The following is a 238,764-nucleotide window of genomic DNA, read 5'->3' as shown; positions in this document are numbered from 1 at the left end:
ATGACACGGCTCAGAATGACACGTGTCAGTTACACCCGGCTCAGTTACACCCAGGTCAGTATAACGCTGCTCACTACAACGCTGCTCAGTACAACACAGCTTATTTTAACCTGGCTCAGTATAACCTGGCTCAGTACAACCCGGCTCAGTATAACACAGATCGGTATAACACGGCTCAGAATAACCCAGCTCAGTATAACGTTGCTCAGTGTAACCCGGCTCAGTGTAACCCGGCTCCATATATCGCTGCTCCATATATCGCTGCTCCGTATAATGCTGCGCAGTATAACACAGCTCAGTACAACACAGGTCTTTACAACATGGCTCAGTACAACCCGGCTCAGTACAACCCGGCTCAGTACAACCCGGCTCAGTACAACCCGGCTCTGTTTCACACAGTTCAGTTTAACCCCAGCTCCCCAACCAGAGCCCAGTAGAGCCCAACCACACCTGTCTGATTCAGGCAGGTGTCAATCAAATGATAACTCCTTCGGTCAGTTTTGGGTTGTGTTTTAACTTTAGATCTCTGATGTTCATCCAGAATGGGAGCTTCTGCACCCCCCCAATCTTTCCCTGAGGGGAGTGATAGCCACCAGCTGAGTCCAGCTGTTCTTCCACATCTGTGCTCATACACTGGCTTTGGACACATTGGCTTTGTTAATAATCACTTGAAATGATTTGGTCACGCAAGTTGCGGAGCATTGCTGGGTGTTTGTGGCCCTTTGTTAAAACAGGCTGGAATAAGCAAACACTCAGAGTCTATCCCTGAAACTTCCTTCTTGCCAAGTTCCACTGCTGGTTTGTTTACTATCTCGCTGCCCTGGTAACCTGGCTCTGGCAGTGCTCCACCTATGGAGACTTATGCAGCCCCCAGATATATGTTTACTGCTCTGTACAATTGTATTAACTGCAGCCTAGCAACCAGCTGAATCAGTCTGACTTAGTTACAATTACTCAACACGCACTTACCTTTCATCTCACTGCATTAGTCCCATGTATTTTAGTTTGTTCTGGATGTGGTACTGTTTATTGCACCGACTATGTCCTGAGATAAATCAGACACCGGAACCCAGCAAGTTAATTTGACTGGTCTTTAATATCTGGATTGTTCAAATGGGAATTAAAGTCAGGAGAATGCTCCAGAGCCAACTCTAGTTCTTGGACCAAACTTAAAGCAGCTCCAATCACTTTAAAACTCCAAGCAGGTAAGCAAAAGTTGCTTTGTCCGTTATCCTGTCATCAACACTCATCACAATCAGGCATTGCTTTAAGCACATGACAATCTGGACTATGTCTAACCTGCAAGTTAGTTTGGGAGTGTTCTAATCAGACACCAACAACTCAGTCGTAGAATCATAGAGATACACAGCTCTTTGGCCCAACTGGACCAAGATGTCCATCTAAGCGAGGTTCATTTGTCCACGGTTGGCCCACATCCCTCTAAACCTTTCCAATCCATGTACCTGTCTAAATGTCTTAAATGTTGTAATTGTACCTGCCTCTACAACTTCCTCAGGCAGCTCGTTCCATACATGCACCACCCTCTGTCAAAAAGTTGCCCCTTAGATCCCTTCGAAATCTTTCCCGTCTCACTTTAAATCTATGTTGTCTAGTTTTAGACTCTTCTACCCTGGGAAAAAGGCTGTGACCATCCACCCATCTGTGCACCTCATGATTTTATAAACCTCTATAAGGTCACCCCTCAGCCTCTTACCGATAGGATCTCAAACCGAAACATCAACAATTCCTTTCCCTCCACAGATGCTGCTCCACCCACTGAGGTAGTGCGTTGCTCTAGGTTCCTGCATCTGCAGTCTCCTGTGTCTCTGCCTTGGTCTAGATGTACAAATGGGGGCGCGAGTTCATAGCTCCCTGTAAATGGTGGCATAGGTGGATAGGGCAGTGAAGAAGACATTCAACTTGCTTGCCTTCGTCGGCAGAGACATTAAGTATAAGAGCTGGAACATCATGTTGCAGCTGTACAAGGCGTTGGTTAGGCTGCACTTGTGCAGTTCTGATCACCATACTATAGAAAGGATGTGATAGCGTACAAAGAGTACAGAGGAGATTCACCAGGATGTTGCCCTGGATGGAGAGCAGTGGTTACAAGGAGAGATTGGGTAAGCTGCCTTTGTCCTCACTGGCGTGCAGGAGGCTGAGCAGTGACCTGATAGAGGTTTATCAAATCATGAGGGGCATAGATAGGGCAGATAGTCTGTCTTTTTCCAAGGGACGGGAGTCTAAACCTAAAAGGCATGGATTTAAAGACGATCTGAGGGGCAGGTTTTCCACACAAAGGGTGGTGGGTGTGTCGAACAAGCTGCCAGAGGAAGTGGTAGAGGTAGGTATAATCATGGCATTTAAAAAGCAATTGGACAGGTACATAAATAGGAAAGGAATAGAGCAATATGGGCCAAATGCAGGAAAATGGGATTACTGTAGATAGACACCTTGGTCGGCATGGATGAGTTGGGCTGAAGGGCCTGGTTCCATGCTGTACGACTGTCTGTGACTCGGTGAGGATTCCAGTGCGCAGACTGTGCAGCTGCCTGAAAGGTCTATCACTAGCTCAGCCAAGGTCGGGGGCAGGGGGAACGTGTAGATGTGAGGCTGGCAAAGGACTTGGGGGCCTGAAAGGAACCAAATCAAAAGTGAGTTGAAAGTGAGGTCAAATGAGTTCACCAGTGGGTATATGAGATGGCAGAGAATGAGTGGGAATCAGCAAAAGCAGGGAGGGGATTGACGGATAATTCTGTGCAGAATCAAACATGGCCTTCAAAATTCTGGATAAATTGGAGACTTGGTGCGGAGGGAACTAGGGAAAGGAATGTAGGTGGGTCTGAAGCCGAGGAACAAATGCTTTGATAAGAACTGTTCAGGATGGAATCATCCTTGGGAAAGTGAATACTAGTAAGTTTTGATCACCAAGGATTGACAGCAGATAAAAAGATCGAGTGAAATACAGTACAGTGTGGATTCAAAGATGACAGAGGAAGAGCAATGTGGTTGTGATCTGAGCATAGAAAAAAGGTGATTGGTAAGTCTTCAGGTATAGAGTAACCGAGCCTGGGGACACCGCAATTTAGAACCATAGAACACTACAGCACAGAAAACAGGCCATTCGGCCCTTCTAGTCTGTGCCAAAACTTTATTCTGCTAGTCCCATTGACCTGCACCCAGTCCATAACCCTCCAGACCTCTCCCGTCCATGTATCTATCCAGTTTATTCTTAAAACTCAAGAGTGAGCCCGCATTTACCATGTCAGATGGCAGCTTGTCCACACTCCCACCACTGAGTGAAGAAGTTCCCCCTAACGTTCCCCCTAAACCTTTCCCCTTTCACCCTAAAGCCATGTCCTCTCGTACTTATCTCTCCTAATCTAGGTGGAAAGAGCCTACTCGCATTTACTCTGTCTATACCCCTCATAATTTTGTAAACCTCTATCGAATCTCCCCTCATTCTTCTACACTCCAAGGAATAAAGCCCTAACCTGTTCAATCTTTCCCTGGAACTCAACTCCTGAAGACCCAGCGACATTCTAGTAAATCTTCTCTGCACTCTTTCAATCTTACTGATATCCTTCCTATAGTTAGGTGACCAGAACTGCACACAATACTCCAAATTTGGCCTCACCAATGACTTATACAACCTTACCACAACATCCCAACTCCTATACTCAATACTTTGATTTATAAATGCCAGGGTGCCAAAAGCCTTCTTTACAACCCTGTCTACCTGTGACGCCACTTTCAGGGAATTATGTATCTGAACTCCCAGATCCCTTTGTTCCTCCGCACTCCTCAGTGCCCTACCATTTACTGTGTATGTCCTACTTTGATTTATCCTTCCAAAATGCAACACCTCACACTTGTCTGCATTAAATTCCATCTACCATTTTCTGGCCCATTTTTCCAGTTGGTCCAGATCCCTCTGCAAGCTTTGAAATCCTTCCTCACTGTCCACAAGGCCTCCAATCTTAGTGTCATCAGCAAACTTGCTGATCCAATTTACCACATTATCATCTAGATCATTGATATATACGACAAACAACAATGGCCCCAACACAGATCCCTGAGGCACACCACTAGTCACAGGCCTCCAGTCTGAGAAACAATCATCCACAACCACTCTCTGTCTTCTCCCACACAGCCAATTACGAATCCAGTTTATAACCTCTCCATGGATACCTACTGTCTGAACCTTCTGAACTAACCTCCCATGTGGGACCTTGTCAAAAGCCTTACTAAAGTCCATGTAGACAACATCCACAGCCTTTCCTTCATCTACTTTCTTGGTAACCACCTCGAAAAACTCCACAAGATTTGTTAAACATGATCTACCACGCACAACGCCATTCTGACTATCCTTAATCAGCCCTTGGTTGTCCAAATACTTGTTCATCCGATCTCTCAGAACACCTTCCAATAATTTACCTACTACTGATGTCAGGCTCACTGGCCTGTAATTGCCTGGTTTACTTTTAGAGCCTTTATTAAACAACGGAACAACACGAGCTACCCTCCAGTCCTCCGGCACCGCACCCGTGGCTAAGGATATTTTAAATGTATCTGCCAGGGCCCCTGCAATTTCTACACTAGTCTCTTTCAGGGTCTGAGGAAATACCTTGTCAGGCCCGGAGGATTTATCTACCTTTATTCGCTGTAAGGCAGCAAGCACCTCCCCCTCTTTAATCTCTATATGTTCCATAACACTACTGCTTGTTTCCCTTCCTTCCATATCCACTATGCCTGCTTCCTGAGTAAATACTGATTCAAAAAACTGTTTAAGATGTCCCGCACCTCCTGACGCTCCACACATAGATGACCACTCTGATCTTCTAGGGGACCAATTTCGTCCCTTACTATCCTTTTACTCTTAATATACTTGTAGAAACCCTTCGGGTTTACCTTCACATTATCTGCCAAAGCAACCTCATGTCTTCTTTTTGCCTTCCTGATTTCCTTCTTTAGTATTTTCTTACATTTTCTATACTCTTCAAGTACCTCATTTATTCTTAGTTGTCGATACCTGCTCTACACCTCTCTCTTTTTCTTAACCAGATCGCCAATAACCCTTGAAAACCAAGGTTCCCTATGCTTGTTAACTTTGCCTTTAATCCTGGCAGGAACGTGCAAACTCTGCACTCTCAAAATTTTGCCTTTGAAGGCCTTCCACTTACTGAACACATCCTTGCCAGAAAACAACTTATCCCAATCCACTCTTCCTTTCTCATTTCCACAAAATTGGCCTTTCTCCAATTTAGAACCTCCACTCGAGGAAAAAACCTATCCTTGTCCATTATTAACTTGAAACTAATGACATTATGGTCACTGGACCCAAAATGTTCACCTACGCATACTTTTTTCATCTGACCTGTCTGGTTCCCTATAGAAGACATGTATTGCATTCTCTCTCATTGGTACCTCTATATATTGATTTAGAAAACTTTCCTGAACACATTTGACAAACTCCAAGCCATCCAGCCCTTTCACAGTGTAGGAGTCCCAGTCAATATGTGGAAAGTTAAAATCCCCTACTATCATAACTTTCTGTCTCTTACATTGGTCTGCTATCTCTCCACAGATTTGCTCCTCCAATTCTCTCTGACTATTGGGCGGTCTATAATACAACACTATTAGTGTGGTCACACCTTTCCCGTTCCTCAGCTCCACCCATATGGCCTCAGTAAGACCAGCCCTCCGGGCTGTCCTGTCTACGCACAGCTGTCATATTTTCCCTGACTAGTAATGCCGCTCCTCCCCCTTTCATCCTTCCCCCTCTATCACGTCTGAAACAACGAAACCCCGGAACATTGCAACCTCCTCCTGCCCCTCCTGCAACCAAGTCTCACTAATAGCAATAATGTCGTAATCCTATGTGCCAATCTACGCCCTAAGCTCATCTGCCTTACCTACAATACTCCTTGCATTGAAATAGATGCACCTGAGAGCATTCCTATCACGTACAAACCTTTGATTTCTGTCGATACCTGCAGTCCTCGCATGACCTTTATCCTCCTCCACCTCGCTATCTGCTCTAACACTCTGGTTCCCCTCCCCCTGCAAATCATTTAAACCCCCTGGAGCAGCACTAGCAAACCTACCCGCAAGTATGTTAGTCCCCCTCCAGTTCAGGTGCAAACCGTCCCGTCAGAACAGGTCCCACCTTCCCTGGAAGAAAGCCCAGTTGTCCAGAAACATGAAGCCTTCCCTCCTGCACCATCTCCTTAGCCACGTGTTTAGCTGCATTATCTTCCTACTTCTAGCCTCACTAGCACGTGGCAAGGGTAGCAATCCTGAGATTGCAACCTTGGAGGTCCTGTCCTTCAACTTTGCACTTAACTCTCTAAACTCTCTTTGCAGGACCGCCTCCTCCGTCCTATCCATGTCATTGGTCCCTACGTGGACCACGACATCTGGCTGCTCACCCTCCCTCCTGAGAATACCAAGAACTTGATCCGAGATATCACAGACCCTGTCACCAGGGAGGCAACAGACCATCAGTCTCTCCCACAGAACCTCCTATCTGTCCCCCTTACTATCGAATCCCCTATCACTACTGCTCTCCTCTTTTCCTTCCTTTCTGAGCTGAGGGTCCAGTCTCGGTGCCAGAGACGCGACCACTACAACTTGTCTCTGGTAGGTCGTCCCCACCAGCAGTATCCAAAACGGTATACTTATTGTTGATGGGAATGGCCACAGGGGTGCTCTGCTCTTTCTATCTATACCCCTTCCCATTCCTGACAGTCACCCAGCTACCTGCCTCCTGACTTTTAGGGGTGACTATCTCCCTGAAACTCCTGTCTACTTCTGCCTCTGCCTCACGAATGATCCGAAGTTCATCCAGATCCTGCTCCAGTTCCCTAACTCGGTTTGTCAGGAGTTGCAGCTGGATGCACCTTTTACGGGTGTAGTCATCAGGGACAAGTGTGCTGTCTCTGACTTCCCACATACTGCATGCAGAGCACTCGACTGCCCTAAATGCTGTCTTATTACCCACTCCTAAGTTAATTAAATTAATTAAAGGAACTTACCCGGCCTTACTTCACTGGGAGCAAGCTCGTCCTCAGCCTCTGCTCGCCGAAGCCTCTCAAGCCAAAGCCTCAAAGCTCCACTCCTACCCTAAGCCATTCACACACTGGCCGTTCCTCACTGGCCGCTCCTCTTCAGTTACTCCTCCTTATATTTGTCCCTGCCAATTATCTCAAGTACTCGCTCCCTCTAATCAACCAATCAACACTCTGCTTTAAATTCTCTCTGCATACCTGTTAGGGGACCCACTGCTCCAACATCTCCCGGGCTGATCCCGTAAGAGAAAAGCCCGTGAAAACACACAGCTTTTTAAATTCTCTCTGCGTACCTGTTAGAGGATCCGCTGATCCAACATCTCCCGGGCCGATCCTGTAACATGAAAGCTTTCGCTTTTTCAATGTTTAGTATTGTGGAAGTGAGAGGATCTGTTGTGAGTGCATTTGTACAACCCAGATGCACCCCACATACACACCACATACACCTCACATACACACCACATACACCTCACATACACTCCACATAGACACCACATACACACCACATGCAACCCACATACACCTCAGATACACACCACATACACACAACATGCATCCTACATACACCTCACATATACCCCTCATACACAACATACACCCCACATACACCCCACATACACCCCACCAGAAGCAACAGGGGGGTCGCCATTGCTGGCACATAGACAAATGCAAGAGCATCTCTGCCGTTCCTGCCCCTGAGCTGTGTATGTGAACACATTTATTTCCTCTTGCAAATCCTTGCAACCGGCAGAAACAGTCAATGCGTTGTCTTCCATTTCTCCCACATACAGCACCAGGAGAAGCTGCACTCCCTCAGTGCTCTCGTGGAGTTGTGAGTACATCCTGGTCTGGTGCTTGTAGGCACAACCTTCTGACTCAAGGGTCGGAGTTCCATCAGGCCAACATACAAATCATAGTACAAATATCTGATAACATGCTGAATACTTTTTTTGTATTTTCAAACAAAGCACCAAGGGACTGTCTATTCTCATCACTAAATGCACTGTACAACATGGGTCACGGGCACATTATAATGGTGAGTGAGACCTGTGTCTAATGGGCCATTTGCAGCTAGATAAATAAAGCTTTAGGACAGAGAGTCTTTCCAGGTACCATCAGAAAAAGCTAAAGATCCATCGTGAATTTAACAGTAGCTTCATGGTTTAACAATTTATGTTTTTCCTGTAAAGATGTCAAAACAGCCATGGGGTACAATCACCCCTGCTCCCTTCCCCCTTGGTTACCAGAGAATTACAGCCCTGCGGATTCAACACTGCGGCTGCACAGTGGCAAAGGAGCTAGAGCGCCACACAGTGGATACCAGCAGCACATCAGGCAGGCTGAAGCAGAGTTCGCCCGAAGACACAGGCCACTGGGCCCAGAGGGGCTGAAACAGCACTTAGACCGGCTGACCTACAGGGCGGCGGAGGAAGCTAGCGATCGATGCCGAGTGCCACAGGGGAAACTCAGAGACATCGGCATCCTCAATTCATATGCATGGAAGGGATGGAACTGAGACATCGTTTGCACAAGGATTTATTACTCCAGAATTGCTATCCGTTGATTGCTTGGATTAGATGCAAATGTCCCTGCAGAGTGAAAAAGGAAAATGCGTAACTGCAATAAATTAGTTAGAGCTGTCGATATTCTGCACACTTTAAATAAATGTGAAATTAATAAATGTAGGACTAACACTTAATGGCAAGGATTTTGTTGTGACAACAGTTTAGTGTCTGTCTAAATTACTGAGCAAATGTCAAATTACGTCTGACATGTGCAGAGGTAAACATGAAAGCTGTGGTCAGAGAGCGCCTGCCGTTCCACAGAGTGTACTGCTGCTCTTATACAATAGAGTCTGCACTGAAATTACAAGAATAATGTGAACACACTTACAGGCTGCATCCAGGTGTAATTGAAATTTTAATGGAATGATAATTACTCTTGAACAACCTCCCTGAACAACTAAAGTTACCTGTTCACAGTTGCAGTCCCTCACCTTAAAATTAGTGATGCAGAGTTTTTTGAAAGTTTGTAATCAGTTTTAACTTTCACTGTTGGTCTTTTTAATTTCTCTTTGTTAATTGTATTTTATTTCCAAGTATTTTACTGTTTATACTTTGGTTAAACAAAGTTACACATCCTTTTCTAAAAAGTAATGATGTGGCTCTGTTTATTTCTGTGCAATGTGAATGGAATTGGGTATTTCCTGGAATGAAATGTAATTACGGACATTTACCCAGAAGTTTGACTGGGCGCTTTCCAGGATGAGTCATACTTCTGAATCTGATGTGACTTCTGCCGTGGATAATCATGGTGTTATTCCCCTTGGAACATTATAGGGGAAATCCGACCATGTTGTTCTGAAGACCAACCATTGTCCAGCATTCCCAGGATAAGCAGGTGTCAGCACTGGGACCTTCCGAGATAAGTTGCATTACTTACATTGTACCTTTCCAGTATCTATACATGACATCACCAACCTCCACCACACCCATCCAACCTCCTAATCCTGTACCCTCAGAAGATCCCAGCTCCCAAGATCCCAGATTCCAAACTCGGAACTGACCCTTAGATTGTCCTGGCCGTGACCTCCAACCATCTATCACTGACCTCCCCAACTCTCACGGAGGTCCTGATCTTCTCCCACCTCTCCGCACCTCCACCACTCCACTCGCACCCCAGCCCCACTACTGCCCACGCACAAGATGCTGTTCTCCATCCAGTGAACGCTACACCCACACCCAAGCTGGCACACGCTCAGATCAGACCTCTGGTGACCCACCCCATGGGAAGTACAGCCTTCAAAGGCCAAACGCCACCTATCCCTGACCCTGAATGACCACCAACCCTCTCCGCCGCCCAATTCCCAGGACACAGCCTCAGTTCCGGGGACCACATTTCCCTTCATGAGGTCTCCATTCTCTGACAGCCTGGGCACTGCTGAAGGTTGCAGCAGCACCACCACTGACCCTGCAGCCTGCCTTTGACAAGTTCCAGCTCCTGTTTCTTCCCTTCGCATTTGTAGTCTGTGCCTCAATGAGGAGTCTTGCTTTTTCTTTGCACTTTCACCGATGAAATGGATCTGTGTGGAGAATGTCCAGGTTAGTGGAAAGCCATGCTGGCAGGAACCTGGAAATTCTTTAGGCCAGTCAAAAGGTCAATCGTTAAAGCCATTCCTTGGCTGCTGATCAAAAGATTCAGGCCTCTTAAGTGTTTGGATGTGACCAAAGTACTCTAATGCTCAGAACTACACAGCAACCTGGGCCACACTTTGTGTTCTGCATTGATCTTCACTCCTCTCACACTTGCCCTGAAACCTTCGCCAGGTTATTTACTCATAGAGTCACACAGCATGGAAGCAGGCCCTTCAGCCCACCATGTCTCTGCTGGCCATCAGTTACCTGTCTATACTAATCCCATTTTCCAACATTCTGCCTATAGCATTCTAACCCTTGGCGTTTGAAGTGCTCCCCTAAGTACTTGTTAAATGTTGTGAGAGTCCCTACATCCACCATGCTCTCCGGCAGTGCATTCCAGATTCCAGCCTCAGATTCTTCCTCAGATCCCCTCAAAATCTCCTGTTCCTCGCCTCTGGTTAGAGATACCTCAGGGGAACAGTTTCCCACTATCCACCTCATCTGTGCCCCTCATAATTGCACGTACCTCTAACGGGTCTCCCCCGGCTCTCCGCTCCAAATAAATAATCCCAACCTTTCCAGTCTCTCCAGGATAGGAAGAAACAGGAGCTGGAACTTGTCCAAGGCAGGTTGCAGGCTCCAGCTGAAAGGTCCCATCCCAAGCAACAGGAATCTCCTCAGGACCCTCTCCTGGGCAATTGCTCTGGAATTTGCTGTAATTTCAGTGCAAGACCCTCAACATTGGGATCTGGGATCTATGTCACAGAGCAGGCAGGTTTGTTCCCCCTTAACTGAAGGATTGTCACGAAGCTAGTATGTAACAGATGGAATGGTTAATTCAATCCCAAATCTTTGGTGGAATGAGAAATAATTCTTTTTATTTCATTCAAGGGATGTGGGCTTCGCAGGCTGAGCCAGCATTTAATTGCCCATCCCTAGTTACCCCTTAAGAAGGTGGTGGTGAGCTGCCTTCTTGAACTGCTGCAGTCCTTGAGGAGCGGGTGTACCCACAGTGCTGTTAGGGAGGGAGTTCCAAGGTTTTGACCCAGCGACGGTGAAGGAACGGCGATATATTTCCAAGTCAGGATGGTGTGTGGCTCGGAGGGGGTGGTGTTCCTCACGTAATTTGCTACACTTGTCCTTCCAGCTGGTAGAGGTGGTGGGTTTGGAAGATGCTGTCTTAGGAGTCTTGGTGAGTTGCTGCAGTGCATCCTGTAGATGGTACAAACTGCTGCTACTGTGTGTCGGTGGTGGAGTGAGTGAATGGTTGTGGATGGGGTGCCTATCTGGTGTGACCTGTATGGTGTTGAGCTTCTTGAGTGTTGTTGAAGCTGCTCTCATTCAGGCAAGTGGAGAGTGTTCTGTCACACTCCTGACTTGAGCCTTGTAGATGGTGGACACTCTGGGGCGTTAGAGGTGAGTTACTCACCACAGGATTCCTAGCCTCTGACCTGTTGTTGTAACCACATTGTGCATGTGGCTACTCCAGGTCAGTTTCTGGTCAGTGGTAACCCCCCAGGATACTGATAGTGAGGAATTCAGTGATGGTAATGCCAATGAATGTCAGGGAGTGATAGCTGGATTTTTTTTGGTTGGATATTGTCATTGCCCGGCACTTCAGTGCAGTGAATGTGGAATGTGAAAGTGGAATAATGCCAGCACAAGGAGAGACAGAGATAAAAAAGTCAGAAAGAAAAAGAATAACTAAAACCCTTTTCTATCCATTGCAAATTCCAAACCAATGTCTGAAACATATTCTGTTTCCCCTCAGGTTTTTCTCTTCGTGAAAGAATCTTCACCACGACCGAACAGAATATTTGTTCTGAGCCTAAGTCAGAATTTCATGGTCTAAGCAGGTTAAATTTTACACAAATCAAGGTAAAATTTTGACAAAATCCCGAGTAGTTTTTCTGCCTTCAAAGATGGTGGACTAAAGGATAATGAAAAATTAATTATTTATCATAATCATTTTAAGAACACAAGCCTGGAAATGTAACTTCTAAACCCTTGAGCTTTTACTAACATGTTCCTCAGTCTACGGGTCAATGAAGACATTAACCGTTGTGAAGCAGATGTCTGAGCTCTGAGGTTTGGTGTGGTGGAGGGGCGGGCAGGTGGGGAGTGAGTGATAAAACAATGAACAAACTTTGGGACTGGTTTGAAGGGCAGATAATCCTGGTTCCTCCTGCCCTTCGCCTCTCCACTGATGGTTCCGATTATCACCTTCCTTCCTTATCACATTCCAGCACTGGCGGCCTTTGTGTTCCTGCCCACCACACTCCAAGCCGTCTCCACCTTCACCCTCCTCACCTCCACCTCCCACCCCAGATCCATCTGCCTTTTCTCTTTTGACCGCCCCATCTATATCCACCGGTCTCCCAACTCCGTCCCTTCCCCTCCCCTGCCTGGCTCCTTCTGCCTGTTCTACTCCACTCCTCCTCGGTCCACCAATCACTCACTCGCCCCCATCTCGCCACTCCTCCTCTCCACTTTATGCCGCTCATCCTCCCTCTCCACCCTCAGTCCTGAAGCAGGGTTTCGACCCATAATGTCAACAATTCCTTGCCCCCCCCCCCACCCCCACAGATGCTGCTCGACGCACCGAGTTCGTCCAGCAGATTGTGTGTTGCTCCGGATTCCGGCATCTGCAGTCTCCTGTGTCTCCAACAAACCTCGGAAACTGCCCAAGATCTTACACAGAAGCTCCATTCCAGTACTAGCCTGGTCTAAGCTTCGGTCCGCCTTTATTTCTGACCTCGTCCCTGACACCATGGCAGCCACGGCTCTTCCCTCTGTGTCTGACAGTTGTGGGTTCGGCTCTCACTCCAGACACTTGAGCATAGACTCCAGGCTAACGCACCAGGGCTGTCCTGAAGGGGTGTGACATTAAACTGTTCTCACAGATAGTTGTAAGAGATTCCATGACACTATTTTAGAGAGCAGGGAGGTCGTTCCTCAGTGCCCTGGTCAACATTTATCCCTCGCTTAACATCACGATGAATAGATTATCTGGTCATTTTCACATTATTATTGGTGGGAGCTTGCTGCGGTCAGTTGGTTACCATGTTTCCCATAACACTTACTGCACCCAAACATATTCACTGGCTGCAAAGCACTTGGGGTTTATCAAGTGCAACATAAATGTAAGTCCTCTGTTTTTCTCTGTTTTGTTTAAATTGTCTGACCCTACCAGGAGAAACAAAGGACTGCAGATGCTGGAATCTCGATGAAAAACACGATGATGCTGGAGGAACTCAGCAGGCCAGGCAGCATCCGTGGAGAAAAGCAGGCGGTCAGCGTTTCGGGTCAGGACCCTTCTTCAGGACTGAAGGTAGGAACAGGGGAAGCCCAGTATATAGGAGGGAAAAACAGAGCAGTGATAGGTGGACAAAAGAGGGGAGGTGGGGTGGGCACAGGGTGGTGATAGGTATGAATATCGAATTCTCCCACTTCAGGTAATCCCCACAAACTCTCCCCTCCCCAACCCCCCACCATGTTTCTTCTCTTCTTCCCTTTCCTAGCCTCTTATTTTTTCTCACCCTTCTTACCTGTGATCCATCCCCTAGTGGATCTGCCCCCCTCCCCCGCACCTGCCTATCTCTATCTCTTAACTGCATCTACCTATCACCACCCTGTGCCCAACCCGCCTCCCCTCTTTTGTCCACCTATCACTGCTCTGCTTTTCCCTCCTATATATTGGGCTTCCCCCTTTTCCTATCTTCAGTCCTGAAGAAGGGTCCTGACCCGAAACGTTGACTGCCTGCTTTTCTCCACTGATGCTGCCTGGCCTGCTGAGTTCCTCCAGCATCATCGTGTCTTTCGTCTGACTCTATCAGCCTGACTCAGAACTGCTCAACTAATTGTAGACTCCGAACAAGTTCAATTGCATTTTTGCAATTCTCGTAAAAAAGTTAGCTTTAGAAATTAATTTCAAGGCTGCGAGTAGAATGTAGCTTGGAACCACCAGGGTGACGTTGTGCAAGTATCTGCACAAGGGATAACTTGCAAATGGGAGTCTAATTTATGACATTCAATTACACCATGGAAAATGTTTCCCGGTATAATTAATATTGTTAAGGATAGAAATTGGATTGTCTCCCACAGCCCTGTTAATGTGTTCAATGATTGGTGTGCTGCTGATTTTGCATTGAGTGATCATGTTCAACAGAAACTTCATCAGCTCTCCACTGCCACAATTACAAGGGAGTAGTAGAACAACAGATCTGCTTTCTTACTGTAAACCTCTGCAAGGTAGGAGATTAAAAAAACGCTATACCAATCGCAATAAAACATGGCTAAACATGAAATAAAAAATTACTGACATTACTGAGGGAAAGTCAGGTCCAGAATCAGCAGCTGCAGCTGGTGTTGCCCCTTCAGAAATAAGCGAGGTAAGAGGCGGCACGGTAGCGTAGCGGTTAGCGCGACACTAATACAGCGCCAGCGATCGGGGTTCGATTCCCGTCTCCCACGTGTGTACGTTCTCCCATGTCTGCATGGGTTTCCTCCGGGTGCTCCAGTTTCCTCCTACATTGCAAAGACGTACGGGTAGGTTAATTTGGGTTTAAAATGGGCAGCCCGGACTCGTTGGGCCGGAAGGGCCTGTTACCACGCTGTAAATAAAATTTAAAAAGAACTCAGCAGTGAGCACAGCCAATAGCCCTTCCAACGAGTGCCTGCTGAATGCATAAGCACATAATGACGTCCTCTCTATGAAGTACTCACTCACATTTCAAGAAGATGATGAGACCACAAGACGTGAAGAGACCATTTTGCCAACAGCAGCATTTCATTGATGCAAATAATTGTTGTCAGGAATTTTAGTGATGTTTCTAAGTGAAGGCACACGGCACTTCCAATACTCGTCCCTCCCCCTTCCAACAGCCCACAACACGGTTTGTGGCTGACAACCTTGTCCTTCCCCGATCCTGGAGTTACATGATGTCCTAGACACAGGTGGCTGAGAGGGGAAGAACGTATGCCCCAAAGTGAGGAGCCCAACTACTGCTCAGGGCCTTACATTTGCTGCATTGATTTGATGGAATCCAGAGGCCAGCTCCTTCTGGAGACCCCGTCAACCCAACCCAGCTTTCAATAACTACTGCAGTAGGAACATAAAGCTCTGCCTCGAAAACAGCCCATCCCTGTGTTACGAACACTCGGCTTATGGACACCCCTACATACAAGCGAGCTCCCATAACATCACTAAATTCAAAAGATCAACGTACATACATACGTTCTCATGAACAGCAGAACAAGTTTCCGCTCTCTCTACTTTTAGTAGTTGTTCCTTCTTATCAACTGTATGTACATATGATGCCACTCATTACAATACTGTGGAGTTATGGTTGCCTTATCGAGTGATTTTTGTGTATTTGTCAACTTACAGACAAAATCAATGTATGGATGTCTGTAAAAATGGAATCCATTCATCACCTGGGGACAGCCTGTAACTCCAACCAATTTTTATCCCCATTCTTCATTTCTTACGTGGTTTATAACAGAATTTCTGTGAAGGAACCAGTTTGAGACAAATTCCCTGCTGCAATCGTTGTCCCTCCTGCCGATCATGGAGTGAAATGGTTTTGTGACCCGTACCCCTCACAACCCAAACCTGACAAGGACCACGTCAATGCAACCTAGCTTGCTACTTCCTCCAAAGTTTCCGTTAGCCTGGTCTGCCAGATCCGCACTGACTGTGCTTGATTAGACTGTCCCTGTGGATTTAAGCAAAGGATTTGGCAAACTTCCACATGGGCAGATTGATGAGGAAAGGAAACGGCTGTGGGATCCAAGGGAAAGCAGCAAGTTGGATTAAAAGTTGGGAGTGGCAGGAAGGAGAGGGTAACGTTCACCAGGAGTACCAGTGAAGAAGAGCTGTGTGCAGTGGTCTTCCACACCAGCTCCCTTAATATTTGGTCTAAATCGTCAGGATCGTGATTCTGAAGTTTGCTGATGATGCCAAAAGCGGTGGTGCAGGAGATAGTGGAGGCAAATGTTCTGGACTGCAGGAAGGTTGCAACGGACTGTAAGGGCAGACAAGGTAAAAGGATACATGATAAATAGTAGGATGCTTGGAGGTGTAGAGGAGTTAAGGGATCCTGGAGTGGATGTTCACAAATTCCTGAGTATGGAATTGGAATTGGAATTGATTTATTACTGTCACATGTACCGAGATACAGTGAAAAGCTCTTGTTTGCATGCCATCCAGACAGATCTTTCCGTACTTAAGTACATCAAGTAGTACAAAAGGAATATAACGTTACAGTTACAGAGAAAGTGCAGTGCAGGTAGACAACTAAAGTGCAAGGGGCTCAATGAAGTAGATTGAGAGATCAAGGGTTCATCTTTTAGTGTATGAGAGGGCGATTGAAGAGTCTGATAACAGCAGGATAGAAGCTGTCCTTCAGCACGGCTAGACATGTGGGTTCGAAGGACACTTGCCTTTATTTGCTCGGTAATAGAATATAAGAGAAGGAAGGTGATGCTAGAACTTTGTAAACCACCCGTTACGTCCCAGCCAGAGCACTGTGTCCAGTCTGATCACCACACTGCAGGAGGGATGTGATGCCATTGGAGAGGGTGCCAGGAATGGAGAAGTACAGTATGAGGAGAGACAGACATGGCTGGGTGGTTTTCAATGGAACAAAGGAGACTAGAGGTAGACTTAGTTCCGTTTTCCCAGAGTATTGTACACAACCACCTCATGTGCACTTGCACTGCAGTCAGGGATTGCACCAGCTGAAAGACAAAGGCAGGTGACAAGCTCAGAGACTGAGTGAGAAGTCAACAGGTTCACCGAGGTGCCTCTGGGTCCGGGTGGAGATGTGCAGTGTGTTGTAGGAGAGATGAATGCAAAAGTGCCAACAAATGCAATGGAAGTGGGTGGAAATCACAGGGGAGGAGATCAGAGGGGAGGTGACTGCCTGGAACCGTGGTCCCAGGACAGGACTCCATGGGCTTGAGATATAAGTTCACACATGATCAAGCTAAGATGTCGTTTTACAAAGACCTTCTCAATAGCTTCACACATCACTAGCATCACAATCTCGACGCACCACATCGACCACACACTATTGCTTTCTTCACAAGCACAACTCACGTCTCACAGCTCTTCAGCCCTGGGAGGCATCAGGCACATAAACCCATACACCGTCTCACAACCATTGCTGTTACTCCCCAGCACAAATAACCCTCCATAGGACCGGAGTGGGGGAGGAGGAACACCATTCCACAGAAGATCATCTCCCCTTGTGCAGGCAGTGTTGGTGATGATCGGGGTGGGAAGGCACACACTGTAGACAGAGAGCTGGGACAATTACCTGGTGTTCGACTGGCCACCAACTTCCTTAAACATCCACAGTCATTCCTGATTCATAATCTTCCAGAACTATTCCCCCTTCCACACACCACCCAGTCTCAGTAAACGTTGTTTCCACACGCATTGCTCCCATTCCCCACTGAAGCTTCCTGGGAACAAGGTACACCCTGTCAGAGCAAGAGAGTGGGAAGAGGCACTGCGCTGATACTACCACTGCCATAGAGTTAAAGAACCATAGGGTCGTACAGCACAGAAACAAGCTCTTCAGCCCACTGAATCCACATTGACCATCAAATACCCATCAACACTAACCCATTTTATCCTTCCCACATTCAAATTAACATACCAACCTGCACATCCTTGGCATGTGGGAGGAAACCGGAGCACTCGGAGGAAACCCACGTGGTCGCAGGGAGAACGTGCAAACTCCACACTGACAGCACCTGAGGTCAGGATTGAACTGGGGTCTCTGCCGCCGTGAGGCAGCAGCTCGACTAGCTGTGCTACTGGGCCAACCCGTGGACACCAGCTCAGAGAGTGGGACTGGGCACAATTCAGAGCACTGGCACTCACACTTATGTGACTCTGGAGCTACAATCACAATTACCATTAGCCAAAGAAACCACGTGGTTACTGCACCATCCCACCACACACACACACTATCAAGTGAAAGATCTAGTTATAGATACAGCCAAATCCTTGAACATCTTCACCAAGTAGGACACCTCATGGTCATGTCATACTTGCTCTGTCCAATCTTGAATTTATACAGACAAAAAAAAGTCTGTATCAGACAATACCACAATCAGTTCCAGAACCACTTGGGTAAAATGGCTGCCCGCCGTATAACATCTTGTCTGCTGTGCTAATGAAGAGGTGTCTTTGTCCACACTGCTGCACCTTGTGATTTCAAAACCCATCGCTGGTAATCGCTGGCAACCCACCACGACCTATTTGTCCCACTGCCGTCTGGCGAGCAGTACCGGAGCATCTGGGCCAGAACTACTGGAATGTACAACAGTTATTTCCCCCAGGTTGTCAGGCTCCTGAGTACCCTGGAAGCAGTTTCAGACAAGTGCCGTGTCAAAAGCCCTGGTTTGCACAACGGCGTATAAGAACTTTGGCTACCGCTGAACATGTTTATACAATTAGTACAACACAATGAGTTCTGTATTTTCTTCATCCAACTGGGTTTTGCACTAACCCTGCACTAAATTTGTATTCTGTATATACCATTTGTTGCATGATTTGCACTCACACAATTTATTTTTGTCTGTGTTTATTGTATGTCCTCTGTTCTATGTATGTCCTTTGTTGTGTGAGTCTGAGGGAAACGACATTTCACTCCTCCATGTGTTTTTATAGCATATGGGTGAATGACAATAAAGTAACTTGAACTTGAACTTGTAACCCTTCAGTGCAAGTAGTTTGAAGGCTGGTTCTTGCTTACATCAATGGTTCCTGTATCCCTGTGATCCTGTCTATCTACCCACTAACATTCTTCAACTGGAGAGCTGTTTGGGTTGGTTGGGTTAGAAAGTTACACATTTTGGGGACATTGCATTAGGAGAAGGATGTCAAGAGGACTGTCGAGGTTTGATGGAAGGTTCGAGCAGGGGCTGGTTGGGAGGGGGTGAGGTTTGCCTGGAGCTCAGAATCAGAGGCCAGGTCAGAGTTTTCTGCAGCAGCGGTGATTGTGCTTTCTGCTTCCCTTTTATTTGCTTGTGTGGTGAGTGGAGCTGGTGTCCCAGAGGCAACCAGCACTGGTGCAGTCGTGGTGACCTTGTGTGACTCACAGGAGCAGCCATAAATTAAATTGATAAATTGGTTTATTATTGTCACATGTACCGAGGTACAGTGAAAAACTTTGTTCTGCATGCTATCCATATAAACTATTTCATCACATCAGTGCATTGAGGTAGTACAAGGGAAAAGCAATAACAGAATGCAGAATAAAGTGTTACAGTTACTGAGAAAATGCAGTGCAGACTATAAGGTGTAAGGCCATGATGAGTAGATTGTGCGGTCAAGAGTCCATCTTATCATACAAGGGGACTGGTCAATAGCCTTATAACAGTGGGATAGGAGCTGTTCTTGATCCTGGTGGTACATGCTTTCAGGCTTTTGTATCTTCTGCCCGATGGGAGGAGGGAGAAGAGAGAATGTCCGGGGTGGGTGGGGTCTTTGATTATGTTGGCTGCTTTACCAAGGCAGCGAGAAGTGTAGACAGAGTCCATGGAGGGGAGGCTGGTTTCCGTGATGTGCTGAGCTGTGTCCATAACTCTCTACAGTTTCTTGCGGTCTCTGGCCGTCATGCATCTGGATAGGTGAGCTTTCTTGGCCGTGGCATCTATGTGGTTGGACCAGGACAGGCTATTGGTGATGTTCACTCCTAGGAACTTGAAGCTCACAACCCTCTCGACCTCAGCACCGCTGATGTAGACAGGTGCATGTACACCGCCCCCTTTCCTGAAGTCAATGACCAGCTCTTTTGTTTTGCTGACATTGAGGGAAAGGTTGTTGTCATGATACCATGTCACTAAGCTCTCTATCTCCTTCCTGTACACCAACTCATCATAATTTGAGATACGGCCCACTACGGTGGTGTCATCTACAAATTTGTAGATGGAGTTAGAGCAGATTCTGGCCACTGTATAGAGAGTAGAGTAGGGGGCTGAGGATGCAGCTTTGTGAGGCACCAGTGTTGAGGATAATTATGGCGGAGGTGTTACTGCCTATCCTCACTGATTGTGGTCAGTAATCAACACCATCATGATGGATGCCACCAATCCCAGCCCTGCACCCATACACTAGAAACTCCCGTACACCCTGGAGATGTTCCTGTCCCAAGGCCGTGCTCAGAACTCTGCCCAAATACCCAGCCACACTCACAGCCAGGGTTGGTGCCGGACGGGTACTGTTGGAACCCCGCTGGGGTACACTGACAGTTTTGTGAATGGGGGCCAGTGCTGGGAGATCCGAGATTTCTTGGGCATTGTTCTTATGTGGGAGGGTGGGAGGAAGGGATTGTATGGGTAATGTTGCAGGAGTTGAGGGGAGAGAAAGAATGGATCAGTGGGGCGTGGGAGGGGTGTTCAGGGTGTTGGCGAGCTTCCTGAAGCCTGGGGATATAATGAGGAGGTAAATTTAATGCAGTTGGCAGTTGGGGTAAAAATTTAGGTAAATATTTCACTTATTTGCAAGCCATAAGACCTTAAGACATAGGAGCAGAATTAGGCTATTCAGCCCATTGAGTCTGCTCTGCCATTCGATCATGGCTGATTTATTTTTCCCTCTCAACCCCATTCTCCTGCCTTCTCCCAGTAACCTTTGACGCCTTTACTAATCAAGAACCTACCAACCTCCACTTTAAATACACCCAATGACTTGGCCTCCACAGCCATCTGTGGCAATGAATTCCACAGATTCACAGCCGTCTGGCTAAAGAAATTCCTCCTCATCTCTGTTCTGAAGGGATGTCCTTTTATTCTGAGGCTGTGCCCTCTGGTCCTAGACTCTCCCACTAATGGAAACATTTTCTCCACGCCCACTCTATCCAGGCCTTTCAATATTCGATAGGTTTCAATAAGATCCCCCCTCATCCTTCTAAACCCCGGTGAATACAGGCCCAGAGCCATCAAACGCTCCTCATGCATTAACCCTTTCGTCCCTGAGATCATTCTCGTAAATCTCCTCTGGACCCTCTCCACTGCCAGCACATCCTTCCTTAGATAGGGGGCCCAAAATTGTTCACAATACTCCAAATGTGGTCTGGCCAACGCCTTATAAAGCCTCAGCAGTACATCCTTGCTTTTATATTCTAGTCCTCTCGAAATGAATGCTAACATTGCATTTGCCTTCCTTACTACCAACTCAACCTGCAAGTTAACCTTTAGGGAACCCTGCACAAGGACTCCCAAGTCCCTTTGCATCTCCCATTTCTGAATTCTCTCCCCACTTATAAAGGCGTAGACTATTTTCTACACCTTTATTCCTTCTCCCAAAGTGCATGACCATACACTTCCCTACTCTGTATTCCACCTGCCACTTCTTTGCCCATTCTCCCAACCTGTCCAAGTCCTTCTGCAGACTCCCTGCTTCCTCAACACTACCTGCCCCACCACCTATCTTTGTATCATCTGCAAACTTGGCCACAAAGCCATCAATTCTGTCATCCAGATCATTAACATAGTAACAGACCCAACACCAGCCCCTGCGGAACACCACGAGTCACTGGCAGCCAGCCAGTCAGCCAATCTTCTACCCTTGCTAGTGCCTTTCCTGTAATACCAGGGGCTCCTGACTTGGTTAGCAGCCTTATGTGTGTCACCTGGTCAAAGGCCTTCTGAAAATCCAAGTGAACAACATCCACTGACTCTCCTTTGTCTATCCTGTTTGTTAATTCCTCAAAGAATTCCAACAGATTTGTCAGGCAAGATTGCCCCTTAAGGAAACCATGCTGACTTTGGCCTATTTTATCATATACTTCCAAGTACCCCGAAACCTCATCCTTAATAATGGACTCTAACATTTTACCAAATATTGAAGTCAGGCTAACCGGCCTATAATTTCCTGTCTTTTGTGCCCTACCTCCCTGCCCTTCTTAAAGAGTGGAGTGACATTTGCGATTTTCCAGTCCTCTGGAACCAATCCTGACTTGAGTGATTCTTGAAATATCACTACTAATGCCTCCACAATCTCTTCAGCTACCTCTTTCAGAACTCTGGGGTGTAGTCCATCCGGTCCAGGTAACTTATCCATCTTCAGACCTTTCAGTTTCCCTTTTGTTTTTTTTTGAATTTTTTTTTCCTTAACTTAGTTTGGTTTGATATACTGTTTATAAGTTTTCTTATTGTTTTGGGGATTTTTTTTTCTTTCTTTTATATTTTATAATAATTTTTTTTCTTTCCTTTCTTTTATAGTATATTCATTCTCTAAGAGATCGTTGGATCTACAGATTTTTTTATACTTTATTGTTTTTTATGATTATCTATGCCATGATTGTTCTCCTGATCTCTTTGTATTACATGTACAAACATTGATGTTATATATTAATCTGTATTAATTTGAAAACAAATAAAAAGATTGAAAAAGAAAAAGACCTTTCAGTTTCCCAAGCACCTTCTCCTTAGTAAATACAACTACACTCACTTCTGCTCCCTGACTTTCTGGAACTTCTGGCATGTTGCTGGTGTCTTCCACAGTGAAGACTGATGCAAAATACTTGTTCAGTTCATCCGCCATTTCTTTGTTCCCTATTACTACCTCTCCAGCATCATTTTCCAGTGGTCCGATGTCCACTCTTGCCTCTCTTTTACCCTCAAAAAACTTCTGGCATCTTCTTTTATATCATTGGCTAGCTTACCTTCATATTTCATCTTTTTTCCCCTTATTGCTTTTTTAGTTGCCTTCTGTTGGTTTTTAAAAGCTTCCCAATCCTCTAGCTTCCCACTAATTTTTGCAATATTGTATGCCTTCTGTTTTGCTTTTACGCTGTCTTTGACTTCCCTTGTCAGCCATGGTATCCTCATCCTCCCTTTAGAATGCTGCTGCTTCTTTGGGATGAACTGATTCTGCATCTTCCAAGTTACTCCCAGAAACTCCTGCCATCGCTGCTCTACTGTCATCCCTGCTAGGGTCCCCTTCCAATCACCTCTTTGCCATTTCCTCTCTCATGCCTCTGTAGTTACCTTTACTCAACTGTAATACCAATACATCCAATTTTAGCTTCTCCCTCTCAAACTGCAGGGTGAATTCTATGATATTATGATCACTGCCTCCTAAGGGTTCCTTTATCTGAAGCTCCCTAATCAAATCTGATTCATTGCACAACACCAAATCCAGAAATCCCTTTTCCCCAGTGGGCTCGACCACAAGCTGCTCTAAAAAGCTCGTAGGCATTCAACAAATTCCTTCTCTTGGGATCGAGTGCCAACCTGATTTTCCCAATCTACCTGCATATTGAAGACCCCTATGACCACCATAACATTGCCCATTTTACAAGCCTTTTCTATCTCCTGTTGCAATTTGTACCTCACATCCTGGCTACTATTCGGAGGCCTATACAGCCCTTTCAGTTCCTTAACTCTACCCACAAGGATTCTACATCTTCTGATCCTATTTCACCTCTTGCTAAGGATTTGATTTCACTTTTTACCAACAGAGCCACCCCACCCCCTCTGCCCACCTGCCTGTCTTCCCGATAGGATGTGTATCCTTGGATGTTTAGCTCCCAGCTGTGATCTTCTTTAAGCCACAGCTTTGTGATGCCCACAACGTTGTTCCTGCCAATTTCTAACTGTGCTATAAGCTCATCTACCTTACTAAACTGCGCGCATTCAAACATAACACCTTCAGTCCTGTATTCACCACCCCTCCTCTCAAATTTGTCTCCATGTTGCCTAAAGTTAAATTCTTATCTCTTTCTAAACTTTCTGTCTTTTTTTTATTCTGGAGACTTCAGTAACCTCTCCTCTGCTCTCCTTCCCTTGAACTTTATCCTTACTTTTCCAATCTGCTGAACCCACCCTCCTACTATTTCGTTTAAAGCCCTATCCACAGCCCTAGTTATGCGATTCGCCAGGACCCTGGTCCCAGCGTGGTTCAGGTGGCGCCCGTCCCATCGGAACAGCTTCCTCCTTCCCCAATACTGGTGCCAATGTCCCACAAATTCAAACCCACTTCTCCCACACCAGTCCAGTCTACTGGTAGGACAACCGTATCCCAGGAATGCCCAGCAACAAACATTCCCAGTACAATATTGTCCAGATCCCCCTGCAGTGTTACTGAAGGGTTCCACGGTGAACATGGTCAGTGCGTACAGCCCTGGCACAAAGATCACATCATGATTGTAAGGGTATGGGCCAGATGCAGGCAAATGGGACTAGCTCAGGAAGGCAACTTGGTCGGCATGGATGAGTTGGGCCGAAGGGCCTGTTTCCCTGCTGTCTTACTCTATGCCTCTCTGACTCTGTGACTCTAACTCATGGCAAGGAGTGCCCAGGTGAATTGCCCAGGTAGAGCCAAATGACCAAGAAATGGTGGACACTGTTGGAGAAGTTTATTTTCACTTGCAGAGTGCTGAGGGAAAGAGCTTGTGTCATTATATTTCCAAACAATGCTGTTGGGCATGACCAACTGTGTCTCTGCGAGAACTGAATACCCCCCTTCCAGAACCCAGGGAGAAGGCAACAATGTCACTGTTTCAGGTGAAACGTTGTCTTTTAACTTTTCCTTTCTCCACAGATGCTGCCTGACCAGCTAAGAACTCCAAGCAGTTCCTGTTTTTATTTCAGGTTTCCAGCATCTGCAATTTTTTTTTATTTTTGGCCCAGACCCTTGTCAATCAAGGAAGGAGCAATCAATACAGCCACCTAATTACAAGTGGCCAGTGAGATTGCTGGAAGGTAACACTGTGGCCATGGATTTCCTCAGACTGGCTGCCTGCACCCCTCCCCTCATCCTGCCCAGCTTCCCACCCCCAGCTGAAGTCAGACAATTAATACCTGCCTTGTGGTTATCACTGTGCGTATTGACAACTTCTAGTTTCCATTAATATTCTGGAGCCTTGAAGTTTACTGCACTCATAAGACAACAGCTTTGTTACCTCCTCGGTTGCTAAGTAACAGGAGCTCAGTGGATGTAGGGTTTTTGTCAGCTATTGTTTGTCGCTATGGCACTAACTACATATTTTCTTTCAAAAATTAATCCTTTAGGACTTTTCCACAGCAGCTTTTGTATGTTATTCCAGCACATATTGATGCATTGAAGGGTAGTGCACATCTCTCCACATTGTACTCTATATTAACCAACAAATCATATCGTGGATACTATTGTTTTCAATAATAAAACAGTGGAAAAGTGCACAGATGTTCCAGAGGTTTCTTGTCGAACAAACTTCACAGATGATTTTAAAATGATTTCCATACGCAGCAACATTTAAATACCTAACTTCTTACATTCAATGTTTTTGCTGCATCAAATTGTCTGAAATGGCAAAAATGTTTACTGAACAAACATTGATCGGATTGTTTCTGGGACATGGAATACTTGACACGACAGCATCTTTCCGTTCCCAGGGTGGAAACGCTGTGTTGCACTGAAGCTGAGAGAAGAAACCCCAGGCCCATTTTCCCACCCTTACCTACACCAAGGAAATCTGTTAACTTTGCATTAGATTAAGGTTGCTGGGTTCTGAATTGAGACTACCAAATATTAGAAGCAGTCATCCAGTTTTCCTCCATCTCTCCTGGTAAGTCCCGCATGGTGAGGTCATGGGGTACATCCTATGACTCTGTAAGTCAACATCCATCACCCTGGACTCAGCCAGAGGGGTGGAAATTGAGGGTCTTTCCATGTACTTTGGTTCTTCTCGGAGAACAGATGTTGCTTTTGGCTCCCCATTCCATAGCGAGGTGGAGACACTGGAGGGATCCTCCCCTTCCCTGAAAACCTTACGCTGGGGTTTGCAGATAAGTCTGGCTTCACCATATGTGGCTCTTGTAGTGCCACATCCAATCAGACCAATGCAAAGGAAGGTTTACGTTACACAGCAAATATCAAGCTGCTGGAGGAACTCAGCGGGTCAGGCAGCATCTGTGGAGGGAAACGGACAGTTGACATTTCAGGTCAAGACCCTTCATTCTGCCCTCCTCTACCCTTTACATTTATATAGCCTCTCACAACCTCAAAACATTCCAAAATGCTTTCCAACCAAAGGATTGTAGCAGTTAGCGTAACGCTATTACAGTGCCAGTGACACGGGTTCAACTCCAGCTGCTGTCTGTAAGGAGTTTGTACGTTCTCCCCGTGTCTGCGTGGGTTTCCTCCGGGTGCTCCGGTTTCCTCCCACATTCCAAAGACGTACGGGTTAGGAAGTTGTGGGCATGCTATGTTGGCACTGGAAGCGTGGCGACACTTGCAGGCTGCCCCCAGAACACTCTATGTAAAAAGATGCATTTCACTGTGTGTTTTGATGTACATGTGACTAATAAAGATATCTTAAATCTTGAAATGTGGTCGACATTATCAAGTAGGTAATAAAAACAGAATATTTGACCTGAAATGTCAGCTTGGCTTCTCTTTCCAAAGATGCTTCCAAACCTGCTGAGAGTTCCAGCAATTTTTGTTTATGTTTCAGATTTCCAGCAGCTGTACTGTTTTGGTTTTCTTGCAGTGCAGGTAACTCTGTAATAAGCTTGTATGTAACAAGTTCCTTCTAATAGTGGCCAGCTTAATCTGCTTTCTGTCATACTGATTAGAGGATAAATATCAGGCAAAATTCACCTCCTTCTCTCCAGTAATAGCACAATGTGAACTCTAATGTTAATCTAAAGGATAGATGAGGACTTACTCCTTCACAACTGAACCAACTGCGCAGGTCGATAGGGTTGTTAAGAAGGCGTATGGAGTGTTGGTCGGGGTATTGAGTTCAAAAGCCATGAGGTGATGTTGCAGTTCTGTAGAACTCTGGTTAGAACACACTTGGAGTATAGTGTTCAGTTCTGGTCACCTCATTATAGGAAGGATGTGGAAGCTTTAGAGAGGGTGCAGAGGAGATTTACCAGGATGCTACCTGGATTGGAGAATGTGTCTTATGACGATAGGTTGAGTGAGCTCGGGCTTTTCTCCTTGGAGAGAAGGAGGATGAGAGGTGACCTGATAGAGGTGTACAAGATGATAAGAGGCATAGATCGAGTGGACAGTCAGAGACTTTTTCCCAGGGCAACAATGACTAACATGAGGGGACATAATTTTAAGGTGATTGGAGGAAGGTATAAGGGGGATGTCAGAGGTAAGTCTTTTACACAGAAATGGTGGGTGCGTGGAACGCACTGCCGGCAGTGGTTGTGGGGGCAGATACATTAGGGACATTTAAGAGACTCTTAGATAGACATATGAATGATAGAGAAATGGGGGGGGCGATTTGGGAGGGACGGATTAGATAGATTTTAGAGCAGGATAAAATGTCAGCACAACATTGTGGGTCGAAGGGCCTGTACTGTGCTGTAGTGTTCTATGTTCTATGAACCCAAGTCTTTGAAATGGGACATGGACCCACAAGCTGCTGACTCAGGGGCCAGGCTGCTGTCATCAGTGCCAGCACCTGAATGCTACCCAGACACAGCGAGAGCAGTGAGGAGTCCCATCTGGCTGGTGACACTCCCTCCTGAGGTAAGAAGCTTATTCCTTCAAGTCACATTCCAGAGATATGAGCATAAAATCCAGGCTGACACTTCAGTGCAGTTCTGAGCAAGTGTTGCACATGTCATTGGGTCTTTTATCATCTGATGAAAAGCTTTCAACAGTAAATCCTGCTGTACAACAATAGAATTTCTCAATTTAAATGGATTCAAACGGAAGATCAATAGAAGTCCATTTTAGAAAATGAAGTAATTTATAATGTCCTATTGCAGATAATAGACTTCGGGTGAAGTCCACAATTTCTGTGTAATGGGAGTTGCTCACCGTGGTAGAGTCTGCCTGTCAGGGTCTAATTTGAAGTCGGTTTAAAGCAGGACATCCCATAAACTTCTTCCACATGCATATTCCTGCCTAAAATGTCTAATGTTTCTTTCATGTTGTCTTGACAACCTTGCTTCTCCCCCACAGCGGTCTCCCTGCTCTGTAAGGGAGCTTGCATTCTGAAAAGGAATTGAAATACCCCAGACAATGCTGGAAATATTCAGCACGTCAGGCAGCATCTGTGGAGAAAGGAACAGATTTTCAGGCCAATGACCCTTCATCATTCACCTAAACATTTCTTTCTCCATATACACTAATTTTCTTCCAACATTTTCAGCTTTAGAGTCATAGATTCAGAAGAGATACAGCACAGAGACAGGCCCTTCGGCCCACCAAGTCTGTATCAACCAACAAGAGCCACTTTTACACCAATCCTACCCTAACCCATTTTATTCTTCCCACACTCCCATTGACTTCCCCTGCCCCAGATTCTACCACTCACGTCTACGCTGGAGACAATTTTCAGAGGCCAATAAACCTATCAACCCACACACCCTTGGGATGTGAGACGAAAGTGGGGCAGCCAGAGGAAAGTCGCACGGTTACAGGCAGTGAGCGCCAGAGATCAGGTCGCTGGAGCTGTGAGGCAGCAGCCCAACTAACTGTGCCACTGGCTGCCCATACTTCCAGCACAGACAATAGTTTGCTCCACTATAACTGTAAAACTGACAGATGGATCGCATTGAGAGCTATGTCATTGTCACCACCCAATCCTCCAATATTCGTTACCCCCAAGTGACCTGCACTGGCAGGGATGGTAGCTTTCTCTTCAGGATTCTCGAAGGACATTGTTGACTCCCATTGAAGAAGTTTTAAGTAAGTCGAGAATTCCAGGTCCAACACACTACATTTACAGAAATGTCAAAGGGGGAGTCAAAATGTCAGGCCTGATATAGGATGCAAGCAGAAAAGTTCTGGCAGCTAAAGTGGGAGAAATGACAGATCTAAGCAACCTCTCAGTTTGCCATCTCCTAGGCGAGAAGGGGAAACAGTCAAGGTCTGTGGGTGCACAGTTTCCCCTTCGAAGGCTGAAGGACAGAGGAACTAAACCCCACTCTGGAGAATTAATGTCCGAAACTCAGCTGATGCTCCAGTGACTAACTGTGGGAGTGCCCGTCTTTTATATGATGTGGGAACTGATGAGCCCAACTTCCTGTTGGTTTGGACATAAGAGGAACCTGTGGAAGAGAAGGAAAGTTATCCTGATGGCTTGGTTCACAGTAACCAAACAATATAAATGGCTATTTATTTAGTTACTGTTTGTGAGCATTTGCAGCACCCAGCCTGGCTGTCTATATTACAACAAGGTTGTCACTTTACAACTCACTTCTTGGTTATAAAGCTCTTTGGGACATCAAGAGCGTGCGGAGGATCCCAAATGAATCTTTCCTTCCTCTATCACTGCCTCCTGTGAGTGTCATGAAAGGCCCAGTCAGGGTATTGGCTCATTTGGGGTATCCAGATATAACTACAAATTACTTGCCTGTTCCCATGACAAAGTGATATTTCTATAGGAGGGGACAGGGCTGTAGTGGAAGCAGATCCAATCTTGGGCCTTGGACCCCTGTTGAAGTGCTTCCCTGCACTGTGGGGTGATAGTGGCTCAGTAAGAACAAAAGGCTCTTCCACTCCTCCACAAAGCAGCTTCAGGGCACTCCTACTGAGCGAGCACAGAGACAGTTAACCAATAGTCTACATGCTTGAATCGATTGATCACATCCCAACCATTTATTTGCAGGCTATGTATTCACTCCACCTTTGTACACTGTTGATCTCTTTGAACTTGGAATTACCTCCTTTTGGGGAGTCAACCCCACAGAAAATTCCAACCCAATTTGACTGCAAGGGTAAGACACAAGAGACTGCAGATGCTGGAATCTGGAACAACAAACAAAATGCTGGAGGAACTCAGCGGGTCAGGCAGCATCTGTGGAGGGAAATGGACAGTCGACGCTTCAGGTCGAGACCCTTCATGCTGCCTGACCCGCTGTGTTCCTCCGACATCTTGTTTATTGCAAGAGCGAACGGCCCTGAGTTTTGCAGGGACTGGACTACCTACATTGGAATGCAAACCAGCAATATTTGTGCATTCCAGAGCTTATCAAGTGGTTGTCTTCCTTTGATTTCTTTGCCAAGGATCCCTGTCCCCTGAACCATCTGCAGAAGAAAAATTCTCATTATTTACTGTTTCAGAACTCTGAACAAACATTACATTTTTCCATAAAGATCTCTATTCCTTGGAGAACTATACTGACTTCTCTCTGTCATCTCCAGGTAACTGAAGTCACTCATTTCTAATGAAATCCTCTCAACTCTCCTCTGTGAAATTATGGGCTGCCTCCTCACATCCTGATTGGAATTAAAATCTAGCAATAAGATCTGCGAATGAGAGAGCTCCACTGGCAGGCAGCCCAGTGTGGAAATCTGCACACACTTGATTCACACACATGCTTCACTGAAGCTGTTATACTCTGAATGACCACGAGGTGTCACTTCATCTACAAGAGCAGGTCCTGTGAGATTGAAGGGTTAAATCTCCAGTGAGAGCAGGACTTTGGATTAGAGGGCGTCACTACTGCTTTGAACTCTTGCTCCAGCCCTTCAGTGTATCGTTTGATTCTAAACTGCAGGGCGTTGACAACCTGCTGCCCTTTTGCCTACTGCCTGTCCCTGAAGCGTCTATCAATGCACATCTCCATCAGACCTTTTATTTATTTGTAGTTTCCTAATCAAATTACTGCATGTAGGTGGAATCTCAGCACGGCTCAGGAACCATTATCACAGACAGCGCTTAGTGTCTTGGTTCAAAAGCCACACATGTCAAAAGCTCTTCAGAATTAAGTGGAGAAATGAGAAAAAAAGGGGGGAACAAAAAAAAGAAAACCTTGCATCTAAACATCTTTCACCGCCTCAGGAGATCCAAAGCATTCTAGCAGAAAAACTAATTTACAGCTCCGTGCAAGAACACAGCCAAAGCCTGCAGCGCTGTGTACGGAGGGGAAAAGGAGATGGGAATGCTTGCTCCGTGGGGTATCACACCACCACCCAGTCAAACTGTGCTGTGCCCAGGGCACGCTCGGTGAAAGCTGATGAGTGCAGGTTGATCTCCCTGGGAGCATCAGATCACTTGGGGGTAATGAATATTGGAGGATCGGAAGGCGACCATAACACACCTCCCCAGTGTGATCCATCTGCTGGGTTAAATGGACTTCCATGGGCAGTCTGGAACCTCAATCAGATGTTACGTACGTTGCGCTTTAATGCATTTGAAAGACATTATATATTCGTGGCATGGATGGTCACTGGTATTGGTTTATTATTGTCACATGAACCCAGATACAGTTAAAAAAAACTTTGCCTGCCATCCAGACAGATCATTCCATACATAAGTACATCGAGGTAGTACAAAAGGAAAATAATAACAGAATGCAGATATAATGTTACAGTTGCAGAGAAAGTGCAGTGCAGGCAGACAAGTAAAATGCAAGGGCCACAATGAGGTAGATTGAGAGATTGAGAGTTCATCTTTATCATATAAGAGATCTGTTCAAGGGTCTTATAACATCAGGATAGAAGCTGTCCTTGAGCCTGGTGGTACCTGTTCTCAAGCTTTTGTGTCTTCTGCCCGATGGGAGGGGGGAGAAGAGAGAATGTCCCAGATGGGAGAGGTCTTGGATTATGTCAGCTGCTTTCCCGAGGCAGTAAGAAGTGTAGATAGAGTCCATGGAGGAGAGGCTGGTTTCCGTGATGGACTGGGCTGTATTCACAACTCTCTGCAATTTCCTGCGGTCTTGGGCAGAGCAGCTGCCATCCCAAGCTGCGATGCATCCGGATAGGATGCTTTCTGTGGTGCATAGGTAAAAATTGGTGAGGGTCATTGTAGAAATGTCGAATTTCCTTAGCCTTCTGAGGAAGCAAAGGTACTGATGTGCTTTCTTGGCCTTGGCATCGACATGGTTGGACTTGGCCAAATTGTTGGTGATATTGGTAGTTTTCTCTTCAGAATTCTTGAAGGTTGTTGACTGTCATCTAAGTTTTAGGTGAGTTTGTAGCACAAAAGCTGATTTTTGACAGCATTGTCCTGCAACCACTTACATGGATTTTTGTTTGTCTAAGACTTTCCCATGTGTAGTACAGCAAGCTATCACGGCAAGGTTTAGAGGTGTTGACTTGTCACTGAACTATCTTATGCACAGTTTACCTGTGTCACCGTTCAATAGGAATTGAACAACATGACCAACTGCACCAACAGCCTCAGCACCTGGGGCCAAGCCTGAGGATTAGTCAGCATGAATACTGAAGCAGTGGACATGTTCTTGAAAGCAAATCGTATCCTGGGGACTGAAAGATAATGTGAGAACCAACAACACTGTGAAGCTGCAAAAGCTGGGTCAGTATCATGTGACACCGAGACAAGTCCACTCATGTCACGAGGGGGGAAAGGTGTCTTGTTTAAAGACGTTTGTGCAGAAACTAGAATATTGTTTTAATCTGAAGCCATCAGAAATAACTGAAAGCTGTACATCTGGAACAAGGAGACAGAAGCAACATGAGGTATAGTATGTAAATCCCTTCATTAAAGAGTTTATGTTCAGCTCACAATTTTGGTGCCATTTTAGATCTTGCCTTTTATGCAATAAGTTTGTTCCTAGACTGGTAGATGCATGAATTCAGTCAAAACTACTGATCATGGGAGGATTGGCTCAGACAATTCAAGCTAGGTTGGAAGAATATTTTCAGCATTGACTCTTCAAAGTCACACCTTGGCACATTGTTGGAAAGGCAGAGCAATATGTTCAAAGGCAGCCCCACTGGCATAAGAGGGCACAATCTGAACCACATCATAGCAGCAACGAAGCTGAATGTTTAAAGCCCAAGCCAGTCTTGTACATTCTGAAGGGTCACGGTGAGAAGGGACTGGACTAACTGGAACAGAAAGGTGTGAGTGAGAAAGCCAGCCAAAGTGAGGAGGGGGTGACCACACCAATAGTTGTCGTGCCTACGACAAAGAATCAGTGCGGCTGTGGGAGATTACAAAATCAGATTAAATTAAGCTGTAGATAATAAAAATATGCCCAGCACTTTGCAGGACTTCCACATAGAATTGGATCTCTCCCAATGAATGTCCACCTGACTGGTAACAGTGCACACAAGGTTATCCTATGGAGTCAAATCTTCACCCAAGGTTTCTCTGGGATGATGGATAAAGTCTGGCAAGGAGCGAATCACTGCTTGTGGAACCTAAAGCGTCTGTTGATTGTCGTGATTGCAGAAGAAGGAAGCCTTCTGGTCCTGCAGGAAGTGTTATATAAGCATGATGTAAAGCTGACACAAATCAAATGCAATGAAAAGGAGTCTACTTTGGTTTAAAGGTTGGTGCCAATGGCCCACAGCCCTTGAAGGAACCATTACTAATTACTAATATGCCAAATATGTGAAAACACAGTAGAGCTAAGATCACTCTGAAGGTCAGTGCAGTGCTGCACACAATTACTTTCCCAGAGCTTCAGATGGAAGGCACTTCATTACATCTCTTGTTGAGAAAGGGCCTGACGTGGACCAAAGAGCAACAAAGTGCTGATGATGAAGCTTTCCTGATTAATTAGGAAACCATGTGGAGTTGTAGCTGGCATGTGATGCATTATGTTATGGTTTGGGTACAATAACAAACCACTCGATTATTGATGGGCAAGACAGACCCAACGTTCTTGCTTCTTGAACTCTTGCAAGGAACAAGTGTAATTATGCTCTAATAAAGAATGAAGCTCTAGCAAAGGTGTCTGGAATCAAGAAATTTGATCAGATTTTACCTGACAGATGCTTCACCTGAGTACAAACCATAAGCCACCTTTGGTGATACTGTTGGTCTCAACTCACTTCAGCAACATCACAGGTGGGTAATCCTTTCCTCATAGTGTGACTCTAGAATACAAGCTCCAAGCAGAACACCATTACTAATGCTCTGCAGTAGCTTCCTCATGTTGGAACTGAAAGTACATGTTAATCCATTGTTGAAAAGGGCCTATTGACAAGTATTGAAAGGATGGACACAGTTTGACCTGTTTGGTAATGATCGCGATGAATTCCAGTGCGTGTGGGGAGTACATGGAACAAACTGCCAGAGGAAGCTGTAGAGGCAGATACAATTACAATGTTTAAAAGACATTTAGACAGGTGCATAGATAGAAGAGATTGAGAGAGGTATGGGTCAAACACAGTTCAGATAGACATCTTGGTCAGCATGGACGAGTTGGGCCGAAGGGCCTGTTCCCTTGCTGTATGACACTATTCCATCTCTGACAGGGGTTTTAGAAACAAACTTTCACGTTCTTCTCACACGTTCACTGAGTTTGGCAACATTGCATCACTTTGAACAAAAGTAATAGCAAATGAACATCTCACTTAGATTGCAAAGTTCTGAGGAAAATGTTGAGATATTGGAGCCCTTGGGTTCCAGGTCTTTGAGAAAATAAGTTCCTGGCATAAAAACCCACACTTACCCTCCAGCTCCTGGCAATCATTGAGTGCCTGTAAGTCAGCAGAATCAGCCTCACCAGAGTTACCCCCACCTTGTGTCACAGGCCAGGTTCAGTGCAGAGACCTGCCCACTGCGGGGGGGAGGGGGGACCTGTGTCCCGTGTGCAGTGTCCATCTGACACTGCCCACAGGTTCACTTTCACATGTTTTGCATCCTCCCAACTTGTATGGCACCGGGTGAAAATGACAGCCCAATGAAAAAAATTGTCCAGCTTTGCCGGGTATATTTCCTGGGGTTGCAACAATATAAATGCGAGTTGAGTTTGGCCAATTATTTATCACTCTGTTTTCTCTCGCAGAGCTTCTCTGGAAATGCTGTATGATATTTGAGCTGCTGGCATCATTTCTGGCATTTGTGTGTTTAGCAGTGTGTCCATTCACCTTCTCCTTATCCTGGTGGCAGTAATCTGGAACCCCAGTTGTCTTCACTGGAGAGATCCTCTGATGGGGGTGTTTGCAAATGAGGCCTGAGACCAAGTATCAGGCACTGGCACTGTGCCTAGCTGGCATTGCCAGCCCAGTGCAAGCCGCTCCCTGGGCCCCTGTGTAGGAAGTTCCCAGAAGAAGTGAAGTAGAAGGACAGCCACCTCCCCAAAACTCTTGTGGTCCCAGAACCGTGGAAACAAAGCCGCATCCCTCCACACTTGCTTAGTTGATATCCTCTTGAGGGTCATAGAGTTATACAGTATGGAAACAGGCCCTGCAGCCCAACTGGTCCATGCTGACCAAGATGCCCACCTAAGCCAGTCCCATTTGCCTGCATTTGGCCCGAAACCCTCTAACCCTTTCCTATCCATGTACCTGTCCAAGTGTCTTTCAAATGCTGTAATTGTACCTGCTTCAACCACCTCCCCTGGCAGCTCGTTCCATAAACCCACCACCCTCAGTGTGAAGAACTTGCCCCTCAGGTCCCCTTTAAACCTTTCCCCTATCCCTTAAACTTATGCCCTCTAGTTTTTGATTCCTTCTCCCTGGGAAAATGAATGTGACCATTCTCCTTATATATGCCCCTCACGATTTTATACACCTCAATATAGAAGTTTGATATCTGCTTGCTCTGCCCAAGCTCCTCTCTCCTTACTTGATGCAAATAGATTATTTTAGTTTACAGGATTAAAGACTTCACTTGCTGGATATACACAAAAAATATTCAAAAATAGGCATTATAGCTGCATTGTTATTGAGGTCTAAGCACGCTTCTGGTCATGAAATGTTCGAAGAATTCTTAAAATCACAAACACAGACCAGAAGCTCTAATGTATTACAAAGTATTAAGCGGGGTCCTTACACTGTAGTGTTTACCCATTGGTCCTCTGCTTAAGAAGATCTACAGCACCTCCTGGCCCACAAATGTCCCAGCATTTGGACACTTATAGTTCCTCTGCAGCCGTTGAAACCTGACAGTTCAGGGAGATGTCATCACCTTCCACTCAAAGACCATTTGACTGCAAAACATGCAAATGAGCTTTAAGAACATTTCCATCACTCGACCACTCAGAGCTGCTCAGTAACCCTGGAGATGAAACACTTTACGCACTGTGACTCATTATGCAAATGAACTGCCTGAAGACGAGGGAGAAATTGCCGTATTCATCCACTCCTCACTCACATCCAACTGAACAACTGTCTATACATATTTAAATTAGATTATAACTGCAATTGCTTTTCAGCATTGCTCCTGGTGCCATGAATTTCATGTAAATGTGGAGATATTAGCAACCTTGCAAAACTGCAGTGCATCTTTCATTGGACACCAACTTTATGATGTTTCCACTGTGTATGGGAAGTGGAATCTAAAACAATACTGCGTAAACCTTGAGACCCTTTGCACTCTAACATTACGCACACAGTCTGTTATCAACATAAAAAGCACACACAACAGGGTGGGTATAACTTTGCCAATACTGCCATGAAAATCATATGTGTTAAAAGATGCTCAGCATGCTCACCACTCTGTACACTGTCGAAAGCAGAAAACCGTCTCAGAGTTCTGTATTCTGGAAACTATTGCATTTTATTAACTGGGGGAGGTCGGTTCCCACAGGAAATATCCCCTGGGTGGTAAAACTAAGTAGAGAAGTCCAACCCTTTATGTTTGAAAGCACGGGATCCAAAAACATGGTGACTGAGAAGAAAGGAATAATGTTTAACTTTGAACAAATATTGCTCTGTATTGATTATCACAGAGCCCAAGGTTACTTTACTGCAGCCTTTAAGTTTATAGAATTGATCCATGCTCAGGTGACTGCTGAGTTGTGCTGCTGAACCACATGAGCTTGAAGATGAAGCAGAGACCAGCTAAGCCTGAGAACTCACCGCAGGAAGAATTATCAGCGTGTTAACCATTGAAGGCCCAGTGGTGACTTGCTCATAATCACCTTCTAACTTTTGAAATCAGATCTTGCGTTATAAAGAATGTCACCCTGCAGTCAGTAACATAATGGATTATATGGACTTTGCCCAAGAAATCATCAAGCAACTGTGTAAACAAAGTGTATTTTAAGGGAAAAGGTGTATTTCCCAGGAATAGATCTTTTATTTCAATGCAGGTCCAACAAATATTGAGTGTGGCCAACAACACAGAACCACAATGTTGGAGTTTCCCCAAAGGGCCATGGGTTACATTATCACTGACTTTGCAGACTGCTGTCTGGAGATCAATTGTCCGTGTCTATAGTTGATCCCACATTATATAAATTGTCAGTTTTATTTCAGCAAAAGCTGCCACCCCAAAGTTAGATCGTGTCTTTGCACTGCACAAAGTGAGGGTGAATTAGAGAGCAAGGTCCGACAGTGATGTCGTCAGGAAGTTGTCTAAGTTTCACTCATCACAAGAATACTCCATAGAACCATAGAACCATAGCGCAATACAGGCCCTTCGGCCCACCATGTTGTGCCGACCTTCAAACCACACCTAATACTACCTAACCCCTTCCTCCCACATATCCCTCTATTTTAAATTCCTCCATATGCTTATCTAACAATCTCTTGAACTTGACCAACGTATCTGCCTCCTCCACCACCCCAGGCAGCGCATTCCATGCACCCACCACTCCCTGGGTGAAAAACCTCCCTCTTGATATCTCCCTTGAACTTCCCACCCATTACTTTAAAGCCATGCCCTCTTGTATTGAGTATTAGTGCCCTGGGAAAAAGGTGCTGGCTGTCTACTCTATCTATTCCTCTTAATATTTTGTATACTTCTATCATGTCTCCCCTCATCCTCGTTCTCTACAAAGAGTAAAGCCCCAGCTCCTTTAGTCTCTCCTCATAATCCATACTCTCCAATCCAGGCAGCATCCTGGTAAATCTCCTCTGCACCCTTTCCAATGCTTCCACGTCCTTCCTATAATGAGGTGACATAAACCAATGGGGATTGAAGAGATTTATGTCAGCGCTAAAGTCATCTATAGAGATCGTGTCAAAGGGAGATCATGGAAGCAAAAACAGAATTACAGAGCAACCTTGTGTTCAGCACAGGGATAGCACTGGTGTACATACCACCCTAAGCAGGCCTTTCTAAGACATCCCTCAAGACAGACAAAGGTCATCTACATGAGCTTGACAAAACTAGGAAGAATGCTATGAAAGCTAATGGAGAGAATCACTGCTTCAGCCTAGGGATGCAGTCCTTGTGAAAAGCAATAACCACGTTGTCAAGCTAGCAATTTCGCATGACACATTGCTAGAAGTGACTGCCACACAAAAAAACTCCATGATCACAGCATTGCATGGTTCACAAGGCATCACACAAAATACATGACACTGCAAAGCTTTCAAAGCACCATCCACTGTCAGTGAATGTAAAGTGGATAAACTCCAGTCTGAAGAAGAAACTGAAACAAGTTCAGTGATACAGCAGCCTGCACCCTCACACCTGGACATCACCAGCTCCACTCTCCGCACTCGTGGAGACCTCCTGCAGTTCCAAGGGACTTTTTAATGAAGTGATGAAAAGACTAAGAAATGAACATGGTTCGTTTAATTAACATTGAGGAGGGATATGGTACGGCAGTGTAGCAGTTAGCGTAACGCTATTACAGCGCCAACGACCCGGGTTCAATTCCGGCCACTGTCTGTAAGGAGTTTGTACGTTCTCCCCGTATTTGCGTGGGTTTCCTCCGGGTGCTCCGATTTCCTCCCACATTCCAAAGACACACGAGTTAGGAAGTTGTGGGCATGCTGTGTTGGCGCCGGAAGCGTAGCGACACTTGCGGGCTGCCCCCAGAACTCTTATGCAAAAGATGCATTTCACTGTGTGTTTCGATAACTAATAAAGAAATCTTATCTAATATAGTATTGTTATGCTATGTTGGTACATTTTCTTTTTGGGAACACGGTATACATTTCCAGTTTGAGATTGAATATAGTTCTGAGCATGCCCAGTACCTTGGGTGGGCTAATAAAAACAGTAGCCATTTGTTCTACAATGTACAGTGGTGAGTTTATGTAAAGATTACGGGGTGCAGTTGAAAATACTCAGAAGGAGTTGTGACTGTGTCTGCTCTGTTCTGTCTCAGGCATGTTAGTTAGGAGCTGCCAATTTTAAAGCCTGCATTGAGGAGACCCCAGGGCAGTTCCAGATTCTCACAGAACCTCACTCAGTTTCTTACAAGGACAATTTTTGTTAGCTCCAAAGTTTTACAATTTAAACAAAAGTTTCCATGATTTCAAAGCAGAAAATTTAGAAACATTACAATCTTTTAACGAAGTTCTTCTTCACAACCCCAAGTTGACATGGAAACAAATAACTTATAATATGTGTGCGTTTGCTGGTGATTGGCACTGGATCTGAACTCTTACTATGGGAACCTTAGTGGCTGGACAGGTTAACTCCTCTCCAAAGTGACAGCAGGTACAGAATCTTGTGGGTGTTTGCAGGCTGGTATACCTCAATGTCATTTCAAGGAGGCTTCTGATTTAATGATGTAATGTGTATGGGGCAAAGTTTAATTTATATGGGGTTTATTGCAATAATACAGGTCAATTTTACAAAAGTGCCCAAATTTACTTTGTAATACCAAAATGAATTGTTGAAATAATTAAAGAGAGGCCTCCATTACTGAGGAGAGAATGATCTGTGACACAGCCATGCAGCAGGCTGACTGCCTCGCTCCTCACAGAGGTGCCGACTTCCAACATCAGTACTGGACCACCACATAACTGAGGAAAGTTAGAAGCTCAGTTCTGTCCTGTCTACATCCAGATCAAGCACTAATCCTATGCCAACTCCATCTTTGTTTTATTTTATCTTGTTTCATTTTATTTTATAAAACAAAGTAACATAAAATGAAGTAAAATAAAATAACATGACTGCCACAAAAAAAACCTTACACTCTGCCCCCTTCTTCAGGCCACTAATATAAATAGTAACCACTTGAGGGCCAAGAGCTGATCCCTGGGTAACCCACTAGTTACATCCTTCCAACCTGAAAAAGACCCAGTCGTTCCAACTCCCTGCTTTCTATGTGACAGCCAGTTTTCAATCCATGTTAATACACATCATCCCGATACCATGAACTCTTAATATGTGCACCAGCTTCTTACATGGCACCTTGTCAAATGCCTTTTGGAAATCTAGGTACACCACATCTACAGGTTCCCCCTTTTAGTGTAGGATTAGTGCGATAGGGTGCCTGGTGGTCAGCACAGAGTTGGTGGGTCGAAGGGCCTGTTTCCATGCTGAATGACTCTATGACTCACAAGAAACAAGAACTTAAGGAAATAAGAGCAGGAGTAGGTCACCTGCCTCCCAAACCTGCTCCATCATTCAACATGATTGGGGCTAACTGACCCCAAGCTTGCTCTATGGCAGATTGCCTTAGCCCGCAGTCCCCCAATCTTTCAAAAGTATATCTACCTTCACTTTAAATACTTCTAGGCTCCACAACTCTCTGGAGTTGAGAGTTCCAGAAATTCACCACCTTCTGCAAGGAGAACTTTCTGCTTACCTTGGTTTTTTTAAATGACCATCTACTTATCTTGAAACCTTTGTCCCCTTATGTACCTTCATTCGAGATTCTCCCACTAGTGAAAGCATCTCAACATTTATCCTGTCATGGCCCTTTAGATCTTATATGTTTTAGTAAGATCACCTCATTCTTCCAAACTCCAAAGAACACAGCCTGTTTAGCCTCTCTTGATAGGACAATTTTCTAATCTCAGGAAGTCGCCTGATGAGTCTCTTTTGTTCTGCCTCCAATACTACTATACACCTTCATAAATAAGGGCACCAAAGCTGTACACGGTACTCCAGGTATGGCCTCACCAACACTTTGTACAACTGCAACAAAACTTGCCTATTTCTAAACTCCAAATCCTTCGCAATACAGGTCAATTTGCCATCTTAACTACCTGTTGCACTTACCTGCTGACTATTGTGATTCATGCACTGGAACGCCTAGATTCCTCTGTACTTCACTCATTTGCATTCCCTCTCTATTTAAATAATAATTTGCTCTTTGATTTCTCTTACCAAAGTGCATGACCTCACACTTCCCCACATCAAACTCCAGTCACTCAATCTATCTATATCCATTTGCAGAATCCCAGTGTCCTCTTCACAACCTGTTTTCATATCATTGGCAGACTTGGATACCTTACACTCTGCCCCCTTCTTCAGGTCACTAATATAAATAGTAAACACTTGAGGACCAAGAACTGATCCCTGGGTAATCCACTAGTTACATCCTTCCAACCTGAAAAAGACCCAGTTATTCCAACTCTCTGCTTTCTATGTGACAGCCAGTTTTCAATCCATGTTAATACACTTCATCCCGATACCATGAACTCTTAATAAGTGCACCAGCTTCTTATGTGGCACTTTGTCAAATGCCTTTTGGAAATCTAAGTACACCACATCTACAGGTTCCCCCTTTATCAACATTGTTTGTGACATCCTCAAAGAACTCATGCAATTTTTTCAAACATGATTTATCTTTCATAAAACCACATTGACCTAGTTTGATCATATTAAGCTTCCCTAAATGCACTTTATTTGGCTACCTGTACTGCACTTTCTCGTAACTGTAACACTATACTCTGCATTCAGTTATTGTTTTTCCTTTTGTACTACCTCGATGAATTTATGTGTAGAATAACCTGTCTGGATGCCAGGCAAGCAAAAGCTTTTCATTGTATCTTGGTACATGACAATAACAATGATTAGTTATTTCTTCTTTGACTATTGACTCTTTGACCCAAGGACAGGGCTGAGTTGGTAATGTTATACCGGTGGGATGCTACATCTGGTCTTTTGTCCTTGGATCAGGGAAAAGACTCATGAAGCAGTTGACAGTGAGTGTGAATGGGATCCGGCTCAGCTGGTTTGGCCATTGGAGTCACATGGGCGAGTAAGATTCATCATCTCAACTCTTGCAGCAATAGTTCATGAAGCAAATCCTTGAATAAGTTCAACAAGCTGAGAAGTAGGGATAAAAATATTAAAATCTCTGTAAAGTGATGCACATGAAAGATTGTTAATGTTGCTCAACATAACCATCTCTATTTAATTTTAAATTCTCAAGCTTCGAAATATATCTAGACTTTGTTTACTATTACCTAGAAATTGGACTGAACCCGCTGAGGTGCACTAAAATGTCACTGCATTCTCATTCCCCTGAAGGATAGGTCGATTGGTGACACTAATCTCACTACCTGTGCACTTACTGAGAAAGAGTTGGTGGTTGCTCGCTTCCCAACAGGAGCTGCAGAGAATTATCACAATCGCCACACCACTGTCGAGCTTTGCTCAGGGAAGTTCATCAGACCTTAAAGGACCCGTACCCATGGCAACCATAGCCCAGCTGCCCGAGAGGATGCCATGGGGGGGGGGGAACAATGCCATCTTCGATCCCACACAGGATCCACAACCCTGTTGGGATTCCCGGCTGTGAGTGACTCCACAACAACAGGTGATCAGTGAGGAAAGGAAGACGACATGAGGTGCATGAACAAAAAGCATGCAAACAAAATTGGAGCACAAAAAAAACCATAGTACCAATATTTTGAGCATTGGATTCTGAGTCCATCAAATTTGTTTTTATTCATTTTTGGGATCTGGTCATTTCTTTATTGCCCAAGCTGTCTTGCCTTTGAGAAGGTGGTGGTGAGCACCTCCTCGAACCGCTGCAGTCCTTCTGATGAAGGTGCTCCCACAGTGCTGTTGAGCAGGGAGCTCTAGGATCGGGATCCAGTGACAGTCAAGGACTGGTGATATACTTTCAAGTCGGGGGAACCTGCAGGTGGTGGTGAGCCCATGCACCTCCTGACCTTGTCCTTGATGGTAGTGGTCAAGGCTGTTGGAGTAGCCTGGGGGAGTAACTGCAGTGCATTTTGTAGATGGTACACGCTGCAACCACTGTGTGCTGGTGATAGAGGGAATGAACATAGGGAGGTTGATAGTGTCGAGTTTCTTGAGTGCTGTTGGTGCTGCACTCAACCAGACAAGTGGAGAGTGCTCCATCACGCTCCTGGCTTGTACCTTGTAGATGGTAGCTGGCTGGTCCAGTTGAGTTTCTGGTCAATGTTGATCCCTTGGATAATGCGGTGGGTCTTCATGATGGTAATGCCATTGAATGTCAAGAGTAAATGGTTAGATTCTCTCTTGCTGGAAATAGTCGTTGTCTGACACATTTGTGGCATGAGTGATGCTGGTCACTTATCAACACTTACCTGAAGGTTGCTTAGGTCCAGCTGCAGGCAGGCAAGAGGTGCTTCATTCTTGAGGAACTGCGAAAGGTGTTGAACATTGTGGATCATGAGCAAACATCCCCACTTCTCCCTTATGATGGAAGGAAAGTCAATGATGAAAAAGCTGAAGATGGCTGGGCCCTGAGGAACTCCTGCACTGATGTCCTGGGACTGTGAAGTTGCGATCGAAACCGGAAAATCAGAATGGACACCCTTTAAGTCGTGGTCTCCTGGGGCTTTCAATGCATTGTGCTACTCGTTTCTTTTCTTGTGACTGTCATACGACAGTCATTCCTCACTGTGGGAAGTGCAGTGTCAGCCAGGTCAAAGGTGTGGTGCCAATAGTGTGTTGTCATTGCACACTGCCTGATGTTGTGAAGTTAAACACACAAGAGTGAAACCTAACCAGACATGCCTGGTTCAATATGTAAAGCCTGCAATTTTACCCAGAAATGATGGCTAATGCAATTCACTCCCAGCAAAATTGATTATGGACCACACTGCACTGATAAAAACAAGCAATGAACAATCCAATTTCTATAATTGTTAACAAAATTAATGAGAAAATCAATATGAAAGAGCTGTTTTGGAAGAAGGTCCATCTTGTGTGTGCTATAATATAGGTGGAGGTTCTTATATCATTGTTGAAAGATTAAATCAACAATAGCAATAAAATTTTAACAACTTAAATAATGATCTAGCTCACTGCTGTCAAAATCCTGCACTATTAGTCTTCATTATGCTCCTCCGGCAATGTAATAATATGTAAATGACAAAGATTGTAGTCAATAGAATAATGGATTCATGTTTAAAGATGAGCTGATGGTAGAGTACGTAATGTAATTTATTTTGATTTACTGTTGGAGATGTATATGGATGGCAGAAATGGGCTTGGATTGAATAAATGAAAGAATACATTCTAATCACCATGTTGTCAAAAAGTGAGTCATTATTTCACTATCTGAAAAGACAGTGCTTTCTGCGTGAACAGACTTTCCCATCCAGGAACACATTCAAGCATAATAACCACGTTTGAGCACCTGGCTACAGTCTCCAATTGATTTCCGCATGTTCACTGAAGACCACCAGGTGATTCGGTAATGGAAGCGTTATTCCATTATGATGGAAAAGTGGCTTTCCCTGTGCTCTAAATGCAAGAGAGATCCCAAGAGCCAATTCTAATTATTCGATGGGCTCCTGCCCTCTTTTACTGTGACTGATGATCAATGCGAGGTGCGTGACTCTGCATTTAGAGGAGGTCAATGTCAGGTTCACCGGGAGGACAAATATTGCCACATATCATTGAAATGCAGCATAACAGGCCATTTGTTCCATCATTCCTGTACTGGATATTTGAAAGAGTTATCCGACTAACCTTGCTCTGTCACAGCATCTTGCAAAATACTGATCTTCTCGCAGCTACCATCGGGCAGGAGGTAGAGAAGCCTGAATTCCCACACCACCAGGTTCAAGAACAGTTACTTCCCTTCAACCATTCGGTTCTTGAACCAACCTGCACAACCCTAATCACTACCCCAGTATAGCAACACTATAACCACTTTGCAATACAATGGACTTTTGTTCTAACTGTGAATTTTCATGTAAAAATCTATATAATTTATGTTTAATTTATGTTTCTCTTGTGAATGCTGCTCATCTGATGCTATGTGCCTGTGATGTTGCTACGGGTAAATTTTTCATTGCACCTGTGCATACATGTGCATATGACAATAAACTCGACTTTGACTTTGATTTTCAAATATATCTATGGAACAGGCTGGTTTATGTCTGTTTAATAAGATAAGACTGTTAACTTTGTAGGGTACATTGGATGAGCAGCAAAAACACAAAGTCCACTATTTCAGATGCACAAATCCTCCAACTCTTATCACTGGAAGGGAGAAACCATCAGGAAATTGTCCAACTTGAACCTCGTCAGATGACTGACCTTTCAGTGGGAGAACAGTTAGGGAATAGTGACCACAACTCCCTAAGTTTTAAGATAGCTATAGATAAAGGTAAGTATAGACCTTGCAGGGAAGTATTACATTGGAGCAGGGCAAATTATGAGAGTATTCAGCAGGAACTAGGAATTGGGAACAGCTGTTTTTAGGTAAGTCCACATCTGACATGTGTAGGGTGTTTAAAGACCAACTGAGCCAGAAGAGGCCATGAAAAGTCCTTGGCAAGTAGGATTAAAGAGAATCCCAAGGCATTCTATACACACATCAAGAGCAAGAGGATAACTAGAGAGAGGGTAGAACTACTCGAGGATAAAGGAGGGAACATGTGCTTGGAGGCGGAGGATGTGGGAGAGGTCTAAATGAGTACTTTGCATCAGAATTTACCAAGGAGAAGGACTTGGATGGAGGATAGGGAGATCAGCGTGGAGCATGCTAATATGCTAGGGCATTTTGAGATAAAGATGGAAGTAGTGTTGGATCTCTTAAAGAACATTAAGGTGGATAAGTCCCCAGGGCCTGATGGGATATAGTCCAGGTTATTGAGAGAAGCAAGAGATGAGATTGCTGGGGCCTTGACCAAGTTCTTCATGTCCTCTCTAGCCACAGGTGAGGTCCCAGAGGACTATCGAGTAGCTAATATTGTTCCATTATTCAAGAAGGGAAATAGGGAAACCATGGATGAACTGGAAGATCCACTCCCTACTGGTCTAGGACTGCAGCATTCAAATCAGCTGACACCGGCCAATACAAGAAATCGAGATACGATCTCTGTAAAGCTGTCAGAGATGCCAAGAGACAATATCAGTCCAAAATCGAGTCCCAGACCAGCTGGCAGTTGTGGCAGGGCTACAAAACAAAGTCGGGCAGCATAGTTAACAACAGCGCATCCCTTCCCGATGAGCTTAACTCATTCTATGCACATTCTGAACAGAAGAGGATTGGATTGTCACCACCCACCCTGACAGCTTCCAATGCAACTGAACCCATGGTTACGGTTGAGGACATAAAATCAGTCTTCCAGAGAGTGAACCCGCAGAAAGCATCTGGTCCGGATGGTGTCCATGGCCGTGTCCTTAGATCCTGCACAGATCAGCTGGTGGGGGTATTTGCAGACATATTTAACCTCTCCCTGCTTCAATCTGAAGTTCCCACCTGCTTTAAGAAGACCACTATCATGCCGGTACCTAAGAAAAACAATGTAACGTGCCTTAATGACTACCACCCAGTCGCTCTGATATCCACCATCTTGAAGTGCTTCAAGAGGCTGGTCATGGCACGCATTAACTCCAGTCTCCTGGAAAACCTTGACCCACTGCAATTCACCTACCGCCAAAACAGGTCTACAGTGGACGCCATCTCCCTGGCCCGAAACTCATCTCTGGAGCATCAGAACAGTAAAGACACCTACATTCGACTATTGTTTATTGACTACAACTCCTCCTTCAATACTATAATTCCAAGCAAACTCGTCAGCAAACTCCAAGACCTGGGACTCAACACTTCCCTCTGTAACTGGTTCCTTGACGTCCTGACCAGCAGACCTCAATCAGTGAGGATAGGCACCTCCACCATGATTATTCCCAGCACTGGTGCCCCACAAAGCTGCAATGTCAGCCCTCTACTCTACTCCCTATATACTCATGACTGCATGGCCAGGTTCTGTCTAACTCCAGCTACAAGCTTTCAGATGATACCACCACAGTGGGCTGTATCTCAAATAAATATGACTCGGAGTACAGGAAGGAGACAGAGAGCCCAGTGACATGGTGTCATGACAACAACCTTTCCCTCAATGTCAGCAAAACAAAAGAGCTGGTCATTGACTTCAGGACGGGGGGTGGGTGGGGGGTGGTGGGGGGTGGGATGGTGCACATGCTCCTGTCTACATCAATGGTGCTGAGGTCGAGAGGGTTGAGAGCTTCAGCTTTCTAGGAGTGAACATCACCAATAGCCTGTCCTGGTCCAACCATGTAGATGCAACGGCCAAGAAAGCTCACCAGCACCTCTACTTCCTCAGGAGGCTAAAGAAATTTGGTTTGTCCCCTTTGACTCTCACCATCTTTTACCGATGCACCATAGAAAGCATCCTATCTGGATGCATCACGGCTTGGTATGGCAACTGCTCTGCCCAGGACTGCAAGAAACTGCAGAGAGTTGTGGACACAGCTCAGCACATCACAGAAACCAGCCTCCCCTCCATGGACTCTGTCTACACTTCTCGCTGCCTCAGTAAAGCAGCCAGCATAATCAAAGACCCCACCCACCCAGGACACTCTCTCTTCTCCCCCCTCCCATCAGGCAGAAGATACAAAAGCCTGGAAGCACATACCACCAGCCTCAAGGACAGCTTCTATCCCACTGTTATAAGACTATTGAATGATTCCCTAGTAAAATAAGATGGACCCCTGACCTCACAATCTACCTCGTTATGACCTTGCACCTTATTGTCTACCTACACTGCACTTTCTTTGTAGCTGTGACACTTTACTCTGCATTCTGTATTCCTCATTGCCTGGATCAGAGGGCAGGTGCTATAAGGAGACGTTGGACAAAGGGGTTGTTTTCTCTGGAGCGACAGAGGCTGAGGGGAGATCTGATAGAGGATTATAAGATTAGACAGCCAGTATCTTTTTCCCAGGGTTGAAATGTCTAATACCAGAGGGCATGCATTTAAGGTGAGAGAGGGTAAGTTCAAAGGAGATGTGCGGGGCAAGTTTTTTACACAGAGAGTGGTGGGTGCATGGGATGCGCTGCCAGGGGTGGCGGTGGAGGCGAATACAATAGAGGCACTCAAGAGGCTCTTAGACAGGCACATGAATGTGCAGGAAACAGAGGGATATGGACATTGTGTAGGCAGAAGGAATTAGTTAAATTGGGCATTTGATTACTAATTTAATTAGTTCAGCACAACATCGTGGACCAAAGGGCTTGTTCCTGTGCTGTACTGTTCTGTGTTCTAACTTCTGGAGATCTGGAATCAGCGCAGATGCCTCTGAAGAAAACATACACCAAGGAACAAAGATCACCAAATTAAAGAATCCAACATGCAGCCAAGCTCAGAGTATGAAATTGTTACTTTATCCCAGTTCTGATGCATATGAAAAAGACATGCACTTATATATCTTTCAAGATGCCTCAAATGGCTTCAGGGCTAATGATGTACAAGTGCAGTCCTTGTTTGTAACATAATGTAATTCCAGTGCACAGAGCTATACATTGGTTCCTCTTGATTATACTCAATCAGAACTGGATGCCTCTGACCACTGGTGCCTTCAGTGACTCCGGTACAATGTGCTCATATTGGTACTCATAAGAAATGACTGGCTGCAAATTATCTTTTATGAGTCTTCTCCAAAATAATCCCATATTGATATCATTTCTTTCTTCCGCCAAATGCAGCAACCTGCAATTCTAACACCCAAAATCTGGCCACACAGTGGCACATCTCAAGTACTAAATGGCTAACCAAACCTTTAACATGACAGGTAAGAAGCATTTCCAGTTAGCTTCTTGCCCACATATCGGATAAAGCAATCAATGTATATGAAATGAAGAGAGGCATAGATAAGATGGATAATTAGTCTTTTTCCAGGGTAGAAATGTCAGATCCCAGAGGGCATAGATTTAAGGCAAGAGGGAGAAAGTGCAAAGGAAATATGGTGGGTGCCTGGAATGTGCTGCCAGGGGAGGTGGTGGAAGCAGATACAACAGCAACGTTTAAGAGGCATTTAGACAGGCACATGAACAGGCAGGGAATGGAGGGATATGGATCATGTGCAGGCAGATGGGATCAGTTTAGATTGGTCAGCACAGACATGATGGGCCGAAGGTCCTGTTCGCATGCTGTACTGTTCAATGTTCTACAGACAATTATGAGTAAAGGCCAGGAACTTACAATGTGGCAATCATTTACAACAGTGCAGAACCTCAGAAACCACGAACTCTGACACATCACTGTGTAGCCCTACCGATAGGAAAGTCTGTACATCTCTGAGTGTAGAGCTAGAAGGAGCAGTAATATTCTTCTCAATTCCAACCCCATATTGAAATAGCAGAGAGCGAGTATCCTACACTCTTCCCTTACCCGCCATCAGTCCTCACTGACCTAGCCATCACTCCCTCCCACTTTTACCCAAAGCCCAATCACCACACCACCCTACCTCTGGCTACTAATTGCCCAAACCCTCCCCAACAACAATTATTCACATGACTACTAATCACAACCCTTCCCACCCCTCTAACGACCAATCCCAGATGGCGAATCCTTCCTCGTTTACCTTGAGGCCCATTGAGGTGAGCAGCAGCAGGCCTCCAGCCTTGCCTCACAAGATGAACCACTCTTTGCTCATCACTTCTCATCCAATTCAAAGTCATCCTGAAATGCCTCCAGCCTTACCATTTAGGGACTAGACCAAAGACAAGCAGGCCTGCATTTCTAAGCTTTGATCCTTCATAGGCATTCCAACTCTCCTCTACCCCACAGCCTGCAAGATACAATTCCCTTTCTTCATATAAAATTCTCTCTTCAACTTGTACAGCTGTGTTTGTAGCACATCTTCTAAGCTCTCCAAGAAGAACACCAGCAGGATGATGAGACCTTCCAGAGCTCCGATTATCAGCAGTACATCAGTCCCTCAGCTTCACGTTTGGACCACATATGTCGGAATAAAATAGTGAGGGTGTATTGGCCAGTGAGAGGAAGACTCCTGGGAAGAGAAACAATGAGAAAACTGAGTGGTAAAAGCAGAGTCCAGGATACCCTGCATTTAAATAGAAACAAGGCAGGGGTAAATGATCAGCAAAGAGACAAGGAGAGGACACGAACAGGAGTGGCTAAAAATCAGTTTTGGGATTCTCCACAGAGATTACAACAGAATTCACAATGAGAGGGGAAAGGGAGATGGGAAAATTGAAGCTTAAGATATATGAGGACACCAGATCTGTAATTGGACAGAGCAGTGGGGGATGAAATTGAAAAGGGATCAGTGTGAACTGTCACACATTGGAAGGAAAGTAATTCCTGCAGATGCTTTTATACCAGAGTTGCAGCTGATTCTCTGAATTCCCACAGATCAATAAAAAAATTCTGCTTTTATTATCCAGCAGCCAGGGAGATATGTTTTACCCTGAGCTCAAAGTGTCATCCACCTGTCCAAATGTGCCCAGTGGAAAACACAGTACCATTGGCACTGTGAGCTTTACTCGAACATCTTTTGGCACCGTCACCATGACAGGCCTTCATTTTACCTCAGTGTCACAGAAAGCCGACACCTAGCTAATCTCTGTGGCATGGAGACCCCCACCCCCCACCCTATCTAATGAACAGCTGATGTCAGGAGCTCTTGACATCCGACAACTGTGATGTCATCAAATCAAGTGAAGAATCTGGCGGTCTCACAGACAGTAAAACATGTCACTTAAAAGATAACAGATGTTTTACAGAGCACAAAATAAAGGTTAGAACATACACAAAAGCTTAAGATAGAATATGAAATATCATAGATTTTTTTTTACAAAAACACATCCTATTTTAAAATTCATTATGTCATGAAATATTTATCTGAGGGATTTACAATCCATAAAGTAAGTCTCTTAGTACCAGGATGTTTGCTTTGTGCAAATACTGTTTGGTTTCCCATTAAAAACTCAATTATACCTCTTGCAAAAAAATGTAAGGTTTACGAACGTGAGAAGACAAGAAAATGGGAGTAGGAGTAGACCATTCGGCCCCTCAAACCTGCCCAGCCGTTCAGGATGATTGAAGCTGAGACACAAGAGTCTGCAGATACTGGAATCTGGAGCAAAAAACCATCGCTGGAGGAACTCAGTGGGTCGGGCGGCACCTGTGAAGGGAAATGGGGAGAAAACCGGTTCAAAGAGGTGAGGGGGAAGGGTGGTGCAAGAGCTGGCAAGTGGTATGAGGAGGGGTTGATTGGCAGATGGAGTCAGGTGGGGGAGGGAAGGGTGGAGATAGCGACAGGTAGTGATAGGTGGAGCTAACGGAGGGCTGGGAATGGCGGAATCTGATAGGAGAGGAAGGTGGAGCCTGGAACCAAATAAGGGAGGTGGGGAGGGCAGATGGGAACCGTGGGGGGAGGGGACCCAGTGGGGGGAGTGTGTGGGTGCTGGGCAGGTGGAGAAGATGGGGAAGGGGAGAGAAACTAGGTGATAAGTGGCAAGGGGTGGTTTGGAAACAAGGGTGTGTGCGAGAGGACCTGGGTAGATCAGGAGGAGAGAGAAAAGGGACAGAGGGGGAGCCAGGAACTGAAATTGGAGAATTCAACGTTCAGGCCATTGGGCTGTAGACCACCCAGGTGGAGTATGAGGTGATGTTCCGCTAGTTTGTGTTCAGCCTCACCCTGGGAGTGGAGGCGGCCGAGGACAGACAGGTTGGTGTGGGAATGGGGAGGGGAACTAAAACAGCTGATAACTGGGAGCTCCAGACGGTCAGTACAGGCAGAATGCTGTTTCTTGGCGAAGTGGTCACCTAGTCTGCGCCTGGTCTTGCCGATGTAAAGGAGGCACCATCGCGAGCACCGAATGCAATAGGCAAGGTTGGAGGAGGTGCACCTGAATCTCTGCCTCACCTGGAAGGGCTCTTTAGGGCCCTGGGTGGTGGTGAGGGAGGAGGTGTAGGGGTAGGTGTTACACCTCCTCTGGCTACAGGGGAGAGTGCCTGGCCACGGGGAGGGATGGGTGGGGAGGGATGTGGTGGGAGGGGAAGATGTGACCAGTGGTGAGATCACGTTGTAGCTGGCAGAAGTGTCGCAGAATGATCTGCTGGATGTGTAGGCTGGTAGGGTTATAGATAAACACCAAGAGAACTCTATCCCTGTTCTGTCTGGGGGAGGTGAGGTGAGAGCAGAAGCGTGAGAAATGGAGGAGGTGTGAGTGAGGGCTCCATCAAACACAATGGGAGGAAGCCACGCTTCCTGGAGAAGAAGGACATCTCAGGTGTCTCGGAGTGGAAGGTCTCACCTCAAGAACAGATGCAGACACTCATGGCTGATCTGCCCCAGTCCTCTTCTGGGCCAGTTCCCCAGAGCCAGCAATTTCCCAGTCTTCCGAAAATTTATCTTTTTCGTCTTTAGCTATTTCCAATAATCTAATCTCCACACCCTCTGGAGTGGAGGATTCCAGAGGTCCACCACGCTCTGCAAGAACATGGTATCTTACAGAGAGACACGCACAAAATGCTGGAGGAACTCAGCAGGTCAGGCAGCATCTATGGAGGGAAATAAACAGTCAACGTTTTGGGTCGAGACCCTTCATCAGGGCTCCAGCCTGACCTGCTGAGTTCCTCCAGCATTTTGCGAGTGTTGCTCCAGATACCAGCATCTGCAGAATCTCTTGTGTCTCCGTTTTACAGAGAGAATCGCATGAATTATTGGAAATTTTCAGCAGATCTCTGGTGAGTATGGATCAGAGCGAGTTTACTGTGCGCTGTGTTTCAGTAGAGGATTGCCAGCTATCTGCAGCCCAGAGTTCACCCGCAGCCCAGAGTTCACCCACAGTCCAGAGTCCAGCTTCTCTCTGACTTCCTCAGAGGTTTACACTTGCCACAGAGAGAGTGCAACAAAGATCCACCAGGCTGGTTCCTGGGATGGAGGGTTTGTCGTATGAGGACAAATGAAGTAGACTAGGTCCGCATTCTGCAGTTTAAAAGAACATGCGGTGATTTCATTGAAACTTTAAAAATTCCTAAAGGGCTCAACAAGAGGTTAATGACTCCCCCGGCAGCAGAGTCTAGAACCAGCGGTCACGGATACAGGGAATGGGATAGGCCAACTAGGACTGGGATGAGAAGAAATTTAATCACTCCGAGGATGGTGAATCTTTGAAATTCTACCCCACTGGACTGTGGTTCACTGTTCATTCAAAGAGATTCCTGAATATTAAGAAGTGTAGGTAGTGCAGGGAATATAGTGCTGAGGTAAGAGATCTGTCATGATCTTGACGATGGTGGAGCCGTCTCAAAGGGTCAGATGACCTACTCCCACTCCTTGTGTTTCCTGCACTTCACATCCGACCCCTCAGCTTTAGGCCAGGGGCCCAGTAATTTTGAAATAGGTAAATGAAGGCAACTTTGTTTTATTGCATATTTTTAATTATTTGTTATGATTGTAAAGTGCCTTAATTGAATTATTTACCAATTTTTATTGTTATTAATTATTTATACCTAGTTGAACAATTTTTAATGTCCAACAATCGGAGGCATTCAGAACCATTCCAAGGCCTTTGACAGCAGTTGAAGGCATCAGAACACACAGGGGTGGGGGAGCTCTGAGAAATGCCACCGGAGACCTGCTCGAAGCATCTCAGGAGATACCTCCCAGAGCAGTGGGTTCAGCAGTGAGCCGAGTTCAAGCAGTGAGCCGGATTCAGGCAGTGAACTGGATTCAGGCAGTGAGCTGGATTCAGGCAGTGAGCTGGATTCAGGCAGTGAACTGGATTCAGGCAGTGAGCCGGATTCAGACAGTGAGCTGGATTCAAGCAGGATTCAGGCAGCGATCTGGGCTCAGGATGGTTTGGCCCAGGGAAGGTACAATGCAGCTCACCCTGTGGAAGAGCAGAAAATTGCTGTCGGCAACATCTGGATTTTCAAGCTTTATGCATATGTGCAGACCCTGGACATTGTCAGGTTCACAGTGTACTGGCAACAAGCTTTGAGGGTTTTACCGTCATTATATCACAAAATCGTAATTGGTCAAGATGTATTCATTCAATTCCACCCAATACTTTTCATGCATTATAATGTCACTGTTTAATAGCATTCTGAAAGTTAGTCATTAAGTATATTGAATAGGGAGGTAGATATATTTCTTAATGCCAAAGGGATATGGGGAGAGGTTGGGAACAGGAAATAGGTGATTAAACTGGAAAGAGTGCAGAAGAGATTTACAAGATCTACAAGGATGTTGCCAGGGCTTGAGGGACTGAGTTATAAGGGGAGGTTGGACAGGCTAGGACTTTATTCCTTGGAGCGTAGAGACTGAGTGGTGATCTTATAGTGGTGTATAAAATCATGAGGGGCATAGATAGGGTGATTGATCTCAGTCTTTTTGCCAGGGTTGAGGACTCAAGAACTAGAGGGCATAGGTTTAAGGTGAGAGGGGAGAGATTTAATAGGAACCTGAGGGGCAATTTTTTTACACAAAGGGTGGCATCTACGTGGAACTAGCTGCCAGAGGAACTGGTTGAGGCAGGTACAATAACAACTTTTAAAAGACAATTGGACAGGTACATGGATAGGGACGGTTTAGAAGGTCATGGGCCAACCGCCAGCAAATGGGACTCGCTTGGATGGGCAAAATGGTCAGCACGGACCAGTTGGGCTGAAAAGCCTGTTTCTGTGCTGTATGGCTCTATGACTCTATGAACAGGGTACAGTGGATGACCTTCTATGATGGTGTTGAATGGTGGAACAGGACTGATGGGCCAACTGGCTCACTCCTGCTCCCATGTCCCATTTCTTTGATGTTTCTATGTTTCGCATAATTACATTGCAAAATGGCATTTTGTTACCCCGGATCTACGCACACTTTTCTCCTGCAGAGACTGCCAGTGTGGTTTAAAGGCAGACTTAGGAGAACCTGTTCTTAAGCTAACATTGCTACCAATGCCATAACCATTCTGTTCTTAATATGGGCTGTAGAAATTACTTGTCTGAACTATAGTCACCGTTGGAAATGAGCAATGAAAAGTGGTGATGATAACAATGTTCAACTGCTCATTTCCATTTCCTGAGTCTTCTTGACAGTGGAGTGAAATTGTTAAATCAACTCAAGAAACTGCAGAGAGTTGTGGACACAGGCCAGTCTACCATGGAAACCAGCCTTCCCACTGCCACGGGAAAGCAGCCAACATAATCAAAGACCCTTCCCACCCTGGTCATTCTCTCTTCTCCCCTCTCCCATCAGGCAGAAGATACAAAAGCCTGAATGCACGTACCACCAGGCTCAAAGACAGCTTCTATCCCACTGTTATAAGATTCTTGAATGGATCTCTCATATGCTAAAGATGAACTCTTGATCTCCCAATCTCCCTCGTCATGGCCCTTGCACTTTATTTGTCTGCCTGCACTGCATTTCCTCTATAACTGCAACACTATATTCTGCATTCTGTTTTCTTTTTACTACCTCGATATAACTATGTATGCCATGATCTGTCTGGATTCACACAAACAAAAGCTTTTCACTGTATCAAAGTACGTGACAATAATAAACCAATTAATAATTAGAAATCTGAGTGGCTTATGTTTCCACCAACTTGACTGAAGGATGAGCTTAACACCAGTACTCAAAGAAATTTTAAAAACAAAAGCATTCAGAGAGAAGCAGAGATAGAAGCAGAATAGGAAAGTAGTAGAAAATACGTAAATCATAAATAAAAGAAAGACAAAAAAGATAAAAAGACCTACTTTGAGCTACAGCAGTATGATGTGCTGAGACTGCTCGGTCTGCTCAGACACTTCCTCTGGTGTGCAGAGGGTTTGATAAGTTCAGCCCACTACCTGCCTTCCCCGTTGTCCCAAACCTACCTGGCCCCAGATCCAATGACTAACCTTACGGTTGAAACCTACCCAGAGTCGAACAGAATAACTGATGTCACTCCTTTGTTTAAGAAGGGAGCAGGGACAAACCAGGAAATTTTGGGTGGTGAGCCTTACATCAGTGGCTAGGAAATTATCGGAGAAGGCTCTTCGGTGCAGGATTTATTCACATCTGGGAAAACATCAACTTATTAGGGATAGTCAGCATGGCTTTGTGCAGGGGAGGTCCTGTCTCACAAATTTGATTTGAGTTCTTTGAGGAAGTGATCCAGATTATTGATGAGGGTAGGGAAGTAGATGCTGTGTACATGGACTTCAGTAAAACATTTGACAAGGTCTTATGCGGTAGGCTGATCCAGAAGATCAAGTCACATGAGATCCATAGAGCCATAGAACAATACGGCACAATACAGGCCCTTCGGCCCACCATGTTGTGCCGACCTTCAAACCACACCTAAGACTATCTAACCCCTTCCTCCCACATATCCCTCTACCTTAAATTCCTCCATATGCTTATCTAACAATCTCTTGAACTTAACCAACGTATCAGCCTCCACCACCACCCCAGAACTGGCTTGGTCAGAGGACAGGGTGGAAAGGTGTTCTTCTCACTGAAGGTCTGTGACCAGTGGTGTTCCACAAATATCAGTGCTGGGACCTCTGTTTGGAATATACATTAATGATTTGGATGAAAATGTAGGTGGTCTGAATAGTAAGTAAGCACATGACATGAAAACTGGTGGAATTGTGAATGGTGAGGAAGATTGTCAAAGGATACAGTAGGATATAGATCAGTCGGGAATTTGGACTGGGATATGGCAGATGGAATTTAATCTGGATAAGTGTGAGGTGATGCATTTTGGGAGGTCAAGTGCCAGAGGAAAGTACACAGTAGATGGGAACATGGATGTACAGAGGGATCTTGGGGTGCAAGTCCATAGCTCCCTGTAAATGGCAACACAAGTAGATACGGTGGTAAAGATGCTCTACAGCATACATGACTTCATCAGTCAGGACTTTGAGTATAAAAGATGACAAGTGATGTTACAGTTAATTTTAGTTAAACTACATTTGGAGTACTGTGTCCATTTGTGGTCACCACAAAATAGAAGGATGTGGAGGCTTTGGAGAAGGTGCAGAAAAGGTTCACCAGAATGTTGCCTGGATTGGAGTGCATTAGTTATAAGGAGAGATTGGACAAACTTGAATTGCCTCTCTGGAGCATGGGATGCTGAAGAGCAACCTGATAGAACTATTTAAAATTATGAGAGGCATAGATAGGGGATACAGTCTGGATCTGCTTCCCAGGGTGGAAATGTCAAATGCTAAAGAGCAGATGTTTAACGTGATAGGAGGAAAAGATGAAAGGAGATTTGCAAGGCAAGTTTTATACACAGATTGCTGGGTGTCGAACGAGCTGCGAGGGGAGGTTGTAGAAGCAGATATGACAGCAAGAGGCATTTAGACGGACACATGAGCAAGCAGAGAATGTGCAGAGAAGCAGAGAAGGGCCTGTTCCTTGCTGTACTGTTCTGTGTTCTATGTCCTTTGCTCGATGACTTGACGGAGACCACTCGGTTCCTGGCACCCTCCTGCGTTTCCAGGTGATCATATCTGAGATGTACAACCTGCATTTGCAATGCTGCAGATTAGTAAAACAGACATGACTGAAATAGTAATTTGCCATCATAGTTGGGCAATACCGAACAAAAACTCTCTGAACAAAGTGTTTAGATAAATTAGTAAATAGAAATTATTAAATAAGCCCACCAACTTTGCAATTTACCATTTTAAAGTCTTTTAAAGTCATTCACGTAGCCCTAAGTAAATTTTTTGAACCGACACCGTTTTAGCTCAGCTTCCTGTGTGCCATCTGCTCTTCAAGCCTTCCAGCCAGCACTGATGCTGTGACTCTGACTGGATTTCAGGTGAGTCTAGAGAGAGAAAAATTGAGACCTTGCATCTCATTAACATGCTCCGTGTCCACTGCCAACACCACCTGCATCTGCACCCTTGGGTCCAATGATTTATTCAGTACATCCTTGAGTTACGATCCAGACATCCTGGAGTGGGTTTCAGCTGTTGCGGCAATGACACCGGATGCCGTAAGGCACTGCCTGGTTTGCCAGCTTGGATTGATCCTCAGCGAACCTGCATAGCGACCAAAGTGAAGCACAGAAACAAAATACCGAGGATGCTGGGGATCTCAAATAAAAACCAAAGATCTTGGAGACACTCCGCAGGTCAGGCAGCGTCTGTGGAGAAAGAAACAGTGTGAACGCTTCAAGTTGATGACCTTACAGTGTACATCATGATGATGGTTTCAAGTTACCCCTTCACCACAAGAACATGAGAAATAGGACAAGGACGAGACATTCTGTCCCATGAACCTGCCCTGCTGATCGTTAGGAGCATGATTGATCGTCTCTTGGCCTCAGTCCCACTTTCCTGCCTGGTCCCCGTGCCCTTTGGTTCACCTTTGCTCAAAGAATCTATCTTGGATATATCCAGTGACTCACCGTCCACAGCTCTCAGGCCCAACGTTTGCTGGGATTTGCCCCGCCACTGCTGCATGTGGTCGAGCTGATCTCCAGCCCAAGGTAGAGGTAACTCACCTGGACGGGGCCTCTGCATCTGCAAGGGCTCCTCTGCTGTTGTCAACTTGATTGTCCTTATACAAATGACTCCTCCTGCTGGTGCCCCGACCTCGGTGAGAAAGACGAGTGGAACAAACCCTTTGTAGAAGTCAGCACCAGCAGGAACCATTTGGTCTCTGGAGAAGATAATCAACCATACCAGGATCAATCCACATGCTCCATCTATAACTTTATCTGTAAGTTGACATGCCTTTGTTGCACATCAAGGATGGAGTTCCTGAGATAACTCAGAAAGTCTGCCTTCATCTGGGGCAGGTGAAGGATGGAGGTTCCACCCTCACTCCTGCCACAACTCACTGGGAAATAGCTACTGAAAAATAAGGGAAAATCCCAGCAGGATCATGTTCCTTCCCATATTCCAGTTGTATGCAGCCAAAAGACCAATTTCCATCCACGCTCTGACTGGTATTGGTATTGGTTTATTATTGTCACTTGTACCGAGGTACAGTGAAAAACTTGTCTTGCATACCGATTGTACAGGTCAATTCATTATGCAGTGTGGTTACATTGAGACAGTACAGAGTCCATTGATGTAGTACGGGTAAAAACAATAACAGTACAGAGTAAAGTGTCACAGCTACAGAGAAAGTGCAGTGCAATAAGGTGCAAGGTCACAACAAGGTAGATCGTGAGGTCATAGTCCATCTCATCATATAAGGCAACCGTTCAATAGCCTTATCACAGTGGGGTAGAAGCTGTCCTTAAGTTTGGTGGTACGTGCCCTCAGGTTCCTGTATCTTCTAGCCGATGCAAGAGGAGAGAAGAGAGAATGTCCCGGGTGGGTGGGGTCTTTGATTATGCTGGCTGCTTCACCAAGACAAGAAGAGGTAAAGACAGAGTCCTAGGAGGGGAGGCTGGTGTCCGCGATGCATGGGGCTGTGTCCACAACTCTCTGCAGTTTCTTGCGGTCCTGGGCAGAGCAATTGCCATACCAAGCCGTGATACATCCAGATAGGATGCTTTCTATGGTGCATTGGTAAAAGTTGGTGAGAGTCAAAGGGGACAAACTGAATTTCTTTACCCTCCTGAGGAAGTAGAGGCGCTGGTGAGCTTTCTTGACCATGGCATCTACGTGAGTTGACCAGGATAGGCTGTTAGTAATGTTCACTCCCAGGAACTTGAAGCTCTCAACCCTCTCGACCTCAGCACCATTGATGTAGACAGGTGCATGTACACCGCCCCCTTTCCTGAAGTCAATGACCAGCTCTTTTGTTTTGTTGACATTGAGGGAAAGGTTGTTGTCATGACAATTCCACTAAGCTCTCTATCTCCTTCCTGTACTCCAACTCATCGCTGTTTAAGATATGGCCTACAACGGTGGTATCATCTGCAAACTTGTTGAGTCCTAGGTCTCGGCGTTTGGTGACAAGCTTGCTTGGGATTATTGTATTGAAGGCAGAGCTGTAGTCAATAAACAATAGTCTAACATAGGTGTCTTTAACTGTCCAGATGCTCCAGAGCTGAGTGTAGGGCCAGGGAGATGGCATCCGCTGTAGACCTGTTTCGGCGAAAGGCGAATTGCAATGGGTCCAGGTTGTCTGGGAGGCTGGAGTTGATGCGTGCCATGACCAGCCTCTCAAAGCACTTCATGATGGTGGATGTCAGACCCACTGGTCGGTAGTCATTGAGGCATGTTACCTTGTTTTTCTTCAGTACCAGAATGATAGTGGTCTTCTTAAAACAGGTGGGAACCTGAGATTGAAGCAGGGAGGGGTTGAATATGTCCGCAAGTACTTCTGCCAGCTGATCAGCACAAGATCTGAGCACACGGCCAGGGACACCATCTGGGCCAGGTGCTTTCCTCATGTTCACTCTCTGGAAGACTGATCTTACATCTTCAACTGTGATCACAGGTTCAGCTGTATTGGAGGCTGTCATGGTGGATGGTGACAACCCACTTCCCTTCTGTTCAAAACGCGCATAGAATGCGTTAAGTTCATCGGGAAGGGATGTGCTGTTGTTAACTATGCAGCCCGACTTCGTTTTGTAGCCCGTTATAGTATGTAAGCCCTGCCATAACTGACGGCTGGTCGGGGACTGTATTTTGAGTCGGTATTGCCTCTTGGCATCCCTGATAGCTTTCCAAATGTCATACCTCGAGTTCTTGTACAGATCAGGGTCACCAGATTTGTGTGCAGCGGTCCTCTCCTTCAGTAGAGAGTGGATCTCCCGGTTCATCCATGGTTTCCTGTTTGGGAACACCCGTATTGTCCTTTTTGGTACACAGTCCGCCACACACTTGCTGATAAAGTCTGTGATGGTGGTGGCATACTCATCAAGGCTGGCAGCTGAGTCTTTGAACATGGTCCAGTTCACTGTCTCAAAGCAGTCACGTAGAAGCTCATCTGCTTCCTCAGACCAGCACTGCACGACTCTCAGTACCGGATCCTCCCGTTTCAGTTTCTGTTTGTATGCAGGGAGGAGGAGCACAGCCTGGTGGTCTGATTTCCCAAAGTGAGGACGAGGGGTGGCTCGGAAGGCATCTTTGATGGTTGTATAGCAGTGGTCAAGGGTGTTGGCGCCCCTGGTGGAGCAGGAGATGTGCTGATAGTATTTTGGTAACACACTCTTGAGGTTGGCCTGATTGAAGTCACCTGCGATGATGAAGAGGGCCTCAGGGTATCCTGTCTCAAGGTTGTTGACCACAGAGTATAGCTCATTGAGTGCCGGCTTCACGTCTGTCTGTGATGAGATGTAGACTGCCATCAGGATAGCTGAAGTGAACTCCCTTGGCAGTTAGAATGGTCGACACTTCACCATTAGATATTCCAGGCTGGGTGAGCAGGAGCACCCTAAGTTATTGATTAAGAAGCAGACCCCTCCGCCTTTAACTTTGCCTGGAAACACTGTACAGGCCATTTGATGAATTGAGAAGCCCTCAGGTTGAATAGCACAGTCAGGTTAGGCAGGTGTAAGCCACATTTCAGTGAGACATAGTACACAGCAGTCCCTCAGTTCTCTTTGGTAGGTCATCTTGCCCTTGTTAGACCAATTATCTGGGCTGAATCTTCTGAGGCAATGAAGAAAATAAAACTGGAAATGGATAACAAACCTTACAGTTCATGTTTTCTGACTTTAACCTCGGATGCTGTTTCCAACAGAGTCAAGAGCCTGAGACTGCCTCTTCCTCCTCTTTAAGGGGCTATGGTCTGGAGGCAGAGAAGTTGTGCGACCAACTGTTTACAACAAAGAGGGCCAAAGAAGTCCACAGCTCAATATCAGGCATTTAATCCGTTGGTCTGTGTTACTTCTACCATCTACAGCCATGCTCCCTATCTTTTGACACCCACCCACATCTTTTGGAGATAAATACACCTTGTACAGGACACTGGTGAGGCTGCACTTGGTGTATTGTGTTCAGGTTTGGTCACCCTGCTGTGGGAAAGAGGTTATTGAACTGGAAAGAGTGCAGAAAAGATTTTACAGGGATGTTGCCAGGACTCGAGGGACTGAGTTGTAGGGAGAGGTTGGATGGGCCAGGACTTATTTCCCTGGAGCAGAGGAAACAGAGGTGATCCAGTAGAGGTGTATAAAATCATGAGGGGCATAGATAGGGTGAATTCACTCAGTCTTTTTCCCAGGGTTGGGGAATCAAGAACTAGAAGTCATAGGTTTAATGTGAGAGGGGAGAGATTTAATAGAAACTTGAGGGGTAACTTTTTACACAGAGGGTGGTTCATGAATGAAATGAGCTGCCAAACAAAGTGGTTGAGGCAGGTACAATCACAACTTTTAAAAGACTGTTGGACAGGTACCTGGATTGGAAAGGTTTAAAATGGCATGGGTCAAACATGTGAAAATGTGACTAGCTTGGACTGGCATCTTGGTCAGCATGGACCAGTTCGACTGTATGACTCTGTGACCTCCTTTCATCGGGGTTCGTGAACTAGAACGTTGATAAACAAGTTTAAGGGACAGAAGTCAAACTAATTCTCTGCTTCTAAGGGAACGTACATGGGAACGATATCGGAGGGAAAGGGCAAAGATTTATGGGAAATCCGCCAAACGCCATGAAAGAATTGTGGAGACCTGACCAGGATTCATGGAACTAAGAGCAGATAAATCGAACTCGTTCATCAGCAAAAGCAGGATTGATCTGATCCAGGTACCTACAAATAAGACAAAGCTCTTCCAAAAGTAGGCTACTGCATCCAAATAATGTAACAAGTAACCAGAAGGTTTGTGAGGATTTTATATCTGACCAAAGAGCTTTACTTCTTTGGGTTAGTTACATTAGAAGTATACACTGAAATCACCTGGTTTGCGGTCATTAAGGCTTTTAACAAGATGCCACAAAAAGATTTTAAAGTAAACTGATGTCGAGGGGATTCAAAGGAAAGAAAGAGGCTGGTTGCGAAAGTGTCAGTGGGACCAGAAATGAAATCAGTTGAGCAGCCACAGTATTACAAAGTGACAATGGCTTAATTTCTACCCCAGAGTCTTCCTGAGAGGCATATCATTGGACTGATGCAAATGTCCATCGGCGGATCTGTGTGCAAGTCTTTCTGCCTTAAGACTGCATTTCTACCCAATTTTCAGGCGAAACAGTTTGGTTTTGCCCCTTTGCTGTACCCAAGGAACACAAAGCCTGAAGTCTGAGCCCAACCAATACCAGGAAGAAGAGGAGTGAGCCTCACTTTTCCACTCTACACAGTTTGCCTCTGCCGTCCCACTTACACAAAGTAATTGCTGCTGCCAAACCAATGTAGTTTGACACCTCATTTCAACAGATCAGTAAAAAAAACAAAAGTTGACGTTTTCAAAATCCACTGAAATAATTTGCAAACTGAAGTCCTGAAGAAATTAGAATTCACATGGTGCAGAGCATTGCTTCTGGCTAACAGATGTGATCACCAGTTATTAACAATTATCAACAAGATAATTCTAATGGAGATGACTTTTGGTGGTGAATTTAGTGGTCAATTAATGTATGTGCAGCAATCTTTTGATAAGCACAGTGAATTTAAGCACTAGATGGCATTTTTGCGAAGCTGGTGCCAGAAGGGTGCAAGTCTGCCACTAACTAACATGGCAACTTGTAAATAATGCACTGGTTATCCCTCCCTCACCGTGAGTTGTCGTCATGTACACATTAATAAATGAGTGCATCATTCAAACACCTTATTTGTTTAGCAACATCTGGTCTATAAAGTAGGGAGTATAATTGTTTGTGGATGTGCAGCCAAGTAATTTGATTATTTATGCAAAAGAATGAAAAGTAGAAGTTATTGCCTTTGTGAAACATTTCATTAGTTATTTGGTACAGTAGCCCTGATCTATCCTTGAACGTTAATGTTTAAAGGAACCCAGATTTCACTGATCAAAATTCACCTCAGCTAATACATCTTCCATGCTGTTCTTCACAGCTGCAAAGCTTTATAAGGGAAGTAAGTTTGTAAAATAAGAGGCAGAATATGTTAGTCCAATGCAGGCAGCATTTGTGTGCGGTGTGGTCTATCCCTTAACAGTCACAAAGTCTTGTGTCTATAAATAAGGATATCCTGAGATACGTTAGGCTCATGCAACTCTTACGCACATCCTGTGGCAACTTAATGTGTATTTTTTGCTGCTACAGAAATACCTCTAAAACCACAAGGAAATGATTATCATTCCTGAGGGAGTATATGCTTTAACAGAGAGGTAAGAAATCAGCTGGATGTACTTCATGTTTTGTGTGTGTGTGTGATCTTGTACTTTATGCTTGTGTTTTTCATTTGGTGTGTGTGGGTGGGTGTGTTGTATGTGTTTTTCGTGTGTATGTGTGTGTGTTTGTGTGTGTGTGTGTTTGTACTTCATGCTTGTGTTTTTCATTTGGTATATGCATGTGTGTCCATTGTATGTGTGTGCATGTGTTTGTGTGTGTGTGTACAGATTTGTGTGAATGTACTTGCGTCAATATGTGCGTGTGTTGTCTGTGTGTGTGTGTGTGTGTGTATTTGTGTCAGTATGTGTGTTTGTGTGTTATTTGTGTGTGCATGTGTGTATTTGTGTCAGTGTGTGTTACTATGTGTAGTTTCTGTGTATGTGTGTGTATTTGAGTCTGAGTATGTGTTTCTCTGTGTTGTTTGTGTGTGTGTGTGTGTGTGTGTGTGTGTGTGTGTGTGTGTGTGTGTGTGTGTGTGTGTGTGTTCTGCGTGTGTATGTGAGAAAAATTCCTCAATACATGTAATTTTGTATCACCCTGCAAACAGTTAAGAACTATTTCAAAATAAGCTAAAAACGTGTGATTTAAAATCCACAGTTAGCTAGTGCAGGGTAAACTTCTATTTTATATATTTCATGAAACTGTGATAACTGTTTTCAACCAATGTGCTGTATAGCACCACAGAGACAAAACATCAGCAACTTTTGAAAAAAAGTAAAGAACCATGAATCTGAAACAAAAACCAGAAATGCAGGAAACACCCACTGATGAAGATATCTGCAGCTTGCCGTTTTGGGTACAGACCCATCTTTAACGACCAGATGTTTACGTATCATTTCTTTCCACAGAAGCTGAATGTCCAGCTGAGGGTTCAGCAGGAATCTTCCACTTCTGTGTGATGTTTTGATGAGAAAATACGTTACTGACAGGATCGACGGGATAGTTCATCATTCTTAACCTATGATATGATTCCTCTTTATGGCCTCCTCAATTATTAAAATTTTAAAAATCCTAACAAGCACAAAATATTGAGCTCTAATCACAGCATTATAGTGTCTTTAGATTCCAGTGATTTAAAATAACTTAGAGCTCGGACATAATTTTATCACAGGAAATTAAGCACTAATCCTGCTTCTTTTCGATGAAATCAGTAAAATAGTTTCCTTTGACAGGAGCTTTAAACTGATAACTGTCTTAGAGAACCTTATTTTAACTGTGGGCAAGATTCAGGGGATGTGGGATAGGAGGGTAGTGGAGAAGAGGGGGTGATACAGCTGGATAAACCAAACACATCACCCCCAGAAATTCTAACACCCAGCAATATTTAGAGTTCTCCAATTGTAGACGTGCACTCAAAACTGGCAGAAACGGCAAATGCAGTATTAGGAACCGGAATCTGTGACAGGACCAGGTCACCACAGGACAGCACGGTAGCACAGGGACGGCACAGTAGCATAGTGGTTAGCACAATGCTTTACAGCGCCAGCGACCAGGGTTCAAATCCGGCCACTGTCTGTAAGGAGTTTGTACGTTCTCCCCGTGTCTGTGTGGGTTCCCTCCGGGTGCTCCGGTTTCCTCCCACGTTCCAAAGACGTACAGGTTAGGAAGTTGTGGGCATGCTGTGTTGGCGCCGGAAGCGTGGCGACACTTGTGGGCTGCCCCCCAAAATCACTATGCAAAAGATGTACTTCAATGTGTGTTTCGATGTACATGTGACTAATAAAGATCTTATCTTAAATGTTAGCAAAATAATCTTGGATGGACCAAGGAGGAGAAACCAGTGTACCGTGTCAAGTTGGAAGCACAGGACATCCAAAGCGACGTAAAAGGTCAGATACATAGATCATTAACATGTTACAGACAACGAGCAAGTGAAATACTGGAACAAAGACAGAAATGCTGGGAGAACGCAGCTAGTCAATGTTTCAGGTCAAAGATCCTTCATGGAAGAGGGAGAGAGAGAGAGAGAGAGACAGAGAGAACAAGTCACAGAGAAGTTGGGGAGGTGAGGGCAGTGAGTAGAACAAAGGGAATGTCAGTGTAATTGGGTGAAAGGAGAGCTGTTGAACAAAGGATCTTAACTGAACAGACAAAGTGCCTAACTGCCCATTCAATGGTTTGGCCAGCATGGACGTGTTAGGCCGAAGGGCCTATTTCCGTGATGTATAACTCTATGACTCTATGACTGCACCAACCAGGGCTCAGCAATGTCGAGCTGAGGTGATTTAATCAAGTCTCAAGTTATGTAGGGCTACCTGGAGTAGATGGGACTAAACTATTTCTGCTGGTGAGGATGAAAGAGGTATGGAAGAGTGCAGGGGGCAAAGTTAGAAACATTTCTCCACGCAGGGGGTGGTAGAAGTTTGAAACTCTCTTACAAGTGCAGTCGTTGATGGAATGACAGTTGTCCAATTTAAATCTGAGGTTGAAAGGTTCCAGTTTATTGCAAGCATTATTGGAAGAAAGGCGCATGTGTGGAGTTAGGTCAGAGATCAGCCATAATCCTGCTGAGTGTTGGGGCAGGCTGGAAGTGTAAATGACCTTGTGCTGTGTTCATTTCTTGTGTGGGGTGGGGCAGCTGACAAGCAGCAAAGTGCGGAGGGGGAGAGGTTGCCCAGGGCAATGCAGGACCAAGGTATCCTCACTGGGTGAAGAGAGACAAGAGAAATAAAGGACTGCAGATGCTGGAATCTAGATGAAAAACACGATGATGCCGGAGGAACTCAGTAGGTCAGGCAGCATCCGTGGAGAAAAGCAGGCGGTCAACTTTTCGGGTCAGGACCCTTCATCAGGACTGGAGATAGGAAAAGGGGAAGCCCAATATATAGGAGGGAAAAGCAGAGCAGTGATAGGTGGACAAAAGAGGGGAGGCGGGGTGGGCACAAGGTGGTGATAGGTAGATGCAGGTAAGAGATAGTGATAGGCAGGTGCGGGGGAGGAGGGGAGAGCAGATCCACCAGGGGATGGGTCAAAGGTAAGGAGAGAAAGGGGAAAAAAGGGGGTAGAAAAAGAGAGAGAGGCTGGGAAAGGGAAGAAGAGAAGAAACATGGTGGTGGGGGGAGAGATTACTTAAAGTGGGAGAATTCAATATTCAAGCCATTAGGCTGCAAGGTTCCAAGATGGAAAATGAGGTGCTGTTACACTATGATGCTGGAGATCCTGTTTCTTCTGGAGATTTTTAAATTGCTTGGAGTGGGGTCTGTGGGCCTTGAGATGGGGAAAGGGGAGGGGGATCTGGGGATGGAGGCGCTGGTGTTGGGTTTGGGGAGAGTGGAGCGATAGGGCTGGGTGGTTGTGATGGGTTTGTGGGACATTGAAGGAGTCAGGTGGTGCCGTGGGGTGGGTTTGGGGGGAGCTGCTGTGGGGGGGAGGTGAGATTTTTTGGAGCATGGAGGTTGGGATGGGAGTGTTCAGGATGAAGTCTTTTCCTCCTGCAGGACCCAGTCCTAGGTCTCAGGTGTCCAGCTGAGTTTTGTAAGTTACAAAAGACAGCTTGAATCTGGAGATTACCCAGTTCTACAGCCTAGCACTGTATGTCTGAACCAAATCATTGACATTTTTGAGCAGTTCACCCTGCTGTGAGATTTGAAACCCTTGCAGATCAACTCCTTTTTGCAACGGCAAACATGATTTTCATTGACTTTCTTTCCTGAGAGCTGGGTCAGGCTTTGGTCTTGCTCTCGTAATAGATAACTTCAGCAAACCTTTCACAATATGTCCCAGGTCTAACCAGAGCCAATCAGAGACATCTGAGCAGTTTGTCAACGTCCTTCAGAAACAAATATAAAACTCTCAGCCAATATCACTGGCACCTTTTAAGCCTAGGGACACAGACTAATGCAAAATACTAGTCCAAAGTTTTAACATAAAAGCCCCTTCAATGCAGTGGTCTTTAGTAATTAATCAGTAAATGAAAGGAGTTTAGTCTGTGTTTGTTTTGTCTTGCAGCCAATGAAGGAGTGAAAGTCTGTAAAAGAGAAAGGACTGAAAATGAACAACTTGGCAAAAGTCTCTCTCCTTCTCTTGATATGTGCGACCATTAATGTCCAGGAGGCCAGGATCCAGAGAAAAGGTAAGACGATGGAGCCAAGCGGCCACTTGCAGTCATCTAATCAACTGCAAAGACTTTGCATATCTGCATTACACGGACGAAAGTTGCAGTGGTGGTTCTTGTTGTTGGAAGTTCTGTAGAATGCAACCTGAAATTTGCCTTTGTAATTTCTGGACACATTTGCTGATTGTATTGTTTGGTAATATATGGATGTCACGGAGAGTGGGTTGTGGCTGTGTGATCACTGAAACATTCTTTGCATTCTTTAACTCCAGGGCCACTGTTTCTGATAAACCGTTTTGCCGCATTGCTACCATTAGACTTTCAGTAGCTCTTCAGCACGATATAACCAGGCTGTTAAATTCAATTGTCTTCATAAATGTACAGATTGCATTATGTAGTGACGCAAAGTGATAGCAGGGTGATATATAAACAGAGATTTTCTTAAATCTCCTGTCTTTTGAAATGTTTTATTTGCCCTGTTTTATCTCCATTATTGTAATCTCAGAATTCTCAGTCCATGAGACCAAAGCAATCTTTCTGTCGGTATCTGTATATAAGCCACACTCCTACTTATTTTGTGAACTGGAACTGTTCACTTTTCACCTACAACAATGATATTAACATTATAACTGAATCTTCTGCTGCTCAATAATTATTAATTTATTGCCTGTGTTAGAATAACCTGGTAAGACCTTGATAACTGAACAATTGGAAATGATCCTTTTTAAATGGTTGGACAAGTCACTCTTATGTCGAAAATCTTAGACACCAAGAAGATTTTTGTTATTTTCTAACCAAGCTGAGAGCCTCATAAAATTATCCGCAATTTATTCTTCAAATGCCATTGACAGCTTTTGTAAAAAGAATGCATTTGCTGAGGTTTGCTCTTTACATGGAATATTCAGACAAGACCCTTAACCTGCTCAGATTTAATTTGTGAAATTTGTATCCAACCATTGCAAAATGAAGGAATTGCCCTCAGTAACCAACTGTGTAGGTTTTGGATGCACACTGCTAAGTAATGAGATGGTCAGGGGTCATTCAATGAGCAAACAACAGTGTTCTCACAACTAACCAGGCACGTGAAACAGAGCAATACATGAAAAATGCTGGAGGAACTCAGCAGGTCAGGCAGCATCCATGGAGGGAAATAAACAGTCGACGTTTTGGGCCGAGACCCTTCATCAGGACTGGAAAGGAAGAGGGCAGAAGCCAGAATAAGAAGGAGGAGGGGGAGGAGCACACGCAGGCAGGTGATGGGTGAGTCCAGGTGAGAGGTGAGTCCAGGTGAGAGGGGGAAGGTACGTGGGTGGGGGAGGGGGGGGGAAGATGTAATAAGCTGAGAGGTGATGGGTAGAAGAGGAAAAGGGCTGAAGAAGGAATCCAGTAGGAGAGGGCAGTGGACCATGGAATAAAGGATGGGGGAGGGGAGGAGAGGAGATGGGCAGGTCAGGTCATCAAGGTGGAGGAAGGGAGCCACGGGAATAAGGGAAGACAAAGGAGTGGGGAAGGGGGGGGAAGAAAAATCAGGGGTGGGGTTACCAGAAGTTAGAGAAATGGATGTTGAGGCCATCAGGTTGGAGAGTCCCAAGGCGGAATATGAGGTGTTGTTCCCCCAACCTGTGTCTGACCTCAACGTGGCAGTACAGGAGGCCATAGATAGGCATGTTGGTATGGGAGTGGGATGTGGAATTGAAGTGGGTGGCCACCGGGAGGTCCTGGCTGTTGCGGCGGACAGAGTGAAGGTGCTCGATGAAGCAGTCACCCAATCTGTGTCCGGTCTCACCGACACAGAGGAGGCCGCATCGGAAGCACCGGATGCAATAAATGACACCCTCAGACTCACAGGTGAAGCGGAAGGTGAAAAGGAGGCCGTTCATCAGTTAGTGCTCCATCACCCAAAGTCCCACTGCAGTGTAGGCAGGTCCAAGGTGGCACATCTCTTAAATCCTGAAGCTCCTCAAAAACAGGTCAGCAACCAGAGCAACACACAAAGCGCTGGGGGAGATCAGCGAGTCAGGCAGCATCTATGGAGGGAAATGTACAGTCGATGTTTTAGGTCACAACCCTTCATCTGGACTGGAATGAAGGATCCAGATGAAGTTCTCAACCCGAAATGTCGTCTATCCATTTCCCTCCATAGATGCTGCCTGACCTGCTGGGTTCCCCAGCACTTCGCATGTTGCTCCAGATTCGAGCATCTGCCGTCTCTCTTGTGTCTCCACAGCAGGCAGACACTATTTTCTTGTCAATTTGAGAACAATGGCAAGCAGTGGTAGAGGGTGGAGGGAGTTAGTGAGGGGCGGTGGGTGTAGGTGGTCATGCCAAGTTTTTCAACCACAGTTCAGACTTGAAATGATGCATGTTGAGAATGTTGTGATCATGTTTATAATTAAGTAGTGCTGATCCTAAATGTACTGCAAGAGGAAATAAGATGACGTACCCTGCTAAATGCTATCGCCAATAGTCAACTGGAGAGTGTCTGTGTCAGGGGACCCATGGAATTTCCCTGGTTGCCAATCTCCCCATCGCTATTTATTGAGTGAACCAGTAGCAATGTGCCCACCACCGGGCTTTAGTGGATAGACACGAGGAGGAGGAGCAAGTTGATGGGACAATCTGAAAGACACTAGTGAGACGGCCTCATGAAGTGTGAAGAGTGAAGGACTTGGAATGTGGCACCAATTCTTGTGATTCTCCAAAGTTCATGAGGGGCAAACCCAGGAACTGAATACCCTGGGGTTCTGCATGAGAAAACCTCTATAAACACAGTTAAAATCATTTTCCCATGGTGGGGGTATCAAAAACAGGGGTGGGGGGGCACAGGTTTAAGGTGAGAGGAAGGAGTTTTGAAGGGGATTTGAAGGTACTTTTTTACACAGAGTGTGGTTGATATCTGGAACTCACTGCCAGAGGAGATGGTGGTATCAGATACAATCTCTACATTTAAAAGACATAGAGACAGACATTCATGGGCAGCACTGTAGTGTAGCGGTTAGCGTAACGCTATTACAGTGCCAGCAACCCGGGTTCAATTCCCGCCGCTGTCTGGAAGGAGCTTGTACGTTCTCCCCGTGTCTGCGTGGGTTTCCTTCGGGTGCTCCGGTTTCCTCCCACATTCCAAAAACGTACAGGTTAGGAAGTTGTGGGCATGCTATGTTGGCGGCGGAAGCGTGGCGACACTTGCGGGCTGCCCCCAGAACACTCTATGCAAAAGGTGCATTTCACTGTGTGTTTCAATGTACACATGACTAATAAAGAAATCTTATCTTAAATAGGCAAAGCATAGATGAATACAAACCCAATGCAGGCAAATGGGATTAGTGCAGATGGACAATAACAGAATGGAGATTGTGGGCTGAAGGGCCTGTTTCTGTGCTGTGCAATTCTGTGACTCTGTGACAGGCAGACGAGGAGCCATCAGCTCCTCCAGCCTGCTCTGGAAATCAGACAGATCATGAACGATCATCTTCAAAACATTAAGCATCCCTAAGTCCAGTGAAATACTTACGAAAAGCCATCTCTGTTATAATGTAGGAGACTCAGCAGCCAATTAAAGCACAGCCTTTGTCACAAACATCAGTGAAATAATGAACAGCAGCCACGTTCTGAAGGTCTGCTTTACGATTTAAGTTAATGCAGGGAAATGCTTTGACGTTCCAAGATGAGATATAAAAACCAGGGCTGGTTTTCTTCTCAGGGCCTTTGCCTGCTGAATGGAAGGTTCATGAGGTTGAAGGTACATTGTGTCTGTGAGGAAGGAGGGTTTCATTTGGCCTGGACCAGGTGCAGAGCCAGTACACACACTCTCCCCTCTTCCTGCTGAAGTGTATGAACAAAACCTGGGAATATGGAGAACAGAAGCTAGAGATTTCCCAAGGCCACACAAGGGAAGCAGACTTGGTTTCAGTTAATAAACGTAACATGGCAAACCTCCCTGTTGGAATAATGCTCCAGAGTAAATAATTTCCCCTGCTCAACTCTCTGGAATGGGATTTAGCCTGGAACTTTCTGCTTAAGAGAGCTACCGACAAAGCCACAGCAGAGATTGCAATACCTGTGGCCACACCTGGCATCACTTACCTGGTCCTAACACCAGGCTTATGGACAAATCAAGTCTCATTTAATGCAACTACTGTTTCAGGTACAGACAGAATAAAGTTAGAGTCCATAGCTCTAAGTCAAGATACCTGATTGTTTATAAAAAAAGCATCTTCAGAACCATTTTTACACACTGGAGGAAGCCTTTGGAACATTAAATATACACACTTTGCTCATTCTTTTCTCTCTGATTCCCTTTGTTACTGAGCATTAGGGTATGCAATTACTGTTGAAATGGCTCTTCCTTCTTTGTTATTAACTCAGTTGGCATTGGCAAGTATCACAGTGATACTCAGAAGGCTAATTCTAAGTTGGCTCTTGCATTGAGTGTGAATCAGCATTCTATGCTGTGTGCTTCTTGATTTAGTACACAGCTAAAACTTTCAATACCAAGATAGTAAAGGTTCATGTAGCCAATATGTTCCATGGGGCTATAATGTGAACAATACAAGAATTGGGATTGTGCTGTTCATGTCTAACAATGCATGAAATTACACTGGTATGGAAAAACGTGGCTGAATCGGTATGCCTCTGACCGAACAAGGTTGTGTGGTCAAGAAACTGGAGCACATGAACGCAGATGGCAGGACTGAGGGATTCTATAGTGTTATCGATGAGACAAAGGAATCGTCGACATTTTGGGTTGAAACCCTACATCAGGACTCTCAACCCAAAATGTCGACAATTCCTTTCCTCCCACAGATGCTGCTCAACTCGCTGAGTTCCTCTCATAGATTGTTTGTTGCTCCAGATTCCAGCAGCTGCAGTCTCCTATGTCTCCAGGGTCGATATGGGATGTCTTCACTATGAATTGGCCATTGAAGCAAGAGTATAAACAGTATCAAGTCCAGAATGGACCACAAGTCAACATAATGAAATTATGAGGTTGTAGTGGTTTTCACTGAGATGCTGAGAAAAATAATTCAAAACGTTCTTTTACATTTCTTTTCCAATGCCTGTCAATCATAAGACTATTCTATAGTAAGTGATAACCCACAAGAAGAAGCAGTTTACAATCTGTGATGACTCGTATGTGAGCAGAACTATTTGTAAAGGTCCGATTAGTATGAGCTAATGTGCCCATCAATCTACTTCTTTATTGAACTAAACACTCATGTCAACATGCCATGTTAACTTATCCCAGTGGGATTTTACTGTGTCTGGTTAAACTGAAGCATTAATCTTGGTTGCAAAATCTTCTTTGCACATAATTACTTAACTGCCAACCATGAAGTTGGCTTGCTTTAACTGGTTAGATCAATATAACTATTTATCTTTCATTTAAAAACTTCATTTTTTTGCACTAACGAGATAAGAGCTCCCCATAAGTTCAGATATTTTCTTCCTAATCCTCCTCCTGATCTTTCTGCATTTTGTGTGTCTTCTGGGAGAGGACAAATCCTTGTGGTACTTTATTCTGCTATCCTATATGGATGCATCACAGCTTGGTGTGGCAACTGCTCTGCCCAAGACCACGAGAGTTTGTGAATGCAGCCCAGTCCATCACACAAACCAGCCTCTCCTCCATTGGCTCCATCTGCACTTTCCGCTGCCTCGGGAAAGCAGCCAACATAATCAAAGACCCCTCCCATCTTGCTCATTCTCCCATCTCCCCCCTCCCATTGGGTAGAAGATACAAAAACTTGACATCATGTTCCACCAGGCTCAAGGACAGCTTCTCTCCCGTTGTTATCAGACTTCTCACACGCTAAAAGATGAACTCTTGGTCTCCAATCTACCTCGTCGTGGCCCTTGCACTTCATTTGTCTACCTGCACTGAATTTTCTCTGTAACTGTAACACTATATTCTGCATTCTATACCTCAATGTACTTATGTATGGAATGATCTGTCTGGATGGCACACAAACCAAACCTTTTCACTGTATATTGGTCCATGTGACCATGATAAACCAATTCCAACTCCAAGAGACAGGACATGACTCCTTCCCAGCTGAAATGTCTGAAACAAGTTTGATGCAGTTTCTGGACACAATGCCCTGATTAAAATTAAAACAAAAGTTCTTGAAGTGAAAGGACTCTAAAAGTGTCAGCAATTTGCGTAAATCTAACAGCAGCTGTGTCCTGACCTGATATTAAGGAGTCTTGTGTCGACTTCTTTCACAAGCAGTGGAACCATCCCCATGTATCTTACATTTCACAATTTGAGTGAAGCCAAATCTGTTTCACGCTGACACAAAACCAGTCGTATGAATGCAGCCAAGAAGGAAGAATGGGCTGCCGAGGAGTGCTCCAAGGGTATTAAAAAGGCAGCTAAAAGCATGTATGAGCCTGTGAGTTTGCACGTTCCTGTAGAACATTAGACCTGCCCTAACCAGACCCAAATGTCCAATGATAATTAGTAGATGATATAAGGTCCCACTGTGAAGTAATACTGTTCATCTCTGTGCAATTAGGCTTCCAGAAATACTTTAGGGTAATGATTAATCTTCATTGTTGTCTGCTAGGACCTCAGAGAAAGGAGCATTGAGCTACTTTTCTCAGCAGGTTCTCAATAATGACCCAGCATTTTATCTGAACTGACAGGTATTGGAAGTCTTCATGTAATTTATTTAATCTAATAATGAACATGTAAGTCTGGGTAATGAGATATATCGTAAGTGAACTGGATGAAAGAAATTTCTCCTGGTGAATTTGTGTTCAACGTTAAAAAGATGGCGGGAAGATTTCTACCTGTGTGCTTTCTGGCAATATTTGAGCAGAGTGATAAAGAGAGTTGTGAGAGAGTGTACTGCAGGGGAAACTCCACTGACTTTTCCCGTCTCTGCTGGGTGGAAGTGTCTGATTATTAAACAAGGTTCTGTCTAGCAAGGAGCAAGAATGCAATCTACCCCTGCATTGAGACAGTTAAGATAATATACAAGCTTTCATTCCCAGCAGCCACTATATTCAAAGACCCCAATGAGGCATCATTTACTGTGGGGAAACTGAACAAGATTAGGTGACTGCCTTGAGGGTCATCCACACACATGTTCTGAGCTTCCAGTCGTTTGTCACTTTAGTTCTCTCACACTCACTGTGACCCCCTCAGTCCTAATCGTCCTACATTGTTCCAACAAAATAAAATGTAATAAAAACAGAAAATGCTGGAAATACTCCAGGCAGCATCTGTGGGAAGAGAAGCAGAATTAACATTTCGGGTCCAAGACCTTTCCATGTTTGGCACCTCATCCTCTGACCAAGCCTATTACAGCATGACGCAGTTCAACAATCTCAGATGAAGGGACGAGGGTGGGGCCGGTAGATGTGCCACCTCTCGGCTCCAGCGACCCAGGTTCGATCCTGACCTCGGGCGCTGTTCTCCCTGTGGCCATGTGGGTTTCCTCCGGGTGCTCCGGTTTTCTCCCACATCCCAAAGATGCGCAGGTTGGTTGGTTAATTGGCCGCTGGAAGTTGTCCCTAGTGTGTAGGTGAGGGTGTCATGGTTCCGAGTGCTGGTTCTCGGTTCTGCCCCTTATCCCCATTGATGGTGCCTTGTCATGCAGCAGATAGTTTCCATGCACCACTATTTGCCTAATGACACACACCTGAGTTCCATCAGGAGACTAGTATAAGAACCCTGGTTTCACAAACACTGGTTGCCAGATTATTGGTCTATCTCTGGGTATACTTCATCTTCAGGCTGCTTAGAGCTGTTAACTCTAGAACAGTCCCGGTTTCGCGGTTTCTCCTAGAAAACCCTATTTCCATGTTGGGAGTCCCGAGGCAAGATTCCTTTGGTTCGTCGTTCTGCGTTCAGTACCAAGGAAGCATCCCGACTCCAGTCTTGTTCCGGTGTTCCGCATTTGGGTTCTCCGCGATCTTGCTTTTCATGTGACATTGTGACAGAGGGGTAGGATCTGGGCGGAGTTGATGAGAAGGTGGGATTAGTGTAAGTGGGTGGTTGATAGTTGGCACAAAGCTGTGGGCAGAAGGGCCTGTTGCTGTGCTGTATAACTCTATCAGACAATCACTGTCTCCAGCATTTTCATTTCAGATTTCATTGCTCTTCCTAAATCCCATTTACATTTCCCAATATTGGGATCTCTCCCCGTGCATTATTTAAAACTAATTGACATTTGCTGTATAATAGTTACTGAAATAAGAACAGAAAACGCTCAGTAGGTGAGGCAGCGTCTGTGGTCACAGAAAAAGAATTAATCCTTCAGGTCAAAGACAGGTCATCAGAACTGATTTGGACTCTGAATATACTACTGAACATTCTTCAAACTGATCAATTGAAGAGCCCCAATATTTCTTGATTTATTCATACACCCTGCATTGGATCAGACACCTGGTGACAGCAAGAGGCAACGCAAAATCCAGTCAGATCTTTGGGGGCAGTTGTCAGCAAGGTGATCAGCTGGACTCAGTTATTTTGCCACTTGGGGCAACCCATACAGTTCCGTAATGCAGCACAAATTTTGAAGCATGTGATTGTTTTTTTATACCACACTCTGGTCTGGTAGCTGTGACACTTATTTAATATTCATGTACTTGCAAAGCCATGAAAGCATTACTTTATTTCAAAATTATATTTTCAACATGTGGATGTCTTTGGCACAGTGAGAAATGCTGAACATCACTGTGCGTGCGTCAGGCAATAATTCTTTGGGATTTTATTACTTGCGAGTTGAACTTACAGCCTCACTTGCAGAGTTATTTATCACATCTCTAGTCTGTCCCAGAGCTCTTCTTCTGTTTAGCACATTTTTCTCATTCGGGCATTTTGGAAGGTATGTGTGGGAACCCATAAGTCCTGAGGGTGATGGAAACTAATAAGTTTTGATTCATAAAATCTATTACCGGTTCACGTCGGGATCCTGTGAGACCAGCTGTTTATAAGATGATTGTACATGAGTACTAGATACTGCACTTTGGGCTCAGATATCAAGACACTTCCTTTCACAGCTCCAAACTCAAGCACCCTCACTCCCGCCCTTACCCCTTCACCAAACCTCTTCCTATCACTCTTTCGCATCTCATATGCACTGCACTATCTTCCAGCAGCCTCAGCACGGGGATACTGAGTGTATGTTTTTTTTAACTCCCTAATACTTTCCTTTCTGAACTTCCTGAGTTGGTATCCCTCTCAGCAGTAGTGTATGCTGCAGGGGGAACTTCAAGGTTCCCCAGCCAAAGGAACTTTCCACCATCGCTGAGGTTGTCTCCATGTCGTCAGGACCCTCAGAATCAGCTGCCCAATGCACAGATAAGTTTGGTGTTTGAGCTGGGTTCCTAGGGTACCAACTTGATTCATTGCAAGGTACAACTGGATGAAGCCTGTGCCATGTACACACGATGCCCCAGCTGGTGAGAGGTGCTAGAGTAAGTCATTGACTTATTTCTTTGGCCCTGGAGAAGGGACTCGACATCTTCAGTTCTACCTGTCGCACCAGACCACCTCTGCTGAGAAGGGGAAGGCTCCTCCAGGGTTGGAGACCGGCTGCTCCACTGATGTTGTGTTACCCCAGAGGTGGGAGGATGTGAGGGACTTCTGCTCCCCCCAATAGCCCTCAGTGTCAGCTGTCAGTCCTGGTGCCAGTACACTGCTAACACCTCAGGCCCCAGCTCACCCGCCTCAGCCAGTCTTCCAGATTGACCTCCGCTGGCACACAGCCAAATCTTCGCTCCTCCTCAGGCATCGGTTCCACTTCCCGTCCTCCAGAGAATGGTCATTGACACCCTGCCTCTGAACTGCTCCTGAGTTCATTCCCTCCCAACTACTGCCCCCAAGGCGCTGAACGGTCCACACTGACATCATGCTGTCCACAGTTCAACTTCATTTTGCTACCTTCTATCCAACGTTTTGCTGTCCATTTCCTAAATACAAAGTCCACTCAGCAATTGGCACCAGTCTCAGGGTGATGTCTAAATCCCTCCATTTCCTCGCCCTCCTTGTCCTTCTTTGCCACACGTCCCTCTGTGAATTCTGTTCCACCAATCCTTGTCCCTTGCTTATCCCCTTTGGCCTTCCGTAGGCAGCCCTCCCGTGAGCTGTCCAGAACTAAATCTCTGGAGGTCCCCCTCTGCCCTTTTCCCTTTAAACCTACCTGTCTAACACCTCCTCACATGGTCCAGTGTCAGTTTGTTTCTGACTATGCTCCAGTGAGGAACATTTAACTACATCGTTGCTGTTGCTTAGATGTTTGTTTGCATATGCAAGGGTCTTTGTACAAGGAGTGGACACTGCTCCTCGATATATTGTCCTCTGTCGCTGACCCTTATTCAACCAACATGGCTGTCAATACGTTTTTGGGTCATGATAAATGTGCGCCTTATCTCAGCCACCTTGAATGCTTGGAAGACAATCTTGAGCTTGGAAAAGACACGGTGAGTAGTTCATCTTCCTGTATCTTTGAGCGTAGATCTATATAATCAATGAAAGGAGGTAGATGAGACTGAGATTGAGATTTGGTGACTAACTATTGCTGCTCTTGTACACACAGTCAGCACATAATCAGTAGGAAGTTTACAACGTGCTCTTCTCATCTTGACAGAAGTTGCAAGCAATTTACTGTTAAATTCTAGTGGAGCATGACTGTGCTAAAGATGAATTTTTGTTAAGACCTTGGCGGTGTTCGGTAAATCTTTCAGCTGTGGAAGAAGGAGTTGTATTCGAGTGTGTATCGTGAGTATTGATACAGTTGTCCATAACAAGCCAACACAGTCAACTCCTCCTGTGAGAAACTTGTTTAAGATTGAGTCAGTGAGCTAAAACAGGAAGTCCTTCTCTATCAGTTTAGTTTTACTGCAGATTTTTCATGAGTAAAAACCTTTTATTGCAACGGGGAAAGTTATCAGCATCAAACAAGCAGCAGCTATGTGACGGGGGGTTGGGCAACAACGAGCTTGATTTTGACTTTTTCGCTGAGCTTCAGGCACTCTGCATGAAAATCAGCCATTGTTCTTGGTGGCCTCCATTCAAACACCAGGGTTAATGACCCCTTGAACAGCAAACAATCAGTCACGCCACTTGGTTTACAACACTGCTGCACACACTAACTACTGAAGGTAATTCCCACCCACCGATCAATACATGTCCTTTACTTAGTTACAGTTAATTCCAGTTTGAACTCCATGGTAAATTGGGGATAAAATCTTCTGAGATCTGATTACACACAATGCAAGTTGCTTAAATTATAAATTTAGAAGCCTCTACCTCATATGGGCTTTCTTTCAAGCAGGATATATTAACGTGGGTTCCCCCAGTTTTAAACGCTGTATTTATATTAAGCAATTTCTGCAAAAGAGGAACCGATTTTTCAGGCACGTCTCAACACATCTGGAGCAACACACAAAGCGCTGAAGGAACTCAGCGGGTCAGGCAGCATCCGTGGAGGGAAATGGACAGTCGATGTTTTGGGTAAAGACCCTTCATCAGGACTGGAAAGAAAGACTGGAGTTAGCCGGTATAAAAGGACGAGGGAGGGGGGAGTGGGAATGAGGTAAGAAGTTGGGAAGTTTCTTGCAACATTGCCCCACCCTCTCGATTTGCCCATCACCCACACACTCCTCCCTCTGGTTCCCCCCCTCACCTCCCTCCCTTTATTCCATGGTCCACTGTCCTCTCCTACTAGGTTCCATGTTCTCCAGCCCTTTGCCAGTTCCACCTAGACAGATATTAGAGCAGGATAAAATGTCGACACGACATCGTGGGCCGAAGGGCCTGTACTGTGCTGTAATGTTCTATGTTCTATCACCTCCCAGCTTCTCACGTCATTCCCGCTCCCCCCCTCCCCTACCTGCCTACCTTTCGCCTCTCACCTGGATTCACCTATCATCCACCAACTCCCACTCCACCCCATCCCCCACCTACTTTTACCGGCTATCTCCCCTCTTTCTTTCCAGTCCTGAAGAAGGCTCTTGACCCAAAACGTTAACTGTCCATTTTCCCTCTATAGGTGCTGCCTGACCAGCTGAGTTCCCCCAGCAGTTTGTGTGTTGCTCCAGATTGCAGTGTCTGCAGAATCTCCTGTGTCTCAGCATGACTGTCTGAGATTGTACCCTAACATTACGGAGTGACAGTTGGGGAGGAAATAACTCGTGCTGCCAGGGGGCAGACGGCTGCCCCTCCTACCCTCTGCCACCCTTGCTCGTGGGACGCAGAGGTTTTTTTGACCCCTGTACAGCTCACGTGGTGAGGAGCAGTGCTTCAGCGCAGGGGATGGGGTCAGGTTTACAGTGCATGGTGGCGTCCATCCAGTGGAACCAGAGGAGACATGTGTAGAGTGGAAGGAACCTCAGCACCGTCTGTAGCCTCAGGCCCCCCTTCCCATCCGCAGAAGGTGGTGGCAAACCAACAACCACAGACACAATTTGCATTTATTTAGCACCAAGCCTCATGATAAGATCATTACCTAAATGTACAGTGTCAGCTGACAGGAAGTTGTAGCCAAAAAAAGCACTCAGGCCCCTTCATGTTTGTTGGGCTCTGAAACCCATTCAGACAAACCACTGACACGTTTACATCTTTCCAGATCAGCTTGTGTCCCTTGGTGTTCTTGTAACAGTGGATGGAGCTGGTTATCCTGGTTGTGGATGCTGGTAGCTGTGTATCCATTACCTGCAGGTGTCATTAGCAGATGCAGAGCTCCAGTCTCACAAGGCAAGCTTTGCCTGGGCTTTCTAGATTAAACTTGCTTGTGAGCTTTACAATAGGTCAAAGTATGACCCATCAGCAGAACTCAAGGCTACCTGCACAACAGAAATAAATAAACAGAACTGTATCAAATTAATATTTGATACAAATATTTCCATTTCACATGCATACTCATATTTAACACTCTTATTTCAACTGGAGAAACCCACTTTCCCTTCAGTTTATAGTTGCTTCAACCTGGCCATCAGGAAGAGCTGGCTGCAGGAATGGATTCCACTCTCATCTTTGGATGAAGAAGAGTCCACTCCTGGAAGATTTGATTCCGCTCTGGTTGTGTGGCTCTGTGGCAGCTGATGAGGCCAGTGAAGGAACCGCAGACTCTGCCACAGGTGGGGAAGGTGGTGAATTGAAGGTTACTCAGGGCTGCAAGCAGTCTGTAAAAATGCGACCTGAAGAAGTGGGTACACTCCAGAGCACAGGATGACTTCACAGATTGGTACATATTAAAGAACAATCAACTTATTGTAACATTTCATTTCAATAGATATTAGATTTTCTCAATATTATAAAGTATTTAATCAATTCCTTCAAAAAATGTATTTGTAGTTCCTGAAACTTATTTTGAATTCTTAAAAATTGCTATATTTCTCCCTCGTGAGAATATACAGCACCAGAACAGGCCCTTCGGCCCACGATGTATGTGCCGAACATTATTCCAAGTTAAATTAATCCCTTCTGCATGCACATGATCCATAGCCCTCCATTCCCAGCATGTTCATATGCCTGTATAAATACCTCTTTAATGTTCCTATTGCATCTGCTTCCACCAACTCCCCTGTCAGCCCGCTCCAGGCACCCACCACTCTCTGTGTAAAAGACTTGCCCAGCACGTCTCCTTTAAACCTTCCCTCTCTCACCTTAAATCTATGCCATCTAGTATTTGACAGAATAAATGTCTACCTTATCTATGCCTCTCGTAGTTTTGCAAACTTCTATTCAGATCTCCCCTCAGCATCTGATGCTCCAGAGAAAACAATCCAACTTTGTCCAACTTCTCCTTATAGCTAATCCAGGCAGCATCCTGATAAACCTCTCCAAAGCCTCCACATCCTTCCTGTAATGGGGTGACACAATACTCCAAGTGCAGCCTCACTAAAGCTTTATACAGCTGCAACGTGACTCCCTGAGTCTTATACTCAATGTCGCGACCAGTGAAGACAAGCATGCCATACGCCTTCTTTACTTATGTTGCCACATTCAGGGATCTATGGACTTGTTATGGAGAAGTAGTTGTTGCAGTGATAATCTTATCAAATGTATCAACACACAAAGCGCTGGAAGAACTCGGAGGGTCAGGCAGCATCTATGGAGGGAAATGGACAGTCGACGTTTCGGGTCGAGACCCTTCATCAGATGAAACATGGACTGCCCATTTCCCTCCAAAGATTCTGCCTGACCTGCTGAGCTCCTCCAGCATTTTGTGTGTTGCTCTAGATCCCAGCATCTGCAATCTCTTGTGTTACCAAATGTATCTCCAACTTCAACAGCTGTGCAGTGTATTGAGGATCAATGGATACAAATCATAGACATTAACACTGAAAAACTCAAAACCGTCATTCCCAAAGGTAAAAATTACCTGATGTTGTGGCTGTTCTAAAAACTACACAATGACTGAATCAGGTTGCGGGAGGGAACAACACTAACTCTCTACCACTCATGATGTGAAGTTCCCAGAGGAAAAACATTCATAGAAAACTTGCTCCTAAACAAGTATTCCCTACTGAAAGCCCATTTTAAGTTCAGCACTGGAGCGGCCATTTGTTGAACCAATGTCCTCTCTCGCTGTGTGTAAGGAACATTGCTTCCATCAGCCACTGATGAAGGAGAGCCTCCCTACACGGGTTGTCTCCTTACCCTCATAGGTCACCGTCAGGGGATCCTCCATTGTTTCCTTCCTGTCAGCAATAACGGATCCCAGCTGGCATTCCTCGACCTTGGTCATTGAGATTCTTGGTCAGGAATGCTTTGGAAAATTGCCTGTAAGAAGTGTGGAAGTAACATGAAAATAACATGTTGAGCTGACAGTATGTGTGCAGATGTGCTCTTGGAAAGAGCAGGTCCCTGCTGCTGAGTCTGGGGCTGGAAAGTAACTTCGGGTGGGCCCACTTTCAGCAAAATATTTAATCCATTCAGTGGTTTTCCTGCGGGATCCCAACCCTCCCCACTGCTACCAACACGTTGTATGATTCAAGCACTTAGCCCCCATCACTACTCCCCTCCCCCCCCACCCCACCACCTCCAGCCTGACCCTCAGTAATCAGTGCCCGGGCCCAATCACCAGGCCAAAGTAAAACCTAATTGTAAGCCCAACGTCATCAACCCTCTGACAGCCAATCACAACCAATGAACCAACCTGAGCCTCAAGGTCCAAATCCCACCCCAATGTCTTTCCCCTCAACCTCACTTTTTTGCTCTCTAATCCCACACCCTTGACCTATCTGTTTTCTCTTGCACACTCTTGCAATTGCACACAGAATGTGCACGACCTGTCCTGTAGCCCACGTTGCCTGAAGCCTCATGGACCGTATAATTCTTCACCCACCCTGCACCAGCCAATTAACACACCCTCCCCTGCACCATTTCTTGTCCCATGTCTTCCATTTTAACAATTTGTTCTTGTTATGCTATAATTACAAATCAGAAAATGCAAAGACAAAGGTCCAAATCTTACAACAGAATTGGAGGTCAATATTCTGTGTATTAAGAAGGTAATTCAATATAAGCAAATGTATATGTGAAGAACACACGAAACCAACTTAAGGTCAATTCAGCTGGATCACTGTTTGACTGGCAGATTTCTGTCAGTCTCCCGAATCAGACACAAACAACTGTCGGACAATATTTGGGCAGACAAATCGAGAAAATGATCAATGCTCTTTGGCTCAGCTTATTACAAGTTGCTTTTAAAATTGTTAAGTTGTGTGTTCTGAGTAGAAAACCCAACAAAATTTTGCAAAATAAGCAGTGTTCTCTTTAAAAGCTGCTAAAGGTCAGAAATGGCTTTAGAGACATAATTGTGTAATGTTGTCACTGGGGCAATCTGTACTTTGAAACAGCAGGTGAACCGGGAGCCAGTGTTTACGGTGATTCACTCAGAGGGACATGCTGCACTTCCACAGAGGCTGTTTATAGACATCATTGATCTATCTAGACTGGAACCCTCGAGTTAAATCGGCAGGTTTGCTGTTGTTTGTCCGCCGGGGGAAGCGATAGTTCTCACTGTAAGGGGTGACCATCTGGCTTTGGTTACTCTCCATCAGCCTTTAGTTCAGCCAGGAATTATCTTGTATAGTATCCAGGACAACCAGTCACTAAGTTCTGTGGGAGTCCTCCAGTGAGCTCTCTATTAATTTCATCCATCTAACTCTCCTTATAGCTCCTACCTCTCAGTCCACCTCTGTCCCCTGACGGTCTCAATCAAGCTTATTCAATTCTCCACTTGCCTATTTGATTCCTTCTATTCTTCTGTTCACTACTCTCCTGTCAATTGTGCTTTCTCCTCTTTTCTCAGATTGCCAACCATCACTGCTCCCCTGACCTGACCCATCACCCGTCTCTCCCTGACCATTTTTCTGAACGTTTACCAGCTGTTTTAGCCAATAGTCAGGCTTTGGTACATCCCACATTCTAATCTCGTCCTGTGTTATGGGGCTTCAGCGCCAATTTTTAAAACTTAAGTCAAATAGGAAATATAGTGGCAACCCATAAAGACATCACTTATGATATCAAAGCCCTTACTGCCTATGTGACTTCCTCCATCCTTGCCATCCTCAGAGAACTCTGCAATCCTCCAACTCTGGACCCCTCTCCTCCCCACTTCCTTGACCCCAGTTCTAGTGATCATCCAGGCTCTTATTTTTTGAAATTCCATTCCTAAATCAATTTTTTTCTCCTTTATTAAGATCCTCTTCTTCATATCTCTTTAACCAAGATTTTATCACCTCACTCAAGATCTCCTCTGGTTTGGTGCCAATGATGAGAGGTCTTTTCTGAAGCTCTTAGGGCCATTTTGCTCTGCTGAAGACACAATGGTTATCCTTGCTGTAGACAGCAAACTACTTGGCTGTAGGGCTGAAGATAGCATGAAGGAAAATCCACTTCCATCCAAAGCAGACATTTGGGTTGTGATCAAGCTCTTCCTCCTCACATGAGGCTGATTCCAAATGTAGATTCAGGATTTACTGGTGAACTGCCGATGTTAAATGGACACCCCAATGCCATCCTCCAGCCCAATACAGGGCATCCTGAAAGGCACACTAGGAAGGTAAGCTGACGGTCAGAGGCCAGGTAGAGACCCTGGGGAGCTGTGGATCCTGGACAGGAACTCCTGCTCCCATTGGCCCAGAATTTCAGGGTCTTTTCCTCTTCACAACCAGGCAGACTCTCTGTATTTTTTTCAGTGGTAAAGGATAGAAATGCTATCTGTCCAGTGTAAATGCAGAACTAGCCCTAACTTGCATTCATGTGTGTAATAAAATGAGTCAGGACACTTCATGGGGATGTCGTCAAACAAAAGTGAGAGCATTGCCAAGTAATGCGCAAGAGGCAGCTTTCAACGTATGTCTTACAGTGGTGAAGGGAGGAGGGCGAGAGGTGAGGGAGGGACTCCAGAGCTGAAGGTACAGCTGCCAAAGTTGAAGAAAGGGAGGGATGCTGAAGCCAGAACTGCCGGTTGGTTGAGCGAGAGGAGGTTACTGAATAAAGAGAAGCAAGGTTACTGAAGACTGAAGGGGAGCTACGAATGCTGTGAAGCTGAGAACTCAAACATGCTCTGCTATTGTGGCACACTATTTTACTAAGTAATTTTTAAAAATAGGAATAAGAATATCTGTATCAGTTTTGTTCAGATTATTAATTTATAAAGTAAGATTGGAATAAATTATTAAGTTGCAATCTGGTCGAAACTGATAGGATGTGTTTCCAGTGATGGTTTCTGAAGGATCTGGGGTACTTAGTGAGGGAAAAAGTATCAAGCTGAGGAAATAATCCCAGCCAAGGATGGTAATGTTGTGCAGCATTTACTTTTGTGGCATTATTTTGCTGTGGTTCTAGTTATTCATTGTTATTTTTGGAAAACATGGCAGCATTTGGACCCATGAAAGGTTTTGTTTATGTGCGTGGGTCTCAGGCAGGGGACATGGCCACAAGTGGTCATTAAAGTAAATGAGTCACGATGTCCCTTCATCCAAGATCAAGTCCACGGCATAATCAGAAACCATAAGTTTTATTTTTACATCGGAATGTCAGTAAACAAGCAATTCCCCATCCTACCTACTGGAACCAATGGGAAGAGTTGCTATCTGTTTGCGGGACATTGACAGCACGAGTAGGAATCCTGGGGCATCAGTGTTGTTCTGGCTGCTGCTGCAGGTTCCCCTCATCTAGAACAGGAAGAGCGTTCTGTCAAGCTGAAGATCACAGAGGAGGGCAGAGGGGTCTCAGCAAGAATCAAAGCAGCAACAATTTTCCAAAGAGCAGCATGTCAGCCGAGCTGAGAGGAGGTCACTAATGGTGTATGAAGGGTCCTCAGCAGACGTTACGTGGCATAAGCCCAGATTCAGTCAGAAGGCCTGATACCAAATACCTTGCTGTTTGCCAGGACGTGGATGCCTTTGCGATTGCCCACGTGGCCAGGGAGATACCTACTTCCATCCGATAGCATCACCACCATTGAGACCACCCTCAACTCCCTGGAGATTACCACTGAGCAGCACATAAACACTGTGGCAGTTCAAAGGCTGTGGATTCTGTGACGAGTGATTCACCTACTGAGCGCCCAAAGCCTTTCAGTCGTCTGTAGGGTACCACACAGGGTTGATGGACTGTCCTCCGCTTCCATGGATGAGTGAGGCTCCAAAGACATGCAAGATGATCCAGAACAAAGAATCTCACTTGATTGGCACCTCAGCGCCAACCTAAACTCCCTCTACAACGATGCTGCAGTGGAATAGCCCAATGTTGCTCATATTTCACTAGTTTTATTGGGCTATTCCATCCGCATAGTACCATCTGCACGCAAAGACAACTCTGACAGCACCTACTAACGAATCGGTGACCTTTACCAGCAAGGACAAAGAAACACCATCATCTGTACGTTCCCCTCCAAGTCACACAACAACCTGAACTGGAAAGATATTGATGTTCCTTCATTGTTGTTGGAGTAAATCCTGGAACCTCCCACCCAATAACACCGTGTGAGTCCCTTAATCAGATGAACTACGGCACTTCAAGCACCTTCCCAAGGGAATTAAGGATGGGCCGTCATTCATCACAATTTGTGTACAGGCATTTATGAGAGTATCAACACATCTCACTGAGGGTGCCAGGTCCACCTCCATTCTGCTTCACTTCCCCATTAGGATAATCTTGTATCATTCAGTCCAGCTCTATCCCCAGTGGAACAGGCCAAGGCAATACCACCCTCTCCTCAGTGCAGAACTCATCCTGATTATCCTGAACCATTCCTGCATCAAAAATGTGTCTTCACTCAGCTGATGACAAAGACAGTGAATAATTTATCAACACTGGTTCGCCAAATGGAAGCAGAATATTGAAACTCTTTATTTAGCTTCACATCATCAAGAGAGAAAAACGGTGCAATCTTGACTCTCTCTTCCATCATCCATTGTGTAGCTGAGTAACCTTGCTGTTGGCAAGTCCAACATTGAATGACCAGGGTACTATGTGTGGGCTCACAGCTACGACTACTGCTGGCTCACTATTCATGGGTATGTCACTAACATTTCACTTGCTCAACCAACAAAATTCAGAATTTTTGATGCTAAACCACCTTCACTGCCTGGTGTTTCACAATGTAATGAAATAGCTGGTGATCAAAGTGCAGTTTACAGCTGCTGGATATTATTTGGATATTTAAATGTTGTAATCCCTGCTCTCAGTAGGACTGCTCATATTTCACTAGTTTTATTGGGCTATTCCTCGAACACCTTTGTCAAACACAGGGTGCACTTAGCATTAAGGCAATGGGGAGCCTAGAGATGTTTTCAGCAGCTTTAGCTGAGTTACAGCTGAAGGAAATGTGAAAAACGTATCCTCTGCCACAGTTAAACACTTCAGATCTAACACAATTGATTTGCATAATCCAGGAATGGATATTACCGTTCATGTATAGAGAATCTAAGGCCTATTTTGTGTGATTATACCGTAACATTAGACTTAGCAAACTCCCTTCCATATCCTCTGCTCAATAGTATTAGCTAAACTCTGATTAAAATGGTTGAAAAAGTTCAGTCAGTGCACAACGAATGATGTACTCAAAAGACCAGATCTTGGCAAACAGCATTGAGACGTAAATGTTTGAAGTACAAGGTGCTGTGGTTGGCTTTGAGTGCTTAATGTCCGAGGTTATTTTTCCGTGTTACTGTGCCCTGGATTACTTGACAATCTGGTTAAGGACAGCATGTGGCAACAACACCAAACACAAAACTAATAATTTTTATTAGTTCACAGCACTTGCTTACATTACAACAATTGTTTGTTGTATAACTATCTCTAAATATTACTCGTATTTGGCTGTAATATTCAGAGTACTCATGTTTATATATGTTCAACAGAGTTTGCCTCCTGTAGGTAGACCTAGAAGCTGGATGACAGATGATAAAACATGAACCCAACAGGTAGAACTGCTGCAGGAGAGGACACCTCAAAATTGGTCCCCTTGTACCTTAGGGCCATGACTGACATGTTGGATACATGAGCAGTGATGCAAGACTCAATGTTCTGGTCCTGAAAGGTCATTGACAAGAATATTAATATTCAACTTTGACTGAAAAAGTCGAGGAGCTGTCTAACCGAAGGGGACTTTTGCCCAATGATGCCAGGTGCGGAGAGAAAGTGTGCATAGTTCATACCTTATTGGTCTCTGCAGCAGTGCTCATTCCCCCCACCCCCCCTGTTGTGAGAAATCCACATGGCCGTCACGTGACAGTAACTGACCCCCGCTGACCGGAGGACAGCATTGCTCCTCTGATCGGAAGTGATACTACTGTCAATCAAGGTGCGGCTCCACCCACCCCTCTGGTGTGAGAGTACCTTTTGCCTCTGAACTTGCCTGACCACTATCCTTTGTCTCTGAACCTGCCTGACCATTGGCCGTGGCAGGAACCTTTGTCTTTGACTCCCACACCATTGGCTCGATTAAATCACAACAGTGAGCCTCCACCCAGCCTCCTAGCACCATAAAAAGGGCTGCATCCACTAGCCCTTCCTCTTTTGACGACCCCGGGAGTAGTGAGACAACGCTGCAGAGATCATTGATAAGAGTGCATCACCACATGGTCAGGGAGCGTTTCACTCAGACTCAGGGAGCATTAGGGGCCAATGCTAGTGTGGGACAGGCATTGAAGTGTTATATCCTGAAGTTGTACATTGTTACTGTGTGCTTGTGTGTGTGTGTGTGTGTGTGTGTGTGTATCCTAAACTACTTGCGATCCCCTCTCATGTTCGTGGTATCCTGTGCGTGAGTGAGCGTGTGTCTGTTCCCATCCATTCTGTCCCACGTTTGCCTTTGTGATTAAACTAGTTTTGGTCCACAAAGCTCGTGTTCCGAGTCCTTGATCCTTAAGACAATAAAGAACAATTTCACACAACACCCCCGCTCTGGAATTCCCTTCCCAAACCTCTCCCCCTCCATTGTCTCTCTTTCCTCCTTCTTTAAGACATCCCTTAAAATCTACTACCTCAACCAAGCTTTTATTCCTTCAACAATAAATAAAACCATAAAATGCTGGAAACACTCAGCAGGTCAGGCAGCATCGGTGGAGAGAGAAACAGATGTGAGATGTTGACTCTGTTTCCTTTCTATTTCTTGATCTGCCAAGTATTTCTAGCATTTTATGTTTTTATTTCAGCTTTCCAGCATCTGCAGTTTTTTGGTGTTCACTTAAAATTTCCTTCTGTGGTTTGATGTCAACTTATGTTTGATAATGCTCATGTGAAGGCCCATGGGATATCCTGTCACTTTAAGGGCAAAGTATAAACAAAGTTTATTGCTGTTCTTTATATTAAAACAAACCTGTTATCAGAATTAATTATGCTCTTATTCTACACAAAACTTCTAACTTGTTATGGGTGTTGTAAGACCCCAAAACCTTTGATGTTCTTTGCTGCAAACTATCATTGTGAATCTTAGAGTTTTCTCTAAAATTTTGACTCTCATGATAACTGTGAATCTTTGAGATTTTAGCAGCAGAATTTCTGTATTTTCTTCATCAATTGGTTGATGACATTGTGGAGAATCTCACCGGGGAGCAGGGACAATCTGGAATTGACTGCCTGAAAGATGGTGGAAACAGATTTCCAAAGGGAAGTGGACAGAACATTGAGTGAGATTAAAAAAAAATTGCAGAGTTGTTTGGAAAGAGCCGGCAATTGGGACAGACAGGATTGGTCATGCAGTGGGCTGGCATTGCCTTCATCGGCTGAATCTCATGTCACAGGGTTAACATCCTAGCAAGTGGATTATCACTATACAACTTCCCTGATCAATAGTCAGTCTGAGCTAACAGGAGGTTAATGGTATTTTGTCCACAAAACAAATTATATTAAATTTCACCATTTCCTTTTATAACATTTCTGAATTTAAAGCAGTATGGCTGTTACTGCCGGAGTCAGACATGATGTGATGGTGGAGATTGAGTCCAGTGGAAACAGGTCAGTAGCCAGCCCATTACAACAACTGGCCGGCTTCACCTACACCCCACCATCCCATTCCTGCCATTTCTCTGGTTGTCACAACCATGGCAACTGGTGGCCCGGCTGGTGTCTGAGCCAACATTCCTCCATCAAAGATCATTTAACCACCTTTTGCCTCATTCGCTGTTTATGGGACATCCCAGTGCACACTCCTGTTTGCTGTGAATGACAACAGTGATTGCATTTGAATGTGACCACACAATCGAGGATCACAGTCTGAAATATTCACAGCAATCTGGTCCAATACAATCCTTTAGGCTATTTTATCTCAAAATAGGTGACCCATAGATGAATAGACATCAACGTACTTCCTTAATTCAAATCAATGTAGTGAGGTTTTACAGAAAAAACAAAATAACAAACTGATTGTGAACCCCCATTTTAGCAAAATGTCTTGTGCTAATGTTCTGAGGTTGGTAAAAGTTTGTCTTTATAGATAGCAACTTAATAACCCAACTGGCAGTCAGTAATTTGTCTTTCCTCTCCCGCCCCCCCTAGTGCTCTCCACTAAAACTGAAGGCAGATGATCCCCACTGAGGTGTTGTGACTGAGGACCTCTCCACACATATCATTATCAATTACTGAGCCACATGCAAGCATTTCAGTCTCAGCAGAAACACTGCCAACAGCTTAGCTCCTTAGAATTTTAATCACATTTTACCCCAGTGACTGCATTAACCTTTTAAAACATAATACTCAGATCTATTTTCTTTTACTTCCGCAAGGTTTTGGAGAATTAATGGGGGCAGCTCGATAGGCAAAGAACTCATTAATCTCATGAAAGCTTAATGTTCAAGTTAAAGTATCTCAGCCCAAACAATATTCACAAAGAAATTAAAACGTTAAAGTTTCTTTTTGATTGCTTATTTTTAACTGACAGCTTAAGATCACCCACGTCTGTTAACCTTTGAGATGGTTTGGTAATGACCCTGGTGTGTTTTATGTACAGCAGAAGAAACCCCTGTTTATAGAAGAACAACAGACATGCCAGCCACCAAATTTTGCCTTTTCAAGGGGCAGATATCGAACTCAAAGGCCTGCTGCATCACCCCTCACCAGCCAGAGACACTGGACACCTGCAGCTTCAACGCCTCACATCCTTTGGTGATGATCATCCACGGATGGACGGTAACACTGCTTCCTTCCTTTGTGGGTAGAGGAAAGGGTTTGGTAAACTGCAGGACTAACCTTCCCCATGGAATCTGGAATGAAATGAGATCGCTTAGTCTCAATGTAGTGATTAATGTATCTGGAACAGGAGAATGTGAACAGTGTGCAGGGTAGTAGGGACAGGGGACGTCTATTGATCATTGAACACATTAAGGGCAACAGGTGTGTGTGTGTGTGTGTGTGGGTGTGGGTGTGTGTGGGTGTGTGTGTGTGTGGGTGTGGGTGTGTGTGTGTGTGCGCGTGCGTGTGTGTGGATGCATGTGTGTGTCTGTGTGTCTATGCATGTGCATCTGTGTCTCTGTGTCCGTGTGTCTGTGAGACACTCACTATATTTGTATGTGTGTGTGCATGTCTGTGTTTGTGTGTGGATGTGTGTCTGTGAATTTGTGTGTGTCTGTGTCTGTGTGTGTGTGAGGGTGTGTGTGAGACTGTGTGTACATGTTTGTGTGTGCATGTGTGTCTGTGCATGTGTGTAGTGTGTCTGGATGCACATGTGTGTATGGTTGTGTGTGAGTGCAGGTGGGTGGCTGTGAATGTGTGTATATGTGTGTGTGTCTATGTGTGTGCATCTATGTGTGTGTGTGTCTGTCTGTGTGTGTCTGTCTGTGTGTGTCTGTGCGTGTGTGCCTGTGTCTGTGTGTCTGTGTCTGTGTCTGTGTGTGTCTGTGTGTGTGTGTGTCTGTGTGTGTCTGTCTGTCTGTGTGTGTGTGTGTCTGTGTGTGTGTGTGTGTCTGTGTCTGTGTCTGTGTGTCTGTGTGTGTCTGTGTGTGTGTGTGTGTGTCTGTGTCTGTGTGTGTGTGTGTGTCTGTGTCTGTGTCTGTGTGTCTGTGTGTGTCTGTGTCTGTGTGTGTGTGTGTCTGTGTGTGTGTGTGTGTGTGTGTGTCTGTGTGTGTGTGTGTGTGTGTTTGTAAACAGAGTTTTTGAAACAGTAAGTGATTAGGAAATGTTGCTGTTCTCCTCATACACACATCACTGAGAGCTAACATGCCATGTTATCAAGCAATTAGAAGGCAAATGGTATGTTGGCCCTTGTTACGGATAATTTTATGACAAGAAAAAAGATGTCTAACTGCAGTCATCCAGGGACATGGTGAGACCGTGACTGTTGTCTACATTTTTGTGCTAAAAGAGGCTCTAGCTTCTATAGAGAGAGTGCAGCAAAGATTCACCAAGCAGACTGGTTCCTGCGATGGCAGGCCTGTTGTATGATGAGAAAGTAAGCAGGCCAGGCCTGTGTTCTCTGGAGTTTAGAAGAACAAGAGGGGAACACATCGAAACATACAAAGTGTTGGGCCATGCTTCCCCTGGCCAAGCAATCTGGAACTAGGCGTTGCAGTCTCAGAATAACCAATGGACCATTCAGGACTGCAATGAGGAAGGATTTCCTCACGCTAGGGTGATAAATCTTTGGAATTCCCAGTCCTGGGACAGTGGCGGAGCCTCGGTCATTGATTGCATTCAAAACTGAGACAGGGTCACTTTCTATGACTATGACTCACAGCACCAGAGACCCGGGTTCAATCCTGACTTCCAGCACTGTCTGTGTGGAGTTTGCACGTTCTTCCTGTGACCGTGCGGGGTTCCCCTGGGTGCTCTGGTTTCCTCCCACGTCCCCAAACATGTGAGTTGGTGGGTTAACGGGCCACCGTAAATTGCTCCCAGAGTGTGGGTGAGTGGTCGAATCTGTGGGGAGTTAATGGGAATGTGGGGAGAATTAAAAATAGGACTGGTGTAAAATGGAGGTCAATGGTGAGTGCAACCTTGATGGGCTGAAGGGCCTGCGCTGTACCTCTCTATGACTCTATTTATTGTTTATCTGTTCACAAGGTACTCAGAAGTTTTAAAGCAGAAAATGCTGTTCTATCAACCAAAATAATCAGCTTAACATAAGATTAGTTTGAATCCGAGAAATTAATAAATTTAACCAAAAAATTGGCTTTGACAATTAAATTATTTCAAGTTTACATAAGAAAAAGACTAAGATTGCTGTAGCTTCCACATTAGCTTGTGTTTTATATCAATTCATGAATATTTTTAGCCACTTATCTAGTCTGATGAATGCAGTTCATCACTCATGTCTGACTGCATGTTTAAGAATGAAGCATGCTGGAGGCGCACCTTTGAGGATTACACGAGAGAGGAAGGAATGGGAAGAGTACAGGAGGGTTAGGAGAGGTAGGATGAGGAGGCCATGTGATGTGTAAACACTGGATGTCAGATCATGGTCTATTTCTGTGCTGGAAACTCTGAGTGATTTCATCATCCCGCCAGTGTTGCCCTCCCTTCAACCATGTCTCAGTGAGAGCAACGATACCAGATTCCCATGTGCTGATCAATGCTCTAAGTTCATCTGCCTTACTCGTCAGACTCCTTCCTCCTGATAGAACTAACACTTGTGATGGAAGAGTAAGTGCAAAATGGATTCTCACCAATCTCAAACTCTTGGTCTCTCCAGGTCGATGGAGTCCACGAAAACTGGATCTGGAAAATGTCAACTGCACTAAAAGTAAAACTGAAGGACGTCAATGTGATTATAGTTGATTGGCTGACTCTGGCACATCAGCATTATCCAATCGCAGTGAAGAATACACGGATAGTGGGCCAGGAGATTGCAGACTTGTTAGACTGGCTGGAGGTGAGTCTATGAAACAGGCACCATCTAATGGTTTCATTTCTCCCACAGTTATTGCTTATTTTTGATTTGACGTTCTTCGCCCTGCAGTCAAATCAATACCCAAGGTCATCGCTGAGTGATTAGAAAACTCAGCAGTGGCAAACAGACTCAATAAATATTGTCCAATTAAAGGCTAGAAAGTAGCAGCTGCAAAGTCCCAGAACCATTTTTATTTTCACAGGTTGGAGAAGGAGAAGCACAGAATGAAATATGTCCGACCTTGGTCAGGTCAATGAATTCAATTACTGCTTATTCAGGAGCTTTTCAATTTGATGCTCACCACCAATTGAAAGCACTGGAATCAGCCAAAGCTCAGATCAGGAAGCCTGTCAGGCGATCAATAAAGACGTAAGGAAAGAATCAACTTTCCAGTGTCAGAGGATCTTCAGGCCCACGGGTTTCTAGTGAGATCCAAACCTCCAGCCAATACAAATTATGGCGAGCTCTATTCACTGTGGTACAGAGAGGAATAAATTGATAACACAGGCTGCACAGTGAAAGTGGAAAATAACACGCAAAATAAAAAGGAATTACCCACGGACTTCAAAGCGTTTATCTACCTTGTTCTTCTCAATGCCTTTCCTCATTTTTCTTGGCTCTTTTGTCCACTTGAAGAGCCTCTCTACTTGTTTAATTATCGCTCTTGTTTTCCTCTTAAGTTTTCATTCCCTTTAGTTTCTTTAACTCTGTTTTGTTCTGTTACATTTCCCTTTGATTAATCTTTCAACATTGAGTTGCTTCATTCATTTTCTTTTCCGCTACGGATTCTGCCTTCATTTTTTGGTTCCCGTTTTCTGTTACACTGCTTCATCTGGTCCACATCCCTCCCTGGAGCGAGTTTCTCTGCTCTCCATGGCATTTGGTCGCAGGGCAGCCACAGCCTCATTGAACAACAGGACGGGCTCAATGGGCTGGGTGGATTGCTCAGCCAACAGCCAGGGAGAAACAGAGTTAACATCGCAGACTGATGCCACAATGTCGTGGAGAGATACAGCACAGAAACAGGCCCTTCAGCCCATCGAGTCCATGCTGACCATCGATCCTCATCCCATTCTAATCCATTTTATTCTCCCCACATTAACTTCCACCCTGCCACCCCCCTATTTAACCACTCAGATATTTTTTCTGCACTTTCAGCATAACTTTCAGACTGAAAGCAGGATTTACCAAATCCAACTAGAGCTCTGTAGTCCCTTCTGTAAGACTGATTTCTATTGCCTTGCTTCAGTCACTCACTCCGTGAACATCCCAGGCAAGCCCCACGATCATTGTGAGACACAAGAGACTGCCGATCCCGGAATCTGGAGCCAAAACCAAACCGCTGGAGGAACTCAGCAGGTCAGGTGGAGGGCAAAGAATGGTCAACGTTTCAGCTTGAGACCCTGCATCAGTCAACCATTCCTTTCTCTCCACAGATGCTGCCTGACCTGCTGAGTCCCTCCAGCAGTCTTTGGCCCGACATTCATTGTCTTTAGTTGCCCAGAGAAAGTGATGACCCACTGACATCGGCTCGGACTGTCTGGGTGGTTTCCTAGGTAGCTTTGCAGCTAGTTAGCCATGTTTGCGGTCACATGTAGACCGGCCCAGTAGGAACAGCAGGTTCCCTGTTGTAAAAGTTATTGGTGAACTTAGAACTTAGGCCCTTCAGCCCACAATGTTGTGCTGACAGAGCTAATCCCTCCTACCTACAGAATGCCCATATCCCTCCATTTTCCTCTCATTCATGTGCCCATCCAAGCCCCTCTTCAAAGCTCCAATGAATTTGCCTCCACCGCCCTATCAGGCAACGCATTCCAGGCATCCACCACTCTCTCAGTAAAAAACGTACAAAATTTTTTTTTTTGCAACAATCTGTTTTTACAAAGTTACCATTACTGATACAAGCTTTTCATTCCCAACATTTAGTTAATCGAATGTAGATTTGAAAGTGTGTCTCCACATCATTTGTCTGGAGTTACCCATTTTGTTACTTAATTCATAGTTAATCTTGTGCGTCCAATGGGATTTGTGCCCCAACTTCAACTGGAGCACAGTGTGCACCTCTGACTACGCTGGAGAACAGTGTGCACCTCTGACTACACTGGGGGACAGTGTGCACCTCTGACAACACTAGAGCACAGTGTGCACCTCTGACTACACTGGAGCACAGTGTGCACCTCAGACTACACTGGAGCACAGTGTGCATCCCTGACTACCTGAGGCTGGGAGTCTTGTTTCAAATTAAAATACCATTGTTTACTAGAAAGGGCAAGCATTTGTAAAGGTCAAGGTAGAGTTCAGTGAGATACTTAACATACTAGAGATGGCAATAATCCATTGTATTGGCATTGGTATTGGTATTGGTTTATTATTGTCACTTGTACCGAGGTACAGTGAAAAACTTGTCTTGCATACCGATCATACAGGTCAATTCATTACACAGTGCAGTTACATTGAGTTACATTGCAGTGCATTGAAGTAGTACAGATAAAAACAATAACAGTACAGAGTAAAGTGTCAAAGCTACAGAGAAAGTGCAGTGCAGGTAGACGATAAGGTGCAAGGTCACAACAAGGTAGATTGTGAGGTCAGAGTCCATCTCATCATATAAGGGAACCGTTCAATAGTCTTATCACAGTGGGGTAGAAGCTGTCCTTAAGTCTGGTGGTACATGCCCTCAGGCTCCTGTATCTTCTGCCTAATGGGAGAGGAGAGAAGAGAGAATGTCCCGGGTGGGTGGGGACCTTGATGATGACAGAAGGTGGTCAGAAAGACCGTAAGGGGTTTGCACAGAATGACCTTCAGAGTTTCAAATATGATTTTTAATTGATAATTTACTCAACACAGTTCCAATTAAATGTAAATTTAGAACAGAAGATCCTTGAGATCCTCAGCTGCTAGTGAAACAGAGATAACGATTCAGTTTGATGATCTTGCTCCTTTTCCCTGTCCACTGGCCCTGCTTGACCCACCGCACATTCCCATCTCCATTAGCCTGACCCCCTGCACATTCCCATCTCCATTAGTCTGACCCCCTGCACATTCCCATCTCCATTAGCCTGACCCCCTGCACATTCCCATCTCCATTAGCTTCAAGTCATGCTGCCCTAATTGGTAATGCACAGAATGTGGCCCACAAGCATTCTGGGCTAAATCAGTAGCAATGGCAGGAACTGATGGATTAATGTTGGTTCTTGTCCTGAACCCAACGGATAAACGCTACAATGATTGGCATGTTGAAGGATCAGCTGCTCAGGTGAACCAGCACCACTGTCAGAACTGATGGTTTACTGCATCAGCGGGAGCAGTTTTTCCTCATTTACTACTATTGATGGCAGGATCACTGCCAGCGATACCTCTGCAATAGATCACATTCTGATCCAGGTTTTTCCATCATGAAGCAAACTGTGGCTTGCCTTGTGTGGCACTTAACTGAAACCATGGACCACCAGAGCATGTACACTGATTAACTGTGGTTAATTAACTGTGGTTAATTTTAACCACAGTTAAAATGCTTTAGGGTGAAACTTGTTAAAATCAGGAAAAACAAAGTCAAAACTGGTTAAAGTACAGAAATAAATCTCTTTAAAAACATTGAGAGAGGGAGTCCACCAGTAACATAAAAGCTAAACAAAATCACTTGACCACAAAATTAGTTTCTCTGTGTACAGTGGAGTCACAGCCCGCAGTCAAAATCCTGTAGGGTTAGGCCAGGATACTCAGAGAGCACCTAGAGAGGAAACAGCACATCAAGCACAATCATGACAGCGATGCACAAAAGACTGCAGATGCTGTAATCTGGAACAAAAACTAAACTGCCGGGGGAACTCAGTGGGTCCGGCAGTACTTGTGGACAGTCGTGACCCTGCTTCAGGAATGAGAGTGTAGAGGGAAGGTAGTCAGTGTAAGGAGGTGGGGGGAAGAACGAGGCAGGGGGTGGCAGGCGATAGGTGGACCCAGGTGAGGAGAGTTGATGGGCAGATGGAGCCAGGTGGGGGAGGAAGGAGTGGCGCCCTGCACCTCGGAGCACAGGTGAATGAGTGCCGTCGAGCCAGCCATAGGTTCTTCAAAGAAAACATGCAGGGAATAGATAACTTGAGAGGACAAGCTGTGTTTCGTCCAGTAACTTGGATCTAAATTTGAATCTGCAGGCACACTGATTTCAGAGTGTTAAGGAAATACACAAAACCATTCTCTAGCTTACATTTTTCTGGCAACATTTTCCAAGACACTCTCTCTGCGACTCCCTACTTCACTCCGTTCCCCTCCCTCCCCCATCCCGCTCCCACCCCGGAGACTTTCCACTGCCCCCTGCCATAGGTGCAACACCTACCCCTACACCACCTCCATCCACGGACCCAAACAGTCCTTTCAGGTGAGACACAGATTCACCTGCGCCTCCCTTAACCTCATTTTCCGTCTTGGAAGCTTGCAGCCTAACAGCATGAACATTGAACTCTCCCACCTTAGGTCATTCCCCACCCCCCTTCCCCACAACCCCTCCCCCCCACTGCCACCATGCTTCTTCTCTTCCTCCCTTTCCTAGCCCTTCTTTGCCTCTCTCTCCTTATCTTTGACCCGTCCCCCGGTGGGTCTGCTCTCCCCTCCTCCCCCGCACCTGCATATCACTGTCTCTTACCTGCATCTACCCATCACCACACTGTGCCCACACCGCCTCCCCTCTTTTGTCCACCTATCACTGCTCTGCTTTTCCCTCCTATATATCGGGCTTCCCCCTTTTCCTATCTTCAGTCCTGAGGAAGGGTCCTGACCCGAAACGTTGACCGCCTGCTTTTCTCCACGGATGCTGCCTGGCCTGCTGAGTTCCTCCGGCATCATCGTGTTTTTCATCGAGATTCCAGCATCTGCAGTCCTTTGTTTCACTGTAGTTTTTTGATTGTCATGTATAGCAATGGGTTAATTGTCTCTGAAATAACCAAACAAGCCAATCAGTTTTGGAAAAGGTGTAGGGCCATGTTCCATTATTCTATGGTGCCAAGTCTCCAATGGGTGTATCACTGGATCACTGCCACAGCAGGTAAGATGACCCCTTGTCTGTGCCCCAGCTGCTTAAGTGCCACACCTTGGATTCCCTGCTACACTAGAAAATAGACTGAAATCCTGGAGCTTTGAAATATCTTTGACTATATTCTGCAGGATGTCAGCTGTGTTTAGTGCACCATGTTACAGGACAGGATAACACACAGCACCCTGGAAAGTACAGTAGAAAGAAATTTAAAGTTACAATTACGTATTTGTGTTTCATCGATTTTAGAGCCACTCTATTTCTATAGATTCAAGCAGAGGACAGTTTTTGGAAAATTTTAAGAAGTTGTGGACCAATTTATTTCATATATTTGTGATTAACCTTACCAGGTTTGAAAAATATGATCTTCAAAATGCTTGAAATATTCCGCAATGTCAGGGATAGATATATGTTAATACACTTCGCCTGATGAGAATTTCAAACCTTGCCAATGGGCCCATATTTTATGCTATCTCTTTCAGTACTATCATCACACAAACAGCTAGCACTTGGATCGATGAACTAGGAATAAGTTAGAGATAAACAGGCTTCCGAGTTGAGAAATGAGGAAATGGGAAACAATGGTGTGTGATACCTGGAGAGCAGGAGAGGTTAACTGTCCTGATGCAGGGTTTTGACCCGAAACGTCGACAATTCCTTTCCTCCCACAGATGCTGCTCAACCTGCGGAGTTCCTCCGGCAGAGTGTTTGTTGCTCCAGATTCCAGCAGCTGCAGTCTCCTGTGTCTCCGGAGCAGGGATAGTAGTGCAAGGAGAAAAGGATGGTAATGCGACAAGGAAGGAAGGAAAATAGGGAGAGAGCAACCATTTTGTGAAGTTACTTGAGTGTTGAGTCCAAAATGTGCTTCCTTAAACGGTCCATTTCCTGACCTTACTTGAAAATTGTAAGAGGTCAAGGTTGGAGCTGAATAGGGGACATTTAAAGTGACGGGTAATAGGCTTGAAGTCAGGTTGAATGTCGTCATCTTATCTGGATGCAGTGTCCTCAAAATAGAGGCCATGTTGTCCAAGATGATGCAGCTCTTTATCAAATGCTTTCTGGAAGTCCAAACTTAGCACATCCACCGCTCGCCCCCTGACCCACCGCACATGCGTGTTCTTCAAAGATCTCCAGCAGTGTGATTGAACAAGACTTCCCTTTCACTGGATGAAAATGACTGGAAATCCAGCTGCTGGAAATTTGACATAAAACAGGAAACACTCAGCAGGTCAGGCAGCGTCTGTGGAGCGGGAAGCAGAGTTAATGTTTCAGGTCCGAGACCCTTCATGATGCTGCCTGAACTGCTGAGTTTTCTGGACTTTCTGTTTTTATTCCCTTTCACTAAACCGCTCCATGCAACGGAGATGGATAAATCGGGAGAACAGGAAGCAGTGTGGGAGGAAGTGTTGCCATGGTAGCTGTGAGAGTGAGCGAACGCTGGCCGATAGCCAATCCCTGGGAACGGAGATAAGGAAGCTGCAGAAGAAAGGAAGCAGAAAGAGACCGTGTGAGGGCAAGAGAACGGTGGAAAGTGAGGCAAAACTTGTGGCATTTCCCAATTCGGTTGTGAGCGGGAGATGGTGACATTACAGTTCTCAGTGTTGTGGAGCTGGAGCTGAGGGAGAGCGTCCGAATTCAGCTGGAAGAACAAACATTCTGCATGTATCCCATGGAGGGAGAGGCAAAACCAGGACCCATTTGGCCCTCACTTGGGTGATTTATGAATGTCAGCTTTGGGTGAAACACTTTGTTGGATTTATAGGGATCTTATAGAACAAACCGGGGGTAAATAGGTTGGCCACCTACTGGTGCGTGTGGGAACTACAGTCAACATCAGATTCCTGAATAATTCCGACATCCTCAAACCATCCTTAGAGTCACAGAATCGTCCATCACGGAGACCGGCCACTCAGCCCAATTCATCCATGCTCGTCAGTGGGCACTCTTCCGTATTGGTCCCGTCACCCAGCACTTGGTCCATAGCCTTCTGTGCATAAGTGATTCAAGTGCTCACCTAGACACTTCTGCCAGTGACCCAGCTTCCACCACTCTCTCGGGCAGTGCGTTCCAGGTACTCACCGTTCTCTGGGTGAAGGTCCCCTTCATATCCTCTCTAAATCCCTTCCCCCTTACCCAAAATCTACATCCTCTGGTTTAGTCTCCCCCTGACATGGGGAAAGTTTTCGTGCAGTCTACCCCATCTATACCCCTCATAACTTTATACCTCAGTCGTGTCCGTCCTGACCTCCTCCGCCCAGGGGAGAACAGACCAAGCTTCTCCAGTCTCCGTTTATAACTGGACTGCTCCATCCCCGGCAACATCCTGCTAAATCTCTTCTGCACCCTCTCCAGATCTGTCACCTCCTTCCTATGGTCTGGTGACCAGAATTTACACAAAATTATAAAGTTGGAGCATAATCTCCCTACTTCTGTATTTTATGCCCTGATTAATGAAAGCCTGTATCCCACATACCTTCCTACCTGTGCTGCCACCTTCAATGATCCATTGACTTGTACTCCAACGTCCCTCTGCTCCTCAATACTCCCCAAGACCCTACCATATATAGTGTATGTCTGAGCCTCGTTAGTACTCCCAAAATGTATCACCTCACATTTCTCTGGATTAAACTGCATCTGCCATTTCTCAACCCACTTCATCAACACATTGATGCCTCTCTGCAGCCTAAGCCTGCCTTCTGCAAATCCGCCAATCATCGTGTCATCTGCAAGCTTACTGATTGTACCTCCCATATCCATATCCAAGCCATTCATGCATATCGTAAACAGCAAAGGTCCCAACACCAGTCCTTGTGGGACATCACGAGTCAGAGACATCCAATCGCAAAAAAACCTGTCTCCTATTGCCGAGCCAATTGCCTTGGGTCGCATGGGCTCTAACCTTTTGAAGCAGTTTCCCATGTGGGACCTTGTCATTGGCCATGCTAAAGTCCATGTAAATCACATCTACTACCCTGCCCTCATCGATATACGTTGTTACCTCAAAGAATTCAGTCAAATTGGTCAGACAGGATCTGCCCTTGACAATGCCATGCCGACTGTTTCTGATTAGTCCCTGCCTTTCCAAGTGATCATTAATCCCCTCACTGAGAATCTTCCCTGCCATTGACGTTAGGCTCACAGGTCTAGTTACACTGCTGCCTTTCTTGAAACAAAGGACCACATTTGCTGCCCTCCGTTACCTCACGTGTCCAGTGAAGATTTAAAAATATCAGTCAGAGCCCCAGCGATCTCTTCTGTGTGAGCTCGGGCTTTTCTCTTTGGAGAGAAGGAGGATGAGAGGTGACTTGATAGAGGTGGACAAGATGATAAGAGGCATAGATTGAGTGGACAGTCAGAGACTTTTTCCCAGGGCGACAATGGCTAACACGAGGGGGCATAATTTTAAGGTGATTGGAAGAAGCTATAAGGGGGATGTCAGTTTTTTTACACAGGGAGTGGTGGGTACGTGGAACACACTGCCAGCAGACGTTGTAGGGGCAGATACATTAGGGACATTTAAGAGACTCTTAGATAGACACAAAATGATAGAGAAATGGGGGACTATGTGGGAGGGAAGGGTTAGGTAGATCTTGGAGCAGGGTAAAATGTTGGCACAACATTGTGGGCCGAAGGGCCTGTACTGTGCTGTAGTGTTCCATGTTCTATGTTCTTCCCTTACCTACCACAGCAGCCTGGGATAAATCTCATCTAGTGCTAGGGACTCAATCTCAACCAGACCTGGGGATTTATCCACCTTTAAGCCCGCCAAGGCACTGAGTACCTCCTCTTTGTTATTGGAGACCTGCACTGGCCTTTCACCTTCCCATTCACTGAATTCTCCAACTACAAAGTCTGTTTCTTTTGTGAATAATGATGAAAAGTATTCATTTAAGACCTCACCATTACCTCCTGGCTCCACGCACAGGTTGCCCCAATTGTCCCTAATGGACCCCTACTTTTTCCCTGGTGATTTTTTTTGCCCTTAATATACTTATAGAACACCTTCCGATTTACCTTAATCCTGTCTGCCAATGACTTTTCGTGACTCCTCTTTGCCTTCCTCATTTTTTAAGCACCTTCCTGCACCTTTTATCCTCCTGACAGACCTTCCCCATCATTAGTTCCCGATACCATTATACACTTGCTTTGTTTTCTCTTTATCCAATCCTTAATATCCCATGACATGCAGGGTTCCCTTTTCTTGTTACCTGCTGGCCTTGAACTTTTGCTGCTTTGAAAGCTTCCCACTACGCAGACGCAGACACGTAGATGCTCCCGATCTACCTTTGCCAGGTCGTCCCACACATTAACGTAATTGGCCTTCCTCCAATGAAAGACCTTTATCCCTGGTCCATCCCTATCCTTTTCCATAACCACTTTAAAATACGAGGAGTTATGGTCACCATCTCCAGAATGCTCCCCCACAGACACTCCCTCCACCCAACCAGCTTCATTCCTTCATTCATTTGAATTTCATCCATTTGGGCAGCACTGTAGCGTAGCGGTTAGCCCGACGCTATTACAGCACCAGTGATCGGGGTTCGATTCCCGTCGCTGTCTGTAAGGAGTTTGTACGTTCTCCCGTGTCTGCGTGGGTTTCCTCCGGGTGCTCCGGTTTCCTCCCACGTTCTAAAGACGTACGGGTAGGTTAATATGGGTTTAAAATGGACGGCGCAGACTCGTTGGGCCGGAAGGGCCTGTTACCACGCTGTAAATAAATTTTTTTTTAAAAATTTAAAAGATCAGGTCCAGTAATGCTCCTTCCCTCGCTGGTACTGTGTCAAAACTGGACACACCTTTCTGCCCCCTTTAATGCTAAGGCAATCTCAATTAATTTTTGGGAAATTAAAATCCCCCTGTAAGATTACCCGATTTTTATCACATCTCTCTGATATTTGCTACATATCTGTTCCTCCATCTCCTGTTGACTGTTGGGAGGGCTGTAACACAACCCCAGCAAAGTGACAGCACCCTTCTTGTTTCTATCTTCCACCCATATGGCCTCGTTTGAGGAGCTTTCGAGGACATTATCCCTCAGTAATGAAGTAATGCATTCCTTGACTAACAGTACAATACCTCCTGCCCTTTATTTCCCCCTCCGTCTTGCCTGTGCCATAGGGTATTGAGTTGCCAGTCCTGCCCATCCTTCAACCATGTCTCAGTGAGGTCTCTGAACATCGTAGACCCCTGTGGTAATTAAAGCTTTGAGTTTACCTACTCTACTGGCTATACTTGTTGCATTAAAAGAGATGCAGTTTAGGTTTGAATTCCCTTCACGTTCACTCGCTTGTTCTGACTACTGGACTTACTATTTCTCTAGGTGACTGCTGATTGTACCTCTCCACCTGAATACCTACTCTGAGCCCCTTCCCCTGCCAACTTGTCTAAACCTTCCCCAACAGTAAACCTCCCAGCAAAGATGTTGGCTCCACTCTGCTTCAGCCATCCCAATTGTACAGGTCCCACCTTCCCCAGAAACGATCCCAATGATCCAAAACCCTAAAGTCCATCCTCCTGCACCATCCCTTCAGCCACATATTCATCTGACCTCTCCAACTCTTCCTAAACTCATTAGCTCAAAGCAACCCAGATATTACAACCTTTGAGGTCCTGGTCTTTAAACAGTGACTGAGCTCCCCAAACTCATGTTGCAGGAGGTTATCGCTTCTCCTACCTATGTCACAACCTCTGGCTGTTCACCCTCCCCTTTCAGGATGTCCTGCAGCCACTCCGAGACATCCTTGACCCTGGCACCAGCGAGGCAATGATGCAATAGGATCCCCTACCCAGTCCTGTTCCCTCCCGCCCCCCTTTCTATGCAGAAACACCCACTGTGGTGCCACGAACTGGGCTGTTGCTGCAGTTCTCCTGGAAGAACAGAACCCAACACAGTATACTTGGTAGTGAGGGGAGTGGCTACAGGGCACTCCTGCACTAATCTGCCTTTCTTTCTTGCTGTTCACCCATGTGTCTCGCTCCGTACCTGCGGAGTAAACAGCTCACTAACCATCCTGTCTACTTTCTCCCATCCCGGATGCTCCATAAAGAATCCTTCCATCTTAATCTTTTGCTGTGTAACATGGTGTAAAATCTTTGGATTACAGCAGAAAATATTTCTTTCTTATTCATGTAATCCTCAAATATAACCAACCAAATGGAAATTTAAGTAGTAAATTTAAGGGAGTGATATCCCAAGTAGATGACAGAGGGGAAATAGATACTAATCCATTGAAAAAGAGAATAGATACCTGCAGGTATGCCCAAAAAAGGGTGAAGACTCACTTAACACTGGAGAGAGAAGAGCAGTGAAACCGGTTTAATAGACGGCATTACAGAAGTAAAACTTAGATGATCAAAGATTCTGCCACGCATGTTGAACAGAGACCAGAGCTGATACAAAGACCGGAGCCCAGACCACAGAACAGGAACAGGCTGCGGTGGCAGGAACGGTGAGTCCACGGAGGAATCTGCAAAAGAGAACTTGTGTTGGAGACAAGAGGGCCAGTGAAACACCAGGAGGGTGTGGAGTATTCAGCAGAGTTCTGAACAACTTGTGCATATGTACAGGGTGGGAGCAAAGAGGTATTAGAGTGTTGAGTGTAGAGATACAACTGTGGATAATAGATGCTCTGGCCTGAGAGAGGGAGGCAAGGGACTTAAGTGACTGAGCCCGAAACTTGTCTGAGTACAACAGAACTCAAGGAGGATAAATACAATGCAAGACAAATGCAGAATTTCTGGTACAAATTGAATGACCCATGTTATTAGCGCAGGATCCAAATTTACCCTTTTTAGCAGCTGGGTTTTGTAGTCCTCAGGAGTCCAATGCATATTTTATCAAAATTAAACCTTTTTAAAATTCACTTGGAATTTGGTCAAGTAAATGATATAAATTTCACAATGAAGAATCTCTGTTGGAACATGTCAGTGTAGCTCTGAGGGCAGGCTGTTGTTCTACGCAAGTTTCAATTTAAATACAAAAAGTATACACTGCTTTTTTCCAACACTTTCATAATATCTGGCACCTCTAGGTTTGGGAATGTTATGCAGTGATCTATTGGAAAACCATGACAAGGAAAAATCTTCTGCACTGCTACCAAGCTAACCAAAAGATTTCTTGTATACTGCACCTTAGTCAATCAGTCCTTAATAAAGAATAATGCATTTCAGATATAAAAATCAAAATTAATTGTTCTAGCCTAATCTAAAATACATTTCAAAGATTAATTCAATTGACTCAATAAAATAATTTCCATTTTTTATTTCACTCTTCACAACCTCAGGACAGGCCAAGGCAGTTTATCAGTAACGCGCCTTTGGAGTACAATTACAACTTGTGATGAGGGAGACAAACATTCTGTCCACAGCAGGTGACGAAGAGATCTGTGCAGAGCATCTGTTTAAATGATCATGGTGTTAATTTACAAATTGGGTATTTCATGGTTTTGATCAAGAGCAACTAATTTGAGCTGGAGCACATCTGCCCACTCATGTTCCCTGAGTCCTTATTGATTGGTTACTAGCGGCGACAGAGGGCTACATTTTCATGCATGCAGATGTTTTGCATTAGACATTTGAAGATTGCAAGGATGCCTCTGCTGACGGTCTGAATCTTCCACATTCTCAGGAATTCTTTAAGGTTTCAAAAAGAAAGGTTCATCTGATTGGATACAGTCTTGGTGCTCACGTGTCAGGATTTGCTGGAAGTTATATCACCGGGCCAACCAAAATTGGGAGGATAACAGGTAATGCTCAAAATGCAAAGAAATGTCTGAGGATTTATGTAAACGTTTCATGGAGAAAAACACATGTTCAAAGTCAACACTTCTCACATTGTTTCTAATTCTAAACTCTGTCACTCAGCATTGCTGAGAATCTATTACCTCTTAAAAGATTCATAGGTCGATGTATATGAAATAAAATAGATTTAACTGATGACCAGAACAAATCAGGTCATTTCATGAAGTCAAATGTGTTTTTCCTGTGTACTTTGTAGATAAAACTCAGCTCATTAGATGACTTGCCTGACGTATAATGTTCATGGGATTGTCTTAGTTCTATGTAAGTCATAACCAAATGTCTTCAATGTTTTAATTCTTCTTGTCATTGTTTCTTTACCTGTATGTTAGGAGAAAATCTGCACATTAATTTTAGTAATGTACAAGCTGTCTCTGGGTTACATAAAGGTTCCGTTCCTGAGAATTCTCTGAAAAACAGTTTTTCCGTAAGTCAGTGCAGGTCAGCGAATACAGCAGTGATTGACAAGAGGCACTTTGGTGCAAGTTGGGAGGTGGACAGCAGGGTTTTATTTTATCTCAATCCCACAGCAATGCTGTATTTTATACTATATCTAATGATCCTACTGTCTATCTGTTCTTTAATGCATTAATAAAGGACTTGTTGATATTAATGTGGTAGATTTGTACAAGCCAACCCAATGATTCAACCATGAAACCAGATTCCTCAAAAATAAAACGAAATATAATTGAGAACTGGAAAATATTATCAAAATAAAATTGCCCCATATTGTGGAATTGTCTCCATTCACTAGACTACATACGTAGCTACCTCCAGCATATTGCTCTGCATACACTTCTTCTAATTCTTTCATTTCATCGAATCCCCTCTATGTTCACCCTAAAACTACCCACAATGAAACTAATGGAACATGTACTGTATCCAGCTGTTAATGAATACCTGTTTGCATTTCTGTAACTAACTTTCCCATCTTGAAAACATCTTTAAAACTGTATGGGAGAATCTGCGTGAAGTCCTATATCTGTAAGTTAGGTCTTGTATGGACCATCCAAGCACATACTGTGCTTCAGTTAGATCAAGGCTGATCTGTACTTCAGCTCCATTTACCCTATGACACCTCCATACCCCTCACATTCTCAGGGTTCACAGCTCCAGTTGTATTGAGTCAGAATCATTTGGAGAGAGATTTCCAGATTTCTAATGCCAGTTGTATGAAAAGATGTCTGGCTCTTTATGTTCCTGAGGAAAATAGTTTTCGGAATGTACTTTGCTGAATCCTCTTGACATTTTAAACACTATGATCAATCAAACTTGAATTTTCCCCACACAAACTCCCATTCCAGACCCTAGTCAAAGTTTTGGAATGGCAGTGGTAGAGGAATAAGTGATGTTTAAAACTAACCCAACTTTCCTGAAGCTGATACCAAGTCCAAAGAAAAGTAACTCTCGGATAGACCTGGTGCACTACCGCCTGGGTGGCCCATTGTAGACTTCAGGATATAAATAAATGGAAATGGTTGGGATTTAATGTTTCACCACAACCTGATTCTACACGTATGTGAATAGTAGGAGGATGACTAGAGTGAGGGTAGGACTGATCAGGAATAAAAGAGGAGTCGGAAGAGGTAGGGGAGGTCCTTAATGAATACTTTGCTTCAGTATTCACCAGTGAGAGAGACCTTGACGTGTGAGGATGGCGCACGACAGGCTGATACACCAGGGCATGTCGACATGAGGAAAGAGGATGTGCTGGAACTATTGAAAAACATTAGGTTAGATAAGTCACCAGGGCCGGACGGGATATATCCAAGGTTTTTTCGGGAAGTGAGGGAAGAGATTGCTGCGCCTTTGGCGACGATCTTTGCGTCCTCACTGGCCACAGGAGTAGTCCCAGATGATTGGAAGGTGGCAAATGTTGTTCTTTTGTTTAAGAAAGGGAGTAGGGATAACCCTGGGAATTACAGACCAGTGAGTCTTACTTCAGTGGTGGGCAAATTACTGGAGGAGATTCTTAGAGACAGGATTTATGGGCATTTAGAGAAGCATAGGCTGAATAGAGACAGTCAGCATGGCTTTGTGAGGGGCAGGTCATGCCTCACGAGCCTGATTGAATTCTCTGAGGATGTGACAAAGCACATTGATGAAGGTAGAGCAGTGGATGTAGTGTACATGGATTTCAGTAAGGCATTTGATAAGGTTCTTCATGGAAGGCTTATTCAGAAAGTGAGGAGGCATGGGATCCAGGGAAACTTGGCTGTGTGGATTCAGAATTGGCTCACCCATAGAAGACAGAGGGTGGTGGTAGATGGAGCATATTCTGCTTGGAGGTCAGTGACCAGTGGTGTTCTGCAGGGATCTGTTCTGGGACCCCTGCTCTTTGTGATTTTTATAAATTATTTGGATAAGGATGTGGAAGGGTGGGTTAGTAAGTTTGCTGATAATACAAAGGTTGGTGGTGTTGTGGATAGTGTAGAAGATTGCTGTAGATTACAGCAGGATATTGATAAAATGCAGAGCTGGGCTGAGAAGTGGCAGATTGAGTTCAACCCAGATAAGCGTGAAGTGATACACTTCAGGAGATCGAATTTGAAGGCAGAATACAAAGTTAATGGCAGGACTCTTAGCAGTGTGGAGGAACAGAGGAATCTTGAGGTTCACATCCATAGATCCCTCAAGGTTGCCACGCGGGTCAATAGGGTTGTTAAGAAGGCATATGGAGTGTTGGCCTTCATTAGTCAGGGTATTGAGTTCAAGAGCCACAAGGTAATGTTGCAGCTCTATAGAACTCTGGTCAGACCACACTTGGAGTATTGTGTTCAGTTCTGGGCACCTTATTATGGGAAGGATGTGGAAGCTTTAGAGAGGGTGCAGAGGAGATTTACCAGGATGCTGCCTGGATTGGAGAGCATGTCTTATGAGGATAGGCTCAGTGAACTAGGGCTTTCCTTCTTTGAGAGAAGGAGGATGAGAGGTGACTTGATAGAGGTGTACAAGATGATAAGAGGCATAGATCGAGTGGACAGTCGGAGACTTTTTCCGAGTGCGACAATGGCTAACACGAGGGGATTTTAAGGTGATTGGAGGAAGGTATAAGGTGGATGTCAGACGTAAGTTTTTTTACACAGAGTGGTGGGTGCACCTGCAGAGGTTGTGGGGGCAGATACATTAGGGACATTTAAGAGACTTAGATAGACACATAAATGATAGAAAAATGGGAAGCTATGTTGGAGGGAAGAGTTAGATAGATCTTAGAGCAGGATAAAACGTCGGCACAACATTGTGGGCTGAAGGGCCTGTACTGTGCTGTAATGTTCTATGTTCTGACAGCGGTGGTAGAGGAAGCATTGTCCCATCCAGTAAATATTTCCCATTGCGGCAAACCAAACCACAATTAAAACAAAAGGGAAAATCTGAAAGAAAAATTGAAAATGTTGGAAGTCATCAGAATGTCAGTCAGATCATTGTAAAGAATAAATGCTTCATGTGTGGAACCTTCATCAGACTCCAATGGAACCAGTGCAGCTTCCAGCGCTGAGCAGATTCCACTCTACATTGTTACTTAGAACCATAGAACCATAGAACCATACAGCACAAAACAGGCCCTTCGGCCCATCATGTTGTGCCGTCCATCAGACCACCCTCACACTACCTAACCCCTTCCTCCCGCGTATCCCTCTATCTCATGTTCCTCCATATGCCTATCCAACAAGCTCTTGAACCTCTTCATGCAGCTTTGGAGGGATAGAGAGAGCAGAGTGATTTCTCCAGGAAAAGCGATGAGTGAATGATAGTTACTTGTAAATAGTGTGCACAAAACCAGTCTCAGTCAGTTACAGCAGAGTGGTCTCCAAGTTTGATTAACAGGGAACTCACCCTATCACCACCATTATACCTGACAATAGGCACTTTCAGCATATCAACCCTTCTCCCAAATCTGGTGCCTCTGTTTCCTAACTAAAGGCAGTCAGTGCAACCACACCACCTCCACCTGGAAAGGCAAGTATTAATTCACTTATAGAATCGTAGAACTCAGAGGAAGGCCATTCAGCCCACTATGCTCATGATAGCTCTTTGAAAGATCTGTCCGATTATTTCCACTCCTTCACCCCTTCATGGTGGATTTCCTTTCTTTTTCTCCTTCATTTATTTATACAGTTCCCTCTTTGAAAGTCATCACGGAATTGGCTTCTAACTTTACGTTCCTGAAATTCAGAAAATTGTGACTTTTCAGTCAAAACAAACTGCAACTGTGGTGCAATGTTCAGTGCTGCAGTGGGACGATGTAGCCGAGCCATCTGCAGACAGCCTTGTCTGTAGCACCGCTTTCTCACACAGTGCTGCTGTTTAATGCATACTGAAACTTTATATGCTGCAAATTACATCAATCATGTAGCACTACACGTTGTGACTGAAGACAATTGCAGTGAAAAATGTTCCCATAGTAACTGCCGTGTGACCTATGAAAAGAAATCTTAAACTAATTAAAATTCACAGCCATGACAACAATGGCAGAAGCAATGATTTTGTTTGCTGCTGGTATCACCTGATGTGTGTGCACATTCATGACACTTTCTGACCTGTTCAAGGCTTCCTTTTATTTCATTTCTACGCACAGTAATCGGACAGGGAACCAATAGGATGGGCTGCATTTCCCGTCACTGGACTCGGTATTAAAGGCCACTCCTCATTCTGTTCATTCATATTTTCAGTTCCAAATCAAACAGCCCTACAAACTGCACAATTTTTAAACAAAACTATTGCGCAGTTAAATATATATTTGTAAAACAGTAAATGCAGCTTAAATCCATTGGCTCTTCACCTCTTAAATCTTATCCTTTTTCTGTGGCACGCGAAGAGCTACAGCTTAAACGAAAACCGAGTAAAACCCATGCACGAGGTTCCCTCTCCCCACTGACCCACAACTATACCAGTGAGTCCGGATTTCAAAGATTCCAAATCATTCAATTGCCTGGCTGCTTTTCCCCAAACTGGGAAAGTGGACATGTGAAAAGAAGTGAGATTAAAAGTTAGCCCTCCACTGAGAATCTAAGGGCCAAGCTTCCAGGCTCCTGAGCAATTCCAAACATGCCCAGTGCATCCGTCTGGAAGCATTGTTCCACAGCATCTCCACTGTTCACACCAGCTGTACTGTCTCATCACACACCCTGATTCACTACGATAAACTGTAACAAAGGGAATCAGTATAAATAGTTGGGGAATTTGATCTTAAACTAGTTTCCTTTTGCCTTATGTTTCTATTGGGTTCAATGCCTTTTAGAAAATATTTCAGCCATTATCCTGTTCATTGAAAATCATACAGACATGAAATATTATGAATGGTACTGCCGGTTCCCTGTGCTTTTAAAAATGCTTCCATTGTTATTGCTGTCACTGAGTTCTCCTCTGCCACAGCCCATTTCTCAGAAAAATAATGGGCAAGCAATCGCTTCCTTGTCTTTCCAACTGGGATTTGTACGGAACAGAAAATTGTGTGTGTCCTACAACAGCCTTGTGCAATGTATTAATAGTAACTGTTGATTGTTCTGTTGCATTGTAGATTAGGATGCATTATGACAGACATCCTGAATTAGGATCATTTTCAAACTATCTGATTAGATGCATTTTATAATAAAAAAGCTTCAAAGTTTTATATAATATTGGAAAACAGTGACAGCTGTCTCAGGAATGCAATATCAAAATGTTTGACTGATGCCTCAAAGTTTCAATGTGGGACACTTGTAGTCAAGTACGAAGGTGAAACTATTCTTCTTTTTCCATGTGTATGCAATTCCTGTACTCATGTGTTGGCTCAAGTCCCACACTGGAAATTTAGACACAGAATCTAGCCTGACCCCTCAGTGTGGCACCGTGGGCATGCTGCACTGTTGAAGGTATTTAACCCAAAATCCTTGTCTGCCTTGCCAGTTGAACACAATATATCCCTTGTAATTATTTGAAGACAAGGATCTCCTCCAGTGTTCTGGCAAATATTTATTCCCAAATCAGTACCTTGAATCTGATGATCTAGTCATCTACTTTGTGGCTGTTTGTGGGGTTTTGTGGTGTGACCTCATCACCCATTTCATGGCAGTTTGTGGGATCTTGCTGTGCCACAGCTTCACATTTCAACATGATCACACTACAAACAAAGTCTTTATCCGGTCATTAATTGATTTAGTCCATTTTAAAGTCATGAAATGTGAGCATAAAATTATCTATCCTACTCTTTGTTTCTAACACAGGCCTTGATCCTGCTGGACCCCTGTTTGAAGGCATGTCATCAACGGAACGTCTATCTCCCGACGATGCAAGCTTTGTTGATGCACTTCACACCTTCACACAAGAGCACATGGGCCTGAGTGTTGGAATCAATCAACCCGTAGCCCATTACGATTTCTATCCGAACGGTGGCACCTTCCAACCAGGCTGCCACCTCAAACACATGTACAATCACATCGCCCAGTATGGAATTCTAGGTAGGCTTCACTTTTGGGGAAATAGTTATACTTTTCTCATTACGCCAAACTATTTATATTTAAATGGATGTCATATTGACAATGATGTGGTTACCAATTCATTTGATGAAGATGAACAGGTGTGATGTGGCGTAGATTGAATTAATGAGAGGATCCAAGACGCACTGTGTACATGACGGAACCGTCACATAGTTGTTTTATTGTAGCCACAATCCTTAGTTTTAGAATAACTTCCAGAAAGCCAGTTTGAAACTAAATGACAACAAGCCCCAGGCAGCCCATTGGTTGAGTCCACTGAGTGGAGCGGAGGCTTCAGGACAGAGTTGTGCAATGTTGTCTGTTCAAAGCCTAAATCACTGTGCACGGGAAGGTCCTCCATTTCTTTCATTGGGGTGGGGTGTGGCATGGAGGTGTAACATTGTCCCTTCCTCATCTGCCAATCACATCCCACTGCCCTATAATCCATCTCCTCTCTCTGGTACTAGATACCTGAGTCAAAACATCTAAATGTATAGAATTAATATCTTAGAACGCACCTCTAATGCACCATAATACCTTCTAATTATCAAAATAACTGGCAATGAGTTTTACAGATGCAAAATGTTTATAGATCCAGACATATTACCCTACCAATCCCATGCTCATGGGAGACCTGTAGACATTAGTGCTATCCATTAAAATGGCCAATCCTAGAAAACAGACTGTTTTACCCAATCAGTTCCGAAGCACATGCACTAAATTAATAAATTCATTTCAGGATCAAAGACAACAGGCAGGAAAACTTTAATCAAATGTAACAGCAAGCATGCATTTCTACATAATCACTCTGCACACTTGCAATTTATGGGGACCATTTGCTGCTCAAATAGCATCTCAAGCTGGTCGATGAATGCCTGTGTTTCTACATTGTGTGCCTCTGCAGCCATCATTGCATCATACATCAACCCAGCAAAGAGATGACAATTACAGTGTTACTAACGTCACAATGCTCAGAAGGTTATCACATCAATTGTTCATTTTTTTGGGCTCTCTTAGGTATTACCGAAACTGTGAAGTGTGCACACGAGAGATCGGTACACTTGTTCATTGATTCTTTGCTGAATGAAGACAAGCAAAGTATTGCATATTGGTGCAATGACCTGAGCACATTTAACAAAGGAGTCTGTCTAAGCTGCAGGAAGAATCGATGCAATACACTGGGCTACAATATTAAAAAGGTCCGGACACAAAGGAGCAAAAAAATGTTTCTGAAAACCCGTGCAAACATGCCATATAAAGGTGAGATAATTACTTATATTGCTTCCCTATTGGAAAAATAAAAATATTAAAATGGACACCTTTCAGAATTGGAACCTCCAACCTTAGCTAGTGAGTCGAAAGTTTGCTGTAATTATCCTCTGTTCATAAGGATACATAGGAGTAAGATTGGGCTGGACCTCCCTGGTTATATCTGGTAAATCAGTTTCCAACGGAATGTAGTGGAAACTGCATGAAAGTCGAGTTTGTTGTCACGTGCACAAGTCCATGTGTGCACAGGTGCAATGAAAAACTTACTTGCAGCAGCATCACAGGCACATAGCATCAGATAAATTACATTTACAAGAAAAACATAAATTATACACAATTCTTACAAGAAAGAACACAATTAAAACAAAAAACAAAGTCCATTTTAGTGCAAAGTGGTCATAGTGTTGCTAAACTGCAGTGATTAGGGTTTTACCAGTTGGTTCAAAAACCAAATAAGAGATAGCTTTATTAGTCACATGTACATCGAAACACACAGTGAAATGCATCTTTTGCGTCGAGTGTTCTGGGGGCAGCCCGCAAATGTCGCCACGCTTCCAGCACCAACATAGCATGCCCACAACTTCCTAACCCGTACGTCTTTGGAATGTGGGAGGAAACCGGAGCATCCGGAGGAAACCCACGCAGACACAGGGAGAACGTACAAACTCCTTAAAGACAGTGGCTGGAATTGAACCCGGGTCACTGCCGCTGTAATAACGTTACACTAACCGCTACAACTACTGTGCCTGCCCTTGGTTGAAGGCAAGTAGCTGTTCTTGAACACAAGAGATTCTGCAGATGCTGGAATCTGGAGCAACACACACAAAAAGTGCTGGAGGAACTCAGTCCTGATGAAGGGTCTCGATCCAAAACGTCAACTGTTTATTTCTCTTTTGGTGTGTGTAGCTGTTCTTGAACCCTGGTGGTGTGGGACTTCAGGCTTCTGTACCTCCTGCCTGATGGTAGCTGCGAAAAGATGGCACGGTCTGGATGGTGGGGATCTTTGATGACGGATGTTGCCTTCTTGAGGCAGCACCTCCTGTAGATACTACTGATGGTGGGGAGGGATGTGCCTGTGATGGACTGGGCTGAGCCCACTACTCTCTGCAGTTTCTTATGTTCTGGAGCGTGGCGACTCATTGCAAGCTGCTCCCTGCAGATCTACCCATTACTTTTACTATAATCGTTCCACACCTTTAAATTTCTGTTATTGTTTTTACCCTGTACTACCTCAATGCACTGTGTAATGAATTGATCTGTATGAACGGTATGCAAGTTTTTCACTGCACCTCAGTACATGTGACAATAATAAACCAATACCAAATTGCCATATCAGACCATGATGCAACCAGTTCCTGTGTAGATGTGAGGCAAGGGTGGCTGTATCTTCAATGCTACGTTAACAACTAGCTTAACACAGCCTTCCATTTCAGTGAACACTTGGCCTCCACAGGAAAGGGGAGAAGAAAATTGGTTCTGGAAGAAAACCCCTCAGTCATCAGCTTTTTGAACTGTGTTGTCTTATAATAAAATGAATATCAACTGATCTTTATTTAATTTTGCTCAGTCTATCATTACCAATTCAAGATTCGCTTCATCAACCAGACAGAGCACTGTAAATTGGAACCATCTCTCAAGGTTTCTTTATTTGGAACAGAAGGTGATGCTGAAAATTTACCAATCAAATTGTGAGTACTGTATTTTTATGACGGAGAAGCAACAAATCCAATGTTTTCTTTTTAATTTGTTCTGCATCTCACAACAACATGGATCAAACTGGCAGTTGTACCATATCTAAAGGCAGAAAATCTCAAGCCATTGTATCTCACAGGGGAATGCTCAAAACAATGCACAGCAGGGACATGAACTTTTTTTTAAATAAAATGCATGAGGTTTTGGATGTGTACACGTTTATCCTGTAATGTTGAGGTATGTACTTTTCCCCTACAAAATCCGGAAAACTTAAAAATTGTTCACCAGTCTAATTCCAGGAATAATGGCACTGTCGTGAGAGGAGACATTAGGTTAATCAGTGATTAGAAGAACGAACATCTCATTGAGAAGTACAAAATTCTGACAGGAAGAACGTGGGGAGGAAATTTCCCTTGGCTGTGGTGCTCTAGAACCAGGGGTCACATTGTCACAATACAGGGCAAGACATTGAGAACCACGATGAGGAGAAAACTCTTCACACATAGGGAGGTGAACCTGTAGAATTCTCGCCCATAGCAGGCAGTGGAGGCCAAGTCACTGAATATACGTATTTAAGGCACTGATCGATAGATCTCTAAACACAAAAGGCATCAATGGCTATGAGGAGAGAGCAGGCATATAGTAGTGAAAAAGAATTAACCATGCTCATATTGAACAGCAGGGGGGGCAAGAAGGGCCGAATGGTCTAGCCCTGCTCCCATTTTCTGTTTCAATGCGTGAACCCCTAACCTGTTTTTAATTTTGGTAGTTGTAATACTGGGAGTGGTTAACCTTTCAAAAGATGCTGGAAATAGGTCCTATTTGCATTTTTACAGTTTGTGTGGTAGGAACAACGGCAAGAATACCTTTAGGATGGATGCAATGGATATTCCAGTAAGAGCTGACCTGCAGTTTATTTATTCTGTTCCTCTTACACTGTGGAATTCAGTTCCTGTATCATCTGCTATTTGAAATACAAATAGATGCATTTTCTGTATTCATTACTCTCATAGAATAATGGCTGTACATTTCATACATAAACATAAATGAAAAAGCCAAATATTCCCTAAATGTATCACATCCAATGTTCAGTGGAAAGAAAGAAAACTGAATTCTAACTAAATCACTATTTTTGAATTTCTATCACAAATACAATACGAAGAAATGAGGTTCAACCCACAAATACACAAAAAAGATAAATGCCCAGATGTTTTTAGTGATACGGGATTGACGTATATAATGGCCATGACATCAAGCACCCTTGTTTTTTTTAAATTTATCAAAAAGGTCCTCGGTTTCCTGTCTCGTCGATAAGCCACTGCCTCCATCTGTAGTCGTGTTTACTGAGATTACTTGCCGATTTTCATGGATCATTTTTCCCACTGCATGTTGACTTGTACATGCAGAAAGCCAGCCTTAGAATGATGACAGTTGAGTTAAACCACCCAGGACACATATGCTTTAAAGATACAAGGATTGCAGACCACCTTCAAGGAAGTGTTACTGAAGGTCTGCTCTTCTTGTGAGTAAAACCACTGCTAAAGTGTCCCCTTCAAAAGATGGAAACCCAAGAGTTTCAGGAAAAGTTGTGGTATTCAGTGAGGTGGTCAGAAGTACCTCCGTTGCTCTAGTGAGGGTGTCGCATCTTAATACAGAAGTTACCTAATGACCAATCCTCACCGGGCAACAAAGAGGCAAGAATCTTACCTGAACTCAGAACTGGTCTTTGCTGTGCAGGCCAGTTGTGTTGTAACAGATTATTAATGAAGATGAAAGTATTACATGCACCGGAGCATCACTCAGCCTTGGCTTTAGGCAACCTGTCATCAAGCCCTGGGGACTTGCTGTTTATACAGGGGTTTACATTCCACATCACGTTGACTTTTTACGTTTGGCTTGAGTCTTTTAATCTGGCATAAATTTCTACATATCTAGACAATTGTAGAAGCAAATGTAATAATCAACTGGATGCTTTTTAAGCTCAAAAGGTTACTTGTTTTACAACAGATGAGGGAATAATTGTTCTACATTATTTGAAACAGCTCTCACCAGAATTATTTTTTTATCATTACATTGGAAATTGAAGCTATAATATGGAGGAACAAAAAAGCTGGAGGAACTCAGCAGGTCAGGCAGCATCTATGGAGGGAAATGGACAGTCGACGATTCAGGTCGAGACCTTTCATCCAGACTGGAAGACCCAAAACATTGATTGTCCATCTCCCTCCACAGATGCTGCCTGACCCACTGAGTTCCTCCAGCATCTTGTGTGTTGCTCCAGATTCCAGCATCTGCAGTCTCTTGTGTCTCCTATAATGTGGAAACTTTGATTTTATTTCAGAGTTGAAAGCATCACCACCAACAAAACCTACTCTTTTCTGATTCATACTGACGTTAACATTGGTGATTTAATGATGCTGAAGTTCAAATGGGAAAGCTCTGTTGCCTGGGCAAACCTTTGGAGGACTGTTCAAACATATTTTCCATGGAGACAGAATAGTATCAACCCAGAGCTTATTGTCAGAAAAATAAGAGTAAAAGCTGGAGAAACACAACATAAGTAAGTTATGGGAAAAAGATGGTTGCATCCATTTGTCAGATTAATTTTAATATAATGTAATCAAATCCATGCAAAATTTACAAGAATTCTAAGTAGATGAAGTATTTGAGGATACAGGCCAGCCCCAGGTTATGAACACCTGACTCGTGTACAGCCCGTACATACATACAAGGGGTTGGGAGACCGGCTGGATGGATTTGCCGGCTGCTGCAGAGCTGCAGGTATCTTCTGGGATCTCTGTTCACAGCCACATTTCTGACTTGTGAACGTTTTGGGTTACAAACAGTCCACAGGAATGGAACCCTGCTGTAACCTGGAGAAGACGTAATACCCTGCATAAAACGTGCATTCCTTGGGCCAGTAGGAAACCTTACCTTTCTTTCCCCAAGTTTACAACAGGTCCTTTAGAAGATTATATTAAAGATTAGACTTGCTGTTCACATTCCTGCTTATTTATATTCCATGCACTGAACATGTTGGCCTATTATTCACACTGGTTCATTGACAAAGGGATTTTTATTGACATAACCCATTATTCACACACATCTTTCAACAGTAGTCCAATCAATTTTCTAAATATTTACATTAAACACCAAGAATAATTCAGCATAAATCAGGGCAATCATGATTTGAATTTGTACTGGTGTCTATATTTCCCTTTAACGTGTCACATTGCTAACCAACAGTGTGGCATTTAATGACACCTTACGAAATCCAAACACTCTAAAAATGAGCCTGTTACTTGCTGAAAGCTTGTGAAAAATGGTGCCTGTTTGGCTTTGTGAAGGATGACTTAAGTATCTATTTTGGGTTAGTGAACATGCAGATTAGAGTCTTACTAATAAATGAATCATTTTTACACATATTTACAGACATTTTTTAATGTTAAATAATTTTCCATCATTTTTTAAAATCAGTTTTCTGTGGACTGTACTTTCTTGATTAACAATTTACACATATTTACAGACATTTTTTAATGTTAAATAATTTTCCATCATTTTTTAAAATCAGTTTTCTGTGGACTGTACTTTCTTGATTAACAATGTAAAATTATTAGCACTATGGAGAGGGACACGGTTGTCAGGTAGCCAATCTCAACAGCCAAGTAGTTCACAAACTATTCAAGTCAGGTTATGATCACAGGTGACAAATCCCATTATGTCATTGCTAGCGGGTGGCTGAGGTTGAACACAAATTAACTTAATTTTTTAAAAATTCTTTCCAGAGTAACCTTCTGTTCCCTAAACACCGTCAACATGTATCTTCAACCAGCCCAAGAGAAAACGTTTGTTAGATGTATAGGTAACACAAGACGGCGCCACAGAAGACTGAAGTAAACACAGACCAACTAAGGCAGACTGAAACCAAGATTAACAGTGCACAGAATTCATTCAAAATTCAGAAACATACTCTGGCTGATGACTCATACACTTTATCATCAAAAGAAAGTGTAAATATATTAACCACAACTACAATAAAGGAATTTAATTCGATACACATGGATTAAAAGTAATTATTTGGAGCAATAAATACAAAGTGGAAATAACTTGGTACAACATTTCTAGAAGTTACTGTATACTGAGAAATAACAGAAGTCTCATTGTCTAAAGGGGGTTATAATGAACAAATATACTTACATCCACCAAATTTCAACAATTAATATGGCAGTATGAAAGATTTCATCTCCACGAAGAGATGAAGAAGGGACAAAATAAGTTTCGAATTATTATGCAAGAATGCAAGTCTGGCATATGAAAGTTTGAGAACTTTGTTTTCAAAAACAAAATTACAGAGGATGTGGATAGAGTGGGTGGGTGAGTGAGTCCAGGACAAGAGGGCACAGTCTTAGAACTAGAGGGTACCCATTTAGAACAGAGATAAGGAGAAATTTCTTTAGCCGGAGGGTTGTGGATTTATGGAATTCGTTGCCACATACAGCTGTGGAGGCCCAATCATTGGGGGTGTTTAAGGAGGAGATTGATAGGTATCTAATTAGTCAGGGTATCAAGGGACATGGGGAAAAGGCCGGGAATTGGGGCTAGATGGGAAAATAGTTCAGCTCATGGAGAAGTAGCGGAGCAGACTCGATGGGCCAAGTGGCTTACTTCTGCTCCTTTGTCTTGTGATACCAAGAGCATGGCTGTGGTGTCCATAGGCTCTTTGGTGCTGCTGCTCGGATCAGATAAGAGGTAAAGCTACCACAGAACAACCTTTATTGAAGGCAGTAAATTCTCAACTAAGGGCTGGTTAGCACAATGTATTAAAAGTCAAACCACATGGTACACACAGTTCTTAAAGGTGCACTAACCCATATACTACATTGACATGGAAATTGTCTACCTGGGATTGTAATGGTACATCTAATCTGGAGACAAGTAATTAGCATAAATTAATTAGCATAAAATGAAAACCAAAAAAATAGTTCTACATTGAAAATTGTGGCAAAAGTAGCTAAAGGTTTCTGCAGTCAAGCATACATATAGTTATATTTTTTTATAATTACAATATAATCTTAAAGGAACATTCATATTTTACTTGGGCAAAACAAAAAATGTTAATGTGATCGATGTGCCTCATCACCATAATGAATCTTAACTCTTATGCCTTTTATTTCTAAATGATTACCTCTTACTGTTTACTGTTCACTGTTCAAATTTGTGGCAGAAATCGCAAGCATAGGTTTGCTATGTTAAGTATGCCAGAAGAATAGTATGCAGTTTTTTCCTAAACTGTCACAAGGCAGGCGTACAATTAGAAGTCAGTGGATGTGGCAATAATTTGGTTAAAAGAATTTAATAAGCATACAGTATATCCTCTTGTTAGAAGTTCACACTTTTAAACCTTAGATAATTTACTGTATTAACACAAAACTTGTCATATTCCAGACATCTGTAGAATTTAAAACCTCTGATTCGGTTGGATGCTTAACTTGAACAGCTTCCAATCAAGAGAACACGAGGCTTAATGGGAAATTTGACTGCATTTGATGTACATCCAAAATCGCTTTGCTCCAGGCAACTCACTAGACTTTATTCCTTCTCTTGTTGTGACAGTAAGATTGATGGGATCACATTTCAACCATGGTAATAGCTTTCAAGTCTCTCACGGATGTGCTGTGACCCAGAACCACACCAATGGCATCAATAACTAATATAGAACAGGATTAAAAAGGCAGCCAGTGCTTCTCACTGCTTCTTATTGAACTCCTTAATTAAAATCTACTAGATGATAAGCCGTTGCCTCTTGCTGGCACTTTTTGCCCCTCCATATCTTTTAGTGGAGATAAATCTGTCCAAGATTCCATATTAATTTGGGGGTGAAAGGACCATAGCTTTGGCTTGGATAAATGTCACCAGCTCTCCTCAGTCTGAAAAATTAAGTTTCCCCATCAGAGTCCTGATGCAGACACTTATTAACATTTTTAAAACAGCTGAAGGAAAATGTTAAAATTAAATGTTTCACAATCCACACATTGTTTTCACTCCTCTGCATCTGTAAAGATAGAAACCACTCTGACAGAGCCAGGTCTGGAGTAGCAGCACGGGTTTATGTTCATAGCATCTGAAGAGTCTGCAGTAACAGATGTCTCGTTACATTAACAATAGGCTAAGTGCTTTGTTCACACTGAAAACAATAGGTCAAAGGCAGACATCTGCCCATCTCCAACAGATGATACAAATTCTACACTCCAAATCTAACCCAGTTGAATACAACTTCATTCCTTTGACTTCATGCAGGGACCAGAGATCAGTAAGATAGAAGTGAAATAGAAATTGAAAATTTGTGGACTATGCTATAACATTATGTGGGTGAAATGCAGCTAAGGTGCGGTTTGAACGCACCGTCTAATGTGCACTCATCCTTCTGTTGCAGTGCAATGTTGATTGTAAGTGCACCTAGAAATATGTATATAGATGGCAGCCATTTCTGTCTTAGTTTAAAAACCAAACTTAAGGAAATTATAATCAGTTATTGGCACTTCCACACAGTTTTTGAAGGCAGATTTTATTTAGTGCCTGCAACCATAAGTATTGCTTCCCTCTATTGTCGTCTAAAGTTTGATCCACAATCAGCTGAAAGTGCCAGGTTAAAAACACTACTGTGATCTTCATGAGGGATCTGCAAGTACGTGTAGAAAAATGTGACAGAAAACCTGCTGGTAATAAATAAACATCTACAATTCCCCAACATACACAACCTTCTGAGAGGGCACGGTGGTGAGGGAGGAAGAAAATTCAAAAAGGGATCTTAGTTAGGACCAAAATTTATTCAGCTGCCAATTTCCCAGTCATTTAACAGGAAGCACACCTTTTATGCAAGTCCATTGGAAGTTATGGCAGGAAAGAGTAGCATTTTAAAGAACTAATGCCAGATTTTGGGGACCCTTTTGTTTGATACTTCATTCAAAGGAAATGCTTTTTGCAACATAGTAATTAGAAATTGGATTGTCTACAGAATATTCAGGATAAAAGGGCACCTTCTGTTTCAAAATCTTTGATCAAAATGCCAAAGTGCCCAAATACATTAACTGGATACACATTGCAACATCTGAGGTAACCCAAATTTTTAATAATATTCTACTGATACTATCTGAAATATCAACTTAAGTCTTGGATAAACAAGGATTCACTTCACAGTATTTAAATATATATAAAATCTCCATTAATACTTATTTTCATCACTAATGCTGTAAAAGTCCCTATACATCATGGAATGACACTTCTTTAAGTTTTGCAATTAAGATTAATTTCAATAAGACATTCATTTGGTTGCTTGAGTCTATTCTTTATTAATGCATTTCAAGTACTTCAAAAACTTACATGTCTTTGCACAATACTTTCAGCAACTTTTAGTAAAAATTTGCTCAGTGAACAAAAAGATACTGTATAAAACACAGTGGGCAATAAAATATGACAGTAGTATTGTTTATCTTCAAGGATTTTGAATTCCCATCAGGACTAATCTTGAAATGTATGTTCAGTGCTCATCTCCTGAAGGTTTTAAACCAAAGTAAAAAGGACTCAGCAGTAAAGTCCTGCCTACGTCCTACCACAGGATAATACACAAAAAATATTACAATGAAATGTCTAATACTCTAGATTTTTATTTAAATGTGCTTTTTGTAAAGCCCCACCATTGTTTGAAACAAACCCACTTTCAGCCCACACAATGTAAAATGATGATTCCAAAGTAAAAAGAAACATTTCCAACTGTTAAGATCGCTCAGGATTCCGCAGAATCGCACATTAATTGTTGGGTTTCCAATACAAAATTCTTTTCTAAATCATGTACAAAAAGTTGTATTTGAAAAATGTTCTTGACTACTGTACAAGTTTTTACTATTTAAAAGAAAATAGATCATGCTATTTTAGAGTTTGGCCTGTCTGCCAGACATCCAATTATTTTTGAATACATCCAAGTAAACACTTTTTGTTGAATTTATAATTTGCAGTTCAGTTCAATTCTGAGTAAATAGAAATATCTAAACTCCCTCGAAAGAGCTACTGCTCTTTGTAAAAGAGGAGCACCTGCTGTTCAGTGGTCGCCCTTGTAATTAGCAGAATTCACAGAAGTATGCATTTAAAAAAAATATAATCCCAAATTTTAACACAAATTCCAAAATATAAAAATGATTTGTCACAATTCTTTCCACACTTTGTAAAGCAAAAGCTGAAAATGTTATTCAGACAAATCTGCACCAATTTTCAGCAAAATTCAGAACACGCTAGCTGATTTAGTCCCTAAAATTAAATCAAATATTGTCAAACATTTACACTAACTTAACCATAATTTATTAAACATATGAATTATGACTATAACATCCCCAATCCAGAGCATTCATTCTATACCTGGACATCTCAAGAGCTGTCCACACCTGGTATCAGACGACATAATGGAGGCAATAAAGATTGTAAATTTAAAGCCAAATTTCATGGTTTTACTGTCTCACAGCTGCTATCAATAGAAAGGTCTTTTAGATTATTCATGTCCTACATTATCCTGAGTATGGCAATTAAACAGTAATTATTTGTTATTTTAAACAGCAGAAATGTATGCATTACAGCAAAGCTTATAACAAGTTTCTCGCATACATCTTCAGGAAGATGTATGTGTATGAGTAAGTAGTACAAGCCAATGTTTGGAAAAACGATCTGTTAATTTATCAAATAAGTTTCTAAATTGCTGAGTTATTATACATAAAAGCTTGAAATTGGCAGCAATAACAGCATTACCTATAATCGCAGGACTGTGCAATGAGAAAGATCACAAATGGCCAAGTGCAGAATAATCTCAGGTAACTTTGATGCCTCATCAACAAAATCTCTTTCCAAGCATGATTTAATAAAATCCAAAACATGATCTGATCATTAAGACTGGATTAGAAGGGACACTGAGGATTTAATTTTCTCCATTTTAAATTGGAGGCTGCATCCATCATAAGTAATCCAATTCCCTCTAATATTAGAACCTAAAAACTTTCTATCAGATTTGAGACAATGACAGGAACAGGTTTTCTTTGGAGCGAAATTTCCTGCTGTAGGCACTAGGAAGATCCAAGGCAAATGCTTCAGGTTAGCGTCTCATTTGGCCCATCTGATAGTTCTCTCTGGGTCTCTGGCGTGACTGTTGCATTGCCTGCTGCTGCTGTTGCTGTTGTCGTCTTCTCTTTAATGTGCCTGCAGGAGAAAAAAAAAGTATTTCAGGCATTCTACAGCATTGGTAGCACTGAGCAAATACACTGAAGAGCTACAACGGACAGAATGTGGAATATCTGGCTCAAGAAATGCCACAATGCACATGGCCCCTGAATCCCCAGAAGTGGAAACAAACAATTACAAATTTAATATTCCATACAATGCACATTAATCAGGGGGCTAAAAACTTGCACTAAAATCACAAATCAGATATTTACAATATCAACTGGATTATGAAGATAGGATCATAGCCATATAATTCACTCTCAGGTCCTCGTTATACTTACTCTTTTAAAACCTCAATAATGAAATACAAATGTATTGGATTCCCAAATATTTAAATTCTAAACTCTATTTAACTTTAATTAAAGCTTACTATATCATTAAGAATATGTTAATACTTGATGACCCATCTTGAACTCTATGGAATGCAAATAAAGTGCTCAGAGAAAGAGATACAAGCTAACACAATGTAAGACGAGATGTTACTAGTATCAATTTAATAATGGTGTACTGGTATAGGATTAATAAAATGAAGATAATAAATTTTGTGTTCAGGTTACCAGACCAACTCGAATCAATGGACTGACAGAACCTCCATCATGTAAACAAAATACAAATTTCTCCAGAATTTACACGAATAATAAAACTAATGTGGAAGAACATTTCTGATTTTTTTTAAACTGAAATTCTGTAGTGAAGATGCCAAATATATCAGAATAGGGAATTCAGTGATTAACTAAAATTAAAATTCAAGAACACCACAGGGTAATATTCCACAATACTGAAAAAATTAAATCTGGTGTAGTTCAATTTAGTTAGCATTTGGCTTTTGTTGTGAAGCGCTGCTATAGTGCACAGCTATCTAAACAGGAAAGGGGTTCTTTGATATCACAGTGAGAAAGAAAGCGGTGAAGTCTACAGAATTTCAGTAGTCTAAAGAATCAGAAACTGAAGTTCACAATCAATTATACTTCTGGTTAACACGAAGCATGTTTGGTAAATATTATGCAAGTATCCTTCAATAATATTGATAAAGCAAGGATGTATAGCAAAGGAACTATTTAGATGATAAAACTCTAGGTTTAATGAAATACATAATATCGTAGCAAACTATTTCCATTTAAGGAAGTCAGAGTTTGCATCTTTATTTTGGCGGACGTTTGAGGCCATTTGTCCTCTAAGAGATTTTGGTTTGCTCTCAGTCAGCCCTAGAATGAACACTTATGAGCAGCAGTTTGCTCCATCGTTATTCTGATGGAAGACCTAGTGGGATCAATCCCACCTTTACACAGAAGCTCAGCTCCTGTAGGCCATTTACATACCAGTGCGGAAAGCAGTCACGGAGAAGCTGGTAGGGATCTCATTGGGAGGCAGAATGAAAAGCATTGAATAAAAACAATAATTAACAACACATTCAACAGTTGCTCTAATTAGTGCATATAACTGTATAGCACAAATTGCTTAACAAGCATTTTAAAAAAGCTCGAGCTTATATTCTAAACAAATATGGTTAAGTAACTGAAGGATAAGATTACAAGTCAGTAACTTCTAAATAAATTTGGTTTCACAAAAAATTGCAGTTTAACTTCACCAAAAGTGCATCGCTGTCTGTTGACTTGGTAGAAAGGAATTTGCTGGTCTCTTGGGATATGTTAAAAAACAGATGCAGAAAAATGAGAGAGATTTATCTTGGCCTAGGTGATGGATGGTGCAGATAATCTTCTCTTTTACGGCTAACACTTTTGTTGAATGGAAATATCAACAGGAGGCTGGTTTCAATTCTCTGTACATCAACCAAGTGCAAGATTTGGAAAAACCACTCGACTAAATAAATCTGCTCTCACACAACTTAAAATGTGTATACTTACCTGGAAGTGGTTTGGGAGGAGGCAGTTTGGGATTACTGCTTGGAGTATGCACACTACAAATTTTAATAAATCCAGCCATCAGCATAATGAGAGCAATTCCCATGAGCAGCACTGCCCACCAGTGAGCCTAGAATAAAAATCAGAATTTCTCCAGTACTGGGATCATATTAAGCACATACAAATCCTTTTATTAACTAGAAGACAAGGGGATCACATCACATTTTACTGATGAAAATAGCAGAAAGGACAAACTTAAAGGCTAATGACAATAAAACTGTATAATACATGACTAAGCACTCAGATTAAAAACATCACTGATATAAAATGCTCCAAAACTTTTATGATCTGGTTGACCACCCCCCCCCAGTTTCATTCACAAGGAAAAGCTTTTCTAAGTACGGTGGCTGAAGCTTTCTACTCAGTTTGGCACCAGAAATGAAAGCAATGAATATTTCTACCCAGACCACAGTTGCCCCTGATCCTTGCTGGATTTCTGCCCTCTGGTTATGGTGGTCCTGATGCGAGGGAAAAAATGTGACAAGAGATAGTGGGGCTACACAGAAATTAAAAACTAATTAAGCTCTCTCAGCTAAAACAGACCATTTGTAACCATGCTTAGATCATGCCTCACGTTCATGTAATCTTTACTTATAGTTCAGAATTGAGATCCAAAACTCCAATGGAGATTCTAGATCTGTAGATTAATTGTGGCAAAGGGCAATTTAATTTTAAGAGGCAAGCTTTTTGCCCCCCTGCCCCCTAAATGGAAGCAAAATGATTGACATTTTATCATTCCTAGACACCCGTGTGTTTTCAATTAACTTCATTAAAAATGCAGGTTTAGAGAAAGACTTCTGGAGTTTAGAGTATTAGCAGGTTTAAAAAAAAGTTGCTAATGGTGGCATAATTGAAAGAGGGGGAATTGCAAAACTGAAGCAACCTGTGAACGAACATTTTATAAACACGTGGTGGTTACAGAGGAGGGGAGGAACTGAGTCACCAGCCTCGGAAAAGTCACAAAGAAAGCATTTAGCAAAGAAGTGAAGGTGGTTATCTTAGATTACAACAGGGACTGGGGAAGTGGGCCAAGGAATGACATATGAAATTTAACTTAAATCTGTATCCTCCAGTTTCAGAGTCCCCACCCCAGGTAAAGGACTCTGACTACCTACCCTTTGACTCTAATAACTTTAGAAACCTCCAAGGTTCAGCAAGGTCTTTGGCAAACAGGATTTAACTTGGACAAGTGCAAGGTGTTGCATTTTGGTAAGTTAAACATGGGCAGGACTTGCACACTAAATGGTAGGGCCCTGGAGAGTGTTGTAAGATAGAGAGACCTAGTGATACAGGTATATAGTTCCCCAAAAGTGGCAACACAAGTCAACAGGGTGGCAAAAGTGGCATTTATCAGTCAGGGTACTGAATGTAGGAGTCAGGATGTCACGTTACAACTGTACAAGTCATTGGTGAAACCATACTTGGCGTATTGTGTGCAGTTCCAGTCCCCTGGCTACAGGAAGGATGTCATTAAGCTGGAAAGGAAGCAGAAAAGATTCACAAGGATGTTACTGGGACTGGATGGCTTGAGTTATAAGGAGAGGCTCAATAGGCTGGGATTTTTTCCATGGAACAAAGGCTGAGGGGTGACTTTATAGAGGTATATAAAATCATGAGGGGAGTAAATAAAGTGGATGGCCACAGTCTTTTTTCCCAGGATAGGGAAGTCTAAAACCAGAGGGTATAGATTTAAGGTGAGGGGGGAAAAGTTAAAGGGACCTGAGGGGCAACATCTTCCCCCACACAGAGGGTTGTGGAATCAGGTGCCAGAGGAAATGGTAGGGCGGGTACAATTACAGTGTTTAAAAGACATTTGGACAGGTTCATGGATAGAAAAGGCCTAGAGAGATGTGGGCCAAATGTAGGCAAATGGGACTAGCTCAGACAGACATCTTGGTTGACATGGACGAGTTGAGCCGAAGGGTCTGTTTCTGTGCTGTATAGCTCTTTACTCTGAGGACTTTCAAATACATGCAGATGGTTGAATGCGTGTCAAAAAAATCGGAGTCACTACTTCTGCCAAACATAATGAGTGTTTGACAAGAAAGGAACGCAAGTGCACTGGCACATTTCATGGATACTCTGATTTGACATCTATCAGCTGTAATCATTTTATGAATACAACATCACCTTGAAGTTACTTTTGTTCCTTTGCCACCCCATCACATTGGAAAAGAAAATGTTCTCATAAGTTTTTAAATCAATGCAAGCCAGAAGGGTAAGCAAGAGCAAATGGCAAATGATATGACTATACATGAATATTTCTTCTTCATTCAGCTTCTTTACAAGTACAGACTATGAAGGTTATTCTTCAACGCTTCTTCTTCAATCTTTCCTCCAGCCTAAAATGGAATTAAATCTTTTGCTATCATTTAGATAATCCCAGTATTTTTGCATTTCCCCAGAAATCATCCCAAGTTTTACTCCCCACTGGAAGAGCTGTGTGTCATAGGTTCAACCAAACAGAGGGAAAACACCAAAAGAGTGCACTGTTCATCACGTTCTGATTTAGGCAGTGAAGACGCACTCAAAGCCTACACTAACATCTTAAACTGGAACATGTGGAAAAAAGAAATCAAGCTGCGTGCAGCCATGTGTTCTTTAAAGCAATTTCATAGGCAGCTGCTTTTTTTCCTAACACAGTGTCAACTTTATTTAATAACTTCAGGAAGCAAACACAAGGCATTTCTTTTAATGTCAAGATCAATTCAGAAATAAAATTGAGCCTCAAAGTACAATTGCCAACTATGTTTCCTTATTTCAAAAATAGCTACACTGTACTCACCACAATCCATTCTGCAATATTTTCATAAAGCTCTGGATTGAAGATTGCTTTCTTTAGTCTGGCCAATGGACCATCTGCATCCACAAGTCTACATCTATTAAAGACATCACAGTAGCCTTTGAAATCATTGCAGGGCGAGCCAGGCTGTAGTGAGATGGTAGTGTGATTAAAGTATTTCTGCCATTTCTCTGATCCAGTACTTGCACATGTTGATGGATTATCTGTAAGAGGAACATTAAGATGAAGCCTTGCAAGAGATCAGAAACCATTCAAGCAGATATTCTACTTCTACAGTGTTGACCAACTGTAGCCCCTACAGTTCTACAGCTACAGAAGCAAAGCTGCTTCAGCCACAAAAATGTTTCGGATCAGTGAAGTATCAAATCAAAACAGGTACAGTTAATGCTATCAATAATATGCACTGCAATGCAGAATGCAGGAAGCCTTTACTTAAAAGGCTTCATATTCTGCACAGTGAAAAATTATTAACATTCACTTGCAAAGTTATGCCATATCGCTATATGTTAAATCATTCATGCCCCTCCTCCTCACTGAAAATGAGGCAAATTGCTGGAAGCGAGGACTTAACCCACAGATACTTCCTCCATGTGCCAGCCCAGCAAATGCTGGCAGATTATTTGACAAAGTTGGACGTCACAGAAGAGCATCATTGAACATAACTACATGCAAGCTTTTCAACAGGGATCGCTCCATCGTGGTATCTATCTTCTCTTCCTTCATAAGGGATCACCGGTCAGTTAAGGTCTGCTAGTTAATTAAGCTTAAACGCCATACAAAGAATTAACCAAGTGACCTTTAGAACTGCAAAGCTGCTGACTTACTGGTGGGGTGGGAGTGGAACTCTTCACTATTAACTATTTTCATTGAACTAGTAAGTGAATGATACAATATGTTAGCTGAAATCAAGCTTGGTCCAACACTGCCTCAAAATTGGCATTTCCTCCTCAATTCTGCAAAAATGTATTAATGGATTGTGAGCTTCACTGGACAGCCCACTACTTATTGTCAATCACCAATTCCTTTCAAGGTGATAGCTAGCAGTGTCCTTGAACCACTGCAATCTTTCTGGCGAAGGTACTCCACCTAGGCTCTTGCATAGGGAGTTCCAGATTCTGACCCAATGACAAAGACAAAGCAACACATCTCCAAAGCTGGATTATGTCCCACTTGGGGAACACACAGAGCTTCTAACACATCCACTGTCCTTGCTCATCTTGATAGTCAATTTTAAGTGCTGTCAAAGTAGCAATGGTGAGCAACTGCAGTGCATTGTGTTGATGGTGTACAATTCAGCCAAGGTTGACCCGTGGAATAAGTGAATGAATACTTAGGATGCTCGATGGGTTGCCCAACAGGTTTTCCTGGCCCAGACAGGGCCATTGAAGCAGCAACAGAACCAATTGCTTTTGACCGGTATCTTGCCGATGGGGAAAATCAAGAGCACAGTCACTTGCTGAAGGACATCCAGCCTCAGTTGCTACGGTAGCTGCAGTGCTTACGTGGCTGGTCCAGACAAGCTTCAGTGGTGATCCCCCAGAACGGTGATTACGGAGGACTCAACAATTCAAATGCCTATGAACGGCAAGGGGAGGTGGCTGTGCTTTCTTGTTTGAGATTGCTATTGCCTGTCACTGGCTGGCACAAGTATTACTTGCCACTCATCCACCCATTCCAAAGTGTTGTCCAGGCTTTGTTGCTTACAGGCATGGGCTACTTCATTTGTTTTTGAGGAGTTGAAGATGAAAAGTTGAAATTTACCTACAAATAACAATATAATAAAAACAGCCATACTCCTGGCCCTTGTCAACCAATTGATATGCTATCCTTAAATTCTGCCTGACCTCAGGTTAAGCAGGGATCTCTAATGTTGCACTGAGTCTGCTGCTGTTTTGAGGTCAAGAGCCAACCCTGTTATTCAAACATTTTATCCAAGGCTAAGTGGTCCTCACAAAATCCACATGCAGCCTGGGTTTTCAGGTTATAGGCAAAATCCACTTGATAGCATTGGCATCAAACCTTCCATCAGATTTCAGAGTGCAGAATGTCAGGATGAATTTGATTTGCCTTGCTTTGTATGGATAAGGTAGATACAGCCAATTTTTCCCCCCGCAGTCCATAGCTAAATGCATCACAACTATTGGAACAGCTTGACTGGAGACCAGGCTAGTTCATGAGTACAGCTGGATCCCATCTGACCCCATACCTCTGTAGTACCCAACGCTCTCACTTCTTTCACAACATTAAACAGAGCGAACCAAACTGGCTTCTGTGATGATAGGAACCTCTGGAGGAAAGAGAAATTGATTGTCCACTAGGCATTTATGCCCAAGAGGGTTAAGTGTTTCACTCATCTTTGGCACTCGTGCTGAGCTCTGCCATTATGGAGGATGGGGACATACTTAGAGCCTCCTGTCAGCTGTGTGGAAAGTGCTGCAGACAGTTGATTTGACCCTTTGTTGATGGGATCAGTTAGCTGTCCACTGCATGCTGCATTTGTTGTTTAGCGCACATGCAGTCCTATGCTGCAGCTTTGCACTTCATTAAGTGCACCGATACCACTCCCAACATGTCCTTTAACTCTTCACAAAAATTGGTCCATTGGTTAGACAGCCATGGTGAAGGACTTTCCAGGCCAGGAGGTTACATAGAAAGTTTTAGAATACACGTCTGCAGCCAATGGCCAACAACACCTTCATGAATGCTCAATTTAGAAATAACAAATGCATTCCAAGTGACTCCCATTTCACCCAGGCTCCTTGGCTCACCATCTACTCCAACCATTAAGCATCCAGTTATACACTAACCTTAATCAAATCCATTTTATTCTCTCACATTCGCATCAACTCCCTCCACATTCCAACACATACCTACACCAGGGGTAATTTACAGTGGCCAATTAACCCCTCAGCCAGCACATCTTTGGGATGTGCAAGGTAACCGACAGGATTACAGGGAGAATGTGAAAACTTTTGCTCCATTCAATATCACACAGCACTTACGTTTCTCCATACAGCAAACGTGGCACAATTCTGACTCATCGTCCTTGTTCGTACAGGTGCATTCCATGAGCTGGTACTTCTCACAGATTGATCCAGAGCATTGCTTGTGGAAAAAATATTAAACCTTCAGTGGATTGAAATTTATGACTATAACAGCGACTCCAAAAAGAGCAAATGGATCCAACCACAGAAGAATAATCCTTTGATTCTACATGCACTAAGTTTTACAAGAGGAAGTGATTTTAGAAGTGAATACAAAATGAATCATTTTAAAATTAACTACTACAAATCTACAGATCACTTCATTTAAGAAAGATACGTTTTGATTTTTGATATTAATTCAACATTAAAAAAGATTAAGTGATGCTAAGCAGTTTATTCCCAATAAAATATGGAGCAAGTATGAAAAAGTTTAGTTTGTAGACTGAAGTGATCAACAGTTGCAGCCAGATTTGGGCACCAAATGCCTGAGAACATTCAAATATTCAAGTATTTTTGGATCCATTCAAGATACAAATAGCTTAGAAAACATAAGCAAATTGTAAGAATCATTCTAATTATATACATAGAGCTTAACATCATGAGGTGTGTAAAATCATGAGGAGCATAGATAGGGTGAATGCACTGAGTCTTTATCCCAGGGCTGGGGAATCAAGGACCAGAGGGCATAGGTTTGAGGGGTGGGGGGGGGGGGGGCGGGGGGGCTTGGGGGGGAGGAATTTAATAGGAACATGAGGGGGCCAGAGGTTGAGGCAGGTACAACAACAACTTTTAAAGGCAGTTGGACAGCTACATGGATAGGAAAGGTTGAGAGGGATATGGGCCAAATGCTGGCAAATGGGACTAGCTTGGATGGGCATCTTGGTCGGCATGGACCCATTTCGGTGCAGTACGATGATCATCTTTTCATTTGTTTACCGTGTCCAAGTTAAATACTATTTAAATACCAGGCTAAGCTCCACATGCTCCCAGACGAAATAACCCGTGCAAACACTTACCCCATTGATGCATACTTGGGTTTTCATATTACAGAGGGTAAAGTTGGCTTTGGGATCAGATGTCGGACATGAAGCCATTGCACCATTACACTTCCCTTCCTTTGCACAATCTGACTCATTACGGCATTTTTCAGCAGCAGTCTTAAAATTACACGTCTTGGTACAACATGGTCCTTGACTTGGGCTAAAACAAACAGCCAGCAGACAAATGAATACTTACACCTTACTTGTTTCTAGAAAAAAATCACGAAAATCAAAAAACTGTCATCATTGTGTTTGTTTCCTCACTAGCTTTTGCCACATCCTCCGAAGTACAGAGTTAAAACAATGTTTATGAAGTGATTGCAGCACAGCTGGCTGGCCCTGGACTCTTCCAGTCTGTGCCAGTTCTACAAGGAGCAATACAGTCAGTCCCAGTCCTGGCTCCCAGTCCCACAGTCTTACACTTTATCTATCCTTCAAGTATTTATCCAGTTTCCTTTCTGAAAGCCACAAATGAATCTGCATCCTCTAATTTTTCAGGAAATGCATTCCAGATCATAACTATACATTGAGTATAAAAGAAATCAATCCTGGATATACTGCACTATAAATCCATTCCCTCTGGTCCTGGATCCTCTCTGCTAATGGGAATGGCTTCCCTTTCTTTACTCAACTGAAGATGTCATATACTCAAGTTCATTAATATTTCAACACAACTGTAAGAATGTTCTCATTTAGGATTCATTCTTCAAAATTAATTCCACCAATACAATACTTGAAGTTAGAATAAAAGCAGAAAAAGCACTATTCTATTTAACATCACGCCAAATTTCTTTTGAAGTAATTAAAAACTAACATTAGAATTGCAAGTCAGAAAAGCCTGAAATTTTGAACTCAACACACCACCAGGTTCAGTTACTCAAGGTACTATTTCTCATGCCCCTGATAACATCCTGACACTATGTAATGATAAAAAAACTGGTCACCTAGGATCAACTTCCCCTTTCTTAAATTTTCCACATGCAGATTTGGTACATCACAGAAACATGTAATTGTAGAATCTACTGCAATGCAATGAGTACAAGTTCCACTAGGATCTATATATAAAGACTAATGTCCTGCCTTTCAATGCAGTCTTGACCGGGAAAAAGAAAAGTGATTCAACACACAGTCACCAGCACTTTAAATGTTGTGCTCACCTGCATTGTTTGTTTGGTTTAAGCTTGCATTTCTTGTCCTCTGCTTCATTTGCATTGTAGCAGCAATCGTCATTGCACTGGTCACTGTAACCACAATCACACTGCTCTCCCACTTCAACTAAACCATTGCCACAGATTGGTTTTCCAGATTCTTAAAAAAATAAAATTAATTTTCTGCATTTATATCATAATTCAGTGCTTGAATATAGCATTTAAACAACTGGGATGCTGAATGATGCTAAATTTAAATTTCTATTTATTGAAGCACAAATGAACAGAAAAACCTGTACTATGTTACCCATGAAAATGGCAATGCTTAATTAACTAGAGGCACCAAATTACCAAGCTTAAATAGAATATTTAAAAAAAAACATTTTTAGTTAGCTTCCTACAAAGTGATCTGAAGTTAATTAATATCTTGTTTCCTGGTACAGAATTACAGTAGTAAATGACTTAAAAAAGTATAATTTACCAATTTTGTAAAGCTGCTGTTTTTATACTTACCAACAAAACAGAGGTTTTTCTTCTTGTCAAGGACCTGGCTGATGTTTTTGATACTACAGATAGAGAATTTATTGTTGTTCTGCTTATCACCAGATGTAGCTCGTGCATACATAATATAATTGCCTCTCTCTTTCAGCTCCCCAGACTTAGATTCTCCTGGGGTACATTCACTGCCAGAATCATGCTGGGAAGATAAATAGAATAGTATGCTGAATATTATTCACAGCTTGTAATGTAATCACAAGTGTTGGTCTTTGTGTCACAAGGCACTCATGCACACTGTGATAAATGTAACAAATGGTCAAGGTCCAACAGTGAGCACCCTGATGCAATACCCCAGGATAAAAAGCTCACGCATACTTTTTCCCTCGAAATGTATTTTTCCAGATTGTTGTATAGCATTGTGAAATCAAACTAACAACTTGGGAGTGTTCTATAGGCCCCCTGGTAGCAGCAAGGATACTGAGGAGCAGATTGGGAGGCAGATTTTGGAAAGGTGCAAGAATAACAGGGTTGTTATCATGGGAGACTTCAACTGCCCAAATATTGATTGGCACCTGCTTAGTACCAAAGGTTTAGACGGGGCAGAGTTTGTTAAGTGTGTCCAGGATGGATTCCTGTCACAGTATGTTGACAGGCTGACTAGAGGGAATGCCATATTAGATCTACTATTAGGTAATGAATCGGGTCAGGTGGGTGAGCATTTGGGGGACAGTGACCACTGCTCCATAACCTTTAGCATTGTCACGGACAAGGATAGGAGCAAAGAGGACAGAAAGATATTTAATTGGGGAAAGGCAAATTATGAGGCTATAAGGCTAGAACTTGCGAGTGTAAATTGGGATGACATTTTTGAAGGGAAATGTACTATGGAGATGCGGTCGTTGTTCAGGGATCTCTTGCAGGATGTTAGGGATAAATTTGTCACGGTGAGGCAGAGAAGGAATGGTAGGGTAACAAGAGAGGTGGAACATCTAGTTAGGAGGAAGAAGGCAGCATATATAAAGTGTAGGTAGCAAGGATCAGACAGGGCTCATGAGGAATATAGGGTAGCAAGGAAGGAACTTATGAAGGGGCTGAGAAGAGCAAGAAGAGGACATGAAAAGACCTTGGCGAGTACAGTTAAGGAAAACTCCAAGGCATTTTTCACTTATGTGAAGAGCAGAAGGATGACGAGAGTAAAGGTAGGACCGAATAGAGACAAAGGTGGGAAGATGTGCCTGGAAGCTGTGGAAATGGGTGAGGTCCTCAATGAATACTTCTCTTCAGTATTCACCAAGGAGACGGGCCGTGATGATGTTGAGGACAGTGTTGGTAAGGGTAATGTTCTCAAGCATGTTGATATCAAGAGAGAGGATGTGTCGGAGCTGTAAGAAAATATTAGGACAGATAAGTCCCCAGGGCCTGATGGAATATTCTCCAGACTGCTCAGCGAGGTGAGGGAGGAGATTGCTGAACTGTTGGCTAGGATCTCTGAGTCCTCGTTGTACCGAGGATTGGTACTGGAGGATTGGAGGGTGGCAAATGTCGTCCCCTTATTCAAAAAAGGTAGTAGGGATAGTTGAGGGAATTATAGACCAGTGAGCCTTATGTATGTGGTGGGCAAGCTGTTGGAAAGGATTCTTAGAGATAGGATCTATGGGCATTTAGAGAATCATGGTCTGATCAGGGACAGCCAGCATGGCTTTGTGAAGGGCAAATCATGTCTCACAAGCCTGACAGCATATTGATGAGGGTAGTGCAGTAGATGTGGTCTACACAGATTTTACTAAGGCATTTGACAAGGTTCCACATGGTAGGCTTCTTCAGAAGGTCAGAGGCCAAGGGATCCAGGGAGGCTTGGCAGTGTGGATTCAGAATTGGCTTGCCTGTAGAAAGCAGAGGGTTGTGGTGGAGGGAGTGCATTCAGATTGAAGGGCTGTGACTAGCGGTATCCCACAAGGATTGGTTCTGGGACCTCTACTTTTTGTGATTTTTATTAATGACTTGGATGAGGGGGTAGAAGGGTGGGTTAGCAAGTTTGCAGACAACACAAAGGTTGGTGCTGTTGTGGATAGTGTGGAGGATTGTCGAAGATTGCAGAGGGACATTGATAGGATGCAGAGCTGGGCTGAGAAGTGGCAGATGGAGTTCAATCCGGAGAAGTGTGAGGTGGTACACTTTGGAAGGACAAACTCCAAGGCAGAGTACAAAGTTAATGGCAGGATTCTGGGGAGTGTGGAGGAGCAGAGGGATCTGGGGGTTCATATCCACAGATCACTGAAAGTTGCCACATAGGTGGATAGGGTAGTTAAGAAAGCTTATGGGATGTTAGCATTCATAAGTCGTGGGATCAAGTTTAGGAGCCGCGAGGTAATGATGCAGCTCTACAAAACTCTGGTTAGACCACACTTGGAGTACTGTGTCCAGTTCTGGTCACCTCATTGATAGGAACGATGCGGAAGCATTGGAAAGGGTGCAGAGGAGATTTACCAGGATGCTGCCTGGATTGGAGAGTATGCATTATGAGGAGGGACTAAGGGAGCTAGGGCTTTACTCTTTGGAGAGAAGGAGGATGAGAGGAGACATGATAGAGGTGTACAAAATATTAAGAGGAATAGATAGACAGCCAGCGCCTCTTTCCCAGGGCACCAATGCTCAGTACAAGAGGGCATGGCTTTAAAGTAATGGGAGGGAAGTTCAAGGGAGATATCAGAGGAAGGTTTTTTACCCAGAGTATGGTTGGGGCATGGAATGCACTGCCTGGGGTGGTGGTGGGGATAGGTACATTGGTCAAATTCAAGAGATTGCTAGATAAGCGTATGGAGGAGGTAGAGGTTAGATAGTCTTAGGCGAGGTTTAAAGGCCGGCACAACATTGTGGGCTGAAAGGCCTGTATCATGCTGTACTGTTCTATGATTCTATGAATTTGTGCATTGTAACTCTCAATGTTCTCTCCTCCAGCTAGCTGCAATGCCATCACATTGCTCCTTTGGCAAATGAATGTCTGTAAAAAAAAAATCACCCATTTCCTTCAACAACTCTTCCGATGGATGCAGACTCATGCCAAACATTTGTAGATTCCTGCACCATACAGTCAACACTCCATTAGAATGCTCAGGAAGTGCCGTCTTTCAGATGGATGCAGAAGAAATCTGAACTTTTCTTTCTGGAGAGGGGAACATCTCACCATGACCTGGCAGACATTCCCCTCTTAACTGCATTACCAAATCAGATTAATTGGTCAGCAAACCCACAATTATTGGCAGGGACCTGTTGCAGGCAAACTTGCTGCCATATTCAGCTATAACAGTAAATATAATTCAAAACATTGAATATATACTAACAGTGGTGAGTTTACAGGATGAGCACAGGGGAGCCTGGGCTACCGAGTTCTATTCCCATCACAGCAACCAGAGGATTTAAAAAAAAATTAGTTTCCATAACTGTAGCCAGGAAACAACTTGATTGTCAGAAAAATTCATCAGGTTCACAAATGTTTTTCAGGGAAAAGAATTTGCAGTCTGGACTACCAAGAGTGGCCACCTAAATCATAGCCCCAGAACTTCAAGCAAACTTGGATGTAGTAAGGTGGGAAAAGCTTGCTGAGATCTTCCCTCATTTTCTCAAACTTCATCCTTTTGATCTGTGTAAATCACCTCTCAACTCCCACAGGGAAAACTCATACTGGTGACCAACTGCCACTGCTCTTTACTTTTGGAGATGTTCTGTTGCTTTGTCTGAAAACAGCAAGACAGAGAGCACTTCCAAACATCATACCTGTAACTCAGAGCTCAGCCTTGTTCCCACTCCGGGTAATTAGGGAGGGAATGGATACATGATCCTGTTTCCCAGGAAGCATCAGGCATAAGTCCACCTAACAGACACCACAGGAGGGATCTCTGGAGGACCAGATGATGTTTACCAACACTCCAGTGCAAGTGCACAGACTACTAAGTGAATGCCACACCAAACTTACTGTTAGTGTACTTATCTTTATATGCAATACACACAATAACAACTAGTACAACTAGCTTATTTCAAAGGATCAAATAGACAAAACACAAGGTGCACTTTTCGTACACTGCAGACACATGGACAAGCTACAAGTAAACTAGTCTTTTATACGCATTTCACTTTAAAACTTCTGGAGTAACTGTGATCTGCTTAACTGATCACAGGAAGTTCTCATCCTGAGACCTATCCCATTGGAAGAGGAGGAGGAGGATCACATTTCCACAAAACACTGCAGATGTTGACTTTGGTTCTGACACAATGGGCCGATGGTACTTGATGTGACCAAAGCCTCAAGTACACCCCCACTGCCATCCTGCAAGGCTGAGCGGGTCACTGGTAGTAACTAGGCCTCAGGTGGTAGATCCTGAGGCTCCACCCCAAACTGTCCTGATGGCCTCTGACAGATTGTGATCATCCTGAGGAAGATGTTAAAAGATTAAATTAAACTGAACGTTTAAATAAGTAATTAAAAAATCATGCTTTAATTAAAACATCTAGTGCAAGTTAATTGAAAGCATTGACACTAATCAAAAAAAAACAAACCACTTACCTTCGCCTATCTTTCTTCATATAGGTTACCAATCCTTTGGTGGCTTAAAGCAGAGGGCCCAGATTCCTATATCTGGTCATTCAGTTCAGGTTAATTAGGAACTGCCCCTTAACACACTGGTGAGTCCAGGATCTGAGCCAGACATCAGGTGCGATGGTATCTGATCTCTGGTCCTTTCCATACCTCAGCACTACAATGCAGAGGTATGAGCATACGGAACGTCCTGACCCATAAGGAGCACTTTGCAGGTGGTTTGCCAGCATGTTTCAGGCCCATGTCAATGTTAACCATTACATTCCTCTCCATGGAAGCTGTCCAACCTGCAGAGCGCTTCCAACATTTAGTTGATCTTAGTCCAGATTTCTAGTTTTTTCTCTTGTTTTAATTGATGCATTTTAATATTGTATAATTTTTTGTTAATTAAAAGGCTTACCAATATAAATACTTCATAATGGCAGAGTTTGTGTTAACTTCCAACATTTCAACATTGATTCAAAATAATGCAATTTGAATTAATTTCCAGAAGTAATACTTGATTTAAGTTGAAAACGACATTGGAAATAAACAGTAGCAACATTTTAAGAATGATTTAGTAACCAAATTTGAGTCATGTTAGATGTAATACTTACAGGAGAACCAAAGTTGTGGCCTATTTCATGAGCAAAAGTGATGTGTGAGACCTTAGGGGGGACATGAGAACCATAGTTTTGGACAGTGATAATTCCAGTGTTGAGCGACTTCTTCTTGCCATCAGAATAAAGCTTGTTTTTCTCACAAATCCCCCCAGAGTTTCCTATTTTGTTGAAAAAAAATATAAATGTATTGGTTAAATGGATGACTTAATCTATTAAAAGCACAGTATGTTTCTGAAGCTGCACATGTCCTCAACTGTGGAAACACAATTTTGAGATTGTTGTTGTCAGGATGACTACACTACAAGGACAGGAACTCTGCAGGATGAAGATGTCTGAACAATTTGAAGGAATACATCCCATTACATACAAGTGCACGTATTGACAGCAGGAATCTAATTACCTTGCTTGTTAATGCAGCATACTCTGTTTTTCTATTTACCATAAACTCTCAATAACCAAAAAGTTAAAAGGAAACTAGATCTTTTTAAAAAAATATTTATATTAACCCCCCTTCACTTAAAATCTAATTCCTTCAAGAAAATAACTGCTACTAAATGTAAATTATTAAACAATAAATGTATCAGAGGTATTACAGCTCAGGAAAGATATATATAGTCGTAGTTCAATGCACTGCCATATATTCTGTTACACACTTTTCCCTTATGTGCATGTACATGGCTCATTTTAATGGGGCTATAAACATTCAGCTTTCACTTAAATTTTTCATTACTCTACCACAGGTTTTATAAAACCTCAGTACAGTTGTCCAATTTCTATAGGGCTGGTGTAGATGGCTTTCCTTTTAGATTCTGAGGTTTCAGTAGCTTTGGTTTTCTCAGCTACATTTTCCAAGGCACTGTTTTGTTTCCTTGGTGGCTCTTTTTTATGCCAGTGTTATTCATTCCAATGGGGACCAACCTTTTAAATCTGTACTCATGTGGGTTAGCTACTGACTACTTTGATTCTTTTTGGCTCATTAATAAAATGACTAGAAGCTGCTAGTTCCTCTCTGCAATATCAAAAAATTCAAACCAACTGTTTCCTGGCAGGATTTAACAGCATTTACCCAATGGACTGGTTTCACAGAGAGAGGTACAACACAGCTGAGTTTTTTTTAAATGTTATCTTTTGAAATTACTGGGAATTAAAAGAACAAGATCAAGACAGAGTTAAAAAGGTTTAAACCTGACAGCAAGCAGTTTAGGATAAAAGAGGCCCTAAATCAGCCAAGCTCCACCTCTGTTAATCAAGCCCACTGAATGCCCATCACACCATATACATTTGTATATTTCACCACAGAAATTCTATTTGCATATGGTATCTAATTCATTGCAGTAGTTCAACATATTTAGACATGAACAAACAAAGGTAGCTGTAACGTACTTTTTTTCCGTAATGGTCTTCAGCATTTTAAGTATCACGCACACAAATAATTTAGAACCAAGGGCAGAATTATTAAGCAGTGTGATGTAAATCATACCACACCACATGCCCGATGCTGTTGGCAAGAAAAGTGCCAGGATTAATTTTTGTTCCCACAGAGGTAGTGTAAATTGCATCACAGATCAATTTAAGAGCATCTGTACCCTGTCAGGGATGGGTTTAAGCAGACAATGAAAATTAGCATTAGAGCCTGACTGCGAAAACGGTGAAGAGGAGGAAATGCCTGAACTCAGCCTAGAGACCAAATCTGCTCAAACAGTTCAAAAGCACAAAAGCAAGACAAAATGAATAAAGCACACAGAAAATCAAACAAACAGCAGGCTACAACGTTTTACATTTTAACAAGAATTTCTTTTTAAAAAAAGTGCCTCCAGGTTTACTGATCTTGTTTAGAACATCTGATTACAGCCTTGGAATTCCATGTAAATTTTGCAATAAATTTCTTTCATTCATTTCGCTCAAAGGATTTCCTTCACTGCTGTGTGAACGGTTTTCCAATCTTGTTAAATGCACTAAACGAAGGAACAATTTCAGATCATACATTTCACAGCAAGTGGCCAAGTCAGAAGCACAAGTCCATTACTTCACTAAATCCCTGCTTGAGACATTGCAACTATCCAGTTAATTGACATATAAAGTTGTAGGGCCTAAACGTGGATGGTGGTGATAACACGGGGGCAATGAGCAGAAGACAAACGACCTGCAAATGCCAAACTCAGAATACAAGACATCTTGTTTAACTGACTAAGGAAGGCCTCACCTGTGTGATCAGGGAGAGGGAAGAGGAGGAAGCAGTGGGGGGGGCGTGGTGTGACGTATGCCTTTCTTAGGTAGCAGATTGATGAGTGATGGCAGAGAGTCACGATTCATGACCAGGTGGAAGGATGGGTAAAGTGTTGGGCTCAATAGGGAGGTGGGAAAGCGCTACAGCAGACAAGTACATTACTTTAAGACCCACCTGAAGCCAACTGCTAATGTTGGACTCCCCCTTCAAGTACGCTGAAGCAGCCTTTCGCAAGCAAAGGAATTGCTGGAAATATGCAGCAAGTTAGGCAGTATCGATGGAGAAAGAACCAGCTAACATTTCAACTTGACAACCTTTCGTCACTGAGGTGAAACATTAGCTCCCCTTCTCTCTCCACTGATGCTGTCTGACCCGCTGAGTACTTGTAGCATTTTGTTTCACGTTTCCAGTGACTGCATATTTTTGCTACTTGATTAAATATTGTAAATGCTTGCTTCTGTTGGAGGGATCTGTGCTGCTCACAGGCGGCATGCATACGGGATCTAAAAACCCCAGGACAGGTGGTCTGGCACGTACAGCATACCATTTGATGCAAGTGCACGTGTCAATGCTTGATGATCATCAGTTGTAAGGAAAACACAATGGAAAACTACTTCCTAGAACCTACAAGTCCATGATTTCCCTTCAAAAGGTATTTCATTGAAATTGAATCAAACACTCAAAAGCATGGCACAATACAATCCAATTTCAAGACACATTTATTTTGGTCTCATGATTACTAATGTGGGAAATGCTCCCACAAGGGGCCCCAATAATATTGGAACAATAAAGAACATCAAAAGAATTTACTTTTTCCTTAAAAGAAAATCAGTATCCCATCATTCCAAAAGTATCAGCTGTACACTTGAATTGTTAGAGGAGCAGCTGAAAAGCAACCACTGATTTTGCCATTAAATTCATGGAAGCCAAATCGTCGGAAACAGCAACATCTTCAGACATTTACCTGCTGGGGCACCAACCCACGCCAGTCCCAAGACACCATCATCAAAATCACGATCGGTGAACACATAGGCTAAGCAATAATCGTCATGATTCTGTTCTGAGTTGAGTTCGAGGAATTTCTCCACCCCGATGTTTGGAAACCGAAATGGGTTGCTCCTATCTTTTTCATCACTTGTGGTGTTGATCTGCAAAGCAACGTTATTTGTGTTAGATAACAAGCTGGAGCAACAAGAACAAGGTGTACAAGGAAAATATTCTACATAAATAGAGTATGAATAAATGCATTCTATTATACAGTTAAACTTTTAATCCGGCATGCTGGGAACATAGTGTACTGGCAGATTTTCCAGACAATTGGACATTATTCTAATTATTACTCCAACATACTTAAGTTACCTTCTTTTAAAAATGAAAAGGAATAGTACACAGCAGTAAAATAAATGTCCCAGCAAACCCAGTGTGGGGGAACCAGGGCATTGGTGTGGCAAAGGAAACACTGGAATCAGCACACGGCGAGCCAGATACGGAACCACCGGGACTTCTGAACAATCGGATAGCACATCATCTGAGTTTTACTCTCCTGTGCGCTAGTTTCCTGTGGCATTGTTTATAGACCTCAAAAATACTACACTTTTCTGCAATAACTCCTCTGCTGTCAAGCCTCATGCTCTGCACACTTGTATTCAGACTGTACTCACCTCCTTCATGATCTCAAACACTCCTGGTATTTGGTCTGTCATGTTCCTTAGGCTTCTTGTTAACATACAAGCACAAACCACTGTTTTATTTATATATCTGTATACCTCACAGGTGTCATAAAAGCAGATAGGTATATTTAGCATACTAATATCAGATGCTCGAGTCAGAGGCCAATTTGAAAATGACAGCTTCCCTATGGTTAAAGCTGCAAACTTCGTGGACTGCAACCTACTCGAGCAGAGAGACTACAAAAAGAAAAATACGTCTGGGTGTAAGGATTTCATTCTAAGCAAGCAAAGACAATTCCACGGTCCATCCTAATGCAAGTCAGTTTAAGGTTTGGATAATAGGATCCACTCTTCCCATTTGGGGGGGGGGGGGGGGGGGCAGCGGGGGGGCTGCGGTTGATTACATTTCCAAACAATAGGTAGAATGGGTGGATAGCCAATAATGATTAGAGTGGATTGTGAAATATAATTTTCACGAAGGTTATCAGAATTCCGATGATGCGAATATTGATTACCTAAAAACAAAGATGTAACCAACATAGATTGCTCTATATGTTCCAAAGAGACACAATGCAAACTTTGAAATAATACTTACTCTCACTCTTTTCACCATAAAACTGATATTTCTGATTCCTTGAAAATCTGTTGTCTGGTAAATTGTATCAATTGCTTTAACATGACTAGAAATCTGGAATTGAAAATAAACATTTTTAACCCTGGATACTAAAACAGGGCAATTTTCTTGCTGAAACACCTCAAGTAACAATCAACAAAGTCATCTTTCCCCCCCTAAGAGAAATACATTAAATACTTTGGAAGCACAGGTCATTTCAACTAGTTTTAATGTAATTTGTCTCAATAGACCCTGCTTCTCCATCCCAGACCAAACAGTCTAAGATATTACCTCAACTAACGAAGCATAATTAGTGGAGGGACATGCATCTTGCACAAAATGGACAACCCCAACACTTATTGCAACTTTCAACAGAAGCTGACATAACCAAAGACATTTGAAGCTTTTCAAACTGAAATACAGTAACAGCTTAATTATCCGTGACTTCTCTAACTGGCACACTTCAGTAACTGGCAGCACCAAGGGAATAGCCAGGCCCACATCAAGAACAATGGGTAGAACAGTTGGAATCTTTATTAAAGCTCAAGGATTCATATTGCTTTGTGGGTAGATATTTGCTGGTTAGAATCCCAAATACTCATGCTAGCCTTTTTTTGTATTAGCATTTGAGAACGAATGACAAATAGGAAATACCATACCCCTACCTTAAAGGTGCGATGACCCTAATTGAGGTTAAGTAGTACTGCAAATGTGATCTATTCTGCTGAATTTTGTTAACATTGTAGGATAAATTTTGAATTTGGTTCCACTTTGTCTTTACACAAACAAAGGCTCCTTGGTAGTTTTCTCAAATAGGTTGAAATAAATGACTGCTTTATTTGATTAACACTCAATAGATCTATTATTTAAATTTTAATGCAGAACTCGTCAAATGTTCTTCCAAACCAACTCCAGGGCATTAAGCTGTGTCAGGAATGTAACTTGCATGTACAGAATTCAGCACAATACATCACATTCACAATAATTTTCTTCTCATCCGTAAGGAAACATTGGTTGCACTATTCCCCATTTCTTCCACTCTCAAAAACCAACACAAGAAAACAGCTCGTCCAGCTACTTGGATTTCAGACCAGTGAACATCTAATGACAAAGCCATAAGAATCTACGTTCTACCCATCGTACTTTGCAACTCGTCTCATTCAGTTCTTCACACTTACATCAACTTTGCAAAGTTATTAAATATCAAACCATCTAATAAAACAAGTTTGACTTTATTGCATACAAACATACACAATGGATGCAGAAAGTACTTCGAAATAGAACAAATTAGCTTGCCATTTCGTACCTGCGCTATTACTGCCTCCCTTGAACCATAGTATTTATAGAACAGATGATCAGTTTGGATGAAGAGCTGGCATGTGTTTTTCTCCTCTGGAGATGCCCGACGTTTCCTCAGAATAATTGGTTCCTGATCACCTTCATGTTCATGTTCAAAATTCACGGTCTTCTGCACAGAGGAAAACCACAGAAATAAGAGCTGATATCATCATACCTCTTGTGACGATAGAAAGTTATGCCACAGATTTCCAAGTGGTATGCCAGGGGATAACCATGCTACAGTCCATGATCTCTGGTTGGCATCAGCCTCAAAAGGGATGACCAAGGCTATATGATTCTCTCAGAATACTGTTTTTACTGCATTTAAAACTGTCCAAATACATGGGTTGAAATGTTAAAAACTAAATAACTTTCATTTAATCTAACAATTACGCAGTACCAACTTCAACAAAGGCACTTACGTAAGCAGAAGTAAATAATTTTTAATATAAAATATAATAGTCAAACCTCTGCAGAGCACATTCATTCATGAATGTGATCCTTCAATACACAAGGCAATGTGACAACTACGTTATCATTTAGCTTAATGGCATGGAATCTTTAGCTCACTGTAAAGAATTGTTATCAAAGTTCTACTTATTTATTTCATAAAAATTAAAATCAGAGCAGCAACAGAATGTGTAGCCCACTCCAGAATTAATGCTAAGCAATCTGGCCTCAAGTCAGAAAGCTGTAGGTTCAAAGTCCAGACAAATACTCCAAAGAAGAAATATGCACTCTTGACAATTTGAAAGATATGTTAAACCAAAGCCCCACCTGCTCTCTCGGGTGTACTTAAAAGATTGCATGGAATTACTCTGAAGAGCAGCAGAGCTTCCTCCAGCACCCTGGTCAATGGTTATCCCTTGCTCACCATTACAAAAATGATGGCTTTATCTCATTGTCTTTTGTGGACCCTTACTGTGTGCAGATTGCCGCTGCAGTAATAAAAGCAATCACACTTCAAATGTGCTTCGCTGGCTATTAAGTGTCGTAGGACAGCCCCCATCTCGTGAATGGCACAACAGAAAGGACGTTCAAGATCTGCAGTACTAGGATTAGACCTCTCAGAACTGTGCTGTTTCTTACCCCTTTTATGCAACATCTACCTCAGAACTTCACATCTGCAAATGAAAATAATTCTGATTTGACTTAAAAATCACCCTCAGTAATTCAGTCAGGTTTTACCACTTGTAAATTTTAAATTTTAGAAACAGTTGGCTTGCAAAGTGCACTGCTCTCTGTCCTCAGTTTTAACTGCACACCCTTCAATGTTCACGTGGATCTAATATGTAAAAATATCATTTCTACTGACTTGAGTTGAGGTATCTCCTACTCCACCATGCTCTCATTTTTAAATATCCTTTACAACTTGCAACAAACAATCTGCTGGAAGAACTCAGCAGGTGCAGTAGTATCTGTGGGAAGAAAGGAGCTGTCGATGTTTCAGGTCAAACCCCTGCAAGAGGACCAAGAGTGGAGAAGTGAGATGGTCAGTATAAAGAGAAAGGGAGTGGCGAGACAGGAGTCCGAGGCAATTGGTGGACTGAGGAGGGGTGTAAGATGACAGGCAGGTAGTGCCAGGAAGGGGAGGTGAGTGGGGGTGGAGTTGGAGGAAAGTGGCACCTGTATCTGTACTGTGCCAAATGAAATAAGTGATGCATTCCAATTGAAACGCACAGCTTAGAGATCCAAACTGCTCACCTGGGATGTGGGCTCTTCGACAGCAAGCATCTGGTATTTCTTCATTCTTTCAAACACTGAATGGTCTGCACATCCTCCTTCCGGCCCATATTTGTGAGGATATTCTAGGGATGATAAAAGCATATTCCAGCAAATCTGCCGTTACAATAGGCCCCAAGAGTGCCCAACTGTAGTCACATCAACAGGTCTACCATATTATCTGTCATCTGATTTTTTTTTATAAATTAGAAGTTATGATTTTCAGAAAAACTGAAAAACAAATTTGCACTTATTAATAAATGACTTACTTCTCCTGCTATCCCTTTATCATTGAATAAACTACGCAATTTGACATACCCATGCATTATAATTGAGGGGTGGTTCACAATGATTCAGGTGAAGGGCAATCATTCACAATACTTCAAAATCTTTTTCTTCCATTTGTCAAGTTAATTTTGTTGAAAGACCACATGGCATAAACTAATTTGAGATTAAAGTAACTGATTTAGACAAAGCCATTCTTTGGGGATGGAGGGAAGATTGCTATTTATTTTGTGAAGAGACACACGTCAATACCTCTCCCACAGCACATCATAATGGCAGATAAACATACATTTCTTCAATTTATAAAAGATGCAGTTTTGTCAACAGATAGCACAAAGATCTGGATGGAGGGAAGTGGTGGGTGAGATAGGTATTATATGATTGGCAGGAGTGTGTTTGAAAACAAAGTTAAATCTGTTCACCGTCTAATGCATCAGTGAAGCAAACTTAGAAATGATTAAAGCTGACTGCCTTGAATAATGGTTTAGATTATATTTGTTTTGCTCCCCTTTTAACCATGATGCAAGACATCATTCACAAAGTAAACTCTCTTGTTCTTTTGCAGGCAAAAGTGACAAACCACAGATATTCCATAACTATCAGAATCGCCAAGACACAGGCAGCTAGGAACCAAATGCAGGTACGTGAGATTAGTGTAGATAGGTACAATGGGCAGCAAGGACGTGGTGGACCATGTAGTGATTAGTTCACCGATACATGAAAATGCTCCCATCTTGGGCAGACAGCTAGCATTTCAGCACAATCCTAAACCTGGAATTCAAGTTTTAAATCATCTGTTTGGTGTACAAGTTTGTTTCAACATTCGCCAAAGTCATATAGAAAACATTGTATTGGGAGGAGGCCCTTGCCAAAATACCGGTAGGAAGACCAATGCTCCATTGTGAGGACATTAGTAAAATCACAAATGCCTCAAAATTGACGACAAATGGGAAACAATAGCTGCTGACAGAAGTAAATGACAACAATGATTGTGGGTAGAAAGGAGACACCATGATAAATACTTTCAACAGCTCCACTACAGATGCCAGACTGATAAGGCCAGACTCTTACATCAGACTTTTTCCCCCAAATTTGTTTTTTTAAAATCAAAAACACTGTTCCTAACAAGGTCTCACGGTAGTTTGAATGTTGTATATCTATCATCTGCCATAGATGAAAAGGATATCAACTCACCTAACTAATTTGCTCATTAAAAAAAATGGCTTGAACAGGTCATGATTCGATTCTACAAGCTAAGTAACTTGGATAGGCATCAGTATAACAGATGTGCTTTTAAATACAATGAAAAGTGAAGTAAAGCATGTCAAAAGGTAGGTGGACATTTTAAAAATCAGAGTAGGATGGTGGAGAAATACACTTATACTTGCATATAAGGAAATGGTGGTGCTGCAGTGGTAAATTACCAGATTAGTAACCCAGATGTCAGGTTGACCAATCCAGAGACTCAAATTCAACTCCCACCAGTTGTAGTAAATAATTTGCAAGTTGAAAGAATTACAACCTATCTTAATAACAACAACCATAAAAACCACCGGACTATTATAAATCCAATCTGGTTCACCGATGCCCTTTAAGGAAGAAATACGCCATCCTTGCCTGATCCAACTTATTTCATTTGACATCTTGAAATGCTTTTTGAAATGGTCTAGCACGCCACTCATCTGCACCAATACCACCATGTTGAACTGTAGTTGTCCAAGGCAGCAACTCACCACCACATTCTCACAGGTGCCAGGGTCCAGGATGTCACTGATCGGGTCCACAGGATTCTAGAGCGGGAGGGAGAACAGCCAGAAGCCGTGGTTCATGTTGGTACCAACGACATAGGTAGGAAGAGGGATGAGGTCCTGAAAAGTGAGTTTAGCGAGCTAGGCAGAAGTCTGAAGAACAGGACGTCAAGGGTAGCAATCTCGGGATTGCTGCCAGTGCCACGCGATAGTGAAGGTAGGAATAGGAGGAGATGGCAAATAAATGCGTGGCCGAGAAGTTGGTGCAGGAGGGAGGGTTTTAGATTTTTGGACTATTGGGATCTCTTCTAGGGAAGGTGGGACCTGTACAGAGAGGAGGGGTTACACCTGAACCTGAGGGGGGCCAATATCCTTGCAGCCAGGTTTGCTAGGGTGGTTCAGGAGGGTTTAAACTAGATTGCGAGGGGGAAGGGAGCGAGAAGAGTAGATCAGAGGAAGAAAGGGATGGGGGAAAGTCAGATATGACAGGTAGAGAGGCTTTGAGGAAGGAGAAGCAGAGTACAGGCTATAAAAGTAGTAAGGTGGATGGGCTAAAGTGCATTTACTTAAATGCAAGAAGCATCAGGAATAAGGGAGATGAACTGAGAGCTTGGATAAGTACATGGGACTACGATATTGTGGCTAGTACAGAGACATGGCTGACATCAGGGCAGGAATGGATATTGAATACTCCTGGTTTTCAGTGTTTTAAAAGGGTTAGGGAGGGGGGGAGAAGATGAGGAGGGGTGGCGATACTGGTCAGGGACAATATTACAGCTGCAGAAAGGGTAGATAATGTAGAAGGATCCTCTCTCAAGTCAATATGGGTGGAAGTTAGGAACAAGAAAGGAGCAGTTACTCTACTGGGAGTATTCTATAGGCCCCCTGGTAGCAGTAGGGATACTGAGGAGCAGATTGGGAGGCAGTTTTTGGAAAGATGCGAAAATAACAGGGTTATTATAATGGGAGACTTCAACTTTCCAAATATTGATTGGCACCTACTTAGTGCCAAAGGTTTAGGTGGGGCGGAGTTTGTTAAGTGTGTCCAGGATGGATTCCTGACACAGTATGTTGACAGGCCGACTAGAGGGAATGCCATATTAAATCTAGTTTTAGGTGATGAACTGGGACAGGTGACAGATCTATTGGTGGGTGAGCATTTGGGGGACAGTGACCATTGCTCCATAACCTTTAGAATTGTCATGGACAGGGATAGGAGCAAAGAGGACGGGAAGATATTTAACTGGGGAAAGGCGAATTATGAGGCTATAAAGCGAGAACTTGGGAGTGTAAATTGGGATGACATTTTTGAAGGGAAATGTACTATGGAGATGTGGTCGAGGTTCAGGGATCTTTTGCAGTAAGTTAGGGATAAATTTGTCCTGGTGAGGCAGAGAAGGAATGGCAGGGTGAAGGAACCGTGGGTGACGAGAGAGGTGGAACAACTAGTTAGGAAGAAGAAGGCAGCATACATAAGGTGTAAGCAGCAAGGATCAGACAGGGTTCGTGAGGAATATAGAGTAGCAAGGCAGGAACTTAAGAAAGGGCTGAGGAGAGCGAGAAGGGGACATGAAAAGGCTTTGGTGAGTAGGGTTAGGGAGAATCCCAAGGCTTTTTACTCGTACGTGAAGAGCAGAAGGATGGCTAGAGTAAAGGTAGGTCCGATTAAAGACAAAGGTGGGAGGAAGTGCCGGGAAGCTGTGGAAGTGGATGAGGTTCTCAATGAATACTTCTCTTCAGTATTCACCAAGGACAGGGGTCTTGATGATGCTGAGGACAGTGTTGGCAAGGGTAATGTTCTGGAGTATGTAGATACCAAGAGAGAGGATGTGTTGGAGTTGTTAGAAAATATTAGGACAGATAAGTCCCCGGGGCCTTATTCCCCAGGCTGCTTTGTGAGGCGAGGGAGGAGATTGCCGAACCGTTGGTTAGGATCTTTGAGTCCTCGTTGTCCACGGGGATGGTACCAGAGGATCGGAGGGTGGCGAATGTTGTCCCCTTATTCAGGAAAGGAAGTAGGGATAGTCCAGGGAATTACAGACTGGTGAGCCTTATGTCTGTGGTGGGTAAGCTGTTAGAAAGGATTCTAAGAGGTAGGATCTATGAGCATTTAGAGAATCATGGACTGATTAGGGACAGCCAGCATGGCTTTGTTAAGGGAAGATCTTGCCTCACAAGCCTGATAGGGTTCTTTGAGGAGGTGACCAGGAAGATTGATGAGGGTAGTGCAGTGGATGTGGTCTACATGGATTTTAGTAAGGCGTTTGATAAGGTCCCGCATGGTAGGCTTCTTCAGAAGGTCAGAGGCCAAGGGATCCAGGGAGGCTTGGCAGTGTGGATTCAGAATTGGCTTGCCTGTAGAAAGAAGAGGGTTGTGATGGAGGGAGTGCATTCGGATTGGAGGGCTGTGACTAGTCGTGTCCCACAGGGATCGGTTCTGGGACCTCTACTTTTTGTGATATTTATTAATGACTTAGATGAGGGGGTGGAAGGGTGGGTTAGCAAGTTTCAGATGACACAAAGATCGGTGGTGTTGTGGATAGTGTGGAGGGCTGTCGAAGCTTACAGGGGGATATTGATAGGATGCAGAGCTGGGCTGACAAGTGGCAGATGGAGTTCAATCCAGAGAAATGTGAGGTAGTACACTTTGGAAGGACAAACTCCAAGGCAGAGTACAAGGTAAATGGCAGGATTCTGGGCAGTGTAGAGGAGCAGAGGGATCTGATGGTTCGTATCCACAGATCACTGAAAGTCACCTCACAGGTAGATAGGGTAGTTAAGAAAGCTTATGGGATGTTAGCTTTCATAAGTCGTGGGATCGAGTTTAAGAGCCGCGAAGTAATGACTCACCTTTACAGAACTCTGGTTAGGCCACACTTAGAGTACTGTGTCCAGTTCTGGTCGCCTCATTATAGGAAGGATGTGGAGGCATTGGAAAGGGTGCAGAGGAGATTTACCAGGATGCTAGGAGCTTTGCTCATTGGAGAGAAGGAGGATGAGGGGGGACATGATAGAGGTATACAAGGTATTAAGAGGAATAGATAGAGTGGACAGCCAGCGCCTCTTTACCAGGGCACCAATGCTCAAAACAAGAGGGCATGGCTTTAAGGTAATGGGTGGGAAGTTCAAAGGAGATGTCAGAGGGAGGTTTTTCATCCAGAGAGTGGTCAGTGCATGGAATGCACTTCCTGGGGTGGTGGTGGAGGCTGATACGTTGGTCAAGTTCAAGAGATTGTTAGGTAAGCATATGGAGGAATTTAAGATAGAGGGATATGTGAGAGGAAGGGCTTAGATAGTCTTAGGTGTGGTTTGAAGGGCAGCACAACATGGTGGGCCGAAGGGCCTGTATTGTGCTGTATTGTTCTATGGCAATAAACAGGCAATAAATGCTGGCCAAAATGATTAATAATTGCTTCTCAGCTCAGTTTTGCTGTCAGAAAAGATGGGAAACTGCAGGTGAATACAACAGTCTACAGAAACCCATGTTTTGAAACCCAAACTTAAACATCAACAGAACTGACAGTGTGGGAGTGGATTTCAGAAGCACGGTACTTCTGAACAGCCCATTATGTAGACAGCCAGCTGCCGAAAGAGATTAATTACTGAAATGAGTACAGTATTTCAGACTAGCCTCCATACACATCCTTTTAATGCATATAGCCAAACATGAAAAATTTACTTCCCTTATTGAAAATTGCTTAGATTGGAAATATACGTCTTTCACAAGTAATTTATTACTTTGATCTTTTAAAAATGCATAGCCAAAGGTGAAATTGACTACATTAATTGACTACATTTACCAAACACAACTTAATACATGGGCACTCAAAGGATTTGCCTCAGCAGTAATTCAGTACATAGAACGAAGACCTGTTGAACATCTTGCACTTATTCTCCTTCACTTTAGAATCAACAAGTGGTTCGGTTTACGCATCTAAACTGGGAGGGAGGAGTACTTGATGGTAGGGCAAGAAACCAGTAGCACAAAGGTGGGAATTTAATGGTTTATGCTTGCCCTGGATACAAAATAAGAGCAATTTTAGTTTATAATTGATAATTAGATTTCTACAAATAGCTGCACAATTTCATTATTGGATGTAGGAAAAATAATTTACTTCATACAGACAAAATTTTTTTTAAATGGACATTTCCCACTGTAAAGGTGTATAAAAAAATGCTATGAATTTCAAATGTTCTCTGTGGGAGATTTCATGCCAATTTACTTGGGGTTCCCCTACAAAACAAGGCGTTCCTAAAAAGTGTTTAATTTTTAGAAGCCAGCAGGTATACAAGTTAAAATGAACCACTGCAGCACAAATGTACTGGTAAACAAAATATGCACTTAATAAAAATTAATGAAACAAAAATCTGAAGATCCAAGTCCTCAGATTAAAAATTTAATAGGGCAGGTGCCCTAGAGTTTTCTTTATCACATACTCTTTCAGATTTATCGCCCGCCTACATACCATAAACAGATTAACTTTTAACCCTTTAATTGGAACATCAGCAAAGTAACTTACAGAGACAAGGACAGGGCTAAGAGAGGAATTAAATGTGTGGATGTTTATTGATATCAGATATGTGGCTGACGGGTAGCTAAGGGTTAAAATGGCTTAACAGAGGAGATGTTTTGAGATTGGAAGCTGACAGTCTTTGCGATAATGCTAATTTCAGTTTATCAGGTAGATTACAACCCCCCACCACCCCCACCAAGTTGTAGTAAAATGAGTAATGGTGACATTAGAAACAAAATGGGTTGTTGCGCACTATCACTCCAGTGTTGAAATGCAAATAAAAAAAGGGGAGCGGGGGAATTGCATTGCAACAGGGAATAATTCAAGGATAGGATTAACTGGATTATTTGTGCAAAACACTGGCATTGTCTCAAATGGGCCAAATGGTGTGCTATAGCAATTGTAACAAGCAGATGCATGGAGACGCACACATGCGATCTAACTATAACTTGTGTGCCTTTAATTGGGACCCCCACACAATAAAAAATGATCAATGCAATGATTCCCTAAAGTAGGTTGTAATTACACAGATCTAACTTGGTGAAATCAAAATAGTTATCTTTGAGAGATATTCACAACTGGAACACAGCAATGATGCCATACAGTGTACTGGAAAAAGTTATTTTCTCAGCATTACCAGAGCATTTCCTTTTAGTTACAGTTTACTCTCAAGTAAAATTTGACCAATTCACACTTTCTAAAGTTACTACATTGATATGCAAATTTTATTTACATCAAAATAAATCACAAACACGATATTCAAAGGAATTTGTTGCAGATATAATCAAATAAAGCAGCCAGTATCAGAGCACCATACAACAGACAAAGACTTTGGAAAGTTTAGATGTCCGCAATATTCACACAATTCTGCAACCCTTAGAAAACAAAAGATTAACCTCAATATTCATGAAGCACTTTGCCGCTGATAATTTGCAACAATTAGAAAGTTATTTAAGAAAGTCACCCATTGGATTCATTACCTAAAATTCCAGCAAGAGAGGACAAGTTGATTAAAAAGTAAGCCTCTGGAGAAACAATGGTCAGCTTCCCTCAATTTCATGTAAAACTACAGATGATTTCTAATTGATGACAGTTTAATCTGTTACCACACATTTTCTTCAAGTCATTATTCATCCATGCCTTTTATATTCTAGTTTTAGTGCTGCATTCACGTTAATTGGAATGTATATGACACTACAAGGCAGTTTTAAATTAAGATTTTGAATACAGTGATGCTAACTTAATGGAGGAATACTTCTGCTTAATGCAAGACAGATTCTCCCACACCTCAGCCACAAAGCACGGTTGATCTACAGTGTCAGCAATGTCCACTTTTTTTTGGAAGAATAGATGCAGGGCTTTATCATCATCTTTATAGATTATAGTGGCCCGTATGATGCAATCATCTAAACAAATGTGTCAGTTTTGAGCCAAATCATTTGAAGTCCAAAGCAGGACAAGTCTAAGAACTGCAGGATTTTGTATGTGCTGCTCCTGCTGCATATAACAGTGCCTAGTGCCCCAACATGGCATCAGGTAGCTATTCAATCCAGCAATCCAGTGGTTGATGGATCTATTCTTGCTAGAATAAATAGGAGTTTATCTTTGTAGTACCAGCTACTTGGAACCACAAATAAACAAGAAGTGGTATGGTACTTTCATATGCTTTCATAGGGACACAACCTTCACAGGACTGCAATGGAGTATCATGTCCCCATTGTTATCCTAATGAGATTTTTGTAAAATAAAGGGCTCAAAGGGTTAAGAACTCAGGGCTAGAGCCACGGAAAGCTTAAAAAAAAGTGCTGAAAAAGATGGTTTACAGAAGTAAGGGTATGGACACACAATATCAGGATAACAGGATGTATAAAGAATGAATAACAAGTCCTTGTTTGGTAAGAACTTGTCAGCAAGCAGTTGCAGATGTCCTTGTAGCCGAGGTCAACAAGTAGTACAAATTAAGGAGTAACTGCCGTAGACATTATAGACTGCCACGGAATGTGAATACCCCCATCTCTGATGTACTCGAAATGTATAAATCTGTTAGCTAATCAATGTACAGACAGACTCTCTTGGACTCTGACCAGCTGAAGCCAACAGCGAGTAAGGGTAACAACAGAGTTCTCTATCTCTGCAGAGAAATGAAGTTTGGCCCAGAAAATGTTTCTGAGTGATGATCGCAGTTTATAGTAATTGAGAATTTGGCGATAACAATGCAAGTGGCCAATTTTCAAACCATCACACATGCAGTAATCTTCAAGCTTTACCACTTTCATTCTGGATCCAGAACCAAGGCTAGCATTTCACCAGGAATAGCTGATGTTAAAGTTTTACACATCATTGGTTACGTCCCTGTTGAAGTACTGCACCTAGTTCTGGGAATCACATTTTAGAAAGAACATTAAAACTCAAGGGCGCAAGGTAGATTTGTTCCAACAGCTAAGATTAAATAATGGTGAGCTGTGGGAGTTCTTGCCCCAAGACACCCAAAGCCACCCTGAGTGGCCATCTGTAGCCATGAAAACATCTTCAGTAATGGAGGCATCAATGAAAGAGCATTTAGCTACCAAGATACTTAATGGGCAAGTCAAAAAACACTCAGTTAATTGCAGCACACATTATGGACGTTGGAAACCATCTGAGCAGTCTGCAATTGTACAGCCACAAAGTCAGCAAGATACAGCACAGGATCTGACCCTTCGGCCCACCTGGTCTGTACTGACCATTAAGCACCTATATTTACATTGATCCTACCCTATCCATTTTATTCTCCCTACATTCCCTTCAACTCACCCCAGATTCTACCACACACCCTTGTACAAGGGGTAATTTAGTGACCAATTGATGTTCCAACCCACACATGGTCACAGTAGGAACGTGCAAGTTCCAGACAGGCAGCACCCGAAGTCAGGGTTGAACCCGAGTTACTGGAGCTGTGAGGCAGCAGTTCTGCCAGCTGTGCCACTGTGCTCACTGCCAGCCCCTTTAAATGGTAAAAAAGCACGATAAAACAGCACAATGTGCTGCTAGTCCTCCTGAAACTGCTTTACAACAATTATAATTCTGCTCAATTTTTGCTGGCATGTGTGGAATGGTTATCATATAAACATAGTTTGGTGCACGCCCAATACCAGGCATGTATCAGATATACTATGACTAGTGCTGTAATTGTTCTATGTTCTATAAATAGGGAGGGCTATGGGTAAGCCTAGTAATTTCTAGGGTAGGGACATGTTCGGCACAGCTTTGTGGGCCGAAGGGCCTGAATTGTGCTGTAATTGTTCTATGTTCTACAAAGTAGTACCCAATCCAATTCCACATCTTGTATTGTTTCTCAGTGAAACCATCTGCAGCACATCTACTCTGAATAAAGTTAAAATTGGACTGCTTAGCGTCCAATCCAATTTCTAGACTTCAAGTTGAATTTTGATATTGCAAAAGAAATGGATATTAAGGTTTATCCTAAAATGAACCCAAAATAATTCCCAAGAACACATTTGCATGAAACCTTTGTGTCGAATTGACATCGCGTAATCACTTTTATCTAATGTCTATTTTAATACATCCTTAATCAGTATCTCACATAATATACAACATTGTGAGCCATCTGGCTGGCTAGTTATTTGCTTGAATGGATTCTGAGAGCCCTCTGCTCCAACGCTGCTCACAAGTCCACAGACAGCACCTCATTAACTGTGCAGTTGCAATACCCAGGAGCATAATTCAGGGCTAACCGCATACAAATCACAAGCTGTATTGTCTGAGGAGTTGGACTCTTCTTTACAAACAACTCGAGTTGTATTTTCATATTCACATTCACCTCTTGCATTGAGTATTTTGGAGAGGGCTTTATTTCCCACCTTCAACAAATGTTTAGTTATTTGTTTGTGCAAAATAATACCACATAAAATGGAAGCACAATTCATTTTTGAGTACATCTGCAGATCCAATCGTAAAATGCTTTGTCAATATTTAAACAAGGCAGCTGTATACTACTGAGACAATGAAAGCAGATACTTTTCTGAACACTGCCTCACAGCACATGTATGTGTGTCCGAATGACAGGAGATGCACAAGGTTCAAAGTACTTATTGCATCTCATTTGTTGCAGAAAATCTTAACGTGATCCACTCTCCAAAGTGCCATGAGATAATAGAATGTCTACCTCGGCAGTTTAGTTATTTTCAACTAGTCAGAAGAGCAGAAAGCTGCAGCAGTTGCAGCAACACCGAAGACAAAACCAAACTCAAGGAACTTGAAGTGGATTCAGATAAACTAAACCATCCACCCACTTTTAGAAGTGCAATCAACATTGTTTTAGCTTTGAATGCAAAATCAGCTCTAAAGAATTTTGCATTAAGAAAGCAGATTCTAAATTTTAGATGATTTTCAAGTGAAAGATATCTTTCATAACTGTTTCTTTATGTCTATCAGATAGTGGTTTGAAATTCTTTTGGTTAAAAAATCCACCCATGTTACTGTATTACTCGCTGCTAAGATGGTAGGAGTTAAATTTAGGTCTGCTACACCAGGCTTCTCCAAAAAAAAGTAGGATGGATTTGTTGTACTTCCCCATTTTGTGTTCCATACAGAGTTTTGACCTATTAAAGTCAAGCAAAACTCTTTTGCCTGGAAGTTCTCTGCTTGTACAAATAAAAACTCAATCTACTGAGACTGAAGACCATGCTTGATTATTCTATGCATGCGTAACACGTCATCACCCGTTTCACTGAAGGTCTTTGTACTAGTTTGACAGAACTGCTAAGGATCATTACAGAACCAGACTTCAGTTTAGACTTAAGAGAATTAACTGGAACTTCAGCAGCTGCTTTCAGCACCATTGCAAGACACTGTTTGGTTAAATTCATTATGTTGTGTGTCAGAAAAAGAAACATCATATTTATGCAATGCCCACAAGATTTGCCTGAAATGTAGCTTTATGTCCAAAAGAGCCTTTTGCTTTTCAGGAATGGTATTCTAGACATATTGGAAAAATGTGAACAGGTTTACCTTTGGGCTGATAAAACTTCTCATTTCAAAGGCTGCAATATTGTTTTTAAGATCACTAGCATTTCCAGTTATCATGCCTTCACCTTCAATTTGAGTAAAGTACCAAGGCAAGAAGATTTGCCATAGCCCCCTCAATTCTACATTAGGATTGTCTAGAACAATAAGTGGAATTTGAGGCATCATTCAGGTCTGAACATGCTCCTTCCTTCAAAAATAAGAACAGAAAATGCTGTAAATACTCAGCAGGTCAGGCTGCACCTGTGGGAAGAGAAACAGAATTAAAGTTTCAGGTCAAAGACCCTTCCCGCACATCTGCCCACAGGTGCATTTTTTGTTTTTATTTTACATTTTCACCATCTGCAGGTTTTTTTTTATTTTTCACTTGATGCTCCTTTGTTTCTCTGGTTTATGTGTTTTCTTAGTAATAATACTATCCATTGCTTCTGTGAACTTCTGTACGTAATGTGAATTTCTATCCTTTGCTACTGACAATTTTGAAGAATTTAGAAAGCATGCCAAGCAGTTTCCACAATCTGGCTTAGAAAACTGCTCAATGAAGGTAAAGAATCAAGACAACTACCATATCAAAGTAATGAATCTTCAGGACTTTAACCGCATTGACAAGCAGCTGAGAACCCTGTATGAAAGCAGACATACCAAAACTGAAATAATTCATAATGTTCATGACTTTACTTATTGATTCCATCCACCAGAGTCATGTGGCAAAAAATTGAAATCATTGGTGTATTAAACACACTGCACAGCAGCAGGGACGGAACAAAATTTCTTCAGTGGAGTAGAAGGCACAGCCATCATACCTACTCCTTTAAGTGCATCAACCAGGGATGAATATATTGGCAAATAAGTTCTTGTCCAGATCCACCAAGTTTTACAGAGCCTTTTTGTTTTCCTGCCACTGGATCTGTTGAAAAGGATTTGGCCTGCATCAAATGCCAAAACTACTTGTCCTTTCCTTGATTTTCAATAGCTAATCAGGGACAGAGAGGAAGTCATTTGAGTTGATCCACTAAACAATTAGTGAGCCTCTTCTTCTATAATTTGCCATCAGCAGAGATAGTGTATTGCTAACAAACAGTTCTGATTTAACTAGATCATGAGCCACTTTACAGCCAAAATAGATATATAGTGGGTGCTAAGACAAAGTATAATTTTGTTGAATCAATCTGGTGCTAGTGTGCATTTTCAACTCTGAATAAATTGCAAATTACAATGACTAACCGTCTTGGGCCAAATATCTTTTTTAGCCTACAAAAATCATCAGCAACATGCATTCTTCTGAAATCAAAAATGATCCATTAAATTTTTTTTGTGTTAAATCCATATCCAGTGTTTAAATATTTGTTTTGGTTCAGCAACCTCTGACCCAAATGTGTCATAATTTCTTATTCACTTTGTACCAGCGTATCAATAATATTCTTGCCCCAATCTCTTGATGTTCAAGCTTCACAATGTAGCTCTGGACATAATAGAACCAGAAGAGATAAAATACTATAGAAGATTAAGCTTTCAAGAATGAACAGGGCTGTATTCTACATTTTTTTATTTTTCTATTATGTTAATGGAAGAAAGTTTAGAACCCACAAAGTTTTAAAATATTTCCCTCTACAAAACTTCTTTATACTGACTATTGTTCATGCAGAACCAGTCTGACCTTTCGTCAGAAACAACAAAGAAAAATTCAGAAGCTACAGAAGCTCACGTGACAGTAACCAAATAGTTTAACCCCCGAACTGAAACACATTCACTTGTACATCTACAGCTCCCCAATGTCCAAAACTCAGTAAAAGGCAGCTGTTGTGCCTGGTTATCTGACTTCATTGCAAATGAAGACTCAACATATTCTTTCCACTGCTGACAACATAATCACATACTTGTTAGAATATAGCCCTTGTTTCACAAGTGAAAGGCAGCTCATTGCAATGCAAATCATCAGCAGTTGCCTTAGTGAGACTAATTGTAAGTTACAGCTTGAAAATGACTGTGGGTATGTCAAGAATACTCCATAAATAAAAGGTGCAAAACTAACCCAACTCTCTTTTTTACTGGCAATAGCAGCAGTCACAGACCAAAAGTACAGGCAATCAAAGAACAATAAAATCTGCCAAATGAATACGTTTACGGTAAGGACATTGGACCGATACTTTTCATGTTGAAATAATGTACTCCAATGACAGTGAAAGTATCTACATATTAAGCCCAAAAGGTTTATGCAACTGTTACTATTGACTTAACTACAAACACATACAGGATTCAGCCCCGTTTTCTTTCCATAGACATGACCTGAAGACCACTTATGATGAGTTTAAAACATGAACAATATCAAACTAGTTTTTCTTTGCTTCTGGCTTTACATTAACAACACATGTTCTTAATATATGTTTCCTACATGGATAGGAAAGGTTTAGAGGGATACGGACCAAATGCGGGCAAATGGGGCAAGCTTAGATGGGACACTTGGTCAGCATGGACCAGTTGGGCCGAAGGGCCTGTTTCCATGCTGTATGACTGTGACTCTAAAACCAAAGGGGCTATTCTGCTGACTTCATGCCAAAATATTAACAGCTTTTTGTATATTACTGACATATCTTAATTCATTAGTTGAAAAAAAGCTTTTCTCTCAGTCTTAAGAAATAGAAATCATTACTTATTCCACTGTTTTTATGGCAAAATTATAATCGGGCCACAGAGTTGGTCTGAAGAAACCATATGAGCAGAAAGTTTTCTCTGTGACAACTAACTCATGCCAATTGGGATTGGGTTAGGGCACATAAATTAAAAGCCTCTGGTATTGGAAGAAGTGTGTTAAGAGTAGATTGAAAACCGGCCATCTCATAGAAAGCACAGTTGGAATAAATGGGTCCTTTTCAGACTGGAAGGAGGCAATTAGTGGAGTCCGGCAGGGATCCGTTCTTAACCTGCAATTGTTCACTATTTTCATTAATGACCTGGAGGAAGGAACAGTACACAAGTTTCCAAATTTGCTGATAGTGTGAAGATAAGTGGAAGGGCATGTTGTGGAGTGGACAATGCAACTCAATATGGGTAGGACAAGTAAAAGACTACCAAATGGAGTTTAATGTGGGGAAGTGCAACGTCATGCACTTTGATGAGAAATCAAAAAGGCAGATTATCCAAATGGAGACAGGCTGCTTGTGAGTGAAGTACGAAGGACCTAGGTGTTCTGGTGCACAAATCAGAAGCAGTTAGTAAGCAGCTCCACCAAGTCGTTAAAAAGGCAGAAGGCATTTTGGCCTTCGTTACAAAGGGGGTAGAGTTTAAAAATATGAGATATGGTTGCAATTGTACAGGCTGCTGGTGAGGCCTCACCTGAAATACTGTGTACAGTTTTGCGTCCCCTTACCTAAGAAGAGGATGCAGTAACATTGGAGGCAGTACAATGGAGATTCACCAGCCTAATTGCTGGGATGAGAGGGCTGTCCTACTAAGAGAGATTAAACAATATGGCCTGTATTCCTTGGAGTTCAGAAGGATGAGGGGTAACTTTTTCCAATCGTACAAAATCCTAAGGGGGTTTGACAGGGTAGATCTTGGGACATTTTCACTAGTGGAAGAGTCTTGAACAAGAGGACATGACTAAAGAGACAGGAGATTCTGCAGATGCTGGAATCTGGAGCAACACACAAAAACTGCTGGAGGAACTCAGCAGGTCAGGCAGCATCTGTGGAGGGAAATGAACAGTTGACGTTTCAGGTTAAGACCCTTCATCAGGACTGGAAAGGAAGAGGGCAGAAGGCAAAATAAGGTGGTTGGGGGACGGGAAGGAGCACATGCAGGCGGGTGATAGGTGAGGGGGGGAGGTAGGTGGGTGGGGGAGATGCAAGAAGCTGAGAGGTGATAGATATAGAGGCAAAGGCTGAAGGAGGAGGAACCCGGTAGGAGAGGGCAGTGGACCATGGAATAGAGAAGGAGGTGGGGAATAGATGGGCAGGTCTTGAAGGCAGGGAAGGGGAAAGAGAAGGGGGAGGGGGCCACAGCAATGAGGGAAGACAATGTGGGGGGGGGCGGGGAAGGAGGGAGAAAAGGAGGTGGGGTGAGGAAAGAGGGGAGGGGCTACCAGAAGTAAGAGAGATCGTGTTGAGGCCACCCGGTTGGAGACTATCAAGGCGGAATATGAGGTGTTGCTCCTCTGACCTGCGTCTGACCTCAACGTGGCAGTAGAGGAGGCCATGGATAGACGTCAATGTATGGTAGTATTCCCCAGCTCCTTCCCTTTATTCCATGGTCCACTGCCCTCTCCTACCAGATTCCTCCTCCTTCAGCCCTTTGCCTCTTCTACCCGTCACCTCTCAGCTTCTTACATCTCCCCCCTCTCACCTGGACTCACCTATCATCTGCCTGTATGTTCTCCTCCCCCTCCCTTCTTATTCTGGCTTCTGCCCTCTTCCTTTCCAGTCCTGATGAAGGGTCTCAACCCGAAACGTCGACTGTTTATTTCTCTCCATAGATGCTGCCTGACCTGCTGAGTTCCTCTGGCATACTTTGTGCATGTTGGGACACAACTAAGGTGGAGGTAAATAAATATTCGACAGATCAAGGCATACTTCGACCATGATCATATTAAATGGCAGGGTAGGCTTGAAGGGCCTGATGCTCTCACTCCTATTTTCTTGTATTCTTGTGATTGAGTAATGGTCTACAAATGGTCACTACACTCCCTGCACATCACAACAGGAGTTTCTCAGGGGAGTGACCAAGGCCCAAACATTTTTAGCTGCTTCATCAATGACTGTCCTTCCATCATATGGTCAGAAAGGATGATACTCACTGATGACCAGGCAACATTCAGTTCCTTTCCCAATTCCTCAGCAAATGAACCAATCCATGTGTCCATCCAGTGAGAGAAACAACTGACATTCCATATGAAAGGCCCTTCATCAGACCTGACCAAGAGACAAACAAGTTGGTCTAGGTAGCAGCAAAGGTGGAAGAAGGCATGGATGCATCAGCCAATTTTTTCTGGAGTGAAAGTCATGTGGCAGGTGGGATAAAGGTCGAAGTACTATGGCTGTGTAACTTATTGCTGATGTGGTTCTGGCACACAGAGTCTGACATGCTGGGCATGGTTCTACACAGAGCGATAAAGGATGACAAGTAGAAGTGGTTCTTATATAGGTAGGGAAAAGGAAAGAGTGCATTACCTAAATATAGAGAATTCAACATTACATCCGGAAGGCTGCAACATGCCCAGACAGAAGATGAAGTATTGTTGCCTGAGCTTGCATTGTAACAGTGCAGGAAGTCACAGACAGTCAGATCAGATTAGCATTGAGATGGTGTATTAACTGGCAGGCAATTGTAAACTCAGGGTTATTCCTCTGGACTGAGGGCATTCAAGTCGCAGAATCAAAAATTATGGAGTCAGAGCATGGAAATAGCCACTCCAGTGGAACTCGTCCACGTCGACCAAAGCGCCAATGTTAGCTAGTCCAATTTGCCTGCAACTGGCCCATATCCCTCTAAACCTTGCCTATCCATATACTTGTCCAAGTGTCTTTGAAACATTGTACCTCTACACTTCCTCTGACAGCTTGCTCCACATACTCACCACCTTGTGTGAAAAACTTTTCCCTCAGGTCCCCTTTAAATCTTTCGCCTTTCAACTTAAACCAATGCCCTCAAGCTTTAGACTCCCCTACCCTGGGAACAAAGACTGTGCATCCACGTGATCTACACCCCTCATGACTTTATAATCCTCAATAAGTTCACTCCTCGGCCTCCTTCATTCCAGGGAAAGCAGTCCCGTCCTATTCAGTCTCTCCTTATAACTCAAGCCCTCTTGTCTGGGCAATATCATTGTGAATCTTTTCTGCACCCCTTCTCACTCAGGTCAGAATAGAAACAAACTACCAAAAGGTTCACTTGGTCCATAAGTGTTTCTTTCCAAAAGTTCATCTTATTTGTCTATTTAAAAACAATATTTCCAAATAATACAATCTTAATACATTTCAAAGGGGTTTAAAAACCATGTTAAAAGTCAAACTTCCTGTTCTTGGGCTTCCTGAAGTCTTGGCTGGTTTCCTGTAGATTAACATAGCGTTAGATATACCTGAAATATGTGCAAACAGATCTATTTCACAGGCACTTGCTAACTGAAACTCAAATGGCTGATGCATCCTTGAATCCTAGACATTCTTCTACCCTCAGTACTCTGTGTATGGTCAGACTGAAGTTTTTCATCTAATATATTTTCATTTTGGGTTAGCCTTGCAGTATCTTACATGTTAAGAAATGGAAATTACCAACTATTAACGCAATAATTAGATATTCAAAGAAAGCCACAGACAACTAGCAGGCAAAGAGAGTCATGATAGGTGTGAGATTATTATTCAAATAGCTCATTTTTAATTGTGGATTAGATATTTGAAAAGACACTAACCAAAATACTCTACAGTTTTACTTATTATATACTTTCAAAATTGTCTAGTACAAGAATAAATTTGTTTTATCTTTGAGTTACTAACTGACACAGAGGAAGCTCACTGAAGTTAAATAACAGCATATGGTCAAATCCAGTCGATGGCTCACTGAATGAGGGAAAAAAAAGTGAGGAAGTTGCCCAAAATACATTTGAATCTTGCAAATCAAACTATTAAGTGCACTAATGAAAGAATTGAGGTTTTAAGTTAAATACAACAAGAGAAACAGGTTTTGCTACTGTTATGGTCTTTCGTCATTTTCTTTGACAACTTGATTGACATATTTCATTATTCACTGAAAAAGCAGCACTGTATTAGAAGCATGTTCAACCTGACATGTTCAATAATCAAGAAAATTCTACGATATTACTGAAGCAAATAACCTTTAGGAATATGGAGCAACAAACATTCTGTTGGAGGAACTCAGTGGGTCAAGCAGCAGTTATGGGAGGAAAGGAGTTGTCTATGTTTTGGGTCAAAACCTGCATTCCGTCCTGGTGCAGGGTTTCAACTCAAAACGTGGACAATTCCTCCCCTTCCCCCAAACAATGCTACGCGACCGGCTGACTTCTTCCAGCAGATTGTTTGTTGCTCCAGATTCCAGCATTTGCAGTCCCTCGTGTCTCAACCTTCAGGAACACTATCTACGATCAGCAGCATCATGGTTATGACAGGAGACTTGGAATACTGTAGAGGCCTGGACTAATTGTTCAGAGACATTCAAGTTTACCACAACAACTGGGGAAATTAAATTGTTAGTTACATAATTCTGGAACAAAAAAAATTAGCAATTGTGACCAGAAACTACTGGTATGTGAAAGAATCCCAACCAGTTCATTTGTTTCCTTTGAGGAAATCTGGTATCCTTCGCCGTCTTGGCCAACATGCAACTCCAAACCTACACCAACACCTTCAACACTCATCTGTCCTCCAAGATAGCCCAGCTAGCCAATCATTTCAAGGGCAATTAGGGATAGAAAGTAAATGCTTACCCTGCCTAATGACACTCACATCTTGTGAGCAAACATGTAGAAATGAGAATGCGCTCTGGTGGGTTGCTCTATGACTTCAATACAACCCACACAAGACCTCACAGGAGTGGGTTCCAAATGAACAACTGAAAGAGAGTCAGTTGTACTGCACAGAAACCGTCCTTTCAGCCCACCTCTTCCACGTTGACTGTGGTGCCGACCTACGCTAATCCCATTTAGCAGCAATAGGCTTGTATCCCTCTATTCCTTTCCTATCCAAATACCTACCCAGATGCCTTTTAAATGTTGCAATTGTACCTGCCTCTACCACTTCCTCTGGCAGCTCGTTCTCAAAATTCAGTTCTGCTTGTGGTGAAGCCTCAGACTGCCCCATTTAAGGAGATTTTTTTTAAAAAAGGACATTCAAAACAATAGACTGACAATACAGATTACAGGAAGGCATCGAGCCCACAGGCATGACAACTACGTTACAAGCTATGAGCAGCCATCTTGCGACTTGCAAAAACATTAAATGATTTGTTGCTGAAGGGGGAGCATACTTCATAATCTATGATGGACCTCCCAAAGGAAATGCAAACATTTTGGTACTGACAATATTCTTCTACAAGATCGACGGAACTGAAAAGGCTTACGAAAGAAGCTTCACAAATGCTTTCTTGGTGATGGTACTCTCTGAATGTTTTTCACCAACCAACAAATGTTCTTTGTAGCTGCCCATATACGCCACAAATACCATTTCGACAAATACAAAGTGCTGCAATGAAATCTATATTTGACCCCGCTGAAACTCAGCATTAACATTGGGCTAAATGGTTACCAAAACATTTACACATGTTGGTTTCTCTTGCAGATTCTAGTTTGCACGTTGCGTTATATGAAAACATCAGTCTCTGACCTTTGGGCACCCAACGTAAAACTGAAGTAAATGCTATACTTGAAATAGGATGGTTGTGTTTTCATTTAAAAAAAGCTGTTCCATGAATTTGTCATTTAACCAACAAGAGCAAGTTCTAACAATAGCATTGGGACACAGTACATTTATTTTTATAAAATACAAGGCCATGAACAGCTTATAGATATTCCTATTTCAAAAACCATTACACTATCAAATAATTTGTAAATTCATACTAGGTAACAGGATTTTGCTTCCTGATATACCATCTTAATTTTCTACCATGAGTTAATTTTTGTTCTCCTGGATATGTTCCTGAATTTTTTTTTCTTTTAAATGCGATGAGGCAAAAGGAGGAACCAAAAGTCATGTCACGACATTTTTATTTGACTTGTTTCTTGCTGCTCATGCAACAAAATCTGAAATTTTCCATATTTTTCTTCACAAATACTTTGAAGAAACTGCAGCATACATGAAAACAAATCATTCAATTTCCAAAATCAATTGGACTTGCTGCAAGATTTGACTCTGAAGCTGTTGGTTTTCTCTATTTGCTATAACCAGGATTCATTCAACAGCCAAGATGTTCAAATAGTTCAGGACAAGAGTTTTGTGTCTTGGCTTTTTGTTGAAAAAGATCACCACTTCCAACAAACTTGTGTGAGCTATTGACCTTGAGCATTTTCTTGGATCAGTAAGTTTGCACTTTGCTGGCTCCTAGAGATCTTTAAGATACAAGCCAAAGTGAAGAATGGCATTATATTGCTGGCTCCTAGAGATCTTTAAGATACAAGCCAAAGTGAAGAATGGCATTATTTAGCGATCCCTACAAAACACTGTAACCAAGCAATAAGGATATCTGTTTTATATAGCTGAGCATTTCATAAAAGGCACACAAAACACAGGTTTGGTGCTGGAGACCAAAATCCTGCAAAGTGACATTCTTAGGGCATCAATGAGTCGGCGAATAGGGAGGGTGGACGTGGCAGACCAGAATGTATGACCGGGCACATTAAGGGAATTTAAAATCTTCTTTTAAGTTGGGAAATTGTACACTCTTCTTCGAAAGGTTCTATTGACCGCAAACTTGACAGGACAATCAGAAAGGGAGAATTGTTGATGTTTGTGACAGAAGGTATTGGACAGAAGAACCTCGCTACCCATTTTGAATATTGGGGTATAAAAATAATGAGTGCAAATCTTCATCAAAGACTACCTTACATTGAGAATAAAATCTAAAACTGGCTGCATTTTTTCTTTACAAACCCTACTAAATTTTGACACATAATTAGGCGAGGAAGGCTCTGGCTCTACAGGCTCTGGCTACCTAGCCACTTGAGGCTGGTCCAGCATTCAATTAAACATGGAGATTTGCAACATAATTCTATAACCTGCCTTGGTTTAATTTCTTTTAATATCCTTCAAAAACCAGCTGTGGTTCAATGGGTAGCAGTAAACCCCCTATCGAGAAAGACGGGATCAGGACTACTTCAGAAACTCTAGCACAAAGATTTGGACCTACACTCCAGTACAGCAGGAGGAATGAACGTTGTTGGAGGTGCTGTCCTTTAGATGAAACAATAAACAGAGGACTCATCATTACGCAGATTTTTTTAAAAATCCCTTGCACTATTTTGAAAGTGTGACAGGCAATTCTTCCTAATGTCCTGGCAAACCATTTCCTCGATCAACATCACTAAATGCATAATTGGCCAGAAGTAAACTGGATAAATGTTCTACACTGCTACATTTTAGAAGTTCTTCAGACTATGAAATACTTTGGATGCTCTGCACAGAATGCAATAGCTACCATATAAATGCAATTGTTTTCTCGTTTAACAGAAAGTTATCAGTGTTACATTTCCCTGGGTTAATGAATGCAGCAGCCTGGCTCTAATTTTAAGGCTACACCTCCTCATTCTTCATTCACTCAAAAGGAAAGAGTTCATCTATTCTGTCAAAATGTTTAATCTGAAACATCAATTATACCACTCCTTGAGGAATACTAGTCAAAGGAATGTTACCCATCCTCAAACTAACTGTCTGCCCAGTAGTATTATAAATATTGTCAAATAATACTTACTTTCTGTAGGGACTCACAATTTACAAGGGTTCAAACTAAATTCTTTTGTAATTAATATCTGATGTAATATGTATTCATAACATGAAGTTCCTGTCAAATTCAACAAATTATTTTAAATCAAATTCTTCAAGTTACATCCTTTAAGTTGATTTAAATAATGCATTAAGCTGCCATAATAATCTGGTCATTTGAAGAAATTAATACAATTATTGTACTTCAGCCAGCTTCAATTATACATAAAAGAAGAAAATACTCACTGATATCATCTTCATGGTAGATCACAGAGTGGAAAGGTGGCTTTCTCTCTTTAATATATCGTTCCGCTGGTTCAACATAGAAAGTACCCTGGTGGGTCTGGACAAACCCTTCAAATCGTCCATCCACTATAGACCCATGGCTGAGAGATCCTCTCTCACCTTAAACAAGACAAATCATTAAAATTAAAGAGGTATGTTTTCACCCTTTTTTTCTGTATGCAGTCTACCAGAAGCCTACTGAAGTGAATTTCTTGATTATTAACATTTATATTCACAATAAATTAAAAAAATTGATACAGTAAACTTAATGGTGGCACTCCAGTGAAAAAGTTAACTTTCATCATTATTGGAATATGTGTATTTTATGCTGAGCATTTTTATTGAAAAACATTGCATTTTAGTGTTCCACTGCAGGTGCTACTGACATGTTGAGGTGTTTGGTAGAGGAGTTATTAATATAGAAAAATTGTGGGCAGGGGAGACATGATGGCTACTGCAATTAACAGGTACATTCCACATTTTCAAATCATTGTTAATTGAACTTTGTTTACTAAATATGCAAAGTAGTTCATTCAGCAAAATCCTAATTATTCCCTGTTTACCTTATTTAAAAAAAAATTCAGCTCTGAATATAAATGAACAGTTGCATGCTGGACTCAAAACCATTAAGGTATCAAACTCTCAACAGAAGTAAAGAAAAAATGCATGAAGGGAGGCTCCCATTTGCATATAATTCAAATTATGATCATATAAAAAAAAGTGTTCCAAAGCACTACTTGTAGGAATTATTTGAAACTCAGCATTTGATCAGAGAAGATGACAAGAACGAGTTGATACAAGTTTGGTCAAATTGAGTGGTTCAGATCCCTTAAGAGTTGGCCTCTCCCTAACTACACGAGCTCACAGTCCAACGAAGCTCGGACCTCATGTTTGGCCATTCTCAATTTATTGTGTCCAACTATCACCGACTGTTTGGCCCATTGTACAATGGCCTGGATACATTTACTGCCAAGAATACCTTTTCCTGGATGGGATACTGTAAGAGGAGAGGATTGAGCCCAGGGTGAACAGTGGGTAGCCTGAGTGGCCAGATGTAAGTTTAACAGGCCGTCTCTACTCCCCGCTGAGAGTTAGTCAGATATCCACATCAGTTCCAAAGTGACGTGGAGTAAGCAATTCAACCATGGACCAGATTCGTATCCATGTAAAAGCTCCAGAACCACACTGGAACTGGTCATCACCAGTACAAGTACCAGAAAAATTGACCACACCTGGTACTGCTCTGAGCCAGTGTCCAGAGAGTGGGCAGTGAATCAAAATGATCTGTGAATTTCAATCAAAAGGAGCCAAGTTTGACCACCTGACCTGCATGCCAACCCCAGGAACCTTTGTAACATCCTCCCACCCACCCAGCCCACCTCCTCCTCTGTATCCATCTCCTGTTCCTTTCTCAAAGCTCATCCCTCCAGGAACCCAGTGAAATGTTGATACTTCTGCAAATATTCCACAGCAATGCTGCCTTTGAGTGGGGTGCATTGCAAAGTTGATGTGAAATGGTTTGTCTTAGTTATAAACACTGAAAAACATGTTTTTTATCCTTTATAGAATTATTTAGTGATAGTCTGGGAACGAGCTTCTGATGCACAGCCTCTGGGGAAGGGCGACGGTCCAAAATCAATCCAATTTAGAAAACATGTTTGGGACCACTCCTTCCATAAAGAGATCTTTTCTCCAGGCTCCCAAGAACCAATGATCATTTCCTGGGATGCAATCTAAGGACACACTCATTAATGACACCACACATGCCCTGTATAAACTGATGTTAAACTGAAAGGAATGGATTTTGTGCACAAACACACCCATTGCTCTCTCCCAGTCCTTTGTAGTAACACTTCATCACAGCAAAGCAAAAGGTACAGCATTCATTTTTTAAATTGATTTTTTTAAAAAAAACATTCATGTACAAATACATTTGTGTTAATAGCATTGAACCAATGGTCCAAATTTTAAAAGTACATCCAAGATTCATTTTCATTAAGACAGGTTCAAAAAAAAAATCAACATTTAATATGGTGGACTTTAAGACCCAAGGCAACCTCAGTTAAAATAATCATCTCACACGTTATACTTTAGGGAACTTCTCAGGTACATTCAGACTTAGCCTATGGCCTATTGTTGGATTCAAGGTGAAGACTATTTTTATGGCAGAAATTTTTCCTGTTAATTGGTGAAGTTAAAGGCATTAAAAAAACTAGCATGTTCTTTTCCCACTGGGTTAACTGCGCCTGTTAGCTGTGGTTAATTGAAACCCTTAAAATTGTTCACCTGATATCAAAAAGGCCATTAATCTTCAGCCAGCACTATGAGTAATGGGGTTTCCCTGCAGCCAAATAGGTAAAATAATAACCTGTGACGTGTTAGATCCTCTGATAAGAGATAGGACCCATGACTGATTCCCCAATTGTATCCAAATCTGCACCCATTTCAAATTACTATTTTTCACAGAGTATCATATTAAAAGTCATTATCCATTACCTTTGAAATAACACTTTGGGGCTATATGAATAATGAGATCAATTAAAGTGATGAATAACATATAAATAATGTAAGAATTCATTTCACTCGACAAGGAACAGTTGACAAGTCACGCAAAGGACAATGGGCCTTCAGACCTGCACTTACTGAGGACGTTATTCATTCTTTTGCACCATCAGCTCATTATCATCATAGTGACTTTATTAAACTTTTAAAAAAACTGTAAATGGTTACAAAACAGAAATAAACACAAAATGCTTGCAACACTCAGGTCAGCAAGCATCTGTGTGAAGAGAGACAGTTAATGTTTCAAGTTGAAGAGCCTTTGCCAGAACTGAGAGTGGGAGGGATGGATAGGATGAAGGGAGTATCTCCAATAAGGCGAGGCCAGGGTGGTCCTGGAGACAAACTGTAACCCATCAGTGAGATGACCTCGTTTACTGGGGATAATTTGGGAGGAGGCATATGACCTACAGATGAAGTATTGTTCCTCGTGCTTACATTGAGCTATGTTATAACAGTGTAGGAGGCCACAGACAGGGCAGAGTGAGACTGGGATAGAGAAGCAAAGCTCAGCTGTCCCTGCCGACTAAACACTGGTGTTCTACAAAGCAGTCACCCTTCCAGACTAATTTCACAACTTCAAGAGACTTACTTCCCATTTCGGAGAGCCAGCTATCGTGAAATTTGCTTAGGTTTTTGTTTCCCCATTAGCACAGCCTGATCTGCTGGCCAAGTCCTATAGCCCTGCATATTGCAACTCTGTTTTTAATTAAATTAATAGTTTTATATTTAACAATCAAAGATCTTCAAAAGGATAAAGGATCTCTTTGGGCTTTGGCAGCAATTCCAATCAAAACCACCAGTAATTCGTCATCTGAATGGCCATGAAGTCCCAGAAAAACGTGCACATCCTCTCAAGTGCAGAAGTCCAGGACTTAATGACAGGAAATGCTGCATCTGCATCTACACTCATTCGTTGGACTTTGCATTCTAAAAAGGTAGGGCCCAGTCTTGCTGGGACTCTCCAATATTACACAAAGTGGGCTTCTCAGATCCTCCAGCTGTCCAAACCAGGCGTCAGCACCTTCAATTGAGTTTCCACGTTTGCGCACAAACCCACAAAAGGGGAAGGTATTTTCATAATTATTTTGCTGTGGTTTATTTTGCTTAATTTTAAAACAATTTACGGTATTTATAGGTTCTTAATTGATGTTTTTTGAATAGTTTGAATTATTTACTTAATTTTGAATAGTTAGCAATGTCTTTCACTGACAGAGACAGACATTTAACTTAAAAATCAGTTTTCACAGGCAGCAAAGTTGTGGTCCCAGCTTGTTGCCCAGGAAAGCCTGTCGGAGTTGAGGAAAAAGGCCTTGGCACTACACCAGCTATAGTCCAGTCAAAGCTGGGTCAAAGCTGCTGAACTTGAGCCCAGTGAAGTGAGGGTACTATTGAAACAATTCCAGACAGTTGGTTCTGTCCAGGGTGATCTGGACTGCTTTCATCCACCAGGAGTGGGAGTGGACTTGACTGATCCTAAGGGGACTGATCCTAAGGCAGATGTTGGGAGAATGTTCCCTGTGTAAGAGAAACCAGAACTAGGGGTAACCATTTGAGATAGATCAGGTTGAAATTTCTGAGGGCCATAAATCTTTGGAACACTTTAAAAACATAGTGGAAGCAAAGTCTTGGAATATTTTTAAAAGTAAAGCAGAGATACTCCATAAGGAAAGGGATGAAAGGTTACCGTGGTTAGAAAAGAAAGTATAATTGAGATTACAGTCAGATCAGCCATGCTCTTATTACACAGCAGAGCAGGTTTAAAGGGCCAGGTGCTCCTGACTCATGTCACAAAGTATAATCAGATTAAATCTCATGGTTTACACTCACTGCACAAGGACTTTAAAGAACTTCTGTGCTCTCTTGTAATACTTCATACCATAAAATTCTTCTAACCACACTGTGTTGAGGGAAACAGTGTCTTTCCTTCACAGTTGGGATCAACATCCTGGAACATCCTACCTTACAGGACAGTGGATACACCATGAACTGCAGCAGCTCAACTTGTAGCTCAGTAGTTTCTTGTCAAGGACATCTAGGAGCTTTGTTATTGTTTCCAAGTTCAATAAATTGATGACCAACTGTTGACAATTCCTTGCTACACCCTCCCCTCTCCTCCCCAACCCCACCCCCAACACCCCCCCACACACACACAAACACGCAGATGGTGCTCAACCCTCTTGAGTTCCTCCAACTGTTTTTTTGTAACCAACCCAGGTTGAGTAAACCAAGCACAGTTCTTGCCTTTTGCTCTGTAAGTGGCACAGCAATGATCAGAAACACACACTACATGTGAGCAGACATTACTAATCTCTGTCCATTCAAATGGAACTATTTATATTATTGTGGCAAGGACATTGCTGGTTTCATTTCTGATAAATATTTATTGCAGCACATATCCAGATGTTTGGCTTCAACAGGTGTACTTGTGAAAGTGAGGTTCCCTTCAAACTTCTCTTTGAAGAGTTACGAGTCCAGTTATACAAATCAAATCAGCCAGTGTGTGTTGGAAAATAATTCAGTTTTCACCCGAATGTAGTTTCTCACTGGATATTTCAGTAAAGTTAGCAGCATAATCATCATTCCCTTCTGATCATCAGGCTAATTGCTGTCCCTCCCACCACCTTCTCGGTCAAATTTCTCCCACTTTTTTTTTTGAAGGTTTACTTTTTCCTAAATCCCATTTCATACTTTAAAATTAAAGTGTTTTAAATTATGAGAGGCATAGATAAGGTGGACGGTAACAGTCTTTTCCTCAGGGTAGGGGAGTCCAAAACTAGCGGGCATAAGTTTAGGGCAAGAGGGGAAAGATTTACAAGGGACCTGAGGGGCAACTTGTTCACGCAGAGGGTGGTGAGTATATGGAACGAGCTGCCAGAGGAAGTGGTCGAGGCAGGTACAACAGTATCATTTAAGAAGCACTTGGATTGGTACATGGAGGGGCAGGGCTTAGAGGGATATGGGCCGAACATAGGAAATTGGGACTAGCTGGGTGGGCACCGTGGTCGGAATGGACTGGTTGGGCTGAAGGGCCTGTATCCGTGCTGTATTGCTCTATGACTTCAGTTTGTTCTGCAGTACTTCACCCTTCTGATACAGGGATCTCAAACCGAAACATCAATGTGTTTCTTTCCACAGATGCTGCCCGACCTGCTGAGCCTTTCTAACATTTTCTGATTTTTAATTTCAGTACTTAACACAAGTAGTACTTGCATGTTCCCCATCTTAATGCAAGATTAACCTTCTGCCAGTTTTAAGTCAATTGGCAACACTTCTGTCTAGAGTCAGATTTTTGGAATTGGAATACTATTGTCACATGTACTGAGGTACAGTGAAAAACTTGTCTTGCATACCGTTCATACAGATCAATTCATTACGCAGTGCATTGAGGTAGTACAGGGTAAAACAATACAGAATGCAGAGAAAGTGCAGTGCAGGTAGACAATAAGGTGCAAGGTCATAACAAGGTAGATTGGGAGGTCAAGAGTCCATCAATTCTAGCACCAGACGATCACATTTTAGGCTGGCATGACATTGCAGGAATAAGGTGCATCTTCGTCATAAGCATTACCTATCACATGATGGGTATGTATCCGTATCTTTAAAGTGGACAATTCCCCCACATAAATAACCCCTATTTTTGAGATTTTGATTGGTCTCACTGCTGTTTGTGAAACACAAAAACAATTTGAACTCTGATGACAACATAAAGCACTGTTCTATGCAACATGACTCTCCATTCACAGGCTACTAAGTTGTGAATGTAACTGAATGACCTTGATCCAATCTTCACTTGAGGTATGCATATGCATATCCCAATACAAGTCATCATCAGACTGCAATCACAGAGGTGTAATCATGGCTTATTTAGCCCTTTGGAATGCATTCACAGTTCCTGCTAACCAAGTACAAATTGGGAATTAAATATGCGACCTTCCTAACCATTCATTCTTAATTACCTGAGCAATAAAGTAACAACTATTTTTGTCTTAAGAATTAGCTCTGGTAATTTATTTTAACATTTTATTCACATCATTGATAAAAAATACATTTAAATGAGTGTTATTATTCTAGTTAAAGGTTAGAGAAGATTAATAAAAAACTGCACAAGAAATCACAATTAATGCATGGGTCTAATTTCTTTTTGAATAAAGTGGAACATGTAACCAAATTGCATTTTAACTAATTTGCAGAGCATTGGCCTAGACAGTTGCAAAGGTTTAACCATAAAATGCATATTTTATCCCATGGAAATAAATACATTTAAGGAGCTGGAGGAAAAATTGGATGACGACACCACGTGAAGCAGCACTATAATTATTTTTGCTTTCATATTATTTACATTAATTTTCTTTTTGACAAAACCATTATTTTCACATACTAAAGGACGAAGAAGTTTTAGAAAGCAATAAATTGGATTCTGATCACTGAAGCAGCTGCATCAGCATATCATCTTGGTAGCACACACAGTACAATTATTCTAGTTTACAATTAATGATCTTACCATAGATTTCCCCAGTGTAGATGTGAGAGACATCATAATTCAGTACTTCACCCGACACTTCCACTTTAAAATCATCTGTGAATAAAGAGGTGTCTCGCTTCATTCTCAGGTTGAAATGCCTAATAAGAAAGCAGCAAAACAAATCAAATTAACTCAACAATATTGCCATCCCCAGAAAGTTGGCATGAAGAAATTCTCATATTATGTTAAAATCTTTACTTACAAATTAAATCAACTTATTTACTGCAGCACTGCAGAAAATGGAGCTTAAACCACCACCCATCACTCTCTAAAATGCCAATAGACTGTCACCTAATTCCATTCCAGCTTGCTTTACTAGTAAAGATATGTCTCGGATGAAATATACATGTTGTAAAATATTCATCGTGGGATCTTTAGTTAAGCACTGTTCCATTTACGTCAAGAATCAGGGTTGATGAACAAATAAACCAAAAGACATATAAAATACAGCAAAAACACACGATGCCACTGTCTACTTCCATTTTTAACCAATTTTTACCAACTTTCTTTCTCAAATTGAGTTCTGGAGACTTGCACCAGCAATCATAATTGACAGGTCTGAACAAACATGGAATTATATCACTTTCATATTGAAATATTTTAAAACCATACTAGAACCTGAACGGTAAACCTATATAGATTTTTAATATACAAATGCACAGGTATATTACAAGAAGCTTATTTCATGTAACAACACATTTGAGATAAAAATTAAACAATTTAATTACAAATTAGAACAGAAAATTAGCAAAATTTGATATTTTAAAATGTGTGCAACTCAAAAACCATTGTCCAGATTTTCATTGAAACTAACTTGAGGCTTAACCCTCTGAAGAAAACAAGAAAATAGGCACAGGAGTACCCCACTCGGCCCTCAAGCCTGCTCTGCCATTCAATATAATCATGGCTGTTCTACACTGGCCTAAACTCTTCTTTGCCAGATCCCCATAATCCTCAATCTGTCAAATAGTTTATCTACCTCCACCTCAAATATATCCAATGATTGAGCCTCCATCATCCTCGGGGCAGAGAATTTGAGATTTTCCACCCTCCAAAATAAGTTTCTGCACATCTCAATATTAAATGACCAGCCCCTTATTTTGTAGGCATGTCCCCTTGTTCGTGACTCTCCCGTGAATGGAAATAGGACAAATATGACAGCCCTCGGTGGATGACAGCAAAGAGGAAATCCACACCAGAGGCTGAAGCGATGCAGAATATTAGGTCATTGGTAAACAATAATCACTCCTGCATTCCCATCCAAGTTTCATTCCCACATCCTCTGCTCCACATAGAGGATGAATCCAGATCAATTACCATCTGTAATATCTATTAGTTAACACGTCGAGTCAGAAGGCAAGCTGCTGTTCTATGACACAGACAATGGGTGGCACGGTAGCGCAGCAGTTAGCACAACGCAATTACAGCACCAGCGGTCGGGTTCGATTCCTGCTGCTGTACGTAAGGAGTTTGTACCTTCTCCCTGTGACTGTGGGGGTTTCCTCCGGGTGCTCCGGTTCCCCCCCCCACATTCCAAAGACGTACAGGTTAGCAGGTTAACACGGGTGTAATTGGGTGGCGCGGGCTCGTTGGGCCAGAAGGGCCTGTCACTGTGCTGCATAGATAAAGTTTTAATTTGACAATCTCACATAACCAGCCTTTCCAGGTTATATCAGAACTGAGAAGAGAGACTGCAGATGTTGGAATCTGGAGCATAAAACAATCTGCTGGAGGAACTCAGTGGTTTGAACAGGGTGGGGAGGGAGAGGGGGAGGGTAGGAATTGTTGATGTTCATCGAAATCCTTTGTCAGGACTGAGTGGAGTGGGAAGATAGCCAAAATAGGGGGAGTGGGGGAGTGGTGGGACAGGAGGCCAGTGAGTGTTTGTTAGATCGAGGAAGGGCAAAGGATGACGGGCAGATTGAGCCAAGGAGGGTGGGGAGGGTGGGGAGTGGGCAAGACAGACAGGTGGAGGAGGCAGACAGAAAAAGCCAGGTTTTTGGTGGGGGGGGGGGGGGGTGGGGGGTGGTGCGGGTGAGGGGGGTGTAGGTGGAGACCTGCCTCCATTTGCCCCTCCTTGGTCCACCAATCACCACTAGTCCCTGTCTCACCACTCCTCTTCATTGTACTGGCCATTTGCCCCCCTCCACTCAGTCCTGATGCAGGGTTTCAACCCAAAACATTGACAATTCCTTCCTTGCTCCTCACTCCCCATATCCCTCCCCAACAGATGCTGCTCGACCCAGCAAGTTCCCCCAGTGGATTGTTTGTTATATCAGAACGGAACTGCTGAATACCTCCAGCATTCTCTTATTTCAGATTTGCAGTAACTGGGGTGTTTTGTATCTTGATGTTCCACTGCTTTCTTTTCTCTCACTTATCCATGTGCATTTTTTATTCAAATCTCCTTTCAGCACATCAAAAATGATTAATAAACCTTCTCTGAAACTGTAAATGTGTTTGATTTCTGTCTTTTCCTAGTTCTGATAAAATATCATCCACATAGATGCTTGAAATAGCACCACTGGATCCTTCACATTAATCTAAAGGGTGGATATTTCTCTCAAACCCAGGGTTAATGTACAACCTTTTCATTTACAGGAACCATTTCTGCACACGTCAGGGTGATTCATTTTGAGGTGTATATTTACAAATAGCATTTAATCTAAGTTAAATAGTTACCAGTTTACTAAGGCAAAAAATATGCAACAACAGTTATTAACAGCTGTAGTGCTTCAAGACCAAACTAACGAAAAGCTTTCAAAGGAAGTTTAGGTTACTTGGTCTCAACTTGTCCAAAACGTGAACAATTCTACTCTTATGTGGCTGCTGATGTAAGCATTTTCCTTCAATCCTTCTTGCCAACACATGGTTTAGGAGCTACATAATAATCAGGTTCTAATGAGCACATAAAAATGTGAAAACAACTTCCTACTTAAGCACGTTGATTTTATATCCCTTTTACTATCAGTAGTTCAGCATTAAAGTGGTATTTTCTGTTTAAAAAGATTTGGCTTTAATGCAAAATAGTCAAAATACATATTTTACAAACATTTGAGTTCTTGCCAGTTCAGAACAAGGAAGTTTGAAAGCCAGCTTGTGCTGATTGATTCCAGTTTGAGTTCACAATCTGGTGAAATGGTGGAGGCAGCTTGCTTAGATCTGGTGTCAGGGATCTGTGAAGGCTAAATATGCAGGCAGTAGATGGCTAGAAAGTGAAGATCAATGTTCCCCTTACCGGTAGCTAAATCACTGCCCTCTCTAATTGGTTGCCGGTTTAACAAAGACCAGGCTTCTTGCTAGGTCTGCAATTTCAGAAAAAAGCCAAACATCATTTATTCTACTTGTGATACATCTCAAAGTACATCCTTTAACCTTCTTATTAGGGTGCAAAGGTACTGTGTTCAAGTTCCAGTTTCAAGTGAAACACCACAGTTAGGTACAGGACTGACAGAATCCAATGCTATGAGACAGCCAACTTTTGGATCAGACATCAAGGCTCCAAATATTAGTGGATATATCAGATCCCACATCAGTACAGGAATATTAGAAAGGAGATCTGGCAGTGTCACGGCCATTATTACATTTCTCAAGTCTACACAAGTTCTCATTACTGTTTATGGATTCTTACGATATTTGACTGCGTAACTGCTTTCAAATTATAATTGCTGCTAAATAGCTACAAGGCTTTTAGGAGTTACTCCATCCACACTAAAGGGACTGTACAGAGATTTCTTTGACAGAGTCTCCCATGAATCAATCCTAAAATGCTGCACTAGAATTCACTCCCATCTGTTCTTCCAAGTCCCACATGCAAAAAAAAAGTCTGTCATATCCCAAACAGTAATTCCACATTTCCCAATGGAACTAGTTCTAAATTACTTTGTTTTGAGCTTTTTCCTGAGCGTTTGTTTCTATTACTGGTGTCAAGGAGGAAATGGAATAGATTTTCTTAATTGTTTGTGAATGAAGACAGCCTTTCAAGAAGAAATTTTGATAGTTGGTCTAGTCCCAGTAATACATTAATTTGGCTATTTTTTGTACAGTCATACTTACTGTTCTAACCAGTTTCCCCCAACAAAATCACTGCTGTTAATATTCAAGATCCACATGAGACGGGAAGACAAAGCTGAGAGATACAAAACATCAGTTCCATCACTAACAGGGAGTCTATGAAACATTAAAATTAAAGCTTTGTTATGTTTTCAGATATATTATTACTTTGGGTTACATCATTTTAGATTCTAAGTTGTTAATTTTCATTTTATCTGTAAAAATTGTTGCAATGCCTTTAATTTTCATTACTCATTAATGACTTCTTACAAGAATTTAATAAAATTGAACTTTTAACTAGACAGCTCTCTGAGTAACCATAAAGTTCATTAACAAAAAGCATATGCCAACTGCAAATAGCCAATGCATTAGCAATTAAATTTTAAAGTCTGCCTCTTCAAAAATTAAGTTTAAAATTAGAAAACAGACTCATTAAATCAGAGGGCCCCCTGAGTAATGATTTGCCAACTATTTTGAAAAGATCATTCAGTATTTGTCAAGCATTTTGAAAAGATCAGTATTTTTTTATTTAATAGACACTGGTAATAGCCTCTTAAAACTTATGGCTCTCATCTCAAAGCTTATTCAGCAAAGCATTTCCAATAAATTGGAGAAAAAAATTAACAGCCATATGATCATATTTTGCTAATGTACTTTCTTTCATTACAACCTCAAACTTCCTTGACCATAACTAATGATATGTGACAAATCAATAACAAAACCATATTTTATCCAACTATCTGAATCTCAAGACTCCAGAAAGTTATTCCGGTGCTTTCCCCACAAACCTTCCCCCATCCACCCATACCAGTTCTAATCTACATTGAAAGAAACATTCATAATAGTCAGATTCTAATAAATCATATTACTGTTAGTGTTTTTAAACAGCACAGAAAATTTGAAAGAAAAACAATTGAAGTTACTGCTGGTGTCCAGGCTGCCTGTGGAATCTCTCATGTTCCTTTTCCTCGTCCTCAGGTTAGAAAAGTTCTTCAGACCATGCTTACAATTCACAGCAGCCTTTCAGCCACCTCTCATCTGAGGGCGTGCTTTGGGCAGTAGGATCAGTATCCATGTTAAAAACCTACAGCGCAATTCTGATTAAAGAGAGCCACATTTTGAAGAATTACTAAAATGCATCTATTACTGTCACAGTGCCAGGCAATGAGTTGAAGGCAGGGTATGACTTAAGGGAAAGAGAATTTAGAGATAGTTCTTAAACAATACAGGTTTTGGCACAGATTAGGCCACGACATGAACTAAATTAATCAAGCTTCAGGTAGGGTTCAATATTTACTTGCTGTGAAATAAATCTTCTTGAGTGGACAGTTTTATATTGCATTTCATAAGAATACTTACACACCTACACAAAATGTAGATCTCTCAACTTGCCCACCACCTATAGCACTGCAGCACCCAAACAATTTCTAAGATATTCTCCATTTAATCAGAAGACCATACCAGAAGCTTCAGTGCTGTCTGATCTCAGGCCAGATTGTACTCAATCCAGCTCACCACTTGAGCCAGCTGCCTCTGATATTCCTGCAGCTGCATCTCATTCTTGGAGCCATACAGGCTGAGCATTTGTGATCAACAACTAGGACAGAGGTGGAGGCTCTGACCCTGAACCACTTCACTAGCCTCTTAGCAGCAAGCTGCTGTCAAAGGCCATCAAATTACTTCTAAATGTCAATGATCAGAGACCTTAAAAATAGAAAAACAATTTAAATAATTAATTTGAAAATGAACAAGAAGTTTCAAAGAGAATGAAATGACAAACATTTAAGTAAAATGAAGGAGAAAAAGACAAACCATTTGGAATTTCAATTAAGGTCAGAACTACATTCAAATGAATGAGGTCATGCTCCGTATGCCAGACGTGGCTAGTATAAGGCTTAAGAGGATGAACTCCAAGTGCACCTGGCCCCATTGCTCTGGATATCTGTGTGCTATCTATCCCTGGACATAGTGCAGAGTCCAACGCTGAATGAAAAGTCAGCAGCACTAGCTTCTGACCTCCAGCTTGCTCCTAACTTCCATGTTGCAATGCAAACATAGGTGCAGAAGTCAGGAACAAGCCAACTTATGCACTGCAGGCAAGCATCTTAGTAAGGGAAGTTTATAAAATAGACTAATAATAGACAATTTACATCCAATACAGGCGAAATAAAAAGTACGAAGTTTCAAACATGTAGCCATAACAGTGAATTTAAAAGAATTTTTGAAATTACCCAACATTTTACAATCAACTGGTCAGATCACAGTTTGAATGCTGTGCATGGCTATTTCTATCTACTACACCCAAAAGGAAACACTCATGGAATGAACAAAGTCCAAAGATCAGGAATGATTCCAAGTTATACAGGAGAGCAATGTTATGTACCAAAGCTTTGCAGAAGTTTTAAGTTATTTGGAATGAGTTACATTACATGGGTTAAAGATGAATCCTGTGAGAATAAGCTGCTAGAGATACAAAGTGTAGAAGGACAAGCGATAACAGCTATGATCTGGAACTCCGTACCCCTGGAGCTTATGCACACAGTCATTGAAGATCCCCCACCCGCAAGTCCAAGGAAAACCGTGTGCAGCACTACGATGAAAGAGTGGGAAATGGGTCTGATGGAATTGCTCCACCAGGTGCCAGCACAGACTTGGTGGACTGAATGGCCACCTCCTGGGTTGTCACAATTCTAACAATACCAAGGCAGGCATCTTGGGGGGAAAACATAGGCCAAAACCAGGCTTCCTGGTACACAGAACTGTGGTACTTGCACAAACAGCTCATTGTCAGGCTTGCAAGCCTTCAGTGACAAGGCCATATGAATCATAGTTCCAGGAAAAAGCAAACATTGCTTACATGGGTGGCAAATACTACCAGATCTCCATTTCCTCTCTTCCACCCATAAATAACTAAAAACTAAATACAGATATCCAGGCAATTCCCCAAGAGGATTAGATGAGAAAGAAAAAAGGGCAACAGGTCAATAAATTAATGACATTATTCCAACATTCATTGCTAAAGACAAACAAAATACAAATAACGGATTACTTACTCTGGATTAATGGGCGTGGCCACTGTCAAAGACAGTGAAGAATAGAAATTGGTAAAAATAAAGCAAAGCATTCTCTGTGAGAATAGAAAAGCAGCAGCTGTAACACACCCAACTATAGTTAAGAACCAAAATGACGCCTTCTGGAAGGTGGCTGCAAAAAGATGCAGGAGCTTAGTCATTTTGGCTCACAGGAAATATCATCAGGTCCTAATGACAAATGTCAGTGCGTATCCCCTCGACCCATATTAAATGATAACATGACTTCTGTGCAGACATCGATTATCACTGATTTACAGACTTTTACACAAAACACAAAAATGGGAAACAAACACAATGTACCAGATCACAGCATTGAGACCCCCTCCCATATTTTTGAATAACTTGCACTCTGAACATTACATTGTCAACCATTAAGACCAAATAAGATCCTTAATTTAAAAAAAGCAAATTTAAAATTAGAAAATCAATAAGAGTGAAATTTTCAAGACCATAAAACCAAGGATATTATCTCTAGCATTAGAATGAGACACGTTGGACCAATGAAAAAAAACAATGCGACAAATCTTCCCAAAATTTATATTTATTCTTACTAAATCTCTTCACTTGCTGAATATGTTGAACCAAATTAAAAGGATTAAAATACAAAATGTGATGCTATAAAAATGAAGATTGTGTTTAGAAATTAAATTAGGCCAAGGCTCATTAGATGTCAGTTCTTTCTCTGGAATGTTTTATAGATCACATATGGAACATCATAACATAATCATTGAGATGAGTACCCTGAGTTGTGCATTTTGATGAATACCATTATATAGTGAAACTGCGTCACAAAATATTGAACCATGGCATAGTGAAGTGCCTCATTTTTAACAATGCAAACCAAAATTTTATTCTGTTTTCTGTAAACTTAAGGTTAACAACTTATCTTTATTAATATGAATAAAGCTGCTATATTGCCAATTGTAGTCTAGTTTCCACAAACATAACTTGCCTGGTGAAAAAAAATTGTGACAATGTCCCTTGCATTGTCATCTTTCCATTCATATTTCATTCTTAACTACACTAATTATGTCAAGTCCTGCCAGCATCACACAATGCATTGGGAAATACAGCAGATGCCCCAAGATGAGACATGACACTATAATTGGGTCTTCTGTTTAAAGAGGCTCAAGTTTCTGCTGTCGACTTGAGCGACAGACTGGAAGGCATGAGGAGTCTTGGCTTCCAGTGTCTTCCCAAGATCTTGCAAGATCTGACAGCTGTCTCGGTGCCAGCCATCACTCTGATGATTCAGGCTACATAAAATTAATATAGTGGAAGAGCAGCTGGTGTGGATGTTGTTGTTGCCACCTATCCAGGCCAAAACATTGGCCAAGCTCCAGGCCATTCACAGCAAATTGCACAAGGCAGGAGGAGTGACTGACCAAACACCCAAAGTTATCCACCTATCACCTTTCCAGCTCACCCCGATCTTCTGGTCCAGAGTTTAAATAAAACAACAAACAGGAACTTTTGGTGGAAGGATAAGACAACAGGAGACAACTCAATCAACTCGAGTACTTAAATGGAAATTAATTTCTACCACTTCTGTTTCTTTGAAGGTGGCCAAAAGATTCTAACTTTCCCTCTTGCTCAATGAAAACCTGGCTTTGAAGAATCATTGTTGCCAAATAATAAATGTTTGATTCAAAAGAAACAAGCTTAATTTCTCCTCCCCCCACACAAGATTTAACTCAGATTTCCAGCTTTAAACATTTTAAACTTGATGATGGAATTTCATGACGGAATTTTTCTGCTCCAAAATACTGATAACTAGGCATTAAAAAACAATGTTAAGGTGTTAAAGTTCATGTAACAATGTGTTGATAAATCTGTGTAATTTAGAATTTGCACATTTGTACTTGAAACCTTTTGCACTTAGCCATCATTGAAATAACTGCCAGTATGAAGGCAAAAGATAAGGCACAAATTTAACCTTCAAATCATCAAAAAAAATTCCATCTTTCTAGTTAGCAAAGGTCAAGGATTTAGGAATTCTTGAAGTTTTCTTGGGGTTTCTGTGATCCTTTTATAGATGATTCAGTTTAGTTCCTGGCTGGTGATCCCCAGACGATTGCCATTTGGGGAATTCATCAATTGTTAAAGAAATGATCACAGCTGTGAGAAAGGATACATCAGAAGGATCATCAATTGAGACCAAAAGGATCGAAGAACAAAAAAAAAGCATTCATTCTACTGGGAGGGCACGGAGGACATCTGTAATTTCTGACACAGAAGTACTAGGGCTGTAATTGGGGGAGATTTGTACCATCAGAACATTAACTGGGATACAGTCAGTTTTAAAAAGCAGAGGGCACAGAATTCCTAAACATATTCAGGAGAACTTCAACAGTATGTGACAAACACAACAAGGTTGGGCAGGGGGGGAATGAAATTCTGGATTTAGTTTTAAGGAAATGAAATTGGGCAGGTGGAAGCATCATCAATGGGACAGCATTTTAGTGGCAGTGACCATAATAGTTATATTTATCAAGGTTAAAAGGACAAGATAAAGTAAGAATACAGAATATAACCGGGGCAAAGCCAATTTTGTTAGACTGAGAACTGCACTGCAAACTACTGCTCGAAAGTAGAATATGTCTTGGAACATTACACATATGAAGGAGATGTAACGCGCTCATGGTAAAATACTCTCACAGAGAAAAAAAGGGAGAGGCTATCAAATCCAGAGCCTACTCTATGTCCAGGCACATAGAAGGTAGGGGTACCTCAAAAAAAAATGGAAGCCTTACATCTGTCAACAAGAGATTATTAAACAGGTAGCATGGAGGGGTACAGAAAGTGTAGGTGAAACTAAGGGAAAGTAGTAAAGTAGAAGGGAAAAGAAAAAAAAAATCGGCAAGTAACATCAAAGAAAATCCAAAAGTGTTCTGTGAGCACACGTAGACAGCAAGAGGATAACTGAGCAAAGTGTAGATCCTTTTAGGGACCAAGAAAATACCTGTATGTGCAGGTGTGGGATATGGGTAAGATACTACATGAATATTTTGTAACTACCTTCTCAAACGACAAGAAGATGGCAACATCATAGTAAGGGGGACGAGGTACAGTATTGGATGGGATAAACATAGTCAAATGGGAGGTAGTGGGGGGAGGTTATCACCTTTGAAAATAGACAACTTATCAGACTCAGATAACATCCAATGCTCCTCCGGAAATTTTTCATTTATGTTTTTCTTGTAAATGTTGTGTATCTGGTGCTATGAGCTTGTAATGCTGCTGCAATTAAGTTTTTCATTGCACCTGTGCATACATGTACTTGTGCATATGACAATCAACTCAGATAGTCAGCATGGAATTAAATTGAGAGCTAGAAATGACCTCTCCTGAATTCTTTGAGGAGGTAACAAGGCAGATCAACTTAAAAAAAAGTACATTTGATAACATCTATGGATCTTACAGCTTTTGATAAGGTCCCATACAGCAGGCATGTGGTAAACAATGTGGGATCCATGGGGAAAGTGGCAAACGGAAGTTCAAAATTAGCTCAGTGGCACAGTAACGATCAATAGATGTTTGTGTGATTGAAAGCCTGTTATGGGAGAGGATCAACCGAGTCAGTACTTGGTCTGTTACATTTTCCCGCTTTATATTAAATAAATTTAGACTTTTTTTTAAGATCAAGGCAGTGCTGGAAAATCCAGGATTTCTTTCATCTCCTTACTTGCCTTCCAGAATTGTTGCAGTTCTGGCAAAGTACACCCACAAACCAATTCCAAGATTTAGACCGGGCAATCATGAAGCGCACAGCATGACCCACATGCTCCCCACCACCCTCCCCGACCAAGTCAGGATAATGTGCAACTTGGCGGGAAAATGCAGCTGATGTGCCAGGTGCCCAAGAGTTTGTCTTTCTTGGTGGCTGGGTGTTTCATTGCAAGTAGGAAAACTTCATATTATTGAAAGATATGGATGGTCTGGCAGTTTGCATAGACAAGTCGTAAAAAGAATTTAATCCACAAGTGTGAAATAGTGCATTTTTGAAGAGATGCTACAAAGCAGGGGAATATACACTAAGTGGGAGGATATTGAGTGGTATAAGTGAACAGAGCAAGCATGGATTGTATATCCATTAGATCCTTAAAGATAGCAGACAGGTCGATACGATAGTTGAAAAAGGTAAACAGAATCTTTCCCTTTATCATACAATGCATAGAATGCACAAGTAGAAGGGTGACACTAGAACGCAAAGAGCAGTTGAGCCACAGCTTGAGTACTGGATTCAGTTCTGGTCACGTTACAGGAAAAATGCAATTACACTGGAGGGGTCGCAGAGGAGAGTTACGACAGGACTGGAAAACTTATGAGGAAAAGCACATGTTGTTTTCTTTGGAACAGAGGAGGCTGCAGAGGCAGCTTCATTGAAATGTTCAAAAAAAAGTTAAAGGGGCCTAAAAGAATCCATTTCACTTAGCAAAGGAGTCAAACGCAAGGGGACATGGAGTTCAAAAAATTGGTAAAAGGATGAGAGGGAAGAGATGAGGAAATATTGTTTCCATCCAGATGGCGGTAAGGGTCTAGAACTTAGTCCCCAAAGGGGCAGTGGATTCAGAAACCCTAACATTTAAGTATTTTACCACATGTATATCTTAAGAGCTGTGACCAAGGGGCTATGGGATCTGGTACTGGAAGCTGGGTTTATGTCGGGTAGCTCTTTCGTCCCCTGCCACCCCCTCTCCTTCCACAAACTGACAGACATATGGGTCAAGTGGTCTCCTGTAAAATCTGCCACAATTCTAGGGTAGCATCGTTCAACACACAGGTGGATGACTTTATATGCTGGAGATGGGATATTACTCCAACTTTGCCACAATGGTCCAGAAAGAGGCAACATGTTCCCATTACTGATGACTTTCCCCTCCTTCCCTTTTATATACTAGTCAGTAAAAGCAAAACAGCTTTCTAGTTTGGCTCAGTTTTGGCTCATCAGAAAAACTGTAGTGATTGGTGTGTTAATATCTTGGACAAAGAGACGAATTTCTGGAAGACAGAAGGCAAGAGGGATCTCAACAGCATGGCTTCCTCTGTTGGTTGGGGACTGGTATATTAACCACCAATCCATAAATCCAAATATAATTTGTAGCTTTGTTGCAGCAGAAAGTGACCATGAACATACTACTATTCGATGTTCAATGGTTCTGCTATTGTTCCAGAGAGATGGTACTCTGACATACCTCAGCACTTCACTGTTAATGTGATGAAAAAATGGTTGATTTCTCATTGCTTTATAAAAAGCAATTCTTAAGACAAAGATCAAGTTGACAATAAAGGGACCCTGGATTCTTATTTTATACAACTGGCTTATCACTTGTTATTCTTAATAGTACAATGCCAAGTTTGGTTCTCTACATTAGGAGGCATGAGAAGAAGTGGGGGGGTGTGTAAGTGCAGGGTTTAAAAGGATCAGACTGAAACAAAGGCTTTAACCATCAAACAAAAGCTTTCAGAAATAAAAGCAAAGGCTCTGAGAAAAGGCAAAGCTGACAAGTGATTTAGAATGTGCAACTCACTGTGGAGAAAGTGGACTAGCTGTGAAGATTAGCATACATGTACTAATGGGGCACCTAGACCAACACGAGGGAGAAAGGAATTGAAGGTTATGTTGATAGATGAACAGGTGTGGACCAGCTGAGCCAAGTGACCCAATTCCATTAAGCTGCTGTAATTGCATGGCATGTGTGCCATTAACATTTCTTGCCACTCAACCCAAGCGATTGTGTCCACATTTCATTTAAGGCTGCAATGAGGATTTGTCCTGGTGGAACCCAGGATATTGACAGCTGGGTTAATAGAGCTCAAGTACCACCGAACAGCACTGCCTAGGGGAGATATTCCATCACAATTTCTGACGGAGTAGACTGATGGGATGATAAGGAAATGGATAGGATTTTTACTACTGTTTTGTGCAGGAGGACATAACTGGTAAATTTTCCACATTGGCAGGTAGATGGATGTTAGCTGCACTGGAACAGTTTGGTTTGAGGTGTGGCCATTTCTAGAGCACAAGTGTTCAACTCAGCTTGGTCTCTATGCCAGGGTTCTTTGCTGCATCTAGTGCAGTCAGCCATCTCTTAATGAAGTGAATAAAGACGGCTAAAAAGAAAATTACTTTTGTAGAACCTGGTTAAAGTAATTATCGTTCCATACATTATTTTACAAGGTTGTATCTTCCTCAATTAAATCAGCTTTCACGTAATATGTAACTTAAGAAATTAAGCTTAAGGTTGCTTTACAATTCCTTTAGAATGTTCTCTGTAAACCTTGGTGTTTCTAATGCACTGGTGTGGTAATGCAGAAATTACTGTGTTACTGGTTCTAAAAATAACTAAACTGCATACTAACATTGGTTTTCTTAAAGCAGTTTAAGAGTTAAAACAAGGACAAGACTAAAGTTATGCCAGAAGGATAAAATCATGCCTTGACAGAGAAAACACCCAGATTTACGTCGTACCTTTCATGACCTCTGGAGTTTTATCGAGCCCAATGAAATGCTTCAAGTTTAGTCACAGCTTTAATGCAGCCAATTTGGAAAAACAAATTCCCACAAACAACAATTTGATAATAGCAATGTTAAGCAGCCTGGATGAGGCACTAATATTGGCTAGGGCACCATAGCTAACTCCCATGCTGTTTAAAACTGCTGTTTAAGAAGGGAGGGAGGCAAAAGATAGGAAATTATAGGCCAGACAGCCTCTCAGTGATTGTAAGACCATTACTAAGGATGAATTTTTGAAGTACATGGAAGTATATGATAAAACAGGACTAAGTCAGCATGGTTTCATTAAGGGGAGATCTTGCCTGGCAAATCTGTTAGCATTCTTTGAGGAAGTTACAAACAGGTTGGACAAAGGAGTCAGTGGATGTCATTTACTTGGATTTTCAGAAGGCCTTTGACAAGGTGCTGCACACAAGGCTACTAAACAAGATCCCATGGTGTTTGAGGCAGGATACTGGCATGGATAGAAGACTGGCTGACTGGCAGAAGTCAGAGTAGACATAAAGGGGTCCTTTTCAGGATGGTTGCCAGTGACTAGTGGAGTTCCCCAGGTGTCCCTGTTGGGACCACAACTTTTCACTTTATACACTAATGATCTAGATGAAGGAACTGATGGCATTTGGCCAAGTTTGCCTGAGCTGGTGAGTTTCGCTTGCAGAGTCGGGAGTGAGATTTGGAGAGGGATGCTTGAAAAGAGGCGAGTCTCTGTGTCAGAGCTGGTGAGTTTCACCTTGCAAGAGTCTAAATGAGGCACATTTGCAAATTGTTATCTGCTGATTGGCTTATCAACAGCAGCAAATAAAGGCAAGGTAAATATAAGTGGAGTGGCCATTTTGTGAGTGGCTATTGTTGGAGTGGGGAGCTGAGGCTTTGGTTCAAGAGGCTCCAGTGAGAAGAGGCAAAGGTAAGGCTCTGGTAAGTTCCTTTCTTTGATTTGGTGTTCCCTGTAGTGCAGAGTAGTGAGAATGGCTCCAGGGTCACTGGTGTGTTCAGCTTGTGAGATGTGAGAGTTCTGGGAGACTTCCAGTCTCCCTGATAACACCACCTGTGCAAGGTGCATCCAGCTGCAGCTTCTTACAGACTGTGTTAGGGAACTGGAGCTGCAGCTGGATGACCTTTGGCTCCTACAGGATACTGAGAAGCAAATAGACAAAAGTTGCAGGGAGGCAGTCACTCCAAGGCTTCAGGAGGCAGGTAGCTGGGTGACTGTCAGGAGAAGAATGGAGAATAGGCAGAGTACCCTTGTTCCCCTCAATAACAGATATACTGCTTTGGATACTGTTGGGGGGGAAAATGGCCTGTTGTGAGTGAGAAAACAGATTCAATGGGTCTCAAAAGCAAGGACACTGAATGCAGTCTGGCAGTAAATGATTTTATTTACAAAAGCCAAGTGTGGGAAAATGGCAACGGGAATAACACAGTTTATAGTGAGTGGAGGGAAAATCACACTGGGGATAAAATACACACACAACGAACTAGGTACAGACAATCAAGGAAAAGCAATATGATACCTGCCACCCCTTAACTCAGTGCAGGCACAGCTCTATGCTACTAGGAACACTAACTAAAACGCTCCCAACCCTTTAACAGTGCACACCTCACCAATGATTTCTCCAGCGCTGTTCCATGGTACTCTGCCTGGAGTGAAGCAGGGTGATCCCTTGAAGATGACAAAAGAGAGCAGGCCGAGCACATGTTTATTGCCCTGGAGGGTCCAGCCCAGGTATTTACAGGGGGCCAATGGCTCAGTCCCAGCAAGGACTAATCAATTACAAAGGCCAATGGTCCAAGGCCAAGTACAAAGGTACTTAAAAGGGGCCAATGGTCAGGTGTGTGCTGATAGGTGGGGTGGGGCCAAACCTTGATAGGCAGTGGCATATCTTCCAACCAGGTAGTGGGCAGTGTTGTTATGTGACAGCCACAACCCTCCAGAATACAACTACCAGAGGAAAGCTGCAGTGACAGGTCTCTGGCACTGAGCCTGGTTGTGTGGTACAGAATGGAGGGGAGGGGAGGGGAGGGGGGGGGGGGTAATAAAAAAGAGCAGTAGGGGATTCCATAGTAAGGGGGGCAGACAGGAGATTCTGGGGACATGGAGATTCCCAGATGGTATGTTGCCTCCCTGGTGCCAAGGTCAGGGACATCTTGGATCGGATCCACAGCATTCTGAAGGGGGAGGGTGAACCGCCAGAGGTGGTGGTACATATTGGTACCAATGACATAGGTAGGAAAAGAGATGAGGTCCTGAAGAGGGAATATAGGGAGTTAGGTAGGAAGCTGAAAAGCAGGACCTCCAGGGTAGTAATCTCTGGATTGCTGCCTGTATCATGTGCCAGTGAGGGTAAGAATAGGATGATTTGGAAGATGAATGTGTGGCTGAGAAATTGGTGCAGGGGGCAGGGTTTCAGATTTGTGGATCATGGGGATCTCTTCTGGGGAAGGTATGACCTGTACAAAAGAGATGGGTTACACCTGAACAGGAGGGGGACCAATATTCTTGCAGGCAGGTTTGCTAGAACTGTTGGGGAGGGTTTAAACTAGTTTGGCAGGGGTTGGGAACCAGAGTTACAGGTCAGAGCTTGGTTTATTTACTGTACAAATAGATGCAGTGTAGAAAGACTAAGGATAGGCAGTTGAAAGGGCAAAATAGCAGTCAGTTGGATGGGCTGAAGTGTGTCTACTTTAATGCAAGTAGTATCAGGGACAAGGGTGATGACCTTAGATCATGGGTAAGTACATGGAACTATGATGTGGTGGCCATTACAGAAACTTGGCTGTCACAAGGGCAGGAATGGCTGCTGGGGTTTGCATATTCTGGGGTTTAGACGTTTCAAAAAGGGATGGGGATGGAGGTAAAAGGTGGGGGAGTGGCTTTGATCAGGGACAATGTCACAGGTGTAGAAAGGCAGGACGTCCTGGAGGGATCGTCTACTGAGTCAGTTTGGGTGGAAGTCAGAAACAGGAAGGGAGCGATCACTATTGGGAGTATTCTACAGACCACCACCCCCATGCCCCCAATAGCAGCAGAGATGCTGAGGAGCAGATCAGCAGGCAGATTTGAGAGGTGCAAAAATAACAGGGTTGTTGTCATGGGTGATTTCAACTTCCCTAATATTGATTGGCACCTCCTTGGTGTAAAGGGGATAGCTGGGGCAGGGTTGTTAGGTGTGTCCAGGAAGGATTCCTGCCACAGTATGTGGACAGGCTGACTAGCAGAGAGGCCATACTGGACCTGGTACTAGGCAATGAGCCTAATCAGGTTTCAGATCTCTGTGGAAGAGCATTTTGGAGATGGTGACCATAACTCCTCGACCTTTATCAATAGACTTGGAGAGGGATAGGAGCACATGATATGGGATAGTATTTAACGGGGGAGGGGGAATTTTTATGCTTGCAAGTTCCTGTCTAATAGTGTCATTTGGGAACATGTTCTTGGGGAAGTGCACAGTGGAAATGTGGATGTTGTTTAGGGAGTACTTGCATGGGGCTCTGGATAAGTTTGTCCCATTGAGGCAGGGTAAGAATGATAGTGAAGGAACAGTGGTTGACACAAGATGTAGAATTATTTTGTCAAGAGGAAGAAAGAAGCTTACCCGAGGTTTAGAAAGCATGGATCAGACAGGGCTCTTGAGAGTTACAAGGTAGCCAGCAGGGAGCCTAAGAATGGACTTAGGAGAGCTAGAAGTGGGCATAAGTCCTTGGTGAGTAGGATCAAGGAAAACCAAGGTGTTCTACATGTATGTGAAGAATAAGAGGATGACTAGAGTGAGGGTAGGACTGATCAGGGATAAGAGGAAATGTGCCTGGAGTCAGAAGAGGTATGGGAGGTCCTTAATGAATACTTTGCTTCAGTATTCACCAGTGAGAGAGACCTTGACGTTTGAGAGGATGGCGTACAACAGGCTGATATGCCAGGGCATATCGATGTGAGGAAAGGACGTGCTGGAACTTCTGAAAAATATTAGGATAGAGAAGTCACTGGGACTGGATGGGATATATCCAAGGTTATTACGGGAAGCTAGGGAAGAGACTGCTGTGCCTTTGGCGATGATCTTTGTCCTCACTGGCCACGAGTAGTGCTGGATGATTGGAGGGTGGCAAATGTTGTTCCTTTAAGAAAGGAAGTAGGGAATTAGACCAGTGAGTCTTCAGTAGTGGGCAAATTAATTAATATTCTTAGAGACAAGATTTATGGGCATTTAGAGAAGCACAGGCTGATTAGGGACAGTCAGCATAGCTTTGTGAGGAGCAGGTCATGCCTCACAAGCCTGATTGAATTCTTTGAGGATGTGACAAAGCACATTGAGGGTAGAGCAGTGGATGTGGTGTACATGGATTCTAGTAAGGTGTTTGATAAGGTTCCTCATGGAAGGCTTATTCAAAGTCAGGAGGCATGGGATCCAGAAAAACCTGGCTGTGTGGATTCAGAATTGGCTCACTCATAGAAGACAGGGTGATGGTAGATGGAGTGTATTCTGCCTGGAGGTCAGTGAGCAGTGGTGTTCTGCAGGGGTCTGTTCTGGGATCCCTGCTCTGATTTTTATAAATGACTTGGATGAGGATATGGAAGGGTGGGTTAGTAAGTTTGCTGCTGATACAAAGGTTGGTGGTGTTGTGGATAGTGTAGAAGGTTGCTATAGATTACAACAGGATATTGATAGAATGCAGAGCTGGGCTGAGGAGTAGCAGATGAAGTTCAACCCAGATAAGTGTAAAGCGATACACTTCAGGAGATAGAATTCAAAGGCAGAATACAAAGCTAATGGCAGGATCTGAGCAGTGTGGAGGAACAGAGGGATCTTGGGGTCCACATCCATTGATCCCTCAAGGTTGCCCTGCAGGTCAATAGGATTGTTAAGAAGGCATATGGAGTGTTGGCCTTCATTAGTTGGGGTATTGAGTTCAAGAGCTGTGAGGTGATGTTGCAGCTCTATAGAACTCTGGTCAGACCACACTTGGAGTATAGTGTTCAGTTCTGGTCATCTCATTATAGGAAGGATGTGGAAGCTTTAGAGGGTGCAGAGGAGATTTACCAGAATGTTGGCTGGATTGGGGAGTGTCTTTCAAGGATAGGGTGAGCAAGCTAGGACTTTTCTCTTTGGAGAGGAGGAGGAGGAGGATGAGAGGTGACTCGGGTATACAAGATAAGAGGCATAGATTGAGTCAGACTTTTTCCCCAGGGTGACAATGACTAACATGAGGGGACATAATTTTAAGGTGATCGGAGGAAGGTATAATATCAGGGGTAAGTGTTTTTTCTTGGGCAGATATATTAGGGACATTTAAGAGACTTAGATAGACACATGAATGATAGAGAAATGGGGGTTTATGTGGGGGGGGGGGGGTAGATAGATCTTAGAGCAGGATAAAATGTCAGCACAACATTGTGGGCCAAAAGGCCTGTACTGTGCTGTAATGTTCTATGTATGATACCAAGATAAGTGGAGGAACAGGTAGAGTCAGGCAGGGAGTCAGCAGAAGAACTTGGACAGGTTGGGACAATAGGCAAAGTGGCAAATGGAATACAGTGTAGGGAAGTGTGGGGTTATGCACTTGGTAGAAAGAAGGTGTAGACTATTTTCTAAATGAGAGAATTCACAAATCAGAGGTGCAAAGGGACTTGGAGTCCTAGTTCAGGATTCCCTCAAGGTTAACTTGCCGGTTGAGTCAGTAGTAAAGATGGAAAATGCAATGTTAGCACTCATTTTGAGAGGACTAGAATAATAAAAGCAAGGATGTACTGCTGAAGCTTTACAAGATATTGGTCAGATCACATTTGGAATATTGAGTGCAATTTTGGGCCCTGTATCCAAGGAGGATACAATGGAGAGAGGGTCCAGAAGAGGTTTACAAGAATAATCCCAGGAATGAAGGCTTAACATACAAGGAGTGTTTGATGTCTCTGGGCCTGTACTTGGTGGTCAGAAGAATGGGATGGGGGGAATGGGGAAGATCTCATTGAAACCTACTGAATACTGAAAGATTTGCAGAGTATGATTGTGGAGAGGATGTTTCCCTTAGTAGGAAAGTCTAGGATCTGAGGGCACAGCCTCAAGATAAAGGGACACCTCTTTAGAACTGAGATGAGGAGGAATTATTTTTTCAGCCAGAGGGCAAATCTTTGCAATTTGTTGCCACAGAAGACACTGGAGGCTAAGTCATTGTCATTCTATTGACATAAATGACAAGTCATTTAAGGCAGATTGATAAGATCTTGATTGGCAAGGGGTTAAGAGTTACATGGTTACAGGCAGGACAATGCAGTTGAAAATAAAAATCAGCTATGATCGAATGGCAGAGCAGACTTGATGGACAATGGCCTAATTCTGCTCTCAAATATTAATGGTCTAAAAGTAGAGCAAACTGAATCTTCTACATCTGCCTGGGAACTCCAAAAGATAGCTTGTCCCACTTCTGCAAAATTGCACTGGAGAATAGACAAAGCGCAATTCTCAAGTTCCTCAGCTTTTATTAACAAGGCATGCACTGCCTTAGTATTAATCTAAATCCATTAAACAATACAGCTTCAGTTCCACCACTACCCAAACTCAAAAGAGAGGTGCTATTACAAAAAGTGCTTAAATAAAAATGGTTGTGATGATCTACCAAATGGCAAACAACTTTGAGCAAGTGGCAAAAACCACATCCATTCCTCCCACAGATGAAAATATTAACATTTTAAAGATTTTATTTTACAGATAGCTATTAATGAGTCTTCTCATTACATGGGCAGCTTGGCAAAATTTGGATGAGAATTTGGCTGAAGTTAGTGAGTTTCACTGCTTGGAGAGACAGTACAGGAGAGATTTACGAGAATGGTTGTAGGGATGAGGGATTTCAGCTACAAGACTAGAATGGAGAAACAGATGGTTCTCCTTGGAGCAAAGATTGAGAAAAGATTTGATGAAGATGTACAAGATCACTATGGATTTAAGGGTCAGGGTCAATAGCAAAGCTGGACTGATTGGCAGATGTCTCAAGGACAGATATACAGTGAAGGGCAAAAGAAACAGGGATGCAAGGAAAACTTGTTGCAAAATATGTGGAGACTATTTGGAACTCAACCATTTCTCATTTGAAAAAATAAATCAGGAAAAGGTAATTGGATAAGAACATGGGGGGGTGGGGGAAGTAGCATTTTTGAGGGCTCCAATGTAAGAGCTGGGGAATGGGAGTCACTGCATTTTTGGTGAGTTAGCTTGAACCTGATGGGCAGCACTATTTTAAAGTTTTATACATTACAAACATCAAGCAATAGAATCCTATGATGCAGATTGAATACCAATCAAATGCAGAAGTTTTCACTGCAAACATTACTGAAGGACTTCTACAAACCAGCCTTATTTAAACATGAGGATTTTGTGGTTGTAGCAAAGAAATTACACCACATTTACTACAAGTGGGGTGCAATTACACAAGGACTATCCACTTCCACTTTCATTTCAATGTTGAATCTTCAGCTCCATACCCTTGTTACCATCAGCACTTCACTACAATCTTGGCTGACCTCCTATTGTCATAAACATGCTCGTCAACAGTGCTGCTGCCACATCCTCCTCTCAATTTTCACTCATTTGATATGTCTACAGTTGCTGCCACTGCCAGACATGGGTGAGCAGGAGTCCAGGGATTGGGGACCAATGCATTCAATTTAACAGTTCTCATTTGCATTCTTCACCCTGACCATTCCACTGACACTTCTGTCGTCAATGCCTCAAACACTTCATTCTTCTGATTAAGACCTTGGCAGACCTACCCATTATTATACTATTGACAGTCATGCCTGCAACCATACCCTTCCAATACCTGCAAACTCCTTTTTCTGTCATTTCTTGTATAATGGTTTGCAAACCTACATCTTTGACCAAGCTTCTGATCATTTATCACCCATCACACTCAGTAAAATGTTCCACATTTTCAGAGCAATGACCTTGCATCATTAATTTTTTTACCAGCTCTCACTGCCTGACCTGTTACCCACTTAGCACATTCTGCTTTTTGTCATATGGGTGGTACAGTAGTACAGGTGACAGACCTGGTTCCTCAGCTCAGACTCAATCCTGACCTCTGCTACTTTGTGGAATACAAACATTCTCATTGTAGCTGTGGGTTTCCTTTGGGTGTGCTGATTGTCCCTTTCCAACAATGTGCAGGTTGATGGGTTACTTGGCCACCATAAAACTGCTTGTGTAGGTGGGTGATAGAATTGATGAGGATGTGGGGAGCATTGGTTAGTGAAAATTAGGGAAGTAATGGGATTACTGTTAGCTAGCATGGCCTTATTTTGTCTTAAAAGAAAGATGTGTGCAGTATTTTGCTTTTGCATGTAATCACTCAAGTCGGTACACCATGCTTATCACAAAAAGCACTCAAACTCTTGTGATTCTTTGTTTTTATTAGCTTGCTTGAGCTTAAATACATTTCTCACAAATTGTTTTCTGATTACTGTTCTACATCCAATTGATTCATACAAGTTCCCACGGGCAATTTTGGTGCACCCTTCATCCCTACAAATGTCATCTCTAAATAGTCAAGTTAAAGCAAATGCAACTTTGAGACGACAGCAACTTAAGCTATGTAGTATATTACCATTGTATATTTACTCATTTCTTGTGTGCTAATGAGATGGAATTCAAGTATGCAAAAGGCCATAATGCCCAATTCTTGCACAAACACAAGTCAGTGTTAATTACTGTTTGGACAAGAAACCCAACAGGTTGAAGTATTCAGAGTTTTGGATTCCCATGTTAGTGGGAGATTACCACTGGTCTTCACAGCTTACCCTCCCAAACAAATTCTGTACTGTCCAAACTTACTGAAGACAAAATATGCCAGTCACTGACCATATTTTGTCTTTAAGTTTAGAACAGTACAAAGTGGTTTAGATAAGTAAAGCTTAACTAAAGACACTGCACCTGCTTTCTATGCCCAGTTTATGCAAGCAACAGACAAAGGGAGGAAAACCAAGATTCATTAGTGACATCTGAATTCAGGTTTCTGTACCATAGTGTAATCAGGCACTTTGATAACACCAAGATGGTTATTTGTGATATTTCCAATTCCTTCCAAACAAAGATATTTAAGTCTGTCTGATAAAGATTCTGCAAAAATGACAAACCAACAGGTCCCAAAAAGTTTGAAACTTCTGTGAACAGATATTGCAAATCAATATGAACAAATTTAATGACATTCTTCCAGCTAGCAGCTTTGATAACTAATTATACCAAGCAAGTTACAAAAGAAAATTCCAATACCGATCATGGCCTAAAACAACTAAATCAAAAGGCCTACAAAGACTGCAAACTATACTCAAGCTGCACTGTGATCTGATCCTCACTGCATTCAAAAACAAGTTGATAGTTTGAATCATTTCTGATGTTTACACGGCCAGACAGTCAAGTCCAGAACCAGGCAAGGACTTCACCACATTCATGTGTTATGTTCTGACATTAAACTTCAAGTCTAGGGATTCTGTGCCAATTTCCTATAATTCCCCAGGAAACTGTCAACTGCCTGCTGAACCTGTGCAAGGTTAGATCTGGTGTAGATTCACCAAATCCATTCGTTTCAAGAGAAAAGAACAGCTGGGAGGTAGAACAGTAAACTGAACATTTTATTTTAAAATAGATTTATACACAAAATTAAAATACTTAATTTAATAATGCTCAAGCACTCCACATAGTGAATGTTAGACATTGACATGCATCTGAAATTTCAGTCCACAGTTGCAGGCATTTTGGCTAACTAGCTATCAAATCATTTCAAGGAATGAGGTCTGCTACTGATGGCAGCAAGACCTGCTGCTGATCAGGAACTGGCTTCAGTAGCTTCCTTCTGCCACATGTGGGAGGGGAGCTACAAGCCCAACAAGCCAGAAAACCAAAAACATTTTATAGCTGAGGTGCCGAAAGCCACTTATCGTAATGCCACTTTGTTTGACAGCACAGGCAATTGCATTTCATCTGTTGGTGCTGCAACACCCCTAGTTCATATGCCTTTGTACAGAGCTGGTCTGAACAGGAATGCACTATGGGTCACATTGTGCGTATTTATCAAGCAACAACTTGCAAAAAGTTGCAGTAACTATAACATTCTTCAGTTATTGCTAATATGCAAGCTACACACATTTACTCTACATACAAACTCAACTAAGAAATATGATACAACTGCAAATGGCATTACAAGTCTCTTAACATGCAGGTGGAACTCCTCCATATTTCATCCAGGATACAACAAATGGGAAAATTGCTCAAATCATGGATATTAATGTTTTCTTGAGAATGCAATGACAAAGTTCTTATCTAACTCCTTTCTGTTAATGGCAGGGCCCCTATGAGCATCGATACACAGTGATCCTGGGGTGCAAGTCTCAAAGTGGAAACAAGTAAATGAGGTGGTCAAAGTGGCGTATGGCATGCTTGCATTCATCATTCGGGGTGTTAAGTATAAAAGTCGAAGTCATGTTTCAGCTGTATAAAACTTTGGTTAGGCCACACTTGGAGTGTTGTGTGCTGTTCTGGTCACCGCACTACAGCAAGGATGTGGAGGCTTTGGAGAGGGTGCAGAAGATGTTGCTTGGATTACAGAGTATGAGGTACAAGGAAAGATTAAACTAACCTGGATTGTTTTCTCTGGAGCATCAGAGGTTGAGGGGAGACATGACAGAAGTACATAAAATTAGGAGAGGAAATGATAGGGTCAATAGTCCAAGTCTTTGTTAGGGTGAAAATGTCAAATACTAGAGGGTGTAGATTTAAGCTGAGTTGGGGGGGAAGAATTTTTATATATAGTCATGGAGAGCTGAGTGCCTGGAACATGCTGCCAGGGAAGATGGTAGGAGTAGATAAAGCAACATTTAAGGGGGCACAGACAGACAAACAGGCAGAGGAAGAAGGGGTAAAGACCATGTGCAGGCAGATTATCAGCAGTTTAAATTGGCATCATGGTCAGCACAGACACTGTGGGCCAAAGGGCCTCTTCTTGTACTGTCCCCAGGCCCTAAATATGGTCAGCCCCAGAAGGCTTATAAATAAAAATATCCTACACATCACCTGAACAAAGAACACAAAGGGTTTTTGTTGTTGAATTAGCAAGCATTTTAACACAAGTGCAGAGTGAAATCAGATTTCCAAAGCATCTACAACTGCATTTTCTCCTGCTTTGAAAGTTAAAGTTAATTTCAAGCTCAGGTGAAGTGGTGTTACAAAGGACTGATGCCAAGGAAAGTTGACTATTTTTCTTTAGCAAGGTGCTTCCATAGCTTGAGCTAATTACAGTGTGGTGGCTTAAGTACCTGGATACCATAAGACAGGCACTGAAGATGGAAGGACAACACTCAGGATGCAGCATTGAGGAAACAAAAGTTCAAAACATGAAGGTGCTTATAAAAGGGAATTTAATGAAATGCAAAAATAGTATTAACTTAAGGGTTTGTTTCACAAGTACTTCTAAAGCTAGATGTTAGTCTGTATTAAAAAGATATGGAATCCAAGATAAATGGCTGAATAGTTTAGTTTTATGCTTGCAATAGTTCGGGATTCAAAAACAATGCACGATGCCCATTATTTGTCTCAACTAATCCAGGAGTAGTCTTGAAGCAACATGAGTGGAATAAGACAAGTGAAGCAAGAGAAAAACAAAATAGAACAGGAAAAAGGAAATTAAGTGCACCAGACAAAAGGCAGGTTCCAAATTATCTGCAAATACACCAAACATTTATGCCAAAGTGGACAGAGGACCAGAGAGAGAGAGAGAGAGATGACAACAGAGGCATAGCCTAGCCAGAGCCAAGTAAAAGCTCAAAAATCCTGAAGTAGCTAAGTTTAATTATGGCAAAGAATAATAGTTTGTGAAATGAAAGCAATAATGGGTGAAAAATTATACTAAATAGTACAAGGAAGAGGGGAAAACATTGTGCTGAGAACTTACGCAAAAGTGAAATAACAGGAAAACAACAAAAAAAAAAATTTTATTGCAGTCAAATAAAAGGAAGTGGCAAAAAAAAGAGGAAATAATAGCTGCAATGCAACCCCACAAGTCCATTTACTTTGCACCAAATTTTGAATAGTCAGTTTTGTGCTTCAGGTACATAGCTTTGGGAACTGCCCAAATTTTTAAAAATTTACCAACAAGGCAGTTGACAGAAGAGTTCAATACTGAGAAGCATGTTCCAAAGACATGAGCACACATCTGTAGGCCACCTCCCTACTGCAATACTGAAGGATTGTTGAACTGTTGATAGATGCCATCAGCGAGGAGGAAATGTTTATTCAAGTACACACCTACCCCCTCAGATGAACAAAAAAAAAAGCCCCATGATAACATTGGGGGGAAAAAAAAAGCAGACCAATTACCCCTCATGTTAAGGAATATGTAACCCTCAGTCCAAAAATGACAATCTATAATTCTGAGGGATCTTGCTGTGCACATTGACTTCCATATTCTTTACAAGAGTGATTACGCATCCGAGCTATTTCATGGGCCATTGAAGGCTCTGGTACATGCTGATATCGCAAAAAGGCATTATATTTATCATTCAGAACTTAATTGCAACAGAGGGAAATACAGGATCACATTATCCTGCTTCATTATCTCATTACATTACTATTAATTGATGCTCAAGGGGTAATGGATTAAAAGTGACCAAAATAAATTTTGCAGAAACATTGAAGTTTTCTCTTTTAAAGTTTCAATTGACACTGGCCACATCCAAAGCAAAAATCATTCCTAGCATTTCGTGGAGTCTTACTGCCCAATACCTAGATGTACAGAGGTTTGTACAGTGAGACACCCAATGCCTTGTTCACTTCCATCTATGATTTGCAGTTCTCCAAAGTTGGGAAGACAGACTACACAAGATCTACCACAGGCCAATGAGCTAGGTTGTCTTACCTTAAATAATGGCAATGATATTCACTATAATCCACAAAATGTTAGGAAGAAACTGCACAAATTTAGCTCCTAATAAAGCTTCCCTTACAAAGTCAGTATACAATGAAATGAATGGCTCCAAAATTGTGAAGGTAATTTTCTCTGCCTTGCTCACTATTTGCTATTTCTGTTCTAAACACTTGTAGTTTCTATTCAACAAGCACCAGAAGATTCTAACTTCTCTCCAGCTCAGGGTTAGGGATCAACTAATTGAGCAGCTGATCAAATTTATAACAACTCTCAAGGGCAAAGGTTCTCAGGCAGTTACCATCTGTTGGATGAAATGAAAACCAGACCATTCCAACACTGAAGTAGTATCAGCAGAGTGCATTAATGGCTCCGCAAGCAATGGCCATAGTCCCAGCAACCAAGTTGAATTTGCATTCCGAAAAGGCTACTGTGTTGCGTGGATTTAACCCATTAAAAGACAGCAACAGTACTTGATGTTAATTAATTCAATTTCACCTAGTTTTATAGTTAATCTATAAAAACAGTGACTAATGTTTCCATGTTATATATATTAAAATTAAATTTGAGTTTGTGCCATTTCAGATAATTAAACATTTTAATATTTTTGTTATGATTTGGATGACACAAAATATCCCTTTACTTGAATTCATGCAGCCAACAATTCGCATGATTTTGTCAGTGCTTCTGTTACCAATGCAATACAAGAACATGCCACTGCTGCCTGAAGTGCCAAGTGTCCCAGCATTTCATTTTGGTTTATTTTTAATCATGAGCAATTGTCATATTCCCTTAAAATGCATTAAAAAAATGAGCCATCATAAACATTTAACAGATTTTCCACAGATGACATCAAGTATTTAAGTTCTGATCAAGGTCCTTTTCCAAACATTCAGTCATAAATGCCAATTCAATAGCTATACATTTCAAGCATTTGACTTTTAATTTCCTCATTCATTTTCTGAGCAATTGATTCAAGTAGAAATCAATGTTAATTTAGTATTAGTGGGTTCAAACAGATTGAATGGATACAGTATCAACTGAAGGCTTACTATAAAACCATTTAAGAATTAGTACATTGGAAAAACTTTATTGGTATGACTAATGAGTGGCTGAAAGTAGCTTCAAAACAGTGATTTTGATTACTTAGTCAAAACTTCTGGATTCAAAACTTTATTTCAAACATGGATAAAAAGTATATTCCAGATTCTCAAGAGAAACAGATTTCTAATAATTTGTGGACTCCTGACATTTTTGCAACACTTTGGAGAAGTTTAGATTTCACCAATGAGTTAAAATATATTCTAAAGGTCATGTCTAATTTTAAACAAACTGGAATAAACTAACTTCTGAGTAAAATCACGTAGCAGCTCAAGTTCTAAAATTATCAGCTCGATTTGACATTTCAGAGTAGAGGCCAATATTCAGTACGAAATGTATTTTAATTCCCAACTCTCCCTCCCCCACCCCCGGGACTGTCACCCCAAAAGATTACTTTCAGTACTGCTTGCTTCCAACTAATGATGGATATCAGTCCAAAGACACAGTACTGACTCATTCATTCAGGTCTTCTTGGCAGTGAAGAATAAAAACCCTTCTTTTGGTACAACCATGCTTCACATGGGTTAAAATAGATATTAAAAAAAAGAGGAAGGTCCAGAAATCTCATCTGCCCTCTCCCACCTACAGGTACATGCAATACACTTGAGAAAATTAATTTGATTGATTTTTCTCATCTAGTCATTCATTGCTTTTTTAAAAAAAAATAAAAAGCAATATATTTGCGCTTAATTCCAAAAAAATGTTTTATGGAAGCGGATTTAAAATGTCTCATGCATGGTACATACCGGCCATGTGCATGGAAATCCAAATGGACAAACTGGTCTTGATGCAAAATTGACCTCTTGGCACGTTGATGTTTCTGATGCAGCACATCGGTATCATATGATAAACCTTCATAATGTCTAATGTACTCATTCAAAGGATTGCCCAACTGTCCTGTGGAGCAAACGAACAGTATTAGGTGTACAATCGTACATTATGATTAAACAAGTTTAAAAACATTTCTTAAGACATGGGGCAATGTAGTTAATTGGATTAAACTGAAATGTACTATAAATCAGTGATCTGACCCAAATGTATTGTTATAGAATACAGGCCCTTCGGCCCACCATGTTGTGCCGACCTTCAAACCACACCTAAGACTATCTAACCCCTTCCTCCCACATATCCATCTATCTTAAATTCCTCCATATGCTTATCTAACAATCTCTTGAATTTGACCAACGTATCAGCCGCCTCCACCACCCTAGGCAGCGCATTCCATGCACCAACCACTCTCTGGGTGAAAAACCTCCCTCTGACATCTCCCTTGAACTTCCCACCCAATACCTTAAAGCCATGTCCTCTTGTTTGGAGCATTGGTGCCCTGGGAAAGAGGCGCTGGCTGTCCACTCTATCCCTCTTAATATTTTGTATACCTCTATCGTGTCTCCCCTCGTCATCCTCCTCTCCAATGAGTAAAGCCCTAGCTTCTTTAGTCTCCTCATAATCCATACTCTCTAATCCAGGCAGCATCCTGGTAAATCTCCTCTGCGCCCTCTCCAAAGCCTCCACATCCTTCCTATAATGAGGTGACCAGAACTGGACACAGTACTCCAAGATTGGTCTAACCAGAGTTTTGTAAAGCTGCATCATTACTTTGCGGCTCAAACTCAATCCCACAATTTAAGAAAGCTTATGGGACGTTAGCTTTCATAACTACCCTATCTACCTGTGAGGCGACTTTCAGTGATCTGTCGATATGAACCCCCAGATCCCTCTGCTCCTCTACACTGCCCAGAATCCTGCCATTTGCCTTGTACTCCGCCTTGGTTTGTCCTTCCAAAGTGTACCACCTCACACTTCTCCAGATTGAACTCCATCTGCCACTTGTCAGCCCAGCTCTGCATCCTATCAATATCCCGCTAAGCTTCAACAGCCCTCCACACTATCCACAACACCAACGATCTTTGTGTCATCTGCAAACTTGCTAACCCACCCCCTCATCTAAGTCATTAATAAATATCACAAAAAGTAGAGGTCCCAGAACTGATCCCTGTGGGGACACCACTAGTCACAGCCCTCCAATCCGAATGCACCCCCTCCACCACAATCCGAATCCACACTGCCAAGCCTCTCTGGATCCCCTGGCTTCTGACCTTCTGAAGAAACCTACCATGCGGAACCTTATCAAACGCCTTACTAAAATCCACATAGACCACATCCACTGCACTAACCTCATCAATCTTCCTGGTCACCTCCTCAAAGAACCCTATCAGGCTTGTGAGGCAAGATCTTCCCTTAACAAAGCCATGCTGGCTGTCCCTAATCAGTCCATGATTCTCTAAATGTTCATAGATCCTATCTCTTAGAATCCTTTCTAACAGCTTACCCACCACAGACGTAAGGCTCACTGGTCTGTAATTCCCTGGACTATCCCTACTACCTTTTTTGAATAAGTTTCTTTTATGCATTCAATGCATCCACATGCATTTTATGCACTTTTATGCATTTAAGTTACACAAACAGATCAGATGCTCAAAAGATATTTCAGCTTTCTCACTACTGGAGTAGATGTTGCACTAAATGCAGATCATCCACTTCTTTCATCTTGGCCCCAAACATAGGTTTCTGCTGGAAACCAGCTGTCCCCTGACAAGGGCTCATGGCAACAAATCCAGGGGCCCTCAACTTCAGCAGCTGGTTGCACTGCCAGCACTGCTTTGCCAGCCAAAGGTCCTGTCCCAACAGTCAGTCACCAAAACTAAAATGTTGGTGAACATCATGGTCATTCAAACATGCATAAGGTTCAAGACTATTTAAAATACAATGAAAAGGGTTCATTTAAAACTAACACAATTAAAATAAAGTACAACTAACATTTCTGTACATAGCTCTTTGCTCCAGTTCATTTCATAGGGCTCCATGTTTGTGCCAGGTTCACCTTATGCTGGTTATCTCAAAACACCATTTCTTAGACCAAAAGGTGCACAATCTGGGGAGCACTGCCTTTCTGGACTCCAGCAAAAGACTGCAAGTGTAACACTGATGTCTAAAAGCCAGAAGCTAACTGTAGTGGAAAGCTACACTTCAGACTGTTTGGCAATCCTGAGTTTACATTCATTTGTGCTTAAAGTCAGCAGAACCACATGGCTTTCAAACAGAATTCCAGCCAACATCTTTTTATTCCATACAAAACTCATCCCTAATAAAATAGGGAAAGCTGGAAACATTTAATGAATCAGGCAGCATCTGTAGAGAGAGAAACTGAGTTGGCATTATAGGTTTTTGACTTTTTAAAAATCAGAACTGGTCAGTTCTGGGAAACAATTTTTTTTTGAAATTGTTAAATTTAGGTCTAGTCCAGAGGACTCTAACACGCCAGGTAGGGAGATCAGATGCTTACACTGGGCTTCAGTGTAAGAGGCTGAAAACAAATCAGAAGTGTGTGCGTGTGCATGGAATGCACAGGGTGTACTCTTATGAATGGAACGGATGAAAAAAAGTATTATATGCAGTTGAGGAAATAGGAACGAAGAGAAAAATTGCAAAATGAAATAGGACTCAAAGTGGATAAAGCAAAGAAGTCAATATGAAAACAAAATCTTGGTCTATTCCTTTTCCAAACAGCATATAATGATTGTTACGAGGCTGTGATAACTCATTGAATAATCACAAAGATAAAGTAACCCATTTTATTTGCTCTGCTTCCTTTATCTTTAACAATGAAAAGTTGAAGGTACTCTACCAGTAAGAGTTAATGAGTCTTATCAAAAAGATGAACAAGTTCATTTGGTGACAGATCAAAAGGAATTTTGGAAGTATAGAACCAATTATAAAAACTAGAAAGACTATGAACTCAGCACAAGTGAATGTGATATGGTAAAGCTATGTCAGAAAGTTTCATCGAATTGAAGTTCTTTCAAAACATTGTCTTTTTTTTTAAAAAAGCCTCAAGAAATGCTACTCATAGTTGCCGAAATCTGCTTCCTGAAGCAGAAACCACAAAAACATTACAGTTTTATTTCTCATCTTATAGCTGATAACATCTTTGGCATTACAAGAATAACCTGTTCAGTTTATCATGCCAAGTTTGTCTCCAAGAACAAGCATTTTGGTGATAATTCACTTGCCACAAAATGGTGCAAGAAATGCTATGGGAAAGCATTAACTACTCCAAAGAGCTAACAAAAATACTTATAGCATTACAACAGCACTTTTGCACATGCAGTAACATATTTAGTCATTATGAATGACTGACCTGGACTGAAATAGAGAATAAACTACAAAAAAATGATTAATTTTTTTTTAAAAAAGAGCTCCTGGTTGGTCTTCTGCTTTTAATTACACTGCCAATTGTGGGACAAGATACATTTTGGCTCCAGCACACAAAATGGGGCACAAAATTCATCTCTATTTTAATAGTAATAGCACTTGGAAACATTGAGTTACTGAACAGGACTTTTGGCAAATGTAGTGGGAAATTGAAATATTAGCCAGCAGTGTATCACTTATCAAGAAAACACCCAAATACAAGTGCATAAACAATGACGAAAACTAGTTGTTGCTGTACGATAAGAGGAGGAAGTGCATGCAATACGCATCTTTTCCTGTTTTGCTTGGTAAATTGGTGGATACATTGACATATTATGTAACAAATATATTCATTACATTGTGAAGTTGTTACAAATACAAAGCAGTCAACTTCAGGTTAAATGATTTAATATCAGACATGCTCAATTTTCAAGTGGGATTTAAAAGGATGTTAGGCAACATTGTTGCTGCTTACATGCACCGGGTGTGGAATATCATCTTGGCAGACAGTGCTTTCGAGTTCAGAACCTTGGAAACAATTGTGGGGTGTGGAATTATTCAGAGAAGTCAATCGTTAAATGCTGAAATAGCTAGTGGTACGTTCAGAGTAAAGTGATGTAAACAGCTCAGGAGTTCAGGAGCAAAATGGGAGAAGCAAGTCATTGCACTTGGATTCAGGAGAAGAATCAGAGATGCTTCAATATGAAATTACTGGAAGGGCTGCCAAACTCTGAGGGTCTTTCACTACCGAGGCACTGAACAGCTATTTGGATGCACTTGTCAGTTGTACAGCACAGAAACAGGCCTTTCAACCCACCACATCCATGCTGACCTTTTTGCCCTTCTACCCTAATCCCACTTGCCTACATTAGATCCACATACTTCAATGCCTTGCCCGTTCATCTGAAAATCTCTCTTGAACACAAGTGGTTGTATCCGGTTCCACCACCTCCTCTGGCAGCACATTCCAGATATCAACCACTCTGAAGAAAAAAACTAAACACTCAGATCCCATTTAAAACTGCTTTCTCTCACCTTTAATCAAACTCATGCCCTCTTGTTTCATGATACCTCTACCACAGGAGAAAGATTTTGACCATCTACACCTCAATCCTACATACCTCGATCAGATCACCCCTCAGCCTTGTTTGCTTCAGGAAAAACAAACCTAGCCCAATCTCTCCCTGTAACCAAGTCCACCAGTGCAGGAAACTTGGAGTCTGGTCAAATGCCAGGAAATGGCAGGCAAATAAAACCTTGAATACTTCAATGAAATCTAGGGTGGGGAAGTTCTGAATCAGGATTGAAAGTAATGGGCGTTAATACTCCACATATGTTACAGACTTCAAATAGCTCCTGGCTCAGTACCAAGAGTGACAGGTCCCAAGTTACAGGCACACAATGGATTCTCAGTCACCTGTACTGGTGAATGCAGATGTTGGCCATTTTCTGTGCAAGTTGAAAAAGAACCAAATTTTCACAAACTGTTATGTATTTATTCTGTGCAAAGGTCACACCAGCCTCTTAACCACAAGTCAGCTTTACCACACTGGTATCATCATACCAATGTGGCAGATATTTCATGACTCAATAGCCACTTGTTTTTCCTTTATTGAAATCTAGCATTTGTGTATTCATGTGCAAAAAATGGCTTGTTCGTAATTATAGTTTTCATTGTTTAACAACTTAAAAGGTCAACTTGCAGCAATCGTAAAAGTGCAAGTGTTAAACAGATAGCAAAGCTTTTATGGAAAACAACTCCCATATCTAACCTTTACTCAAGCCAGGAGTGATGACATACAATGTTCTTTCTTAGAACTACGGCCAAGCTGAAAAGGACAAATTAATCACCTTCTTATCCTCTTTCCTCACATCAGACAGTGAGGGACCATCACGGTTCCTGATATACAATTCAAGTAAAATCTTGCAGCCCTCCTCTCACACATGGTTAAGCACAAATCGATAAGCTAAAGTTAACATGCTGCGTGATAAGACTACTTATTCACAACTGACACACACACATATCCAAATCTACAAGTCAACCTCTTCCACCTTTGTTTTAACATCCAAGAGAGAACTGTGGTGCCCAAGTGCAGATTTTATTGTAGGGGCAACAGTTGGCCCTGGGATACTGCCTCTGGTCCTCACTGTACATACTGCCCCATGTGGGAGCTTGCCACATGCCAGTTTGCTGCAGCTTTTCATAACTTACAATTGTACATTATGCACACGTTAAGAGGTGCTTTGGAATGCTTTCCAAACAAAAAGGGAAAAGAAAAAACACACTATATAATTGCAAGTCCCAGCTTTTTCTTTGTGTTCTATACTATATTTGAAATAATACCTTACAGGCTTTTCTTGTAGTTGGAATGGTAGAAGATTGAATAGTTTCTACTTCTGAAAAGGAGTCTAGATTCCAGATGAAGACTATGTTGACAGATAAACAAATACCAGCAGAGTGAAATAATAACTTAAATTTTAAGCCCAGGAGATTTTAAAAGAACAGAAAAATATGAATTGGTGCCTTATCTTTGACAGTGATACATTGACCCAAATGCTCTGCCTGTAAAAATAATTTCAGTTGCCAAGATTGGCCACAGATTCAGAGACACTTGTAAACAGGGATGAATACTAAAGCCCAATTAATTAACTGCCCAAGAATGAAGTAATAATAGGAAACTTTGTTTAAATATATTCAATGTCATTTCAAGACATAGCATTATTGGGGGGGGGGGGGGGCAGGAAAAGAGAAAAAAAAAGAGGGTACACCAAATGAAAATGGAATACAATGGCCAGGTTTGCATGCCATTACTTCCTACAAGGCGAAACCTAACAGCATAAGTGTCAGTGATGCTTCACTCCCCGATGAGCTCAACACCTTTCATGCACACTTTGAAAGGGAGAACAACACTACGCCTGTGTGAATTCTCACAGCATCCGGCAACCCTCTGATCTGAGTCTCAGAGACCAATGTCAGGACATCCCTCAAGAGGGTGAACCCTCGTAAGGCATCAGGCCCGAACAGTGTACCTGGCCAGGTACTGAAAGCCCGTGCTGATCAACTGGCTGGAGTGTTTAAGAACATCTTCAACTTCTCACTACTGTGGTCTGAGCTTCCCACCTGCTTCAAAAGGGCAGCAAATCACACTAGTGCGCAAGAGCAGGGTGAGCTGCCTCAATAACTAATCATCCAGTAACACTCACATCTACTGTGATGAAGTGCTTCGAGAGGTTAGTTATGGCTAAAATTAACTCCTGCCTGAGCAAGGACCTGGACCCGCTGCAATAGGTCTACAGCAGATGCAATCTCACTGGCTCTCCACTCTGATTTGGAGCACCTAGACAACAGCAAAACATACGTCAGGCTGCTGTTTATCGATTACAGCTCAGCGTTTAACACCACCATCCCCTCTGTATTAATCAACAAGCTGCTAAAGCTGGACCTCTGGACCTCTCTGCAACTGGATCCTCGACTTCCTCATCGGTAGACCAGAGTCAGTGCACATCAGTAATAACATCTCCTCCTTGCTGACAATCAAACACAGGCGCATCTCAAGGATGTGTGCTTAAGCCACTGCTCTACTCTCTCTATACTCATGACTGTGGTTAAGCACAGCTCAAACGTCATCTATAAATTCACAGATGACACCAGTGTAGTTGGTAGCATGTCAGATGGTGACAAGGCATACAGGAGTGAGATAGATCGGCTGCTTGATTGGTCTCTCAGCAACAAACTCATCACACTCCACATTAGCAAGACCAAGGAATTGATTGTGGACTTCAGGAAGGGGAAGTCAGGAGAACACGCACTGGTCCTCGTTGAGGGGTCACTGGTGGAAAGGATGAGCAACCTGGGCCTCAACATCTCAGAGGATCTATCCTGGGCCCAACACATTGATGCAATCATGAAGGCATGCTAGCAGCTCTACTTCGTCAGAAGTTTGAGGAGATTTGGTATGTCACAAAAGACTTGTAAATTTCTACTGATGTACGGTGGAGAGCATTCTGACTGGTTGCATCACCACCTGGTACAGATGCTCCAATGCACAGGATCGCAGAAGGCTGCAGAGGGTTGCGGACTCAGCCAGCTCCACCATGGGGACAACACTCACCACCATCAAGGACATCCTCAAGAGGCAGTGCCTTAAGGCGGTAGCATCCATCACTAAGGACCCTCATCATCCGGGACATGCCCTATTCATTACTACCATTAGGGAGGTACAGGAGTCTGAAGACCCACACTCAATGATTCACAAGCAGCTTCTGCCCCTCTGCTGTCAGATTTTTGAACAGTCCAACAACACTACCCTATTATTCCTTTTTTTGTGCATTATTTAATTATTTTGTAATTTATAATAATGTCTTTGCACTGTACAGCTGCCACAAAACAACAAATTTCACATCATACAAGACTGATAATAAACCTTATTCAGAATAAAAGCACAAGTTGCAAATTGTTTTGAAACACCTCTGCTTCCCTATACAAAGCAAATGGGGCTGGAGATCCCATCAAAAGCAAGCTTGTTTTAATGAACTGCAAAACATACCATCAGTGCAACAGTTAATTTTCCCACTTTGGGTAAATTAGAGCAAGTGCAAATCTGTGAAAGATTCTGTAACATTAGAAAACAAAATGTCCAAAAAGAGCCATTTAAAAATATGGTTGAGAGTTTTCAGGAAGGATCATGGCATAGTTATTTAAGTAAAAAATGCAAATCTTATTTTGTATATTGCCAAGGGCTACTTTCAGCTTCTGAAATCAAATTTGCATATAAAAAAGAGCCAAGTCAAGATTTTAAGAACTGAAGTATTATCTTCATTGTTTCAGAAACATGACCAAGCACCCAGGCAATTACAAACTTTTACAGCAGCAACATATTTTATTTTCTAATATTTAAATGTCTAAGAGATACAGAGTTGTGAAGTGGACTTCAAGCTGTTCCAACAATTAAAATGGACAACATCTAGCTCAGGAGGCTAGGTGAGATGACAACCATACAACATTGAATCTGTTAACTGGCCACAGAACAGGGCTATGCTTCATTTCCACACTGACTGTAACTAAACAAACTCAACAGAAAGCCAACATTACCAGCATGATGTACAAATAGTACATAAAGCTCAAGCTACAAGACAGATGTGAGGTGTAGGGAGAGGAAGATTTGAGATGGGGGTGGGGGAGGAGAAAGAAAGAGGGAAGAGGGGAAGGAAAACATGACACAGAATAAGACAAACTGAAGCAAAGAAGAAAAAAAATCTAAGCTATGAACCCTAAAGAAAGGCAAATTAGAATGTGCTCCCAAAGGTACAGACAATGCAAAATCAAAAGCTTTATTGTAAGCTCCATTTAGAGCTAGGCCATCTTTTACTCGAGTTCAGATTTTATAGGAAACTTCAGGTTTGAACGAGGTAGAAAAGGTGCCCATACTCATGTCAGACAAGTGCAGGAGGCAGAAAGTAGACAAAAACTAATCAAAATTTCTGAGAAATGGGATTGTTTGGCATCCGGCTCACTGGAACCCTGTTCCACACTCACTTTAAATTCAACTAGTTCAAAGGAAAATTTATTATACTACTGTGGAACATCTAAAAATAGGTGAATTAACAGCATGTTTGCGTATTAATATCAAATAGTCCAGAAATTCTGTTAGTCCAGCACCAAAGTCCTGAGCATGCCAGATTGTCCGAGTTTTATTTTACTTGTCTTAGTAAGCTTAAATATAATAAATACAACTCCAGCCTTCAACCTGCTGTTCAGCCCCTATGTAAAAGAGGGGAGAGAGTATAGACTTCTACTACTGCTCCCTTGGTTGCTTAAATGAAGGCCCATTTTCAAAAGTTCAATTTGGGTATCACTGACAAAAACACCTGCAGCTTAAAATGGAAGAGAAAGGAGTCACTAATTAAAACATCAAAATCAATGATTGTGTACTTGCATTCAGAATGAGAAATCTTATCATTATCCAATAACTTCAAAGTACAGCAGAGGTCATAGCAACATTGTACATTAGGTACAGACAGCCATTTATATTTGTAATTGATGAGTAAATAGCACTGTTAAGATTCCAAAAGCTCTTTGCACTCAATTGCAGTACAAATGCCAGATACATTTTAATCTTTAGAATGGTAAAAATTGGAAAACCAGGTAGGGAAAGGCATTTGATTGTTTCGTGTTTTGCTTCCTTAGTGAATTGTGATATGTTAAGTATATATACACAAGAAGTCCATTTAGCCATGTTGAATACATACAAGATGTTTCCTATTAAGAGTAGTTGACAAGGGAAAATATACTACAACCAGCTAGTCAGTAATATCTGAAATATTTTTTGGGACTGTACAATCCATATATCATATTAGGAATCAGTTGGGAAGTTTCACACAAGGTAGGAGCTTCTTTAAAGCCCCAATCTCCAATCCCCATAGCTAGTTTAAAAAGGAATAGGAAGTAGGAAAAGAAAGCTGGGAAAGAAGAAAGCCAACTCCATCTGTTCAGTCTGCTATTTACAATAAAGTGGTAGATAAATTCACATGAAAGAGCAAAAAAGAAATCTTTGCAATGAGAAACTTGTTTTTGAGAGAATACTGCAAGGCTGTGGGTTTTGTCATTGCTTATGGCAAGGAGAATGATTTGATGTTAGTCAATTGAACAAAGAAGTTGAGCCAGCTCCTTGCACAGGTTGCCGGAATGAAAAATAACAAATGTTGTGCAAATTTTAAAATTGAAATGCAAATATCAAGCCTTGTGCACTAACTCATTGAACAATATAATCAGCACAGATATGAAACAGACTGAAAAACCAAATCCTAACACATGGATTTAAACTATTTGTCAAAATTAATTCAATCTTTATTATTCACAAACTTTTGTAACCCATTATAAAGTTAAGATCAATGCAAGCTGACCAACACCTGTCACAATAATCTTTTGAAGACAAGTTCCTGCACAGTAGCAGTGACAAAACAGAACAAAAGGTATGCACAGATTGAGATCTTAAACCATCAGAACATGAATCAGCGCAAGTGTTGGTTTCTACTGCGTCAAAGTGTCACTTCCAAGAACTACTTGCACTTCATGTTTGCATGAAATTACCAGAACTGTTTTCAATCAATGCTGCATTGAATAGGAAATTGTATATGTCAATTTTGTTTGGAACTAATGCAAGCAGAAAATGCTTGGCTCTTATGTCAGGTCTTGTCACGTTTATCATTTAAATGAATGACGAGCCAAATGTGCACAGCCAAGTACCAAAAGTCAAATGAATAATCAAATAACCTGTTTGGTTGTTGTTGGTTTGACTGGTGATTGGAATATGAGAACTTGTAAATATTTGAATGATACCATTTGAAGAAGAACATCATTTGAATAAGAAGCCCACAGCTCACAAACATTTCAGCCAAAAGACAGCAACTTAAGACAGGGATTTCACTCACTCAGTAAAGTGTTGATATGCTAGTCTTGATTGAATGTTCAAGTCTATCAGTCTTGAACCCACAGCCTCTTGTTTCAGATTACCAACAGACTCATGATGATCCAGCAATGAAAAGCAAAAGCATCATGCTTTCTACTGCTCTCCTCCCCAAAGACATCAAGTGGTGAGATAAACCATTTCAAGGAGCTCAATAAAAGTTATAGCTTTTCCAGGTGGCATGCAAGCATTTTGGCACTGTACTGATATCACCTTGTTTCTCTTCCACAATCATAGTCCACATCCTAAAGGAAGAAGCAATCCACAGAAATGATTTTATAACAAGGAAAAGATGCCATCCTCCAACAAAGCACAGTCTGCAAGGAAGAAGCTTGGGAGACTAGGCTGACAGTTCTTCTGCCGATAAAATGCTTAGACCAGTCTTGGTACAATTGAATAAGCCGTTTTAATCAGAGGGACTCCACGGGACAAGCAATGGCACTGTTAGGCCATATAAATCATCTCAGCAAGAGAGCATAATAGATATCAAGGCACCAATGACTGCTAGACTGACTACTAGCCAATCTGCACTATCCTTTCCCCCCCTAATCTGGCCCCCAAAACACAAGCAGCAGCAGAAGTACTGCCACAAGCAGATCAATACTGAAGGATCCCATTTGAAAGATTACTCCTCTCAGCCATCCCCTCACATACAACTTGTCAACTCACAGGCTACAGGAACCACCGTCGATTCAGAGCTTCTGGCCCTGAAATTCATCATTGTTGGCACCTGAGAAAAGCATCTTGGCTTCTCTGCCAAGAATGAGGAATAGTTTCATGGAAATGACCAGGAGATTGACAAGTGAATTAACCACAAGGGGCAAGGTGTTCCTCGATTCAATATAATCACCATTCCCCCCCCCCCCCCCCACAAGGGAAGTGAAGAGTTCCACAGACATCAGAAGGTGGACATCCAGTAGAAAACCCATGACCCAAGGAATAGATGGAGTGCAGGAGACTCAACCAACTGCACGGCAACCAGAATGTGCAGGTTCTACAGCACTGTCAAGCACCTGGTGCCCCACCTGACAGAGCCAAGAAAGGAAGCAAACTCATCAAGGGGAGAGGCAGTCAAGAGCCACTGGAAGGAACACTTCAACCATGCCCTCAACTCCATCACACTGTAACCTCTTGCATCCAGCCTTGCTGCCACTCCTGTACAAGATGAATAGGCCATACACCAAGTTTCAAAAAAGGTCTCAGGAACAGAAATAATCTCCAATTAAGTTCTAACACTCAATGAAGAGCTTCAGTCAGACATGCACCATCTCACTTTCCACATCAGAGAAGAGGAGAGCATAGTAACAGACCTCAGATGCTGTGTTACATCAACTGTGGTGAGGACAGAGTCATCTCTCTACAACAGGGAACAATCAACACTACTGTCCTCCTTAACACCTCTACCCAAAGAGCTGCCCCCCCAAATTGAATTGTGAATTCCATCGATCAAGATACCCGGTTTTCAACACTCAACAACTCAAAAAATTAAAGGGATTAGCACCAACCACTAAACATGGCCTTTTTTGAACTCACTAGAGTCTTTATCTCCATCAGTGGGGAAAGACATGGAACATGCTCCTTAAATTGAAATAGGGTTGCAGACAGGGCTTGAAACTGCAACGATGGGAGGGCTCCAAGAACAGGACATTTAATAAATCAAATGAAATGAGAGCATGGTGGCACAGGATGAGGGGAAGATTGATAAGCCAGTGAGACAGGTTGGGGCAGAGTAGGCAAACAAAAGTATGCAGCACAGAGCATATCCAGAGTTAGCAAAAACTGTAAAAGCAAACTTAGCAGTCTGTATTTGAATGCATGAAGAATTAGCAATACCATGGATTATTTGACAACACGGAGAGCAACATATAGTACATGCATGATCTAAAGCCATTTCGGAGATGTGGTTGTAGAGTGACCAATACTGGATGCTCAATATTTGCCTACTGCTGCAATAGGTCTACTGCAGACACCATCTCTCTGGTCCTACACTCATCCCTAGAGCATCTGGACAGTAAAGACACTTCCGTTAGCCTGTTGTTTATTGACTACAGCTCCACCTTCAATACTATAATTCCAAGCAAACTTGTCACCAAACATGGAGACCTGGGACTCAACACCTCCCTTTACAACTGGTTCCTTGACTTCCTCACCAACAGATCACAATCAGTGATGAGAGGCAGCAACACCTCCACCATGATTATTCTCAACACTGGTGCCCCACACAGCTGCATCCTCAGCCTCCTACTCTACTCCCTATACACACGACTCACATAGCCAGATTCTGCTCTAACGCCACCTACAAGCTTGCAGATGCTACCACCATAGTGGGCCAGATCTCAAATAACAATGAGTCCGAGTACAGGAAGGAGATTATCAGCTAGTAACATGGTGTCATGACAACAACTTTTCCCTCAGTGTCAGCAAAACAAAAGAGCTGGTCATTGACTTCGGGGGGGGGGGGGGGGGGGGGAGGGGGGGGGGTGCACATCCTTGTCTTCATCAACAGTACTGAGGTCAAGAGCTTCAAGTTCCCATGAGTGAACATTTGGTCCAACCACGGAGACGCCATGGCCAAAAAAGCTCACCAGTGCCTCTACTTTCTCTGGAGGCTAAAAATACTTGGCATGTCCCCATCGACCTCCACCAATTTTGTTTTTTTATTTTAAAAAAAAAATCGATGCACCATACAAAGCATGTTATCTGGATGCCATAAATTGCAGAGTTGTGGACGGAGCTCAGCACATCACAGAAACAAGCCTCCCATCCATGGACTGTCTACACTTCTCACTGCCTTAACAAATCAAAGACCCCACTCACCCCAGACATTCTCTCTTCTACCCCTCTCATCAGGCAGAAGATACAAAAGCCTTAAAGTATGTCAGGTTCAAGGACAGATTCTATCTCACTGTTATAAGACTATTGAACAGTTCCCTAGTACAATAAGATGGACTCTTGACCTCTCAGTCCACCTTGTTATGACCTTACACCTTATTGTCTACCTGCACTGCACCTCCTCTGTAGCTGTGACACTTTATTCTGCATTGTTATCATTTTACCTTGTACTACCTCAATGGACTGCGTAATGAATTGATCTGCATGAACGGTATGCAAGACAAGTTTTTCCACTGTACTTTACTACATGTGACAACAATAAACCAATTCCAGGTTACACGAGGTTCCAAAAGAACAGGCCAAGAAGTAAAGGAGGGAGAGTTGTGTTGTTAATAACGGAAGATATCAGAGCAGGATAGAGGAGAAAGTGCACAGTGATGTAGAATCAGTTTGGGTTGAAATCAAAAACAGTAGCAGAAAGACACAAGTGGGAGCAGTCTATAGGCTCCCAAAATATAACTTCTCAATGTTTGGGGGGGGGGGGTTGCAGACGGAGGAACCATAAGTGGGGAAATATCTAGGACATGTTTGAAGGGAACCACAAGTGTTTGAAGAGATTTTTAACCTACACATTGATTGGTTATATCAAACTGGCAAGGGTATTGCAGGAGAATAATTTGTGGACTGCACCAGGGATTGATTCTTAGAACAGTACGTTATAGAACCTACCCAGGAGCAGGCCATTTTAGATTTTGTCATTACTCATGAAGAATTAATAAGAGATCTTGTGAATGAAGATTCCCCTGGAAGGTAATGACCATAATATGATAAAACTCCAGGTGCAGTTTGAGGGCAAACACCACAGGACCAAAACCACCATCTTCAACTTAAATAAGGGCAATTATAATGGTATGGAGGTACAGTTGGCCAAGGTGGACTGAGAAAATAAGTGAAGAGATGGTTAGTAGATAAACTGTGGCAGATATTCAAACAGCTGGTCCGTAACACTCAGCAGGAATTTATTCCAATTAGAAAGGGGTATTCCATGAAAGAGGTGCAATCTGTGGTTAGCGAAGTCAAAGAAAAAGTTAAAGTTAAAAGAAAGGCATACAAAGGGGCAAGCGCTGGTGCCAAGACAGAGGACAGGGCAGTTTGTAGGATCCAGCAGCAAAAGTCTAAAAAGCCCCCGAGACAATTCATTTTAACAGAAAAAATGTGTAATATCATAACATACAGTAAAAAGTTCTACAGATATGAAAATTGGAAAGAGGCAGCTATGATGGGCATGGAATTCCTAGAAAGTGACGCTGGTGAATAAGTAACAGCAAACAAAGAAATGGCAGGTATGTTAAATGGATTTTTTTTTGCATCAGTCTTCACCATGGAGAACACTGCAAATGTGCCTATAACAGATGGGCCAATTTTAAATAACAGGGAGGAATTTGTAAACAAAGATTCCAATCAAGGGATGAAGTATGAGAGAAACTCTGAGCTACAAGTGGACAGATCACTGGGACTCAATGGCCCCAACCAAAGGGCTGTAAAAGAAGTGACTGCAGAGAGTGGACCCACTGGTTGAAATTTTTCAAAACTCAAATTCCAGGACCATACCAGAAGGGAAAACAGCCAACGTGACTCCCTGTTCAAAAAGGGTGGGGATCTGAAGGCCAGTTAAATGTCTATTGTTGGCAAGATAATCGTCAATAATCAAAGAGGAAATAACTATTCATTTAGAAAGCCAAATATAATCAGTTTTATGAAAGATAAATCACATTTGACAAATTTTCTCACATCCTGAGGATGTGACAGGGAGAGTCGTTAGAGGGGAATCTGCAGACGTAGTGCATTTAGATTTCCAAAAGGCATTTGACAAGGTGCCACACAAGAGGCCAGAAGCAAGGTATTGGATGAAGTGTGTTATCAGGGACTGAAAACTGGTTATTGCGCAGAAAACAGTTGGAATAAATGGGTCCTTTTCAGGCTGGAGAAATGCAACTAATGGAGTACCCTAGGGATTGGTTCATGGCCCTCATTTTACTAATTACATTAATGATCAGGAGGCAGGAACAAAATTCAAGGTTTCCAAGTTTGCCGATGATACAGAAATAGGTGGAAAGGCACGTTGTGATGAGGATATCGTGATTCTGCAACAGGATAGCGATACAGCAGGCAAGTGGGCAAAAGACTGACAAATGGAATTTAACGTGGGGTAGGGTGAGCTCACACACTTCAGTAAGAGGAATCAAAAGACTGATTATCTCATTGGAGAGAGACTACAAATGAATTAAATTCAGAGAGACCTGGGTGTTCTAGTACATGAATCACAAAGTTTGCAAAACAGGTTTGACGAGTAGTTAAGAAGGTTACAAAGTTAAATACCAGAGTAAAGAGAACAAAGAAGTAGTCTAGAAATAGAACCAAGCAGGTTGAGACAAAGGGTGGAAAGCAGAATGTTTATAAACACCTTAGGACTGGAAATTTTGAATATTTATTTGGAAATTATTTGCCAACAAATTTAAAAGCAGCTGTTTAGCTGCATTAAACAGTCAGTGCTTGGCAAGCCGTGAAGAATTTTAAAAGCAGCATGGTGGTGCAGCTGGTAAAGCTGCTGTCTCAGAGCAGTAGACACCCAGGTTCAATCTTGGACTGGGGTGCTGCCTGTCTGGTGTTTGTGCATTTTCCCTGTTACCATGTGGGTTTCCTCCATGTGCCTCGCTTTCCTCCCACAGAGACATGCAAGGAGAAACTGGGAGTTGAAAAGAATGTGGGGAGAATAAAAGAAATGGAATTAATGCAAGATGGTCGGTGTGGTCTCGATCAGCCAAAGAGCCTGCTTCCACACGATATCTCTCTGACTAATGTAAATCGCACATTGGCTCTTATCGCTAGGGGTTTGGAGCTTAAGAATCAGGAGGTTTTGTTACAGTTGAACAGTGTTGGTGAGGCCTCACCCAGAATACTGTGCACAGTTTTGGTCCCCTTACCAAAATGGATGTAGTAGCATTGAAGCAATCCAATGGAGATTCACTGGGCTAATTCCTGGGATGAGAGGGTTGTCACATCAAGAGAGGCTCAACAGGTTGGGTCCACATCCCTTGGAGTTAAGAAGAATGAGGGGTGACTTTATTCTTAAGGGGGCCTTAACTGGGTGGACAAGATGCTTTCACTAGCGGAAGAGCAACACAGGTACTGAGCTACGAAATAAGGGAGCACTCATTGGAAACTGGGGTGGAGCTACACAAGTATCAGGAAGATCAAGGAATTTAGGGTTAATGGAACCAGCAGTCGAGGCTAGCATAGATCAGCCACAATCACGTTCAATGGCAAGACAGGCTTGAATGGCCGACACCTGCTCCTACTTTGTGTTCAGCTGCCACAGAAATCTTTCACCATTTTGTGACAGTAGTTATACCACAATCCCACCAAAAGTGTGTACAACAGAGGAAATCTGTGAAGACCGGTGTCAAACAAGGCTACATTATTACCAACTCTTCTCAATCCTCCTCGCCACAATGTTGCACCTTAGCTCCAACAGACTATCTGCAGGACAGGAGCAAAACTTCAGAACGATTGGGAAACTGTTCAACTTGTGGCAACCCCACCCCAGCACCATGTAATTGAGCTACAGTACACAGTCAGTGCTTGAATTTACACATGCACAGAGGCAGAGTTCCAAGCCACGACAGCATTCACTAAAACACGAGATGGGTCTTACATTCAACATCCATACAAAGACCCTCCAATCTTCCCTCATTGCATAACATTGTCTTCTTATAATAAAAGAGCTGGGATGGTATCTTGGAAGGCACCCCTCAGTGAAGACAGACATTGATTAGGTTCAACCAAACCTTCAATGCATCAGAACTGCTTTTGTTTGACTGAAGAAACATAGCACAAAATTTAGGGTACACTGTGCAGCAGTAATTTCTGCCCTCCCCAGTCAGCTAATACCCACATCACAAACTACCAATCCATCACTTGATCTCACCCTATCAGTGGGAGTCTGCTGTTCCCACACTGGCCTCGTCTGTCACCTCAGAACACACATAACCAGGTTGAACAAAGATCATCTTCCATTTTAAGGGGCTACCTATGAAGACAATTCTCCCAATACCTGAAGCACCTACCTTGTCCGATTGAATTTTATTCTAACTGTGTGGCACTCTGGCCACAACTTAAATAATGTAGAGAAAAAGAGTTCTGGAAAATGTTTCAAAGCACAATCACAAATGACCATAGAACTCCAATAATCAGCTCTCTTACGATTCTGAAATCCTGAGGTTTGGCATCTGACTCACCAGGTGATCGTTCAAGATTTCTGGTCTAGTAATTCTATTCTACTTCAGCATATAATTATAAAATGCAATTTCTACAGGTAGTTACAAATCCCATGATCCAAAATATTTGTCCTGTACAGGTTGAAGTGCCAACCAGGCACTCCTATTATTTCTGAAAGGATAGGAATAACATCCTGTTTTCCTGACTATTTTGGACCAATTAAAGAAATTTAACTTACCTGAATACTTATACATTTCAGTGTAAAATCCATCATTGCATAATCTTAACTGAATCACTAATTTGGCGAGACATGCTATGACTCAGACAAAATTAATGAAAATCAACTACTATTACCATATAAAAATCAAACACCTTTCTTCCCAGACATCAAAATTTCCTTTGCTGCTTGCAAAGTGTGAAGTGCAACCATTCAACTTCCAAAGAGTTTATATTTACCTTGTACACCCTCCTTGCATAACAAATAGTTCAATCGGAGGCCAGACAATTTACCACCAGAGCCATGTCTTTGTTTATGTGTGAGTTCAGAGACTTCAAATAACTGGAATAGAACAGCTACTAGTTACATGAAGGAAGATCTGCTAACTGTCACTCAATTAAAAAAGCAATCATCTTGAAGCCAAGTTCGCATTTCAGCCTAATTCTGTCACAGTAAAGAAATGGAGGCAAAAAGGAAATGCAAACTATGGAAGCACATTGAATTTAATTGTCCAAAATAATAAAGAAACAAATAGTCTGTTCTAAAAAATGGTTTTCCCATTTTTACTGAAGCAGTTCCATCAGATCACTTAGATGCAAGGGACAAATATACCAAGCAGCAGTGTTTTCTAATTAGAAACAAACATAGAATAGAACATTCTCTATTTGTCAACAGATTACATTTGAAATGGAAAACATAGAAAAGATCAATATTATAAAAGCACCAAGTCTTGATAATTGCTTCTTACTACTGTATTGTGCTTTAAAACTCAAATTTACTGGCAGCTAAATCCTGATATGTTGAGCTCCACCTCTTTAACTTGACAATAAATGCTGTTCATCTCCAACAAGAATGACAGCACATGAATAAGGACTTCGGAAAAATGACTCTTGGTCACAGTTCCACACTGATTAGCTTGGCTGTAGTCTACTCGAGGTCAAGTGGATACAATGGGCATTTCCCACCTTTGAGGGAAATAATAATCTGCTAGGCAGGCTTATCTGCGTTTGTCTTAAAGTCTATTTGCAGCCGTTGGTAAGTATGCTGGAAACAAGCCACCTTGCAGCTCTCCTGTTCAGGATATGGCTTGTGCCAAATTTGAAATCAAAATTAAAGCAAAAGAATAACAGAAAACAGTAAAAAAAGAAAAAAAAAAATCAGGTTTCATCCAAAGATCTGGTAGCAAATTTAAGCCTTCAGATGCATCTCCAAGTCAAAAACATGCATTCCCCACGATTAGTCCCTGATGTGCTGAGATGAACTCCATTCATACTGCACAAACTCATTCTACCTTTACTTGGCAGCTTTACCAAATAGTAAATCAATGGAGTACTGCACGTTACTCCAAAATTATATCTACAACTTACTCCAAAATTATATCTATGAAAGAACCATGCCCACATCACCATTAAGAAATAAATCAAATGGATAAAGGATAACACTGGCGACAGCTAGTTTCAAAATGAGTACGACATTGGTGGCACTGACAGACAACAAATGTCAGCACTCCAAGCAAAGTCACTTCCTGGACGAGTTCAGTGTGTTCAATTACTCCAGCACGTGCTTACTTAATAGGATTTCTGTTGACAGTATACTGAATATTAGAGCTTATCCTGTAAAGTAAATGAAGCACCAAATGATCTCAGACGCATGGCAGCAGATCTGGGGGATTGGAGGAGGGGGTGAATGTGGAGGGGGAGGGAGGCAAAAGCTGTCTGGAGCAAAAGGTGAAGCAGCAGCAAATTGAAAGACGTTTTTCAGGAGGGTAGGTAAAAATAAACAAAAAGTGCCAGGCATCAGCCTGGGCTGCAATATTCCCCACTGCAGGTGAACAGACAGCTCCAGACCCCATTTCTCCAGGGTCAAAGCAGGGAACAAAATTTAAATTTGATTTGATTATTATTTTTAATTTGAGCAAAATAAAATACTTTGGATGTACAGCAATGTTAAATAACTTGCGTGAAGGACCATTTCTACGGATTACTAGACATTTAACTATCTTGCAATAAATAGACAAAGCACACTGTTGATTACAAACTCAATGGGTGGAGGCCTATTTATGATGTAATTGCTAATTACATTGAGAATTCAACTACAGTTTGTGAAATAAATTCATGAAAATTCACCAGAGCAAAGTGCCCTTTGAAATTTCACAGCAGGAGTGAGCTTGGCTGCGAGTTCGGTACTCACTCCTGCCCACCCTCTCTCAAGTGAGGGGAACAGCCACTGGCGCAAGGCAAGAAAGGAAATTATTTTCCTCTTGCCCAAAAACAAGACTTTTCAAAAACAAAAGCCTGAAAACTGCAGACAGCAATTATCAAGATACAATACAAACTGGGGTTAACCATTGTTTCCATAAACGCATCTGAATTCAACGCAGGCGAAAGAGTCTTCAGATGCTGGAACCTAGAACAAAAAAATCAGAACGCTAGAAGAACTCAATGGGCCAAGGAGTATCTGTGGAAGCAAAAGGTGCAAGTTGACATTGCAGATCAAACCTGTAGCAGGACTGATGGCGTAGAAGAAAGATGGCCAGTATATAGCATACCGGGGGGGTGGAGGGAGAGAGAATAGAAGCTGGTCGGTGAAAGGTTGAAGCAGAAAGGGAGAGGAGAGGATGGAAAAGGAGAGGAAAACTAGGGGAACAACTGAGGGAGTGTGGGAAGAGAACACCAGGAGTATAGGTTGCCAAAAACTGATATTTCAGATGTTCATACCATTGGGTTGTAAGCTACCCAAGTGATATACAAGATGTTGTTCTTCCAATTAGTGCTTGGCCTCTCTGTGGCAATGGAGAATGCTGAGGACAGAGAGGGCACTGTGGGAGTGGGCAAGAGTTTAGAAAGAATGATATGCAACCAGAAACTTGAGATGGCTGTTGTGGACAGAGCATAGGTGGACCACAAACCAGTCACCCATGCTTGGTTTCAGCAATGTAGAGATATGCGCAAGTGCAGAATTGAAGTCAAATATCAAGTTATTTGCTTTTAAAAGAGAAGCAGTGTTTAGGGAAGGCTTCTGATATCTTTGGACCAAAAACAGAGCCCTCAGGAAGCTTCATTTCCCTACAATGAGCGGAAAGCTAAGAAATGAGTGGGAAATAACAGGAAACAACACAAAACCCACTGGGTCCAAGCACAATCTCAGAGCAAGAATTCTGTATACCATCATTCTTATCTGTGCTGCAAGACTAATTTACAGGCCATCTGTAAATATTAGGTGGAGTTCAGAAAAACCTCAAATCCATTTATCTCTTGCACACAGAAGAAAACATAACTAAACACACACACACATACTGCGATAGGATTTTAAAACTGCACCACCCAGAATAGTTCATGCAAAATTAAAAATTGATAGTTGTGAAACTTTGCTTCTTGGCACAAAGCAAAATATCACGATTGAAAACTTCCTACGTTTGCCTGGCAAAACCTTTGGACACAGCCCAAAAAGAAAGGCACATCTTCATTGTGGGTTTAAAGCATTTTGCTGCTCCTGTACATTTATTATGATGGATCCATTTCAAATGGAAACTCTTCTACTTGCCTAACGGATTTAAAAACAGGGACTGTAACACAAAACAAAAATACTGCCATGCATGACAAGTGCAATGGAATAGTCGCCATTAACATGTGCTCCTGCATCCTCAACAACATCATTGTGTGACAGCCAAGAATACCTAAAATTACTTTAAAATACATTGATACCTTCTCTAAAGTATAAGAGGACAACACATTATAGATGAGCAAAACCAAAAACAACCAGGCCAATGACATTAACCTCAAAAAACTCATCGCAGTTAAATTTAAAGAGGAAAATACAAACGTGTCTTGTCCACGATGTAGATACACACGTACACAAGAAAGATTCACTCCGTTTCCTGGAACAGTCACTGCTTCGAACTGAATCTCATCGCAGGGCGGGGACATCCACCACCGGCTGAGATGACCTAACCCTACGATGACCAGGGGAAAACACTACCGTGCATGAACGAACTCCCGTGGAACACAAGCCACCAGATTTGAGTTTAGGACAGAGGATTGGGTCACAGAAATTTAGTGCCACTTCTCACGTTCCTTTGTAAGCAGTGTAGAAAGGGATCAATTCCCCCCCAGTTAAGTAACGTTACAATCAGACATGTGCTTACAAAATTATAATCGCGATGAAAACCTCAGCAGTCATCCACATATAATAATTTTTGAATCGTACACAAATGCCTTCCAACAGACCCCAACGATATTTCCCCCCCAGAACATGCACCTGTCTGGACCCTAAACAAACTGCGGTGGATCTTTGTTTACCAGCACAAGCCTTCACCTTAACGCACTAATTAAAAATTAAAGCCACACAATAATTGACGGTGCTCCACCGGAATTCAACATTAAATCCAACCCGCGTCGCTGGGTCCGTGAAGGTGCTGGGGCTGGAGGTGCCCCCGACCGGCCGGGCCCGGGGACCGGGGGCCGGGGCGACTCCAACCCCTTCCCCCGGTGGGAGGGAGAGAGGCGCCGGTGCTGCACCAACCCCGCTCCGGGGGCGCTGGAGGCGGCCGCACGGCCTCCAACGTGGACAAGAGGGCCGAGCCCCGGCTCCCCGGGGCCGGACACAGCTCGGGGGCTCCCAGGCCCAGGCCTCGACCTTTGGTAACCGTCCCCGGGCGAGGAAGAGCGTCGCCGGCCGCTTACCCAGCAAACTCGACGCCAAGCACAACAGCAGTAGCAGCAGCGGCGGCAGCGCGGCTCCAAGCCGCCGCATGGCTGGAGCCCGCATCCCCGGAGCCTGGCGTGGCCCGCAGCCGCCCGGCGAGAGTCGATCGGCGACGACGTGCAGCAGCCCCGCGCCCTCGGTGCCGAGCGAGCGAGCGAGCGGCAGCCGCTAGTCCCTGCCTCCCCGAGAGCACCGCTCCCCATCGCCTCCGCCCCCGCTGCCAGATAGAGAGCCGGCCCGCCCTTAAAGGAGCCGCGCCCTGCTCGCCGACTCACCCCGGCCGAGAACATCCCCCCCGCCCCTGCACACACTCCAGATTCAGCAACACCGAACCGGGGACAATTGTATAATCCTTATCGTTCAATGAGAACCGAAGGTGCGAGCAGAAGTAGGCCATTCAGCCCCTCCAGACTGTTCCGCCATTCATAACCGATCTTCTGTCGCTTACATTTTCCAGCACTATCCCTTTATTCCTCTAATATCAAGGAACCGATTCATCTCTGTTTTAATGTGGAGGCGTTGGAAAGGGTGCAGAGGAGATTTACCAGGACGCTGCCTGGTTTGGAGAGGATGCATGATTAGGAGAGACTAAGGGAGCTAGGGCTTTATTCATTGGAGAGGAGGAGGATGAGAGGAGACGTGATAGAGGTGTACAAAATATTAAGAGGAATAGATAGAGTGGACAGCCAGTGCCTCTTTCCCAGGGCACCAATGCTCAATACAAGGGGGCATGGCTTTACAGTAATGGGGGGTGGAGAAGTTCAAGGGAGATGTCAGAGGGAGGTTTTTCACCCAGAGAGTGGTTGGGGCACGGAATGCACTGCCTGGGGTGGTGGTGGAGGCAGGTACATTGGTCAAATTCAAGAGGTTGCTAGATAAGCATATGGAGGAATTTAAAATAGAGGGATATGTGGGAGGAAGGGGTTAGATAGTCTTCGGCGAGGTTTAAAGGTCGGCACAACATGGTGGGCCGAAGGGCCTGTATTGTGCTGTACTGTTCTATGATTCTATGAAATCCAGCAGTGACTGAGCCTCCACAGCCCTACTGTGTAGAGAATTCTAAGGATTCACCTCCCTCACACGAGTCCTCAATGGTACATCCCCTATTTTGAGTCTGTGAACCCCGATTACCAACTCCACAGCCAGGGAAATATCACCCCCATCTCCTCATTCTTCAACTTATTGAACCCTCTAACATTATGTTTCTTCATTCAATACCAGCCTGATGAAAAGGAGAAGTCAGAGTGGGAGTGGAGTGATAGGTAAACCTCAGATTACAACAGCAGACTGTATGGAGGTCACCCAGTCTGAGTGTAGAGGGGACATCATCATGAGCAGCAAGTACAGCATGCTAGGTTGAAGGAATTAGAAGTAAATCACTGATTGCGGTAAGTTACGATTTAAAAGGGCAAGACTTGTACCTGCTGTGTTAGTTTCAACAGGGAGGGTAATGCTTGTTGGCAGAAATGGAAGAAGCAATCATACTGTTCAAGAGGGTCAGGGTCAATCCAGATGATGGGTTTTGACCCGAAACGCTGACTGCTTATTTCCCTCCACAGATGCTGCCTGACCTACTGAATTTCTCCAGCAGCTTCTTTTTGTGCTCTACTTATTCTCTCTTCCTTTGTCTGCATCTTAAAACATTGTTCATCTCCAAATGTATTCACTTCTGAAGAAAGATCATTTTCATCACCTCCCCATGAAAGATCGGAGCCAAAATGCTGTCAATCCCAGCAGAGGTTAATCTTCACAAACAGCATCCCTCTTTCTTCAGCTGCTTTCTAGCAAAGTAGCAAAACCTGTGCAGAACAATGCAGAAAATTATATGCAATTAACCCAGGATGCCTGATGGAAACTCAACATCAAAGTAGATGGTGTTTTAACTCTTTAATTGATTGCAGTATACTATGTTAATTTCAACAGAATTTTATGAGTAATAAAGTCCTGTTAGAAACATGGCAACATCATGAAATATTTCAAAAATGAATGTGTATAACTGCCCAAATCAAAATATTAAAAACCAGATTTACATTATAAACTTTAAAAGTATCAGTTTTCATGTTGTACTGACAAAAAGAATGCACACAAATCACATGATAATGCATGTATGATTCAATATGTGAGAAAATTTTGCTCGATAGATACAAGGAATATCTAGCATAGTAAAATTCATGAGCAACACAATGATCTTTAAGGAAGTTTATAAAGAAGTTTAAGGAGATTCAGCATGTCATTGAAGACTCTGACAAACTTCAAAAAATGTACAGTCATTCTGACTGGTTGCATCACGGACTGGTGTGGAAACTCCAATGCACAGGAATGCAGGATGCTACAGAGAGTGGCGGACACAGCCAGTTTCATCACAGGTACAAGTCTCCTCACCATCGAGGACAAAAGGTGATGTCTCAGAAGGCCACATCCATCATCCGGGACCCTCACTATCCAGGCCATGCCCTCTTCTCGATGCTGTCATCAGGCAGGAGGTACAGGAGCCTGAAGACTGCCATCAGGTTCTTGAACCAACCTGAAAACCCCAAGCACTACCTTGGACTATATTTCTTTTTCTCTCTCTCAGCTTGCACGAGTGATATTATGTTTATTTTGTTGTGTAAGTTATGTATAATTTATGTTATTTTAAGTTTATGTTAACTTATGTTTTTTATGCACTGTGCTGCTGCAAAAAGCTAATTTTCATGGCATTTATACCCTCTGTATGTATGCCTGTGACAATAATAAACTTGAACTTGAACTTAATTTTCACCAAGGTGAATTTTAACTTTTACCCACTGAAGCACTGTGGTGTACGATGTTCAGTACATCCATCACCAGATTCAGAAGATAAGTATCTGCTACACAGTTCCAGTTTGTGCATCTATAATTATTTTAAAAACTATAATACCATAGGATCTATTTCATTTCCTGCGTTTCTATTCTCACCCCTTCTCTTCGCTCAGAGAACCAGGAATAGGCTCCCTTGTTGTCATCTTCCACATCACCAGCCTCCACGTTCAATGTATCATCCTCCAAAATGTCTAACACTTCCATAATGATGCTAACACTGGACCTGTCTTCTCCTTTTCTCCCATTTCAGCATTCCAAGGTATTCCTTCTCGGAGAGTATGGTTCCTTCTTTCATTTCCATCAATTTTCACTCCCCTTCCTGTTGCACCTAACACGGAAGATACAAGTCTCACCCCTTTATATCGTAACTTGCCACAATCAGTGGCTTACTACTAATTCCTTCAATTTATTATGCTGTACCCACTGCCCATGATGATGTCCCCTCTACACTTAGACTGGGTGACCACTTTATGCAACATCTCTATAACAGCCTGCTGTTGTAATCCTAGGTTTTCAGTTACCTATCATTCCACTCCCACTCTGACTGCTCCATCCTGACCTCCAACACTGCTCCAATAAAACTCAATGTAAACTCAAGGATCAGCACCTCATCTTCTAACTTGTACGTTGGAACCCTCTGGGTTCCACAGACTTCAATAATTTCACATATTAAGCACTTCCAGAATTTTCATTTCGGTGTTCCACAATTTTATCCTCTGGTAATTTAAGAGAATTATTCCGCTTTGCCCATTTATTCCTCCTCCAGATCAATTGCTAGTTTCTTCACATGACCCTTTGCCTTTTTTTCACCTTGCATTATTATCTCTATCATGATGCAGTTTCTCCAGTCTTCCTGCCAGAACAAACATCTGTTTTCTCTTTCTTTTCTCTTCATTTTGAAAACAGTTTTCTTCTCCCAGCTCTGATTCATTTGGCTGGTCAGGGACTTATTTCTCTTCCAGCAGCATTTTCTGTTTATATCCCATGAATGCACGTTATTGATCTAACATATGGAATGAAATACAAAAGGATTTTTTTTCCTGTAAGGCATCACACTTTTAAATTTGTATCAGAATTAATTGCCGGTCTCATGAAACTGCAACACACAACGACATGCGTGCTGAACAACAAAAACAGCATACGATAGACAGAGCTCAGTGGCCCCGCAACCAAAGAGCGACATAGTGGGAAAGCTCACAGAGCCACTGCCTCACAACGCCAGAGACCCAGATTCAACCCTGACATCAGGTGCTGCCTGTATGGAGTTTCCCTGTAACCGTGTGGATTTTCTCTGGGTGTTCTGGTTTCCTTCCACATCCCAAAAAACATGCAGGATGGTAGGTTAATTGGCTGCTGTAAATTGCCACTAGTGTGTAGGTGAGTGGTCGAATCTGGGGGAAGTCGATGAGAATGTGAGGAGAATGAAAAATGGGATTAATGTAGGATTAGTGTAAACGGGTGTTGATGGTCAGATCAGACTTGATGGGCTGAATGTTCTGTGTCTATGCTGTATTTCTGACTCTGACTAGAGCAAAAAATCAGATTGAAGCTCTACAGGACATCACATCTAGTCATAAACGATCGTGCACAGATAAATACACAGGAGGAGGAGAGGTTCCAAGAACATGCCCAATCTCCATCCACCACCACAACATGTGGGTGCTTAAGATAAGACAAAAGCACTCGCAGTTATGTTCAGTCAGAAAGGCTGAATGCATGATCTGTCTTGGCTTCACTCAGAGCTCCTTATCATTGTAGAAAGCCGGTCTTCAACAAATTCAATTCACATTGTGTGATATCAAAACAATGGCTGAAAGCATTTGATACAGCAAAGGCTTTGAGAGCAGACAACTTTCTGGCTGTAGCAATGGAGTATTCAACTCCAGAACAACTGCAGCTCGAACCAAACTGCCCCAGTACAGTTGCAACACAGGCATCTATTCAACTAAATGGAAAATTGCCCAGATATGTCCTGTTCATAAAAAAGCAAGACAAATCCAGTCCAGCTAAGTATCGTACGATTAATCTACTCTCAATGATCAGCAAAATGGTGGAAGGTGTCACCAAAAGTGACACTTACTCTCCAATGACCTGCTCACTGATGCACAGTTTGGAGTTTTCCAGGACTACTAGCTCCGGACTTCATCAGAATCTGGGTCCAAACATGGACCAAACACTCAATTACAGAAGTGTGATGAAAGTAACTACCCTTAACATTAAGGCAGCATTTGAATCAAGGATCCCACTAAATTCAATGGTTATCGAGGTGAAAATACTTCACTGGTTAGAGTCGCAAAAGAAGACCATCTTGGTTGTTAGAGGTGCATCGTCACAGCCTAATGACATTATTGCAGGAGTTCCTCGGGGCTGTCAGGTCAGAAATGGGGAATTTCATTGATGATTGCAGAATATTCAATCCCATTTGTCATTCCTTAGCAAATTAAGTAGCCCATGCCTGCCTACAGCAAGACCTAGATGATATTTTGGCATGGGTAGATGAGTAGCAAGTAATATTTTTGCCACAAATGTGCCAGACAATAACCATCTCCAACACCAGAAAGTCTACCCTTGACATTCACTAGCATTACTAGCAGCAGGTCCCCATTAACGTCCTGGGTGGGCAGGAAAGGGGTGTCCCCAGTGACCAAAAACTGGATCAGCCACAATGGATACAGGAGCAGGTCTGAGGCTTGCTATCCTGCAGTGAGTGACTTACCTCTTGGCAGTCCAGATCTTTCCCACTATCTACAATGTACATCAGGAGCATAATGGAATACTCTTCCCTTGCTTGGATGAATGCCACTCCTACAATTCTCAAGAAGCTTGATGCCATCCAGGACAAAGCAGTCCATTATAATGGCACCCTACTAACCATTCTAAACACTCTTTTCCTCCACCAATGGTGCAGTCTTTGCAGTGTACACCATCTACAAAATACACTGCTGTTACTCCCCTATTCTGACAGCGCCACTCAGGCTCATGATTGCTATAAATTTTCATCTAACTGCATGGGAACTCCACCCCCTACGGCTTCCCCTCCAAGTGGCAAACCATCCTGATTGGGAAGTTTATTGCTAGCCCTTTATCATCACTAGGTGTAATCCTTTGAACTCCCTACCTGACAACATCTTCACCAGAAAGATTCATCAGAAAGAAGACAGCTCACCATCACCTTCTCAAGGGCAACGAGGGATGAGCAATCGACTCTGGTCTTGGACCGATTTGTTGCCCAAATCCAAAAAATAAATCAATGTTGTTGATATAAGATTTTAATAATGCTGTACTTCAAGGGTTTACAGACTGAATGCCAAAATATTAGGTCCATTGGAACACAACAAACATTGACTGTTTTGTTATATTAAAAAATGCTACTTCTATCACTGGAGGATAACAGTTATTGTTTATAAGACAGAAATCAGATATTGGAGGCCAAGCTAAAGATTTGTGTTCTTGTTTTCTATGGTTTATAACATAACAACACAGCATAATTGTTTTTTTTTGAACAGTGAATAAATTGGAGATGTGTCTAATCTACAAAATTAAAGAAGTATATCAAAAGGATTTAATTAGTGGTCCTCCTTGCATGTACTAATAGACTAGTATTATTCATTCATCAATATTTCACTTACAAGTTGAAGGTTTTTAATACCTATGAATGAACACCACTAATTTTTTGACACCATACTAAAATAAAATAAATGGGTAGGTTTCTCTACTGCAATGGCAAACAAGCATTAAAAGAGGGGAGGGGGAGGTGAAGTTTGGGGTTATGCAATGCCTTTAAAATAATCAAACCATTCCAACAATGTTCTGCAGTTTTTCTAAAAAAAAATCCATACAGGATGCTGTAAGATCATTAACAAGCCATTTAACTTGTCAATTAAATGGATACGTGACAAAAATTAAGATCTGGAGATGAACCAAAAATAAAGCAGAGGAACATCTTCAACTGTCCGACAAAGGAGGCAATGCTAAAGAGATCAAGTAGAAGTTTATAAAATGTGGATAATAAGAATTTAAATGTGGAGTTATGATCTACCATGAATGAAAAGAGTGGCTGAGAAAAGTAGTGTCTTTTCAGATGAATGAAGATTAAACATTACATCATCATTACATCATCGAGTCATAGAGTTATGCAATCATAGAGGGATACATCACAGAAACAGGACCCCTGGCTCACCAAGTCTACACCGACTAACAACCACCAATTTGCCTCATGAAGCCCAATTTTTTTATTGTCCCCATCTTCTCCCCTCAGATTCTACCACTCACCTGCAAACTAGGGGAAATTTATAGTGACCACCTACAAGCCCACATTTCTTTGGGATGTGGGAGGAAACCAGAGCACTAGAAACCCACACAGTCACATGGAGAATGTGTAAACTCCACACAGACAGCTCCCGAGGTCAGGATTGAACCTGGGTTTTTGGAGCTATGAGGCAGCAGCTCTATCAGCTGTACCACCCCTGAGTATTTACTGAGTTGGCCCTGTACTTGTTACTTCTGACAGTTTTCATCAAAAGCCATTGAAAATATTATTATAACTTTTCTCTGAGATTTCCAAATGTTTGTGCAACATGTAAGGAGATTTTAAACCTGTTTGTCATAGATAGAAACGTTAGAAGATCCCAAGAAGCATGTGTGGACATGCTTGATCTGGAGAGTGCTATGCTTTCTCACCATGGCATAACCAGCAGAGCCTCTGCCTCACAGTTCTGGCAAACCAGGTACAATCCTGACTTCCAGTGCCATTTGTGTGGAGTTTTCATGTTCTCCCTGTTCACCCATTTTCCCAGGGTACTCCGGCTTCCTCCCGTATCCCAAAGACATGTGGATGATTAGGTTAACTGGCTGTTGTAAATTGCCCCTAGTGTGTGGGTAAGTAGTAGAATCTGGGGAGAGTTGATGGGAAGTTGGAGAGAATAAAAAGAGAGCTTTGTATAAATGAGCATTTGATGCTTGGTGCTGGCTCAGTGGGTCAAAAGGCTTGTTTCCATGACTCTGTGACGAACACCACAGGTGATCTGTTCTCAGATTACTGCCAGTACCATTCTTGAGTCAGTCACTATGGGTTACATGACTGCGGTTTGTGATGATGTACTCTGATGTTTCTATTTTCCTTATTGGGAAGCATCAGTTCCCTGCTTGTTGCATCTCCAGATGGCATTGCTGAACATGGAAGGCAACAAGTTGCAGTTTGCGTGAACAAATTTTCATCAAAATGCTTGACTGCACGATGCATCGTGGAAATGTTTTTCTAATTAAATTCTGTTAATGTGCAGTGACACAACCTGAACTATGCTTTACTTGTCTAAAAATGTTGCTGTTTATATTCTTTGCATTTCTTGTGCAAAGGAGAAAGAGAATTTTTCTTTGGAAAAATATAATTGTAATATACTTTTCAAAAAGTGAGAACTAATGTTTTGTTTAATCTATGCTATGGGGCCATTCAATTCCAAAATTAGTTGTTGTGAGATTATGTGATGAAGTGAAACATTTCTCTCTTCATTCAAAATGTCTTAAAATCGCAAGTGCTATGTTTTTGTGACAATGTTAGTGGGTCAAAATAGCAACAAAATTGCTTTATATTTTGTACTTTCTTGTATTCAACACAATATGAATGTAATCATTTCTGCTGATGTTTTGAAGGCTATCTGTGACTGAATAGTACAAGTTGCTACCTTCTTCATCGTATGTCAACAATCTTAGCATATCCCAAAAGCACTTTACAACTAACATTATATTTTTGAAGTGTAGTAAATTTTGTAGCGTAGGGAGTATGGCAGCCAATTTGTAGATTGACAGGTCGCACAAACAACATTGAGATTCGTTCCCAGATAATATCTTTCAATGATGTTTGTAATTCAATATTGTTCTTTTTCAAAAGAGTGCCGCACGATCTGTTACCTGAAATATAGGCCTCGGTTTAAAGGTCAATTCAAACGATGACACGAAAGTACGCTCATTTTTTCTGGGGTGTCTCATCTCACAACCTTCTGATGCACTGCTGACGCTGAGCTTATTTCAATGCAACTCATTTGTTT

General features: G+C 42.6%; 2 protein-coding genes across 3 annotated transcripts; one reads left to right on the top strand and one right to left on the bottom strand.

Annotated features, from left to right (window-relative positions):
* The first annotated feature begins 67,898 nt into the window (after positions 1-67,898).
* Positions 67,899-120,739, top strand: lipca (lipase, hepatic a). 2 transcript variants are annotated; one of them, XM_052040557.1, is made up of 9 exons: positions 67,899-68,166; positions 91,575-91,750; positions 94,248-94,427; positions 107,099-107,216; positions 113,472-113,705; positions 114,741-114,983; positions 116,560-116,680; positions 119,026-119,244; positions 120,470-120,739. In XM_052040557.1, exons 1-9 carry the CDS (start codon positions 68,085-68,087, stop codon positions 120,579-120,581), a joined length of 1,485 nt encoding a protein of 494 aa, XP_051896517.1. In that variant the 5' UTR covers positions 67,899-68,084; the 3' UTR covers positions 120,582-120,739. The 2 variants fall into 2 exon arrangements, with proteins under 2 accessions (XP_051896517.1, XP_051896516.1); XM_052040556.1 differs by having other exon boundaries at positions 67,901-68,166; positions 91,572-91,750.
* A 3,269-nt stretch (positions 120,740-124,008) lies between these two features.
* adam10a (ADAM metallopeptidase domain 10a) lies at positions 124,009-230,101 on the bottom strand. The gene is made up of 16 exons (XM_052040526.1): positions 229,858-230,101; positions 206,875-207,025; positions 178,448-178,566; positions 171,346-171,504; positions 149,089-149,192; positions 147,353-147,514; positions 146,029-146,121; positions 144,728-144,911; positions 141,531-141,694; positions 136,356-136,539; positions 135,852-136,002; positions 134,671-134,854; positions 133,673-133,775; positions 130,653-130,873; positions 127,811-127,937; positions 124,009-125,921 (listed from the first exon to the last, which is right to left on the bottom strand). The coding sequence occupies exons 1-16, from the start codon at positions 229,940-229,942 to the stop codon at positions 125,818-125,820; spliced, it is 2,295 nt and encodes a 764-aa protein (XP_051896486.1). The 5' UTR covers positions 229,943-230,101; the 3' UTR covers positions 124,009-125,817.
* Between the last annotated feature and the right edge of the window lie 8,663 nt (positions 230,102-238,764).

This window comes from Pristis pectinata, chromosome 28, assembly GCF_009764475.1.
Source record: "Pristis pectinata isolate sPriPec2 chromosome 28, sPriPec2.1.pri, whole genome shotgun sequence".
Taxonomy (NCBI): Eukaryota; Metazoa; Chordata; class Chondrichthyes; order Rhinopristiformes; family Pristidae; genus Pristis; species Pristis pectinata.
The sequence above is the reverse complement of the archived record's forward strand: the minus strand, read 5'-3'. Positions and strand labels throughout refer to the sequence as shown.

Bases quoted from the DNA above. Each gene is read 5' to 3' on its own strand.
- lipca (XM_052040556.1), top strand. From the start codon at position 68,085: ATGAACAACTTGGCAAAAGTCTCTCTCCTTCTCTTGATATGTGCGACC. The intron at 113,706-114,740 runs GTAGGCTTCACT...GGGCTCTCTTAG, and splicing joins CGCCCAGTATGGAATTCTAG to GTATTACCGAAACTGTGAAG. The intron at 114,984-116,559 runs GTGAGATAATTA...AATTTTGCTCAG, and splicing joins TGCAAACATGCCATATAAAG to TCTATCATTACCAATTCAAG.
- adam10a (XM_052040526.1), bottom strand. From the start codon at position 229,942: ATGCGGGCTCCAGCCATGCGGCGGCTTGGAGCCGCGCTGCCGCCGCTG. The intron at 171,505-178,447 runs GTAAGATCATTA...GTCTTGTTTAAG, and splicing joins CTACACTGGGGAAATCTATG to GTGAGAGAGGATCTCTCAGC. The intron at 136,540-141,530 runs GTAAGTATTACA...TTATCTTCCCAG, and splicing joins GCCACAACTTTGGTTCTCCT to CATGATTCTGGCAGTGAATG.